The sequence below is a fragment of the Drosophila busckii genome, chromosome X, assembly GCF_011750605.1.
Source record: "Drosophila busckii strain San Diego stock center, stock number 13000-0081.31 chromosome X, ASM1175060v1, whole genome shotgun sequence".
In the NCBI taxonomy this organism is placed as follows: Eukaryota; Metazoa; Arthropoda; class Insecta; order Diptera; family Drosophilidae; genus Drosophila; species Drosophila busckii.
The window spans coordinates 18,241,201-18,515,912 of NC_046608.1; the positions used below are offsets into that span (position 1 = coordinate 18,241,201).

Genomic DNA, 274,712 nt, shown 5'->3' on the forward strand with positions numbered 1-274,712 from the left:
GGTGGATGCTTAACATAATTTATGACCGTATGGCAATTGTGTTGTGCCCTCCCTGCTCGTTACGTTGACTTTTATGCGCCATGGAAACGCGGTCAAGTAAAATAGAATTGAATTGTTAAGTCTGTAGCTGCTGCATATGGGGCACACACACACACACACACACACACACAGTTCCAATCAACAACAGCTGAGCTCTTAAGAGGCTGACACATATTTGCAAATTTGATTAAAATTATTTTCGAAGTAAGCTGCCAAAGTTTTGAATTGAAAAGCAGTAAATATTTTGTTTTATTATAGGCGCATATTTATTATGTGTATCAAAATTTCATTTTACTTTACATTATTAGCTTATTTAATGAGTTCAAAATTATATTCGAAGTAAGCTGTCTATGTTTTGAATTGAAAAGCAGTAAATATTTTGTTTTATTATAGGCGCATTTTTATTAATTTACATTATTAGCTTATTTAATCTATATTATCATCATCACTATCATCATAACTATCATCCATACTATCATCACTATCAGTGTAACTAGCTGCAAAATGTTCCTCTACAATATTATCTATGATGCCAGCTATGCCTGCAAAGCTAATGCATATGTGTAGATTTAAATTCCATCCAAAGGTTGAATTGGTATCTGCGTCTGTTCTTACATTAATATGCGCATTAACGTTAACACACATGCTTGTATTTGTTATTAAGTTTGTGTGTATGTGTGTGTTTATATGCACATGCACAGCATATACATCCGCATTCATTTTTATGATTTTGCACTAAATTATATTTTATAAATAATATAATATGTTTTTGCTTATATGCATATATATAGCTTATTTATAAAATGCGCTTTATTTATATTTAAAAAATTACTTATATTATTATTTGTATATACAGCTAGAATATAATTCTTTATTTTTAGCTTGATTTATATAAAGCATTCGATTTATATGTATGTATGCCTATAGCTGCTGTTATTTATAAAATGCGCTTTATTTTTATTTATAATAATACTAACATTAATAAGCTTAATTTAAAAATAATACTTATGCTTTTGTTTATAATATTTTAACGCATTAAATTGTTATCCTGATTTATATTAAGCATTCGATTTATATTTTACATATCTTTTGCATAAAAAAATGCGCTTTAATTTTATTTATAATAGTACTAACTTAAAAATAAAACTTAAACTTATTTATATTATTATTATTTTAATACACAGATATAATTATAAATTTATTTATTTTTACTTAGCTTATATAATTATAATTATATTTATATTTTTGCATATAATTGATAAATTAATTAATATTTAATAATAAGTTAAAATTAATACCTATGCTTTTATTTATATTATTATTATTACATTTATGTTTAGCTTGATTTATATTAAGCATTCGTTTTATATTTATATCTACGCCCGCTTATGTTAATATAAACTCTATAAATATATTTATAATTAAACTAGTAATAAATATAATTATTTTTTTATTGTTATACATTTTTGTTGTGCTGTGTTAAGTGAGTTCCAAAATGTTTGCTTGCTTGCTTTATTCAGTTTATCAGTTTAACAATTAATTGACATTTGCGTACGAACTCTGCACAATTATAATTGATACGTTTCGATGGCGTTAATGCGGCTGCACTGCATTTATTTATAATGTATGTTGTTTGCTACTAATTGCTGCACTTTTAATGAAATTGATATTGATGTTGGTTTTTTTGTAGCTTGTTAACTTTAATTGAATTCAAAACTTTATATGCAAACAATTGTTGTTAAGTTTAGCTCGTTGTAGTTAACAGATTTTGCGTTTGTTAGCCTTGGCCAAGCGTCGGTATTCAATGTCACAATTTGTCGCTGTCGCTGTCGTTAATGCAGTTGCAATATTTCGGTAAATGCGCGATCTGCTTATGAGTTACAGCAGCTTCAAGACAGAGAGAGAGACAGAGAGAGCGTGTGTGTGTGTGTGTGTGTGTGTGAGACGAAGCAGTAAACAATAGCAACCAGTAACAGGCATATTTAACAGTTAAATATAACACTGTTGTTGCCTCAGTTGAATGTTAGGCAACCAATAGTAATTGCTACCCCTACTCAAGGCAATGCTGTGCGCCTGGCCGTCTGGAGCATGCGCTTCCCATATATATGATATATATAGAAATTTACTTTGATTTTGGTGTTTGGTTTGTGTTTGTGGCAACAGGTAAGGTGTTAAGCATGCGTGCAACAAAGAGAGCACTACGAAATGCGTGAGCGAGAAAGCATAAGCGCTGTCGCAAAATAAATGAGCGTAGCGCTGCTGCTGCTGCTGCGACGCCTCTGCTGCTGCTGCTGCTGCTGCTGCCGCTGCAGAAGGTTAAACCTGTTGAAAATTGCATATTGCTCATACGCCTCGTGTGCTATCGTACAGTGCCAAGTGCTTGCAGCGCCCAACACCCACACAAAAAACAACACGAAACATTGTATATATATATATATATATATATATATATATATATATATGTAGGTGTTATGTTGGCTTGCACATCCAACAGGTAAATAAGATAAGCAGGCTTTTTCACTTGAGCGCATGCAATGTCAATGCAAACGCATTTTATTGTTGCATATTACGCATACGCACTGTTTTGCTATTTGCTGCAAACATATAAAGCTCAGCATCGCTAAGTGCAACGAGCTTGCCGCTTTTGTAATTATATTATGTATATTTGATTACATAGTCAAATATTGCTATTACTAATTTATTTATTTATATTTTAAATATAAAATAATATAATTTGATATATAATTAGTAATTGTATATAGCTATATATAGTTATATTAATTAACACAATTAATTACTTATAATTATTTATTGTATAAATATTGCTATAAATAATTTTTACAAACTAATTACTAATAATAAATTATTAATTTAAATGTAATGCCGCAAAAAATGTTTTAATTAATTAGTAATATATTTATCACTATTATTAATCATTATTGAATTACTCATAATTATTTATTATATAATTATTGCTATAAATAATTTTTACAAACTAATTACTGACAATAATATATTAATTTAAATGTAATATATAATTATTTAATTAGTAATACATATATCACTATTATAAATTGACACAACTAATTAAAAATAATTATTTTAATTTGTATGCATTTTATTATAAAATTATTGCAATAAATTTTTTTATTTTTATAATTAATTATTTTATGCTATAATAAGTAAGTTATGCATAACAAATTATAAACTAATTACTTTTTTTTAATTACTGCAACTAATTATGCATTAATTACTTTTATTATTTGACAATACGCGCTGTACTTTATACTGCGTATTGACTGTCATTATGTTTTAATACTTTTTGGGGGCTGCACTTTGTTGCGCATACGCACCGTGGTCATAAATTGCAGCAATTGTTGATTATATTTGGGCAGCAAACAAGAACATTTTTTTATAATTTATAAACTATAAACAAAGCGTTGAAAAATGCTTAATAATTGCGTATAGTTTATATGCATATATATATGCATATGTCCTTGATTATGATGAACTGTCTGAGATTTCAAATCGAAGGCTACATCCAAGTGTGTGCATATAAACTTTCCCCTCATTTATTAAACACCAAACCGATGGTGGTGGCTGGTGTTGAGAGGCTGCAGCAACAACCTTCAGCCTGTTGAACACAACACACACATACATAGAGACATGGACACGATTTCGCCTGTTGCCGAGCGCCGAATGCCAAGCGACGTCGACAGCGACAGCGACAGCGACAGAGGCAGAAGCAGAAGCTGCGCTATAAAAGCGAAAGCAGACAAGCAGCAGCGATTAGTCAACTGTGGAACGTGGCGCCAGTTGCAAAACAAAAAATAAAATATAAATAAAATATAAAGTTCAAAACATAGAAAATAAATATATATAAGTTGTGTTTTTTTTTTCTTTTTTCTTCTGTTCGCCCAACACTCAGACACAGAAATAACAAAAAAAAAAAAAACACACACAAGCACCCAGACACTTATAAGTTACCACTTGTTGTTGACGAGGACGAGAGCTGCGACGCCGACGCTGGAGCTGAAGCTGAAAGTGACTCGTGTGTTGCCGCGCAACAGATGCTGTGCAACATTGAAGCCAAGAGGTTGTGTGGCACGCTTAGTCGAAGCAGCAGCAGCAGCAGCAGCAGCACCAACAACAGAAGCAGCGACAGCCACAGCCAACGTGGGAAACATATAAAAATACACAGCACAGTGTTTCAAATATAAGTTTCGAAATTCCCAACCCAAGAAAAAAAAAAAGAAAAACAGTTTTTTGTTATTTCCAAAAGTGTTTTAAATTTTTTTTTGAAGTGTTAACAAAAAAGAAAAAACAATAAATCGTATCATTGTGTGCCACGAAAACAAAAAACCTTAACCAATAAAATAAATAATTTGCAACAATCAAAGTACAAACAGAAATAGACACAAAATTATATATATTCTCATATACTTTATATAAAACAATAATAAAGCAATCCAAGTCAGCCCAACGAATCATCTCAGCATACCTATTTACCTGAAGTACCCCAGTGTACGCCATATATGATGTTAAAGAGCAAGCGCATATAGCAGCCATATATTTTTCATATACACATACATAGCAAAGAATGCAAGAAATCAAGTATTATACACCATTGAATGTCTATAGCTTATTATATATTAGCTCAATTATATTGTTTGTCGCTAAAAAATAAACCCATACACATATATATGTCATATTATATTGTTAACCACAAACATACAACATTTTCACACTGAGACATTGACAAGTAAGAAGAACAATTGTACCTCGACTACCCAAATACCTTATATATATATTAAGTCACCAAAAATACTCATAAAACAATAACAATAATCTAATAAACAAACGCGTCGCGTAGCCTAAAATCGAAATCGTTACAAATAAAAAGTGAAACCCTTGCGAAAAACGCAAAATCAGCCTCAACATGTAAGTAATGACTATTCAAAATTATATTGTTATAAAAATATATAATAAAATTTTAAACATTTTTATTTTTTTAAATTCTGCATTTTTATTATTATATGAAATTATGTATATTAGAATTTTTTATTATGTTTTAATTTTTTTTCTATTTTTTTTAAGTTAAGCTATGCAATGCAAATTAATTTTTTATATATAGACTATTTTTAATTAAAAAATCAAGTAAAATATTTTTTTTAATTACTTACATTTACGCTTGCAAATAAAAAAATTCATTTTTTTGAACACTTGTTATTAATATTAATTATATATGCGAAATAAATATATTACAAATAAAAAAATTATTTTTTTTAGCACTAAGTATAAATATTAATAATATATGCAACATAAATTTATTAGAAATATAAAAAATGCATTTTTTTGAACACTAAGTATTAATATTAATTATATATGCGAATTAAATTTATTACATATTAAAAATGCATTTTTTTTTTTAAAAGTATTTATATTAATAATATATGCAATAAGTTTATTACAAATATATATAAAATTAAAGCAGCGACGCTGTCAAATGGCATTGAACTAATTGCAAATAAGGTATGTAATTATAATAGACAGGGCGTGTGATCAGGACATATTTTTGTCAAACATTTTTGTGTTGCAAACATTGCACATGCTGCAGCCATAGAGCAGACTGAAGCTAAAATTACAAAGATAATGCCAGACTAGATTCAATTAACTGCTGAGGTTATAACTAATGAGGCATGTCAACAATATCAATTATAATTACCCAAGTCTGAACACTGCAGTCGATGTGCATTTTGCACACAGCTCTAGAATTACACAGACTCACAATTACATGCAAAGCATAGAAGAGAGAGAGAGTAAAACAAAGCCCATAAAGCTAAAATTATTATGCAAATTGCATAGCTTGTTTGCAGTTAGTTCAAAATATACAGGTAAGTGCCGCAGCTTAGGCTTAAGTTGCAACAAAAGACAAAGAGAAACTAATAATAAGCTACTTTGGAGCCATGAAAATGACAGACAACAGATTCATGCTAAGCTTTATTAATTGCACAATTACAATTCAAAATTTCTTCGAAGACAAAAAAGTAGGCAACATTAAATTTCAAATTTGATTGGCTGTGCAATTTGGCATTATATTATATATAATTTATTATTCTAGCAAATTTTATAAACTGCAGCAAATTTTCTTAGCAATGTTTGAACTTTTGAGTCTTAAGTTGCTAATTGAACAATTTGGCATAAAATGTTGTGCAACTGTGACGCTTAGTGCAATAATTATATATATAATACATTATTCTTGCAATCGAATCAGCAATGTTTGAACTCTTGAGTTTGAACACAAAGCAAGTCACAGTTAAGTAATGAAATCAATGAATTTAGTATTTCACTTGGATTCTCACTAACGCAGTCACATTGGCAATTGTTGTGTGTGTGAGCTCTTATGCTCATTAGTAGCACATTTGGCCAGTACGTGATTTAGCTGCAAATGTAACTGACCATTTTCCCCGAAGACTGCACATAAGCAGCAGCTCTGAGCTGTTGTTGCTGCTAAACAAATTCGCAACAAGTTTAGTTAACGCTTATGCTCAAAAAGATAATTATCATTAATTGGCTCTGTGATTTTTGAGCGAAGCTTTGTTAGCAATGCAGTTTTCAGAGCTTCCAAGCATTGCCACATAAGCTGCCATGCAAAAATTCGCCAAAAATCTGCACAAACTTCCATAACAAATAATTTGCGCATAGTTTGTGTAGCGTAAAAAAATTAATACGCGTTTACTTACTACGAATTTGTAATAAAGGCAAACCTAGCATTCAAAATTCTGAAAATTGCCACAAGCAAATTTTTAATAAAATAATCAGCTTAGCATTACGCATTGCTTTTATTTACTTAAAAACTTAACAAAACTATTGCGTTGAAATACAGTAATAAAAATTATGCTAGTTAGCTTAGCTTTGCACATTTTTATAATATTTAGCTCAGGACTAAGCAAACTGCTAGCTGCACTTAAAGTTTGATAAGCTACGCTACAAAAAATGATTATATAAAGTGCATAACATAGTTGAGCATTTTTTGCAACTTTTTAACAAGCAGCCAACTTAAGTCGTGACTTAAGCTTATGAGCATGCAATTTAGTACGTAAATTTTTTATAAAGCAAACTAAAGCTAACTTTAGTTACAGCTACTGTATGACAAACTGATCAATCGCTGACACATTTCCGGGCACAAAAGCAAAAGTTTCCGATTTGTAAACGCTTCAGCTCACACACATTGAGTGCTACCCCAATGGGTGGGCCAGTTGGTTTGGTTGCCAGGGCTAACAGATGAGTGGCATAGACGCGTAGTTAATTTATATTGTGCCATACGCACACACACACACACACACACACACACACATGGCTCAGTGAAAATGTTCACTCAATTACGCTTTAAGACTTAATTTACAAAATTGGAGCAAGTGTTGACGTTGACGACGGAAGCAGCGTCGTCGTGTTGGTCACCACAAAAAAAAAGCTGCAACACACACACACACACACATGCTTAGTGTAAAACAGCGACTGTTACATGTGCTCAGCCAACTTTGTTCATAGATTTGTTTAGTCTATTTCAATTTGTCTGCTTTTTTCAGCTATTTTAAGCTTTTATTAAACAATTACTTTACTTAATTTGAGCAAGCATTGTGTCTAAATATTTATGCAACTATAATCTTCGTATTGAGTCTATTATTGATTTGGTTTTAACTTGCAAGCCACTTATCAGCTTATGGCATAGCGCATAGACAACAAAAGCTGCATTAAAATTCATTGGAATCGAGCGTGCGAGCGATGCTGGCAAATATAACAATGAATGGGATTATATTAGTTACATCAGCAGTTACCTGTTTGCCATTTGATAGTTAATTGGCAGCGCAAGCAAAGTGTATCAACTAGCTGCAGTATTAGTTACGTTGTGGTTAGCTACAGTATTAGTTACTTAATTAGCTAGCTGGCAAACGAATATATAATAAATGAACTAGCGGCTGCGCTAGTTACTTGTGAGTTAGTTGGCTACGAAAAAGCAAATTGACTTAAATTAAATGCACTAGTTATCTTTAAGATAGTTGGCAGCTTAAGTGTAAGTGAATTAATAAACTAGCTACAGCACTAGTTACATGGTAGTCAGTTGAGAATTAAATGTTGCAGTAGCTACTGCACCAGTTACTTGCTGAACGGTTGGTAGTCAGTTGTGAGTTAACTGATGAACTAGCTAATGCACTAGTTACTTGGTATACAGTTGGTAGTCAGTTGAGAATTAACTAATGAACTGGCTACTGCACTACTTACTTGGTAGTTAGTTGGTAGTCAGTTCGGAATTAAATATTGAACTAACTACTGCACTAGTTACTTGGTAGACAGTTGGTAGTCAGTTGTGAATTAAATAATGAACTAGCTACTGCACTAGCTACTTGGTAGACAGTTGAAAATTAACTAATGAACTAACTACTGCACTAGTTACTTGGTAGACAGTTGCGAATTAACTGATGCAGTAGCGACTGCACTAATTACTTTGAAGTGAATTGGTAGTCAAATGGGAATTAACTAATGAACTGGCTACTGCACTACTTACTTGGTAGACAGTTGGTGGACAGTTGAAAATTAACTAATGATCTAACAACTGCACTAGTTAATTGGTAGACAGTTGGTAGTCAGTTGGGAATTAAATAATGAACTAGCTACTGTACTACTTACTTGGTAGTTAGTTGGTAGTCAGTTGGGTATTAAATAATGAACTAGCTACTGCACTAGTTACTTGGTAGACAGTTGGAAGTCAGTTCGGAATTAAATAATGAACTAGCTACTGCACTACTTACTTGGTAGTCAGTTCTTAATTAAATAATGAACTAGCTACTGCACTACTTACTTGGTAGACAGTTGAGAATTACCCCATTGGTTAGCCACTGCACTAGTTAAGCATTTAATTTTGATTACTTTATGGACTTTAACTGTCTGGCTTAACCCTTGACCCAACAGCAGGTGTCAAATGTTTCGATTATAGAAAATTAGCTCAGTCGAGCGAGTGGTGCTTTGTGTTTTGTTATCGCCTGGCCCGTTGATTTGATTGATGAGCTGGCTGTAAGTGCAGTTGTTACAAAATTACATACAATGTTTATTATATAACAGCCACTGTCTCTCTCTCGCTCTCACACGGTTGAGAGTGTCGTTTGTATATGTGAGCAGGCAAATCCGATTAGTGGCTTTTAATTTAGGTGTGAACAATGCAATGCAGTAATATGAACTTGCAGCTATGGCCAGCAGAAGCCCAAAGTGAGCAGGTCGAAGGCTAAAACACACACACACACATGCATATATAGAATGCGCGACTTATATGGCGAACGCGTAACCGCTTAAGTTACTCAAAGTACGCAATCAGCGCCAATGGGCTTAGCAACGGCCAAGCTTATAAATAGCATATGTATATCTATATATATATATATAGCTATATTATATACAGCTGTATGAGTGTGAGGGCGAGATAACGACACTGCCCAGGCAATATGCCATATAAACTGCTTCGAAATGCACTCAAGCGTTAAAATGCTATCGATTCGATGCTTAAAATAAGCAAACAGGAAACTCAGGTGCATATAGCTGCCACCTGAAACACACGCACAATACACACACACACACATACATATGTACGTACTTTTCACACATACTGTGTGTGTGTGTGTGTTTGTGCTTGACAAAGCCAATTCAAATTCTAAGAATAATAACTACACTTTGAGTAGTTTATAAAATGCTTTTGACCAAATGCCTTTCATCCAAAAATCATTTAATGCTAAAGCCAAAAAATTGCAAGCAAAGTAAATAAGACTTAGCTTTGGCATTCAATATATATATATATATATATTTATATTATTTTTAAGCCTTGTAATTTTAGCTTAGTCAGGCAGCAGCTGCAGGCTGAGTGGGCGTTGCGTATGTATGAGCGCTAAGATTTCAGCAAGTTAAATAAACAGCAACTTAGTTGTTGTTACTAAGGGCTGCACTTAGCTTAAGAATGAAACTTATTGTAAAATTTTTGCAGCAGCAGAGCTTTGGTTTTTATTTTGAACTAAGTAAATTCCAACTAAAAATGGCAGCAAAGTTTCATTGCAGTTGCCACATGTTAATTAAAATATTTGCTTGAATTTTGACTCAAGCCAACAAACAACGTGTGTGGTTTTTAATATTTTTTCATTATAGTATGCTGTATGGTATTTTTATTAATAACTTGCAACAACTTTGCATGTTTTATAAAAAATTAAAATTGTTTTTGCATTGTTTTCTCAACTGTGTGTAGCGCTGCGGCTGTGTAAATGAGCAGCTATTGCTATTTATAGTTCTGTTGCTTAGCCCCCCCCCCCAAAAAAAAGGCATAGAACTTTTATTAGTTCGCTTAGCTTACACACACACAATTTGATTTTTTATTTATTTTGATTTGCGCTGAAAAGCAGGCAACATGTTTGTGTGTGAAATTAGACGTTGCCTTTGAACGCAATATTGTGATTATTTTCATTGAGTTTGTCTACATGCTAAATTTAACACGAGACATGCAATTGACAGACATATGCCACGCCCATACGCCCAACAACACACACAAAGTAAAGGGATCAACCAGCAGCTCATGTGTGTGCGTGTCTGTGTGTGTGTTATTGAAAAGGCGCATTGAAGTGAATGCTATAGAATTTCGTAACTGAATGGCATGCCATACTAAAGGTGCTACAGTTGTGCCCCCACCCCCCTTGATGCTACCCCCGCAGACATAAAACTGTACGCTAAGCAAAGCTGTCGAGTCCTTGACTGCCGTTCCTTAATAATAGCAATGTCCATAACTGTAACCAGAGACTCGCGCTGTCTCGCTCACGCACTCAAAGTGTATGTGTGTTTGTGTGTGTGTGTGTGTGTTGTCAAAGCTAGCAACGCAATATTGTTGTCTAACACAAGCGACTGACTTTTGCCATTGGGCAAATAATAGGCTAACTAACTGCCTAGACTAACTTTGGCTTGAGACAACGACAACGACGACACAGCTCATATTTTATTAAACAAATTATTTGTTTTATGCTTAAATTATGATACGACAACAACTTTCACTGGCAGCCAGCCACATTAGCCAGCTGATGAGTTTCAGAGCTTTGGTCTTTAGAGCAGCCTAATTAAAGTTGCTGCGCAGCTTTATAAAATATAAAATGCGACAAACTTGACAACTAAAATTAGCAGCAAATTAAATAAAACCGTGCAAATATATTCAAAAATAAATAGAAATGACAGCAGATTTCAATTACAAATATGAATTAATTAATTAAATATTATTTGAATCTAAACGTTAATTAAAATATATAGCTAAAATGAGCAACAAATTAAATAAAAGCATGCAAATATGTTAACAAATAAATAGAAATGACATTAGATTAATTAATTAAATATTTGTAATTGAATTTAAACGTTAGTTAAAATTTATAGCTAAAGTAACATTTTTAAAAATAAATTATGAGCACAAATATAAAGAATAATGTGAGCTTATTTTTGATTAAGTATTTCAAGCAAACAGAATTTAATTACAAATATTAATTGATTAAATAAATGTTTGCAATTCAAGCCTTAATTAAAATATATAGCTAAAGTGACTTTTTTAAAAATTAAATATGAGAACGAACATAAAAAATTATGAAGAGATTATTTTAGATTAAGTATTTCAAGCAAACAGATTTCAATGACAAATTTTAATTGGTTAAATAAATATTTGCAATTTAAGCGATAATTAAAAAACTGCACAAGTGATATTTTTATGAGAACAAATATAAAAAATAATGCCAGATTATTCTTTATAAAATAATGGTAATTATATTTTAAATAAATATTTTAAATAATCGTATAACATTAATGCGGATTTATTTCGAAAATGCCAGTTCAATTTAATAAATATAAAAATAAATGATAGAAGTAAATAATCGTATAAGCCAAAACTAATTCGTGTTTAATTTGAAAATGGCAATTCAATGTAATTAATGTTAGAAGTAAATAATTTATTTAATTTAAATAATCGTAAAAGCCAAAAATTAATTGGGGTTTTTGAAATTAAAAATATAATGAAATAATTAAAAATAAATTTTAAAAGTAAACAGTTTGCTAAGCTAATATACGTTTTTTATTATAATTAAAATTAAAATTAAGCTTTAACGAAAGCGAAAGCAGTTAAAGCTCATCGATTTTTCTTACTCATTATGAGTGAACTTGCAATTCTTTAAAAATTCAACTAACTTAATTGTGCTTCCCAAATCGTGCTTGTCCAACGATTTGGTCTTTTATTGTGGCCAAGTGTTAAAGGCACAACCCAAAGTAGTGAAAATAGCAGCAGCAGCAGATATATATATATAGCTATATATGTTCTCATGCTTGCTATGCTCTCATTGTTGTAAGTAGTGCAGTGATTGTCAGATGAATTGTTCTATGATTGTGAACAAAAGCTGTAAGCTATGTGTGTGTGTATGTGTGTGTGTGTGTGAAGCAATGGGAATGACCAAATTGACCGATTGACAGCAAAGGGGCAGGGCAGGCAATACACATTGAACTGACTGACTGACGATTGATTTCAATCATTGATTGAAATAGACCACAATGCGAAATTTGTTTTTGTTTTGAGATTTCCTTCGTTGTGTTTTTTTTTTCTCATTATAAAGCCAAGGCGCCAGTCAGCAAAGCAAGAGTTAGAAAAAGTAATCAGAACACACATACATGTGCGCTTGTGTGTGTGTGTGTGTGTGTGCAATCAAAACGACGGAAATTAAAGACGCTTGAGACCGTTAAGCAAAAAGTTCAATAGAAAATAAAATTGTGAATTGTAATGTCAGCAGTTTTACTTTGATGCAGCGCAGCTTCGATTTGCTGATATAGAAATCAACTGAAGTTTTAACTACATGAAAGTTTGTGGCTCTCGTTTTCGCTTTATCTCACTTTGCCGCATTGCTGCTGACAGTTTGACAATTTTCACGTTATGAAAATATTTTGATTTTTATGCAATTTTTTGCGGCGACTCCCGCTGCGCTATTATTAGCTTTGACTGTCAGTTTGTGAGCAGGTCAAGGTTATTTTTTCAAATATACATAAATAAGCGATAAAGCAATTGCCAGTTAAATGTATTTATTACTTTAAATTAAATAATATTTGTTACCATATGCATGTGAAATGAAATTAAATAAATATATATTTTATTAGTTGGGCACTACGCCTGCCCCACTTGACCACTTGCAGCACTCGCGCTGTGGCGTGGCAATGTCACAACACATTTATGCAAATATAAGCAAGCGAAAGCCACTCAGCCAAGCCAGTCAACAGCCAACAACAGCGCATGGCTGGCCCACAAAAATGACAACGAAGCAGCAGCAGCAACAACAAAATTATAGCGCACTTTTTGGGGCACAAGCAAAAATTCCCATATATGTGTGTGTGTGTGTAAGTTTGCTTGTGTGGCGCGACAAATATTGTCAAAATTGATTGAAAATTGGCCAGCGAATGAGATAACATTGCGGGCATGCAAACAGTGTGCTGCGCACAGTGTGGCAAGAGTAGCGAAAACTTTAAAAAACAAAATTTGCTACAAATTGCGTAAATAAATAAATGTAACTGCTGCTATAATAAAAACGCTAATTTTATTAGTCTTGACTGTAGTCAATACCATAAAGTGCTAAAGTATAAATTTCATAGCCATTTGATTTATGTTGATTAGCTTAAGTATGCAAATATAGTATTGCAATGTTCAATAAACAAACAAGAGAAAAACAATTTTTCTGCCTACCCCCATAGCCAGCAACTTGCTAACGTTACACTCAAGGGTTTTGTATGTAATGGAGACAAAGCCAAAAGGCAAAAGGGAGCGCACGTTGGGGCCAAAAGCTGTCAGTGCACACACACACACACACACACACACAGAGATAAACAGTAGTACAGCGACTGCGCTGGCACTTGTTATTAGTTTATTTATTTATCAATGCAGGCATCATAATAAAGAATCTCTTTCAGCCTCACACACATCTCACACATGCGAGCATGGTGTATGTTATATAAAAAAAGACAGAGCAGCGAGTTTAATCAGGATCAGGCTTATGGTGTTTCGGTATGGGCAGGTTAATATTAATGCCATGCCATTGACGTAATCGAATATGTAAGGGAACTCGCGCCCTTATGCAAATACAACATAACAAAAACAACATAACACATACGTTTTGTACACTTTATTATTTGAGGTAGTTTTCGTTATAAAAGCGAAATAGTACTAGTCAGATAATATTGGTCTTATTTTTAATGAATATACAATAAATATTTAAAACTATACTATTTTTATTCTATAAGAATGTATGCTTGCTTATTGTTTTTTAAAAAATATATCTCATTTTCTTTTTATTATAGTTATAAAGCTATATCAAATCTCATAACTTAAATGGATGCGCATCTATTGATAAGAGATAAATAATGTAATTTAACAATATGATGCTCATAAATAATGCTGTAGTGTAATTGCATTTTACATAATAATGAAGATTAATATAGATATTAGCTTAATATTGTAAAACTCAAATAATATAGTACTTTTATTTACTTGTAACTGTATATGAGCTAATATTTATATAGCTTAATTTTAAATTGTATTTGCATTATAAAAATTATAAAAATGTTTTAATTGCGGTCTGTTTATTTTTATAAAGAAACTTTAGTGTTTATGCAGCAGTTATTAGCTAGATTTTATATATATTTTAATGCTATTTATTTTTTTTTAAAATATTTTTCAAATTATTTATGTATTAAAACAATATTTATATATTATATATTATTTTATTGCTACTTATTAAGAGCTTTTACAATATGTTATTATTTAATTTATTTTTTTTAGTTGCAATTGTTTGAATTTTTATGTCATTGTTTATGTGCTTTCATTCTTGTTGTTGTAGTCGTTCCAAGCAACGAATTCGCATAAAGCATGTGGACTACTTAGCACATTATTATGTGAGTTATGCTGCCATTGTACTCGGCTTCTGATACAATAGTGTGACCATCTCTGCCCAATCTAGCTCAGTCAATCCCCAAACATCACATCACACCACATAACACACACGACTTCAGCTGCAAGCGCAGCTTACAGCCTCCGCACACACACACACAAAACATACTTTCCACTTTCACCTTGTTGCCCAGTTGTCTGTTTATCTGTCTGTGTGTCTTTCTTGTTCCCCTTTCTTTGCTTTCGCTGCTTTTTTGGCTCGCTTTAAGCTGCGTTGTGTGTAGATAAAAGCTAGAAAAACAATGCTGACTAAAAGCTGAAATCAATTAAGCGGTGCATATTCTTTTGTTTTTTTGTGCTCAACATACATCACATACATCACAGCTAAGCGATTGAGAGCGAGATGCGAGATCGATAGCGCGATCGCGAGTATATGTTTGAGCAGCAACTGAAGCGCCTCCTATCAAATCATTTTGTGCCTACAATTATGATTCTCTTCGCCGACATCTTGTGAAGTCCTCTGCACTAAATATATTTTTCGATAATCTGAAAATCTCGCATCTATATGACTAAATTCAGCATATAACTATAATAGATGATGTGAAGGTTATTATATTCAGTTGCTGGCGCTTAGTGTACTGGTACTTAAGGGTGCAGGCTCATGCGATTTAAATGCGCTTTGTAATGTTATGTAGTGTCGTATAGCTCTCTCACTTGTTAATGTCGCTTTCTTAAGCTTTGTCGTCTCTCTCTGCGATACGCAAATGCAGCGTCTAGTGTTGAATAATCTCTTCGGCGACCAGAGCATAACAGTCACACTAGTGTGTCTGTCTTTTATGTTGCTTGTTTCTCATCTATTTCATGGATTGACAGTGTTTTGCGGATTAACTAGTCATAGGTTCTCAGGATATTAATATGAGAAAGTTTAGTCATACTGGATATATTTTAATTCGTTAATCCCATAATAAAATTATAAATGTTAGTTGTGTAATGCAAAAGTGATTTTATAATATAATTCAATTGTTGCCGATTTTATTTAGATATAAAGACACAATCCAAATCATGGACGTGCACGTTGTGAACAGTTTCCAATTATCAGATGACTAGATTGGAAACATTAAAATTTGTTTCTTTAGGTTTTTTTTTATACTTTTTGTACAAGAATATACACATACACATAGTATATGCAACAATAGTTTTACAATTAGTTCGTTTTTAGTTTTACAATTAAAAATATTCAATTTAATAAGCATTTTCAAATTTAAACAAAGTGAAACATGAAGTTGCTTTAACAATTAAGGCTTCAATTGTTGTGATGTGTGTTTTTTTGTGTCGTTTGAACTAATGTTAGTATGCTTAGTTAGCAGATGTCGTTGGTTGTTTGTGTAGTGTAGATGTGATAGATTGTACTAATCATTTGTGACTCTTATTGTTTTCGCTCCACTCAACGAGCTGTTACTGATTGGCATTTAAATTAATGATGCAGTTAGTAATAACCCGGAGAGTAGATGTTTCGGCAGCTGGAGGGAATGTGAATTATGAATGTCATATGTTCAAGAATTTAATGAATACTTTAATGTAAAATCTATATTTTATCCACTTAATGTCTCGCATTTTATATCAATTGCACCGCGCTTATATAATATATTATATATTTTATTTTTGGTTTATTTATATTCTAGCTTAAGTTATTAATTTGCTATGGCAAAGCTGCAACTATTTTTTTAATACAAATGTTAGCAATTATTATTTACTCGTAAATCTACAAATGTATATACAATTAACGATAAATATATTTATGCTTGTTTGCAATAAATTAAATATAAAATTATTATAAATATGTTCAAGTTATAATTTTGTAGTCTACACAATAAATTGTCAATCAATCTAGTGTCACAAATTTTAGAATAAAAATCATAAAAAATGATTTAGCTGCAATTTAAATTTTCAACAGCTCAAAATTGTTGTTAATTGACATAACTGCTTTAAGGCTTACAGCTTTATTTTCTGTACATATACATACATACAGCAGTGTAATATGCACACCCTTGTGTATTCTCTGCTTGTTCTTTGTCTGCCTGTTTGCTATTTGTTGCTCGCTGTTTTTTTCAAAATCAAACAACAAAAAATTGATGCATTGGCTTTGTACTTCTCGCAGAAATCAACAACACAGAACAGAACTTTGTGCCTTGGGCCCGACAAGCGCATAACTGCCAGCAAATTTCATTTTGCAGTCAACCCCAACATTAATAACAGCAACAAATTTTTGCGCAAAATAATAATTGACCAACAAAAAATGCGTACTGCTTGCGAGAGAGAGAAAAATAATGAGAAAAATAACTTAAAGCGCTAAAATTACGCAGAATTTGTTGATTTTTTTTTTATTTATGTAGCTGCAAAAATAGAACAACAAATATGTTAGATTTAAAAAGTAAGTGAGAGTTATGGCGAGGCAAAACTTAGCTGAAGTTAGCACAACAACTAAGCAGAAAATAAGTAACGACTTTAAACATTTATTTAGGCTTTAATTTTGTATATTTTTTAAAGTTTTTATGCAGCAAAACAAAGCAAATTACTATAAAAATATATTAAAATATTTTAAAAATTATAAAAAATATAAATATATAAATGCATATATTTCAAATTTAAAATATATATATATAGCTGCTCAGTCTTAGAGCAAAGACTTTGCTAGCTCGAGCAGCTTAGGCTGTAATTAAATCAACGCATACGACCCGTTGGCCCAGTTATTGCTTGTCTCAAAGACGCCGCAGTTTGAAATTAGATTTGCAGCAGATTTAAAGGTCTCATGTGTGTGCGTGTGTGTGTGTGTGTGTGCTGGGAATGGGAAATGACGTCAAAGTCAGTGCTACAGCTTCAGCTGTTGCTATCTCTAGAGGCTTAAGCCTAATTCACTGTTACACGACTAACAAAATTAATTGCTGACATTTTGACAATCATATGCAGCACACACACACACACACACGCACACACATACATAGCACACACGCGAATCAAGTTGAAGGCTTTGCCGTGCGTGATTTATTTATTATATAGCAGTTACTTGCAGGCAACAGGCTTGCGGAAATCGATGCGTGCTACCTGACTTTAAGTAATGCGCATAAATTACGCACACACACACATACATATGCGTATGTGCGTGCTGCTATGATTCAATTAGCAATTGCTGTGGCCAATTGCTTTCTCACCTGCACTAATCGAAAGCGAAAATTGAGCGCTTGCTGCCCAATGGCACATGTAACTGCTTACTTGTGGTTAGTTCATGTGGAGTTAGTAGCAAATTTAAGCAGATACTTGAGCCCTTTTTATTTTATCTATAACTACAAATAAATGTCGCGACGTCGCTGGCGTCGCAGACGCTCCTTTTCCTCTATGTAGGGCACAATGGAGGCCTTGGTAGGCAAAATGACCACAACGGGCAGCAGCTTTTTGCATTTGTCGAGCACGGTGCCCAAACGTTTGGCCGTCATAAAGTCAATCAGTATAATGCCAATATTGTGGCGTTTATAAAGATTTTGAAAGAACTGCTCAATGGCATCCAAAGGCGTATCTATTGACATAAATGTTTTAAAAGCTAAAATTGGCTTAATTTAGTTTATTTACCATTATCCACCATCAAATAGTTGTGAAATTTATCGCGCTCATAGCCAATGCCAACTAGCAATAGACCCAATGTTACTTCCTTTAAAGTTAAATGCATATAATATCTTTATGTATATGGCTATATATACTTACCGTATCGGCTATAACGCCTATGCGCACTATTGAAGGATCTTCGGGCTCGTCAACTAACTTGTCCTCAGCTTCATCAGCATCAAATTCTTCACTTACAGCAGCCATGTGATTTGCCATTTCTTGTACTCAAGTAACTGTTTGCTTTATTTTTTATATATTTTTTTTCAATTTTTTTTCATTATTTTTATCAACCGCCTCCCCTATTAGTTTCAACTCTCTGTCTGATGTAAAACTGTCTAGAGTTTTAAATATTTGACTTTGACATTTAGTGCAGTGACTAGTGCTATTTTATTTAGTGCTATTTATCGATAGTTTATCGCTATATTTTGACATTTAGTGCAGTGACTACTGCTACTGTATTTAGTGCTAACTAAGCGCCAAATTTATCGATAGTTTATCGTTATATATAAGTCAATATACAAAGACTTTTTGTTAATAAAAAATCTGCGCGCTTGCTTATGACTTTTTAATGAGTTTTTTACACACACACAATCTCAAATGCCAAGCCTATAGCCTTAAGCCTGCTTACTTTGAGTGCCAAATTTAGTTCACTTTACATAAATTTGTTTGCTTCGTTTTCTTTTTTTTTTCGTGAGCTAAGCCCACAGTATGAAAATTCAATTATCTTGCAGCGCTTATATATTTTTGGAAAATTGATTAATTGCGACTTTGCATTTTTCTTTTGGTTTTTAAGCTACGCTCAAGTCACTAAAGTTTGTTGTGCGCAGCTTATTTATTAATTAGAATGCTATTTTTGTAGCTAATATTAAATTGTAATCAGCCTTGTGGCTTGCGTGCGGTACAGTAGCTGCTAAAAAATAACGTTTAATTATAAAAAGCAACATTTAATGGAATTTTTTTAATTAGTTTTAAGAAAAGTTAAGCAAACTTTAGTTAGTCTGCGCTATTAATGCAGCAAGTGCACAACAAATGAAGTTTATTATTGAAATTAGAAACTAATGCAGGCTTCCTAATAATTTCACATCAAAGCTAAAAGTTTTGCTTTTACTGTGGCCAACATATATGGCTCTAAGCGATGTGTGTGCATGCTAATTACAGTTGATAAATTTAATTAATTTAGTAACTTAGTTGTGGCTCGAAACTTTTTGTTGCACTACAAAATTTATTGTAGCATAACTTTGAGCGCACAAATATAATTACTAAAATATTTGCAAGTAAAGCTGATTTGCAAATAATGCAGTGCAACAACAAATATAATGCGCATATATGAAGCAGCCGACAGCTTGAGACTCTGTAGGCATTTAAACTTAATGAGTCAAAGAATTTTGTGCACAAAAGTTTGCTAATTGAGCTGCAATTGCAACAAAGCTAATGAAGCAAAAAATTTATATATACTATAGCTTGCGAGCTGCTTGTACTGCTGCAAAGCTACAGCTACTGCATTTCGCTCTCTCTCTCTCTCTCTCTCTATTTCACTTATATGCGGCACTCAGCATTTTGCTGCTTGTTATGAAAAGTGCTTTCAACGCAACATGTGTGCCACATACAGCAACAAAAGCAGCAGCTGGCTACAGGTAAACAATTGTGTGTGTGGGCAGCACACACAGCTGCTTGATGTTCCCACAATCGAATTGCGTATACGCCCCCCACCCACACAACATAGCCACAGCTCTTGCTGCTTGCTGTTTGTGTCTCGTCATCGTTGGACGAGCACACACACACACACACACACACACACACACTGCGTGCGTTGCTTGAATAAAAGTTATTAATGATTTCAGGCGCTCAACTCAACTCAACTCAGTTGGGCACCCACCCACAGCGCTGGCTGCTGCTCAAAGCAAAAATACAACATGCATGTCCAGCAGTTATCAGAAATCAAATGACTCACAGCATGCGGCCAAGAATGCTCTGCACAATATAAATAGCAGACAAATCAAATCAAAATAGTTTAAATTCAATGCACATACTAAATGCGAAGTTCGAGTTCATCGTTGGATGCTGCACAAAATATTATGAATGTCTTTGTTTGGGAAATATGCGAAGCATTTGAAGAAATACAAGCGCGCTGCTTTGTTTAAACAAATTTAAGCTGCTAGTTACACAAATGTTTAAATTAAACTGCAATTTGTAAAAGAATTTTAACAGCAAATTCGTTAAAGTTTAAATAACAAACTGTGTCAGCTTAGCTTCAAAAAATAAATACAGCATTTATTTATTATTTGTGCTTCGCTACAAGCAAATTAAATAAATGAAATTTTTGTGCTTTGCTAAATTTTTATAAAGCCTAAACAAGCTTTAAATGAGATTTTTTTGGGGCTGCGTGTGTGTGTGTGTGTGCGTGTGTTTATATTGTGGCTTTTGAATTATTGATGTAATCAATGGCAGTTGATTATTAATTTGTTATTGAATGCCAAAGTCACATGCCCTGGGCCGCAAGCGTTTTGTGCGCCTGTGTTGATTATTTTTATACACTTTGTTCATTTTTAAGCGTGTACTAAAGTTGTGTAGGCGCCTGCTTAAGTTTGTTATATACAACAAAGTGTATTTAACAACAAAGTGTATAGCATAGTTGGTTATTCTATTAAAAATTGCGCATGTGTATATTTAAATTTCTATATAGCATACATAGCTGCTCACTGCTACTGTGACTACAAAGTGTATGGCGTAGTTGGGTATTTTTGACATTTTTTTTAAATTCGCGCATTTGTATATTAAAGTTGTGTAGGTGTGTGCCTTAAATTTGTATATACAACAAAGTGTATTGGACAACAAAGTGTATAGTGTAGTTGGGTATTTTTAAAAAAATTGCGCTTGTGTCTAATAAAGCTATGCAGGCATTTCCCTAAATTTATTTTATAGTTTACCTAGCTGCTTACTTGTGCTTTGACAACAAAGTGTATAGCTTAGTTGGGTATTTTTTAAAAATTGCACATGTGCTTAATAAAGTTATGCAGGCATTTCCCTAAATATTTATAGTATAATTAGCTGCTTACTTGCGCTTTGACTACAAAGTGTATAGCATAGTTGGGTAGCAATTATTTGCACTCTTTTATTGACTTTACGCAATGTTGTGCCCCAAATAATTGTAAACACTTTTGCACAAGAGTTTTTCGTGAGTGTTGAGCGCATACTGCTGAGCCCCAGTGTAAGCCGTCGTCGCCGCCATTTAGCTAATTGCCAAATGCTGCGACTGTTGCCAGCAAAAAAAAAAAAAAAAGTCTATAATATTTTTGGGCAAGCAAACTTTTCGCTTTTCATTTTGTTTGGACAGTAATTATAATTACAATTGAAAGCCGCTCAACTTCCAGCTGTTGCAGCCCAAAACTAAGCGCACTACACGGCGTATACTTGTTATTTCTATATACACTGTGCTTGGGCTAATCAACGTCGCCGCCACCCCACCCAACGCTCAAACGCTCTATGTAGCAACTTTTGGGTATTGCTGCCGTCGCAAGGGCATCAATCTTCCTCCATCATTGTCAGGGTGCGATGACATTACCTAAAATACAAAAAAAAAAAAAAACAACAAAAAACAAGCAAACACAAAATAAATGTTATATCATTGCGAAAAAATGTAACAAAATATCAACAACAACTATATACTTTATGCTCTTTAATATGCAACTTTTGTGCTTTTCATGTTGCTTGACATCAATATTAATTATTTATTATATGTATATGCATATGGAAATGGAAATGGAAATGTGTGCGTGCGTGTGTGTGTGTGTGCCTGTGTGTGTGCGTAGCTCTAATTAAAGTAATTTGAATTGTGTGTATTAGCAGCAGCAGCATCAATCAATTAATAAAAAAAAGGGGCAACAGTCAATAAAAGCATTAAATTAATAATTGAAAGTGTTAACAATGGCAAAAAATAAATTCCAGCATGGTCAAGCTACAAAATTTGCAATATTGCTGGCTTTATAATGTTATTATTATTAATAGCAGCAGCTGTTGCTTTTGTTTATAATCAAAAAAGCAAGAAAATCGAAAGTAGTTAAATATGAATTATTAATATTTATTAGTTAGTTGGGAATGCAAATTTAAATTTATCATTATTATTACAAAATTAATTAGAAATATTTCTATATATATCTAAATTATAATATTTATAGAACGAATTGAAAATATATCGAAAAGAAAATTATTTAGCATTGAATTAACTTGTATTTATTTCATTGCTAACAATTATTATAAATTTCAATACGATAAATTTCAAGCTATCGATAACAATGCTCAGTTGTTTGCTTTATTGCGCTTTTATACACAAAATTTAAATTGCTTATACAAAATGAAAGTTTCTTATTTATTTATATAAATATATATTATTTTTTTTTCATATGCTCAGGACACATAATTTTAATGCAATAATTCACTTAGCTCTGGCATTGCCTGCATAAACAAATTGAAAAACTTTTGCGCTCAAGCAACTTTCACTTTTACTTATACACACACACACACATACACAGAGACAGCGCTGAGCCACGCCTGTAACGCCTACTTTTGTTCCATTTCCGCATTCAAGACAGCAGCTGAGCCTTAAGCTCAAGGGCGACGACCACAGCAGAGAGACCAGCAGACATGCCACGCCCACATAAACACAAGCGCCTCTTAAAAAGCAAAATACGCAATTTTATACGCATACATAAATTTGTATATGTGTGTGTGTAAAACTTTTATTTCAACTGTAAAAGTTTTTTTATTTTTTAAAGCGCCAAGCGTGATAAAAATAAAATTTGGGTTATAAAATTTGCAGAGATTTGTTGTGCCACATTAAATGCGCTTAAAGCAACAACAATATGGCAAATAATATATGTAAATTTAAATGTAGAATTTAAATATATAACAAATATTAACAAAAGCAATGTTTAAAAGCTTTAAAATGTGAGCAAACTATTTTTATTTTTAGCATTTAAATGCGCACAAATTTGTAAGCGTTGGGCCGCAGCTAATTGAATTTGCACAACGCTAAGGCACACACACACACATATATATATATTTATATATATATAGCTTGTATATATGTGCGCAAGACCTCAAGCTAAGCGCTTACCTGGGCACGGAAACATTTTTATGTATAATGCGGAATTTTTGTTTACGCTTGAGCTTACGCTTGCCGCTGAGCAAAAAGCCACCCCCAAAAATTGAGCACCCTAACGTATACACACACACACACACACACACATACATATGTATGTGTATATTGTATCCAAACTGCTTGGCCTACATATTTCTATCAAATTTCAATTTGTTGAAATTTGTTTTTTACAATTTTCGTTGTACGTAAACTGTACGAGGGTTCAAACTGTATGTGTGTGTGTGTGTGTAAGCTTGTTGCTTTTGGGCTGCCACATAATTAAGCCGCGTTGGCTCCAAAAAAAAAAAAAAAAGAAAATAACAGACAGTAATTACAAATCCAAAGTGAAATACAAATATTTATAGCATTTATTTTAATACATGGCACGCCCATAATTAATAACGCACAAACAATTTGTGTGGACAGACAGAGCGCGCAGCTTTTGCACTGCTAATTGCTTGGACTTGTAACAAATAAAACGCAACAGCTGTAGAACTTTTGGCACACTTAAGCCGCATTAAAGTACCGGATTTTGTTTACATTTTTACTTATTACCACAGAGAGTGGAGCGAGCACTTTTTGGACAGCCACCAAATCCAGCTAATTTGTTTGGCGTTGCCACAAAACAGTTTTGTAAGCGCCCCCCCCCCCAACACTCACAACGCTCATTGCTTTTACTAATGATAGCGCTAGTACCTTGTGCCTAGTCAAATAGGCTGCCTGTCTATAGGCCGAACTAACTATGCTGGCCAAAAGCAACAAGTCTTGACAAGCTTGTAGCCCACAATGCTTATTATTATTATTGTTTTATTACAATTATTTATTTTTTAACATTTTTCTTACATTTATTTTTAGCTTGCAGCATTTCTCGTGCGCTTACTAATTTATTTCAAAAGTAAGTAAACTTTTATTTTATTTTTTATTTTATATGCTGCATACTTTTTAGCGCGTGTAAGACATTTTTTCGCATATTTAGTTCATTTTAATAGCAATTATTGTTGCAATTATAATAAAAAATTGTGCACAGTTAGCTAAAAAAAATTATATATTTATATTTTTAAAAATTCTAATTTTTTTTGCTGTAAAATTCAAGTATTGCTATACAAATGACAAGCACTGTGACATTAATATTTAAATTTTATTAGCAATAATTGTTGTTAAATAATTATGCACAGTAAGCTAAAAAAAAATGTATAAATGCAAATAATTTTTAAAAATTTGCATTTTTCTATGCTTAGTTCAAGTGTTGCTAAACAAATGGCAAGCACTGTGCTTGAGTTTATAGAGCCAGAGCCAGATGTATATGTATGCATATGCGTCTGTGTGTGTATGTGTGTGTGTGTGTGTGAGTAAGCTGCTGGCCCTGTTCATGGCTTTGAATTTCCGCTTGCGTTAAAACTGTTTTCCGTTTGTTTTGCTACACATAGCTGTTGATTATTGTTGTTGTTGTTGCTGCTGCTTTTATGATTATTTTGTTTATGATTTGCGCTGCTTTATTTATTATATTATATTATTGGTTGTTAGGCATTACTTTAAGTACAAGCATATGCATTAAATTTAAAGCTGCGCTTGCTGCAATTTATTTATTTATTAAACATTGCTTACACTAGTGCCGCAAGTAACAAATTTTTTATTACATTTTTCAAGCTTTATATTTTTTTTGCGGCATTTTTTTTGCCTGTTGTTGCCTGTCGGCTTCTATGCTGTCGCAGCGGGCTGACAGGCCGCTAACTTTATTAGCTCGTTTTTGCCCAGCAGAGCAAAAAAATAATAAAAATAAAAACTTGTACAACACTCAGCCAGTTTGAGTGCTATATGGCAGACAAAAGAGGCCGCACTACCTTCCCCACAAGCTAGACATAGTTAAGTGTACTTCTCTATAGTTGTTGTTCTTGTTGTGCTGCTTCTTCTATATTGAAGTACGTACCGCATGAAAGTTATGCCTATCGTCATTTAATATACGACAGACGGCAGACTAAGTAATCATAAAATGGCATAGGTGAGACAGCTAAAGAGCAAGAGAGAGAGAGAGAGAGGGAGACATAAAACTTTATCATAGCTATATATTTAAATATATTTTTTAGTAGGCGTTTATTATATATGCTAGTTAAAGTTCAGCGACTTATTTAAATTCAAGGCTGCTGCTTATTATTCAATATATTAAATATTCTATATGAGCAGCCACTTCTATTCTATTAGCAGTCAAATTTAACAAATTTTTTATGAATTTTAATGAAATATCAAGCTATGCCTTGCAACAAATTAAAGCAGCTAAGCGATAAAAGCTGCATAACAATGTGTCGTATCATTAAATTGAAAGCCGCACAGCTGAAATGACAAAAATATTCAACCTTTGACCTCGTCGACACCTTCAAGGTACTTTCCCACATTTTTGTTGAGTCAAGAGTCAAGAGCCCAGCGCTATGTCCTAGAGTTGCAACAAAAGCAGCAGCAGCAGCAGCAGCAGCAGCAGCATCGTTTTTATTTATTTTTTGTTCTCCACACACATTCCAACATTGAATGGCAAATGGCACTCATCAAATGTCTCCTCTCGCTAACAAATCAACAAAATATTTGCGCATTAAAAACAAATTTAATTAAATTGGCAATAAAAATGCTTATAGGGTTGCGTTTGACTGAGCTTACAAGGAATTGGGCGAGCGGCGGCAAAATAAAAAATGCACAATTAATGAATTTTAATTAAAATGGCAAATACGAGTAAAATGCAGATAAGTAAGTTAACAATAAGCTTACAAACTTTCTCGCTCGAACAGTTTTCAACTGTGTCCCGATACATTTATCTATCTGCTCTTTATATGAGCAACTATAAAAAACGGCAAAAATGCTGCAGCAACATATTTTCACATAAAAACCTTTTAACTCCAAATATCCCATGCTCGTGCTCTCTCGCTTTTCGCTCGTGCTATCTCTTTTGCACATGGCTAGCAGCTTGTTTATTAATTGCTGCCGTGTTGAGCACATTAAACTTGCAGCACACACATACACATGTGTCTGTGTGTGTGTGTGAGTTTATGCGTGTGTGGTCATAAAATTGGATGGCACCATGGACAAGTTAGCACACTTTGTGCACACATTTAATACTAACACATGCAGTTTTTCATATGCCATAAATTTTAGTATTAATTGATTTTTTTTGTTAGCTTTTTTGCTTGCATTTGCCCATTGTACTATGCGGCATGCGTAAGCCCTGGATCGAGCTGCTGCCTGTCAGCGCATTATTAAAAACTGCCCTTCAACGCTGGCCCAGCAGCAATAGCAAAAATAACAGTTAACTGGTAGCCAAGCACGCACAGTGCGCTAAATACACAATAAATTGCTTAAAAATATAAAACAGTCTAAAATATTTGTGCTAAACATAATTAACTAAGTAACTAATATAAAAATGTTATGCAAATATGCAAGGAGAATTTTTTTTTAAGCAGCCCAAGACAAGCCAAGCAAGTTGAAAACCAAATAACTGTTAACTGCGCAGCCAGCAGGTCGCACACTGTGCTAACAACACGCGAAATTGCTGCAGAATATATAACATTGCTAATAAATTAAGCAAGCAAGCTGCACAGTGTGCTTAAATTACTTAAAAATTATAGCATGCTAAATATATAGTTCAACAATTTAAATACTCAATAGCAATAAAAATATTATGCAAATTATTCAAGCATACAAAATAATTTTTGTTAGCAGTCCGACAAACTTTACCAAGCGAACGACAAAGCAAACGCAGCAAAGCAAAGCAAAGCTAACTGTAAATTGCGCTCACTTGCTTTGCTTAGCATGTGCTCAACTGATAAGCAAAGACTCGCTCGCTCTTACTTTCGTTTGCTCTCACTTTCGTTTGCTCTCGCTCTCTATGTGTGTGCATTAACTGCAGTGACGCTGACTGCGCTGCGCGCTCTTTTGGTTCGTTTTTGAGTTGGGAAAGGTCACGCGTGATTTTGCTTTGATCAGTTCTCTTACTCGTTTTAATGCGCACTAAAGCGCATTCGCGTGTGTGTTTTTTAATAACAAAAGCAGCGGAAAGTGCAGTGCACTTTATTATAATAAAAAGTGGTATATTTTTAATTGGCTGCACATGCTGTACTTTGCATAAAGGATAAGGCAGTAAGTCTACTACTATTATTTTTGAAGCAGAGCAATGCAGCAGACACTTTCTATTAAATTCAAAGTGCTCTTCAGCTAAGCTGACGCTGACGCTGCGCGTTGCTCAAAGAGTTTATTATTATTCGACATAAGTACGTACGCGCAACTACCTTCATAATTTTCGCTGCCAACGTTAGCAGCAGCAGCAGCGGCAACAGCATCAACATCGTTAGCAATAAATATAAAAATAATAAGTGGTGTATACATGCTGCTTATATAAACATATACATATACAAAAAGAAAAGAAAACCATTTGCAGCATATGCCAACAGGATTTTCATATCGTTAAAGTGTTTCCTTCCTGTTTTAGTTGATTTGTTTTGTTGCTACGCTTTTCCTTTCAGTTGCCTTTTGTTGTTGTATTCTTTGCTTTTATAGTTGTGTTCGCAATAGGGGAAGGCAATGCAGATTTATTTCGAGCCCTGCTGTTGCTTCGCTTGTTAGCGCACTTTGCTCTCTGCCCACCCGTTTGGCTCTCTGCTGCTGCTGCTACTGTTTTCTATAGCAGTCGAATGAAAGAGATAGCAAGACAGATAGACAGACAGACAAGCAGTAAGCTGCTCATTAGCATAAGCTGCTGTAACGGTTTATTTATCACATTTGTAACAAGCCGTATTACCACGAAGCTGCTGCTGCTACTGCTGCAAGACACTTGTTGCAGCCGCATTCGCGTGCATTAAGTGTTAAAAGCCAATTAATTATGCAATTTATTACCAACGTAATATCCAGCCACTAATTAGTCAAACTGAGCAAAAAGCCTGAAAGCCACAAAATGCTTAAGCAGACAGTACACAAAGTTCTCAAGCAGTTCAGGTTGCAGCTTATTGAAGCGTCTAATTAGCAATTATCAATTAGCTGTAATAATAGCATTAAATATAAAGCAGTTAGTGCTACAACAAAATACTCGTAGTATATAAATGCAATAAAATTTATAAGCAATTTTTTCATATGTAAAAGTTTGGCACAAATTTATTTATTTTTCAATTGTAACTTAGAATTAATTCTATATAACAATTATGTAGCCAGAGCAACTGAGGCCTCTAGGCTGTTTTTATATATTTATTTATATATTTATATTTATTTATTTATATTTTTTTGGGGAAAGAAGTCGCAGTGATTTGGCACAAATAAAAGTTTGCATAATATAAAATAAAATAAAATTGAAACAAGTAAAATTGCAACAATGATATGAGCTGCTTACATTTGAATTAATTTAAATTTATTTTGATGCACAGTCGAACACTTTAGACATCATTTGTAGCCAACGAGAGTTACTAAGCGAAGTCTAAAGCTAACAAATTCAAATTTATATTAAAGTGTATTTAATAGTTGGGCTACCAATTCTGTACACTGTTGCGTACGTGCAATGGCATTTACAATGCCGTGCAATTTAAGTGCTCGTAAAAATGTGAGAAAGAGAGCAGCAACAAAAGCGGCAAACAAACCGAAACGAGCTGAAGAGACCAACCAAATATTCATTTTAACTGTTGGCATTCATATCCTTGCACACGCATACAGAATCGCTCGTTTACGCTGCGTGTGTTTATTGTTGTCATTGTCATGCTTATTGTTTGTGTGTGTGTGTGCGCCTGCGGGCAATATATTTATAAATTCTTTAACGCTTCAAAAGTTGTGCATTTGTTGTAAATTTAAAAATGCATTGCGCATTGTGCGGCTGACCGAGTGCTTGTCTTCACTTCACTTCACTGTTCACTGTTGTTCACTGTTACTTTTCGTACTTGACATAGTGCTCGCTTGTCTAGCTTCCCCAAATGCTTCAACATGTCCACTCGAGTGTTGGCATGTGTGCCACTTTACAGTCAAATCACAGCCCAAGTTCCAACAGCTTTTGCCCCTTCAGCTACTTGACTTTGGTCATCATCAACATTTTCAAGCACTTGTATGTCTGTCTCACTCTCTCTCTGTCTCTGTCTCTGTCTATGCGTGCGTGCGTGCTTGTGCGTGTCTATGGCTGCTAAAAGAGCATCTAATGAGAAAGGACATTCGGGTTAAAGATTGCAAAACGGAGAATTGGGCGCCACACTGAACAAAGTGACAAACGTTTGCTTGCCAACTATGAGACATAGCCGTATACCGTTACAAGACATGCATAGTGCATCGGTGCTGTGGTTGTGTGTGTGGTGTGTGAGTTTCAGCTAGCGACACTTTGCAGGCGAAGTTTTCTTTCTGCTGCTGGATTAACCACGAGATCGTGAGTAGCGCTTCACGTCAAGCTTTATGTAAGCAACTGTTAGCCCTCGGTTATTGCCCGCTGATTTGTTAACAATTGTGCGGATACCAGTATGCCTGTGTGTTGGTCTATCAATTGATAGAAATGAAAAACGTCGTAGCCAAAAGACAATATTTCCAGCTTAAGATTCGTGTTAGAGTGCTTGAGGCATATTGAACTGCGATGTGTGAGAATATGAAAGAGACCAATACAAAGTAATAGCTCACATAATATAAGAATCTTAGTTGTATTCAGTTAATTAAGTCCAATTATTGCAATACAATTTTTTGGTCTCAACAACAATGGCGCTACATCAATTCAAAGCCCGCCGCTATAAGACAGACCGCACCAACTTAATCGCTTGTCCACCTAACGAGTAGGGCGCAAGCAGTCATTGAAAAAAACGCTCTTAAGGAGGCCCCATCTATGATTCTAATCAGCTTAGCACACAAGTGCGTTAGGCTCTATATGTTTGTAAGTTTTAGCTAAACATAAGTTCATCAAGAGCCCACGAGTTGAATTTTGCTTTGAAATCAAAGACACATGCCGAAAGTTGTACGACAGACAGACAGACAGACTGTACTTAGATGTCGTAGGCAGCGTTAAGCAAAAGATTTTAATTATCATAATGATAATTGACAAGAGCGCACACGCTGCTGTAGTCAAAGTGAGTGCTTAGGCATTTTATGTTTATGTTTAGTTTACCTATTTTGTTTATTTTGTTGTTGCTTTTTTTTTGGGTAATTTCTATTTAATATTTGATTGGCGCTCGTTTGGTGCTTTGAAAGCGTCGCTTTGATGTGCCCTCAGTCAAATTGGATTGTAGCTTTATTAATTGGGTTTGCTTGCGCCTAATACAAGGCGAGCTGTCGCTCGCTCGCGCTCTTTAGCGCTCAGCTGCTCAGCTTGTCGCTCACTCTCTATGCAAATGGCGTTTAAATAACTCAAGGCATTGCGCGAGAGCTGCTGCAAAATAATTAAAATATGCCTGGCTAAAGCAAACAACAACAACAAATAATAAAACAAAACAAAGAAAATAACGCATAAAACAAATTGATAAATATGCAAATTTAATAGTCTGCGCGAGTATTTGCATAAATCTTCACAGCATAAGATAAATAAATAAAATTGCAAGCAATGAAATTCGCTGCTACACTACACAACAAAACAAGACACTCGCCACTTGTAAAAATAAGTTAGAGAGACGAAAGACAATTAAAAAAATTGAGTAATATAGTAAAAACATAAATTTGATTTGTGCTCATTAGTTGGAATTTTTTAGTCTTCTCTCAGGTTTGGTTTCTTTCCAAGTATTTTGTTAGCATAACTGGCGCAAATTCTTAACGTGGTTGCTTTAACTTAAAGTCTGAAGTCTTATGCAAAATTTTGTTTTAATTTGCTTAATATATATTTATATAAATTAATAAAAAAATTTTATAATTTGCTTAACATTAATTTTTGTGCAGTGTAGTCACTAGTACAGCCAGCTAACTAAAAAGCGTATAACCAAGCAAGTATAAAAACGTTAAAAATTTGCATTTGATTTTAAGCCAGCAACCACCCACTTTACCACCCAACAACCATGCAGACAAATCTCAGTAGGCAGACAGACAGGCAGCTAAAGCAACATTTAAGCAAAGATTTGCCACACTTTTGTTTATTTAGCTGCTGCTCTCCCTCTCTCTCTCTCCTCGCTGTTCACTGCTCTGCTTCAATTCATTTATGCTTGAGCCATTGCGCACTGATCTGTGCGTGCCTATAAACAATTCACATTATATTTGTATACACGACTGCCTTTTGCATATTAAATACGCATTTTTCAGTACGCAGTACGCATTGAAAAACATGCCACATACACATACATATAAATATATGTATAGCAGCAGCTGTGGCAAGCCGCAGCTTGCATGCAACAGTTTGCTCGTTGCCACAAAATGGTAATAAGCATGTAAGCCATAAAAAAGAAGCCACTTGTCTTGCCTGTACTTGAGTGTTATCGATAATTAGCTAAAGTCTGTATGTGAATAGAATTTATTCTATTATATTCTAGCAATCAGCAATGCTTTTCTTTAAAAATCAAGCAACTTATAGCTTAAAATATCAAATAATTAAAGCTCAGTCAGCCAAGCTTAGCAGATTAATATAGCGGCAAAGAAAATTCAACAATTGCTTATTCATTAAACTTCAGTAATTACCAGTCATGAGCTTTACATTGGTGAAAGTTGCTCAACACTAATAAATTCAACAATATTCCAATGCTTTGTTGCTTATTCATAAACCAAAATAAAATGTCATTTATAAGAAATAGTGCTGGTGATTTTCATTGCTAAGTTCACCAACAAAATTCACCAATGCAGCAATTCACTAAAATAAACAAATAATATTATAATACCTACCAGTCATCAGCTTTAGATTGTTAAAAATTACTCAACACTAAAAAATTCAACAATATTTCAATGCTTTGTTGCTTATTCATTAAACTTCAGTAGTTAACAGTCATCAGCTTTACATTAGTGAAAGTTACTCAACACTAATAAATTCAACAATATTCCAATGCTCTGTTACTTATTCATAAACCAATAAAATGGCATTTATAAGAAAAAGCGTTGGTGATTTTCATTGTTGAGTTCACCAACAAATTCACCAATGCAATTCACTAAAATAAACTAATAATATTAATAAAGCCTTAACTAGCATTGTTGAAATTTCAACAACAATTTCAACAGTTGCTGCCAAACGTACTAAAGGGCAGCTAAAGGCTTTATGTGTATGCGTGTGTGTGCGTTTCTGTGTGTGTGTGTGCAACATGAGAAAACACTTAAATGTTCATTTATGCTTCAGCTGGCTCCAAAGCATTGACTATGTATGAAATGTTCTTTTGCTATAAACACAACACCCAAAGGCAAAATTTTGAATAACGAGTGAAATTTGTTAAAACAATTTGTTGTTGCTTTTTAATAATGACAATGACAAGAACATGGCGACAACGAATTTGTTTAGTTTAGCTAAATGGAAAAGACTTAAAGAAATAGACGAGAGTGTGTTCCTGGGCTGGGGGTGGTGGGTGGTGGGTTGTGGGTGGTGGTTGGCGGGCGCTTAGCCAAATAGACATTGGACCCAGCGGGCGCTCGGCAGCTGAGCCAAACGCAAATTCTTGCAAAGCAGCGACAACGATGCCAATGTGAGAAGACCAAAGGCAACGCAAAGATGACGCCGCCGCGAATGCTTCAGTCTCGGCAGCGGCAACAAGCGTGAAATAGATGAGCGCACGCAAAGTGTTAAAACGGATTGTTGTGGCGCCAAGAGCAGCTCATCCGGCTCTAGCAGCTGCTCGTCTGTGAACTCCTCATGTTCAAGCTCCTCCAAGTCCACCTCCAGTTCTGTTGGCGGCGGCTGTTGCTGCTGCTGCTGCTGCTGTTGCTGCTGTCGCTGTTGCTGTTGTAGTTGCTTCTGCTGCAGCAGCTTCCATTGACGACGTCGCAAACGTTGCATATGCTGCATAAAGTTTAAACTATAGAACAGCAAGTAGCGCACTTGTGGCAGCTGCGGTTGCTCTGCGTGCAGCTGCGACGGCTGCTGGCAAACTGCAACGCAGCGCAGCAGCGAGCCGCAGAGCGAGTAGCCCCAGCCCGGGCACCATTCGGCCATTTGGCAGGCCAGCTCCAGCTCATCGTAAAACTCCAGCTCTGCATTCTGACTGCGTCCAGAGATCAACGCATATAGCTCCTCCATATCGCCGCTATAGAAGACACACTCGCTGGCAAGCAGCGGCGTTGTCAGCGCGCCGCCCACACGAAACACCAGCTGTGGGCGTGGCTGTGGTCGCTGCTGCAGCTGATGCCAGAGCTGCAGCCGCTGCTGGCGCAACAGCAAACTCAAGTTGGGCGTGCCGCTTTGCAGCAGCAGCCAATGCAGCAGCTCCACCTGCTCCGGCGGCAGCGCATTGTGCTGCAAGCGTCGCTGCACCACCGTAAATTCCGGCATTGTGCCCCAGACCAGCGACAGCGCATTTATGTTATGTCCACCGGCTGGCGTGCGATACGCCGGCGGATACGGCGCCAGCAGCTGCTCGTAGCGATAGCTCTGCAGCGCCATGCCGAACAGCACCCACTTGCAGTCCACGGCGAGCAGATCTGTCTCCAGCTGTTCGCGCAACTCATCGCTGGCGCGCAGGCGTCGCGATTCGTTCAGCGCATCGATTACCATGCTATCGATATCGGTGCGTGGCGTGCACGCGCAAATGCGTCCGCGCAGTCCGCAGCTGCAGCTGGCGCTGCCATTTGGCGACAACTGATGGTTTTCCCGATCTCCGCTCATATCGCTTCTGCTTCTGCTTCTGCTTCTTCTTATTAGGCGCTGCAATTTTAGCTTGTAATTATTTATTAAAATAGCACAAAATTTTGATCCAACTCTTTTACACGATTTGCTTTCTTGCTAGTTTTTACTTTTTTTGGTTTGTTTTTAATATTTTGTGTGTGTGTGTGTGTGTGTATGAGTTTGAAATTTGTATGCATATAGAAGTGTGTGTGTGTGTTTTTTATTCGAAAGCGTTGTGTCTACTGAAAAATACAAAATGACTTGCACTGCTTAACTGTCGAAATAATTTTTAAATGAGCAAAAGGCCTGCTAAGTGAAAAAGGGTGGAATTTTGATTTTGTGTGCTAGGCAAGGCCAACTGCAATAAATGCTAATGTTATCGATACTATCGATAGGTAATAAGTTCAAAATACAGCAGCTATTGTATAGTTACAAGCATTTAAGGCTTATTAATTAGAAAAATTTTAATTACAAAATTTTGTTTACTGTTATCGATACTATCGATAAGCGAAACATACAATAACATTTCAAAAGCAGCGCTTAATTTCTATGCATAGCATATAAAAAAACTAAAAACAATGACAATTTGTATCAACTATCGAAACTGAAGCACCCTTATGCTTATATATATATAAATCGAAAAACAAAAAACCTTGCGCTTTATTGTTGTGTGCCAAAAGTTTCGGCAACAACTTTAACCTTTTTGCTTGTTGAACTGGGCAGCTCTTTCTCTCACTCTCTCACTCTCTGTCTCTCTCATACTTTTAATTTTATTGTGGGCAAGTGTTTGGTGCTGGCATATCCGGTTTCCGCTTGGGGAAACCTCTAAACCCAAAGAGCAGCAACAGCAACAGCAACGAGCATTCAATTTGACTTGTAAACAAACAAATTGAACGCTCTATATAAATACACTTGGAAAAATGACACTAACAAGTAACTATATAATTTTTGAAACAAACAAAAAGCAGCTTGAATCTCAAATGCATAAATAAATATTTGTTATAAATATTTTGCAGCAACGTTCAGCAACTTTAAGCTCTCTTCTTTGTTTTTGCCTTAACTTTCATATAACATTACAACATTTAAAGCTTGAGCTCTACTTTATTTACTAGTCGAGCAATTCTTTTAAGTACTTTTTGCTCTGCGCCTGCTGTTGACATGCGAAAATCCCCAAAGACCTTTGACTCGTGTGGCATTCAAAGCAGAGAACGAAAAAGCGAATAAGCGAGAAAGCGAGAAAGCGAGAAAGAGCGCAGAGCTCAGTTAAGTTAAATTGTTGCCAATAGTTTTTGTTGTTGTTGCTTTTATAGTTGAACCCTGCGGCTGCTCGAACCGTTTTTATAATTGCTTCAGTTTTCGCTTTCGCTTTTATGCTTAAACAAATTTCCGCTTTGAATTTCCTGTCAGCCAGCTGATCCGTTGGCCATCATAATGTGGCCTGGCATAAATTATGCGCTCCCTTTTATGCGCTCGCGCTCTTTCTCACCTTGCTCTCTGTGTCTGTGTCTCACACAGTCAATTGCAGCGCCGTTCGCCGTTCGCTGACTTCACTGCAGGCCTCACAGCTCAGCTCAGCAGCCAACTGAGCTCAGCAGCTGAGCGGCTCAGACAGCTGTCAGTTAACAGCAACGCGCTGGAGCAGCAGGCGGCCCAACACTCGTTCCTAATGAACTTTGACATGGGCATATCAAAGCGGCTCGCACCACAAGCACAAACACAAGCCAAGCAGCTGCTCATTTTACTGCTGATAACGTTTTGATGTCCCCTTTGTAGCAAATCTTTTAACTCCTTTTAAACATAAATTTGTGTTACATTTTGTAGCTTGCAAAACAATTTTGTTACTTTAGTTTAAGTGAAATAAACAAAATTTATGAGTTTATATTTTGTGCATTGAATTTTGCATATTTAAAGTAAATTTGAAGTAAAGTTTTAAATAAATTATTTAAAAAATTAATTATGTATCTGCTAATTTTTCCAACATTTAAATGCATTTTAAATAATAATTTATTTTCAATAATTCTGCTGCGCTCTTTATTGATAATTGAGAAAATGTTACACCTGTGCCTTAGGATTATATTGCAAAAACATATTGAATTGATTGCTAGCAATACAGACCTCCATAGAAATATTGCTTTTCAACAACAGTTGCTTTGAACTAGAAACTTGCTTGAAAACAATTAGTTTATTGATTGAATTCAATTGCTAATAGTGTATGCGCCTCGAGGGCGTGTTGAGTGAGTGGGTGGTTGCTGGTTTTGTTTGCAGCAGCAGCAGCAACAACTGAGTTCTGAACTCATTGTGGCAGCAATGTGATTTGAAGTTGGCTTAAGGCGACAAGCTGGCTAATTGAGACGACAAAAACGTTCTCAATACCATTTGCTCTCTCTCTCTCTCTCTGCATCTCTCTCTGCAAACTGCTGTCGGCTTAATCTGCTGTGCACTCAGCTACAAACCACAATCAGTTGCTCACAGAAAGACACAGACACAGGCAAACACGTGTGAGTGCTAATGAGTGGTAACGTTTATTTATGGCCCAAAGATGCTAACTGACAACAGTTGACAGCTGCTTTTTTTTTTGTTTATATTTCTGTGTGTGCATAGCGGAATTAATTAAATTTTATAGCTAATGTTGCAAAAATTCTTATTAAAATATTTTTTTAAGACTTTAGCTTTAACTATATTTTCATTAAAATAATGAACATATTTAGGCATTCAATTTCTCTAAAATGTTATTGGAAATGTTAATTAATTTAATCCAAAATATTTCTTTAGTGCTTACAATCAAATATTGCCATTAAAACAAATTAAATGTTTAAAGTTCTTCGTTGAGCTCGAACAAAAATTATTTTAAATATATTTATAAAATTAATAACAGCTTCAATTCAGTTCTAATTAGAATGGATTAGGCATTAGATTAGATTGGGAATGTTAATTAATTCTTTAGTGCTTACAATTAATTAATGCCAATAAAACAAATTAAATGTTTAAAGTTTAAAAATCGTTTAAAATTATAGGAGCTCGAAAAAAAATTATTTTAAATATTTTTAAAATTAATTACAGATTCAATTCAATTCTAATAACTGCAGCTGCATTTAAATTTTACAGCTACACAACTTTTGTTAGTGTATATCGCATTATTTATTAACCAGTGCGCACTGTACTTGTTGCAAATCAAGTACAGCTAACAGCTTGTCTAATTTGCTAGGCATTGAAGTAAAAGCTTTAATCAAATATATTTGGGGCCACACACACACACACTCACACAAAATTTATGCACGTAACTTTAGTTCAAAGCTCACAAAACAAGAAACCACAAAACTGTCAAAACAAATCTCTCCATATCAAATCTCAGTGCGTGCGTGTGTGCGTGTATTTGTGTGTGTGTGTGTGTGTGTGTGTGTGTTGCGTTGTTTACATTGCTGCATGCCGCAGGCTAGCCATGGAGCTTGTGGGCTGCTGTCAAGCCAGTCATGCTTCGCATGCTCTATGGCTTACCCAGCGTATACGCAACATGCGTTTAAATATCAAGTATACGCCGCATGGGCGGTTTTAGGGTTATAAATCAGCTAACAGCGGGCGGGTCGAAAAGGAAAACAAAAAAAAAATCCAAAAAAAATCCAAAAAAAATTGATGTGCCCTAAAAACGATTGCAATGACAGATGCCTGCGATTAACAGCGAAAAGGTGAACATCAAAATCGAATACGCCATAGAAAACAAGCGAGACGAAAGATTTTGTGCTGATGTACATACAAATAAAAATGAAAATAAAAATAAAAATAACAATACGCAAAATGCCAAAGCCAGCGCTCATAAATTGCCAGGCACACACACACATACACATTTATATATGTATGTATTGTAGCCCTGCAGGCAGCGTTACGAATCAGCGGGCAATGCAAAACATTTCAATAATGAAAGCAAAAGCTAAAAGCAACAACAAATAATCTCAGGCCAGGCAAAAGCTGCTAAGCATGTCTGCTCTCAGCTACTGGGTATGTGTGTGTGTGTGTGTGTGTGTGTGTGTGCAGTGAGCCATTTTATGTTAACAACTTGCTTTTCGGGCTGGCCCAAAGCGATTTCTTTGCTGCCTGTTGCCTGTTTTGAGGCTTTATCATCATTTTGTTTATCATTAACAACTCGTCAGTTTGGCACACACACACAAGTGTATGCCATATGTTAGACACACACACACACACACAACAAATAGCGCAAATCAAGCAGCAAACCTCAGCTGCAGACTTTATAATCAAATTGCTGTATTTTATTTTTTATTTCAACTTTGGCAGACAGACTCAGTCAGTCAGTCAGTCAGTCAGTCAGTCAGTCGGGCGCTCAGACACTCTCAGTTGGCCGCCAACAGATGGCGCTTTTTGTTTTGACGTCAAGCACATAAAAACAGGTGAAAAATTTAACGCTACGTTGAATTTTGCCCACTCGCTTTCGCTTTCCAACTGCCTTTCACTTGCTTTTCACTTTTCTTTGCGCTATGCAAAAGTATGTCATATATATATATTTGTATAATTTATGGCTGCGAGTCGAGTTGAATCAATTTGAAATATGATTGCCGCTGCCTTTGCTTATAAATTTAATTATCTTTATGCAGTTGTATCAAGAATGTTGAATTATAAATCTTAATTTGCGCTTGCACCCCAAAAAAAAAAAAAAAACGAAAAACCACTTTAAATTTTATATGCTAATGGCAGTTTAAGTTGAGCTAAAGCTTTCAATTATAATGTCGAGGCGTTGGCAGTGGCAGAGACGAAAGTCGAGAGCCAGATAATTGCGTTTGCCGATAATTGTCATTAGCGCCACTTTTTCACAATTTACATTTTTTACTTGGCTGCTTAAACACAATGCCACAAGAAGAAGCAGAAGCAGAAGCAGAAGCAGCAGCAGTGCTATCAATTTAATTTTTATTTATTTTACGCCTACTGCTGCGCACATTTGTTTGTTTTCACTGCTTTTTTTTTTGTTTTTTGGGGCATATTTTGTAAGCTCGTAAAAGTTTTATATTTTATTTTTTTTTTTTTTGTTTTTGATATAAAGAGTAAACACAACTCGAAACTTGAACTCAACTCGCTCAAAACTGGAAGCAGCAGCAGCAACCGAAAACAAGAACAAAAAGCCACAGAGTAGAGTAGAATGTTTAAGCAGGGGGCGTGCGGCTTGGGGCTTGGGGCTTGGGGCATGGCTTGTAACCAGGACATGGCTTACGCAGCAGCAACCACAGGACAAGCAAGCAGCTGTGTGTGTGTGCCACGCCTTACGCCTTTCAATGCCTCTCGGATGCTCACGCACTTGCATTCATTAATTAAAAGTTCAGGGACGCAGACACACACACAGCAGAGCAGAGAACAAAACACATACAACAGCAACAAAAGGACACAGCGCAAGCGAGACAGATAGTCAAAGTGAGAGTGAGAGTGAGAGTGAGAGAGTGTGAGCGAGAGCAAAACAGTTAGTCCGAGAGTAGCACAAACAACAGATGGCCAGAACGTGATAAGATGGAAATAGGCAGGAGGGGGGAAGCAGCGACGTATTGTTGTTCACAAGCGACTCGTCGTCGAATTGAGTTGAGTCGAGAGTCGTGTCGTCGCTTCGAGTCATGGGCTCTGAAGCCTTTGCCGTTGTCCTGCCCCGAGTTCTAAAGCCTATTTTTAGCGGCCTTAACCACATACAGCTTAGTGAACACGCCCCCCCCCCCCCCCCCCAACCCCTCTACCACACCACGACAATGAGAATAGTTTAGTTTTGCTGAGAAGCGCGTAGAGCGGCGACATTAGCCTTGAACAGTAATTTAATACACTGCCCAACTTGCTTGCTTGGTGGCCCCAAAGTTCAATTAACATAAATATTTTAAGCACTAAGCTGAGGCCAACAACATTTTGATGAAGTCAGCTAATTGAGAAACGAAAATTTTCAAAAATTTATAGCTAGCTATCAAAGTTGAAAGAGCTTAACATCGAATATGAAAAACTTAATTACAAAAAATTCGAATTGAAAAAAAATGATCAAAAAATATTAGCAAAGCATTTAGGACACACATAAGGCACTAGCATAAATAAATGAAAAGCACAGCATTTTCGAATTCGAAGTTCGAAACAGCAAGCAGCAGCTAAATTTTTAGCTCAAACCCAATTATTGCAATAGAATTTTATGCATTATGCGTTCCAAATTAATTTGGTGTAGAAATTCAAAATTATTACCCCAACCTCAGTTTCTATGAGTTCGAATTCGAAACAACGAAACTCATTATTTCAATAGAATTTTAATTTCGAATAGAAATTCGTATAGACAAATCGTATAATAAGAAATTCAAAGTTACTGACCCCAACCTTAGTTTCTATGAGTTCGAATTCGAAGTTCGATAGCTCGAAGTTTCAATAGAATTTTATGCGTTGGAAGTGCCAAACTAATTTCCAATAGAAATTCGAATAGACAAATCGTATGCGAAATTCGAATAAGAAATTCAAAGTTAGTGACCTCAACAACAAAAGAAACTTTTAAATAGCATATTATGGCCAACAGCATAGAATCTATTAGTACACACATAATGGACATAGAATAGAGACCAACTAAAATATATGACCCCAACCTAAAGCACACCACCACCACCATCACCACCACCACCACCCCCCAAACCAAACTGTCGACTGTCTGTCAGTCCCAAACAGTTACCCAAAAATGTTCCCCAAGCGCATAAGTTACTTTCGGTTTGCCGCTACGCCTATCATTTATCAGACGCACACCCATACAAAGTCCGCAGTCCATTTTGTTGCTGCTTTTGTTGCTGCTGTAAGCTGCCATGTCGACTCTGCCCTTCTGGTGCCTTCGGGGGGCTTCCAGCAACTGTGTGCGTAACTATAATTAATTTCATTTTAGACTTGTTAGCAAATAAACGAGCAAACGATGCGGTTCATTGCTTGCCTTTATGCCAAGAGAGCCCAAGCGAAAGCGACAACGAAAGCGAAAGTCACAGCCAGCAACAAAGCGCAGCGCGCGCGCCCAAGACGCTGAAAAGACAAAAGACAATAGACTACACTTTAGCCATAGCCATAGCCATAGATAGTAGATGCCACAACTATGCCACAGTTAGCTTGGGCGCGCAGCTTGTGAGCTGCAGAAGTTTCTTCTTCTTCTTCTTCATTGTTGGCTGTTGCTGCTGCTGCTGCTGCTGCTGCTGCTGCTGCTGCTGCTGCTTACGGTCGCTAATGAGCTGCAAATCAATAATTTATAATTTATGCAAGAGCAAGCAGTGGCTGTGACGTCAAAGATACACTCCTAGAAATATTTATATAAAAAAATAGTTGCATACAATTAACACATATATTTATGTGATATTTTTATCTATTCAAAAAAATTAATACTAAATGCATAGAATTGATTCAAAGTCATAAATATTGTATATATAATTTTTGCTTTTTATTTTTAATTTTATGTTATTTATTTTCGTTTTATAATTATTTTATTTATTTTCTTTATTTTAAATATTTTATTAATTTTATTTTATTTATTTGATTTATTTTCTTTATTTTAAATATTTTATTTATTTTATTTACTTTATTTATTTTATTTACTTTGTTTATTTTATTTATTATATTTATTTTATCTTAGAAACTTCTGCAACTTTTGTCCAGCTTAGTAAATTACTAAATCAAAAACTATTATTAAGATTATAGAAAAATTCTAGACTTTTAGCTTAATATCTATATTTTTTTTAATTTTTGTGTTTTAAAATAACATTATATTATTTTGTTAATTTTACTATATCATTTTACTATATAATTTATTATAATATTTTAGAATCTTCAGCATAGCTAATCACAAAATATAGAAAAATTGCTTTTGTTCTAGATTTTTAGCTTAATTTTTGTAGTATTCTTAATTCTTGCCTTTTATATAAATTTTGAAGTTTGTTAATATTTTATTAATTTCTCGCTGTGTATACAAAACTTGGCATGTGAGCTACTTAAATTTTGGTCACTAGGACAACCTGCATGTGCCAAGTTATACAGCATTGAATTATGCACAAACACACACACACACACACACTCAAAGACACATAAGTATATTTACTATATATATATATAATATATATAGCTATATATGTATGGCAAGCACTTAAGCAGAGATATGAGAGCTGTAGCAAAAACTCTGTGTGTGGCCTCAGGTGCTTCGCTCGCTTGGATTGGGGCAAGGCAAGGCGCAAGGTAAATTAGATTTGTAGCAAAGGGTTAGAGCTTGGCTCTCATTGTTTGTGGGTGGTTGGGCGCTAAACTAAAACGACTTAAGCATTTGCGAGCTGTGCGCTTCTTCTCTTTTTTTTTAGATGCTGCTCTGGCTTGATTTGCATAATAGCTAACGGGCTGTCCGGTCTATGACAGGCAAGCGTTATAAGTAGGTTGACTAGCTGAATGGATTGCTGGGTGGGTGGTTGGGTGGGGGGTGTACATAGGCTAGAGCGTGTGCCTCAACGCTTTGTCAGCGGAAATTATTTAACTGTCAGCAGCTGTCAGCCAGCCACTCTCATGTGTGTGTGTGTGTGTGTGTGTGTAAGCATCTTTGTTGTATCCTTTTATGCATTTCACGCAACAAAACTCAATTTCCAATAACCAAGCTACACACAATTTACTGCTCGCTCTCTCTCTCTCTCTCTCTCTCTTACTCACTCTCTCTCTCTCTCTCTCTTACTCACTCTCTCTTTCTATCTTAGTCTACGCTACGCATATTAAATGTGCGCTCTGCATATTAAAATATATATCACCCCCCACAAACGACCAAAAAAAAAAAAGTGAAAACCAAGCGGCACTTTAATTATTTATTTATTCAAAAGGTCATCAAGCTAAGCAGGCACTGAAAATTTAAGGCGCTTGCCAAAAAAGAAACTCACAAAGACAGCAACGGCAACAAAAACTCGAAAATTCTAAATAAATTATACAACAAATAAAAGGCTATAAAGTGCTGTTAAATTATGCAGCATTGCCAGATTACCGCTATTTACATAGCCAACTAGAAGCATTTATTTAATTTTTAACAACATTTATCAAGGGTCTAAAAATAAAATGCAAAACTTTTTGCTGCTATTGATACAAATTTCATCAAAAGTATACAAAGATTGCATTACAAATTATAAAAATTGAAAAAAATAAATAAATTTAAATCGTAAATTTATCGATTGCAACTTTTGGCCTACAGTGTATTAAGCAGTTGGCTGCGTTCAAGTTTAACTGAGTCTGCATAGCGCAAGTGTATTAAAAAGTTGGCTGCAGCCGAATTGAACTTCCCGCCTATTTATATAGGCTAAGCCTTAAGTTTAAGCAAAACCAAGTAGAAGAGTAAACTACTGAAAGTGAAAGGGACAACAACAACAAATTGAAAGTGGCACGCGCAAATTATTTAATCCGACTTATGAAGTATTTTTGTGTGTCACACAAGAAGAAGAAGCAGCAGAAGAAGAAGACGAAACGCAGGTTGCCAACAACAATGCAGGGTTGGCTGCTAAGTAGGCGTAAAGCGTAGCGATGGGCGGGGATGCGCCAGTCAGACGAATTTTTTTTTTTCTCGTTTTTTTTTTTGTGTGTAAAATGCCTGCACGTACTTGTGGAGCCTTTGATCTAAATTACCAAACATTTTCAGGTATTTTCAACTTTGAATGCCAAGCGCGGCACCCAAGACAACAACAAAATAAAAAAAAATTCAAGATGAAAATGTCAAATGAAAAGAGAAGAAAAAGAGGCAGCTTAAAAGTAAAATAATAATAATATAAAATGCTGCTGCTGGGCAGTTGTTAAAGCTGCAGTCCTGACAGTTAATCAATGAGTGCACTTACAGAAAAAAAGTTGACAAAACAAATAATTTAATTTAAACAACAAATTTAAATTAAATGTATAATTTTAAGATTTTATTTATCTTTATTACGCTTATTGAATGCAATTTCGCTAAGTGTAGCTGCTGCCACAAGCCGCAGAGCATAAGCCACACCTTTCACAGCAGCAGCAGCAGCCGCCGCCCCTTTGCCGCAATTACATCAAACGAAAAAGCTTCAAATCATTTTTCAAGCGCCCTGGTCTTAGTTCAGGCGCTGCTGATGGCGTAGCTAGGGTAGTTAAGCGGGGCTGGGGGGAGACTGAGGGGGTAACTTGAAAATTAACTAAATAGCAGTTGATGTTGCTGTTGTTGAGACCACAAAAACTTGGCCAAAGCAAGTGACAAGGAGAGAGTGAGATGTAACCCAAAAGTCACTTAAGAGCGAAAGTGAGCAAAGTGAGTTCGAGTCAGGTGCTAAAGCTGCAAGCAATTTGTTTATGTCCACTCCACTCATTTATCTATATTTTTTTATGCTCACTTTTATGTTAACGAATTGCATTTTATTACTCAGCAAATGTCGTAAGTGTTTCCAACAGCAACAACAACTTGCCACAAGCCGCAGCAGCAGCAGCAGCAGCAGACGCTGTGGTTAAATAGCCAGACGTTTAACTAAATTGCTTAACATTTTCTGCCTGCCTGCCTGCCTGCTGCTCATTTCGCAAATGCAATAAACACCCAACCACCCACTTCTAAGCAGCAACTTAACTTTGTCCCCCAAGAGTTAAGTGTGCTTAATAATTCATGCACTCAGCTCTAAGTAGCTAATTTAATATAAAAAACAAGCTACTTAAAATGCATACAGTTAGTAAAAAAAAATATATATATTCTAAATACAACAGCAACTTAATTCATAGCAGCAGCAATTTTTAATATTTTAATCTTTACTGCATTCTTTTGCATTACTGTTTTATTTATACAAGTAATTTTTTATAAGCAATTTATCGGTTTTATTTATTCATACTTTTATTGCAAATTTAATTCATAGCAGCTGCAATTTTTTATATTTTAATCTTTACTGCATTTGTTTGCACAAGTTTTTTTATTTATACAACTAATTTGTCAGTTATTTCTATTCATATTTTTATTGCAAATATTGTTTAATTTAAATTGCAATAATTTTCAAAATATATTTTTTATCATATTTAATTTTTATTTTGCTTCTATTTCTTTTAATATTTTTTTATGCAAAAATTATGTTTTAATTAAATTGCAAAAACTTTTAAAAAATTTTTTATATCTTATTTAATTTTTATTTTGCTTATATTTCTATTAATATGGTTTTATATTATACTTAATTTTTATGTAGCTTAATTTAATTTACTGGCTGCCATATTATTTACATAATTTATTCAATATTTGCATAGCGTACCAACGAGTTGAGCTTGAGCTACTTAAATCAGCAGTTTTGTCTACTAAATTCGAAGAATTGCTGAATGCTGCTCATGAAAAAGCTGTGTTCGGATTTTTTTATCTTAAATGTTAGTTTAACATATCAATTAGCATACGTACGCGCTACAGAGCGAAAGAGAGAGAGAGAGAGAGATACAGTCATGATGAAATCGCATAGCACTCTTCATTATTAGTGCATTAAAAGCAGCAGCAGGTTTTCTTTTATTTTTCTTCTTGTAGTTGTCACAATATGTCAAGATTTTCCAGGAAAATCAGCTGCAAGCTGCGGTAGCAACAACAATGTTTAGCAAAGGTTTTCCCGTTTTTCTTGGCAACAAGTGCTCAATGCTAATCCAACTAAATGTGCACTTCTGATTGGTTCCACCAGTTTGCGTTTCCCACAAAGTTTTCCCTTCCACTATTGCTGTCAATAGAAGTTTGTGTCAAGTGCGCTCAACGCGCTTTGTAGCTGCAGCTAAAATGTAAAATGCAAAAAAATATACAAAAAAAAAAAAAATGAGAAAAATGTAAACTTTAAGCATCAGTTTGCATTATAATTTAATTAGCTAGTTAGCATAACTAAAAGTTATGCAAGCCAAATCAACAAGATACTTTGACATTAATTCAAAAAAGCAGTTGGTTGTCTGTTGTTGCACTCGACATTGATTAGCAGAATAAAAATTTCAGTCAGTCAATTGAATTGTCAGTGGGCCAAGCTGTTGGCCAGAAGTTGTGGCGTTTACAGCATTAAACGTAAACTTGACAACAAGTTTTCGACTACTACATAAAAATATGTCACAGCGTATGCTTGTGTGTGTGTGTGTGTGTGTGTGTGTGTGTGTGTGTGTGAATGTTAAACAAACAACTTGAGCTTGCTCTTCTTTTAGTTCTGTTGTCCTTTATAGACGAACCTGCTGCCAGCATCCTTTACGCACTTGACAACTTCCGGTCATGTTTAAATGCTGCTGCCTGTTACTTGTTTCTGTGTCTGTGTGTGTGTATAAATTTGAGCAGCTACTATGTATGTCAGTTATTAAGTTTATGACCACAAACTTGCGGTCCAATAAAGTTAACGCTACACTTTGATTGGCTTTGCCAGTTTCATGCGAACTTCACTCGCAGCAACAACCGACAGCAAAACCTCTGGACAGCGTCCTTGACTTGCATATTGGCATAAGCAGCTTGTGAGCTCTGAGCTCTGAGCTCTGAGCTCTTGTCATCGTAAATATTCTTAAAACACAAGAAAATAAGTAAGTGCTTTGATATTGAAGGCCAACTAAAGCTTCAAAATTTAATTCATTAATGTAACAATCATAACAAACTAAACTTAAAAGCCCATTTATATGAATTATTACAGAGTCTAAGCTTACTTAGTTTTGAATTAAAGCTTATGTTTAATCACAAATTGCTAACAAACTAAACCAAGGACACACTATATATAAAATATATATATATATATATATATATATATATGTTGCTCTGTGTGTGGGTGGATATATATTTTGCATCTAAGCTTTTGTCTGCCGCTTAGTTTGTTTGCCTTTGGGGCGTAACTTAACTTTCACTTGCTTGCAGCCTTTTTGTGGAATTCATAAATTGATGAATTTGTTTTCTTTTCCAAGCACTTGAAAAAGCAAAAGCTTGCTCAAATATTATTATATGCAAGTGCCTGTGGTCGCAGGCGTGGGCAGGCACAGTGGGACGCACAAGTAGTTTACATATTGCATTACCAGTAATGCTACAAAAATGTAGCTACAAATTTATTGTAATCAATTTAGTAATTCATATTCATGCCACTGGGTTATTCTCGACGCTCGCAGCTGCGACTACGTTTAATAAATTTCAAATTCTCATGCACTGGCCGCTGTGGGGCTTTTAGTTAAGTGTCTGGCAAATATTTTAATCTGCAACAATTTGTGTGTGTATGTCACCCATAGTACACACAAGTGCGTGTGTGTGTGTGTGTGTGTGTGTCATTGCATTTATTATAAATGTAAATAAATTGCCAACTGAAACGTGTTCGGTTTACAGTTTGAATGCATTTGTGTGTGAAAGGCTTAAGCAGCGGCTTGAGTAAATATTTTTAGCAAATTATTATTAAGTAAATATAATAATAGTGCTTTTAGCAACTAAATATTTAAATTAATTGAATTGCATTAAATTAATTTGTTTGTTGTTATGATATTTATGCAATTATTACAGCTATAAGTATAATAATTAATTAAGTTAAATTATTTAAAAACTAATTTAAAATTTTTGTTATTAATTGGCATGTGATTTATATGTGTTTTTGTGTAGCTTTTATTTTTTTTATATTTTTCGTAATCCCCTTAGCAAATTCTTACTAATATTACAAATTATGTCTAACATATTATATATATATATATAATTCCCCCCATTGATGTGTGTTTTTAAACCAACCAAAAAATATTCTTTTTCTTCAAATTTTTTGCAGTGTATCTCTGTGTGTGTAGCAAATATATTCCCCCAAAAAAAAACAATTACATATAAAACTAATATAACAAAAATAATAAATCCCAGTCCCACAATAATCAAATATCAACATACTGTACTAGCTGCTAAATAATAAGAACTAAATAAACTACAAATATTTATCATACGACATGTATATACTATATATATACTAATATATAAACTGTAAACCCAACTGCGAGTGAGAACAACACAGGACAACAATAGTAACTAACAAACTAACTAACCAAAAAACAACAAAAAAAAACAAGAAGACAAGGACGAGGAAGAAGAAGACGAACAGCTGCAACATCAAGTTGGGCAACATCGTTATAAATAAGGAACAAATTTAATCAAAAGGAAACAGAACGCCATGCGCCATGTCAAAACTTCGGCATTACAGGTCCATGGATCAGACCAGCTCCGGCGTAATCATACGCAAAAAGTTAGCAAACAATATACACCAAACAATATCAACTTAAAACATAAACACATCAGCTATAAAAACAAAATATACAAAAAGCTTTACAACTTCTAGCCTTGCTATAAAACTTTCATTTCTCCCCACACATCAACACAACAAACTCAACATGCGAAACTCTCCAACTCTCCACTCACCAATGCAACTCAACAGCAGCTTTCAAAGCTCAACACTGCTGCATGAACACGACACTTGCATGAGCTTTTATCAGCATGAACTTTCACACTACACCGCATACACACAATTCAAACAAAAAACTTCAAAAGCTTTAGCCAAGACAACATTACATTGCATGCCCCGTATCAGACTTTAACTATTGCTATATATTTAAATCACGCATACGACCCATAAGCTCTAACATGTGCGCCTCTTCTTTTTACAGGACAATGACAGCAGTATGCTTTGTATGCAATCTACCCATCATGTCCCATCAGGTGGGCCTGGTGTGGCAGGGCGGCAACGGTTGGGACGATCTCGTCCGCGAGCAAGTAAGTAAAATAACAAGCTTATGTCAAAAATACTGCACTCAAAAATCTGTAAAAATAAGCTAAAGTGTATGGTTAGGTTGGCTCAACAATTTAGTTTAGCTAAAATCATAAGTTAAGATACAGCATCAGTTTCAAAATTTGCCCCCTTTGACTTACTTCTGTCTACGCGCATGCCAAGCTAAGATATTTATATCTGAATAAACATTGCAAACAATAATTGCAAATCAAAGCTAAACAACTACAACTTTTTATAAAATCACTTTTTTTTGTGCAAACCGCTTGAATCAGTTTTAAAACTTTACATAAATTCCTAAAAAAAAAAGTTGAATTATTGCCTTAAAAAATATTTTAGAACATTATAATAAATAATATAACTTGTTCTTATCCTTTCTTTGTTAACATAAAAATCCATTTAACAATTTAAGCTTGAAAATTCGAAAATTCTCGTTGCTTACTTATCGATTTAGCGATAAGCTTGCAATCGATCAGTATTATTTTGATTACTTGTTTTTTATTTTTTTCAAACAAGTTGCCATTGCTTTTTAATAAAAACAATACTTAATGACTGTTTATTTTAGTTGGAAGAGTCGACCATACGTCAACGACTTGGCGGACGTCGCGATTCAGCCGCACAGATTGGCACACCACCGAGCACTTCCCCGCCGCCGGGACTTCAGCGTCGGCGTCGCAGCTCTTTAGCGCAACTAACGGACATACTGCGCGAATGGAGCGGCGGCGGGCCGTCCAAGGCGCAACAACAACAGCAGCAGCAGCAGCAACAACAACAGGCCGCCGCTGCGGCCGCTCGCAACAAATCCGCAACATTGAATCGTCGCGAAACGCTCGCCGATTTGGCGCGCAGCCTGCCCTGGCGCACGTCCACCACCGATTCAGGCAACGCTGCCGGCAATACAAGCTCAAACACCACATACGTTACGCCCCGCAAACGTCGCGAGTCAAGCGCCGACTCCGGCATACGCAGCATGCGCTCGAGGCGCGACTCAAACACCGCCGAATTCGTGCGCCACTGGAATCGACGCGAGAGCACAGTTGAGGAACAAACCAGCACCATGGTCGTGCCCGTCGTTGTAGAGTACACGGCCACTAAAAGCGTAAGTCGGAAGAGCTAGAGATAACGCTCAGAGTAGAGCTAGATGAGAGACTGTCTAGAACTTCTACAATTCATAAATATTTTGTTAGTGCAGCAGTAAAGAATTTGCAAGCATGTTAGCTAACATTAATGTTAAATAACATTTTGTATAACAGTTTGACTTTTGATAAATTTATTTAAGCTAATTTTGAGCATAGACATTAATGTTATAATAATTTTATATAACAGTTTGCGTGTGATTTGTGTATGTGCATTGTTAGTTAGTGCAGCAGTTAAGACTAACATTTTGTATGACAGTTTTGATATTTTGTATAACAGTTTGACTTTTGGTAGACATTTATTTAAGCTAATTTGGCAAGTGTATGTTAAAAATTCCTGTTACCAATTGTCTGTCCAAACTGTTGTGCAAATTTAAAGAATTGTATTGTTGTATAACAGTTTTGAGTGATTTTGTGTAATTGTGTATAACAGTTAGGGTAAGCAATTTGTGCGGCATTTGTCGTTATGCAAATGCTGTTCGCAATTGCTTTCCAAGACTGTTGTGCAAGTCTCCAGATTTGCAGCCAGTGTATAATATTATAAAAACTGTTATAAAAATAGAAATGTTTGCGGGGCAGTTTTGCAATCTATGCTTGTATTAGTGTTTGTGCTTAGAAAGTGAGTTAAGCTGTTATACATACTGTTATACTGTTATACAAACTGTCATACTGCAACTAAAACTCGATTTATAACCTACCTAAACCGAAACTTGATCTCTCTTTCTTTCACGCACGCACTCCTGCCTGCCTGACCGACCGACCTGCTCCTCCTTCCACTTTCCACATGTGCAGCCCTCGCGACGCGGTTCCGGCGAGAGTTACTTGTCAAGCAGTCGACGCGACAGCAACGTAGCCGGACGCGTAACGATAACACCACCACCACCACCCCGCTATCAAGTGACCAAGAAGCGTGACTCGCTTGCCGCACCAGAGTTTCCAAACTTTCGCCAAGAGCAGCGCCCCTCCACCAGCTCCGCCGGCTCCTGTTCCGACTCTGTGCCACTAATCTCAACCAGTGCTTATCACCATCAGCAGGTCGACTCCGCCTGCCAGGCCCTACCGCCGCCCACCATCATCACCAGCTCGGTAACGCCGCCAGCCACAAGCCCCACAGCGCCCAAGGGGCGTCGCGACTCGACCACCCAATGTGGCCGCGTCAATCGCCGCGACTCCAAGGCAGGCATTAGTCCGGAGCGTGCGCCACGTCTACAGCGTCTGCAGCGCCAGGCCACAGCATTCGACGAGAGTTGCATACCCGGCGGCGGCGGCAGCGGCCGTCGTGGCTCTCAGCCAGCTCTCAGCCCGGATCCACCGGACGATTGCGAGCGTCGCACCTCACGTCGGGACTCACTTTCGCCCGACAGCGCCTCGCGCGGTGGCCGCCGTGATTCGCGCACTCATCTCTCACCGGACAGGTCACACGAGCGGGACGGCAGTCCGCGTCGCCACACGCTGCGTCGCCAGAGCAGCTCGGCAGCACGCTCGACACGCTCGCCCGACTCCAACAACAGCTGCGCCAGCTCACGCGATCCCAGTCCCTGCTCGCGTCCGCCGCCGCTGCCAGTCGTCGAGCAGAATCAACGACCCGCCATTCGGCGTCAGTCCACCACCGAGGAGATTCTCATTGCGCGCGGCTTTCGACGTCAGTCGACCACCGAGGAAATGATTCGCTGCCGTAACTTTCGGCGCCAGAGCTCCCAGAGCGATGATGTTTGCCGGTAAGTTAACTTTGTTAGCAGCTCAAGCTTGAACCATTGGCTCTAACTATTTATTTATTGTTGCAGTTATCGCGGACGCCGCGACTCGTCGGCACAAATAATTGATGGAACCATTGGCACCATGACAGTGGAAACAACCAGCACATTCTTCGACTCGAGTACCCAAACCGGTGAGTGCGAGTTCAAAATATTTTAGCATAAGAAAAGCAAGAAAAACAATCAACAAAGACAAAATTCTTATTACATTTTCCAAAGTAATTCAAGTTCAAAAATACTTGAATACATTAAGTTTTGAAATAATTAGCACATTCCTCGACTCGAGTACCCCAAACCCAAACAACAAACAAAGACAAAAAAGAACACAGAGTTCAAAAATTACTTGAATACATACAATTTTGAACATTTTGAAGCTTTGATTCCAATATAAGCACAGCCATTTAGACTTTGTGATAATTATATAGAAATATATTATATATATTATATAAAATATATAGAAAAGTGAAGTACTTAGTACATAGAAACTTCTAAAACGATACGAATTGAAACTTCTTGAATATTTCATTCACTACCTATTCGATTTCTATAAAATTTTATGAGCACTTTACTTGAACATCAATATTTAAAAATCCCGCTATGCGCGCTAATTTAAATATGAGCACAGCTGACAGTTGAAAGCACAAAGCGTTGGGAGCTTTCAAATCTACCGTTAGCAAAGCTCAACAGCTGTACTGTTATTATTGATTAAAATTCACAGCTGTTTGAAAGGATTCAAACTTGCTGTATGAGCAGAATGCGTGAATGAGAGAGCGTGTGACTAAAATAGCCAGATCTGTCGGGAAAATAGCAAAACCGATAGCAGTGCTGCCAAAAAATGCCGCTGAATAAAAGTTAGATTGGTTATAAAAGTGACTGCCATAGGCAAAGACTAAGACGCTAACATACATTTTGGTAAGCGCATATTACTAAGCTAATAATTTAATATAATGCTATTAATTGGAATTGTTTTTGGACAATAGCAATCTATTATAACGAATTTTGTTTGGGAATTTCATATATAATAGAATAGAGAATACAGAATACAAAAATATAATACGCGCTTATTTTTTTGCCTTTGCTTTGAAATCGAAGTGCCAGCACTTTTGTCGTTTTTTTTATTACACAAAGAGCGAATCTAAATCTAAGAGAGCAAATTGCAAGTTTGAAAGTCTCGGGGCTGTCAAACCTGCGCAGTTTTAATGCCACTGCACGAGTGGTGGCTGTCAAACGTTGCGAACTTAGCACGCACGTTTCAGTTCAGTCCTCAAATCAGACTTCGTTCTCCACTCGAACCAGACGGAACAGCAACAGCGGGAAATAAGGAAAAAGCCTCAGAAACCAGCAGCACATTGCCAGAGCAACACGCTCGTCGTATTCAACCAACAGCATAGAGCATTGAGACTGAACTCTAGAATTTTATTAAAAATATATAACAACAGATATATATACATATATATATTGGCAAGCTGAACAATAGCCAAGAAGCAATTGAGAGCTGAGACTGATTGCAACAAAGCGCGTCTCCAATTCGGAGTGATTCGCATTTGCGCTCACTAAATTCGCGCAGCGCAGCCCAGTGACACACTGAGCGCGCGCTTTCCCGCTTTTAATCCCAAGCTGTTGTTAGAACCAGCACCACGACGTCGCCGTATAAAGTGTATCTATTTTTTGCCTTAATTTTTGTTATTGTGTGTGAATGTTGTGCGCTGACCATAAATAATAAGCATACGCAACAGCCAACGTCGTGGCCGAGTACGTTCCGGGTGCAAACGGCGGCCTATCGGCGTCAAACCGCCGCGGCCGCCGTCAGCAGCACCACCACCCCCAACATCATAATAACCAGCACCACCAGACGACAACGCAGACCCAGCATTCCCAATCACAATCGCAACAGCAACACCAGCAGCAACTACAACACCACCATCAGCCCCAACAGCAACAGCAGCAGCAGCAGCAGCAACACCAGCATCAGCCCCGACGCCGCCGGCAAAGGCAACTCCTGTCGAGCAGCAGCAGCGCCAGTTCGAGCAGCAATCGTAGTCGGAGTGGTCTGTATATTCAAAAAGAACATATACCTATGCTATGTCTATATACTGCCCAAAAAATATTATCTTAGTTACTTAACCAACACACAAACCAACTACACTGTGCAAAATATAAGTGCATTTGATTTTCAAATGTGCCTCAGAATTATAGAAAAGTTGGAGTAGAGTCTGAGCGAATTCATTGTGCTTTAGCACTTTATTCTCTTTTATACAAACAATTTTCTATATTTTTATATTATTGCTTAGCAATTTTTTTTATTCAAAGCTTCAAACATTTCAAACAAATGTTCGACGGCAAAAATACTCAACTGATTACCATTTTTAGTTTTCATATTTCATGTCAATCAAATTAATTTTGAATATTCCAAAACGGCAATTAATGCGCTAAAAATATATAAGTTGTGCTTAAAACAATTTCAATTAATAGATTATTGTTGAAATTTGAAAATCAAATAAGTGATTTGCAAAAAAACTTTATTCATATTGCTTATGCATTAATATTATAGCTTGATTATTGCAAATGCATAAATAATTGTAGTAAGATTTGAACAGTGATATTTTTAGAGTTTATTTTTTTAGAATTTATTTTTCCTTTTTTATTTATTTATTTATTTGAAAATCAAACAAGTGATGAAACAATTCAAACATAAGTTAATGCTTTATTCATGAACATTATGAATGAATAAATTTCATAGCGTAATTAATGTAAATGAATAATTAATGTAGCAGAATATAGGATAATAACATTAAACATAGCATAGTAAACCGTGATTTTTTTATAAAGATTTGCGATTAATTTTTACATTTATTTTGCACTGTGTACTTATGCATATTAAACCCCAAAAAGCAACACACACAAGCACAAAAAAGTGAAAGCAGCAACGAACACACAAAACAAAAAAAAAAGTAGCAGCAAGACTGTTTCAGCTGTTGCTGTTGCCGTTGCCCCAAAATGTAGGCAATGCCTGAGTGACACACATATACAGACGCAAGGGAATGTTGTGTGCGTGTGTGTGTGTGTGTGTGTGTGTGTAGACGACAAAAGTTGCTCTGTTTACATTGAGTTGCGCTCACATTTTACGCTCTCGTTCTCACTTAACTGCTTTGGCGTTAAGCTCGCACCAAATGTATGTAACATTTATAGCTGTGTGTGTGTGTGTGTGTGGTGTTTGTATGGGTATTGAAGTTCAAAGTCCAGCTACAACGACATGTTAGATGATATAGTTGTGTTACACACACACACAAACAGACACACAGACACAGAAAATACGCGTAGAGTAGTCGCATTTCAAAAGCATTTCAAGCAAATGGCATCTCGAGTCTGTCGCATGGACTTTAATGAATGAAAGTACCTCGCTCACACTTGTCACACACAGCAATATGTGTGTGTGTGTGTGTGTGTGTGTTTAAATGAATGAGCGCTGCTCTTTACCGCACGCTCTGTCTCTTTTTTGCTCTTTATCTCGTATTATCTCTCGTTGTTATGAATGAAATGTGAGCAGAATTTTGTGCTTTTACTTTTGCATTTTTTGCAACAACAACAACAACGAAAGCAATAGCAACGAGTACTTGTGAAATGGCATTGGGGCCACTTCTGTTGCTTCTTTTGCTTTGCGCCACGCGCTGCACATCCCGTGGCATTTGAGCCATTTGATTGCCTCACTATGTGGCATTCAACAAGTTTCGTTTCGTTTCGTGCAACAAGCTTGCCACATTTTTATGATCCAATCAAGAGGCAACTTTGTTGCTGCTTTTCATATAAACATATATGTATATATATATATTCGCATTCAAGTGTAATTACATGCTACCTGGAATTGTCAGAGTCTTTGATTTCCCAAGAAATGTTCCACAAAGTGCTTTGCATAAAAATATTAGTTTGATATAGAGTCAACAGCAGCAGCAACGTTTGACCCAAAAGGGCATAGCAATGAAATTTTTTATTATTAATAAGAAAAATGATATAAGCATTTCAGTTGCAATTTTCTATTGTTTGTAGCTGTGCTACTAAATTTCAATAACTTAAAGATTTTAATTTGAAATCTTACAAACCAAATTTTAGAATGCGCAGCATATTTAAGCGACGGCAATTTAAAGTTACAAGCAAAAGTGAATTCTATGTTTGAATTGCACTTTGAGTTACTTTGAGCTTGATTCGAAATTCGGTGGCAATTATTTGTAATCAATTCAATTAATTGCAACATTAGTTCAGCTTGCAAATAAAAATTACGCATTATCATTAATTTTATAGCTGAAATACCAAAATGCAAGCGCACATGCAATGCAAATTATTTGTGCTTATCATGCATATTACGCATACGCAATGCTTAACGCGACACAATCGCGAGTGCGTGAACTAAAGCAGTTGCCAATCTCCGTTGCTCACGCTTACACATAAAAAAAAAGGAAAAGTAAAGAAAACGAAAAAAATGAAATTTACATGTAAACTGAAACTGAAAATGAGCGAACGCCTTTCAGTTTCGTTTATGAGCGCCCAATAACTTTATTGCATTTTACGCGCAAACTTAATTAATGCTCACACACAAATACATATGTATATATGGTTTATATACTTTTGTATATATATGAAAAAGAAGTGAAAAGTTAATTGAGTTCAGCTGCGCTTTACCAACAGCTGAGAGGTTTCGCCTTTGAGCGCAGGTGTGCGCTGGACGTTTAAAAATATATAACAAAATGCATTGACTGGCAATTGTGGCATTAAACTTGCAAATTGTTGCACGGATTTTGCACCCGCTGCGTGGCACGAACAAAATATTAATAATAATAACAATAAAACCACAGCACATGTCCAATATTCAGTGTCCGAGACTAGTAGCAAACTTTAGCTGCATGCAGCAAGTTCTCACGCTGATTGCAAACATGCAACAAATGCAACGTTTTGTTGTTAACGCTTTCAGGCGTTTACGGCGCAAATTTCTGGGTAAGCCTACAACTAAAACTTTTCGACTGGCCAAACAAAACTGTGAAAAGTTGTTTTTGTTTTACTGCAAAATTCTGCGAATTCAGTTTGCATTTTAATTAAAATCACTTGCCAGCAACAGAAGCAGCAAGCGGCTCAAAACTTTCTGGCTTGCAACTAACTGTGGCAAGCTATTACTTTGTCTGTAAATTGAAAATGTATGAAACTCAAACTGTGTGACATAAGCGGCTAAAATAAAGCTGCCAGCTTAACAATCAATACTTGCAGTAAGCTTTTAATATATTTTCACAGCTTAAGTCGCAGTCTGAGTAGTTTGTAATCTAATGAATTTAGTGCAACTATAACGTATACGCAATATTTGATAGTTGAATGCGTCATGTTCAGTTATGTGTGGCAATCTAAGCGTATGCTTAGCTATTTTTATTTTAACGTATACGTAATTTTATTTATTTTAACGTATACGTAATATTTTATATGTGGCATTCACTTTTGCAAACTAACGTTAATCTAAAACGTTTCAAATATTTATTTGTGCAGTTTATAACTATTAACGGTTAGCTAATTATTTATTTTAACGTATACGTAATATTTTTTGTATGTGGCTTTTACTTTTGCAATCTTCACGTATGCGTAATTTTTAATCTAAAACGTTTCAAACATTTATTTGTGCTTTATATTTAGCTTACAACTTTTAACGAATTGCTAAAAATTTATTTGTAACGTATACGTAATATTTAAACAGCAATTTGCCTAATTTGTGCATAGATAATTTATCACTTGCAAGTGTCCAATTTTGTTTTTTTTTTGTATTTTGTGTCTGCCGTCGGCAATTTGAAGTTGAGCTGAAGTCACCTCTGCCTAATGAGTTTATGGCTTTAAGGGTCAGCCAGCACTCTAGTTGAAGTTAATTGAGATGCCGCAAAACTGATAAGAGCGACAGCCAAAGCAGCAAAAAGAAAAACGTGCCTTTTGTCCACAAGTCAAGGTCATGGGGCTTTATTAATAAGGCCAAGGACTAGAGAACTGCGCGACTGCGAAACTGCGAGACTCTGAGACTCGAGACTGTAATTGATTGATTATGGTTGATTGATTTATGCTTGACTCGAGTTCAATTAACAGAGACAAGGCTACAAAACAAAATGGTCTTCGTCAAAGACGCGTCTTGATTGATTTGTTAATGAGGCCGCAAGCAGCAGCAGCCCAAAACTAAAAACCAAAAACCAAAAACAAAACTGATTGATGGCATGAAATGAAAGTTAAGCGCGCCAAACTGCTGCAACAGTTTATGTTGATTGGGCCACCCCCTCCCCCAAGCCATATCCATCAAAGTTTAAGAGCCATTCGGCTTGCTGCCGTGTGGCATGTTGCAAGTGTTGGCTGCCACAATTTTGACATCTATCAGCAGCACCTGTTTGCAGTTGTCGATGTAACAAGCTCTCGCTCTCGAGCTGTAAATGTTTGACAGCCACAACAGAACTAAATAAAAAATATAGCAGCTACAAAGAGTGAGAGAGAGAGTGAGCGAGAGCGAGAGCACACGCAATCTATTATTGCTATTATTATTATTTTTGGCTATTTATTTATTTTATTTTGTCGCCATTTGTTGAGCGGGCGCTCAGCGAATTTACCAATTTCCTCAATTGTTCTCAGTCCGAGGCCTGCTGTCATTATTTATGTGTCTGTGTGTGTGCGCTGGACAGTTAGCTTATTTTTTTCTATTAGTCCTGCGAGCCTGCTGGACAATTATTTGAAAGCTTTATGTCACACAAGCATACGTGAGAAATCGAATCGAAATTTGTCACAGACGCTTTCTCTTCAATTGACACAAAAAACAAAAATAAAAAACAAACAGAAATTGAAAAATCCACAAACACAAGTAATGGTGACTAATGTAACTTAAGTGTTTATTTTTAATATCGATTACTTAACTATAGAATCTTTGAAAACCATTCCAATATATTAAAAGTATTAAGCTTATTATTCGCTTAAGTGCAATATTATAATTCGTTATATCGAGCATTAGTATTCAACTTTTATTTGTATATATTTATTTATTTACTTATTGCTTGCGGCAATATTAATTCATTATTAACTACAAATTGCGCAAATATAAATATCAACAGCAAATAAATAGCAAAATTGCTTTGACAAAATTAATTTCAATTGCATTTGCATTTGTAAAATTCTTGCTAAATTCATTTTCAATATGAATTTTTATATTTTTCATCAGAAATTCATTTCAAAATAATGTTTAAAGCCAAACGTTAATACAAGTAAAATTCTGACTAATTGTAGCTTAGCTTGGCTAAGCTTACTTGGCTGTTGATTTAGGGTTACAACGCTGATATGGCAGTGGGTGTAGCACACACATACATATATAGGGGTTAACAAATAGGGGTTATGGCCAAGGCTAAGACGCAGCGCTTTAGCTTTGGCTCAATTAACAGCGTTTACAAATAGAATGACAGGCTAGTCGTACAGATTCATTAAAACACATAAGAACAGCAACAAACATGCTGGACATACGTGGCACACCCAACACACACACACACACACACAGAGAGACACACACACACACTTACTTAGAAAGAGCAAGTGCAAACAGAAAAGCAGTTCAAACAAAAGCAACATTCATGGCACCAAAGGGGGTCTCATTATGTGCGCCAAGCACTAGTCTGTGTATGTATGCGTGTGTGTGTGTGTGTGTGTGTGTGTGTGTGCGTGTGCGTGTGTGTGTGTCTGCATTAGTGTGTATATTTTAGTAATTTGGATTAAACATGCTGAGTCCAGTGCGCCGCAAGACAGCAGGCGACGACAATAGAAAATCACCTGAAACCATTAGGCGAACGCCAGCACTATGAAACTTAAATGGCATGTGTGTATGTGTGTGTGTGTATTTTTCTATATATATACCCTTTAGTACGACTCACTAGCTATTAAGCTCACTAGTTTAACAGCCTTGCTTAGCCGACTAGCAAAACATTGTTGAAATAGTTCATAGACATCAACTATTTATTCACCAACATGCAACTGCTTTGTTGCTTTTATTAAAATAATCAACAATCGTTGTTGATTCCGCTTCATTGGTGAAATAATAACACCAAGAATCAGCAAATGCTAGCCAGATCTACTCAAATGTTATGTTATAATTCCATTCACCAATTGTATTACTCAAACTTTAGTTCTACATAAAGAAGAATTAACATTAATTGGTGTAGCTAACCAACTAAATCACCAGCACTACTGATAACTGCTTGAACAATAATTCTGCTATATCAAGCATTGATGTATTTATTTTATTAATGAATTTCAATATCAATTAGTAAAAGTTGTGCTGCAAGCTTAAGTTATAATTCTACTTCACCAACAAAATCAACAATTGCTGACCCGTCTTAGTAACGACTAAAGTAATAGTTCTAATGTATTTAATTAAATTTCAATTGCATTTCCATTAATAAAAGCCTTACTTTAAGCTTAAGCTATAATTCTAAAATAAGTGGGCATTGGTGTATTTAATACACCAACAAAATCAACAACTGCTGACCCGCTCTAGTAATGGGTTAAGTAGTAATGTATAACAATTAGTAACAGCCTTGCTTAAGTTATAACTGTCTTTGGTGTATTTAATACACCAACATCATCAACAATTCTTAGCAGCCGTACTGCAGGGTTAAATTTGAAATCCAGCAGTGCGTAGCATTGATGAATTCACTGAATGAAATCAGAAACCGAATCATCAACCATTTTGTAACAAGCTGAACTAAAGGGTATAAACATATATGTAATACATATGTGTATATTTTCTTTCTTTCTTTCTTTCTATTCCTTTTTTCTTTTTGTGCGTGCTAGCATTAGCGTTTTTGGTGTTGAAGTTTGAAGTTATTGCCTGCGTTGTGTGTGGGCCCCAGAGCACTGTAGTTAGTTCTTTTCTTTTCTTAGTTTTTGTAGCTGCTGTTGTTGTTGTGTTTAACAAACGTTAAGAATTTAATTAAGTCTCGTTGGCGGCTTGCGCTCTATAAATGCGTAAATGTGCTCTACATATTTATTTCTATGTATGTGTGTGTGTGTTAGCGGCATTGTGTGGGCGTTTAGCTGACTCTGCTGGCAATGCTAATGAAAGTCGTTGAAAAGAAATATATATTTAGTTAACATGAATTAGGTTGAAGCAAGCAGCAACAAAAGCAAAAATTATTTTCATTTAATTGAATTTCTTTTGCAGTCTCGAATAAGTCGTAGCAAAAAATATATATTTATTACTAACATTAGTTGCATTTCAATTGTTATAAGCATAACAAAAGTAATTATAAATAAAAACATGAGCGCAAACAAAAAAGTAGTAGCAACAAACAGTTTTTGGATTAAAATATAAATAAACTTTGCACACTGATTGGAAATAAGATACAAGTCCAATTAGTTGTGCTTTTATTTTAGTTTTACATGAAATTGATATGTTGAGCACTTTTATTTTTGTCTATGATTTCGATACAAATAAAATAAAATCGCTGCTTGGCTTTGTTTAGAAAAGTTTAACAGCAACTTGCAGTTTAGATGCATAAATGTTGTTAATTAAATAACTGCTCGTTTAAAAGCAATGCAAGCTGTCAGTCAATGTAAGTTCAACACTTTGCTAATTGCTTGGCAAAGCAGCTTGGGTGGGTTGGGGTGCTATGGAAATAATTACAAAACAGTTTACTCAATAAAATTCCAAATGATTTAACTACAACAAGCAAGCGACAAGGCAAAGGCGATGACAAGCGCCAAAGCCAAGCCAAGCCAAGCAAGGATATGCAAGGATGCATGACCACACTGAACAGTGTAAGGGCGCGAAAGCGAAAGAGCATGAGCAAGCGCAAGAAGTTGGGAAAGTAGAAAAGGCTTAGCTGACATTGATTGAGCGAGGGCAAGTCTGAGTTTAAGGCCAAGCCACAAGGATGTGCGCGCCTGCAAAAGCAAAGATTGAAAAACAGCCAAAAGAGCGCGCGCCTTAAGAAAGGGAGAGTGAACAAGCTTAGCTGTGTGTGTGTGTGTGTTTGGTACATTGACACTGTAGAAAGAGTTGCGTTTGGGGGCAAGCATATTAAAGTCACATTTGCCACAAAAAGAAAACAAAAGTTTGCAAGTTTTGAGTGCTTATAATGCAATATTTATTGGCTTAGCGCGCAGCTTTTGTTGCTTTAAGATTTATGCGGCGTATGCGTAATATCACAAAAATCACTACTACACACTTGCAATTTAACATGGAAAAAACTTGCGCAGAGCATTTCAAAACTAAATTAACTTTTGTTACACTTTCGGGTTTGCCTCAAGCGTGCGTATGTATGTGTGTGTGTCCCTTAAAAAGTTTTTATGCAAATTTGCCAACTTGCTGACTAGCCTTCAAATGCGCACAGACACACACACACACACTAATGTATTTATTTATATATATATATATTATATAGTTTTTGAGCAGCTGTCTTAAGTGTCGTCGAGAGAGTCCTGTCTGCCAATTACACATAAATATCACATAAACTATCTAGAGACTGCAGCCTTTCATTTTATTGTATTTCATTTAAAACTTTTACGCACAAATGTATGCTAAAGAAAATTCGCCTGAGAGTTGTTTGCAATTTTTACAAGTTGCCTACTCCCCTCTACAAATTTAAGGCTGAAAATATTTTGATACAATGAAATTTTGAAATACAACTTTGTTTGCATCTTTTATGATTATCAAGCGATTTATTTCAACAGCAATTTTATTAACTACTGTGAGCAAAGTGTTTTGAGCCTCTCTGTGCTGCTGCTGCTGCTGCTGTTTGTTTTATAATGTGTTTCCGCTTGGCTGATTCATTTAATTATGATTTCCGTGCAGCATGCGACATGTGTAAGCGACACACACACACACACACATACGATATGGGCTATTTGATTGCTGACACTGCCACGCCTTTTATATATATTTTTTTTTTTTTTGTTGCTTGCCTGTGCCCCAAAGCGTAAAACACATCAACAGCCATTCATCAACTTAACAAGCAAAACCATTTTTGCGCTTTTCCCTGGCGTCAGCTGTGCGCCCCTCGCTGTGGCATCAATTTGCTTGTATTAGAAACTCATTTCCGCTTTTAATTGAGTCGCTGTCGCTCGCTCTTAACCCTTTGGGCGCTGCTGCGTTGTCTTTACTCTGTGCCGTTATGCAAATTAATGAGCTGCCACGCCCACAAATCACACTGCCCACTCACTGCTGTTTGTCTGTTTAGATTTTGCAGCCGCCGTCCCGCCCCAAGCATATTGCATGCATTTCTATTATTCTAGCCTCAATTGTCTGTCTGTGCTGAAATTATAAACCTCTGCATATATTTGCTAGATAACAACAACACATGTCCGAGTGTCCGAGTCGCAGCTATTCACGCTTCAATTGCTAATTAGCTTATGAGCTTAACTCAAGACACTAACTTATCAATTGCACATCATACAGTGCTGCCAAACAAAAGGCTTTGATAATTGGCTAAAATTGCAGGCAATAGAACAATAATGTGCTTATATTCGAGTCCAAGCGAATGCATTGCAGCCTAAATTTCAATTAATTTGAACAGCAGCTACTTTGATATGCAGTTTAAGTTGTGGGTGCAGCAAATTTCAATTGATAATTGGTTTATTATAAACAAAAGAACAATAAGACGTCAAATTCCTGGAAATTTCCTTAGTGCAGATTAATTTCCATAGGGCAAGTGGTCAATGCTAAGCAGCTTTCATTGTTTATTAGTCGCCTGTTTAAGTTTGATATGAAGCTTAGATTTAGATACAAAGGCCAAAGTGCAGCAAATTTCAATTGAAAATTGGCTTATTATAAACAAAAGCACAATAAGAACAATAAATATAAAAGCAAGTGGTTAATGCTAAGCTCCTTATACTGGCACCTGTTCCAAATTGATATAAGGATTAAGTTATATTCAAAGGCTGAGGCGAACTATTTCAAAAGGTGCAGCAAATGTCAATTGATAATAGGCTTATTATAAACAAAAGCGTCAAATAATTCAAGCAAATTTTAGTGCCGACTAAATATAAATTAAGCAATGCTAAGCTGCTTTCAAGCTCATTGCCTGCCTGCTTAGCATTGATATAAAGATTAAGTTATTGCTATTGAAAGTCTAAGGCAAACTTTTGTTAATAAGCGTAGCTGCAACAATTTTCAATAATAAGCTCATATGAGCTTAGGCGCTGCTGCTCGCTTCATTGTTTATTGTTTATATAAAGATTGTGTGCACTCAAGCATTTAGATTAATAACAATTACATACAATAAAACAATTTAATTTAAACAATCATTGAAGCTTTCAAATGCTTGGCTTAGCAATTTGGCAAATCTAAATTAAAAGCAAGCTTAACTTGGCTTCCCAATGCTCTCAAGTTCCAAGTTTCAAGTCATAAGCACTTACATATTGTTGGGAAAATTCGTGCTGTATAATTTTCATGGGAAAACTTGTAACAAGTTTCTTAAATATTTTCGCTTGCTCAACTATAAACATAACAAGTGCTGCGGAACCCACTACAACAGCATTTGGGTCTTGAGCAAAAACTAAGCCAATGAATGTCAGCGTAGAGAGCGTAGAGAGACTGAGCGGCTGCTTGAGGCTTTTGTGGGTGGCAACAAGTTGAACAAAATTGCATTGTCAAGTGCAGAGGCAACTACTGTAAGTTTTTGTTCAAGTGAAAGTGAGCGACAGAAATTCTACAAAATAAATAAATAAGTAGCTTGAAATTTTTTTTTAGTTTTTTATCTGCATATGACTTTGATAAATGGCAAAGCTAATGAGCGAAATAGCAAAATGAAATGGCAAACTTTTGAGCTTTAAATTAAGCGTAAAGCACTCAAAACAATGACTGCCTAATGGCTCGTGACTGTCAATTGAAGCTCAAGCTCAAATTAACGCTCAAGTGGTGCAAAAGGGGTTTGGTTTGGTTTGGTTTGGTCTGCTGCTGGTTTTTCGCTCGCTCTCTGCAACAAATTGTTGCATATGCATTGGCTCTGGGGCATGCCCCACTGCCCCGTGCACTTAATTGAGCGTGAATAATGCTCAGCCACATGAGCAGCCACGCCAACAATGCAAAGCGCAAAGAAATATGAAAAGCAAATAAAATGTATAGAGAGAGTGAAGAGTGTGGAGAGTGGAGAGCGAGAGAAAATGTAGCACAACTTTTTTTATATAGAGCGAAAGTTGAAACGTTGAAACCTTAAGCTCAAAGTTAAAACTAAAAATTGCAAAAGGCAAAGCTGCAAAAACTCATTTGGGTTAATGCACAAAAATTATAAAAGTTACAAAGCTGTAGCTATGGCAAACTGAATTTTAAATGTTGATAATATTTCGTAATATGTGCTAATTATAAAATGAAAATTCAAAGTGTATAATTGTGAACAATAATATTTCATAGAGTTGAGCATAACAACAACAAAAATGTAACAAAGCTGTCATTATGCTGCCCAACGACTTGAATACACACACATACAAACGCACACTACTAGTTTAAGCTGCATTGTCTTTCATTTGCAGCAACCTTATAATTACACACATTGGTCGCTGGAGCTCGGGATAGCCAGTAGAGTGTGTTACAAGCTTTGCATTCACACTCTCTGGCTATCTCGAGGCTTTCGATCAAGCTACTCATCAGCGTGTAGCCATTTTGGGGTTTTTTTGTTAGAGTTAAGAGTGTTTAGTTTTTAATTAATTCGTTGGCAGCGCAAAATCTGTGTGTGACCCAAAAAAGTATGCAACATAAATACCAAGGACACACACTGAAAACGGCACGTAAACGCCAACGGCATAATGCGCCTTTTAATGGAATTAACGTGCGCAAAAATTGTAACGCAATCGCAGCCCACCCACCCACGCAGCCACCCACTCACTGCTAACCGCATTGCTATATCCAAAGACACGTTCGTAGCTACAGCTTTAGCTTTTGCTATTGCCTTTTTTTGAGTTGAGTCTCTCTCTCTCTCTCTGTTGCTTGGCATTTATTTCAGCCACTTGTTGCCGTACAAAGTTAAAATTGAAGCAATAATTTATAAAAAATTAAATTTATTTATATATTCGAAATACGAAGCCACATTTATTTAAATGGCTAGTCAATATGGTACATAGAACATTTTTATAAATATGTCTTCGTGTGTTTCGAAGGCTGCAATGACTAAATTATAAAATGAACTAAAAAGTGACAAAGTGATAAAGTGTAACACAAAAAGTTTAACTATAACTAGTATATATTATTATATTATAAGCTCTTATGTCTGTATTCAATTCTAACATAAATTTCTAATGCAATTTGTTGTTTGTTTTCTGCTCTTTGCAGAGCCTTCACCTTTATATGATAATAATCACTATCATGAGGAATGTCTGCGTTGCAATTCTTGTGGTTTAAATTTGACCGGACCAAATCAGAAGCGTGCACGTCGTTTTAAGGTATGTACACACACACACACACACACACACACATGCATACAAAAGCGAATGCCCCAAAGCTCATTTAGCATGCATTTGCTCATTTGCTTGCAATGCGAAAAAGAAATACGCAACCAAATGCAAACAAAAACCAGCAACAAGCTAAACACAACACACACACACACATACACATACGTATAGTTAATAAACTCAATTACCGCTGATACTTGCAGCGAACGAAACGAACACAGCAAGCATCAACATTTGCTGCTGCATACTTTTGTGCGCAAACCCAAGCGTACAACATTTATTTATCATTTACAACCACAAAGCTCACATTTTCTCTCTCTGTTTTACGCATTTAGAACCAAATTTTGTGCGATCTACATTTCGCAGACGTTGCGCTAATGGAGTGCTCGGATTTTATGCAGCAACTGCGCAGCTTCAAGCCACAATCCTTGGGCTGTGCGGTCGCCAGACGCAAAAGCTCAACCACATTAATATTTCCACTGCCGCCGCAAGCATGTTCAGGTATGTACTCACACACACACCTACGTATTTCGCATCCACATTATGCCTTTTCGACTTTTGTCCGACTGACAAAAAACAATTGATGGCTCCCCAAGTGCAAATGAGTGAGCCGCGAGTCGCGCGCAAATTAAATTCGCTGCCTCGGCTCATGCAAAAAAGATAACAATTCAGCTTCGACTTGCATATATATATATATATATATATATATATATGGTATACATTCTTTATTGCTTACAATTTGTTTATCAAGTTTGCAATTGACACAGCAATTGGCAACCCCAAGCAATCAAAATTATAGAATTTAATTCGATTTACTAAGTAGAAAAATTGCATGCCCAAAGTTTGTAGATACAAAATAATTACAGTCCTATAGTTTATTCGATAAGAGTTAGTAATTGTAATCATTGCTTCTGAATTATTAGATTAGCTTTGTTTTAAAAGTAGCGGAATTTTTTCAGTTTTTATAATTGCTGCAATTATCAAAACTATTTTTAAGTAATTATATCAAAATTGAATTAATTAATAGCTAAAACTAGCTGATTTTTAATTAAATTCTGGCTTAATTCTATGCTCAAAAAAGTTTCTTATTGAGTCTAAATTGTTGGCTTTGTAATTTCAAAATAATTCGCTGCATTTAATTAAAATGCGCTTTACTTTAAGTTTTTTAAATAAAATAGTTAAATAGTTTAATATTTGACAAATTTTGTAGCAGATTGAAAGTCAAAAAAGTTATTAATGCAGCTGCTGCTTCATAAATATAAAATATAAAATATTTAACGCATAACTTTAAATGCACAAGCTTACTTAACTTGCTTATAGCATTGACTACTAAGCGCTTTGAATTTAATTTTAAAAGCATATGTTTTTGTATAAAGAAGAATCAGCGTAAAAGTTTTATTCTCTCTCCCTCTCTCTCTCTCTCGCTCAGTTTCTGTAGCTCCAGCACTTTCGATTAGAATTCTAGTTGTTGCATTAAGCAGACAAATTACTTAGCAGCAGTTTAAAAGCGTAGCTAAAGCAGCTGCTTACAACACACACACGCACACACACACACACACACATGTATAAGCGCATGCATAGACGCATATGTAAGCGTAAAGCTGACAACGGCGCCATCATTATAATTCAAATAAGATTTGCGCGCCTAGAAATCGCTTCAAGCAGCTAAAGAGTAAGAGGCAGACATTCAATGCCGCCAAATGGAGACACACACACACACATACAAAGCAAGCAAAAGAGATAGACAGCGAGCAGAGCAGTGTGCAGAACTTGAAGAATGTTTGGCATTTTCTTTTTGCACAATAAAGTTGTTCCAACATATTTGACGTTCATGTTCACACTCACACACACACACACACACACACACACAGTGAGAGGAAAGCAACGCGTTGCAGTGTTAAAAGGCGACGCCATTTTTACGCTGACATAAACTTTGAATTCAGTTGTTGCTCTCAGCACTTTAGTCTCATTTCTTATCTTATATAGAAATATTTTTTAATAAATATATATTTATGTTGTTCTTTGTTTGCTCGGCTCACCTTTGTACTGCATTTGCTTTGTGCGAACTTTGTTAACTGCAGCAAGACACGCACAAAGAAAACTCTTTTCATAACTGCCCCACGGCGTCAAGTCCTTTATATAGCAGCGGCAGTTATTTTAATTTTAATTTTAATATCGCGCTGTCAATGTGTCAAAAGTCAACGCAAGCAATTTCGCACATATATTTGTTGATTGAGGCAGATATCAGAGCCAGAGCCAGCGCCAGAGCCAAAGGCAAACAATGCAGCAGCTATGGCAATAAATGCAGCTCGTCGGCAATTCAATTGAAAATATTTTGTCTCCTTTGGCTGTCAGCAGTGTGCAAAGTAATAAAGTGAACGCTCAATGCACAATATGCGCAACTAATTATATGTGAAATGAATTTTATTTCGCGGCCAAGAGTGCAAAATATAAAAGCGCAGCATACTTTTTAGGGCTGTGATGAATTTTATTCACAGCTTGCTTAGGAATTAAAAATTAAGTTAGACTGCGTTTATGTAGACATGTCTGTGTGTATAAGCGTCTATATTTTATAAGCTATAGACAGCAAAGTTGTTGCATGCATTTAAGTTTTATTTTCTTTGAGTTTTAGCTGCGGTTTTGAAATTTGAAGTGCAAAATGCTATTTTCTCATGGAACCAAAAGTTAAGGCTATATGTGCATAATAGATTCATGCTCATATATCTATAATGTGCATTAACCTTGACTAAATGTTGCCACAGTCAACATATATAGCTAAAGTGTTGTGCTTTTATTTATTTCATATTAATAGTTAAAAGTGTTAACTAGTGTCGCTTAATGAACGTGAGTGAAAAAAATAATTATCAGCTTTTGTTTAACTCAAGTTATTTGTGCTTAGGGCGCAGCTGTTGCGCATTTTGCGCTTGCAGCGAGAGACAGCGCGTCAAATGCTTTTGTTGAGTGCATTTTGCCTCAAGTGATTTGTGTGGAATGCGTTGCGCATTCAAGTGGCAAGTGCAAGTTAGAGATAGGGATGGAGACTATTGTCAGCAGCTGTGGCTGCAATTTGTATGAGTAGCAAATAGAGTGGGGCGTTAGTTTTTTGGGATTAAAGTGGAGCATGAAATAGATTAAATTAAGTAGTAAATAAATCATTTGCATTACTGTTACCGATACACATAACGTATACGCCATGTAGGCGCTGCACGAAAAGAGCCAAAAGTAACATTTATGAGCCAGAGCTATAAACACGTACACGAGAGAGCACTAGAGAGAGAGAGAGAGAGAGAGAGCGAGAGAGAGAGAGATAAGTGTCTGTGTATTTGTACGTGACAATTAAATTTATGAAACTCTGCCCAAGGCACAACAGCGAGAGAGCGAGAGAGACAAAAGGCCAGAGAGGCCAGCTAAAGTTCAAAACAGTCAGCTTAGCAGTCAACTCTAGGGTTTGCCTAAGTAGACACACACACACACACATATATGTATAGCTAGACGCGTAATATGATAAACGCGTGACTGCGTCGCTGCTACGCTTAACTTTTTGTTTTTGAAGCCCATTAGCAATGACGAGGCATTAACTGCTAACAGCAGCAGCAGCAGTCAATGAGCCTCGCTGACTATGCTAAGCATTGCAACTAACTTAGACAGCTGAAGTGTAAAATGGCATTGCTAAATGAATTTATCAATTTATGCATCAAGCCATTCAACACTAAAGTTTTGAGCAAATGAAATTCAAATGCAGCTAACAATTCAAAATTGTTAGAAATACAATTTAAATATATATATATATTATATGAATTAATAAATTTAAGCATATGCTTGACTGAAATGAATTTGAATTTGCAATTGCAGTTAATTTTATATTTTGTTATGCGACAAGAAATTCAAAATTGTTAGTTAATCAAATTAAATTGCCATAAATAAATAATATATGAATTAATAAATATTAAGCATGTGCTTAACTGAAATTGATATTTGAATTGAACACTTACAGTTCATTTTATGTTTTTGTTATGCCACAAGAAATTCAAAATTGTTAGTTAATCAAATTGCATTAATTGCCAATACTTAAGCATATGTCTAAATATTTAATTCGTTCATTTTTTTTTTTTATTGTCCATTGCTCAAAGCTTTGCGTGCACTCACTTATTTAATCATTAACAATTGATTCAACTGAAAATGCTTAAGCAAAAAACAAACAATTACTTGGAAATTATTGTTATTGATGCTGTAGGTCGCTTCCGAATTGTTGTTGCTGCCTTTCAGTTAGTTGTTGAGCATATTTGAGTTGAGCATTTGCCAAGTCCGGAACAGACATAAATCGTGTGCTGTGGCTCTCATTTGACTCGCTCGCTTGGCATTCTGAATTTACCTGCTCAAGGCATTTACATTTTAATATGCATTATTAGCGAAATAATTGCTTTGCAACATTTTGTGGCATGAATCTTCCCCACGGCACACACACACACACACACGCACACACACTGTGCCAGTTTCCAAGCCTGTCACTTTGCCTTTATGCAATTGTTTTTTATGCCACGCCTCGTTGCCATTTGGCCATAATAAATTCAAAAGCTGCCGCAGACACACACACACACGCAAAAAATGGAAAATAAATTATTTCGCCATCGCGGCGTCCATTTGTCAGCTTCGTATACGTGTGTGTGTGTGTGTGTGTGTGTCTGTTCTATTTGTTTGTTGCCACTTGCCACGCTGTTGACTCTTCTTCTTCTTTTCGAAAAGTTGCTTTGCCATTAACTTGTTTACGCCGCAGAAAACTTTCAAAGCGTGGACACACTTTTGAAAACAACTGTTGATTTGCATTTTAAATAAAATGAATTGCTAACAAATGTTCAGCAATGTTTACTTAATATTTTTATTTATTTTTACTAGAAAAAAATATATATTTTACTATTTCTATTTAACATTAGCGTGTCATTTATTTTTAATCTCTTTATTTATTTAGGCTCCATTCTCGTATCGTTTACTTATATTTTTTAATATATATATATATATATATATATATATTTCTTTTTTAATTTAATTTAAATATTTATGTATAATTATTTAACAAATGTCTTACAGCAGATTTTCGTATCATTTATATTTATTAACATTTAATTATATTTATTTATTAATGTCTTTTCCATTCGCGTATCATTTATATTAACTTTTATTTTTATTTAATTAATTATTTCTAATTATTTAAGAAATGTTGCGTACCATTTATTTTTATTAACATTTAATTATATTTATTTATTTATATCTGCTGCATTCTCATAGCATTTTTTTACTTTTCGCTTAACCTTTAACTTTTTAAAAATATATTTTCTATTTAACAAGCTTTTTTCCTTGTAGCTCATGCTTAGTTTATTTACCTTATCAAATCATTGAGTATGTTGTGCCTTTGAAGTTTCTCTTTTGTTGCCGCAGCGCATCTAAAATTCGTTCAAATTTATGTTTATTACCTCAAATATAAATATTCTCGTTCAAGGCAGCGGCCCTCGACCAACAGCAGCAGCAGCAACATTATTGTCTGATTTTTTGCCTTTTGTTGGCTATTCCTAATATTAATGCTAATGCTCGCTCCGACACGCAAGACTCTGTGTGAAAAATGATTTACCATAATAATTTTTGGGCGCGCGCAGAAAGTTTATAGTTTGAGCTAAATACGGGAGCAACCTTTTTGCTTTTGTTGATGATTTTTGTGTAAAATTATTAAGCATAAAAGCGGCTTAGGCATAAACAACTAACAAGGCAAAAATTCTTGTGTTTGCTTTGCAATAATTTTTGGTCATTTGTGTTTGGCAAGACAGTGTAAAATCAACAAGTAAACAAAATACACTTGAGAAAAAAGAAAATAATTTTGTGCATGCTGCCGAACAAACTAATATACCCCGCTTAGCACAAACAAAGTGTATGCCAAAGCGTTTGACCTCATGACAGCAAACACGAAAATGTTTTAAAAATTAGCTGACAGCGAATATTTATGCGTCTATTATTTATTTTGCAATAAACGCAAAAGCAAAAGCAAAAGCAAAAACATCAACGCCAGAGCTATGAGAACATATTTCTTTAAATTCAAGCAGAGAACTTTGGCAAACAGACTTCAAGTTAATAGCAATCAACATTGATCAAAAACAAGATATGCTTACAGCACAAATACAAACACAGAGAAAGAGAGAGTGAGAGAGAGAGAGCGGCATAATAGCCGTAAAAACAACGATGCTTTCTTTTTTTTTTTTTACGTAAATGTCAACGCAACTTGCTGCTTACTCAACAATTTCTAAAGTCGCTGCTACCAACATAACAAGCTGGCAAATAAGGTCAGCTAAGAGAGCACGCAATAGAGTGTAAGAGCGAGACAGAGAGAGAGAGAGAGATATAGCGACTTGCAGCACATGGCATTATTATTATGGATGGCAGCGTTTAGCTAACGCGTTGAATGACAAAAGCAGCAGCAACAAAAAAAAAAAAAGAAAAACTCAAGCACACACTTGCTCACTCACTCTCTCTATTGCCTGCTCGCTCTTGCGCTTACCTGCACTAAATTATTGATTCCAATTCGATTTCAATTCATTTCGTTTGCTTTCGACCGCAATGCCATTGTCAAATGTATTTTGGCGCCTCGTCATTTGCCGCGTTTCCGTCTGTCATGTCAGTCAGCTACACACACACACACACACACACATGTGTATATGTGTTGTTGTTTGCCTGTTTGCTGACACGCCCTTTGGTGGTAACAACAAACAGCAGCGCATCAAATTTAATGTGTAGCCAGCGCGCGGCTTGCAAGTCTTTTTTACAAATGTATGTGTGTGCCTCTGTGTGTGTGTGTAATCAATCATTTGGCCAAAAACAAAAACAAAATGTGTTACTTCAATTAAATTCTTAGAGTTTCAGTCACTTACATTTCGCTCTCCATTAACAATTTATTAAACATAGTCTCAGTTACTTCAGCTTCATTTCTTGCATTTTTGCTAACAAGGCTACAGCCAATTTGTTTATATTTTAATGAGTAACTCAATACTTTTTGCTTAGCTTGCAGCCTTGCTTTATACATACAGTTGCAGTTTAGTTACAGCGCTTAACTAGTTAGGCAGCCTATGCTTTGCTATGGTGTGCTGTAGGCTCTGCTATTTGAATTGAATTTTATCTATGCTGCTGACGACGGAAGCTTTCAATTTCCGCTTTGCAAGTTTAACTTGCTGCTTTCTCTGAATTTAAGGCAAGCTATGAGCTATGCCCAAGTCATCGTCGTCGTCGTCGTCGTCGTCGTCATCGCTTCCAGGCATCAGAATGTGAGCGCTTCTTGGGGACTTAAATCTGTTGCTCATTGTTGCCACACACACACACACACACAGCGTAATTGAAGCAATGAGGCACGCACAAAAATTTTGATTCAATACAATTTTAAAATGCGCGCCCAATCTGCCACCCACTCAATCTGTGTGGGCCAATTCATTTGCAAATGCCAAACACAAAAAGCTTCAAAATTCTAAAGTCTCCAACTGTGTGTGTGTGTGTGTTTCTGATTTTCTCGCAGTCATTTTGAGGAATCCATTGCAATGCGACAAGCTGCTGCTGCTGCTGCTGCTGCCTGCTAATTGGATCGAGTCTAATTGAAACAGTTATCATTTGATTGCATTTCTGTCTTGCATTCAATGCAAGTGCAATTCTTTTCTTTTAGCCGCCTAATGAAAGCTGCAAAGCCAAATGTGTAGTGTTGCCTAAACGGCGCCTAAGTGTGTATAACAGCCAGTAGTGTATAACAGTTGTCTATAGATATTTTGTATAATAGCTATTTACTTATTGTATAGAATTTCTACAGGGTAACTGTTATCTGCTCATTCAATTTTGTACAATTTATAAACAATGTGTATAACAGTTATATGTAACATTTTTTGCGCAACTGTTTTCCTGAGCCACTTAACATAATAATTGTCTATTTATATGTATTATGGTATATTGGCTAGGCAGGACAGTTATGTACAACATCAGTATACGTGCATAACATACGTGTATAACAGTTCACAGTGCACAGTGTTGTATAATAGTTCTGCAAAGCAGTTATGTGTGCAATTCTTGTGTCAGAATTAGCTATAAGAGCTATGTATAACAGTTGTGTATAACAGTTCACAGTGAACAGTGATGTATAACAGTTCTGGAAAGCGGTTATAAAAGGTATAAAAGCTATTTATAACAGATGTGTATAATTGTTATGTATAACAGTTCTATAAAGATTAAAATATAACAGTTGTGTATAACAGTTCAATAAAGAGGTGATGTATAGCAGTTTTTGCAAAAAGTTAGCTATGTATGACAATTGAGTATAACAGATATGTATAATAATTATATATGACAGTTGTGTATATTTATTTAGATTAATATTAAAACAGTTTCGTATAACATTTGTGCATAACAGTTCTACTAAGAGTGATGTATAGCAGTTCTACAAACAGTTAGATATGTATGACAATTGAGTATAATAGATATGAATAACAATTATATAAATTTATGTAGATTAATATACAACAGTTGTGCATAGAAACTGTGTATAACAGTAACGACAGCATGTATAGACTATTGTTAGTAGATTTTCAGTAAACGAAACATAACTTGGCAATTTGTTAGCCTCTGATTGACATAAATTTGGTTGAAGACTGAAGCCTGTAAACATTTTCAACATGCAAAATTTCATCGCTTGGAGTAATTGAGGCGGCTTTACACAAAGTAAATGACAACTTTTGGCATCATTTGTGGCAGCTGGCACTCACTTCTACTCTAATTGCAATCAAAGGATATGACATACCTTCAATCAATTTTCATATATAGATACGACTATTTGGTTCGCTGCGTGCCTTGGCCAGCCACACAGCAATGCGCCATGTTAGTTAACTTGGCATTTGGTGCAGGCAACAATGCAATTATGAAATGCTGGACAATATTATTGGCCAGACAATAGTATTCAATAATGTCAGCTATGTTTCAATATGAACAAAGGCAAAGCGCAGCAATTAATGCTAATTAGCTGACTATACACAAAAGCTTTACATATGTTATACATTAAGTGAATTTAAGTGCCTTTTAAATTTTAATATTAAGTAAAGTGTTGCTATAATTCGCTCAAACAGTTCTGCTTAACTATAAATTCACTTATTATTTCAATGTGCTGCAATTGAATCTTTGGCTTAACTTTAACTTTGCAATCAGCAGAATTGGCAGAAAAATTGCTGTGGGCTAGCAAAATTGTTAATTAAGTGCAATTCAATCAATTCAATAATTCAAACTTGTCGCATTTTGTCATTGATATGCAATTAGCTATGATTGTAATTCTAAAAACAATTTATTTAGCAGTTAGCATATTTTGCGTTTCGAATTGCAGCTTTAGACGCATTCAATCATAGTTATAGATTTGATTAGCAGCTTTGGCCATTATACTGTTTGTTGTATAAGCAATCAGCCCCATCACTTCCCCCTCTCCCCGCTCAGTTTATGTAGCAAGAGGTGTCGATCGAAATGTGAAACGTTGCTGCCCAGCGCGCTCGGCACTAAACAAAGAAAATTGGAAATTCATGTTGACAAGTGAAGCGGCGTCAGTGCCGCTGCCGACGCCGACGCTGCCGCCGCTACGTGACAACAATTTCAATTTCAATTTATTTGTCGTTTTTTTCTTCGTGTTTTTGATTTTGTTTTTTAAATTATGCGACAGCCAACCAAATGCAGCAACAATACAATATTTTATACTTCTTTGTTGTGGCATCGATAGCCTCGAACTTGTTGTTTTTGCTAACGCAATTTAAACGCCACACAAAGCGACGCGTTGCGGCCACAACGGTGGCGTATACGTAATCAGCAATTACAGCGCTTTTTTTTATTGCCACGCTACAGAGCGAGGCCAAACAGTTAGACAAACCTCAATGTTGTTGTTGCTTGGCTATTGAACAACTATGCAAACTTTAGAGATTAGTCAGAGCTACAGAGCTTTATAACTTTAAATTCAACTAGCAACAATAATAATAATAAGCTGAAATATAGAAAATGACAATGAAAATAATTAAAAATAATCAGATACATTAACTATTTTGCTATTTTTATTTTATTTTAAATAATTCAAATTATAAACAATTATATAAGCAATGATTACATTTACTAATAATTATTTAACAGCTATGTCTTGTAATTAAATTTGTTTGTTATTGTTAAATCAAATTGAACTACTGAAAATGGTTTTCACTGGGCCATATATAGTGTGTCCGGCTAGAGCTATTATATTGTTACACACTAATATTAATAACTCGAACTTATCTTTGTTTATACTATTATAGTATTTAATTGTGCCATGTTAAGATAAATATATTTAACACAAAGCGTCGTAGATCCGCGACGGATTTTATAAACTTATCTGATAAACATAGGTAATTTATAAGCTGTTACTTTTAACAATATATTCTGTATATATTAACTCAAATTGTCAATTATCTGGATGAGCTTAACTTTTCTGCAAAAGCTGCTACATGTACCAACACCTCTTTAGATATATATGAAAGTAAACCATAGTTATTAGAATAAAACAATACCAAAGCATGTAAAATTGCCTAATAGTTTTCTCATGCTGCATAATAGAACTGTTATATACATTTGATAACTCAAATTAGTGCGAGCACATTCTGTATTATTAGAAACTATATTGATGTCGATGTGTTAGTTGGCAGGAATTCTCGTATTAATAAGCGACATGTAAATACTAAACAATGAGCATAAGAGAATTTCGGCCACTATATTTATTAGAGCCCTGCGATTGTCTTTCACAGACATGAAAGCGTGTGTATATACATCACTGATCACTCGTGAACTGTTATACACACTGCCTTTATACGATAGGCTCTCACTGTGTTATAGCTAGATTTCTGTGACAGAAGGAATTGCACACATAACTGCTTTGCAGAACTATTATACAACACTGTGCACTGTGAACTGTTATACACGTATGTTATGCACGTATACTGATGTTGTACATAACTGTCCTGCCTAGCCAATATACCATAATACATATTAAATGAGACAATTATTTATGTTAAGTGGGGTAATTGTATACTTACGAGCACAAAAACAGTGTCTCATGGGTCAATTCGAGCTGACGAACTTAAAAATGTACACATACATTACTCGATGCTGATTAGGTTCTTACACATACTGTGGTTCTTTAATATAATAAATTGTGTATCGAATAAAAATAGCTTTTGAAACACAAATAGACAGTGATGGCGGATGCTGCAGTCCGGATAACAGATGAGCTGCTCCTCCGTACGGTAATTGTGTAGGTTCTAGTTTACAATAAGTAATACAATAAACCGCTATTTTTGACAAATGAAACGCAATTATCACATAGACATACCTTGGTTTGATAACCCAACTATATTCTAGGTGACTATTTATGCTAGATGTACTACCACACTTCGGCGCCCGTTTACATACTGGGGCGCGACATGCCAACTACTCTAACCACATCTAATGCTCGGCTCCTCCTCCTCTCCCTCGCTCCTCACGCTCTCCGCCTCTCTCATCTTCTCTCTCTCTCTTCATACAGTGCGTCGGTAAAAGCAAAATGCTACCTCTCGCATCTGCGCATCTCTTTAGCCAAACTAAGCGCCAGAAGCGAGGACAAGTTGCGAAAACTCGAGAACTGAAGCTAACTGTTGATTTCCAATTTAGACTCGAATACCAATAGCAGGCAGGCAGCAGCAGAAGCGAGCGCCGCCCTAGTCTATGTCTACTGATCCTGCGCATTTGTCCATGTATTATGTGTTGCGGCTCAAAGGATGCACCGCTCGCGTCTTAGATACAAAGTCCACAGAACACGACTCCACCAATCTACATTGGGCACAGCGAACACAGTTGGAAGACTTAGAATTCTTGAGAGCCTTTTTGTGTGGCATTTGCAAGGTAATCACTCCTGTTGCCTAAAGCCCCAAGCCAGCACCCAGATTTGGCAGCTTCAAAAAATAAATAAATACAAAAACTGGACTGGCAAACCATTTGTTTAATTTTTTTCTTTAGTTGTCTAGCACTTTTAATTCTGGTTTGGCCTTTTCTTATTTTGTACACCTGCGCTCTGCTTTAGACAGGTGTATGTAACAGATAATATATAAAGGCGAAAAGTTCGTGCTGCACATGCTCGCCCTCTAAAATTAAGTTTTGTTGCTCATTTTGAATCTAGCTACATTGTGGCATCATGGATTTCTCAAGGTCCTTTAGTAGAAGCTCTGCGCTCATATTTGTTTCTTTCTTTTTCTGAATACTTCTCGCTCTTGCTGCGTGTGTTTTTTTGGCTCCACTGTGAACTGGTAGTCTCGATTGTAATTTGCTTTTAAGTTCCTTTTTTTCTGATGAATTAAAAACGCAAGCAGCAAAAAAATAATTAAGCGCACGGAGAATTTCCGTAGTGCTAGCGCTAAGCTCAAGGATGCGGCCACAGGCGGAGCTGCCTCGCACTACGACAGGTAAGCGACGACGACGACGACGACGACGACGATTGACTTCGGGCTAGCTTTAGTCTCCAGTGCATGTGCCTTAAATTCAGCAGAAAAACGCAAAGAGCACAGAGTTTCAAATCGCCTTGCAAAGCGGAAACTTGCACAAGCTTCCTGTCTGTGCTCCAAACTTTTATGTGCGAGCGGAATACGACTTAGAAATCACATGTCTGACAAATCAAGCAGAGGCCTACAGCATACATGCTACATGACGTGACAAAAAGCAGATAGGACTGCCGTTCTTATTTTTCGTAAACTAGTCTGACAAGTCTGCTTGTAACTTAAGATCTTGCTCACATCTGTATCACGTGGAGTATTGTATAAGTTTGCCACGCCAGCAGCAAACGCAATACAAAGAGGCATAAGTCGACTTAATGCGTCTAAGAGAGCAAAGACAGTATTGAGAAAGATCTTAACGTCGCAGAGAATATATTAGAAAATTGAGGAAACTGATAATCAACAACATAAGTAATGTGCTCTCCAACATTAGTCTTAATGTGCGCGAACGAACACATTGCTAAGAAATCGAGAGCTGAAAGTAACTGAGTAATACATATAGAAATGATCGTTAAACCTACTAATATGCGTGCTTATATCTGCGACGATTGTGCGTATTATAATGTTAAAGTGACTGAACACTTCTGAGGAAAACTAATATAATTAAATTGACTTTGAGCCATCTATTTCTTTGAGTATTACACCATTTTCGTATAAATACTTTTGTTGAGGCTTTTTGGTGTGTTCAAAGCAGTTAATGCCAGAATACTCCCTCCAACTATCCCAAGGGCCCACACAAATATTGGATTTTGTAATTATACCACATCACACACAGAAGAGGCACACACACAAAATTTAACACAATTGAATTCATGTTAATTCATAATATATATTTAAGTTAACTTGCTATGAGATAAACTTTAATCGTATACTGCGACGCATATTATTACGTTAAGCTACAATTATAGATAACAAGTTCGTATTTTACGCGCTGCCTGTCTTGTAATAGTATGTAAATATGACAGCAGTGTATAAAAGTTTTAAACAGCAAATATGACAGCAGTGTATAAAAGTTTTAAACAGCAAATATGACAGCAGTGTATAAAAGTTTTAAACAGCAAATATGACAGCAGTGTATAACAGCCTACAAGCCAATTATATATAATAAATTTAAAATACAATATAAGCTCAGCCAACATTCAACTTTTCTACTCATTCACTCCTCCACCCACCCCCGCCTCACTAACATTTTCAATCATTCGCTCTTACGCTTGAAATCCTGTTAACATTAACTTTAAGCCAATTGTTGCTTAACAAACAATTTGCATCTATCTATTCGATTTTTGAACTGTTTTTTGTTTGTTTTCGAAAGCGCTGGCGTCAGGCCAATCGTCAATTAGCCCAAAAGCGAACATCAAATGCAAATAAACATAAGAGTGGAGAGCGAGGGGGGGTGCGGGCACAGGCACAGAAGTTGATTGTCCGAACGTTTTTTGGCATTTTGTACTTTTTTAGGCAAATGTTTATTTGCTGCTGCGGACCTTATTGTCAGCACTTGACATCATTAATGATGCCTCAAGTGTGCTCCATTTAAGCTCAACGAGCATCAAGAGCGTAAATAAACCAAAACGCAAATGGCAGCAGTGTGAGCTGAAGCTTAATACACAAAAAAAAAAAAAGAAAAAACGTAACGTCGAAACGAAATGAAATGCGCTCAAAATCAGCAACTCTAGAGAAAGGGAGAAAGCGAATGAAGCGACAGCAACGCAACAAAATCAAATAGAAAGATAAAGAAACGAATGTCAAATGTGCTGCTTGACTTGTCGCCGGGCTTAAGGTCGTGCGTGGGGCATGCCACACTGAAAATGACAATGACAATGACAAAGAAAACGCGCTCTCTCTTTCTCTCTCTCTCTCTCTTTCTTTCCATGCAATGAGCAATGTGCAAAGGAAGCAACGCTAGCGATAGCGATTGCGATAATACAAAAAAAAAACATAAAAGCCACTACTACTCATGCAAATATTGTATTATAACAGTTGCGTATAACAGTAAATTTATACAACTGTATGACAAATAGCTGACAATGCATACAAAACTGAATTATAACAGTTGCTTATAACATATCATATCATTTATAATTATTAAATCATCAGTATAACAGTTAAGTTGCTTCCAAATATGTATAAAGTATCTGAATATATATAAACCACTTTTACTTACAGCGCTAACAAGCAAATATTGTATTATAACAGTTGTATATAACAGTAATTTCAACATATGAAACCCAAATAACTCTGTAATTTAACTATTAACCTATTATATAATATCATATCATCTATAGCTATTAATTCATAAATTAATCCACATTCACGCATTGTATATAACACTTGAGTATAACAATAATGTTGATAATATAACTGTATAAGTCAGCTTTGTATGAACTCTCATGCATAACTATTCATGCAAAGCTGAATATAACAGTTTTTCATCATGCTTAATCATCTCCATTATATTCACACAATTAACTTGCATGCAATGTTTTTAACAGTTTACATATCTAGTAAGTTGCTGATTACTATTCTGCCTGCATTTTATAGTATCATGCAAAATCATAGCAAATCAACTATAGCTGCTAATAATAATAATAAGCACGTATAACAGTTTTGTCTAGCTGCATCTAATCTACATTATTTGCTTATGCTATAGAATGCATAGAGACGGATATAAAAGTTATACATAAATTCATCAGCTAATAATTAGCTAGCATCCATTGTGTATAACAGTTGTGTCCACAAGCATAATAGCTGCATATAACAGTTTTGTATGCATATTATTATAACATCATCACATTCAATGCATAGCAGTAACGCTTCAATGAAAGAAACTTCAACATGCCCAACTTGCTTATTAACCTGCAAGCGGAATAAACAACAACTAAGTAAAAAAAAAAAGCAAATAGCAGTATGGAATGCATAAAAGTTAACTACAACAGCATTAGCTACACGCATAACGCTTCGCTCAGTTCAAGTCTCTCGCATTGCGACATTTCCCATTTGCATGCCACAGAGTAAAAGCGGATTTTACGCTTATAACAACCTAAGCTCATGTCCTCCCGTCCACAAGCTCACAAGGCATTGGCCATTTAGGCACTTGCACTTGCCACTGAGTGGGGCGGCCAAAAACAAACAAATAACCATGTTAAAAAAAAGAAAAAACAAAAACTGTTGCACTTTGTCGTGCTGCAGGCTTTTTAGATTATTTTCACTTTTTCTGCATCACTCATACGCACTGAAAGCATTGGCAAAAATCATGAAAGCATGAGAGCATAACTAAGACCCTGTGAGTGCTGCAGAGTGCAAGTTTGCTAGGAACTCTTAGGATTGGGTGTCCGAACAACACAAAACATAATTGTTGTCCATTTGGCTTTAAAACAGCAAACACTCGACGCTCTGAGCTTGACAACAATGGGTTTGAAGCTTTTAGCTAGCGCAGCGCATGATTGATTCGCTGCATGTGGCTTGGACGCCATGTGGCGTATACGTAATGTGTGCGTGTGTGTGGCGCCCACCTAGAGCGTTAAAAGGCGCTTATGGTTTAAAATGTGTAATCAACGGCGGCGATTTAAATGCGTTAAAATGTAAAATCAACAAGTAAATTGAACGTTTAAACAAATCGAACAATGAATGCAACAAACTTAACTATAAATAAATGAAAGTGTAGTGATTAGTGTTTATTTTATAGTTAACTGTTATGCACTAGCTTTGCGTATAATATTTGAATAGCAGTTATTTATTATAATATTATAGCTTATTCACTTTGCTCAGCTCAGCTCAGTTTATATAACAAATAGAGCAACGCACTTGCAGCTTTTTGTTCTTCAATTGAATCTTGACTGCAGCTGCAGCTGCTATCGTTATCGTTATCGTTATCGTTAGCGTTAGCGTTATCAATCGAGCACGTGGCTTGCATTAAACATTATGTGTGACATATGATTGATAGACGAAACCTAACCTAAGCCCACACCCACATCCCTCGCATAGACTTGGGGCAACCGAGCATAGTCTAATGGCCAATTGGTTTAATGGCTGCTGTCAAGCCATAAGTATGAGCAGCATGAAGCAGGCAGCGGGGTTTGGGGGTTGGGGGTTGCTAGGTGTTGTGTGTGTGTGTGGGCAAAAGTGTCAACGCTTTGACTGACTGACTGACAGCCAAGCAAATGGTAAATGAAGGCTCAAGATTTGTATGCGACTATTTGGCATACAAATAAATCGAGTAACTGACAACTGACGCAACCCCCCACCCCCTCAGGCTCCTACACTGCGTGACTGCAAATCGGCAAAAATTTGTCACATTTGAATTGCGTGTGGAAATGGGGCAACAAATTAGTCAAAAGCATTGCATGCATTAGTGTTGCAAAACGCGCCAAGTTCAGCTGTAAATAATATAAATATTAATAATATTTATAGAGTGGTGCTTAAGTTGCTAAAATCAAACAAAGCAGCGACTACCCTGCGGCAATGGCAACTCTATGGGTATGACTACGTGACTGCCAGACAAACAGACTGACTGACAATGAAGTGAGTTTAAAGACACGATTGTGCAAACGAATGCGTAAATCCAATTTAACTAAAATGGATCACGCATGCTCGCTATGCATATGTGTGTGTGTGTGTGTCAGTCAGTAGCTCAACTGGTCTTAAAAGTGAAATGTATTGCTAAGACGCCAAAGCAATTTACACGACGCACAAATCTGACCAAAGTTGCCAAACAAAGCAAAAGCAAATGCCAAACAGTGCATACCCTAAAAACTTTATATATATATATAAAATTTGTAATACTAACGCAAGCATGTAAGCAAGTAGTAATAACTAACAATTAACAATAATTATTGTGTTAACAACAAAATATTACAAGCGCAAGAAAAAAACGTTGAAACTTTTTTAAATATTTTTATATAAATATTTAAATTAAAATGCATTATATTTAGCTTAGAGCATGTATTTATTGTACTGCATTTTTTATACTTATTTTTTTTTTATTTTATAAATTTTCTTATATTTTTCTGCATTATTTATTTGTTTACTTGTAGTAAAAGCTGCTGACTTAAGACAAAACTTTTGGTATGTAATATTTTTATTTTCTTATAATTATTTTATATTTATTTGCGCAGCATTGCGAGTGCTTACTGTAGCACAAATATAAAGACAGCGCAGCTAGAGAGACAGTGGGGCAATTTCATAGCCTACTTAGCGGCGCATATTGCGAGTTATTCAAATTTGAATTTAGGCAAACCCCAGAGCCTAGCGAAACACACACACACACACACACATTATTTTATGACTCGCACACACACATGTGTCTAACGGTGTGTGTGTGTGTGTGTGTGTGTGTGGTGTGTTTGGCATAATTGTCTATGAGCCCACAAACAGCTTGGGCAGCAGCTGCTGCTGCCTTTGGCTTTCTCACTCGCTCTCGCTTTCGCTTTCGCTCTCGCTATGGAACAGCCGCAGCTTGGGCGCCATATAAAGCATTTGCTACATGTTGCGGCAAGCGCATGCCAGCGTCCTTAATTAGATCATAGTTGCTTGCCATTTGCGCAGCGCGCGACCTCCGCAGACCTTTTTTGCCAACGTCAAGTCGAGTCGCGACGCGGCGCGGCGGCTCACATGTCAGTTGGCATTATGCTCAGGTTGCTTGCGAGTAGGTCTATCATGCAACAGCTTTCAACGCCCATTACACACACACATACACATATACACACAGAGCGAACTCAATCAGCGGCAAAAACTTTGCGCCTTTTATGGTTTATGCTGCGCAGCTGGCAACTTTTTGTCTGTCTGAGCGTCGAAAGCGTAAAAAGCATTTGTGGCATTTACAATTTAATTGAATTGCACTAAATTATTTTGTTTTGAATTTGAGTCTAAATGAAGCCAAAATTTGTGGTTACTAACAGGTTTACAAAAGGGATAAAAGCTGTAATTGCAGCATGACGCATACGCAGCGTTGACTTTCAGTAGTAGATTTTAAAGCAATTCAACTTACAATCAAATGCAAACGCATTTAATACAATTCTTAGGAACTTCACATTTATTTTTGGCCTGTAATTATTTTAATTCCAATGAAACATTCATAGCTGCAAATATTTTGTTTTGCTTATTAATTAAAAATAGCTGCACTTCAAATAACAAAGCTTATTTTTGTTATTTGTAATTGAGCTCACTTGTAATTTATTTTTTGCATTCCACAAATTGGCGCATTGTATTTTGCATATAATTGCTATACATATGTTTATTTAATTGTTCGCATTAAAACAATAATTAAAAAGAGTCAAGTGTCAAGCGCAGTCGGCATAAATTCCAACTAAATAATACAATTTATGGAAAAATATTTAACGCAAAATTCAAAGCTACAATGTTGGCAACGAAAAGTTGTCGCTGTAAATAAAACTTTTTGCTTATGCAAATAATCTTTAAAAATATTAATATTAATAATAAACATAAACAAAGCAATGAATTCAATTTATATATAAATTTTGAATGTAAAATATTTAAATTTTAAACTTTAAAAATATTTATTAAAATAATAAACATAGTAAATAAGAAAAACAGCGCTCATAAATATAAATTTTGCATGCATATATTAATAACAATTAAAGTAAATAAGAAAAAGCACAAAGGTCTGAGTGCGATATCGAACTCTAGGCAACATCTTTAGCTAAAGCGCTGACAAATTTGCAGAGCCAAAACGCAGCTGACTAATTAGCCAAAAGGCACTGCTTTGATTTGTGGCTAAAGGGGGGCGGGCAGGCAGGTGTTGGCAATTGGCAATTGGCTTATAAAGTCGAAGTCAAGGCGCTCAGGCTGACAAACTGGCTGAACTGAGTCCTTTGTACAACGATTGGCAGCAGTTCATTTTCAATTTTGCAGCCCTAACTGCCACAATTAAGACCTGGTGTGCACTTAATAAGCATCCACACGCACACACACACACACACACACACGCACACACACAAAGCGAGTGAGGACAACAAATTGTGTAAAGGGAGTGCTTGTGGTTTGCCTTGCAAATTTGTTGCTAAGCCAGCAAAACAGCGATAAAGTTACAACAGCAGCAGCATGCATATGTATGCGTGTGTGTGTGTGTGTGTGTGTGTGTATAAAGCAGAGCGTCAAATTGCTGCTGCTGCTGTTTTGACTCTGACTTTGACTTTAATTGGCTGCAACTAATGAGCGATTGATTAAGTGCATACTAAAGTTTCGATTAAGCAGTCACTTGTTTTAAGCTCTCTAGCTAACAGTTGTTAACTTAAGCTATGCACTTTGTACTTAACCCAATTTTGCGCTTTTCAATTGCAACAGATGAATTCTGCGAGGAGTATCCGCATAATCTAATGCCCACTCCTGGCTATTGGATTGAATGCTCACGCCAAAAGATTACACTGCAAACTCCGCACACCATTTGGGATGAGAGCGACTCGGAGCACGAGGATATACGCGCTGGCAGCGCTAGCGATGCCTATTTGGAGCGCGAGTGCAGCGATCTTTATGAGGACGATGAAGATTCGGAGGCAACGCCCAGTCCACGCAAGAAAACAACCATTGAGGAGCAATGGGATCAGCAGGGTGCATTCGAGCTCATCTCAGTGGAGCAAGAGACATATGAAAAGTATTTCTATGGCACCGAGCACTGGAATTACTTTACCAGCGATGAGGACCTGGGCCCCGTTATACTCTCAATCAAACAGGAAACGCTCAATGGGCGTGATCAGTTTCGCATTTTGGTGCGCGCCGGTTCCTACACAGTGCATGGACTAATACCCGCCAGCTGTGTATTTGCGGATAGGTAAGGAATAGCATTAACTTTAAGTGTATAAAATTAAATTTTGTAATCTGCAGATACAATCGCGAGGAGGTTGTGCGATCTTTGGGCAAGGAGGTGAACTTGAATCCACCGCTAACGCTGGGACAGCTACCGGATACGCCAGAGGAGCTGCTCAAATTAGATCAAGCACGTGCTGCGCTTCGATGCCCAACGCTCTAGTCATAAACTTTATTTTGTTTATTGCAGGTCTTCATCAAGTCGGAGCTCAAAGTTGGCGTTATCTTTGTCAAGGAGGAACAATACACCGAGGAGCAAATTTTGGACAATAATGAAAATTCAGCGCTTTTCGATGAGTTTCTAACGCTGCTGGGCGATCGTGTGCGGCTGCGTGGCTTTGATAAATACAAAGGTGGCCTCGATACAGTGCACGATCTAACTGGTAAACAAATTGAAATATGCAATAGTTAACTTTGCTTCATTACAAATGCTTTTTATTTTAGGTCTTTTCTCTGTCTACACCAATTGGCGTAATATTGAAATAATGTTTCATGTCTCTACGCTGCTGCCGTATGAGAAACACGATCCACAGAAGTTGCAACGCAAGCGTCACATAGGCAACGATATCGTCTGCGTTGTTTTTCTCGAGGCCGATAATACGCGTTTCAGTCCCGCCTGCATCAAAAGTCACTTTTTACACACATTCATACTGGTGAGTGCCTAACTAACAAACAAAACCAGCGATTGAAAATAACTTCTTTTTTTTTCTATTAAATTAAATTATTTATTGCGGCCGGAATCATTCATACTTTTGAATATGACCGGTCGTATGTGAGGGAACGTTTTGGGCATAGACTATTCTTAATTAATGGGATTATTTATGTAGTGTATGCTTCTGTCAGGTAGATCTGTTGGGTGAATTCTTTTCAATCTTCTTATTGGTAGCGGGTTGACCAAATTGCTAGCCAACGAGTTGGCATGGGCCATGAGTTTGTCTGCATATCGGCTGCTGTGTTATGTTAATTTGATCTCCGATCAGTATAAATCGAACGTCGCTTTCAATTACATACCAAGAAAGGCCTTACGCACGCCGAGCAGCTCGTCTATTAAGTTGGTGCTTGGAGGCTGTACCCCAAATTTGAATTGCGTAGGTCCAAGTCGGTGTTAATATTGTTTTCATGAGCAGCGCTTTTGTGCTCATCTGCAGCTTGTAGCCAGTCGAGCTTCTTTAGCTTATCGAGACATTTGCTTTTTACTGCCGTCATGTGGGCCCTCCATATTAGCTTACGGTCCAAGTGAACTCCCAGGTAGCAGTGCGAATTAACTGCGTTGATGGAGTTTCCATCATAAGTAAGATTTAAGCAGGCTCCGGGTCGCAAGGAAAAGGTCACACATGCCGACTTAGTGCTGTTATCGAAATATGTTATACCATAAAAATCAAATATAAGTATTAAACTTTTGTAAACACCCAATAACTTGTGCTTATTTCCCGTCTATGAAACTAAATTTTTCGATTTTTATTATAAAAACAATTTTTAATGGTTATTGATTTATTTTTACTATCAAAGTATTTAATTAACAATTAGCTGTGATTAATATTTTTTGCGCCATAAATAATAGTTATTTTTTGATTTGAACTATTAAATATTGATTTTTATAATACAAAATTCTCATGCTTACTTGCTTTGTTTTTTTTTCTTTGTTAACAGGTGCGGGTCTCGGCGCGCATTAAACACAAACCTACGCGCTATGAAGTGTCCGTCGTTACGCGCGACGAAGTCGGCGCCTATAAACCCTATCTATGGGAACAATCTGTTTTTGAAAAGGGACCCATGTTCCGGTAATTATGCTCAAGAAAAATCAAATTATTGAAATATCATCATCAAGCTAATCCATTCAAACTTTCAACTGCATTTTTAACTATCAGCCCTTAACCTTAAACGCTCTTTTATCTTACAGTGTTCATAACTAACTTTTACATAATTTGTTAGCATCCTACATAAGCAATTAGCTAAATTCCAAGTTAATATTTTGCTTGCTTATATAGAATGTTTGCTTTAAGCCGCACACATTGCCCAAATAATTCCAACAACTAATTTATAACTTTTACCATTTCTCTTGTTCGCTTGCCGCCTTGCCATAAATTTTACTTACAGCGAATGGCTGCTCACCAAAATTGTCAATGGAGAGCGCGCATCTTATTCAGCACCCAAGTTCGCCCGCATGCAAGAGCGTACCCGCTCCCAAATGCTGGAGGACCTGGTAATGAATTTGTCTAACCACGCGGAGACTGGACAAATTCCCAAGCCATACAGACGCGGCTCATGGCGACCAATTGGTGAGGATGAATATTTCAAAATGCTGCATGCTAGAGTTCTAGACAACAACAGTCACCAACAACAACAACAACAACAACAATCACAACAACAGCAACAACAACAACTGCAAAATAATTGCATTTTTTGCATTTATGCCAACAGCAGCAGCCAAGAGCAGTCGGCCTTGGGTCTAATGTTAGCTGCTGGCAATACATACACAACACACACACAACAACAACAACAACAACAACAACTACAGACAACAACAACAACAACCGCTGAGCAGCGTCTGCAACAATCGTCAATTTCTATGCTGCACCTATGTTTAAGGCATAGTATGTGTTACCACCCCCTCAACTTTCACACACACACATTCACACAACTGTTGACTGTTTTCTAATGCAAATTGCTTTCACTTTTATTGCAACCGCGTTTCAATTCCCCCAACTCTGTTTTGCATTCAAAGATTCGAAAAAAAATTCATAATTAAGTTGCAACATTTTAGCAGCAGCAAAAGTTAAGTTTAGCTAATTGGCAAAGTTTGACAATTATTTCTAATTATTATTCTACGTTGCATTCATATTTTTTATATTTGCAATATTTTTAATTTACGCTCAACAACTCAATTTCTAACTAACTTTCAATTTGAAAATTATTTCAAATTATTATTCGCACTATTTTTTATATTTTTGCTACACATATTTTTATTTATATTAATTTAGTTTTATTGTTATTGATTGCTGTTTATTTAGTTTGCTTCAATTTTATTTATTTATAACCGTTTGCAACTCAATTTCAAATTATTATTCTACGTTGCATTAATTTTTTCCAATATTTTTGCTACACATATTTTTTTATATAAATTTAGTTTTATTGTTTCTTACTTTTAACTTTGATTTATTTATATTTCTATTTGCAACTCAATTTCTAAGTTTCTATTTGAAAATTATTTCAAATTATATTGAATTAATTTTTTGCAATATTTTTTATATTTTAATTTATATTAATTATTGCTGTTTATTTATTTGTCCTTATTTTGTTAACTATTCAAGCGTTTGCAACTCAATTTGGCTTGAAATTTATTTAAAATTCATAGAGAGGCCAGCAGCAATTTTAGATTTTAGGCGTGGCACACTTTGAACCAAAATACAAAGCCTGTTGCTGCTGCTACTGACTTTGACTTCGATTAATCCTTTTTGGCCAACTAGTTGCTGCTGGTTGTTGTTGTGCTTATGGCCTTAGCTGCTGCTGCTGCTGCTGCTGTTGACTGTTGTTGTTGTTGCTGTTACTGTTACTGCAGCGCTGTTTCCGCATGCTACACATACAAACAAAAAAACTGACACACACACACACACATACAGAGACAATGATAATAAGCAAGCGAGCGTATAAAACGTATGAGGCAACTTCCGTTTCCGCCATTAACACATCCGGCTATATTTGCATGCAACGCTGCGCTTTTGCAAAACGTCAAAGTCAAAACCACCCAACCACCCACCCAGCGCCACCCACTTGACTCAACCAGTAACACTTCAAAGCGCCGCCTCATGCAGCGCGTCACAAATACAAACAAACAAACTATTGCTCTCTTGCTTTTGACTCTGTTCGCTTGCAGCTTAAGTTGTCCAAGCTCAAAGAATTATTGCACAATATTTATCTATTGTGGGAATTCTAAACGACAGACAGACAGACAGATGGACGGACAGACGTACAGGCAAATCGAACGCAGACATATCTTTGTTGCTAGTAGTTGAATGCAGATTTAGCTAAATCTATTCTAATTTGTTTGGCTTTACTTTGATATTTATTTGCTGCATTTGAAACACAAACAAATCGAATTTGCTGCTCACACACACACACATACAATCACACACACGCACACACATTATATATTTACACTTGTATATAGTACGTGAGTTCTTGCTGAAGCTTGTTATGCATATTAGAAAAATATGCGCATTATTGATTGATAGCCTTTGGTCCTTCACACACACACACACACACCCATGTGTGCTTCAAGGCAAAAATAGACTCCACTCAGTCCGTTAGTTAACTCAATTAGCGTTGCAACAAAATTGGCACACAAAATTAATAAATTAATAAAAAGCTTTTAGTCCAGCAAATTATTGGCACACAGCAAATGCAATTAGCTGGCATTGATCGAAAAGTGAATTAAATACAATATATTAATTTTTATTATTTCTCTTAAAAGCAGTTTTTGCTTGTAAATAGTGTAAATAGTGTAAATATGTAAATTATGTAAATATATAAATGTGTATATATGTAAATATGTATATATGTAAATATCTAAATGTCTAAATATTTCAATTGTGTAAATATCTAAATTTAGACTAAGTAATGCGCGCGGCTTAAAAAATAATGGAAATAACCAATTTTTTTTATAACAAAATTGCATTAATGCAATGCAACTCTAAAAATTTCAAAAAATTAAAAGCTAAACATTGCATTTTATTAATGCAGAAACTTTAAAAATAATTAAAAGCTAAGCATTGCATTTTGTTAATGCAGAAATTTAAATATAATTAAAGCATAAGACATTTTGCAATAAGAACTCAACAATTATTTTAAGTAGCTGCAATTTAACTTTGCAAACGAACAACAAACTTTTTAATTTTATTTACAAATAATGCAATTTTCATATTGCGGTTGCATAAAATTATTATGCAAACTTTAATATGCATATGCTAGTTTTAATTGCATTTGAAACTTAACTTAATCAACGCTTAGTAAATCGCTCTCAACTCGCTTTGAGTTAAAAGTTGCAATTGCATTTGTAGCCTAATTAGAGTTTGAGCAAAATATAAAATAAGAGTGCCACATAAAGTTGCTGCTCAGGCAAATGAAAGCGAAAATAAGTTAGTAGCACTACCTGGCCAGAAGTTGTTGCCAAACTAACAAAACAGCAATCAAATGTTGAATTTCGTTTGGTTTGTTTCGTTTCGTTGCGGGCAGCAGCTGCGTTTAACTACAAGTGTATTGATTACACTAACGCGTGTATATATATGTGTATGTGTGTGTGTGTGTGTTTTTTGTATTTGTATTTGATGATAGTAATAACCAGCATACAAAGCAGAAACGTCTGGCAGCAAAATAACTCAATAAAATTGCCTTGAAGTCCTGTGGCCAACTTGCTGCAATCAAAACAAATGTCTAAGCAATATGCTAGTGCATAAAATTCTTGTATATAATTTAGCAATGCATAACTTGAGCTGAGGCCATTCGATCTCCATGATAGTTGATAGTTAATTATGTCTGTAAGCTTAAAAGTGCTTACATTATGCCTAATTAGAAGAGAAAATGCAGCTGCGTGTCAGTGTCAGTGTGTGTGTGTGTGTGTGGGCAGTTAGTAAGCTGCAGCCTAAATAGTTGCTTTAATTAGTTTTCGTACAGTGCGAATTTAGTTTTTGTTGCTTACCTTAAATATTTGATAACTTATATTTTAACTCTCTATATTTTATTTATTTCAATTTTGTGCATTTTATTGCACATTTTATTTATTACTTATGTTTTATTTCTCTAGAATTTATTTATTTAAATTTGTGCATTTTATTGCTCATTTTATTTATTACTTAAATTTTCATTTTTTATATTTTATTTAACTCAATTTTGTGCACTTTATTGGACATTTTATTTAATGCACATTGAAATTTTGTTTGTTGCACATTTTCATGATTTTATAATTATTTATTTTGTTATACGAATTTTTAATTAATTTATTTATATATATTGTTGCACATATTGTTTAACTCATTTAGCTTTTATTGCTAAAAAAATAATAACTAAGCCTAACCCTTTACCAACCGACAGCTACGCCTCTGTCTTTCTATACAAGTTAGAGAATTAAACAAGCACAACAAGAACTCGACAAAAGCAACAACTACACGAAACTTAAACTTATTATAATCAACTGCATGCATTTTTTTTCAATTTACACACAACTTCATTTCTCACCTGCGCTTTGTATTTCAATGTATTAGTATGTGTGCAATGTCGGTAGACGCTTCAAAATTCAAAAACTTTTCGGCATATCGCGATTCCAAATCACATGCTACAATCAAATTGTATTTCAAACTCAAATAATGTAACTTTTATATTTGAAACGCATGTCAAACAAAAATTCGAGCAATCAAACATCAAAATTTGTTACACATTTGTTATTAAAACATCAAATTTGCGAACATCAAAATTGAAAACACAAATAATTTTTAGCTGTGTATTTTGTATACAAAATGTGTGTAAAAAGAACAATGAAAATCTCAATGGGTTTGAGTACTGCTAACCAACTTTGTAATGTTACTTAGAACAGTGAGTTCTAATTTCAGATTGCACATCCAGCAAATGCTGGAACTCCCTAAACTAACGGAAAGCTCTTTTAGTGAAAATTCTTTTTTCTTTTTTTTAAATTTTGAAAACTTCATCGAGCGTCTGCTGTACATAAATCGCATCATCATAACTTATAGGACTTGTATAGGAGATACCGATTTCGATTTAGCGCTTTGGTTCTTTTTGGTTGTAAACTTTTGATTTTATTCATAGGCCATATGCGTCCGTCCTCACCGCTGCTGGATTCGGTAAGAGATCAGTTCGAGGACTACGATCAGCTAGCTAAAGATTTTACGCGAGTGTTTCTAAACGACGAGCCCTCCTGCCTAACGAATGCGCATCTATTCGATGTTGTCTTTTTGGTGGGACAGTCAAAGCAAAAGGCTCGACTCATAGGTGTGCGTGCGATTTTAGGTGTGCGCAGTCGCGTTTTCCAGGTAAGTGATGTCAAAAAAACAAAAACAACAAGATAAATTTAGGAACGCTAATCAAATGTCGACAAGTTGGTAATGTAATGTTGTTAATATAAACAAGCTCTAAATATTATTTAGCAGCAGAGCTCTTGCTCTACTAATTTATTTGACTAATGAAAAATGTTTAGTTCGAGTTTTCCACTTACTTACAAAATAAAATTAAGTTGGCAAAGGATTCTCGCTTCACTGTTGCCACATTTCTTATTCTATAAATTATTTCACTTGCAAAAAAGCTAAATCTAGCTTATAATACGCTAGTGTGGCAACACTGATTCGCAGCATTGCGATTTTAGCATCATAAAGACATTTGAATGCTTTGAAATTTATCACAAAAGTGAAACTAATGAAAATTGTCTTAGAAATCGAGTCGAATCTCTAGAGTCGAATAAGCCAGCCACCGTTTGAGTTATGACTGAGCTTGACTTGTAAGTTTTTTAATTTATTTAAATCATTATTTAATGTTTATATGAGTTACAGTTTTCCAAACTAACAAAGCAAGTTGAAGAAAAATATGTAAAGAGCTGCGTGTTATATAAAAAGTGTTATAATTTAATTGTTTTTAAAACAAAATTCTTTAGCAATTCAATGTACGAATATCTGTTCTATCAACTAAATGATTTAACGGTTACAAAACATTGATAGATAAATAATTTCATTATGCATTTTAATTTGTTGTTTATAATAAAAAATTCTTTAGCAATTCAATGTACAAAAATCTGTTCTATCAACTAAATGGATTTAACGGTTACAAAACATTGATAGATAAATAATTCCAATATGGCTAGCTGCTTTTAATTTGTTTATAATAAAAAATTCTTTAGCAATTCAATGTACGAAAAACAGTTTTATCAACTACATGATTTAACGGTTACAAAACATTGATAAAGTAATTAGTTCAAGTATATATAATTTTTGGTATTCTTTTGATTCTTTGAAAATAATTGTTTGAGCAATAAATAAGTTTAAATTTTTTTTGTATAATTTAGGAAATGCTCTATGGCATACAAACTGGATTTGGGTCACCGCAGATACCAGTGGCCGAGATTTTCGCACGTCCTGCGCCCTCATTGGTCTCGCCCCAAAACCAGAAACCGAAAACAAATAATTATCTAACAGTGCCCGACTCGGACTCCATACGGCCCAAGAGTGTGCCCTCGTCCCCGATGGTCAAACGCGCGTTCTCACGCTTGGGCACAATTACGGCGGGCTGGGGTCGTTCGATACGGAATAAGAATACGAATCAACTGAATCCGGATGATAAAAAGAAGTGGATATCATCGACAGATTGTTCGAGTAAGAGTTTGTATATAAAGCAATGCAACAATATCGATGCGTGTTCTTCTTTCTTCTCTCTTCTCTCTTCTTGTCTCTGACTAATTTTAACATAATTTACACATAACAAATTTATATATACTACGTACTACGTAACGCTGCTACGTAACGCTGCTGCGTATAACTCGCCTGCCCACTTAACTATGCTCGCTAACCTTTGAACTAAAACTAACCAACAAACTACGCACGTCGCACGCAACACAATTTCCAATAACTAAAACTTACCTAACCTCAAATCTACGTATACGTAATTTTTGTATATGAACTCGCAAACGAATTTGATTTTGCTTTTTGTGCTTGTTGCTTTGGCTTGGACACGAAATACTTTTGTATTTGTTAATTGGATTTATACGGCTCGAATATCCCTGGACGTGGCTTGAAATTAATTTGAATTTTTCAACACTTTTGCATTAACTTAATTCAAATATTTTTAAACTAAATGCACCTCTAAATAACTAACCAATAACAACAACTTGTAAATGCCTTTGCTTACTCACCACACAACGCTTATTCACCACTAATCATTTTGTTTTATTCACCACCAATGGAATTGCTCAACACTTGAACTAAATATCTTTTGTCTCTTTCTTGCAACTCATTTAACTCTATTTACGCTATAATGACAAAATTCATTGAATTTAACAACAAACAAAATTATTTCTCATTTCTCACTCAACTCATGCGCCAAACAAACAACAACAAATATATAAACTAAAATAATAATAATGCAAAATAACAATTAAAAACCACAACGATGAATTGTTTGCTGATTATTTGCTGCTTTCATTATTTTTGTACAATTTGATTTGCCTTTAATTTTGTTTATGTTTGACAAAAAACCAACGTACCCCTAAAAAAAAACAAAAAAAAAACAACAACAGATCGCGATAGCAAGGACAAGGATAAGGATAAGCCGGGCAGCAATCAGCTGGCAGTGCCACGCCTTTCTGTCTGCGCCGACGCCCAAAAAGTAGATCGCGCCAAGTTGGCCCAAACCGAATTCAATATCATCGAATTCGATCCGGACACGTTTCGTGTGCTGCTCGATTATTTGCATACGGGCACCTGCCCGCTGACCTGTGTCTCCATTCCAGGTGAGCTTAACACAGCAGTTCGGCGTATCTTAATTTATCAATTTACTCTGCGTAGGTCTACTCTGCGCCGCGGAGCACTATGATCTGCCCGAGCTGCTCCAGGCCTGCTTCCATCACTGCAAACAGTTTCTGCGCATCGAGGTGGTCTGCCCCATGCTCATTTCGCTGGAGAACTACTACTGGCGCTACACATCCGCCTCGGAGCTGGTCAACATGATACTGTCGTTTGTGGAGAGCAAGGCGCACTCGCTGTTCAAGTGCCCCGAGTTTCTGCATCTGTCCGAGTCCATGGTGCAGATGATAATGTGCCGCGAGCTGCAGACGCCCGAGATACGCAAGTTCGAGGCGATGCTGGCCTGGGCGCAGCACAAGGTGGCCAAGCTGAAGAATCATCCCAACAAGGACACGCAGTTCGAGTTCGAGTGCATTATGGAGCGACTGACGCGCGACCTGAATCTGTGTCGCATCTCGCCCAGCGAGCTGCTCACCGTAGTGCTGCCCTCCAAGTCGATGAAGAACGAGCGCATTATGGAGACGCTCATGGTGCAGGTGAATCTGGGCACCTATCGCATGCCCGAGCTGGACGCCTATCGACAGCAGCTGCGTCAGCAGGAGTCCGCCGAGGCCAATGTGCAGGTCCATCGGGGTGGATGAGACAGTAAGAATGTGAGTTTCGATTTGGATCAGCAGCAGCCGCCCCCACCAATGCATCAGCATCAGCATCATCCTCATCAACAACAACAACAACAACAACAACAACAGCTACTCTATCTACAAGCACATCAACAACAACAACAATCGCTGGCGCTTGCTTTCAGCACTGCCGCAGCCACCAGCAGCGTCGACACGCCCACCGCTTCATACTACGCCTCCGGCATGCCCCTACCACAGCCACACACCGATGCACGCGCCTATGCCATGGCCTCCGTCGCTTTGGCGCTCGAGCAGCAGCAGCAGCAGCAGCAGCAGCAGCAGCAACACTCGAGTCGCGATGCCACCGACGAGGAGGTGGAGCTCTATGCCAGCTTCGATTCAGCTCCAAGCACCAGTCGCGTCGCCGCCCAAATGCAGGCAGCCAAGGAGGCGCGACGCAAGCGCTGGCAGGGCGATGGCGCCAGCGGCAGCAGCGACGGTGGCTGCGCCAGTGGCAGCAGCGGCAGCGGTCGACGTTACAAATAAACAACAACAACAACCACCAATTGGCCAAACAGTCTGCAGTCGCTCAATTGAGTGAGTAGTGCGCAAGTTTCAAGATTCGGTTTATCGAATTTCGTCTGTTTTGAATTTGTACAAAATGTTTCAATTTTTAATGCTCAGTTAGTATCAATTTTTGTTGCCAACTCGCAGCCAATTTCGGGCCTGTTACTCCAACTGTAAGTCCCTTGTAAATAGAGTATGTGTAAAATATTTTTAGTTTTCTCGAAACTTGTGTAAAATATTTCCAAGCAACTCCAATTCGAACTCGAAACTTTTGTAAAATATTTCCAAGCAGGCGTTCGTCTATATAAAATAGAACTATTATGCAAATAACTATAAATATATATAACTATGCCTACTGGTTCTATACGTATGTATGTATGTGTGTACCCCCCTTCAAAATTCAAAACACTAACAAACTGAACAACCAACTTACCAAAACGAACAGCAACAGTGCGACTCAAAATATTGAAAACAAACGCATCCAAATCGAAGCTACAACATTGTTGACTTTTACATTCACCCTGCTAGACGAAAAAACAATTGTCCTTGTCTCCAACTATATAAACACAATATACAAAGCATATATATGTACATATATATATATAAAGTTTAAGTGTATTATAAGCAAACACACGCACACACTGAACAAAATTGAGCAAACGCTTACTGAAGTAAAATCAAAGACTTGACACTGAAACTTTTTTTTTGGCAAAGCAACACAACACATACAAATATACAATATTGTATATATAAACAGTAAGAAGTAAATAACTTAACTAAATTTATATATAATACGCATATAGTTACATATATTTCCATATATATGTGTAAGTTGTAATTCATCAAAAGCTACACTCTGTGCTGTGCATACCTAAATAGGTGTATATGTGTGTGTGCTTATATATGTACATATATATACTATATAGTTATGCAAAAACTATAATAAGCCGCATACCTAACCAGTAACCAAACTAATACTCATCAGCTATTAACTTTCAACCCACTTAAACTTATGCATATAAATTAATCGCAATGCCCCATAGTAACGTCCATCAACATACATATATACAAACTATATATCGTACTACAGTCACACATTTCAATACACTGCCGCACAAAGAAGTTCGAACACAAATCGCATTTATTATGATTTTCTTTAGTTTCCATTTTCCTTGTAGTAGATCAAAACATAACAAGTTGACAATTAAAAAATCCAGCATTGCAAAAATTCAGTGCGCAAAAAAAAATTAAAATATAAAAACCAAAATCGGAATAACAAAATTGAATTCCAAAAAAAAAAAAAACCATCTAGAATCCAAATTTGTTTGCTTATTTTTTCACAACTTTTCTGCAGCATTTCATATTTAACATATTTAGCATATTCTACATATTTGAAAATTGTTCACTTACGAATATTTTTGCTATATGCATTTTAATTTGTTGCTTACAAATTTTGATTTGCTTATTTAGTCTTCGAACGTTTTTGTGCGCCAGCTGCTCATATTCCCTACCCCACACATATTTATATATATATATTGATCAACTGTATATACACAATTGACAAAACCGTTAAAGCTAAAATTCTAAACTAAAACTATAAGCCAGCAAAAAAAAAAACAATATATATATATATATTGTATATGTAAACGGCAGCATTTTCGCAAGGGTTTCACTTTAAATGTTCAAAATTACAAAAAAAAAAAAACAAAAGTTTATAAAATGCATACAATGCTATAAATAGCGCTGGCAATTTGCTAAGTGAAAACTTTTACAACAATAAAAAAAATGCTTTAGATGTGCTACACTTAAAATTCAATTTAAAACTAACAAAATTAAATACACCAAAAATTGCAAGCAAAGCCAGAGGATTGTAAAAATATCAAAAGGTACATATTGTATGTAGGTAGTCATATGTATTGTATTTATCGGAAAACGTTTGCTGAACGACAAAATTCTTGAAATTCTACAGAAAAAAAAACAAAATACTTACATACTATGGTTGGCATATTTAAATTGACAAAACAACTTAACAAACAATTTGGGAACTTGAACTAACAATAGAAAATATTGCACTAACTCTTTTGGCTAACTAAATATGCTGACCAGTGTACATATTTTACATTGGAGAGAATAGAAGACATAAACAACACTCAACCACTCGAAACTTAAGCTTAATGCATAAACATTCGATGCGAAATGAACACAACATATTGGAAACAGACAATTGGCACAGTCCCCGTTCAAATCAAATCAAATTTATATAGCAAACATAAAATGTACGAGCGGTGAACGTACGAGGAGCAAAGTTGTACATTAGATCAATTAGATCAAAACTTGGGGAGCTATACGCTTCAAAAATAGAAATAGCATACATATATATATATATATATAGATTCGTACTTTGTTTTAAGAGCAGTTAAAGCAGAAGAGCAGTTTACATTTTATTTAGCATAATTAAATGCGAATTGTACATTACAATCAAGCAGTAAAATGCGAATGAAAAGACAGGGTCCGTGAAATGGCGAAATAGAATAGAAATAGTATCAATAGCAGAGCAAAAATTGTAAATTGTACCAAGCGCATTGATAGTTATAAGAGAATTAAGCAGTTAAAAACAACGTTTGAGTAGCAGTTAAATGCAAATTGTACGAAGAGCGCAGCTGGACATTGAAGATTGAAGCGAAGAGCGAAGAATCTAACAATAAGCTGTAAGCATTAAGAACAGAGAAGAATGCGAATTGTATGAAGAGCAGAGAATCTAACAATAAGCTGTAGAACAGAGAAGAATGCGAATTGTTTAAAGAGCGAAGATTGAAGCAGAAGAATGTGAATTGTATTGAAAAGCGGTGAAATAGAATAAATAGAAGAGAATTATACGAAGAGGGGTGAAACCCAAAAACCCCAAAAAAAAAAGCGAATTGTGCAAGAAGCGTAGATAGACAACGGAGAACTAGCAGAATCTTTTAAAAAGACGAGAAAAATGAGAGAAGTATCTTTTAAAAAAAATCATTTAAATAGCAGCGAAAAAAAGCGATTTATACGAAAAGCGAAAATAGTTTAAAATAGCAGACAAAACTGCGAATTAGCAGAGAGTACGAAGAGCAGAAGCAAAAGTAATTAAAATAGCAGACAAAGTGCACGAAGAGCGAAGATTAGCGAAAAGCAAACCCAACTGTACTTAGTGCTAAGACAGTTGGCCACACAGCCCATTAGAAAATCCAAGCGGATTGTTGTTTTTTTTTTTTTTTGGTTTTTTTTGTCCAGCGAAAAAAATAGAGCAAAAGATGTTGAAGCCTAACCGCAAACGAAAAAGGTGAAAGATTTGCAATTTTTAACAGTTGGAAAATGAAACCAGCGCAAGCAGTGGAAACAACTGAAATAGTAAATAAGATAAATTACATATATGCAAAAAAATAAAAGTTTATTCCACATAATTAATCCAACACTCTCCCAATGAATTGAGAGCTAATCGTATTCAAAGCAAAATATTAAAAACAAATTACATAAATATAGTAGATTTCAGCGAAAGGATAAAAAAAACAAACAGCTGTGCTACAAAAAATTACTAGAAAAATTGAGTTTTCTATTTCAATGCTTGCAATAATTTCAGCGCAACAATTTCAAAACTTTTAGCGGTTCAATTGCAACATTGGAATAGTAAAACTCAGAGCTTCGTAATTGCTATAGCACTAGCGATAAACATTAAAAAAAAAAATAGTATATTCTGCAATTTAAGATTAAAAAGCTCTAAGTGTCTATTGCGCATATATACAAGTGTCTATTTACAATCAAAAAAAAAATATTCTATATACAAAAAAAAACTACAATACAATACAATACAATATACGATTGAGCGTTTCTCTCAGCCCACAATTGAAAACAGATGAAAATTAATTTTTGGGACATATACAAAACGAAATAGTAAACCATATGGAATTACCTAACATATTTATGGAAATTTCAAAAGACTACTTTTTGAGCTGCATCTAAAGCAAAAGCAAACGAAAATAAATACAAACATATATACATTAATATGCATACGTACATAAGTGAATGTTGTAATTACATAAAGCAGTAAAAATGAATAGTTCATAAAACGAACAAATTGACATACACTATCAGCTGATATACACTTAAATTCAAAATTGCCGCCAGTTCAGTTAACTGAATTAGGCCATAAAGTCAAAGTCCTAGCATAGAGCAGCGACGGCTCTCTAATATAAGTTATACATAAATACACACACACACACACACACACGCACTTAGTTAATTAAAAAAAAAAACATGCATACACACCTGCAATTGTATGCCAGGCCAATTGTTTGGGCTCTTTTTACCTTTGGTCTCATACAATTTTAATATCTAAGCGAATCCGAAATGAAAACATAATTGATATACATATATGTGTCTACGTTACTTAATATACACAATACAAACATATTTAACTTAACCAATATACAAGTTTATATACGCGACAGACAGTTCCAACTCATATAGCATGCTAAATTGGTAAAAAAAAACAAAGTTATAGGGGAATGACATTAACAAAATCGATTGTCAACAAGCGAAATTCAAAATCCATTTTGGAAAACATTGTTCTGTTTAAGTAACTGCTTAGTTGTATTACCATTGTATTGTTATGAACACACATTAAATTATTGTAAACAAATTGAAGATTTTGGCCAAAAGAGTTTTGTATGTGTAAATATTTTGTTCAGCATTTTGGTGCCAAAATTAAAACGAATGGAATTAGTTATGCTGCTATATGAAGTGATGGCCATTAAAATTGCATAAGATAAATGGAACAAAACGCGAAAAATTATACTATATTATAAATAAAACTGAATTTAATGAACAGCCAGGCTTTTATTTTAACGCAACTTTTAGCTGCAGCAAAAGCGACGAGAGAGAGAGAGAGAGAGAGAGAGCGTAGCAGCAGCAGCAGCGCTGAGCAATGGAGCGCAAGCGAACGAGCAAAAGACGCGAGCAGCAAAAGCGATAGAGAGAGCAGCGCTCTCTAAGCAATGAAACGGCGACGCTCAAGCTCAGCCGATGCAGAGCGCGCAGCGAAGAGCAGCAAAGCAGCGACGCTCACATTTGTGTGGGAGTTTGAATGCATAAGAAGTTCTTATTAAGAAAGCACGTAGGCCACCTTGGTCACTTGTGTTTGAACTCTCGGCGATTAAACAAACAGTGCGTAATTTACCAGTGCTATAATAATAAATAAAATCAATGTGCTTGCTTACAAGCAATCTTTGGAGCTGCTTTGAGCAAGTAAGTTTATAACATTTATTCTCAACAATTGAAGATTCATAGTTTACATATATAAAATGCAATTTTCGCTGACTTTTAGTAGTTTGCTTGAAATTTTCATTTATCTTACGCTATTTTCACTCAATGCAATACAACTAACGGTTCCTTGCATGAGCCTCTCTGCGAACTTTACAGACTCTTAAACTAACAGAGCTCTGCATTGATGCAGCTGAGCGCTCTCTAAGCAATGAAACGTTAATGCTCTCGTTCGGCTGCAGCAGCAGCGCAGCGCAATGGAGCGCAAGCGAACGAAAGACGCGATAGAGAGAGCGGCGCTCTCTAAGCAATGAAACGGCGACGCTTAAGCTCAGCCGCAGCAGCAGCGCTGCGCGATCGCGCGCTTACGAACGAAAGACGCAAGCAGCAAAGCAGCGACGCTCATATGTGTGAGAGGCTGTTAAATAACAACGCACGTAGGCCACGTAGGTCAGTTCTGGTTGGAGCGTTGGCGAGTGAACAACTAGTGCGCGATATACAAATAATTAATAATTCCAACATGCTTACTTTAAAGCAATCAATGGAGCTGGTTTGACCAAGTAAGTTAGTAACAAATGTTATGATTGATTACATTATGTCTATAAAATCTATAAAAAGAAAAAAGATTACGAACGTTATTAATTTTTACATATTATCCACACAGACATTGACGTTGGATTGGCCTTGATCTCGTCGGAGGCGCACATGGAGCAGCAGCTGGTGTTAGGAACTTGGCGCTTGCGTGACAGCTTCATGACCTTGAACAGCTACCAGCTGCACCAGAAGGACATCTTACCAGAGTCTGTGGTATTGTCGTAGTTATCATTGTTGGGTAGGATCTACATGCTGGAGAGTTACCGGAGGACTACAACATCCAGTTGCAGCGGCAATATAAACAACAATAGATGCTCGTCCTGCTTGAACGCATGCTGAATTAACTTTAAAAACGATTCCTTATTTGTATTCATTTGTATTTAGCCCTTAATATTATTTGTCATAAGAATATTTATGTTTACTATATGTATGTAATGTTTTTGGTTAAAGGCTTTTCTGTTAAATTATAGTATTATTAGCAATTCGCTTTTACCAAAAATAAACAATTATTATACACGACACGACTTCTTTCTCTTATTTTGAGGGAATACAGGCTTTCAGGCTATGGAAAATTTCCATCCAGGATTGCACAAAATAATGCTATGGCTAGCTTGCAGGTGCTCCATTTTATCTGAAGCTGCAAGGACTACAAGGATGGGAGGAAAGTCCTTACAGGAGCAGGAAAAAAGAGTGCTTTTCGTATATATTTGTAGGACTTCTTGTAGCTAAATTATATTTGTACATAGCTTCTCAAATCTTTGAAATTAAACAAAACACAAGTTTGCGGCTTTGGTTTTTTTGTCATAACTTGGCCAATAATGAACCGATTAAGCAACTGTTTACTGTTACACCCTCGTATTGATGCTCGAAACAAAGTTGCATCATTAGATTTTGAAATTTAGAACTTTTGATTTTTGGCCATTTTTAAGAAAATTCGTGATGGTTGCTGCCGTGCAGTCCAATAATCATTGGTTGCTGCGCCGCATTCCAATAATCAATGGTTTTGCCGCGCATTTCCAATAATCAATAAATGCTGCCGTGCAGTCCAATAATCAATGTTTTTTGCCGCGCATTCCATAATCAATGGTTTTGCCCGTGCAGTCCAATAATCAATGTTTTTCCCGCGCATTCCGAAAATTCAATGAGTTTTCCCGCGCATTCCAATATTCAATGGTTTTCCCGCGCATTCCAACAATCAATGGTTTTCCCGCGCATTCCAATAATCAATGGTTTCCCCGCGACATTCCATTAATCAATCGGGTTTCCCGCGCATATCCAATAATCAATGTTTTGCGCGCATTTCAATAATCAATGGTTTTCCCGCGCATCCCAATATCAATGGTTTTTGCCGCGCATTCCATAAATCAATGGTTTTGCCGCGCATTCCAATAATCAATTGGTTTTGCCGCGCATTCCAATAATCAAATGTGTTGGCGCGCATTCCAATAAATCAATGTTTGCCGCGCATTCCAATATTCAATGGTTTTCCCGCGCATTCCAATAAAATTCAATGGTTGCTGCCGTGCAGTCTAATAATCAATGGTTGTTGCCGCGCATTCCAATAATCAATGGTATTTGCCGCGCATTCCAATAATCAATGGTTTTGCCGCGCATTCCAGTAATCAATGTTTTGCCGCGCTTTCCATAATCAATGGTTGCTGCCGTGCATTCCAATAATCAATGATTGCTGTCGTGCAGACCAATAGTCAAAGGTTGTTCCCGCGCATTCCAATAATCAGTGGTTGCTGCCGTGCTGACCAATAGTTAATGGTTGTTTCCGCGCATTCCAATAATCAATGGTTTTGCCGCGCATTCCAATAATCAATGCAGTTTAATTGGGAGGCTTCTCACGAGTATAGCAATGCATAAAACTTTGAGATCGGACATCCTTTGGCTGAATTAGAGCCTATTAAAGATTGATATTTTGCAAAAAATGGATTGGTTTTTTTACAGTCGCGAAAGTAGGCAACACTTTTTGCAAAACTCTTGCACTTCAAAAAGTGTTGCATACTTTTAGGATGAAAAATTAGCATAGACAACAACCAGACCCTGGTCAATAACATTGGACCCAACAATAAGATCCATTGCATACCCCAAAGGGCTGCCAAGCATCGACAATCCTCTAAAGAAAATTGGCCATATCTCGGCAGGATCAGGTCGCATTTACAAAATTCTTTGTTCCTGGCACTCACAGGACGAGACTCTACCGACCTGCATCAAAACAATATGGGGTCATCTAATTGTCCATCAACTTAGAAAATTTTCGCCTCAGGGCGCGAGCAAAGTGGCCAAAAACACAAAATCCGTATTTTCTCCGGAACTACAAGGACAATGCGGATGTCCTTTTTCAGCACGATAGGCCTTCAAAAAAGTAATCGTTTGGCATCAATTTCGTCCTGATCCTGTCAAGGATTCGGGAGATATAGCCATTTTTCTGTATACGAAAACAGCTGGTTTTCTCAGCTCCTGTAAGGACATTCGTCCTTTGAGATATATATTCTGAAAGCTCTCCAGGAGCACTACCTGGACACCAAAGGACATCCTTGTAGTTCCTTACAGTTTCTGGAGAAAAAGGACATTTTGTGTTTTTGGGCCAAATTTTGCGACTAACCCCCTGTAAATTTTTTCAAGAAATTTTTTTGTGCAATTCTGAATATCCTAGTATGCAGTTCGATAGTTTCGATGCCCAGGAGCACGAAAATGTTGATCCTTTTTGAATTGGAAGGATAACGAAGGAGCAGGAGCTAAAAAACTGTGAAATTTGGCCTTGGTGAAATGTAAACAATAAAAGACTTAAGCAACGAACTTGCTCAAAGTTTTATTGCGCAATGCTGGATACCCTGGTATGCAGACCAATAGTTTCGATAACGAGGATGTCAAAAATGCACGTCCTTTTGCAATTGAAAGGATATGCTGGGAACAAGAGCTATAAAAAATGCACCCTTTTTTTTTTTTTTTTTTTTAATATAATATTTAATAACAAATAAGAAGTCATTTGTTTAAATTGCATATAGATTCATTATTTATTGTCAATCAGCTATATGCATAGTAATTGCAGTTTGTATACAGTTATTTTGTTACATAAAACACAAAATACAAATACATAATACATATTATAATACATAATATATAAAAGATACAATTAAATAAAGTTATTTATTTTAGCTAGCCTAGAATCAAGACAATTGCTGATGTTGCAGTCCTCAGCGTGGATGACCCGACTCCTAATCCTTATTCATGTGACGCAGCTGCTGCTTGGCAAATTTAGCAATTTTAATACCAATTGCTGCTATAAATGGAAATAGAAGGCGCCTTGGCAAAAGGACAAGCAATGTTGTTGTCGTTGTATAACTTTATTTGAATATATGCATGTATCTTTGATTTGACATATATATGTGTATGTGTATGTGTGTGTGTGTGTATGTATGTTCATTATTCAGCAGTACTGCTTTGTTTTAAGTCAACGCCGTCAGCTGCTCTCAAGCCAAGCGATAAGCTTAGCTTGCAACAAACTGTCTTAAATATCACAACTGTTAATAATAAACGACTACATTTGCGCTTTGTAAAAATAATGATACATACGAATACAGAAAGCAGTAAAAAAAAAATACACAAAAAAAAAAGAGAGAGACAAGAGTAACTGCGCGAGTGAGAATAAATTATTATGGTAAACAAAAATTTCGACTCTAGCAGTTGGGACACTTGACCAGTCCGACCTCATCGCAGTTCATGCACTTGAGGGCCATGAACTCGGCGGTGAAATGATTTCGATGCATCGACTTCTTGGAGCCATTGCAAGAGGGGCACGGCAGCAGGCGATAGCCACCGCAGGTCTGGCAGGTATAGGCCGTGGCAATGCTCTAAAGAAAGAAAGAATGAAAGAATGAGTTGCAAGTTAGTAAACGCTGTGGGGCAAGCCACTTACTTTGTAGGGTCGCAAAAGCTGCCGCAGTTCGCCGCTTTCGTTCAGACGCTCCACAGTATCCGCATCCTGGCAAAAGGTAATAACAAATTAGTTGAACAACAATTAGTAACTGCGCACACTTACGCCAATGTGTTGGCCTTCAACAAAAAGCTGCGGCACGCGTATTGTGTCCTGCTGCATGCGCTCGCGCATCTCCTGCTGATACTCCAGGCTCATGAAAACATCGCGCTCCTCAAACTTGATGAGCAGTGTGCGCAGAATTTGCTTCACATTGGCGCACTTGGCGTACGTATCGCGTATGATGCCCATGCTGGTTGTATAGAGCACCACCTTGCCCAAATCCTTGTCCTTGTAGCTCTGACAAAACGAAAAATAAATAAATGATACATTTAAGTAACGACCTTGAGCAGTCAACTTAAGTTTAGGCAGCTGTGCTAATTGCGCGGCAAACTTAAAAACTGAAAATAGATTGTTTCGTGGCAAGCGAATGGCCATAAATGTTAGAACAATCAGCTAAGCAGTCGACCTGAATTCGTTGGGTAATTATTAACAATTGGCCAGCAATGCGTTGATTGTTTAATTGCAGCAGCAATACAAAAATTACGCATTGCTTGTAGTTATAAGAAAATAAAAACGCACATAAATATGGACATTAAATTAGCTAACGACATTTACATTTATCACAAAACACAAAATCCGGTCTTTGGCGGCAAGTGAAATTGCAGCCATTTCCACTTGCAGCAACAAATTCCGCACAGCAAGTGGCAGGCAATCTTAACTGTTGTCGGCGCAATTAACTGCAACGAGTTCAGTTTCAGTCTATTGCCTATCGATAGCGATTAATCGACAATGTTGAACTCGTAGACAGCTTGAGTTATGCGCTCCATAAATTACAGCATCAAAGTCTAGTGGAGCTATGTCTGCTTTATGCATAATAAAGACAAAAAGCTAACTGCTACACAAACTTTTGTTTCATGCATAATTTCAATTTATTGCTACTCATTAATTTCGCTGCTCTCAAATTGCAGCTCATTGACTTGCATAAGACTTTGCAAGCTGCAACTTGACTTGGCATATTTAACATAACACGCTGCCAATATTAAACTGGTACATTATTAATTGCCATTAAGCGTCATTTGCGATCTCCAGTTGCTCTCTCGTGTGCAAAGTTCAAAGCCATGTAAAGTGATAAAAACGTTGCCAGCCAGCCCAGCCAGCCAAGCAAACTTGTTTTAGCTACAGTTGCAGGCCCAAGTTTGAAGTTGGCCCAGGCCATTTGAACTGACCTTAAGTGTGTGTTGTCCACAGCATTCGAAACAGAACAACTGACATACAAAAGTCACACACACAAGTCAAAAAATTACAAATTTTTGTTGGTCGCTTAGCTCTGTTAACAGCTAAGAAAGATATTTTTGTTTTTTGTTTTTTTTTTTCTGTTCGTTTGTGGGCAAAAAGAGAAAGCAGGTCACTTACGATCGACAAGCGTCGATTGGAGGATGGACGGACAATCGGCCAGAGATCTGCGTGCGAGGCAAGCGCAGCATCCAGCGAGATTATGTGAGCAACTGCAGCAACATTCACACGACTCAATCAGCGCGACTCCGTCGACTGCGCTGCCCATAAAGTTCAATTAATACGTCACAATTGTAGGCTGAACAATTACGTAAGCGGCCCAAAAAACATTTTCTCCAAACGAAAGTCTAAATGTAAATACACTTTGCATGCCAAGAAATTTTGTGTTTAAATTTTATTATTGTTTGCTTTGAACTTGCTTTGAAATCTGCATGCTATGCAAAATATTTGAAAAATTACTTAATAATTTAAAAAACAATGCACACGCAGCTGAAAGAAAAAAAATAACTTTCAACTCTGCACATAACTTTTAAACAAAAAGCAAGTGCAGCCAAAAGGCGTTGCCGCCACCAATTGCAGTTGCAGTTGCAGTTGCAGTTGCAGCTTCAGCGACGTTGACACGTTCTCATGATTCAGTTGCAGTTGCAGTTGCGTTTGCGTTTTTGGTTTTGAATTTCAAGCAAGCGGCAAAAGCAAAAGTAGCAACAACAACAAATTCACACACGTAGGCCGCAGCAGCAGCAGCAGCCGCCGCCCGGGGGCAACATTTCACTTTCATTTTATGTGTGTGTGTGTTGAGCTTGGGCGCTGCGCTTCAATTTGGCAATAATTGGTTATTTTAATAAGCCAAAAACCCATTGGCTGCTTTCCTTTTGGCCCTGAATGCAAATCAACATTAAAATGCAGCTAACGCGCCAAACTTTTCGAGTTGCTGCTGCTGCTGCTGTTTAATTTGTATTTGCTGCATGAAAACAATCGTGGCGGCGCCACAAATCACACACAGAGCCAACCAAACCACATTAAACTGAACTGACTAACTGGTAACTTGGCAGCCCTGGTCACGTCAAATATATTTTCATTTTCACTTTCGTTCGAATTTCAAATTTATTTTTTACTTTGCATGCACACGCCACCCGCAAAAAACAGAAAAAAAAACACAAAAAAAAAAGCAGCTGCTATTTTATTTTAAGTTTATTATTATTATGTCTTAAGCCAAATTGTTGCCTAACGAGGCTCATTAGTCTAGCTCAACGTTTTACGTAGATTACAATTTGAAGATCGCTTGACAAACATTTGACTTTCCCAGAGAAAGTTGAGCGCAGCATTAGAAAAAACTTCTGAGCCAAGAAGGCACAAAATATGCAACTTTATTAAATATTAAAATTTGGCATTAAAGTAAACTAAAGCAAGCAACTTGGTTCTGTTTGTTTCAAATAGTTCAAAGCGCAGCTTAAGCATTAGAGTAAGCATTAATTTTTTATATTTTATGCAGCTACATTTGATTTTATCATTTTTAAAGTTTATATTTGTTTTGATATTTCAAATCCTATACACATTACGTATTGAATATTAAACGTTTAATGTATATTTTATATATTTTATTAATTAGTTTAGTTTATGTTTTAAGCTTTATATATTTTATCAATTTAGTTTATTCAGCATTAAGCAATTCTTTAACTATTTGTTTCAATATTTCAATAAGCGTCTTAAACGCTTGCTTAATACATAAACTAAGCCTTAATTGCTGCAGCTTATAAACTTTATTTATTTACGCGCAACTTTTTGTGTTTTTTTATGTTTTTTGTTGCCTTGTCTCAAGTTCTTTGTATGTCAATATTTCAAAACGCGTCTGAGTTTCCAATTTACTGCATAAATTAAACATTAAACGCTACGAAATTAATCGATTCGTTTCAACATACATCATTTTATGCATTTTATTTATTATTTGCCACAAAAGTTCAAAAGTCAAAACAATGGATGATGTTATCAGCCCAAATGCTTGTTTTTTTTTCAATATTTTTTATAATGCCATGAATTATGTTTTTGCATAAATTCAACATTAAATTGGCGTTGTTGACCTTGAGAGGCTCGGAATCAATAAAAATCTGCGCAGAGCTGATGAAACAATCGTTTGTGGCGATTGCATAATAAGAAAGAAACATAAAAGCCTCAAACTATGTTAAAGAAGAAGCAGACGGACGGACAGACGGACGGACAGAAGTAGGCAAGACAAATTACAATGATAAAGAGTGGCCAACATGCTAATTATGCGCATCAACAATAAATCCAGCTGACAATCTAATCATACATTATGGCCAAACCCCCAACCCACCACCCCGCCCCACTGAGCGAGCGCGCAAACGAGTTGAGGCCATTAAAATATAATTTAGTTAATTTGCGTTTATATTTAGCATATGCATGTAGGTTGTAGCCATTGACGAAATATTACAAACTAAGAAAATGAAAGTTTACATAATGAGCCGCGAATCGGCTTTGGGTTGTAGTCAACTTAGCCATATCTATGTATATATATTTATTTATTTATGCCATTTAGTATTGCGGCCTTTGTAGGCCTTTGTTCAATTCAATTGGCTAAGCGAAACAGACGCGTCAGCATTACACACTGAGATACAAATGTATCTGTATCTTTAGCTCTTAGCTCTCAGCTGTGGCTGCATGACTGGCCAATTCGCTTGGCGCGTGTTTAATGCAATTTCAATAACACTGCAATTGGCGCTGCCTATTGTTAATAACGGCTTTCAAATAATACTATACCCAAATATAAATAAAATAGGTCACATGGTCATGAAGTCGCCGCCAGGGCCAAATGCCTGAATTTGAAAACTTCAAATGCGCTCAATTTAAACAAAACATAAACAAAACGTAGTAAATTAATAATAATATACAAATGTGCATAAACAAAATGTTTAATTTAATTAACTATTAAGCTGCTTAATTAGAGCGACTAACAAACAAATTGGCTGCTTAATTATGCATGTTAAATATTTTTAATAAATAAATGTAAGCTTACAAAAAAAAATAATAAACACTATGTTTATTTTAAATAACAATGACAAAAAATTTGCCATGCATTGTATTTTTTAAAAAAAATTCATAGCTAAAGTGTATGACAAACAAATGAAATACAAAATTAGCTATTTGTTTATTAATTGTAAATAAATAAATTGTTGTTAAAGTTTGCTTGCTTATTTATCAGCAATTTAACATTTTCGAGCCCAACTCGTTGCCTAAAGAATTAAACTTTTTTTTTTAAATTTATTCTTTTGGTCGAAGAAGTATTTGAGCAAAATTTCAAGTCGCCACGCCCACCATTTTGGGCGCTAGCGTATGTAAATTATTTGAAAAATTAAATTTAACTTTAACATAACTTAGTTAAATCATTTATTAACAATATTGCATTTCTACTTCTAAACTTTTCATATTAATTTTATAAGTAAATCACGCACTTTATAAAAAAAAGTCTCAGAATTTCACAACAATTTTTTTCAGTGTTTAAGTAAACATATAAAACTACTGTAATATCGAAGAATTAGCAGCAAATAATAAAAGAAACGATAAAAATTCAAGTAGCTCACAGGTAACGTTTGGGTTGTTGGGTTTAAATTATTGTAACTAAGCTTGTTAAATTATTTTTAACTAAGCAACAATTTATGCATTTTAAGCAATAAATTGGGCAAAGTTCTGCAGTCAAGCTGCCAGCATAAACAATTAAATAAACAATTACTTTCACAATTAAGAGCGCAGCTCAGGGCTCAGTCTCAGTCGCAGCCGCAGTCTCGAGACATTCGAGTTAAAATAGAAATCAAGCTGTAAGCTCTTTAGGCAGCTAAGCGCTGCTGTCTGTTGCTTATTAAGAACTTTCAACTGAAAGAAAGCGCTTTGAAATCAAAAGTAACTGATTAAGCGCACGCAACTGCAATTAGTTGCTACTCGCTGCTGAGTGGGGGGTGGGGTGGGGTGTGGGGGGGTTTTGGGTGTTCATTTAGGTGCACATTTATCGCTGACATCTTTGGCAGTTCAGCATTTAATTTGTAGCCAAACTAATTATCTTGACCACTTCCGCTAGCAACAAATAAAAAAAGAAGCCAAGCCCAAAAAAAAATAAAAGACTTTCTCAGTAAATGGCAACGAAAATGTTTGGCATATGGAAATTCAGCTGCCCATATTTGTGATCTGAGTCGGAGGCTTTCACAAATGTACAACGGGGCGTATGTGACATATGAGGCTACTTAACGGTACATCAATGCGCTATGTTCTGCAAATAAATCAAAAAAACAACAACAACAATTCAAAGCTTTCACAATATAAAACACTTGTGGGTGTTGTTGTTGTTGCTTATTTATTTATTTATTGTAGCTGAAGATTGTAAACAGAAGATTGCAGACAATGCAAGATTTTTAGGCAGACAAGCTGGCGCAAAAGCTAACACACATGCATTGCATAATGTGTGTGTGTGTGTGTGTCAGCAAGCCAAACAAACGCCCACACACTCAACTCGACAGCTGACTGACTCTGACTCAGTTTACGACTCCAATTCAGACTCAGACTGCGCTTCAAGTTTAGTGTTGAAACTTTCCCAATAACAACAACAACAACAATAACTAAAGCAACTGTTTAGCTTGTGACTAACATAAACAAATATTTGCTGCACTCATAAATGTTTTATATTATTTTTAAATTTTAACCCACTTTGCATTACAAATTAGCAACAGCTAAATGACTCAGCTATGTTTTAACCTTTTAAATAAAAACGAGCTTCGAAAATATGCATAATAAAATAAGCATTGGAGTGTTATGCAAAAAATTAATAAGAAAAATAAAAAATTAAATTTGTAACTCATAAGTAATCAAATTAAACTAAAATTACTTAATATTACGCACAAGCAATTAAAGCATAAATTTAGCTTCTTATTTTATAAGCATAAAAATTCGTTGTTTTTAAATTGCGCATCGAGTTTATTATTTAATAAAAGCAAAAGCAAAAATGTAAAAATTTCTTTGTAAACAAATTATGCAAAAATTAAAGTAAAAATTAATAAACTATTGCTCATAAGCAATTAAAGCATAAATTATAAACATCTTTTTAAATTTTATAAGCAAAACGTGAACATAAAAGTTCGTTGTTCATTTGTATGCGTAATGAGTTTATTATTTAATAATAGCAAGAGCAATAATCTAAATAAAAATTACACAAAATTGCAGTGAAAATGACTCAACAGAAATTAAAACTTTACTTTACTCAAAGCGCTTTAAATAAATACAATTTATAGCAACAATAAAATGCTGATTGATTAAATAAATTGAAAGCAGCTGCTTAACTTTGTTAATTAATTCACAGTTATATATAACTGTTGTTTTTTTAATGATTTGCCTGTGCACTTACCTTGACATTTGGCTGCTGCAGTTGCAAGAACGTGGCTACTCCATTGCGCACACGATTCTTGACGCCACGCACTGTGCCCTTGGCGGAGCGAATGGTGGAGCTGGCGGCGGCGGCGGCGGCGGCGGCGGCGGCATTTGCATTGCGTCGCATATCCTTGTAGCCGGCAAAGGCATCCTCGCGCTCGTCCTGCTGCTCACTCTCAAACTGCGCATAGTCCGGCGAGCTGGCGCCAAAGCTGCGACAGTTTGCATGCTCGTTCATATGGAAATTGTAGAACTGATCGGCTTCATATTGCAGCGGCTCGACGCGCAGCTTGAGCGTCGGACGCAGCGATTCCTGACGCGCGCGCGTTCTTAAGCGTTCGCAGTCGCGCTCGCGTTCACGCTCGCGATCGCGTATGTCGCGCAGCAGTGAGGTGGGCAGCAAAGCGGCGCCGAGCTTAAGCGACGCTGCCTCATTCGAATGCAGCGAATCGCAGCTGAGCGACGAGCTGCTCTCATCCTCGCACTCCTCGCTGTCGGTTAAGCTGTAAGCGCGCAAATGATTGCCCTTGCCTTTGAGCTTGCTGCCGCTATTAACGCGTATGCGTGTTGTCTTCAAATGCAGCTCCAGCTTGGGCTGCTGGCTGCTGCTCGAGCTGGGCGATTTGCTCTCCAAATCGCTGCCAGTGCCGCTGTCGAGCGTTTCGCAGGGCGAATACTGCCCGCTGGACACCAAATAGCAAAGCTGATAAGCTGCAGCTTGTGGCTGCTGCTGTTGCTGCTGCTGCTGCTGCTGCAACAACATCGCGCTGTCGCTTTGACTGTCGTTCAGCTTGACAACGCTTATTTGTTTGCCGTATTGTTTGTTTGTTGCTTCTTGTTTGCTTTGCGCATTAGCGATTTGTATCTTGACCGTGTGCTGCGGCGAGCTGTTGGCAACTGTTTGAGCTTGAGTTTGAGTTTCTGTTTCGGTCGATGCACTCGATGCTGCTGCTGCTGCGTGTTCGACTAATGTTGGCTGACTAGCATTGGTGTTGCTCTCTTCAATTTCTCCAGCGACTGCTGCTGCTGCTGGCAGCAACACGTTTCTAACATCATCGGCAACATTGCAACTGATAATCGTCGTTGTTGTTGTTGTTGTTGTTGCTGTTGGCGCCTCAGTTGCAGCTACAGCCTCAACCTCGGCCTCAGTTTGGCCAATGCGCAACAACAGCTGTGGATATAATTTTGTTGTTGTTGTTGCTGCTGCTGTTGTTGCTGCTGTGTTGTAACTAGTTTCAAAATCCACTTTGCTGTCTGCCTGCTCAGCTTGCAGCTTCTGCTGCAAATTGTTGCTATCGTTGTTGTTATCACTGTCGCCAAATGCCAGCAACAGTTGCTGCTGTGACTTGAGCGACTTTTCGTCCTCAGCAATGTTGCTGTTGTTGTTGTCATTGCTGTTTGACTGCTGATCAGCTTCAATTATTATTGAAATACCGCGCAACGGCCTTTGCTGCTGCTGCTGCTGTTGCTGTTGATGTTGCTGTTGCATGTTTGCAGTTGTTGCTGCTGCTGTTGTCACTGTTGTTGCCATTGGTTCTGGCGGCGGCAGCAACAGCATTTGTGTAATTTGAGGCAGCCGCCAATATCTAATTTCAAATTTTTATGCAATTGTTGACTTGAGCTGTTGGTTGCTGCTTGATGGTTGCTGCTGCTGCTGCTGCTGTCAGGTTGCAAGTTTGTGCTATTTCCACTTGTTACTATTTACCGCTGACCATTGCACAGCGCATTTTACAGTTAGTTGGCCGCATGCAGATACAGCTGCAACAAAAGAGCAAACATTTAGTTAGTGCGAGTGAGAGAGAGAGAGAGAGAGTGAGTGAGTGAGAGAGAGTTAGTTTGGAATGCCACTACACCTACATGAGTTGGCCAACTGGCTGACTGGCCAACTCACCAACTGGTTGCTGCTGTTGCTGTTGCTGCCTCGCAGCATGAGCTTGACATTTAAGCCAAAGCGCCGCTTTGGCCAAGAGATGTTCTTCTGCTGCTGCTGCTGCTGCTGCTGCTGGCTCCTCTGCTCACATGGCATAATAATAATAAATGTTAAAAGCATTTTGCCAAAACCAGCAAACCGAACAAAGAGCAGAAGAACCAGCTGCGACACCAATAACAACAACAACAACCTCAAAGATATATCTAAAACAATAATCATCTGAATAATGGCACACAAAATAAAAAAAAAGCAACAAATCTGAAAAGAATGCTGTCAGCAACACAAGCCACAATGTATTAAAAAAATAAAAGATGCTAAAAAGCAGCTGGCAACGACTTATCGTTACGCTTTAAATTTGAATTTGCTGTATATTATTTATAGATTTTAGCAATTTATTATTATGCTAAGCCATTTGCTTAATTAGCTTTAAAATGCTTTATATTTAATTATTTATGTAAATCATTTATTGCAACTGCATTTGCTTTTGTAATTTTTAAAAGGTCAACATTGGAATTTGAGCTCAAAAGAAAGTTGTACAAATCCTTTAAATATATTTTTAGAATCTTTAGCTTTAAAGAAATACAAATTTATATTAATGCGTTCAATTATTTTTTTACAACTCCTTTTCAGCAGCAACAAATTTTGTAATATTTTTGAAATTAGAAAACTTTAGTTAAAATTAACTATATTTTAAATATTTCAAAAAGTGCTAAAAATTTCTTTTTTATAATTTTATAATTTATATTAATGCTTTCAATATTTTTGTACAACTTATTTTCAGCTAATTATTTTTAACATTGTTGCTAAGTTTATAAAACTATATTTTAAATAGGAGTTTATAACTGGAAAAGAGTTCCAAGAATTCTAAAAAAATTAATTATTAATGCGTTCAATTATTTTTGTACTTATTTTTTTTTGCAGCAATTTTTTTTTTTAATTTTTAGTATACATTTTGCCCTGCTGCTGCAATTAACGCATATACCCGAATTTTTTAGTAAGTGTATTTAAAAAAAAAGCTGTTAAGAACAAGATTTACATTTGAATTACCTTCGAGAGTGGAGAACTGTGCCCGCGGGGTATTTCGGAATCTTTATTTATTTATGTGTTTTTGGTTTTGAAATTATTTTTTTTTTTTTTTGCTTCGTCTCTTAGTCAATTTGTGACTTTGAGCCTGGAGTTGGGAGCTGAGCTGGCTAACTGGTAATTGCCAACTGGTTGCACTTGAACCTGCCAATGTTGTTGTACTTGTTGCTGTTGTTGTCGATTTTGACCAGTTGATGTCCAGTTAAAAATTATTTGAAGCGTGCAGCCTTCAGAGCTCGAAAATATTGCAGTTGCCGCTTGTTGCACAAAAAACTTGCACGCAAATATCAAAAAAAAAAAGAAGCCAAACGCAACAGCAACAAAATAGTTATAAAAAAAATATTAACAAAAAAAATTTGAAAATAAAACTTGTGCAGCTTGCGGGCGTTTGAGGCGAGGCTTACATACGCATAAACACGCACAAACACGCACGAGCACGCACACGGCAGACGCAAACGAATTCTCAACACTTTTCTGGTTTCTGTTTTGGGATTTAGGATTTTGTGGGCGACGACTGCACGAACTCTCGACGCGTACAACTCATTCAAAATCGCGCTGCCAACTGAAAACTGAAAACCGCAGCAACAAAGTCGTGTTGGGTTGGCGTGTTTTGGCCAGGGATTTTGTTGTTGTTGTTGTTGTTGTTGTTGCTTTTTAAGTTTATTTTTTTCTGCTGACGGCTGCTGCTGTTGTTGTTGTTTAATTTTTGCTTTCAAGCAGCAGCAGCAGCAACGAAATTACTTGAAGCACTAACAAAAACAACGAAAGCTAACAGCAGTCATAAACGCTGCGCCGACGCAGGCAGCGAACAGAGCCACACAGCAGCGCAAAGCTGAGAATTTGTTTACGTGTGCACAGGCGCGCTGCGCTGCCAACAGCGACGACGACGCGCGCGCCGCTCTCCGCTCTCCACTTTACACTTCTCGCACACCGTCTCTATAACCGTTTCTTTTGCTTTTGCTTTTGCCTGGGCGCTCATCACTACTTTAGCATGCTATGCACCTACTTGCAATCCATTGTGGTTGTTGTTGTTGTAATTGTTGGAGTACTCGTTTGTTGGCAAAGTTAATTGTTTGCAGCCGCACAGTGACACAAAAATGCTTGAAAAGTGTAAGCAGGTGCACGTGTAATATGTAATGTAAACTTAAATGAAACAAATGTTTCATACGCGAACCGGTTTAACATAACTTCATAAACTATACTTTCTAAATGGCTTACAAATAATATTTCCCAATCGTTTTTCAAATGTTTATGCATTTGCATATTTCTAATAAGCTTATCACGCTTGCCTTTTAAATTGCAGACAACATTCAAAGCTCTTGCCAAAATTAAAATTGATGAAGCTTACCGCAAAGACACTTAAGAATCAGCGTTAAAGCGTAAAAACTTGTTGCTGTTTTGCCCCCGAGCTGCACCTGCAACAATGCTGGCGCCTGAAACGAAACAAAGAGACAGAAAGAGCGAGAGAGAGAGAGAGACACACACAAACCAGTTGTTAGTATTTTGGCACAACATCACACCACTGTGCATACCACTGTCGGCCTCATATAAACGTTGACTTTTGCGGCATTCGTCTCAGCTATTTCATTTATTTCGCCTGCTCGCATACATGCATACATATGCATGTACATAAATATATGTATGTATGTTACATATATAACTGGGCATGGCTCAATGCTTGATGGCGCTCTCGCTCTCGCTTTATTTCTCTTTTCTAAACTAAACATTGTTGTTTTTGGAGCTTAAGGTTGTCTTAAGGTTGCAGTGCGCTGCCTAAGCGCAGCGCGCGTCGCTGCCGCTGTTGACTTTAGCATTTAACATGTCGCTGTTATGAGCATAGATCAATCGTGGCTGTTGTTGTTGTCTGTCCGCAGTCAACATAAACAAAAGAAACTATGCCAGCAATTTGTTTGCAGGTGTTGGCTGTAATTAAGAAAACAACTGAAGAATTTTAACATGCATACATATATTGATAAGTTATTGCAGCAATCGTTTTAATTGTAATTTTAATTGATTTGAGCTTACGTGCAAGCATAAATAAGCTTTATGCAAATCATAGTTTAAAATATAGTCTATAAAATTTACTATGCATAAAAGCAATGTAAGCGCAACGGATTCCGCACACACACACACACAAACACACGCTTACCTGTATGGAAGTTGTAATTTTCCGCTAATTTGATGCGCAAGCTCTTTGTCCAAGACACTGTACGTTGGCTCTTTATCAGTCTCAAATACACATATTAACATGCAAGCTGACTACCTGGTTACCCGCCTAGCTGTCTGTGGGTCTAGCCTGCTGCTGTTGCTGCTGGTCACTTGGCCAATACTTGATAAACATTTCCGCCTGTTGCGCATCGCTGCGGTCAGCAGCAAGGCCAGACACAGGCAGCAGCAGCAAGGGACAGAGGGACAAGTAATTTGCAGTCACTGTTAAAGTTTTTACCGTTAGGCATGCGTCAAGCGTCAAGTTGATGTACGAGCTAATCAAAGTTTTGTTTGCTTCCAAGAATTAGTTAGTTAGTTAGTTACACTATTGCTTAACTTTTTACACAATTGTTGCTTTATTGTCGATTTATGTGAATTATTGGTAAAACCAAACAAAATAATTTATGTTATACACATATAGTATCAATGCTTGGAAATTAAATTTAGAAATACACTCATATATAAGTATGTAAGAATTTAACGTTTTAAGTTAAATATATAATTTGTATTTAGTTTTTTTTCAATACTTGTTATGTAAACTGTGGGCTGGAATTTTCATTATTTTGTTTTTTTGGGGTTACGCTAGTATTACGCTAGTATACTTTTAAAACAGCTGTCATAATTATTGTCAACATTTATAACACTTGATACAGTACTATGTATAATGTATATAAGAAAATCCCTTTTTTGTATAAATATGTATACCATAAATAAATGTTAAATCTTATGGTATTTTGAAAGTTATGTTTAACACACAAAAAATATGTATATGCATATAATAAATTTAATTTTTATGTGCTCTATAGCTATTAGAATTAATCGGTTTTAGTTAGCTGAACGGCTTCGTTTTTGAGCATGCGTGTTAAATATATACACATATATCATTAATGTAGCATTATATAGCTAGTTAGTTTAACTCAAAACTATGGATATACGTATGTATGTATTGCTGGCTCTTATCACCTTTTGTTAAGTTAAGTTATTACTGCTAATAGTCGACAATACTCTTGCTGTAGCTAAAACATAAACTGCTTGATATATAATAATTATGTTTATAATCAGCGCAGTCAAGTTTTATGGCAAGAGCATATTAACTTTGAATTATAGTTTGCGCATTACACAGCTAGACATTTAGATATCTATAATTTGCTTGATATTTAGAATTAATCGTATAACGGCAACAAATTTTACACTCAGATTTTTTTTTTTTTTTTGATAGATTTGTGTTCGTTATGGGAATTAGTCGATATGCAATAAGTTTTGGCATAACAACAACAACATAGAAAGCTTAATCACAACAATTAAATGATATAATACGTTAACGTTCAGATACATATATCATGTGTATATAGTAGTATATAAGCATATGCATATGGCTATGTCTCTGCTATTATATTTCTGACGTTTCTCTGGTGGTATACAGCATTGCATTGAATTCGTTTATAATCTAAACATAAAAGATATGCTATGATTGCTTACGATTATATTATTATTTTATATGGTACATAAAAATAGCACTTGAAGATATTGTCACAGATTCGAAAAACACAAGCCCACAAAATATTGTTGGATTAAACATAAAACTAAATGCTCAACACACAATCGTATAATGTAATATGATATTGTATGATTATTATTAAATAGGTATACATACATATATTGTTTATTAGTTATAGTCAGCAATCTCAATTCGCTAAACAAAACAAAAATTAAATAGCGCACGAGGCGATTTCTGAGCATTGCACTTGCCCCAGTGTTGGGAATGAAATATTCGGATATGTTTTGTTATATATTATCGTCGCTAACTAAGTTATGCATTGCGTATATTAACTATGCAGTAAAATAATTAGTTTAGCTGTTATCATTAACATTGTATATAGTTTGGTTAGCTATTGTTTCATTGAAACCGCGCGTAGTTTTCATTTGCTTTAATTTTCTTGCGGATTCTCTTACTACAAACTAAACGAAATTAATTAAATTGTCTTTTTGTTATTGTTATTTTGCGAGCAGTCTTAGGGAACATACAAACGTATTTAATACATACCGACGCTGCTGTGGATCGGATGAGCGAATTGTGGATTCAGTTATTGTCCATATTTACAGTTATTGTGATGGGGTATTGGCTTGGAATTTACTCCTCCTCCTCCTCGAGCGACTTCTCGGGCAGTCCATACTTGGGACAGCACATGCCCTCCGTGCCGTCCATGTTGAAGCAGAAAATGCTGCGCTCCAGCTCAGTGGGCTCGTGCGGCACAATGCCATGCACCTCCTTAAGCTCCGCCTCTGGGAACCAGGCGGGATCGGTATCCTCAACGACCTTAATGCCGCACAGACGCAGCACGGCCACAATGGGTATCCACAGTATGGAGGAGAAGATGAGTATAAAGGCAATGACAATGCACCAATGTGGCCACTCCATGGACTGTGTGGCACCTTGGGCTGCAATCCAGGCCGGATAGCTGCTGCCATCGGTCACCAGCTGATACAGCGAGGCCATTAGTATGGTCACCATAGCGGCGGGTGACAAATACTTCCAGCAGAACATCCAATAGAAACTGGGCCTGGAGCCCGTCATCATTTCAATGTCATCCGAGAAGCGACGCACGCCATAGATATAGCTAATGGCCAGGCACTCGAAGAGCGCAATGATCAGCAGCGGAAAGTTGCCGGCAAAGCTGTCCATCAGCTGAAAGATGTAGCTGCCGGCGCCATTGGCAAAGCACATGGATATGAGACAGCAGGAGAGGCACAGGGCCTGCCAAAAAAAAACAAAAGCAATAATAAGTTGGCTTAACAAAAGGCAGTTGGATTAGCTTACGCCCACTATGTACTCCTTGGGCATATTGGGAAACAGTTTCATGTCCACCAGCGAGGTAACAACGCCCTCTAGCGTGCCAAACTGCGAATCAATGCCCAGGGTGAACAGCATGAGAAAGAAGAGCACAGCCCAGAGCTGTGCGCCTGGAAATTGATTGATGGCCTCCGTAAAAATGATGAATGCCAGTCCAGTGCCTGAGGCGCTCTAAAGTGACAAAAAAGCATTAAATTTAAACTATGCATGGAATGCTTGGACGCTTACATTGGCCAGTTCCTTCTGCAGATCACAAATGGGCAAATTGCTGGTGCGATTCTGGAATACCAGGGAGGCGCGCTCTTCGGTGCAGCGATCAAACGTAGCCGTAGCCTTAAAGCCAATAACCGAGAAGACTACGACGCCAGCAAACATGGAAGTGCCGCAATTGGTGAGCGATACCAAGATGGCATCTCTATAGCAATTGTTGTTCGCCGGATTGTAGGAGCTGAAGGCAATCAAGCCGCCAAAAGCCAAGCCCAGCGAGAAGAATATTTGTGTGCCGGCCTCCAGCCACACAACTGGATCCAGCAGCGTTTCCCAGCGCGGTGTAAACAAATGCGCAACTCCATCGGCGGCGCCCTTGAGCGTAATGCCGCGAAAGAAAAATATAATGAGCACCACATAGGGAAAAATGGCGGTCATGTAGACAATTTTGCCCGACGAGGTAATGCCCTGCACCATGCATATGTAGACCAAGAACCAGGAGACAATCAAAGCAATGGCCATGTGATAATTGAAGTTCTCCGGCATATCGACGCTCTCCGAGCACTGCAAAGTGGTGCGATACCAATAGAACGCCGTGGGCGATGAGGCCACGCACTCCGGCTCATGATCGTAGGTAAAGTTCTTGTAGAGACGCGTAGGGCAGTCAGCCCAGGGCAGCGGCGACTCGAAGCTGTGCAGCAAATAGATCAAGCACCAGGCGATAATCGTGTTGTAGTAAAGCGCCACAATGAAGCTAACAACGGCCGAGGAGATGCCAATGCCGCCCAAATAGGGCGACACTTGACTCCACACGCCAATGGCGCCCTTGCGCAAGCGCTGACCAATGGCCAGCTCCAAATAGAAAATGGGTATGCCCTGTACGCAGAGCATAATGAAGTAGGGCACCAGAAAAGCGCCGCCGCCATTCTTTTGCGCCAAGTAGGGAAAGCGCCAGACATTGCCCAAGCCCACAGCATAGCTGCGTTAGAAAGTTAGAAAGCATAACAAATCAATCATATACTATATATGCATCCACTCACCCTATGGTGGCCAATAGAAACATAATTTTGCTGTCCCAGCTCTCACGCTCCTCGCCCTCCTTTTCGCCTTCAACAATGTCCTGCTGTTCGGCTGCCGCTGCAAGAATCTCTGCCTTAGCTTTGCTGGTGCTTGCCTCTGAGCCAAAGGCGGGCTCCTGCTCCAGCTCCGATGATTCATCAAATGCATCTGACATAAAGCCCTGATTTGTGGCGCCATACATCGGCTGATGATGTTGATGCAGCGATGTGTGATGATGATGGCTAACGCCATGTTCCTTGGGCACCAAGCGTCCGCGCAGCTCCTGCAAAAGTGAAATTCAATTAGGACAACAATTAATTGCAAACTCAAGTGCATACATTTCTTAATTATATTATTGTCACTTACTCTTAGCTCCAGCTGATCAATGCTCTTCTGGCTTTTGAGCACAATGTCGCGCGAGCTTTGACGTCGCAGTAATTGTGCTGTGTTCGCCATTTTGTTGATTTTACGTCGTTACGTAGTTTTCAAAAGTTTTGTTTCAGAGTTAATTAAATTAATCGCTTTTAATTTGTGTGTGTGTGCGCTCAAAGTGCTAAACACAAATACCAATTGCGTTCGCTTTGTGTGTGCGTGTGTGTGCGTTTCTTTTGTGCGTATGTGTGTGCATATGCTTGTGTGAGTGTGTGCGATTCACGTAACTAAAGTATCAATCGACATGCTTCGTTGCATACTTATTGGAGCCAAATGCAAGCATCACTATTAGTTAGCTAAAAGATTGCACTTTCAATTAGTTTAAATTCCAAGCACAAACTGTTTTCAGCTTTAATTTTATTACGCTGCAGCATTCAGCATCAGTTTTTTAGCTGCCTTGGCGTACACTTTTAGTGCTGTGGCACTTATAATAAACTTTCTGAAGCACTTGTTGAGTAAAACTCAACCATACGTCTTACGTCACAGCCCAAAAAAGTAATAATAAAAAATGTGTCGTCGTCGATTGACGTGCATGCATAGATTAATCATGCAGACAAATTGGTTTTAGTGCATTATTAGAATGGCAGCCACAAGGACACTCCTGACAACTATTTGCAATGCGTGACAATAATAAATCAATCACGACAAGAGCTTACACGCATACACACAATAATTGATAATAAGCGTAGCACACAACGGTAAATAGATGCCATCCAGTAGTAGCTAATGTGGCTGCCTCTAATGTATGTGCGCTGTTAATTTTGCTTTCAATAAAACGTTGTTTTTACGCTGCAGCAATTAGGACGTAATAAAAGAGTTTATGAATTTTGATTACCATTAGCTTTTTGCTCACTTTGCTGTCTGTGTGTATGTATGGGTGTATGTGTGTTTAGGCAAATTCGTTGGCCTTATATAACTGCTGCTCAAGTTGAGTGGGAGGACACACACACACACACAGTAGATTTTACAGCACGTGCCTGGCAGGTGGGCGGCCCAGGCATTACACTTTATTATGCGCCATTCTCGCGGTTCATCATTTAACACACATACAAGTGGAAAATATGTCCGCTGCCTTTGTGTCCTTTTTGTGTCCTTTTTGTATCTATGTGTGCGTTAACTGTGTAAATATGCCTGCGAACGTTGATAAACTAATCAACAAAATGTATATATGTATGTGTGCTTTGTAATGTGACGTAAGGACACGCCGTGCTGCTGCTGCTGCTGCTGTTGCTGCAGGACGTTGACAGGAAACTGTTGAGCGGACAGGATAAAATGCCAGAAGTTGCTGTCGCTGCTCAATTGAGTGCGCGCGCATACAAACAATAAAGCGCAGCGAGCGCCAATTAGAATGAGACGGCCATACACTTGAGGGGGCGGACGAAAGGCACGACTAAAGGTTTGTGTAAACAAAACTCTTCCAACTGGCCAAACACCAACAAATGAGGCCAAAGCACACACAAAACAGCTGTTGAGCTTACTGCCATTGTATGTGGTAGTTTATTTGTCTGCGGATGAAAAAGTAATTTAATAATTAAAGGCAAACATGTGGGTGTCTTTTTAATTACATTTTACACACGCAAGCTACAAGCTTAAAATTATACTACGCATTAAAATGCGCACCAAGATAGATTGCGGCGGCAGACCGATAACTGCGATATCGACTTGAATTCGAAATGCAGCAGGCCGCCAAATGCAGAAACAGCTGACTCGAACATTATTTGTTTTTTAAGCAAACACTTGGACTACTTAGTATATTTTCGTTGAACGTTGTACAATTTATGGTAACAAACACTCATTTTTAACAAGGTACATTTTGTCTAGACACTATCACAGATAGCTAATGTCATAGTTACGCATCTTCCACCTGAGCCGCCAGAAATTGTTCCAGAAACCTACATCGATAATACGCTCGTGAAAGTTCAGCATGCCCACTGTGGTGTATTCACAAATAGCCGGATAGGTGCAGTCATCCTCATCGTACATATCAACCCACACAATTGTGCAAATGCCCAGCGGCAGCAGGCGCAGTTTCTTATGGTTAATAGCACGCTCCAGCATAAGCATGTATTGTGCTGATTCTGGATTCTGTTGTGCTGGAGGTAATGTTATCAGGCGGTTGGTTTGGTTACGCATCAATGTATTGAACGCTTCCTGATCTGGACTACGCTTGGCAGCCTCGTAGAGAAACAACGTGGCGCCGCCATAGAACAACGCTTTCTTGGGCTTGTTGTAAGACTCCTTGACAACGTTGATGGCCACCTCAGAGTAGTCGCGCATCAGTCCCTTCCAGTAGTTAGCCCACTTCTCCACAACTGTGCCCTTAAAGCGCTCCGGCAACGTAAATTTGTCCTCTAAGCGCACGCGCAAGGCCGTAACGCGTTTACCAACGCCCAAATTAAGCAAGCGCATGTTGCAGCACTAAAATCGTATTGTTTTTCATTAAAGTTAAGCAATTCCAAAAAAAAATTAAACAAAATAAAATTGTTACATACGCTTGAGCACACCGAGTAATTTAACCTGACAGCTGAATCAAAAGTATCGATGTTGAGCAGGTTCCGTATGTATCGTTCAATTGAACTTGTTCGCGAACAGTTGCGCTGCCCGCGCGTAGCAAAATAATTGCATAAAAACGCAAAACAAATGCAATTAACTGAGCTTTGATAGCCATTGTGTGTTGAAATCAATTTTGTTGAGCGCTGCTCAGATGTGATTCATGCCCAGCGTCAGTAGATCACACACAAAAACAAATATAAAAAAATAAAACACAAACACTCCACGGCAACGACCACAACGGACAGCCGCAACAGTGACTTTTTTTTCGATTGTGTGCGTGTTTTTATCAAAAACGTCATTGGCATTGGACGTAGCGCTCACATTTCATTGTAGTCTCAATTGCGTACCAAAAATAAACAAGAGCGCGCATTAGAGCTTCAGTGAAAAGCGGAGAAGCCGTAAAAGAAAAAAAATCAGTTTTACACAAATCGAACTTGTTGCTCAGCAATAAGCAATAGCAAAAGCAACAGCAGTCGAACGTTGTGAAATAACAGTTGAACGGTTAAACGCGGCAGCAGCGGTTAAAACAGATCCAATTGGAATTTAAAATAAGACTTAAACAAACTGGAGAAGTGGAAGAGAACGCGAAATTCGACAAAGAAAATGGATACACGCCAGCGTAGTCCAGCTGGTGGGCCAACAACAAATGCAGCGACAACAACAACAAATAGCGATAAACCAACGGTACTGGAAGGTACATGACATACATACAATACATATATAAATATAAATAAATTAATCATATGCAAACAGACTCACTTATACAGTCAACAGATAAATATTTGTTGAGCTTTTGGGCGTCTATGGGATGGTGGGCGCCAATCTGACGGCAGAGTTACAACCCTCATGCTACACCCAAGGCTCAAATCTAAAAATACTACGCAGTAAAAGCACTATTATCCTTTCACACACACACACACAGACGTATGCATGTGTATGTGAGCTTTTGTGACCTGTTGATTGAGCTATTTTTATGAGACAATTACAATGCCAAGCTCTGATCAATGGCTGGCTAGTCAGTTATCAATAAGTCTATAAACAATTAAATTATGCACTCACCCCCTGCTCAACTCTCTCTCTTTTGTTGCTCTTTGCTGTTAACGCCCCCTTGCTACAATATTCCATGTATTCCAGGCGTTTTGTATAACATTTTCGAAGGCCTAACGGACAAAGATGAGCAGGTGCGTCAGTCCATGCAACAGGCCATAGTGCGCATACTGGAAACGCATCCGCTACGAGCCTCACACATACTCATCGACTATAGACGCAAACATGCCAAGCTGAGTGAACAAACTGTGGCATTGCTGCTAGAGTAAGTGCATCCAAAATTGTCAGTGCTTATTAATTGTATGCTTAATTTATTTTGCAGCTGCATACAGCGCGTAGTTAGCGCTGAGACGCCCACACCGCTGCCTAGCGCTGCGCATGAGCTATTAATAGCCTTGGCCTTGGAGGAGCTGACACGCAGCGTGGATCAGCATGTGCCCAGCATACAGAATCCAGCTTTATTCATACTTGTGGCCATTGGACGTGGCGCTGATTGTGCGCTGGTGGTGGAAACACTGCAGGCGCATTGTGGCAACAGCAACAATGCACAGCTGCCGCACTTTATGCTGATGCAGTGCCTCGGCCAGCTGGCCATGGCGAATACAGCAGGCTTAGTGCCACACATAAAGGCGATACTGGCGCGCTGCCTGCCGCACTTGGGTGGCATCAAACAGGATCACATAAAGCTGGCCTATGCCTATGCCATAGGACGCTTTAGCGAGGCGCTGCTGGAGCATGGCACAAATACGCCGGAGGGTGAAACCAAAGCGGCAGCCAATTGCACCACAGAGATAAGCGTTGCCTACGATGTGCTCTTCAACCAGTGGCTGCAATCGCGTGAGCCCAAAATCTGCATGGAAATCCTGCAGGCATTGAGCAGCATGTATCCACTGCTGCCCACAGATCGCATACAGGACCAGGCGCCACGTTTGGTGCCACAAATTCTCATGCTCTATCGTCGCAATGCGGATCGCAATGCTGTTACACAATTTCTATGCGCCGTGCTCAAAACGAATCTCTCGCTGAACCCACAGGTGCTGGATAGTGTCATAGATGCGCTAATTACACATCTGTTCGATCTGGTTTGCGTGAATCCCGACTACGAGAAGCCGCAGACGGTGAAAGGACACTACGAAGTGCTGCGTTGTTTCAATTTGCTGGCAGCCAATTATGCAGCCAAGCTAATGGACACGCTGCTGATACATTTGCGCACCAATAGCGAGCGTGAGCGCATCAAGTCGCTGCTCATACTGACGCACTTGCTCAACAGCTGTTCGGTGCATGTGGAGAGTCGCCTGCACTCGCTGATCGAATGCCTCAAGCAACTGATACTAGCGGAGCGCAGCGTTAAGATGAAGCTAACGCTGCTCAAGACAATTGTAGCGCTGGCGCAAAAGTCGCTGATCAAGGACAAGGAGTTTGTTTGGTTTGTTGTGCGTCACAGCTGCAAGTACAGCAAGTTGACACAGGAGCAGGGCACGCTGGAGGAGCATGCCACGCTGGTGCTGAGCTGTGAGAATGCGCTATTCATGCTGGCCAGCACAGTGGGCACGCTGGATGAGCTGCTGAAGCGCGAGCTGCTCAACTATTTTGTGCTGCTGGACTACACGGACATTTGTGGCAATCTGGCCAAATGCTTGGCCAGTCTATTTGCCAAATCGCCGCATATAGAGTACGATATAGCCAGCGAGGAGGAGCAGCTGCCTGCAGCAGCTGCAAGCGCTGAAGCAAGCGGCGCCGGCGCCAGCGAGGAGCGCATCAAGCGCGGCAAGGTGGTGGTGCCCAGTGCGGAAACACTCTATGCTCGCTGCCTGGCGCTGCTGGGCAATCAGGCGTGCATTAAGCGCGCCTCCAACATACTCAGCTTCCTCAAGTATTACCAGCCGCAGCTGAATCCGGCGCTGGAGCCGCTCTGGGCAGCGCGCATTTCGGATCTGCTGCTGCAAATAAACAAGCCGCAAACGTATTTGCAACAGCTGCACGACTTTGTGCTCGATACCAATGAGTTCTTGTCAACGCGCGACGAGCAATTCGCTCAGCGGCTGGCCAACAAGCTGGCGGATCAGATGTATTTGTATCCCATGCAGCTGCCCGCATCGGAGTGGCAGCTGCCGGAGCTGAGCGCCGAGCGCGGCATGCTGCTGCAAGCTCTGGCGCTGACGCTCAACCAGGTCACCGATGTGGCCTGCATACACACCAAGCTGGATCTGATAGTGACGACGGCGCGTCAGGAGCGGCTCGATAAGCATGTCAAGCATGCGGACTACGAGCGTCGCATTGAGCCCTGTGCACGCGCCTTGGGCTACATAGCGCGTCAGCATTTGGCGCATGTGGTCAAGAAGCTAACGGAGCTGGCGCAGCTGGGCACACGCAAACACTCGACGGGCTTCTTTAGCAATTTGCATTTCATCAAGGATACGCATAAGGAGCTGGAGACATACAAGAGCAATCTGCTTGTGGTCAAGGCTTTTGGTCGCATCATGGATGAGGCGGATCCGCTGCAATCGCTGCAGCATTTGGACGATGCCATGTTGAGTTTCCTCATGCAGCAGCTGGCGGTGCACAAGGATCAAACGATTATGTCTGCCATATTGCAAACGCTGCTGAGCATTTGCAATCAACTGATTGTCACCAAAGAGCAGCTGCCTGCGCCGCTCAAGCATCGCAAGCAGATTATGGAAACGGTCTTTAGCATACCCATAGAGGCGCCGTTTCACGATCTGCCGCTGCTGCCCACCATACTCAAGCTGGGCACCGACTTTATACGCATTGGTAAGTGTCAAAGCAAAACTAAGCAAAAGAGACACTCACCCCAACAATTTTTTGATTGCAGGTGGTCCAGATAGCGAGGAGTGCGTGGACGGCAGCGTCATCTTTGAAATCGCCTGCAAGAACTTCTTTGGCTGTGCCAAGCAGCTGAAGATGAAATTCGATTCACAGGAGGATGATGAGCATAACAGTTTTCTGGCCAAGCATTTGAATGAATCGCTGCCGCAGCTGAACGCGCTGGTGCGTGTCATAGTCGAGCTGGACGCCTCGCCGGCCACATTGGATCTCATCATTGGCATACTCGATGGCTGGCTGCGCGATAAGAACTCCGAGGTGCGCATCTGCGCCAGCCATGTGCTCAACAATACGCTGGAGGTTTACATTAAGTCCATGAAAATCGGCGGCTGTGAGGCGCCATCGAAGTTCAATCAAACGGGCCAAATGCTGGGCAAGATTGTGCCACGCTGCATTGACTCCAATGGCACGGTGCGTCAGGTCTCAGTGGATATATTGCAGAAGACGCTGGAGATTGCCTGCATCTATGAGACGCTCACCATAGCGAGCATCGACAGCAGCGCCGAGTGGCTAAAGGAGATCGAGTGCATCAAGGAGCACATCATAACCGATGAGCCCAAGCAGATATATAATCTGGCTGGCGACATAGCCAAGATTATAGCACAGCGTATATCCAGCTTTCAGTACTTGCAGTTCTGGTAAGTAGCCATAACTATATATAGCTAGCTCACTCACTCACTCACTCTCGCTGTCTCTTTCTCATTCGTAGCAAAACTTTGCTGCAGTCGCTGCGTGATCCAGAGCAAAGCTCCACCATTGGCGCCAGCGTAGTGTTGAAATTCTTTATACAGCAAAAGGGCTCGGAGCTGTTTCATGCTATACCCGATCTGGTCAAGGATTCGCTGGTCGCGCTGCAGCTTTGCGAGGTGCCGCGTGCCAAGTCGGGCGTGCTCAAGGCGCTGGTCGCGCTAACCAAGCATCATCCCAAACTGGTCTGCACCGAAATGCTGCAACAGCCGCTGCCCTACGACGAGCATCTGGTCGAGTATTGGCATCTGGTCTGCAATGACCCAGAGCTCACTGGCATCATGTTGGACAACTTTCTGCAGCTGCTAAGCGGCGCCTGTTTGCATGAGCCGCACGAGCTGCCAGCCGCTGGCCAGCGCTTGGCCAGCATACAACCCTTTGCTATATTCTGTGCGCTCCACGAGATGCTGCCCTGCAAGGATATACACGATGTAAGTGTGTGACTCATTAAATTAATGATCAATACTAATTGCTGCTATTGTTGCTGCCAGCAATTGCAATCACGTTTCTCGGAAATCTTTAGCATGCTGCTTACCTCGCTCTCCAGCTACATCAATCTGGGCGCTCCTATGCCCAGCATATTGGCTGCACCATCAAGTCCCAATCAGCCTGTCAAGGCGGCGACCAAATTTGGCTTTGTGCCCAACAAGGAGCTGGTCAAGCTGAATCCCTGCCAAATAGCGCTCGAAACGTTTCAGGCTTTTCTCAACAATCTCGAAATGGAGCAAATCGCCACAGTGCTGACGGTGAACACACAGCTGGCGTCCAGCAGCGATTGGCAGAGCTACATAGAGCTGCTGACGCCCATGGCCATTGGACTGGTGCATCAGCTGCAGCTGCACTCGCCGGCAATGCGTCAGCTGGTGAACGCATTGAGCAAATATGTCGCCTCACCGCATGATGCACAGCGTGTGGCCGCAGTGGGTCTCTATTCGCGTCTGGTGCCGCTCAAGCCAGGCGGCGAGCTGGCCAGCACCATAATGCTGCATCTGGGCGGCGCGCTGAGTGATCCGAATGCCGTGGTGCGTGGCCTCAGTCTCCAGGGCATGGGCTATGTGGGCCAGCTGACGGAGCATGAGTCCGCGCGCTACACGGAGGTGGCCATACAGGCGCTGCTCAAGGGCGTGGACGATACAGTGGGCGATTGCCTCATCAATATTCCGCTGGAGAGCATGCGTGGACTCTCACGCATCTTGCAGGCGCTGCCCAGCGAACGTGTCGAGCCCTTCCATGTCTCGCTGGCCATACGCATACGTCCGTTCTTTGGCAATTACTCAATGGAAATGCGCGAGGCGGCAATTATTCTGTTTGGTGATCTATGCGAGTCGAAGCATGACGATGGCAACAGTTCACCCACCTCGTCGATGGAAGCGCTGCGCGAACAGCTGCTGGCCAATCTATTCCCGCTGCTGTTGCATCTCAGCGAAAGCGAACTGGCCGTGGCCAGCGCCTGTCGCCACACGCTGCTGCGCGTCTGTCGCCTGCTGCGCGCCGTGCGCGTTAACGAGCTCGCCCAGCAGCTGCAAAATGAGCAGCTTTACTACAACAGTTTTGTGGTGGAGTTTGTCAAAACAATTGTAAGCATAAATTCATAATAATTAGTTTTTATTACTATTACATGTTTTTTTTTTCGGCTCTTGCAGGCCTTGGAGCTGACAGAGCACATACAGGATTTTATAGACTCGTGCATGCCCAAGCTGCGTAGTCAGTGGCCCGAAGTGCGCGGCAGCGCTGCCATTGTCATAGGTAAGCATGACTAGCTTTATAGCCTTATACCAATTCTTTTGTTAATGTTGCTATTTGCAGGCATCTTGCACAATTTTCTCAGCGAACGGAATGCGCAGTCGGAGTCGGTGGCCAGCAAAATAGCCGTGTTGCTGAAGGACGAGCAGGCAACGGTGCGAGTGCGTGCCGCTCAAGCGTTGGGTCATTTCTTTGGCGATATTTAAACATGGGACCAAATCAACAATTTATTATATAACTTAATCTATATATATATATACTATATGTGTATTATTAATTAGTAGTATTCTTTCCAAGTGTGATCCTAACTACGCCTTTTGCTCTGGCGTAGCCTTTTGTATCCTTATTATGTTTGATAACTGTTTGTTTTGTTTTGTTAATCATATATACATACATATATATATATATAATCTATATACACAATTGCATTTATGCAATGTTCGTTATTAAACTTGTGCATCTATTGTTAAATTGTGCGTACGTTACTCGCCTCAGTTGCAGCCAAGTCAATTAATTTTAACAAAAACCAAGACTCTCTTAACAATAGATATGGCAGTAGTCAGAGCTTAAGCATAACTCTTCAATTTGTTTATGTATCAATTCCAATTGTAATTTGTGTGTACCTTTAATTAACGCTTACCAAATACATCCATACATATATTCAAATGCGATTTATTTATTAACTCCTCTCTCAGTCAAAGGCATAATATTGTATGCGTCCACTTGACCAGCCTATGGTCAACACCGAACGATCGTTGGGATTAAGCAGCGGCTGGAAGCATATATAGCTGGGATATTCGGCAGCAGTTGCGCCGCGTATATAATAACTGCTCGAGATTTGTAAATCAAACTTTTGTATATAAGTGCGAAATACGGCCAGAGCGTTAGTGGTTTTGAAGCTGATCACCAAGTATTTGCCATGCGGATCCATGGCCAACTGCTGAGCAGTGCCGCCTACAAGTTCAGTCTGGCTGCCAGCCAGCGGGCAGGCATTCAAATTAGCTATAGGCATCACCTCCTTGTCATCGGCTTGCGCTAGAGAAATGCAAAAGCTATTAATCGCTTGATTATAAAAGTTGAAATCAACTGTAGGCAGCATTATACAGACGGTCAGCAAGCTTTAACAGCCGTCTACCTGGTGCTTGCCATGCTTTAATCTTGGCCCCCAGACTCGCGCTTGCTGCAACATCCATCACTAAGCAACAAGCGCCAATAACATCTGGGCCTCACATGCAAATCTATCTAAGCCTTACCTGGTCCCAAGTGCAGCTGCACAAACTGCAGACGATATAGTATAGGCTCGGCGTTGCTCACAAACAGCAAGAAGCGTCCACAGGGTGACCAGCAGGCAGTCTGCACATTGCCGCCATTGCAGACCCAGCGATCGGTGCTCCATTGTTCAGCGCACTTCCATACACGAAACACGCGATCCACAGTGGCCGCAAACATCCACTCATCACCAGGCGACCATTTTAACAGTGAGCCAGGTGGGCCCAGACGTTTGAGCGGCTGCATCATGCCGTTGTCTGGCTGCCATACAAGTATAGCGCATTCGCCTATAGATGCTGTGGCCAGCTGTGTGCCATCACGATTCCATTGCAATGTGCTAATGGGCAAATTGCCGGGACTGTAATTAAATAAATAGCTTAGCTTTGGCCCTTGTGTTATTCCTTTGTTAGCTTACGCACTGTTTAAAAATATGACTGGGGTTTAGGGTGCGTCCCAAATGCACATTGCTGTCAATGGACCAGAAGCACAAGCCTTGACGACAGCCTACGACCAGTTCAAAGGCACATAATGGACGCCAAGCCATGCAGGTAATATTGGTTTGCATGGTACTCTTAAGCACGGGACCAAGACCGGCATGAAGATCTGTGCTTTTGCCATAAATGCGCACCACATCATCTACGCCAGCTACGGCCAGTTTAAACAGGTGCATATGCCAGGCCAGGCAACGCACTGCGCTATGCTCCCAGTCTCTTGTCTCCACATACTGAGCAATGCGCTCCGCACTCACCTCCTGTGTGTGGGGAAATACTAGTAGCTGCACTCGTTGGCATATATCCAGCAATTGTGCCACTTTATCGCCAGCCTTGCCTATAAGTGGCGACTGTTCACGTGTTTTCTCACTGCGCGCCTCGGCCAGAGATTCCCAAAAGCCGCCATCAAAAAAAGTGCGCGTAATGCGCTTTAGCACGCTCTCGCTTTCGACCGGTATAAAGCTTTGGCAAGGGCTTAAACGCTGCGTTGTCCCAGTAGATAATTCCGTCTGCAGACATATGTTGGGATAATGCTCAAGTCCTGGTACATAGCTATGACGTTGTCCAAAATCGTTGCACAAGGCGGGACATTGCGTTAGGTTGCTTAATGTTGCCATTTTGAACTGTTGTTGTGTCGCATTGCGATAAGTACTTGTAACGATTGGTAACTGTGACTACAGTTGAAAATTATTGCAATTGCCAGCGGATGAATAGAATTCTTGCTGAAAACTTGTAACGATTAATAACTGTTACTAAAGCTGGAATTCATTGTGTCAGTGCAGTCCTGGTGTGCACCCATTCAAATTGTGCAACATAATATAATTATAGCGATTTACCAGATTTGTAAATCACCGCACAAACCAATAACATTAGTATTTCAGCATACATATACTTATTTATATTTATTGCTTGAGTGCTGCAACTCTATGCCTTAGCCCTGGTTTTGCGTTTTTGTTTGGCAGCAATAAATTCAAAACGCGAAATCTGTCAAATAATTATAAACAAATATATTTATATTATTTTCGTTGAGAAAGTAACATTTTTGGCGCATAAGTTCTGGTATGTATGATAAAACTTCAAGGCAAGTGACATTCATAAAGCTAAAGTCAAATTTATATAGCAGTTGTTGCAGTTTCGGACGCGCATCTCAAAGCAACATTTGGAAACTATTGGCGCTTGCTAGCAAGGGACACGCAACACTATGGATAGATCAAGAAAAACGCTTCCAGAAATCGAAACATTGCTGTTAAATCAAGCAGAATTAAAAAACAGACAGGATGAGCCCGATGTGCTGGGTGAGTGCAGGAGCGGAAGCAGCGGCAGCAGATCCTAGTTCTTGCTAATGTTTCCTTTTTTTGCAGATACATTGTTGATGCGTGTGGTGCAGTATGTATCCAATACGAATTCACCCTACGACGGCGCCTTACCTCATACAGAAGCTGAGTGCGTGCAGAAGATTATGACCAAATTAAACCTGAAGTCAGATACAACTAGCGGTGAACTCTTGGGCGATATCTTCTTCGACCGCTACAACAGTCTCATAAAAGGGGTAAGTTGCATTAATGTGCGGTATGCTCAGCACTTTGTAATGTCCGTCATTGTAGATTGAGAAGCATGGATTGCGCGACTTTCTGGCAAATCTGATCTTATGCCAATTGGAGGAAGATGTAACATTTGCTTCCAAGCTAAATGCTAGCATTAATGCAAGTACACTTAAAAATGCTACTAATGGTAAGCAAAGCAATTGGTCGGCATCTCCGCTGAATATTTCCGTTTTGGGGGAAAGTCAGGAGGAACGCGATGCTACCACAGACATTGTGCAAAATGCAATTTACTGTTTGATGGGCGTGCCGGGCAAGTACCTGAGGAAGGATGTCATTACGGGACGCTTCAAGCTTGATCCCACAAATGGCAGAAGCCTAACAGGTCTACAAGCTGGCATGCTGATGCGTCTATCCGAGCTGGGCTTCTATCACGATCGACTGGACAAGTACTCAAATATGATGACGGGCTATACAGCCATTGGTTCCATGGGCCAGGCTTTCATAACCAAACTCAAGAAGGAGCTAAACATGTATAATGGTCAGGTGGCGCTGCTTCAGGATAAGATGACGAAGTACAAGCAGCAGCTACGTGACTTTTCCCAACCCGAGGATCAATGGATGGAGCATCGGGCCAAAGCGCCAACACTGCTGGGACTGATCTGCTGGTATATAAAGCCATTGCATCGCTTACAATATCTGGTCAAGGTGGCACATGCATGCCAGCTTAAAAAGGGTGGCGAATTGGCTACAGCTATCTTTGAGCAGCTAAACACGGGTGATCCGGTCATCGATGAACTTGGACGTGAAGTCTTAATCGCCTGTTGCGCACCGCTTGTGCGAATGATCTCCAAGTGGATGCTAGAAGGTGGCATCGACGATAACTACGGCGAATTCTTTGTGGAGTCGTTGAGTCAAGTAGGTGCCGATCGTCTCTGGCATGACAAGTTTCGCTTGCGTCTAAGCATGCTGCCCAAGTTCTTGTCCCGCGAGCTGGCCGACAAAATACTCAGAGCGGGCAAAAGCATTAACTTTCTACGCGAAGTATGCGAAACACACGAACCCATAAATGGACTGAAGGAGCTTAAGCAGGTCATAGAAAATAATAGTAAGTAATTCGACACCACATCAAGTTCACAAGTCTTACATAAATCTTTGCCAGTTCCTTGCATTTTTGCGTGCGTGCCGGACACCAGCTGGCATGCTGCCATTGAAACTGCCTACATGCAGGCTTCCAAGGATGTGCTGGATGTAATGGTGGGTCCACACAAGCTGCTAGTGCATCTCAAAGGCATGCGTCGCTATCTGCTACTGGGCCAAGGCGATTTTGTTACCATTTTCATAGAAATGGTGAAGTAAGTTTTATGCAAACCAATCCAACATGCTTTTTCGGAATTTAAATTCATTTGTGCTTTTACAGAGATGAGCTGGAGAAACTGGGCACTGAGGTATTATCGCATGACTTGTCGGTCATGCTGGATGCGGCGGTCCGTTCCATCAATTCACAGCATGAAGATCTGGAGATACTTAATCATTTGGATGTGGTGGTGAAGACACCATATGCCGGCGACACTGGCTGGGATGTAATATCCTTGCAGTATATTGTGCGTGGACCATTGGCTACAATGCTGGAGCCAGCCATGCCCACCTATAAGGAACTCTTCAAGCCTCTATGGCGCATTAAGCACATGGAATTCGTTTTATCTTCAAAAATATGGAAGGAGCAAATGTGCAACGCCAAGGTATGTGAAATTTATGTAAAAGCTTTTGGATAAGATTAGTCTAATCTAATCCGGTTGTGCACCCATTGACCGCTTGATAAGCCAGTCCCACGGTAACAAAGTACACTTTTCTCTTTCGGCCAACTTATGTATTATTGTATGCAAAAGTACAAAAAAAAGAAAACATTAACAATGTAAACAAGAATGTGGTATAAGGAATTTGGAGCCTCTCATGCGGCACATTGTTTACAATTTAGCGTCGGTCTTAAGCAGCGGCGCCAGCTTCTGTGTTAGCATAATGTTGCCGGCAATCTTCAGTTTGCCCTTCATGAAAGCAGCCTGAGGATTCAGTTTGCCCAAAGCAATGTCTACCATATCCTCATCGGCCACAGTCAGTGTAGTGTCGACCTTAATTCCCTGCGCGGGTCCCTCGTATGCCTTGGCGTTCTTGCAATCCAGAGCTATTGACAAATAACAACAAATGTTCATTAACACACATGTAACACACTTATCCCATATCTAAGCTAACAGCTGGCGAGCGAAGTACAAGTACGTCATGTGCACTTTGAACTTGACGCAATGAAAATTTTTACAAGTGGATGTGCGTGTGTGTTCACTACTCCACTTTGATTTGTAATTAATAATTCACTAGTACTTACTCCATTCTTTGGCCACCTTGCCATCCTTGGTGATTTTGTAAAGGAACACGCCATTCACAGACTTGGCCTTTGCCTCATTCTCCTTAAGTCCATCAATGATTTTTTGGAATACGGCATCAGATTGCAGGGACATGATTGTTTTTTGATTGTTATTGGATCTGTCAATTGTAATTAATCAAAGTTACTTTTATGCAAAATGCTGATGAATGTTATTACGTGCTTACACTTGCTAAGTAAAACGCCAAGTAATGTTTTAACAGCGCCAATCGTTTATTTTATTGCAACCGAAATCGAACACAGTTAAAATTGTTTGTATGTTCAATTTTCTTTTTCTAATGCAAAGTTCGAGCATTGTGCGAGCGAGAGATCCGATGTTCGAGTTCGTTTCGCTTTCGATAAGAATCTATCGGAGAGAAATTGCTCTGTTAACATAACATGAGCTGTTACAATTTAAAGTTATAAAGATTAGATTGGGGTCTTAATGCTTGACCCCTGCCCTACCCCTTCCAGTTGCATAAAATATAATACTAGAATTAATTTCTATATACATTTTATTGCTGCAATTTAATTGCCCATATATTTCTCGGGATTCAGACCAGCTTGCTTCATTTTCACAGCCAGCGAGAACAAGTAATCATAGCACTCAGCCCTGTAAAATATGAATATATATAGGATATATAAAATACATATGCTCTGTCCACTACTCACATGGTCTTGGCCTTCTCCCAAGTCTGACCCCACACGTATACTCCATGGCAGCGCACAAGAACAGCGCTACAGCCTGGGTACTCCAACATGGCTGCATACATGCTGTCGGCCAGATCACGCTCAAAGGGCGTGTTATCTATAATTGGCACCACCAGCTCCTCGTCGTAGCGCAGATAGCGCTTATCTGCCTCATCGTAAATGCCCTTAATCATCTCCAAATGTGTGCAGCGAAATGTTTTGCCCGGCCAGAGCAACGTGGCCATCACGGCATCCTGAGAATGGGTATGAATTACAGCGCCGGCATTACGATGCTTATAGGCCAGCATAAAGAGCGGTGTGCATTGGCTTTTGTTGAGATTCTTGTGAGGCGGCGGAAGCTGCAAATCCTCGCCATTTATATTCTGTACAAACAAATCCTCTGGCTGCATGCGCTCCTTCTGTACACCAGATGGTGCTATATAGATCTCATTGCTGCAACAGAATTCACATGTTTTAGTAGCTGCGTGGAGATCATTGGAGCTCATCCTGAAGCTACTTACTTGTGCTTAATGCTCATGCCGCCGCCAGTGCCAGTGACCCATCCAAGATGATAGAATTGTCTACATAGCGAAGGAATCAGTTGACGAGGATGCTCCGCCGGCAAATCGTCAAAAATCGACAGAGACATTTTTCAATTACAAGTTATTTATGTCTATTTCCTGTCACTGTTAAAATATAGAATAATTTTAATAGCTGTAACAGCGCTGTTATGCCACTGTCAAATGGCAATTGAGTGTAGCGCGCAATATCGATATATTCATTTTAATTCAAATTTGAAAACTAACAAAATTGATTTGATTCTTTTAGGCACTGCGCGCTCTGAAGAACGAGATTAGCCAAACCTGCTATAGATTACATCTATTCACATCGGAAATTATGCACTTTGTGCATCAAATGCAGTATTATGTGCTTTTCGAGGTCATTGAATGCCAATGGGTAGAATTGCAAAAACATATGGAGCAGGCGACAGCATTGGATGACATCCTAGATGCACACTCGCGATTCTTGGCTAAAATAAGCGTGGGCTGCTTCGTGAACTCATCGTCGACAATGGAGCGACATCTGGAGAAGGTATACGATAGCATTATATGGCTAGAGAACTGGCAGTGCAACTTTTATGACAGCTGCTATAAGGAGTTGGAAGCGCGCCAGCGTATGAAGCGTATAATTGCCGAATCTGAGATAACTGGCCACTTTGGGATGACTACCGAACAGAAAATGGAGCGTGATCAGGAATGCAAACTATTCGAACAATCTGTTGTGTCAGCAAATTGCGTACTTGAAGTTTTTGCTACATCTTATGGTAAATCCGTGGCTACCTTTCTACTGGCGCTCAACTCCAGCACTGATCCAAATCTGCAACTCCTGGGAACACGCCTCGACTTTAATGAATACTATAAGAAACGCGATACTAATCTAAGCAAGCCGCTTACTTTCGAGCATATGCGTATGAGCAATGTGTTGGGCAAGAATAACAACGCAGGACGCTATTCCTTGTTCACTGGTAATTGTGGCAATAGCTAAGCGCCCCCACTCGACCCCAACGTCGTGCCAATACGAACACTCTAAATAATACATTAATCATTTGTATAGCCTGCTTTTAACGCTTTCAATTGGGCTTTCAGTCTGTAAGGACGTTATTAAAATCATAGTCTAACCGTAATAACTATAACTAAAGTTCGGCTACGTGTAATTTGTCAATTATTAACTACATATGCACAAAATTAACGCACAAAGCTAGCACAATTCTTTTTTTTTCACAATCGAATCGAAACAAGTGGTTTATGTCTATATAAGTAAATGCCGCTAAGCGTCTATTTTCACTTTGCATGCTGAAAATGCCTTAAGTATTTGAAGAAATGTACTCAAACCAAAATCCCAAATCTGAATTGTATTCTATATACATTCTGAGGCATTAGTGCCAATTTAATTTCTCGGAAAAAATGTAAACAGTATCGAATATTAAAATTGTTCACTGTTAAACTGATTAACATAAAATCTGTGTTAACAATTTGTTGAATCATGAAATCAAATAAATGAAATTATAAATAAATTGTATTTTGCCAATTTTTTTTTACCAGAAGGCACTTTGAAAACAATGAACAGCTGCTAAATGTATCGACAATGTTATCACATTAGCATCAGTGTTGCCATTCTATCATTTTTATAGCTGCCTGTCGTGAGCCTCGTTATTATAATAATAAAGTTTTGATAAACATTTCATATTTTATTTCCTTATTATTATTCTGTACTTATGTTTATGTTAAAATTCTAAAAAATAAACTAACAGCAATGTTAGTTACCATATATATGTTCTCTTCTAGCCATTTCTAGCAGTTTTTCATCGGTTTCTGCCAACACTAATTGGAGTGCCGTGTGATAAATCTTGTAGCATTTTCTGATAAGGCCAAAAGTTTTTCTCTTTTTGTCAACGTGTAACATGCAAATAATAAACGTGTGCTGCATAAAGGAAATTAACCAAATTCGCGCCTCTCGTATAAAATCCTGCAGCTACTCCATGCAAGCAACTCACTGTCATCCAATCGGTCATTAAAAAAAAAATAAACAAATAGCACAACAAAAGTTGCAAAAAAAAAAATCAATTGAGAAAAAATAACAGACAGCCAAGTTAAACTAAATCGGCTGTCAAGCATAACCACAGCTCAAGAAATGCAGAAAACGTGCTAACTTCCAATAGAGTTCCAAACCAAAGTTGAAACGCAGCAAATTTCATGTGGATTTTTTTTTTTTGCAAAGTGCCAACAAGAAACTGTAGAACGAGAAAGAGAGAGACAGAAGGAAAGAACAAGTGACGCTGCCGGTGCTTGCTTTGTAAAAAAGCATATATTTAAACAAATTAGTTGGCTATTATTGTTGCTAAAAGTTGACTGGAGGAAAACAACATATTGCTGGCGAAAGCAACGACGGCAGAGACATGGCGTTGAAAAAAGTGAAGGGAAATTTCGAGCGTATGTTTGACAAAAACCTAACAGACTTGGTGCGCGGAATAAGGAATAATAAGGATAATGAGGCAAGTGCCACAGTGTCAAAATGCGGCTGCTATAATAATGAGGCCACAACTTGATAATAAGTAAATTACATTTGCATACACTTCACGTCTATGTGTGTGTGTGTGTGCGTGTAGGAGTACGTGTGGTTGTGTGTGAAAGTTTTGTGCTTGTGTGCGTGAGCATGTTGTCAGCATCTGCCAACAACGCAAGGCTCTAAAAGCTCAGATTCAATTAGCGGCAATTCGCTTGACGCGCTCGCCTAATGCTTTTCAGCTCATTTCCCTGATGTGACACCTTAGCCCCCACACACACACGCAGACAGTCAAACAAATATTCAGCTGGTTTGTTCTTATCAAATCCAGGCCTCATACCCTTGCCATATGCTACATACGCCCACGAAAAGTAGCTGGGAAGAACATGAGGAAATTCCTATTGGCGTGGCAGTTGCTCAAGTGTGTGTGTATTGAAAATTCTGCCCCATTAATTTGGCTAAACACAAACAAATGCTGATTCATATACATATACATATGCTGAATAATGCACAATTCTTGCACACAAACACAAAATATACATTTGTATTCATTTAAGCTGATAGCAGCAGACAAAGCCACAATTCCCCAAGCTGACCCCAAGTGCAGACCGCTCTTAATGCACACACACAGACAGCCACACACACTTACATTTTGCGTATTCCATGAACTTGAAGTGTTGATTCTATGTGTGATTAGACACGCCAGTTTGAGTACATTGTATCCTTTTACTTGCAGGCCAAATACATATCGCAGTGTATTGAGGAGATCAAGCAGGAGCTGCGTCAGGACAATATTAATGTCAAGTGCAATGCAGTTGCTAAATTGACCTACGTAAGTTGCAAAAAACAAACAATAACATTTGGCAGTCTTATCAATTGAAATTGAGTCGACAGCTCCGACGCCATAAAGTATACATATGAATATTTCCATGATTAGCGCGATCGAAAATATATATTATTTATGCATACTTCTTACAAACAGATCCAGATGCTGGGCTATGACATCTCATGGGCAGGCTTTAACATTATTGAGGTTATGAGTTCCTCGCGTTTCACATGTAAACGCATTGGCTATCTAGCTGCCAGCCAGTGCTTTCATCCAGATAGCGAGGTAAGCTACAAACTATTATATAGAACTATATGCTAAACAGCATTTAATCTATTTGCTTAGCTATTGATGTTGACCACAAATATGATACGCAAGGATCTAAACTCGCAAAATCAATATGATGCTGGTGTCGCGCTTAGCGGTCTGAGCTGTTTTATATCACCCGATTTGTCGAGAGATTTGGCCAACGATATTATGACGCTAATGAGCTCGACGAAGCCTTATCTGCGCATGAAAGCTGTGCTCATGATGTACAAAGTATTTCTACGCTATCCAGAAGCTTTGCGACCTGCCTTTCCCAAACTCAAAGAGAAACTGGAAGATCCCGATCCAGGTTGAGTGCCACATATTACAATCAAATATTTAGCCTAACTGTTTGTTTTTGTTTTTTTTTTTTGGGTTGCAGGTGTACAATCAGCTGCCGTGAATGTTATTTGTGAACTAGCACGTAAGAATCCAAAAAACTATTTGCCTTTGGCGCCTGTGTTCTTTAAACTGATGACCACATCGACCAACAATTGGATGTTAATTAAGATAATCAAACTGGTGAGTGTTTGTCTTGCCAAATTTGTGCACTCATTTTACTTTTTTGTGTTGAAATTATTTATGAATTTCTTTTTCGAACACAATTTCCTGATTTGTTTTGCTGAATATACTGAATATTTGTCTAAAAACAATTTAATTAACACAACTCCTACTCCTTCACTTCCTCCACTACCCAATCAACTGCCCGACAACAACAAACTAAAATAATAATATATATATATATATATATATATATGCATATGTATGTTTTAAATCAAATAAAATATAATGCAAATACAGTTCGCGAGCCTTACGACTATTGAACCAGCGCTGGGACGCAAACTGACTCAGCCCCTAATTGAAATTATTTCCAGGTTTTTATCGGCGTGCTTTTATTTATTAAAAACAAACCCAACAAAATATATTTTATGAAAAAGCACGCGCTTCCGTTTGATTTCTATATATTCAAAGCCATTTAGTTGTATAGTTACATTTTTTAGTTTTTTTTATTATTAAAACTTATGCTTTCATTCTGATTTCACGATACACTTGCTATATTCACAACACGCCTACACCAAGTTTTAAAGTTTAATACAAAATTTAAATTGAAACTCAAGCTAGTTTTTGTTTTGCACTGTAGCAAATGCATAAATTATGATGAACGTGTGTTTAATAATAATTGTATTCCTGATCTGATCCTTCCTTTTTCATTCCTAATACTCCAAACTTCACGAAGAGTAAATTTCAAATTCAGTGTTCGGCTGAAAATGAATCAGCATTAGTTTATAATTTAAATATTTAAGTATAACTGAACATTAATTATTTCTAAAAGGAACAGAAAATAAACTAAACTATTAATTTATTTTGATTTTAGATATATTTATATTGTATTTGAATTTTGTTTCAAATACAAATTTATTAGTATAACTGTTACAAATTAAATACGCGTTTAACATAATGCAAAAAATACTTCAATGCAAAAAACAAAAATAAATAATACAATATTTTAATGCATAGTTTTTTAAATGCACACGCTAAGTCAACAATTATTTTTAAGTAATGCTTGAGTAATTAATTTTTAAAAATTTAGTTTGCCAGTGCCAGAAGCTCGAATTAGGAGAATGCTAGTTAAAAAGTTAAACCAATGAGACAACAATTTAGTAAAGTAAACTTAGCGCTAAAACTATAAACAAAACAAACAGTCGTATTAATTAAATGTTACCATATTATTTATTTCAATTATAAAAAAAAACAACAGACAAACAAACAAACATTTGATGTGTATAATTTGTTGCTTGTGTTCATTTATTTCTCTTTGCATATATTTGCAGTTTGGCGCTTTAACTCCCTTAGAACCCCGGCTAGGAAAGAAATTAATAGAACCACTTACAAATCTAATTCATAGGCAAGTTGCTTATCATTTAAACAAGAAAAACAAAAAGCTAAACGAAAACGATAACAAATGGAAAACAGAAACGAAAATCAAAAACGCTTTGTTATGAACTTTTCATTTGCGTGCGGTTTTTTCAGCTCTCGCCTACAGCTTCGCTCAGCGCACAGTAAAAAAAATAATTTTACTCTAAAAAAAATGTTTACTCAATTCTTTAGTTATTTACTTAATGCTGCTTACTAACGTATATATATTATGTAGTACGCGTTGTTGTTTGTTATTGTTGTTGTTGTTTTCGCTTAGTTTTTGATTTACAAACATGCGACATTTTGATTTCCAAACCAAAGTAACATAAGCCTACCCTCTACTTCAATTAAAACAACAACAGCACCTCAGCCATGAGCCTGCTCTATGAGTGCATCAATACTGTGATCGCTGTGCTTATTAGCATAAGCAGCGGCATGCCCAACCACAGCGCCTCCATCCAGCTCTGCGTACAAAAGCTGCGCATACTCATCGAGGACTCCGATCAGAATCGTAAGTGCAGTCAAATAACAAACGTATATATAGTATATATATAATAATGCTGCACTTTTTAGTTAAATACCTGGGTCTGCTGGCCATGTCGAAGATACTCAAAACGCATCCGAAGAGCGTGCAGGCGCACAAGGATCTAATATTGGCCTGCCTGGATGACAAGGATGAATCTATACGGCTGCGCGCATTGGATTTGCTATGCGGCATGGTATCGAAAAAGAATCTCATGGAGATAGTTAAGCGTCTGCTTGGCCATATGGAGCGTGCCGAGGGCTCTGCCTATCGCGATGAGCTGCTCTACAAGGTGATTGAGATTTGTTCGCAGAGCTCGTATCTGCATGTGACCAACTTCGAGTGGTATATGACCGTGCTGGTGGAGCTTATACAGCTGGAGGCGGGCTCAAAGCACGGTCGCCTCATAGCCGAGCAGCTGCTGGATGTGGCCATACGTGTGCCTGTGGTGCGTCAATTTGCTGTTAATGAAATGACCAATTTGCTGGATACGTTTGCTGTCTCCGCACAAAGCAATTCCATGTACGAGGTGCTCTATGCCGCCGCCTGGATTGTGGGCGAGTTTGCTGCCGAGCTTACGGATGCGGAGAAGACATTGAACATATTGCTGCGACCGCGTCAGCTGCCTGGCCACATACAGGGTGTCTATGTGCAGAATGTTATTAAGCTATTTGCACGCTTGGCCACCACGTGCCTGGAGCTGCAGGATCTGCCAGGCATAGTGCGCGTAAGTTGCCGTCGACTCACATTTGGCAGAGCTACTTTTAACTTACATTATTATTTACAGCTCTGTGATCATGTGCTGGACAAGCTGCAGCATTTCCTCGGCTCCAGCGATATCGAAGTGCAGGAGCGTGCCAACTCCGCTTGCATGTTAATTGAAATGCTGCGTAAGGCGTTAACTGTTACGCTGGTGGATGAGACGCAGCCTGCCAGCATTCCCACGCTGGCCATTGAAATTGTACAAGAGATGGCGTTACTATTCGCCGGCGAGCTTATACCTGTGGCGCCCAAGGCGCAACGCAAGGTGCCACTGCCCGATGGCTTGGATTTGGATGAATGGATAAATGCACCGCCGCCGGCGGAGGATAACAGCAGCACTAGCTCGGATCATGATAAGGATGAGCTGTTCGTTAGCGCCAGCCAACAGGACAGCGAGCCAGCAAAGCGGCGTCCAAGCCAAGAGCTAACACCCGAACAGCTGGAACGTCAGCGCATGGCGCGTCTCATCGAGCAATCCAATAATCCAAACTATTTGAAAGCAGCGCCAGCCTCAGCCTCAGCGGCTGCTGCGCTAGCAGGCAGCAGCAGCAACAATTCCAATGCGGATCAATATGACAATATAGATGATATACCAATTACCGAGCTGCCGCTGGACATTGAGGGCGTGGCCGCTTTGCGTGTGGGCAGTAAGTTGCCGCCAACGAACTGCAGTCGATAGATAATTTACTTTGTATTTTTGCAGTAACCAAACGCTCGGATAAGTATCTGCAGGAGCAGCAGGCTGCAGAGGCAGCGCAGACGGGCAAGAGTGACAAGAAGAAGCATAAAAAGGGCAAGAAGAGTAAGAAATCAGAGAAAAACAAAGTGGCCTACAATAATAGCTCAGAATCGGAAGCGGGTAAGTTTACTTTAACTTTACTTTTCAAATAAATTAATTGATTAAACTTTAATGTAGAACCCAAGCCGCTGCATATTGTAAACACCACACTGGATATGCCGGAGGGCGTAACACTTTCAGATAGCGAGGATAAGGATGGCAAATACGATCCAAACGATCCACATCGCGCACTTGACATTGAGCTTGATATGTAAGATTCTTGCAGCGCTGTATTATTTTATATTTTACATTAATTTGTTCCTTACTTTTTGTTTAGCGCTGTCTTTGAGTCAGTTGCGGCAGCAACTAAAACTAATACAGAGGCAACTGCAAGCAGCTCCAAGAGTAGCGCCTCCAAAAAGGAGCGAAAATCAAAAGAGCATAAAAGTCGCAAGGCGCAACCACAGGCAGTGCCCGATCTAATAGACACGGGCACGCCCACGCCCACAGGCGCAGCTACGGCAGCAGTGGAGGCAAGCAGCAGCAGCAGCATCAACAACAATGTGGAGCAGTCAGCAGCGCAGCACAAAAAGAAGAAACGCGAGAAAAGTGAAAAGAGCGAGAAGCGGGAAAAGCGTGAAAAGAGCGCACACAAGTCAAGCTCAAGCAAAGTGAGCAAAGAAGCGAGCAGCAATATAATTGATGTTGAGCCCATGGATATTGTGGCAGAGCCTGCAGCAGCAGCAGCAGCGGCAACAGACGCTGTCAAGGCGCATAAAAAGAAGCATAAAAAGGACAAAACAGAATCGAAGCAAAAGCTCAGCCACAAGTCCTTGGATGTTAGCGGTTATGAGCAGCCTTTGGGTATCTCCACGCCAAGCAAAGAAATTTTCTAGTAACACACACACACACACATACATACATACATCGATATGCATTCAATTTTCTCCATGCAATGTGCTTAGTTAAGCGTTTAATTTTTAAGTTAAATTCTTATTCCTACAACTAATTTTAAATTATCGCTGCGATATAAAAAGGAATGTAACGAATTGAACAAATACTAATTACACACACACACACACACACACACACACAAAAATAATTGTATAGCTAAAACAAATTGTAAAATCTATTAACCGCCTTTGCCATTGCGGTTGTTAAAACAAAAACCACTTGAACAAATGTTTAAAACAACCAACAAGTAAACAATTTATATTTTTTAAAATGAATTTGTAGCCGTTTCGAATTGAAAACAAAACTATCCATTTAGCAACTATATTAAAATTATATATATACATGTAAACTAATATAGTGAATCCCATTAAGAACAAACAAACAATTTCAAGCGAGTTTTAAGTTAACTTTAGTCTATATAACAGTATACACCATTTATGTATGCATAACAGTTGTTTGTATAGCAGTTACATCATGTACATACTGACATAACTAGCTACCAACTACAAGTGCAAATGTTGCGTCCAAATTGTTCATCAGGTTGCCTCTCACACCAGAGAGAGCCCAAGCAATCTGAAAAGTTTTAGCAAAGGTTCTGTATAAGAGTACAAGCAACTAAGTTACTGAGATCATGTTAACACATACACATACAACCACAAATAAATATACAAATATTATCAAAAAAGAAACAAATGCAGTCTTGTTTTGTTTACATTTTTCATGACCAAAGATAAGTCCAAAACAGACTATTTTTAGCGCCTGCTCCTTCGTTATCCTTCTAATTCAAAAAGGAACTGCATTCTCCTGCTCCTGGGCATCGAAACTATCGAATTGCATACCAGGATATCCAGGATTGCACAAAAAAATTTCTTGAAAAAATTTAAAGGGGGTCAGTCGCAAAATGTGGCCCAAAAACACAAAATGTCCCTTTGCTCTAAAACCACAAGGACTACATGGATGTCCTTTGGTGTCCAGGTAGTGCTCCTGGAGAGCTTTCAGAATATACAACTCAAAGGACGAAAGTCCTTACAGGAGCTGAGAAAAACTGTTTTTTTCGTATACAGAAAATACGTTATATCTCCTGAATCGTTTGCAGGATCAGGACGAAATTGATGCCAAACGATTGGCAAAAACATCCGGATTTCCTTTAGTTTGTCGAAATATACGGCGATTTTGTGTTTTTGGCACACTTTGCTCGCCCCTGAGCGAAAATTTTCTAAGTGATGACATTTAAATACCCCATACTTTTTATGCAATCGGTAGAGTCTTAGTTCCATGACACACTAAATTAGGAATGTTGACTCATCCTCGATATCCACTTTCTCTAATTAGTCGGTGCGTGCAAGCCCTTGGGTAGCAATGGATTTTTCTTTGCTGCAATTGCATGGACCAAATCAGACAGGACGCAAACCTCTTTTTGAGACAGTGGCCTGGTTTCAAACCACTATTTGCGTCCTGGCTAACTTTTAGTCCAAGTGTCCCAAGCAATTTTTGTTCATTTTTTTTATTTTTTTAATTTAATTGTTTTGCATTTTTATATAATTATAAAAAGCATTGATATTTAGCGAGTTCTCTCTGTGAAAAAAAATGAAGCTGAAATTTAAAAGGTATTGTTTGCTTTTTCTAGATTTTCAAATACTATCGAACACTGTCTATAGTTACCGATGTATTGCAAAACACATGTAACGAGTGGTTACATTACGATAATTCTTATACCGATACTTCAATATTAGAAGCTTGGCAACTCTCAGTTAGCCATTTAAAATTTACCGAAATTTTTTGAGTTGATGGTGGCGTCAGTTTGAGAAACTTCCATAATAAAAATACAAATTAAGATTATTGAATAAGTAAATCAGCATGTCGGACTATGCGAATGTGCGATCGACCATTCTATGTGTGACTGGTGAACATGCGGACCAATTAAATAGCAAATGGCAAAACATGTTTGATACCGACTATTGCCAGGAACTAATGCAGAGACTTGAAGAGCGCGTGCGTTCTTTTTACACAGACCTAATAACAGAATCTGACCAAATGGAGGATAAAATAAAAGACGACATAAAAGCTCTGCGAGTCGAGGCAGCAGATGTAACGCGTCTGCTGCATAAGAATGTGGATATTGGAAATAAGCCAGATGATATGCCACTAGTTGTGTGGCAGGAGAAGTTAGACAGAAGTATACAGCATTTGCGAGATGAGCTGCGCATGCGTCGTGATGAAATCTGCGAGCTACTGCTGCAGCAGGAATTGCTGTGCGAAGAGCTAGGCGAGTCGCCGTTGCCGCTGCTGGCCGATCCTTTGCCAAAGCCACACGAAATGTCCGCGTTTCGTGATCATCTGGAACGGCTGCGGGCCAAGCGAACACGTTGCATGGATGAAATGTTTCAGCTACGTAGCCAGATAAAGCAGGACATGAAACAGCTTGAGCTAGTACCTCAATCGGACGCGGATGAGCAACTACTAAGCCAGGCAAACCTCAATCTGTCGCCCGATGTATTGATAAAGCTGCGACTGTTGCAGGAGGACTTTGCTGCTCAAGTGGTGATGCTGCACGAGCGCATAGACGACATGCGCGAGAAGATTAAAGTGCTGTGGCAGCGGCTGGAGTATACGGATGAGTTCGCAATGCGACAAGTAAACGAGGCGACTTCGTATACGCAGCGCACGTACGATGTGCTAAATGTGGAGCTACAGCACTGTCAGCAGCTGCGGCGTCGGAACTTAAAAGGATTCATCGAGCAACTGAGGCTGGAGATTAAGAAGTGGTGGGATTTGACACTGAAATCGCAGCAGGAGCGCAAGCGTTTCTCCAATTATTATAATGATTGGTACAATGAGGATCTGTTGGAGCTGCATGAGCTGGAGCTGGACGACTTGAAGACATTTTACAATAGTAATAAGGACATTTTCGAACTATTTGCGAATCGCGCTGAAGTGTGGGAACGTATGGTAGCGCTGGAGGCGAAGGCAAATGATCCGAACAGATTTAACAATCGTGGTGGCCAGCTGCTTAAGGAGGAGCGCGAGCGTAAGACAATAATGAGCAAGCTGCCAAAGATTGAGCAGCAAATAAAAGAGTTAGTATTAACGTATGAGAAACGCACGAAATGTCCATTTCTGGTGCACGGCGAGAGCATACTGCAGTACATGGAGAATGAATGGGAGAGTCTGCGTAAAGCCAAGGAGCAGCAGAGCTCGGCCAGAAAAAATGCAGGCACCAGCAAAATGATGCCGCCGCCTGCCGCTGGGACGACAGCTCCACGCACACCCATGGCGCTGAAAAATATGTCCGCTATGTCCAGCTCAACGATGTCGTTGAGAAAAACGCCATCCAATTGGCAGCTGTCCTCATTGACGGGCTCGGCAGCAAAGACCACAGGTAATCTGCACAAGCGAAAGCTGCCACATGACGCCAATAATGATAAAACACAGACGCCGAATGCGAAGCGCAGCTTAAAGCAGACACTGGATGCAATGAAGGCTTCGCCAGCAATCCGTAAACCGATGCAGCGTCTGGCGGTGCCGCAACATAAGTCAACAAAGTCACCAATGCGGAAGGTGCTCGTGCTGGAGGAAACTTTGCGCCGCCGCTCAGGCAGACACAGCATGGGTAAACAGCAGGCCACAGGGCGAACGACAAATCACAAGGTACAGGCGAAGCGAAAGCTAAGGGATGAGCACGATGACTACACAACAGATGAGAATGAGATGGACAATTATGAGCACTTTGCTCCACCGGCACGCTCGTCCGAGGTGCCGCGAATGCAGCGCCCAGTAGCCAAGTTGGCAGCCAAATCAAAGGTGCAGTCACAGCCACAGCCCACCCCAGAGGATATCCAGCCGCATTTGCCCAGACCGCGTCGTAGCAAATTGATTGTGCAGCCGAATCGCCACAAATGAAATTAATTAAATTTACTTAATGTATTTGTTTTTAAGTTTAATATTTTTAACGTTTTCACTTTTGAACTTTATGTAATACTGTTTTTTTTTCACTTTATATTAATTCTGAAAATCCAATGTACTGAGAAATGCTTTTAATTTCATATCATAAGTGTCTTTATTTGAGTTTTACATGCTTACTAAATAAATAAATAAATGCGCACTGAATACAGCTTTGAATGCAATGGAAGAATAAACGTATCTATTGAAAAAAAACTAAATATTTTTTTCATTTGTGTTTGGCTTTACAGGTACTAAGGACAGCTCACTCATATCCAGCATGGAACAAAAATGTTGTCTGCAAGTTCGTTGCTTAAGTCTTTATTTGTTTACATTTTACATCATCGCAAAAGTGTCCTTTTTAGCTCCTGCTCCTTCGTTATCCTTCCGATTCCAAAAAGACCTGCATTCTCGTGCTGCTGGGCATCGAAACTATCGAACTGCATACTAGGATATCCAGGATTGCACAAAAAATTTAGAGCAAGTTCGTTGCTTATATTTCATATGAAGTGAACAAAAAAATTCTTTTTCTCCAAATACAGACCTTCCATTGTCCTGGGTGTCCGTAGTGCTTATACCTTCAGAATATAGAACTCAAAGATGTGAGAAAAAACTTTTTTCTTATACAGAAAATGACCTATATCTTCGAATCCTTGCAGATCAGATCAAAATTATGCAAACCATTCTCCTTTTAAAGTCTGTCGTCCGCAAAGACATTCCGGATTTCCTTGTAGTTGCGAGAAATACGATTTTGGGTATTGGCCACTTTCTCGCCCCTGAGCGAAAAATTTCTCTAAGTTCATGCGACATTTAGATGACCCCATACTTTTTTGATGCAGATCGGTAGAGTCTAGTCCTGTGAGTGCCAGGAACCAAGAATTTAGGAAATGTGATCTAATCCTGTCGAGATATAACCTGTTTTCTATAGAGGATTGCGGGTGCTTGGCTCTACAGAAAAGAGGCTCCAGCTCCTGAATCCTTGCCAGAGTCAGGACAAAACACTTAACACTTCGATGACCCCACATTTCTTTGATCCCAATTAATAGAGTCTCGTCCTGTGAGCGCCACATTTTGAAAATGCGGCAGGATACGGCTGAGTTATGGCGAATTAGCTGAGTTCAAGCAGTTGCAAATTTATTGCACATGTTGCTTTTTAAGTTGGACGGTTGCTGTCGCGGCTAACTTTTTGTGCAATGGTTGCTGTCACGGCTGGGGTAAGTAGTGCAGCCGCTTTCTGATGATTTCTGGGCGCCTGGTACTTGGAGCAAAAACTGCGCTGCTTTGCAAGCGGTTCTAAATTACAACAACAAAACAAAGGCGACGAAAATGAACAACAACAACAAAAGAAAGAACAAGGCAGCATAGACTGCAATGGAAATAGTCATAGCTCGGTCAAATGTAGTCGGATTTGGCTGCGCTTTGAACAGTTAATAGTCCTTGTTGTGGAGCAGCTACTGTCATAATTCTATTACAGTTACTGCAAGGCATCTCAGAGATAAAGGCACTGATTTGAAATCAAACACTAAAATTTCATTTGGTTTTTGTATTTATTTTTCAGTTGACTGCAACTAAGGCAGCTGTACGGTATTACGGTACGCGTACGTGGTATACATACACATGTATATATATGTATATAGTATATATACATATCGAGTTTTATTTAATTGAATTTGTTTTCCCATATAATATATGTTTGCTTCTTATTTTCGAAATTGTTTTTGAAACTATATGTTAAATTTAAACTACTAGAAATGAGTTTGGGTGTTTCTTGTTGTTGTTGTTTTTGTTTAAATATATAATGTATATATAAACTGTTATACATGTGTAGCATAATTAGTTGTAACGCTCTTTGAAAAATGAGGCAACTTAAATAAGTTTGCTTGCTTTGTTTTTTTTTTTTTTTTTGTTAAGTTTAAATATAATTGATTTATGTAAAGTTTATTTATTTTTGTTTTTACTCTTAGTTTATTTGTTATTTTTAGTTTTCCAATGGCTCACTTGGGTAGTAGCTCAGCTTGGTAAGGTAATTTTCATCTTGCTTTTCGTCATACATAATTGCAGGCCGTATATATCAAATTTGTTGTATAATTTTAATTTTACTCTTGTGTAGTTTAATTTGGGCTTTTCTTTTTTTTTTTTGTTAAAGTTAATTTATTATTTTGTTAAAACTCTAAATGTGGCTCTTGGTATTTGCGTTTTCATAATTGTACAACTTAAGTGCTATAAAAAAATTAATATACTTTTTGCTGTTCGTTTTTTACACATATTGTTGCTCCGTTTTATTTATAATTTATACATAATTAATTGTTGGTATAATGCAGTCTTTGCGGCAAAACAAAAAATAATTATGCTATTTGTGTATGTCTGTCTGTGTGTGTGTGTGTGTATTAGTTTTTTAATTTTAATTGTTAGGCATACTAGGTTCCATTTGTTATACACTTTCGACATTTTTGTAAAAAATGGAAAAGGGTATTATTTTTAAGTTTTCGTTTTTAAATACATAATAATAAAAAATATATATTTATATATCTATATGTATATATATGTATACTATATAAATATGTCGGTTCTTTTAAAAGTTGATGAAACCAAATACACTTTTTTTTTTTGCTTATACTCTAGGCCGTTTTACTTCTGCTTGGCTGTTGTAGTTGTGTTAAAAATAAAATGTTTAAATAGTATTGTGAACATGTTTTGAATTTTAACATACGAAATGTTTTTGTTTACGCTTTATAAGCGTTTCATACTATAAATATAATATAACATTTTACACTTTTCTTTTGTTTAAGTAAGTTTAAATATTTTGAAGGCAGTTTGAAGTGAAATGTTCACTTTTTATGAAGAATCTCAACTGTGTGTAATTGTTTCATTTTTTTCTATATATATTTTTTTTTGTATTACAAACTATGTATATCAATTTGATAATGCTTTTCATTTTTATTGTTTTTGTTGTTTATTTATCCATTTTGTTTAACAACTACATATATATACATAATGTATATATATATAGTTTTTAAAGTTTTGCTTTGTTAGCGCCTAAAGTTAGCATTAAAATTACAAGCTTAAGCTTAGACTTAATAAATAAATATATATTTCTATATTTATTGTTAGCATTCACACGTAAACAAAACATAATTCAGATTCACGCTTTAATTTGCTCCCTAAAGACAATTTGAATATATTTTTAATTATACCAAAATATATATATATTGATATATTGATGGATGTATGTATGTATGCAGGCAATGTTTGTATGTAAACTAATAAGTAGCAATGAACAGTGGTTGATATATATCTTTGCACGATATGAACGAATTGCAAAAATTAAATATAATTATGTATAAGAGCAACGGGTATAAGAGTTGCTAATTTGTCGCTCGCTCTCTCTCTGTCTCTCTCGTGTATGCTACCTAAACTTTTTATGGCAGGTGTTGTATGCATATGTGTGTGTGTGTATGTGTGTTTTATTACATTTTGGGTTTGTTACCTACGCACCTGTGTTTTTCCCACTGCATTGATTGTTTTTTAACACATTTAATATAACATTTAACATTGTTTTTTCTTTTTTAGGCAGATTTTTTATTGCTTGTGATCTTTGTTTCTAATAATGTAAGTGTATGTGTATGTGTGTGTGTGTGTGTGTGTGTATATGCTAAGTAAACTAAAATGCTTCGTTTTAGCTTTGATTTCAATATTTTCCTTTTCTTTTTTCTCAAGTTAACAACACAGGAACAAGTTTACTTAAAAAATAATACGAAAAAAAAGAAAATAAATTGTTAGCCTACAAAATTTGTTGTTTTTCTTTGCTTAATATGTGTGTGTTATTAAATGATGTGTGTATGTGTGTGTGTTTGCTTTTTTAAATATGCAATGTATAAAGTTTAATTTTAATGTATTAAAGTAATTTGTTTTTCCTTTTGTTGTTGTTGATGTTGTTATTGGTTTACAAGTGACCAGATATAAGTGTAGTATATATATTATATAATCCGAATAAGTAACTTAGTGTACGAAAAAAAAAAAAAAAAATAGAATAGTTTGATATTATAATTATAATAACATATTATGTGCTAATAATAATAATAATGCACTACAATTAAACGACTGCGCGGTCTATACAGAGAACACACTTGATTTATGTATATAGATTGATTGATTTTGTTGTTATACAAGAGTTTTGAGTGAAAGTCAATGCACAAAAGTGAGTAGGAAAACTTTACTTTTCCGCTCATTACACGCATTTTAGCTAATTATTAACTAAGTATACAAAATAAGTTGTCATGCATATAGCACAACGGCTATATGCAAATGATACAGTGTATGCTAAATTTAAAAGTGTTACAAGTACAGTATTAATTAGGCTTAGGCGGTGGTTTTTCCTCACATACATATTCGTGTGTGTGTGTGTGTGTGTGTGTGTGTGTGTTGGTGTTGGTGTGTGTGTGTGTGTTTGTGTTTGTGTTGATGGAAGTTCTAGGCGCTTGGCTTAGTTACAGTTGCAGTTGCTTTTGAGGGTTTGTTTAATACGTATATGTAAATAATATTTAATTATACGTATATAATATGGGAAAAGTATAAGCTAGCACATAATTGTAGCATATGTATGTGTGTGTGTGTTTGTTTTAAGTTATATGGTAAGCTTTATACCATTTTGTTTAGTTCAAACGCTTGAACTTCAATTGATGTGCTTGCTGTTTAAACATAAACTGCAATGAAAACAAAAGCAAACTAATTAGTATAAGCATAAAGTAATAAGTGGAAGTAGTACGCACCTTAAACATAAATATTTGGCTCTTTTTCTTTTCTCATATGCTTTATAATTAGTTATAGAAAATATTTGATTTAAATGTAAGAATTTGTTGCCTGCTATTAATATATATATTCGTTATAATTGTTTAACTATATAAGTGTGTGTGTGTGTGTGTGTGTGTGTGTATTTGTTTGTTTGTTGTGCTTGCTACTCTTATATTGCTGTTATACTAAGCTTATTTCGAGTGTATAGAAGACCACAGGCAATCATCAATAAGATGGCAGCAGCAGCAGCAGCAGCAGCAACAGCAACACACACACATACACACACGCAATTGCTTTTGCTTTTTGTATATATGTTTTTTGTATATATTTTTGGCATTTGGCAGGCAACTTTTAGCATTGACAAATTGCTGGCATAAGCGAACTTATAGCACGGCTCTTTCAAAAGTGCATATCCTCCAGCTCATCCTCGACATCCTCCTCAATCAAATCATCTACATCCTGAAAGTCCGCTGGCGAAAACGTTTGCACCAACTGCTGCTGCTGCTGCTGCTTATAAACTGTAGCGCCAACAGCAGCGCTGCTAGCTGCACGCACTATGGTGGCTGTGCCCATGCCCATGCCCATTCCTATGCCTGCTGCAGTTGTTGTCGTGGTGGTTGTTGCATTGCGTGCTCGCATCACTACAACATTCTGACGCAATTTGGCATTGGGCTGCAGCAGCTGATGATTGTTAATGTGAATTTTGTTGCTAATGTTGGTGGTGTTAATAATGTTCGCGCCGGTGGCGGCAACGTTAACATTGGCAGTGCGTTGCTGTTGTTGTTGTGTTGTTGTTGCTGACGCCAGCGACAGATTGTTGCTGCTGGCATTATTATTATTATTATTATTATTATGTAAATTCCCCGTTGAGGTATAATCATTGTAGCGCGGACGTTTATTTTGCAGTTTGGTGGCCCAACATTCTGTGGCGCGACGACGCGCATTGGCACAAATATTGTCGGTGCTGCAGCTGCTGCTGCTGTTGCTATTGCTGTTGGCGGCGGCCGTCGTCGTCGTTGCTGCTGTTGTTGTTGCTTTGCTATCAGCGCTGCCCGTAAAGGGTATGTGGCGTCGCTGCTGCAGCGTCTGCTCCTGCAGCTGATGAAATTGCTTGTACTGCTCCAGGCGTCGCATATTGTTCAACGGCGTAGCAGCGAGCGTGGCAGGCGCATCCGAAGCTTTGGCGGCAGCGCTATGTGCGGCAGCATTGCTGTTGACAAATATATCATCCTTGCCCGCCAGCTTGGCCTGCTCGACAGCTTGATTCTCCAGCTCATTGACATTGGCATTGGCATCGCCGCCGCCGCCGCCGCCACCATGCAGATGTCGCTGCTTTGCACGCAAATGCTGCAGCTCCTCCGCCGAGCGTTGCTTGCGGAATTCGTGCACCAATGGATAAATATGCTGTATGGCGGACTCGACATCATTTACGCTGGCGGCTGCAACAATAAATTGAGCATTAATAAGTTAATAATGTTGGCATATGCTATACTCGCTTACCTGTCACCGTTATGCTGCCCGTGGAGAAGATCTTAAGCGTTGCCTTTGGCTCACGCATTTTGTAGGTGACGCCCGGATGCAGCTCCGGCTCATAGCTGGCATTGTTGCGATGACGCTCCGAGAAGTTGACAATCTTTATGGCCCAGGGCATGCTGCAGGTGCCCAGCACATTGACAATGCGAAAATTTTGAAAATGCGTGGGAAAACCCAATTTGGCCAAACAGCGCGCATAGCGACGTGCAGCAATCTTGGCCTGCCGAACAAGAGTTCAAAGCTGAGCTTAATCCTGCAAACTTGGCAGCTGCTGTGCACTTACCTGTATCTCGGAGGTGGCGCCTGTGCAGGTGATTCTGCCCGAAGACCAAATGGAAGCAGTTGTATAGGGTCGTCGCAGCTTCATGGTGACCATGCCGTTCTCTCGTCTATACTCCACATTGGAGCCGTTGAGCGCAATGTCGCGCAGCTTGAGATGACAGCGCACACTAAAGGAGCAGACGACATTGTTGATTACAATATCCAGTTCGGGCTCCGCCTCGGTATCCGCTGTTGTCTTCAGAGTGGGCGTAATGCTGCTGCTGGCGTTGGCGCCTGTTAGCAGCGCTTCGGCGTGTTCCTGCATTGGCTTAACATGCTGCTCGGCAGCAGCATCCAGCAGCGCAGTTGGCGTTTCCGCTGCCTCATCTTCATCTACTTCGACCAGATGATCGAATTCCTCATCATTACCAATCACAGTTGTTGTTTGTAGCGACTGCTGCTGCTGCAGTTGCAATGGTTGCTTGTTAATTAACAGCCTGTTGCCGTTAGGAACTGTTGTTGTTGCTGTTGCTGTTGTTGTCGCCGCTGTCAGCTTAAAACTGTTATTGCTGCTTATGATGCTGTTGTTGTTGTTATTGTTATTATTGTTAATTGGTGTGGCAAAGATCAGCGGCTTGCTGCCATTTACCACCAGCATAGTATCACCATTGAGCAGCTTGCGTTGACCAACACCAACGCCAACGCCAACGCCACCAACGACGCCGACGCTGGCGCTCAGCTGCTGTTTGCTAAACTGCGAAAAATAGCGCACAGTGCCGCCATTGGGATTATTGCTGTTGGTTGTTGTTGCTCCCGACACGGTTGCCGCTGTCGTTGCAATCAGATTGCTGCTGCTGCTGTTGCTGGTGTTAACGATTCTGCTGCCGGGCGCCAAATAAACACGTTGCGCACTTGCCAAGACGCTGCTGCTCACACCGACGCCGACTCCGCTACTGTTTGCCGCCTTAAGACCGCCGTTCATATTGGCCGTTGGTATGCTCACCATATTATTTTGCATCAGACCACCCCGCTCACTCGCTCACGCACTCGCACTACTCAGCTGGCGTTCCGTCGTTCTCGCTTCCTATCTCTCTCTCTCTCTCTGTTTTGCTTTTGATTGTGACTCTGCTGCTGTAATGTAACTAAAGCGCTTGCTGCTGGGTCTGCATTGCCGCCCGCTGTTAACTGGCGCTGTTAATGTTACTGTTGCTGTTGCTTTGATTACAGCAATGCGTGTTTAACAGCCGCTGTTATTGTTGTGTCAGCTTAATATTGTAATTGTCTCGTCTTAAATTTTGTTATTGTTGCTCGCTCTTTGCTTTTTGTTGCTTCCTTATGCTAATACATATGCTAATGGTGTTGTTGTTGGTTTGTTTTTGTTTTTTTTGATAATGATGTATATAAGGCTAGAAGTGAATTGTTGCTGTTCTTGTTGTTTTCGCTGTTCAATTATTTGCTCTTGGTTGTTTCATAAATTAAGTTTTGATTATTATTATGATTATATTAACTTTTGTTATAATTATATCTAGTCTTCCGTTCTTTCTCCTTTGTTGTTTAAATATTTAGCGTGTGTATGTAATTATCCTTTTGTTTACTTGTTTTGTTTGTTGTTCCTTGTTAACAGTCTGCAAAGTAAAGTAGAAATGAAGTTAGTTGAGAAAATTGAAACAGCTGATAAATATGTGTGTATGCATACAAAGATGCAAACGAATTGCAGTAGCAAAGAAGAAACAGCAACAACAATAAAAACAACAGGTAGCAAAACTGCAGCTGACGTCAGCGCATTGATATAATAAACCAAAATTGTTATCGATGATCTCCCACACACACACACATAGACGTTGCTATCGGTGTATGTATTAGTTGAAAATTAAATAAATATGTATGTTTGTAAATATATAAATGCAAGAATATGCATTTTAATGTTTAAATATTTAGCAACATTGCACACGCGCTGCGCTCTCTCTCTCTCTCGCTCACTCACTCAGCCGATTGCAATTAACAGCTGTTGCTAACAGTGGCGTCATTAACAGCGCATAGGATCGCGCCAACAACAGTGTGTTTAACCTTAACCCAGTTGCACTTGGGGGCTGCAGTTGCTGCTGCTGTTGCAGTTGTTGTTGTTGTTGTTTTTGCTATTGCTGTAGACAAGTACATAATGGCAACCGTTAGACGTTAGGCGTCAATTTGTTAGGTCAAGGACGCCATGCAAAAACTAGCACACACGTATACGTATAGAGTATACGTTTGTATGTGTAAATAGTGTCAATTGAGCACACAGCGTAAACGCAGCTATAGCTACTGCTAAATCAAATGCAATTCACACAGACACACATACTGAGACAAAAGCTTAAGAGAACAACTTTGACTGCGTTTGTAGTATGCGTGATGTGCTATTTTGGTTTGCTGGCGGCAGACGCGCCTTAGGGGTGGGGGTGTGGGGTGGATGTTGTGAATTAGCGCAAATTAAGTACCATAATAAATTTCAAAAAAAAATTATAACGTACGTGTAAATGTTTGTCGGTGTTGTTGCTCTTAAATATTTCTGCGTGTGTACGCATATAGAATATATAATTTAATTAAATAAATACGATACATGATTGCTTAAACAACTTCCTTAATTAAAGACAAAATGTTTTATAAGCAAACTATGGCACACAGCATTATAAATAAAATATATACATATGTATATAAGTACAACATGTAGCGTATTAATTGCAATTTAAATTTAAGCAAAAGGCGTAAAAGCAAAATGTCTAGGGCAGCAAAGCAGCGCAGTTAGCTGTAAATGTATGCATGTATGTGTGTGTATTGAAAGTCAGACGACAGGTTCGTTAACCTGCTAAAAGGGAACAGTAATACAAACAATGCAACCCTTGCTAGATTAACATACGCACACACACACACATTCTTATACAGCGTAGTATAAGATAAATATCAACGAACTCTAGTTAGACACACAAAAGAAAATCAAACAAAATTCACTATAGCAAATTAATTTTAGCTTAGCTATTTAGTCCTAGCATATCAAAATAGCATTTGTTATAATAAATAAAAAATATATATATATATATATATATATATATATATAAGTGTCAGTCAATGCACACACAATAAAACTGACAGACAGACAGCGCCATGCGAAGAGAAAAAGGCAAACCGAACGAACTTCGAAATTCAGGTTCAAGGCCAAATGACAACTGTTTTCTAGCATTTTTATGAACAGGCGACGGCGACGACATGCATGTGTGTGTGTATATGTATTTATTGCCATTGCCTTTTGTCAATAATTAAATACACATTGTATTTACTACGTCTGCTGTCAACAAATAATCGATTTAAATTTTTAAATATTTAACAAGTGCCAAAGCATAGCGGTATCTATATATGTATGTATGTATATGTGCATACTTTACATGGATGTTGTATGTAATACGCTTCCGTTCCATATTTCTATAAATTCGAGCCACTTATCACAAGCAAAACAAAAACAAAGCAAATGAGCGTCAAGTCTAGTTGAAACTACGAAAAATGCATACAAGTGTATGTATGCACATAATTGTACATAAAGATGTGTGTGTGTGTTTGTCCGCCCACTAAAGCAACGGCATTTGAAACAATCAACAAGCGAGCACAATAATAACAGTAATAATAATAATAACAACAACAACAATAATCGCACAAACGTTTAGAATTTGTACAAAGTTCTTTAATCAAAACACACACAATGTACACATAAATAAATAAACAGATACAATTGTTGTTGTTGTTATCAATTGGGCAGCTTTAAAGCTTGCGCATAAGCAAGACTGAACGCACACACACATACATATATTCATATACATATACACGTGTGTGTGTAATAAATGAATGCATGATCAAGAGTTTAGTGCACGCGTGAGTTGGCGCACGTTGACATTGGTGGGGTTCTTACATGCTTAAAATAGTTAGTTATGCATGTTATAAGCACACACACACACACACACATACATAAATGCACGTGTAAGTGTGTCACATGTTCTTGTTTGCATCTTGAGCGTAGCTCCATGATTCATAAACATTTCATCAACAGCAACATTTTTACGTTAGCGGCATGCATTTCATTTATAAATGAATGTACAGATGATCAACTGGCTTTGACAGTTACAGTTACGCATAAGCAAACCAGTTGAGAAGTTATAAGTGCGGGTGTTGCGTAGTAATAACAACAACAACTGTGCAGCTTACGCTCGCGCTCGCTCTCTTTCTCTTTTTTATTTTTCTTTACACACACACACACGCACAACAGGTGACAGCGGCAGGTGCTGCTTTGCCAATTAACAGCTGCGTGTTTTTTTTTTATGTAACAGTGGCCTGAATGTTGACTGTTAAGCGCATGTTAAGTTGCTGTTAATGACCAAAAAATAAAGAGCCAAGCGCGCATATGACCCAAATTTGTAAAATTATTACAAACGAGGCGACGTCAGCAATGACTAAGCAACAGCAACAAACTGGCAAACATTATAATAAATGTAAACACACATACATACAAACAAAACTGAGTCTGCATTTATTGATTTAATGCAGTTGACGCATTGATTGGCGCTCCCTTAAAAACAAATGTGCTGCAGCTGTTTCCAAAAATTCTACTTTTCTACTTCTAAATGCACTTGACTTAAACCGGTTTAATTAAACACACCCCCCAGCATAGTCTATAACTTGCATAGCTATGCAAGAGAAGCTGCTAAGAGAGTGAGAGACCGGTGTCTGCTTTGCCGGCGTGCAAAGCGAGCTTTAAAAATTGCTTATCGATAATGCGTCATCAGCTTTTCATTGCATTTAGTCAGTTATACATATGTATGTATATATGCATATAGCATCGCTTACCTCTTAATAGTCCTTAATTAGTTTTATTTATGTGTCGCCTATTTGAAAATCTCGACCAAGAAGCCTGCAAGGATATAACAAGAGTAAAACCAAATTAGTTCAAAAGCTATTGAAATACATTTGCTCTTAAGTTCAAGCATGTCAATGAACCTCGCAGCATAAGCAAAAGGAGCATAATAAAAAGAGTCCCGACAAGGCTATTGCCACAAATAAAGGTTCAAGTCGTTGACATTTTAGCAGCAGCCAGAGCAGAGCGGCTTCCAAGGACCAGCTGCTACAGCAACAAAAATGGCGATATACAGCTGTTGACATGTTATGATTTAACCGTTAAACAGACAGACAACAGCGCTTTTGAAGTTGTCTTATATTTAGGCGCAGGAGGATAATGTGACCAATATAAGACACACACAAAAAAACGTGACAGCAAATCACAAAAATTTGCAGTGTTGTCTGCGCGTGAGAGCGTTAGGCAAAGAGAGCAAGAGAGAGCGTAACATAAGGCAGGCGAGCACAAAGGATAGACGAAATAACGAAGCAAACGTGTGCAATAAATGCAACGCGACTTTTTAATGCTCTGCGCTTAGTACATGAAAAATAATTTAAGCAAATAGCATTAGTACAGGCCGTGACCTTGTAGCTTCAGTTAACATTTAAACTTTTATTTTGTACTTATGTAAGCGCAATACTAATAAAAATACACAAGGCAAATACAGTGTACAAGTGTACACATTTAATTATCAAGCAGAGCATATATGGATATATACATACATACAAAAAATGCTTTTTGTTATGCATAAGTATGTTTACACAAATTAACAGCTGACATCAATGGGCGTTCCAATTTTTACGAGACAATTTCACATACATGCATACATATGTACATATACATAGTTGTGTATGTATGTACATATCAGCTATTCATTGATTCAAATGTGCATGACACACTTCCGTAATAGAAACGATGAGCAACAACAGTTTTTACAATAAATACTGTAATGTAAGCCAGCATGTATGTATGTACATATGTTTGTACATACATACATATATGCATACAATCATGCTTAAAAGAATGTTGAGAGAGCACAACCGCAAGCGAAGAGAGAGAGAGTGTTTGTAACTGTTAGCACACATATCTCTCTATTTTCTCCTTTGCTCTTTGCTTGCAAAAATAAAAAAGACCACACAACAAAGAAAGTGCCATTAAGAATCAATAGTAGAAGAGCAAAATTCGAAAGTAAAAGTGCAAAACGTATGTATAATTAAATTGCCTTTTCGCTTAGTTTTATTTTATGCATATAGTATTTATTATGTTTTGTGCTCAAAACACCCCCGCATAGAGCTAAATAAAAACACTAAAGAGCGCTAATTATTGTTGCTGATCGATCAGCTGCTGATCAAATTTATGTAAAACATACAAATGTATGTACATCACACGCCCCAACTCTCTCATTCAGTTGTTAGCTCACGTAAATGACAATTCGTTGCAACTCTCACGTCCGCATAAAATATTAATGCATGTGTATAAAATATTGAAACTTAATAAGCGTGAGAGTTTTTTTTTCATAAGAACTTATGCCTAATTATGCAGACAAACATACATAGTATGTATAATATGCTGATGTACGACGAGGAGCATGCTCTGATTTTAAAGCGAGAGAGAAAAACGGCACAAACTTGCAGGCTAAACAGCAGTAATTACATTTGCTAATAAACTTGACAATCAATTGGATTTGCATCGTCTCGGCTAGTTGTTGTTGCTAACAGTTAACATTAGTTAAGAGCTCAAGTCGTTTGCTCACTCTAGCTCTCTTGCTCTCTCTCTCTCTCTCTTTTGCTGTTTTGCGCGCTCACAAAACACGAAAGTCTAGCCAAACGATCCATGTGAAGCTCTGACACACGCGCTTTTCTCTAAATTACACACATATGTATGAAATGTATGTACATATGTATGTATGTCTGCAGTCGACATGCTCTGCTACAAACACGCAAATATGTATACATAACATACATTTACACTAGCTAATCATATGTATGTATTTTCAAAATAGCGGAAGTAACATACATCAGTAAACATGATCGCTGGCTGGCAGGTGAAGGAACATGAGCCTACAATTGACATTACATTAGGGTTCATTTGTGTACATACTACATACACATGATACAAAATAAACGCGACCTCGTTTAGGAAATAAAATGCAAGCATGTAGTAAATCGAGAACCAAAGCCGCACCTCAATAACAAAATACTATTACATCACTATGAAAATCGACACACATAAATATGCATACACATGTACATTTGCATGTATGTATGTATGTATGTAACATGCATAACGGAAGCAGACGAAAAAAGACAAATACTTTATCAAGTGAGGCGCGGGTTGGGGTGAGGCTGTTTGCAAATTGTCATAGTTGCCCTGCATACAAAGCTACATTCATACAATCGTATGTAAGCATGAATATAGCTAGTTAGTATGTTTGTTTATCTATAAAAGGAAAACAACAACAATTAATGCAATATACTACTTTAATAAACTTCATCTTCTCAGTCTGTTGAGACTTCATAAAGCAACAGAGCGACAAACTAATGAAGAAAGAAAAAAAAGCGAAAACCAATTCATTTGAATGCATGTGTATCTCGCTGCCTACAAACCTAAGCACGCGCGCGCGCTCAGCGCTTGAGCTACAAAGCTACAAATGAGACGCGTGAGCGAGTCGCGGCGAATTTAAATTGAACGCAGCAGCGGCAGCGGTGGTGAGGCCACAACAAACCGAAGTTCGTTCAAATTTCGAATGTATGGAAACGTTCAGTCTGCCGCCAGCGCGGGCCGAGCGTTTAGCTCGAAAACGCGACAGAGGCCCCAGCGAAAAGAATTAGCTGGGTCAGAAAGGTGGCGGCAGAGCAAGAGCAGAAGCGCGCGTTGGCATATGAGCGACGTCGTCAGTGACTGTGAGACTCGGTCTCTGTCTGTTTGTGTGTGTGTATGTGCTCGTCTGTGTCTCGCTGTGTATAGCGTTTGGCTATTTTCCCCCCATTATAAAATACGAAATTATTTGAGGAATGCGAGACACACACATACAGACAATCGCATATGCATACATGTAGGCAGCAGATTCACTATAGATGTAGCTGGGGCTGCTCAATTCTTTTTTCTTTTATAAATAGGCGATGTGCTCTTTTTTTTGCTTTTTGTTTTTTTTTTTCTTGATGTGAAGTCATCTTGCAGCCGTTAAGGATGAATTGGCAATTGCATTGAGAGTAGTATGCATGATTTGCAACAATGCCGTTCGTTGGCCTTCATATACATAGTACTATTATATATAGTATGTACATAGCAGCTAGCTAAAGAAAGAAGAATCCCAATGAGCTGCTCCACTGCAAGAAACCATCCCCAGAACCCTTTTACAATACACACATGCGAAATGTGGTGAATTGTCCCAAAAATCAAACTCTGGCACTCTCTCAAGGAAATTTACATACATATACACACGCACACACAGGCAGGCACGTGTATTAGTATTTCTGTGCTTTGCCTCAAGGCGAAGAAAAACAGGGCGGCACACGTGTGGCAACACTGGCAATGGAGAGGGCAACGTGAGAGCGTTTGCACTCTTTTATTTTTAGTGATTGAACGAAAGTGAGCGCAGCACGCGGCTACAAAGCGACAATTGAGCGCCAAACTGGAAGCGCAATGGCGCATTTACATTTTTTTCTTCGTAATATATGTACACGTACATACACATGTATGTGTCTACTCGCAAGCACATGTATTTGTATATGCATGCGCGCATGCATTCATATGTATGTAGTATATGTGTGTATACTAATGTATTCTAGTCTTTGAATGCAATTTGGCGAATTTTAATTAACTTCTGCATAGTAACATTAAGTAATTGTGACAAATATATATTCACAAACATTCAATGTATGTGTGTATGCACTCAGTGTGTAGAAATGTGATTAAGAGTCACACATACACACACAAACTAGTTATGAAATTAAGAGAGTGAGAGCGCAAAAAATGTGTAATTGTTGGTTTTTTTTTAGGTTTTGTTAAAGGCAATGAATATTACGTTTATTTAAGTTAGCATATTTCATATACTTTGTATTTATGTTTTTTCTTTCCATAATTTTTGTTTGAAAAAAAAGTTTTTATTACTCGATTTAGCTTCTGTGTGGACGATTTAAAGTTGTTGTTATAGTTGCTGCTGCTGGAAGACTTACAAGCTAAATTTTACAAATAATGTTTGTTAGCCTACAGAAGAAGTGTTACAACTATGCGAAAACTAAAACGAAACATAAACAAAAAAAAATCAAGAAAATAATACGAAAATTAAATGAAAATCACCTTTTTTTTAGAGTAGGTCGCGTCGTTTGTAATATGATTTTTAGGCTACTCTCTTGCTGATTTTTTTTCGACTTAAGTGAGAGTGCGGAGCACACTACTCTCTCAAGTGCAGAAGCGAGCAGCTGTGCTCGTTGTATTGCTTTCTCGCTTGCACTTCCTGTGAATTGTTAGTGCGACCAAAACGACAAACCACGGCTACGACCACACGGAAGAGTGAGAGAGTACAAGCAAAGAATGCCGTTTATGAACTTTCCGTTACTTTTGCTTGCTTTATTTTCTTTTTGCTTTTTAATTTTTATTTGTACACTTTTTTGTTGTTGTTAGCCGTCGAACTCTTTGTATTTTATGGATTTCAGTTTCAGCAGTTTGTACAAAACAACGGTGACTAATTCTTACGCATATGCATGTATGTGTGTAATGTGGCTTATTGTTGTTGGTTTTTTGTTAAATAGAACTGTCATTGGTCTCGCTAAATTAACAATAATTTTCAAATTTATGCATTGCAAATATAAGCAGTGCCGTTAAAATAATAATTATATCGCCTAAGGCAGAGCAGCGAACAAAATTATAAGACGGCAACAAAAGCAACAATAACGGACAACGAACGACAGCGACGACAACGAGGTTCGCCCCAGAACAGACGGCGGCGTACGGCGAAAATAACACGACACTACCACAGGCGACAATTGAGAGTTTATTAATTCGCTTTAGCTGTTTCTCTCTCGCTCGCTCGCTCTCTCACATTTATACCTTGCGAACAACACTTTGCACTCACATACACGTTTTTTGTTTCGTTGAATTTTTGTTGTTGGGCGACTTTTGTAGTTGGCGCTCTTGCTCAGCAGCAACGCAATAAAAGTTCAAAAACAGTTGAAGTATACCGCGACGCGAGTAAAAATCTTTCTTCACCATCGTTGTCGTCGTTGTGTTCCGCGAATTTTAATTTCTTCTTCATTATAGTTTTTTTTGTTTTTGCTTTTTCTCAATTAATAGACAAAAAAAAAATGCATATAAAATTGCAAAATTTTGTGGCAACAGAGTAGTGCATTTGTTATAACAATAATAATATTAAAACGTTTATTAATTGCTTCCATATACTATACATGTTTATGACATTGTAAATAAATGTGTCAAGCTACAACAAATGATTGTTTCATTGCGAATTCATAAATTTTCGTTGTTCTAACGAAACGGAGCATTTCTTTTGTTGTTGTCGTTGCTGCTGCTGTGCTTTGTTGTTTTATTATTTTCTTGTTATAATTTTTTAATATGCCTTGCTTGCTGCTTTGCCAGTGGCGAGAAGAGTATAACAAAAAAAACAAACTGCCTGAAATCTGCATGGGTTGTTTCGTTAAGCTGCTTGTTTATTTGATTCATAAGTTATGGCGGCGTTAATTTATTTGATTGTCGTGATTTTGTTATTTGAAATAGTTATTAATTTATATGCCAGAAGCAACAAAACAAAAAATTACCAAAAATAAATACACACGTACGGTCTACGTCTTCACAGTCGCTCGGCTCTCTAACAACTAACGGTGACTAAGAGAGCGAGAGTGTATTTATATGAGGGAAATGTCAGCCGTAAAGTGGTGGTCAGACGATAAATGCCCATGCAACACTGGACCGCTGAATATTAGCACACACTTTTAGTTTGTAAATTCACTGTAAATGCTGCTTAAATACGTATACAATAAATAAAAATCGTAGTATATAAATTTACTTTGGGTTGTTGTTCGTTTTTATTGTTAGAGGGGCTTGTTAAATGTCATTTTTTGTTAGCGCCAATCACCCGTAGCACATATGCGACGCAACACACTGTCATCCACACAACGATAAGCAAGCAAAAAAGTCTGAACAAAATTAATTAACAAATAGTATTAGATGAGCATTTATTGATTGGACTGGTGTAACAATAAAGTTGCCAAGATGTTGCTGAAGCTGTTGCTATTGGCGTGCATAGGCCTAGTCCAAGCCCAGTTGCCATTACCAAGCGATGAACAGTTTCATGAGGAGCTGGTGGTGCGGCCGCTAGCCGGCGAGCATGTAAACACATATTTCCAGTTTACAACGCGCTGGCATTACGGAGCAAAAAACAATCGTAAGTCAAGGGACATATGCACTTATAATGAGTTTACAATTAATATATAACGTTGGCTTTAGTTTACCATACACAGTTGACTCCTAGAGTTATAGCAGAGGTATTGCAAACGTATGATGTGAAGGAGTTGCACATAAGCCTCACACAAGGGCTGTGGCGCTATGAGAGCTGGGGCTATCCCATAGTAGAGGCCACAGGCGGCGCCGAGCTGTGGGCCTGGTTTAGTGCACAGAATTTAACCGACAAGGAGGTTGATAAGCAATGGATGCAGCTTGCTAATGTATTCTCCGGTGTGCTCTGCTCCTCGCTGAACTTTGTGGATAATACCAATAGCATAGCACCGAAGCATATCTTTCGGCCACAGTTTATGCAACCGAGCAATGAGAGTAACGCACAATTTGTGCGCTATGCAACGTTGCCGCGTGAAATTGTTTGCACGGAGAATCTAACGCCCTGGAAGAAGTTGCTGCCCTGCGGCAGTGCCTGTGGCCTAGCCACGCTGCTTAACTCTGGCTACGTGCACAATACCAAATATCATTCGCTGGGGCTTAAAGTGCGAACACTTTGCGACCCCAACGACGCCAACAATTGTCTTTTGGAGCTGACGCAAACAGCCAACTTGGTATACGATCTGAAGCTGCTGGAGCAGAGCAGCGCAGACTTTTCGCTGCGTCGTCTCTTTGGCATGGGACTCAATGGCTACTGTGAGTTGGCCAGCAGCAGCAAGATCTATGTGCAGCGCAGCGAGCTGGGCGCACGCTTTCAGCTGGTGCCGCCGCCAACGAGTGAGGTGAGCAGCATGCGTGGTGGCTTCGTCTCGGACTATGGCGTCTATGATATGCAGCAGCAGTTTGAGCAGCAGCAGGGACCGCGTCTGTTCAACATTGCCTGGATATCCAGCAAGACTTCAACACACAAGCGTGAACTGGTCAAGCCGCCGCCGCTCTATGCGCATCGCTATCTACTGGGACATGGTCAGCAGCATGGACGCATTGCCACAGAGCTGTTCAATACGCACTATGAGCCGCTGCCCGTGCTGCTGTTGGAACTGTTGCCCTGGTATGTTCATGCCTATTTGCATACGCTGAAGATACGCGTAAAGTCGCTGCGTCGTCATGACTACGGCGTAGATTCAAAGGAGCTAAGCTTCAAGCTGCTGCATTATGCGCCAGGCAAGCAGCGCGAGTTGCCAACACACTTGGAGCTGGGTCTAATGCTGCCGGCACAGAGCAGCGCTTTGATAACAATTGAGGTGGATTATTTGCTGCTCAAGTGGCTGGAGTATCCGCCGGATGCAAATCACGGCCATTATATAGGCTCTGCCATCATTAGCAGTCAGCTGCCATTGGCGCGGAATTATTCTAGTCTGCCGCTGGAGGGACATCTGTTCCAGCATGTGTTCAATGCCAGCAGCGCCAGCTATGCACTTACCCTACGCACTGAAGCTTTGATTGTATCGCTGCCCACTCCCGACTTCAGCATGCCGTATAATGTCATTTGTTTGGCTTGCACAGTTGTTGCTCTAGCCTTTGGTCCCATACATAGTGTGGCCACCAAGCTCATCATTGTGGAGCGTCAGACTGCAATGCCGCGTAATCTGCTGCGCAAGCTTTTCCACAAGCTAACCGGACGTGGAGCTGGAGAACAGGAACAGAAGACAACAGGAACAGCGGCAGCAACAGCAGCAGCAGCAGCAACTGCAGCTGAGCAGCGGCAAGAGCGGCAGTCGTCCATGTGATAAAATGTTTGTAGTGTGAAAAGACAGAAAGACAGAGAGATTCCAGTTAATATACTCGCAAGCAGCGCAGTCCAGCGCTCTCTTTTGAGCAGCTAACGCCGTCTATGCGCACACTTAAAAAGAATTCCAAAGAGCAAGTCATTTTTATATATATAGACACACACACACACACAGCCACATAAAATAAAATTGCAAATGCGCTTCTTCTTCACTGTCAATTTCATTGTTCTCTTTTGACTTGCTGCACTTTTTTAATTACTGCTACTCTCTTTCAATTGTTTTACAGTTACAGCAGGCTGAGGTTCAATTTGTATTTGCATTTGCATCAATTGTATTTTTTATTTGCTGATATTTATGGTAAATAAATTGAATTATATTAATACAGATCAATGCTGTCGCTTGCAGTGTGTCCTATTTAGTTATTTGTTTGTTTGCATATAAAATTATTTATATTTTGCTAAACCCGCAACGCATAAATAAATGTACATAGCCTAGCACACATGAATTTCGTTTGTTTTTATTTTAAGCTTACAACCAGCCAAAGAAATAGTTTTGTTCATCTAGTTTTTCGTTTTTGTTCAAAGATTAAATATATTTAAATAATATCATTTTCGTATTTATTTATGCAGACCTTATAGCAGTACTCATTTTAGTTATGCATTTCTCATATGTATATTTAGTTTAAATGCTACCTGTCCCATGCGCAATATGATCAAAACATGGTCTAAGTCTTAGAAGATAAGGATTTAGCTTAAAGCGCACGTAACTAGTGTGCGTCAGAGCGAGATAGCAATACCAGCAGCAGCAGCAACAAACACACACACGCATTCAAACAGACTCACACACACACACACACATGCACACAAAAAGCCGCTAGCTAACTGTATTGCATTTTGTTAGATTTTGTTTTGTTGGAATATTTGAACATTAAATACTACTTAAATTGTTGTTTTATTCTCATGCTATAGCTTCAGCCATTTGTTGTTTTAAATTTAAAGAGTAAATTGGCGAAAAAAACAAAACTGATTCATGCTTCAATTGTTACAAATACATGCACATGAAATCGGCGATTACAGTTTATCAAAAAACGTTTACACTTAAAAATTATCAATAAAAAAAAAAACAAGTATTAAAATTATAAAAGTTTGAGGACAGCAATTAAAATTGACATAGAAGCGCGTGTTGTTTTTTTTCCTAGAGTTAATTGTCAAATGTATGAATTATTTAGTTGTATATATGGTTTAAGTAGGATAGAGTTATTATCGAATTACTGTTATAAACTATTGCTAAATTACTGCTCGCTATAGATAGAAAAAAACATTCAACAGTGCTGCAAATGCTTTAAGTTCTTTCTTTTGATTAATTATAAATGAAATTGATTTTAAGCTAATAATTTTACAATTCTCTTTATAGAAATAAAAAATAATATATATAATTTGCAATTGATTCATTAAATGAATAAAATAAATAATTTTTTTAAGCAGCAAGTGTAATTGCAATGCAATTTCTTGTGAAATTTTGTTCAATTGATTGGTTTGAAATTTGTTTTGCCTAATTAATTAAATGAGTTAGTGAACTGAAATCAAAATGAATTCATTCATTTGCAGCACTGTGCCCTCGACGTCGTCATCATTAAATATATATATGTATATATAGAGAAACATTACAATTAGTTTTAGAGCATAAAGTTAGAGGGCGCATGGGGCAGGAGGCTCCATCACTGCGGCGGCTGATTCCCGTAATAACCATAAGCGCCAGCTGGTGGCGGACCCTGTGGAGCACCAGGAGGCGGCATTTGTGCACCGCCCGGCGCTGGCCTATAGCCTTGATAGCCCTGCGAGGGCGGATACTGCGCATAGCCGCCCGCCTGTGGCGGCTGATGATAGCCATGACCCGGATACGCGCTACCTGGTGGCGGTGGCCCATAGCCCTGAGGCGGTGGCGCACCGTATGGCTGTGCGCCAGGTGCTGGCTGATATTGATTGGGCGCCATGGGCGGTGTTGCGCCATTGGGCGGCGGCGGCGGCACTGTTGCATTTGGTGGACCGCCAGGCGGCGGCTGCTGTCCTTGCTGCTGCTGCTGCTGTTGTTGTTGTTGCTGTTGGGGTGGTACTTGTGGTGGACCACCTTGTGGCTGTTGCTGTGCTTGTTGCTGCTGCTGTTGTTGTTGTTGCTGCTGCTGCTGTTGCGGACCGCCATAGCCGGCCACACTAGTGGGCGGCGTCGAGTACGTGGGCTGCTGTTGCGTGGGTAGCGGCGTTACGCCCGAGACCACAGTGCCCTGTTGTTGTTGCAGCGGCTGCGCGAAAGAGACAGCATACATTTAGTTTTGTTAATAACATACTCAAAGATTGGCTTACTTGTTGCTGTTGTTGCTGCTGCTGCTGCGGCGCATATTGTGGCTGCTGCTGCTGTTGTGCTGGTCCAGCGCTGGGCGCCTGTGATGTGCTCGGCGGCGGTGGCGTTGATTGCGGCGTATTGGGTTGATTACCTGGCTGCTGCTGCGACTGTTGCTGCTGTGGTGGTGGCGGCGTCTGACTGGGCGCTGTGCTATAGCTAGACGGTGGTGGTGGTCCTCCAGCATTGCTGCCAGCAACGCTCACTTGCTGCTGCTGCTGTGCATTTGGCTGTCCAGGCACTGGTCCGCCTGGATAGCTGCCAGGTGGACCAGCTGCTTGCTGGTATGCCTGATAGGGCGACTGCCCTTGGCTGCTGGGCGGCGGCGGGCCATAGCTGCCGGGCGGTCCACCGGGCGCGCCCGCTTGTCCATACTGATTGGGCGCATAGCCGGCATAGCCCATGGGCGGTGGTCCGCCCGAGCTTTGTGGCGGTCCATATTGACTGGGCAGCAGCGCTGTATTTTGCGGTGGTGCACCTTGTGCGCCTCCCGTTGGCGGCGGTCCATACATCTGTGTTGGCGGCGGCGGCTGCTGTCCAGGCGCCACTTGCTGATTGGGCGGCGGCGGCGCGTAGGCGCCCGGTGGTGGTGCCTGCTGTTGCTGCTGTGCGCCAGCAGCACTGCCAGCGCCTGCATTAGGATTCGGCTGATAGGCTGCCGTAGCATTGGGCGGCATGCCAGCATGATGATAGGCAGCCTGCGCATTAGGTGGCGGTGGCGGTCCATAGCCCTGGCCGGGTGGCCCATAGCCGTACGCGCTCTGTGGCTGATACTGCGGCTGTGTTTGCGGCGGATAGCCGGCGTAATGTCCATGCTGCTGCTGCTGTTGCTGATAGCTAACGCGATATTGTGTGGGCGCTGGCGCTGGAGCGGGTGCCTGCTGCTGTTGATTGGGCGGTTGCTGTTGCTGCTGTTGTTGTTGCTGCTGATTGGGCGGCTGCTGCTGCTGATTTTGACCAGGCACCAAGGAACCATTGTTGGGTCGTTGCTGCTGTTGTGAGGCTGAAACTTTACAAGAAAAAACACATTGCTTGATCAAATCTGTCAAGAGGCTTGGAGCTATATTAAACTTACGGGCTGATGCATTGCCCACCACTTGTGCTTGGGCAGCGCCACCGGCCTGCACATTGCGATATCCTGGCTGCGTTTGTACGCCGGGCGCTTGGCTAACTTGCGGCGGCGCCGACTGAGATTGCTGCTGCTGTTGTTGGCCAGGATATGGCGGCATTTGCACACCCTCGCCAGCATGCTGCATTAATTGCGGCGGCGGTGGCACCACGCCACCTGCTTGCTGCTGCTGTTGTTGTTGTTGTGAACCAGGCGGCGGCACGCCCACACCCATCATGCCATGCGGTGTGGGCGGCTGATTGCTCTGCTGCATGGCCTGGGATTGCAATATGTGTGGTGGCTAAAATATGTATTTGAATAAATATTAAAATTGTGAAAAAATCAATAAAAATATATTTGTAAATACCGGCAATATCTGTGATATATTCATTTGGGGATCAGCTAGCTGCGCTAGATACACCAAGTTTCTATGCAATGCCATTTGGTAGCTCATGCACTCCTGCGACTTGCCCATATTTTGAAAATCTTGTATGGTTTGTATAAGTCCACAATTCTCGTCGAGCATTTTCTGAATTTGCGCTGAGCTAACTTGTGGGGCTGGCACGCCACCGCCGCGCTGTGGATTGGGATTACCCGCCGGATTGCCCATCATGAGGCCAACACCGGGATTGCCAACTTGTCCGGGTCCAGGTCCCAATCGTTGCTGCATTCCGCCCATAGGTCCACCCATTGGTGGTCCTTGACCACTACCTGGCGGCTGTTGTTGCTGCTGTTGTTGCGGCGGGGCCTGCGGTGGCGGCAACTGCACGGCGGGCGGCTGCTGCCCTTGCGGCGGCGGTGGTTGCGGCGAATAAACTGCAGACATTTTACTGGCTGCAGCCTTCTTCTTCCGCTTAGGAGTTTTCTCCTGTTTTTCCACAATTTTAGCGGTTATGTTAAAACGTTTGATGAAAAAAATCCAAAAATTCAAAATGCGACACGGTCGCCGCTGTCTCGGGCTCTCTAGCTCGTGTTCCCCTTTAAATATGTGGAGTTGTCGTAGCTCAACAACAACAACAAATACAGCAAATAAAATAGACGTTGTGCGCTTTCTTGCGGCTTTTTTCACATTCGCGCACACACACTTACACGCGCGTAGTTCAGCACGTACGCGTACGCATACGTATGTATGTGTACATATATAATGGAAATTGAAAAGGGCTTAATCGGCTTTAGCACGTGTCCCTTGGTTTATTTGACTTTTGGCACTTTTCTTTTGCAGCAGTTAACAGATGTGTAAGACTTTCTTAAATATGTCTACATAGTTTTTCGCTTTCTTTTCACATTTGCAAATTGCAAAAAATTCAACGACGCTTTAAACGATTACAGCGGCTTCAGCGATTAATGCTTATCGATCTGCCGCCATGTTTGGCTTACACGTTCAGACTGTGTATGATGTGCAATCAAACACAAAATATACTGCTTTATTGGTTTTATTTTATTTGTACATCGATATATTACTACTATAGAAGTTGTTACTATATTAAAATATTACCGAAATAAATTATAAATAAAATTGTAAATTGATTGTACGACAAGAATGACGTTTTGCAGCTGCACAAAATGGCTGATCTTTGGTCATGTATGTTTATCGAAAATAGTGAAATGCACTATTTTGAGTGAAGTAGCATATTTTTAGCAAATATAAACAGATGGGCGTAGTTTTCCATTTGATTGTTAGTAATGCATTTACATGTGGTAGCATATTTGTGACTTTATACAATGACCGGCAACAAGCCGTAGTAATCATTGCACACATATCGATAGCACAACATTAACGATAACAAACAGCTCTCGGCGAATCTCTTTTATTTTTCAGTTTATTTTTTTTGGCCAAATTGATACAAGCAGTAGTGTGTGTGTGCCTGCATACGTGTGTGAGCGTGAGAATTATTAAACAAAAACCAAGAACAAGATTATCCAATATCAAAGTGCAATAATAAAATACATTCGACGCGCCACGCAAAATTTATTCCTGCATGGAGGACCAAACGCATACATAGAGAACATACACATACACATACACGCGCGCGCGCATATAGTATGTTGCCAAAACAAATTGTGATTTAACAAAATTAATGCAAACGCACGCAACGTTGCCAGCAGCGCCAATAAATATAAAATACAACAACAAGAATCGTGACAGCAGCAGCTGAGGGCTTAGCAACTACAACAGCAGAGAGACAGCCGCGAAAAGTGAAAGAAAAGGCAAACGAAACAATTTGCTAAAGAAAAAACCGTGGCAAATATTACACACACACAAACAGATGCATACATTCACATGTGCTAATGCAAGCAACAATCTAAAGCGGAAAGGAGGAAAACATTAAATTTTAGCAAGGGCTGCAGGCTCCGGTTAAATATCGATTTTATAGCACTCTGCATGCCTCTCTTGTTCATCAAGTTCCCCATATATGTGTGTGTGAGAGTGAGATATATATATACATAATACGTATATGTATTATATGCAGAAAACAATTTAAAAAAGACAATTGTTGTAATTTCGATACCGATAACGACAGCGCGCTAACAAATTTGCAGCTATTTCGAGTGTTATCAATATCAAAGACCTAACAGAAACAACAACAACAACAACAACAACTGTTTAACATAGCCGGCGATTGCTGTAGGTGCTGCGGCGTTTACTTTTTTTTTTGTTTTTTCTTCAGTTTTTTTTTAAATATATATTCTACGAAAACGTGCATTGCGTTTATCAGGACAACGCAACACTTGCGTATAACAAGTTAAGTTTATATTTAATTTACAATTTGGTAAGAAGTGAAATTCTTACCAATGTTTTCGTTGCTACAAATGAAATTCCATGGACTGCTGTTGCTGCTGTCAAAAGTATGGACATGTATTTGCTTCATGTTCAATCGCCAAGTGCGAGCTGTAAGTATCCAAAAACTAATAACAACAATAACAATAACAAAAAACAAATGTTTTTGTACAAAAAGCAATTCGGTTATCAATTAAATAGCTGCGATTAACAAAGCACTGGTCAAGGCTGCGATAAGCAAGCTACACACACGCTTTTCCCAGCCCCCTTCTCCTTCAAACTTCCACTGTAAACTAAATTGTAGCACATGCAATCCTTTATCAAAGCAACAATTGTTTTGTTTTCTCAGCATGACGTGCTGTTTCTCTTCTAATTAGTACTTACAATTGTGTATAAACAATTATTTGAATCTGTATGTATGTTATATGAATTAACTCTCTTAGTTTATCCAGTATCAGCCGGTTAAATATGAACTATTCCCGTTATCGCCCGTATCACGGCATCGCCTGAGTTTGGTTCAACGCAAGACGCTCGTACTGGATCTGGATGAAACGCTTATACACTCACATCACAATGCAATGCCCAGGAATACGGTTAAGCCGGGTACGCCGCACGACTTTACCGTTAAGGTCACCATCGACAGGCATCCGGTGCGTTTCTTTGTACACAAGCGACCGCATGTCGACTACTTTTTAGATGTGGTAAGTGGCCTGCAACTAAAGCTACAAATGTAATCAATGAGTTCATAGTTCAAAGTTCATTACTCACAGTTTAACGATCATTTTAATTGACTCTAAAATGCGATAAAATTGTGAGTTGTGAACAACCGGAGAGCCATTGAAATGTCAAGAATCATTCATTAATTGACTTTACTGATTTACATGCAGGTCTCACAGTGGTATGATCTGGTAGTATTTACGGCCAGCATGGAGATATATGGCGCTGCAGTTGCCGATAAACTGGACAATGGCCGCAATATTTTGCGACGTCGCTATTATAGACAACACTGTACGCCCGACTATGGCTCATATACCAAAGATCTGTCAGCCATATGCAGCGATTTGAATAGAGTAACTACTTAGCAAATGCATTTATGCTTCAACTTATACTAATTGTGCTATTTCTTTGTAGATTTTTATAATTGATAATTCGCCCGGCGCATATCGTTGTTTTCCAAACAATGCGATACCAATTAAAAGCTGGTTCTCAGATCCCATGGACACTGCTTTATTATCTTTGCTTCCAATGCTGGACGCACTGAGATTCACCAACGATGTGCGTTCAGTATTATCCAGAAATTTACATCTGCATCGTTTATGGTAGCAGCTTAGACGCCACCATGCATAAAAATCGCTTCGAATCGAGAACAATTTGAGCAAATGCATAAATATTACTATAAATATATATAAATATTTATATTATATATACATAAACATAATGGTGGTGCTGTGACACATAAGCGAATTTTTTTAAAACATTATTATGTTACAAAAAAAAGCTGGATTTTTCTATAATCTATTTATATTTTGTAAAACAAGGATTTCTTAATTTTGTTTTGTAATTATTTTTTTATATATCATTTTGATTTGTGTGTGCATATTTTAATAATATAATTGAGTAACATGTTATTTGTACTGAAGTATAAGAAAGTGCGAGCGCGCATTGCAAATGATTTTTGGAAGAAAGTTAGTTCTACTCTGGTATATCATAAAGATTTAAGCTTAGGTAACTTACTACACATACACATACACACACACACACACACACACACACACACACACATACATATATGTACATTTATATATGTGTACACACATACATATATTTATGTTAGACATAGTTTGTTGTATTTATATTATAATTATTATAAAGAAAAATCGAGAAAAAAATTGTTTTTTTATATTTACATTTAGATATTATGTAACTTTTTCCTTAACATCAGAGCAAATCGTATATTTATAAATACACACAGCTAAATTTATAAATTTTGTATATTATTTTTGTAATTCGGGAAAACAAAAACTTATATTTTCAAAAGTTGACTATAAAAGTTAAACATGACTGTACCCATGTTATAGCTAAATATCGAGTTATGTAAACTGTATTTAACAAAACTATCGAAGCATAAGCAAAATCATGAAACACTACGGCTGAGCCGTATCTTATAATGAAACTTTAGATTTATTGTTTTGGTTCTATGCCTCTCGCTACTGAAAGCTGCCTCCAGAGAGCGTAAAATCACTCCAAAAATAATTACAGTTTTATTATACTGTTATAAAAGTTTATAAGTCGAAGATAAAAGATACTTAAAATGAATGCAAAACGCTTCCATAGTTATTTATTAAATGCTTAGTAAGAATAAACACACAGATACAAACACACACACACACTTACATACATACACAACATCCCGGGTTCAAGCTTAGGCCATTGAGTTAATGTTTTTTGTATTGTAAATGTATTGAAACATTTTTGTTTATTTATTGTATGCGATGTTGTTAATTTAAGTAGTTTGTAGCTTAAACAAATTTGTTAAACAAAACTTAAAAAATAAACAACAAAAAATCAAAAAACCATACAACTTGAATTGAATAATAAAAAATGGGAACAGTAAAAATATTTGACTCTATATTTAATTTGAATTTAGCTGATATTTGTAAGGGCCATAATTGGTAAGAGCTAGGGAACTGGATAGATGCCAAGCGTGATCTTACAATTAAATGTATCGCATGAAAACTTTGGGCAGAAAAACAAGCACCCTATGGCAAAACATTAAAAAAATAAATAATTGCTAAAAAATGTATGTAATATAAATAATATTTATGTATGTACGTATTTTTTGAATTGTGGCGCGCGAAATTGTCTTGATTGCCCTTTCAATTAAAAGTTCAAACCACTTACGAAGGGTTGCTTCGCCTGGTGCAAAGTTCAGATAACTGATAACAGGTAGCTGCAGTACAAAGTTACTTATTATTAAATTTTTAGCTCTCTCACCCAAAATGTTATAGCTGCTATATGCTATATAAAAATTATACGTACGACAGTTGTGGTTAAGCGTATAAATCTGTTGAAGATTGACACTATTTAAAAATGAACTTTTATTGGCGCCCTCTGTTGGAAACGATACGATAATTTCAGTTTAGCTATCACTGGTATACTGGAAGACACTCGCTAATTATTGATATTTACGCAACAGTGTGCCAAGAAGAGACAGGTGCGGCAAGCAATTATATTTTCGTAAAATTATAAGTGAAAATCTTGGTAAATTGCAGGCAGCAGCAGAAGTGCGTGAGTTAAGAGTTAGTACACATGGCAACCGCAGTAGCAAAAGTTGGTAAATCAGTGCACCGTATATTTGTGGGCAACTTACCCTGGACGGTTGGACATCAAGAGCTCCGCGGCTACTTTAAGGAATTCGGACGTGTTATCAACGCCAACGTAATATTCGACAAGAAGACAGGCTGCTCCAAGGGTTACGGCTTTGTGAGCTTCAATAGCTTGCAGGCGTTGGAGAAAATTGAGAACGAACAGAAGCACGTGCTGGAAGGAAATTATCTCAATATACAAAAGTCCTAAATGCAAAACAACGTATACAATTAAACAAAACACACTTACACACACACAGACCCCCAGCAAGCATACATATACATATATATATAAGTACTAATATAGTTTAAGCATGTCTGACAGCGATTTGGAAATAGAGGAGGATGAGGATGAGCAGTTGGCGAAATTGACGCAGCGGTTTAAGCTAGCAACGGAGCATATTGCAGCGCAGTCGGCAAAGTACGATGCTCAGCATTTACTTGTATTCTACGGTTTGTTCAAGCAGGCCACCGTGGGCTATTGCCGCGAGCCACGCCCATCGTTGTTGCAAGTAAAAGCCCGCAACAAGTGGACTGCCTGGCATACGCTGGGTAAAATGCCTAAAGTGGCAGCGCAACGCTCCTATGTGGACAAGCTAACAAAAATTAATCCGAATTGGGAGCCGGGCGACCAACGTGTCGGTCGTTTGAGTGGCTGGGTAGTGCACTCGATAGAAGCGCCACCGAAGGATGCAGAAACGCCGCCGGAACATCTAAAGACGCTGTGCGATTTTGTTAAGGAGCACAACTTGCAGCGTCTGCGTCAGAAATTGAAGCCAAAGGATATAACCACGCTGGACGAGCAGGGCATGTCCTTGCTGCATTGGGCCGCCGATCGCAATGCGGTTGCTATAATTGAGTTTCTGGTTTCGAGCGGCGCCAGTGTAAACCAACGGGATGCAGAGAAGCAAACGCCGCTGCATTATGCCGCCAGCTGTGGTCATGTGGAGGCGCTGAAATGTCTGCTGCGACTGAAGGCAGATCTGTCGCTGTGCGATTCGGACGGACAAAGCTGCCTGGATGTGGCCGATGGTGAGCCAGTCTGTGAGATACTGCGAGCAGCACTGAGGGGCTAGTCGAACTAGTTGTCAAACTTAAGCTAAAACAGCTCTTACTTACATTTACTTACTAAAATTCACAGTAATAAATAATCATATGAGTGTCTATTTTATGAATAAATAAAAAATATTTTGTATTTGCGTTTACAGCAAGGCACAAATACAAAAACCCAAAACCAAAAATATTGATTTTCAAAAGCTACGAAAGTGAGCGAGATGGCCTTATAGCGGCGTTAGCTTAGTGTGAGCGAGAAGCAATGTGCGCACACACTTTACAGTTTTTGAATTAATTAGTTTTATTTATAAAGTTGAATATATATATATAAACATGTAAGATCTACTTCCACAACTTCTTGATAGACATATTCTTCTCCGAGTCCTTCTGCATAACCTTAGCTACGGCCATTTCGAAATCCTCCTGGGTAACATGGACACGACGCTCTCGCAGCGCATACATGCCGGCCTCAGTGCAGACACCCTTGACCTCAGCACCAGAGGCGCCAGGCATGAGCTCAGCAATTTTGCGCAGATTAATGCCGCGTGTTAGGTTCATTTTACGCGAATGAATCTTGAGAATATCCAGACGCGCCTCCTCATTTGGTGGCGGGAACTCGATTTTGCGATCAATGCGTCCAGGACGCAACAGAGCTGGATCGAGTATATCAATGCGATTGGTGGCCATGATTACCTTGATGTTTTTGGTAGCCTCAAAGCCATCCAGCTGATTGAGCAGTTCCAACATGGTGCGCTGCACCTCAGAGTCGCCACCAGAGCCGGACTCAATACGTGACGAGCCAATTGAATCGATTTCATCCATGAATATAATCGAAGGCGCATGTTCCCTGGCCATGACGAACAGTTCACGCACCATGCGTGAACCCTCGCCAATAAATTTCTGCACCAACTCCGAGCCGGAGACACGAATAAAAGTACACTCCGTATGATGGGCTACGGCACGCGCCAGCAGAGTTTTACCTGTGCCAGGCGGTCCATAGAGCAATACGCCCTTGGGCTGTGCAATGCCGAGCGCATCAAAGAGCTCTGGATGCTTGACAGGCAGCTCGATCACTTCCTTGATTTCCTTAATTTGTTTGTCCAAGCCGCCAACCATTTCGTATGTGGAATCTGGCACCTTCTCGACCATCATGAGAGACACTAGTGGATCCACTTTGTTGGGCAAGATCTTGTGCAGCGTGTAGCTTTCATTGCGCAGCGCCACACGGCAATTGGGAGTAACATCGTTTATATCTATATTCTTGTCCAAATCGACAACAAATTTACCCTCGGGATGGACCTTAACGAGCACCTTCTTCTTGTCCATGGGCTTCACCACCTCGCCCACATAGCTGCCCTGTTCCTGCAGCAATTGCAGCTCCTCGCGCAACATGCGCACTGCAAGAAAATAATCAATATAGAGTCAAATTAATATCGTGTTTATGTTTATATATTTTACCTTTGGCATTGAGCTCATTGCGCTGTGCTTGCAAACGTCGCAGATTTTGACTCTTTTCGGCAACAATTAGCTGCAGCTCCTCGATCTTCTGTGTATAGTATGCGCGGAATCCCTCGCCTTTCTGATAAACGGAATCCCAATCATTCTAAAACAATGCAAGTAAACAATATTTTGTATCCAAATATGTGTAGATTGGCTGCAATGGCTTACCCGCTTTGTGAGTGTCATGTTTTACGTTTTTAATTTGAATACGATTTAATAGTGAAAATATGCACTTTATTCTTAGGCTACAAAAATATGACTCGGCAAAACTTCCAGTATACAAATGCGTGGATGACAGTCTATTGTGTTAATCGATAACAGAAAGTAACCATTGAGTCGGCGCAGATAATTATCGACTTTTGTTAGTGTTAAAAATGTTAAAGTCACTCATCGCTCCCGATCAATTATCGCACATCTCTGAAAGCGGCACAGGTTTACAAGGCTGAGCGACAGAATTCCATAGTATTCTTTATTTTCTTTCCACTCCAAGTAATTAAAGGTAAGTAATTGCAATTAAAATGTTAAATACGCAATATAAGCAAGTCGGGTTGCCTATTTACTGTGTGTTATGTGGCCAGGCGCGACAACAACAAACTGCATTGCCAGCAGGAGCTGCATAACCTACAATGTTACATAATTTCTATATATTTGTATTATTTAAAGTTAATATTACCAATTACTCCATTGCAGAAATATCATAATGTCGATTGTGAAAAATGCTCGCCTGTTGGCTGCACGCGGTGCACGCCTGGCCCAGCAACGCAGCTACTCCGACGAGATGAAGCTGACTTTTGCGGCTGCCAACAAAACCTTCTTCGATGCGACTGTTGTGCGCCAAATCGATGTGCCCTCCTTCAGCGGTGCTTTTGGCATTCTGGCCAAGCATGTGCCCACGCTGGGTAAGCGCGCAGGATTGCTTCTATAGTTGTCATTAGTGAAATCTTCTCATGTCTTTTAGCTGTGCTTAAGCCTGGTGTGGTGATGGTCACTGACAATGACGGCAAACTGACCAAGTACTTTGTGTCCAGCGGCTCCGTGACTGTCAACGAGGACTCGTCCGTGCAGGTGCTTGCCGAGGAGGCTCACAATGTTGAGGACATTGATGTCTCAGAGGCCAGACAGCTGCTTTCCAAATATCAGTCACAGATGAGCTCTGCCAGCACCGATAAGGTATGTTCCACAATCCACGCATTCCACACCAGTTCCACAATACACAGTTATTCATTCATTTGTCTTTTACAGGCCAAGGCGGAAGCTGCCATTGCCATTGAAGTAGCTGAGGCTCTAGTTAAAGCTGCCGAATAAATGCAAAAAATAATAACTATAATTATCTTAAAAAACAACCACAACAACATCCACAACAACAAGCTGCTTGCAATTGTGTTTAAAATAATTAAAACTTAACAAATGCTTGTAGATGCTTAAGCCGCACACTACAAAAATTTGTTATGAAACAATAAAAACAACAACATCAACGTATATATAAATCTCGTAATATAACGCGGGCCACCAACTTGCAACAACTGCAACAGGTTCACACTTTTTTTTTTTGTGTTTGTTAAGTTTATAATTTTATTTGTCATGCAAATGCGTTCATCCAGCTGCAGCGACGCCAACGCCAACGTCAGCGCCAACGCAACGCAACGCCAACGCCAGCGCCAACACCAACGCGAAGGTCAAGTTTACAGTGGACGTCGCTTTGATTTCACTTTTGCTTTTTTTTTCTTCAGCTGCAGTGAGTGTGTGTGTAAAAAGAAAAATATGGAACATATGTAAATGGAACGCATATGAAATGTTGCTTTTGTTTAGCTTTATATTTATATTTTTTTTTTCAAATTTTTTTAAGTGCTTCAAATGTGAGTTTGATAATTATGAAGGTCAGCAAAAAAAAAAAAATAGAGAAATTCCAGATATTGACTGAAAATAATATAAAATTTACATATTGGTATATGATGCATTGGCGATTTTGAAATTTAGGCGTTTAAATATTGCTGTAAGTAAAAAACGCTCATATGCAAACCTTTTCATAACCAATATCAGTAGTAGTAGCAACTAACTAGTAGAAGTAGTAACAACCAACAAATATACAATATATATTGTATATATATATCCATTTAAATGTACATATAATACTATATGTAATAAAATTATGGATGCTAAGCTGTGTTCCAAAGGATCATAGTAACAGTTTATAGAGAATATGTTCTATAAGAAATATATTCTCTAATTTTATAGTATCGAAAATGTTTTCTAAAAATTTTCCTGAAACGATTCTATAATATATCATCTAAAAGTTGTTAAAGTTTTTACACACCAGCTAGTAAAAAGTGTTTCAAATTTGGATTTAACAGTCGGTTTGGTTTTTATTTAAAAAACAATTAAACTATGAAAAAAAATTCGAATAACTTATGGCATAAGTTGTAGGGAAATGTAGTAGAGTTCGGACGACTCGGAATGGTGTGCAGTTGGCTGGTGCAAGGTGCGGGATGCATGGATGATGCAGTTGTGCTTGAATTTACTTAAACTGTGGTGGACCATAGGTCTGGGCGGGCACATGGCCGACAGGCAGCGAGTTGTCGACAGTTGGCAGGCTCAAGACGGATGCACCTTGGCTGAAAGTTGGACCAGGCGCTGGCTCGGGCACGCTGAGCACGGATGTTGGTGCGGAGTAGGAGACGGGAGCGTTGTACTGCACTGGAGCGGGCGCATTGTAAATGGGTGCGGAGGCTACAGCGTTGTAAATGGGTGCGGCAGCAACTGCTGGTGCACTGTAAATGGGTGCAGGAGCAGGTGCCAGAATGGGGGCAGGTGCCAGAATTGGAGCGGGTGCACTGTAGACTGGAGCAGCAATGGGTGCGCCATAGCTGGTGGCGGGCAGAGCAACTGGTGCGCTATAGCTGACGGCGGGAGCAGCAACAGAGACGGCAGCAGTGTTGGAGTGCTCATGGATGACGCGCACCACTTTGGTGGATAGCGCAGGGCCGGCAATATCATGATGATGATGGTTCTCATGCAAGACCTTGATGATTTGAGCGCCGGAGTGCACGGGAGCAGTCTCTTGGTGCAGCACCTTGATCACCTGCACGGAGGCGGGCGCAGAGTGATGATGATAGACGGGAGCGGGCGCAGACACAACTTTGTACACCTGTGGTGCAGGTCCATAGTTATAGCCGCCGGCATAGCCGCCATGATGACCGCCGCTCTGCTGGTGTATGACCTTAACAATTTGCACGGGCGCAGGTCCATGTCCATGGCCATGGCCATGGCCATGTCCATAGGAGGAGCCGTGACTAACATGTGCGACGCCATTGTTGTTGCCGCCGCCGCCACCGCCACCGCCACCACCACCCAGCAGACCCAAGAAGCCAGCATTGGCTGCAGCAAAAAGCGCACAGAGTACCACGAAGACCTAAAAGATTCCAAATTGTTGGCAAAGAGTTTTTTAATTTTTTTTTTTCAGCCTAGGCTTACCTTCATATTGAGTATTATTCCTGCTTGATTAGCGACTTGCTGGCCAAACACACAACTGATGTCAATCTTGGATTCAAGCGTTGCTTATATACGATCCACAAATGCTGCACGTGTTGTAAACGGGCCAGCGGGCCACGAGTAAGGCCAACAGCGCAGCCGGCGCAGGCGCAGGCGCAGCAGCCCAGCCCAGCCCAACAAAAGCATTTCATTAACATAGGCTGTTACATACATGCATACATGTTAACATACATATGTATGTGTGTGTGCATCATGTTTATGCAGATGATGCAAAGTCTTGTGCGCTTTCGCTCTGACCGTGACTGCTGCGCTGCTCTGTTACTGATAAGCCAAATATTTTACATCGCTCTCTTGCTCTCTTGCGCTCGCTCTTTGGCTGTGCGTGCGTGTGTGTGCGTACGATTTGCATATTGGCGCATTGCTTCACCTGACAACGACGTCGACGGCGGCTCGCTGTCTATTGATGCAGCCCACACCCTAAATAAAACTTAATATTAAGCTGCTGGGCATCAATGTTATTTCAAGGTGAATCGGAATTTTTCAGCGTGGCTTTGTTCCCAAAATGTTTTTGTCAACTTTACAGCGCCTTTGCTCTATAACTTGTTACATCATAAACAAAATCGAAACCTAAGCATCTGCCTATTAATATGTGTGTGTGTGTGTGTGGATTGCATTGCTTTGCTCAATCGATTGAGCAGCTCAAGCAACTGATGCGAGCCAATTTGAGCAACAATTAGCGTGGGAAACCATAGCAAATGCAATTCATTATCATTAAAAAAATAAAAATATATTATATATACATTTCATAGCTCATTCTGGTTTAAGCTTGCGCAGCTGCATTAACGCTTTCTAATGCATTTATAATAAATGCAAACGTTACAAAATAAACTTTATTAGCACTTTGGGAATTTACCAAAATATATATATTGATTTTAAATTTGGAGTAAAAAAACAAACAAATTCTTTAAAATATATTAAATTAACATTTGCATTTAGTTCTGAATCATTGGCTTAGTCAACTAAGGGAAAGGGGCAGCAAAAAAAAAAAAGCTGAAAATTGGCATTGAATTTAATTCTAAAGCATGTGCGTAGTCAGCTAAGGGCAAAAGTTACAAACGTAGGTTTTGCCCTCATAAAATTACATTAAAAAAATGCATGCAATAAAAAAAAAAATGTTTTTGTTGTTGTAATGTTGGAAATTACAAGCTAACTACGCCCATGCTCTGAATTTAGAATGTAAGCTAAACGCTAGAAAGTAAAGCCAAGCAAGTTTAGAATATTTAATTTTGAATTAAGTGCTTACGTTTTTTTTTTTATTGCTTAAATGTTAAATATACATGAATTTATACTACATTTTCAATATTTATTGGCACAGTTTGTTTTTATTATTTTAATTAATTCAGAGCTGCCAATTTTTTTTTTAGAATTTTTAATTTTTTAAACGGTACGTTGCACTTTAGAGAATAAGGCTAATCAAGTTTAATGTAGATTAAATCGAATTTAAATATTATTTTCATAATTCCTTACCTCGTTAAGCCTATGCGCTACACTTACAAGCGCCATTCCAAGCACTTTTCATTTCAACCTAATTCAAATTGAATTTTTAAATAATTCAAAACGAATAGTCCTTTGTAAGTTAAATTATATTTTATTGTGTGGTGTTGGCGCGAGTGTTTTGTAGCGCAGTTGTCACTTGTGTGTGTTTGTTTTTTATGTATATTTAATTAGCTTTAAAATTGGCTTGCCATACATCAATTTGAAACTGCTCTATATCATTTGGTGTGCCAAGCAAACCCTTTTCGACAAGCTTAAGGTAAGCGAAGCGTTAACAGCTGTCGGAATTTAAAACCTAATTTGAATTTTAAATATTGTATGCTTTAATTGTTTAATTTAGACAGCAAGCTGCATATTAGAAAGTAAACCCAAAGCAAGCTTAATTTTCAATATTTTATGACTAGAAATTCCAAGCAATTATTATTTAGATTTTTTTTAAAGCTCAACGAAGCGCTTTGTTAATTAATTTATTATATTATGTTTATCATAAATTCCCGCGAACATGTTTATCTAGCTGAGCTAAGTTTATTGCTCCAATTGTAGCACATGCTAGTTATAGCTACTAAAATAAATACAAGCAACTTGTTTAGGTATAGACAATTTTTAATTTATTAAAAAAAAAAATTTGATGCATTTAAATCAAGGAAGAGAAGGCTGTAGGTTGAAATCAATTGGATAGACAAAGGATTTACTCCTTGAGGATGCCACCGTAGGCGAGGGGAGCAGCATAAGCGGCATGTCCGACGGCAACGGGCAGAACAGCGCGGTGCACTGTGTGGACGGGGTGGACAACTGGAACGGCAACGGTGTCGACAACGGGCACGGTGCGCACAACTGGGACATGACGGACGACGGGCACCTGACGGACGACGGGCACCTGGCGGACAACGTTCACGTTGCGGACCAGTGGAACGGCATCGTAGTGTGGGTTATAGATGGCACTGCTTTGGGCATAAGCCAGGCAGGCGACGAGCAGGAGAGCAGCAAGTTGGAACTGTGTATAAGAGATTCAAAATTTAGTTAAGTACTGATCCTCGTTGTGTTGCTAGCTGCTGCTGCTGCTGCTGCTGGACTCACCTTCATGTTGTTTGGATTGCTTAATGGTTTGTGTGTAGTTTGCTCGATTCGCAAGCGGTATTTATATCTCCAACTTCAATATGGAGCAACTGGCAAACTGGCTATAGAACCACTATACGCATTCACCAACGATATAAAAATAAAAAAAGATGTTATGTAAATTAACATATTTTACGAATTAGGGATTTGACATTCTATATACAAAACAGACGCAGCGTATTATTGATATTTCTATATAACTGTAGATTGTATTCGCTCACTTTTTGTGTTTGACCAAACAATAAGAACTTGTTCCTGCCGGACGAGCCGACGTCCGTGAAGCTTTACGCCAAAAAAAGTCAACTCGTAGCGCCATTGATTAATTTTATTGAACTCAAGTCGCGTACGTTACTCACACACACAGACGCACAATCTTTTGTGTAAGTCCATTACTTGTTTCAAAAGCTTTTATGCTATTGTACACTGAGCAGTAGAATATATAAACTATTTGTAATTGAATACAAAGCAAAGTAGCATATCTGATTTTTTAATTACATGTGTACTATAGTTATTTTTTTTAAATATTTATTTTTTGTATTTATGTATTTATATATTATAATGTATTGTGTAATTTTTGTAATTTTTATTTATGTTGCATATTTCAATATTTATTGTAATTGTTTTTATTTTTTGTAACCATTTGCTAAGTAATAGTAATTCAAATATTTTTATGTATTTTAATCCTATTTAATTTTTATAGCCATTTGCCAAGTCTTTTTTTTACTTATGTAGTATATTCAAATATTTTTTAAATATTTTAGTTGTATTTAATTTTGGTAAGTAATTTTTTACTTATGTGGTATATTCAATAATTTTATAATATTTTAGTTATGTATTTTTTTGTAAATATACTTTTATTCTTTTTATTTTTTGTAACCATTTGCCAATAAATGTTTTATTTCTGTAGTATATTCAAATATTTTATGAAATATTTTAGTTGTATTTATTTTTTGTAAACATTGGCCAAATCATTTTTTATCTTTGTAGTATATTCAAATATTTTTTATATATTTTAATTCTTTTTAACTTTTGTAAACAATTGAAAAGAAATTTTTATTTACGTATTATATTCAAATATTTTTATGTATTTTAATTAATTTTATAACTGAGTTATTCCCTCAATAAAGACTTTCTTTCATAAATATTTGAATCTACTTGCAGTGCGCGTTTCAAATTAAAATTCAATTAAATCAAAGGTATGTACATGCATTTCTCATTTAGCATTTGCTTGTTTAATTTTAATACTGTTAATACATATTTTTGTAAAATTTTGCTTAGTGTATTGATTTATTTTAATTTCATTAGAGACAACATATGTATTTTAACAATCTAACTTTAGCTGCAAACATCATTCGATCATTCACCGTCTGTCAACATTGTATATTTTAATACACTTTGATTTATTCTTATGCGAAACGAAGAAGGGTATATCAAAGTTATGCACATATATGTAACATGGCGCTAGCTGTGACGCATTGCGATAATCAGTCAAAGTGTATTAACAAATTGAGTTGAGTTTGTTGTGCGAGTTTGAGCGGCGCGCCTCTTTGTTTATCGAATATTGTTTGCTAATGCTAATTTATGCCCACTGTGCGTATGCGCGTGCGTTGAGCTCACGGCTTCCCTGTTTATGGTACTTAAAAATAGCAAATGTCATAAAATTTATAAACATGGCCAAAACAATAAGAGTATGCTTTTAATAATATTAGACATTCTTTTTTTTTTTTTTTTTTCTATATATATTTTTGGAATGTGTATACAATTTATTTAGTTTTTTTGTTTGCTTATTGTTTGTTTTTGTTCATTTAAAATTAAAATTGATGGGTTTTTGCGCAAAATATCAGCCGGTTCCGTTTCATGCTGAAAAAGATTTGAATGTGAGATATAGTAAAGATCAGATGGCGTTCTATTGATAGTTCCAGTGCATAAATTGAATGCATAAATATTATAGAAAGTTGCAGTTGATAAGTTCTTTTTTGGTATTTTCGAAAAGCGAAAGGTTATTTATGCTGCTGAAGCGGTTTTGAATGAAACATTTAATTTATTGTTAGTTAGAACAATTGAAAGTGTTGCATACTTTTGGGTAAGAGAGTTCTAGCTAAGATTCTAGATCGAAATAAAATATGTTGCAACTTATTTTTATGTTGAATGAGTTCAACTTTAGGTATATGAAATGACAGAGTTATATAGATTATATAGAAATTTATATTATTATGTTATAAAAACTAAAAATAGAAAGTTTTTTTCAATTACTTTTAATTTCTATTTCTCAGTATTACATAAATTGTTATATGCTTAAATTTGTTAATATCAAAAAATATTTAAGTAATTTACTCTACATAAACAATAGTTTTACGCCTTAAACGAGTCATAAACTATATCTATAATCTATTATTATTACAATAATAACTGCAATTAAGATTAACAAACAATGATAATCAGCTATTGCGAAATTAATGAATTTAACATAACAAAGACTCAAATTGAGCAGCGAGTCAATTATTAAGCGTTTTTGTGAGAAAGAGAGAGTGAGAGTGAGTAAGAGAGCGAGATGCGTTACACAATTTGTTGTTGCTGACCAAAGAGCTGGTGGGTTAATCAATTCGAGTGCCATCAATGAAAGTCGTGCTCAAAGTGATATAACAAATGTTGCACATAATATAAATTATTATTTTTTATAAATTTATGTATTTATTAACAAATAATTTAACAATGACAATAATGACTTGATGATGAATTAGCCTAAGAAAAAAAAAGTATTGATGTATAAAAAAAAAACAATTCATTTGGTCTAACTAAAAAGTAGAGTTTGGAGTCTACCAGCCGGCATTGCTCCAGCCACCCGCAGAGGCGGCAGCAACATGACCAGCGCTGCTCCAGCCGCCGCCGCCGCCGCCGCCACCAACAACATGATGTTGCTGTTGATAGTGTTGCTGCTGCTGCTGCTGCTGTTGCTGTTGCTGCTGCACGCGCATCACCTTAAGCGTGCCACGCTGCACGACATGACCGCTCTTGAAGAACGCGCCCTGCGCTTGATCCGCACGCATAATGATGGCATTGCCCTTGTGGCCAAAGGTATCGATGAGCTGGCCATTGATGGCAGCTACATTGCCATAGCCGCCGCCGCCGCCAGCGCCGCGACCATAAGCATCCTCCTGCAGCACCAGCTGAATAATCTGTGGCAAAATGGCGTTCAGCTGCGACTGCGAGTGACCGCCGCCATAGCCATGACCAGCAGCATAGGATTGAGCGTGACCAGCGGCATAGGATTGAGCATGACCAGCGGCATGATAAGCAATGGGCGCAACAGGCACCACTGGAGCACTCTGCTCAATGATCTTGTACACCTGTTGTTGGCCAGCACCATAGCCAGCAGCTGAGTGATGCACGTACTGCGGAGCAGCTGCGCCATTTTCCAAGATAATCTTAATCACTTGTGGGCCAGCAGCATGACCAGCAATATGCGCATGACCACCACCGCCAACATGTGCATGTCCAGCGCCGCCATGTGGCGCAGCTATGATGTCATATGTTGTTGTCTTGGTGTTGCCACCGCCGCCGCCGCCGCCGAATAGCGACAGAAACGTGGCATTGCACACTCCCAATGTGGCCAGCAGACAAATGTAAAGCTGCAATTTGAATTGTAATCCGTTAGTTAATCCCGTTAGCTGCAGCTGCAGCAGACGCCTTCCAACTTACCTTCATTTCGTTTGCAACTTTGTATATAAATCTCTCTCGAACTGTCTTTCTGGATCTGTGCCCGGCTAGCGACCGAATGATGTCTCTGCAGCATCGTCGCGTTGCTTTTATACAAACGCCAGCAAAACGTTACAAGCATATTCCCGTTAACTTTAAATTATAAAAGGGTCTCTCTGCTCTGTCTGCGCGCATGCGGAACAACGGCAAAGCGACGACGACGACGACGACGTCGACGCTGACGCTAACGCTAGCGTCGGCGCATGCGTATAGCTGGAATGATGGGAATGGCAAAATGTGGAACACGGGCCGGCCACAAGTTTTGGCTTTGGGCTGAGCGCATGGGAATTTTGTTTATTGCGTTGGCTCAACTTGAAACATTTTGTATGCGTGTGTGTGTGTGTGTTTGTTTGTCGCTGCTCATCCAACTCTTGTAATTCACTTTAAATATTTTATAATAACACGTATACGTATATACACAGATTTGTCTTATTTTTGGCTGTAAGCTCAAATTTCACAACACAGGGTGCCGCCGTATAAACATAACTTGCATATTTGTTGTATGCCGCATGCATAAATAATAATTTTATTCAAATGTTAGCATTTATTATTTATTATTTTTTTTTGTAATTTAGTATGTAGCAAAAACATTTTTTTTTTAAAACTCAGCATCAAATATTTTATTATTGCTTGTTTACTAATATTTTTGTAATTTAGCATGTATTAAATATAATTGTTATACAAACTTTAGCATGTATTAAATATAATTTTCTTAACAGCATTCATTATTTTATTATTATTTGTTTAATAATATTTTTATGTATTAAATATCAATGTTAGCATACACATTTATTATAATATTTTTTATTAATATTTTAAAAATTATTTATATTATAAAACTCATAAGCATTAATTACAGCTTATATTGATATGCTATATTCATATTTATATTATAGTTTAATTATTACAAACATTTTATTTAAGCCTAAGCAGCAACAAAATTGTTATTATAACTTGAAGTGCACCCTGTATTTATCGTAACGTTTTGCTGCTTGTTTCGGTTTGTTTCAAATAACAAAAATATGCAACAATAACATAAGCATTAGCGCATCTGCGACCCAAATCTTCTCCGCTGCCCGCTGCCCATTCAGCATTTGGCCCTAACTGAAGGCTAGAAATTGACCGGATTTTTGCATACTATTAACGTATTGAGCGTTCCGGCTAACGACTAACGGCAAAGCGTTGACTCAACGTTGTTGCTGTTGTATTTATTTTCATGTTAACTGGTTGCAACAGCCAACAGTAACAACAGCTCTCAAATGCTGGTCGATTGAGCCAATCTGTTGCTGATGCTGCTGCTGCTGCTGCTGCCGATGCCGCTGCTGGCGTCGCTGCTTGATTATATCATATGAACGTAGATTTCAAATTTGTTTAGCTTTGTTTATGCATTTTTAAATAAATTATTTAATGCGCCGCGTTGCGCATTGTTGGGCCGCTACAACAACAGCAATCAAATTAAATACTATTGGCATTTTATCACTCGGTTTGTATACACAATGTCAAATCATCCCATTGAGCGTCTCCCAGCATTAACAACAACAACAATAAAATTTGATTATGTGGTTAATATTGTTGTTGTTGTTATTGTTGTCTGACTGGCCTGATGATGAGCATAATTTGTAGAGTTAAGATGTGCAAATACTTTGTGTCACTCCCATTATGACCTATCAATGACCAGCATGCCAGCTTCCCCAACTACGAAAAAAAAATAAAAAGAAATACGTTGCACCAAGGCTGAGACGTTGATTCACTTAATAATGCTTGGAATGCATTTGACGTAAGCTTATATAATTTTACGAGCTCAAATTATCATAAATATTTTCAATCAGCTGTGCGACTATTTAACAGCACTGAGCTCTATTAATTTATTATTTAGTTTAAAGCAATTTGTTATATATTTTATTCTAATTCTTGAATTTTGTTGTGTATTTGAACTGAACTTTTAATACACTTTGACATTGAATTTGTTGCGCTATATCCATTTCTTTTTCTCTCTCTCTCTCCCTCTCTCTCTCTCTCTCTTTATCTCTCTCTCTCTCTCTCTTAAGCTCTTTCTCTTTCTTATGCTCGCTTTGGTCATTTTGCTTGCTCGCGCTCGCAGCAGATTTCCGGATTACGACAGTTTTCATGCTTTACATATCTCGTATATCATTCATATTATGCATAATTAGAGAGACGCGCACACACACCTCCAAAAAGTCGCTGTTTATATAATCATTAATATACATTTTTATAAATTTGAAATATGTTAATTTACATACATATATTTTTTTTTATTCATATTTATTGGTCAATCAATAATCGAGTGGCAAACGAACACGAGACAATTGTTTTTGCGCCTCTAGCTCGTTGCTCTGCCTGGCGGGCGTAATAGATAAAAGCGATAATAGCAATATATACATATGTATAAGATTTATATGTAACTCGTAGCATTTTGTTAAGCTTACAGCCTTAACCCTAATATTTGATATGCATTTTTTGCATTTGTGAAGAAAGTTTTTAGGGTGGGGTCTAACTTAAGCTTGAAATTTATAGCAGCAAATATTTTACTATGTTTATTAATATATTAACTAAAACTTTGTCAATTGATTGCCGCTGTAGAGAATTTGAGAATTTGTTCATTTTCGATTTCGAAAAACTGTTTCATCGAGCCTTTTGTCAATCCCAATTACACAATTACACAAAAACTTTATTTTCATTATAGATGGCAGGCAATAGAATTTGATTTCGAGCTGCGCTAGTGCTAGTAAAGATGCCGGCAACATTTAAATTGCTATTCAAACACAATATAAATATCGAATTGGCGCTATGGCGACGCACAGCATTCGAAGCAATAATAGTGCTAATAATACTATTTGCCATATTGGCCGATCCCTTGTCGCGTGTCAAGTTGTTGCTCTACAGTCGCACGGATTTCGAAACGGACAAGTCGCTGGTATCGAATAAATTGGAAGACATAAGCATACTAACGTAAGTGATAAGCTTCAAATACAAATACAGCATTAATTTAATTGGCTTAACAGGAGTCTGGTTGACTCGAAGCGTGAGCAAACCAAATATCAATTAGCGTATACGCCCGATACGCCCATGGTCGCCGGCATAGTGGAAACTGTAGCACGCATTTTGGAATTGAATGGCACAACGCCGTTTAAGACTGAAGAGGATTTGCAAAATCAATTCGATGATCGCACCACACTTGCTGGTGTTGTTTTCGAGAAACTCAATGAGCATCCCAATGAAATACCCGAAACTCTTTCCATATCCATACGTTTTCCCAGCGAATTTCGCACTATTAATCCATTTCAAACTGAGGATCGTCTATGGCTAACACGCTGCTCGGGCATGGTTAATCCCAAGCGTGACAATGCCAAGGATCCCGATATGCTGCAGGATCTGTATATACGTGAGGGTTTTCTACAGCTGCAGCATCAAATATTTCTCGCCTGGTACCACAAACTCATAGCACGCTATAAGCCACCGAATCCACAGACCGATTATAATATTCAGGTACATAATATAAGACTGAGGGTAGCGGGTGGTCGCTGCTCTACACTGGGTAGTTATAATATACCCTCGTTTTTGGTCAACTTTTTGTACTTGCTGCCATTTTTAAATATAGTACGGGTGAGTGAATTTCAATTATCATTACTAAACAATTCAAATATTATTGTAAAATAATGGTAAAATATTTTCAATAATGATAAGCTATAATTACAAATAATTAAAAATAATGTGGCAAGTAATTGAGAATAATTGCAAATAATTCAAAGCTTACATTTTGTAATAACAAATAATTGAAATTTCTCTCAATTAACCAAAAATAATTGAAATAATTACAAACATTTTGAATTACTTTTAATGCTTTTTTTTACTAATAATTGCGCATTATATTTCAATATTCGGTAATTATAATTATTAATTGAAAATCATTGTAGCCTAATCATTATTTCAGCTTTGTAACAAAAGAAACTATAATTATAATTAACAGCTTAGCTTACTGTTTCACTAATTTTTCCCTATTTCCGAACAGAACATTGCTGCACAATTGAAAGATAATGTCATGGTGCATCGTTGGCATTATGGCTATAGTTTTACCAAACAATGGCTATGTTTATTTTTGGTTATATTTTTGCGTCTGATGTTCTTGGGTATCGTAGTGCTGATCTTAAGCTATGTAAGTTAATTTAATAAATTAACAATTTATTATATATATATATATATATACATTATTTGCAGACTTTCTGGTCGTTTGAGGAAAAGAAACTTTCAGTGCTGGTATTCTTTTTAATGATAATATTCATAGTGCTGTTTAGCGTACAGCTGATAATAACTGCTATGGTTATAGCGAAGCTATTTAAGGATCCACTCAACTGTGTGCTGTTTGCCATATGCATTTGGTTATTCAACTACGCCGTATTCTGCGTTATACTCAAGCGCTACTGGGATATACATGGACTATACGTGTTGTTTATATTGATGGTGTTCTTTAGCAATCAAATGCCTTTTAGCATGGATCTATTTCGACGTATTATAGACGAGCCACATGCGCTAACGACGCTTGATATATGTGTGCTTTACATTTCCGCCGTAGCCTGTACGGCCATATATTTGTTAATACTATTCTTGATGCAATGGCGTGCGCCGGGACGCTTGTTGAGTCGACGTGTTGCTTACAAACGCAAGCGTAAGTCGCTTAAGAAGCAGCAGTACTTGGTCTATATGGGTCATATACCCAGCTGGCACAACTTTGAGTTCGGCGACGTGGGCAGCAAGGAGCTGATGCGAGTGCGTCATGTCTATACAACGCATCGCACATCGGAGCGTAAGATACTCAAGAATCTGTCGCTGCGCGTTTATATGGGCGAGGTCTATGTGCTGCTGGGACACATTGGCTCCGGCAAGTTAACACTGCTGCGTCTAATGTGTGGCTTCAAGTATCCGCTGCGTGGCTCGGTGCATCATTTGGGCGAGGATGTGCATCATATGCGTCGCTGTCATTACTGCGACTTTCGCAGCATTGAGAACGGCCTGTCGCCATTTCTGAGCATAGAGCAAACAATTGTGTTTCATGTGCAGCTCAAGTGGCGCGATGCTGCACAACTGGAGCACGTGCAATCGGAAATAGCCAAGTGGCTGCAGCTGCTGGAGCTGCATGTGGCCAAGCGAAAAACCAAATTAAATAAGCTCACTCCGGGTCAGCGGCGTATTGTGGCGCTCTGTTGCACGCTGGCATGCCATACGCCCATTTTGCTCTTCGAGGAGCCCACATTGCTGCTGACGGCTAGCGAGTCGCAAATCTTCTGGAGCATTGTAGAGGATGAGAAGGCAGAACGTGCATTTGTCGTTACTACGCATAATATTGATGAGGCCGAAGCTATTGCCGATCGCATTGGCATTTTAAGTTTGGGCGTGCTGGAGGCCAGCGGCACGCCTTTCTTTCTACGCGCCAAATTCAGCAGCAGCGTGGAGCTGGTAAGCCAGCAACTTTAATATACACTCGAAATTTATGCATTCCCTTTCCAATGCTAGGTGCTCATAAAGAAGCCGCATGTGCCCGATACGCCCATAACCAATTTTATTGAGCAGTATATACCCGACGTAATGCCGGAGAATGAAATTGGCGACACTTTGACGTACAAACTAAAAGTCGAGTATCGTCCACGTTTGCAGAAGCTGTTAATACATCTGGAGAACGAAAGCAGAATGCTGGGCATTGACCATATACGTGTCGTAGGCTCGGAATTGTCCGACGTATACATGAAGCTTGTAACCTCATTTCGTTTGCAGCAGCAAGTTATACCCGATGTCAGTAAGTGGCCATCAATCTATCAATGAAACTCCAAACTGTTGCAAAATCTCTAAAAGACTTTCACCCTTAGCGCAAACCTTCAAATATGCGGTGATTTCGAAGAAGCAACTGCGTCGCCAGCAAATGCGCGCCATGTTTTATAAAAAGATGATACATTCCGCACCCAATATATGGCCTGTAATCATGATCTTCACTTGCTTCATATTGATTGTGATCATTGCACGTTTGGCCATTGTACTGGATGTGCCAAATGTGCGCAAGAATACCATCGAATTGGGTTTTAAATCATCGCCGGAGTATATGAAGAATATACCCGATATTACCGAATGCGGTTATATTGGTATCAAGTCTATGGGTAAGACGGCATCATATAAGCGTACCAATACCATAACACGCACATTTCGTGCCAATTCATTTGTGTGTGCGTCGGGCAATTATAGAGATGATCTGACGAAGCTGGAGGAGCTCACAAGCTTGGGCGCTGTCGAGCGTCTGGAAAAGCAAATCATTAATGGCTATATAAGTACGGATACGTTTCATACAGCGCCCATGATGCTTAATTTATTGCATAATATTATACTACAGTAAGCATACGTTATATATATACAGACAATAACTAACTAGCTGTTTAACAGATTAACTTATTCCGATCAGACGAAACATAGATTTCTGGTTGACAGTCATCCCATGCCTACAGCGCTTTCAATGAAGATCAGTCTGCTGGATAATGAAATAGCGCATATTAATGCTCCTTTGGCTGTGGGCTGCATCTTACCCTTAACTGTTTCGGTTTTCATATTGCCGCTGGTGGAGGAGCACTTCACTCATCTGCGCATACTGCAAATAATTGCTGGGCTGGGTCTGGAGGTCTATTGGGGCATTAATCTGTTCTGGGATCTGTTTACCTATTTCGTTTACTCCATTATTATTGTCATTATTATGGCCTGCACCAAAATGGGCGGCTTTGGTGTCTATGAGAATATGCTTGTGCTGCTGCTTATGACTGTCTTTGGTCTCGCCGCTCTGCCCATCACCTATCTCATCTCCATGTATGTGAACACATCCATAGTGCGCGCCTTTTTGGCTTCGGTGCTGTTTCATGCCATCACCGGTCTGGTGCTCTTCATCATCTACTGGGATGTGGCCAATAGCAATCTGATATTCTTCTATAGCGCCTGCATGTTGCCCGGCTTTGCGCTGCTCGACGGCATTGGTAACATCTATATTCAGTGCCTGGAGATCCAACTCTGTCAGGCCAAGTGCAATGTCGTCGAACACTGTCGTCCCAACAATATGCATGAGGTGGTGCCCCATTGCAAGTGTAGGTTATCGCTCTCTCTCTATCGCTTGTTGTCTATTTAAACTGATTTTTTTTTTACTTGCAGTTAGCACTCTTTTTAAATGGGCTGATCCTGGTATATTACCTGCTTTAACATTTATGCTGCTTGGCGCACTATTTGCTCTGGTCTTAATATTCTGGATTGAGCTGCATCGCAAGGAGAAAAAATTTCATTCCTCCAAAGAGTAAGTGCTGATCTTAGATCTTTAACATTAGTGTGTTCCATAGTTGTAGTATTTGATATTGAAAAACCGTTAGCGAAAAAAAAGTAATGCCAAAAATATTATATTGATTATTATTTTATATAATTGAACCACTTGAACATTATGTTATGAAGATGTTCAAGTGGTAACAAGTAATGTACCTTTGTCTGCATAAGTAATGCCGAATATTTTAATTATTTTATTTAGTGGGTAACCACTTTCTACATATTTCTCTTTATTTAAACATTTTCTTCTAGTCTTCATAAAATGCGCACTGCTACTTACCAGTTCGACGATGGCGACGTGGCGGATGTTAAGCAAAAAATTGCCGAGGCGGACATGAGCAAATGCAAGCAGTCGGTATTTCTAGTGGATCAGGTGGAGGCGAAAATACCCAAAAAGGGCACCAAGATAAATACGGTGTCCTTTGCGCTGAACAAGTAAGTGCAGCGTTAAGCTCTGCTGCTGCACTAAATATAACTTTTGTTTATTAATAGATACATGAGCATGGGCATCTTTGGACCGCGCAACTCGGGCAAGAGTCATTTGATACGGCAGCTGGTGGGCATAGATGGCTTTGCCTTTGGCGAAATATATGTGCGTGGACTGGATTTCAAGTACGATCTGAAAACGATACTCGGCTATATGGGCTACTGTCCGCAGCATGATGGACTGCTGAATGAACTAACGCCACGTGAGCATATACGACTGCTTTGCATGATACGTGGAGTGACGGAGAATAAGATTGGCGAGAAGCTGCGTGACATTTGCCTGATGCTCAACATGACGGGCTGGATGCATCGCAAGTGTGGCGTATTGACGGCGGAGAAGCGACGCAAGCTCAACATAGCGCTCTCACTGGTGGCCTACAATAAGATTTTTGTAATTGATGAGCCCACCAGCGGCATGCCGTCGACCACACGTCGCGAGATTTGGAACATATTACGCTATCTACGCTACTGCGGCAAGACCATTATATTCTCAAGCAACGATGAGCTGGAGTGCAAGGTGCTGGCGGATTTTATTATATTATTTCAGGATAGCGAAATGCTTTCTATAGGCAGCATGCAGTATTTGCGCTATAAGTACAGTCATGGCTTCTATTTGGAGTTGCGCCTGGTGCGCGATGGCGAAACAGTGGCAGAGTCGGAAGCCAAGTGAGTTGGCATTAATTTCATTGGCAATCTATATATAAATTTTCTGTTTTACAGCTTGGCCAAGGATGTCAACAATCTGGAGCATTTCGTCAAGTTTCTTCATGTAAAAGCTGAATTGGTGTAAGTCATCCAAGTTTTTATTATTTTTATTCATTTTTTTTTTTATAAATATTATTGGTGGCAGCGCTCGTTTGCATAATTGGTTCAAGTATTATGTGCCAGTGGGTCATATTGTCTATTCGTATTTGTATGGTGCCATAGAAAAGAATAAGGTGCGCCTAAATGTCTATGATTATTGCATATATCAGGCCAACATGAATATTGTCTTAGCCCAGGTACAAGAGACGCGTGCCGAGCTTAAGCGTCGCCATGTGATGACACTTGCGCGAACTGAATCACAAGAACAACATAGTAATCAAACTGAATCTACCATTGAATAACAATTGTATTTAGTTGTTGTATTAGCTGATAACACAAGTATTTATTATTAAATTAAAGCAGTTTTTATGTTAAGGGGAAGTTTGAGTGATTACTCATACGCCGCGTTATCAACAATTCGAAAGATACAGTCGTGTGCCAGCAACAGCTTCAGACTCTGTAAATAACAAGTTATATCTCTTTAACTATTTGAGCTCTTGAGAATGTGGTGACTCAGCCTGTCAGCAATTAGATCCTCTGTACTTTTTTTTTACTACATATGTATGTCTTAGTTTATCATAGATGTGCACGCATTTTTACTGTGTCTGACTCATGGCAATTAACTAATCAAAGTTTATATATATACGTGAATATATCAACTATAAATTCGTTATCAAAGCATGCAATTTATTGCCCAGCGTATAAACGTTTCGATTAAGCGCTGACAAGGTATTTTAATAATTAATTGCTCACCTTTCACTCTTGTCTTTTGATTGCAACTACATACATACATACATATATTTATTTGCATAGCTACTATAGCCAATGCGAGCTTAATGCTGGCTCTTATCGCGCTTTGCTTCCAATTACCTTCGATAGCTCAGTTGGTAGAGCGATGGACTGTAGTTTTAATTGCTTATTCGAATCAGATATCCACAGGTCGCTGGTTCGACTCCGGCTCGAAGGATTATTAATTTTTTTTTGGTTCGAATTCATGCTAGTCTGCCCTTGAAATTGCTGAAATGTGTCCTCGTGGCAATAACCTCGTATTGTTTTCTTTTGCTAACGCCTCCTTTTTAAACCAAGCACGTGCATTGTATTATTGATGAGCCACTCACCAGAGCCACATTGGTCAATTTAAATAAGTAATGCGTGATAAACACATAAAACGCTGGGAAATTTTACAATCATAGTCAGTTGGTTAAACAAAGGCCCAATTAAAATTTCATGTGCAACAGTTGAACTTCAATTGTGGTTTTAGTTTTTCGGCAAGTCTATAATTTTAATAATTGTTATTGATTTATTTGAGCGCGCAATTTGAAGTGCTTAATTTGATAGGGTCACACTGTAAATCTGCGGCGTTCATTTGAATCTTTGACTGCAGAACAGCAGCTGTGAGTCTGTTCTTGTTAACTGGCTTGTTCATTGGAACGAAAACTACAACAGCTGTCTTGTAATCACAAAACAAAACATGAGCGCTGTTTTCTAACGTTTTTGTTTTATTGTATTTTCGGCTCTCTGTGTGATTGCCATATATTTTTTTTGTTGTGCGCTTCGCATTAAGAACATCGTTGTCGCACTTGATAGTTTTGTTTTGTTTGTGTATGTGAAGTTCTAGTGCAATGTTTAGATTAACGCAATTACAGCGAATAAACAACCGTGTTACGTGCAACAAATAATATTAAAAAAACACATACATACAAAAAAGAAAAGAGAAGAATTTTGTGTGCACATGCACATGTGTAAATAGAAAATAACTAAAAATCAAATCACAACGCAGTGGGTGAGTAAGCGACTGCAACAAGTTCTGTTGTTTTTGTTATTCTTTGCTATTCCCAAGGGAATCTGCTATTGCAGATGCTAACATATGACATGCGTTTTAGATATAAGGGCATGCATGTGTATGAGAGCAGAGCTAGTTCACACACTAACCCGCTTAGATACAGTTATCACATATACTATAATATACAACATATAAACGCAAGAAAGTCAAAGTTCAAAAGTGTATGAAATTTGCTGTTAAACAATAATTATAAACTTGCCCTTTTGTGTGACTTTAATCAATGCGCAGTGACATGGCAAAAATAAAAAGAAAAACTATAAAACTCTTAATGCGGCAATAATCAGTGTTAAGATAATGTAAAGCAGTGACGTCACTTAATGTACTAGTTGCATTAGCAGCCAAGTTAGTTGGGCCCAACTGACGTCACTCGGCCCGCCTATATATTGGCAACAAAACTCCATTTGAATTCGGCCATAAAGCTACGCTTGACTGGCATATATATTAATATTTATATATATATATGTATATGCTATGAATCAGTGCAAATTTGTGGTGCGCGTAAAATTGTTTCCAAGCGAGAAACTGAGATATACATTCTTTTATTATATGCCAAACATTATACAAATACAAAGTGGCTGCAAACAAACTAAAATTCTATTTAATTCGCATAATCTTGATATGATGCACAATGAAATTTCCAAATGCATTAAAATTTATTTAAATTCTTTTTTACAAAGCATTAAAGTAGACAAAATGTGTCAGCTATGAAAAATTCAACAATCCATTTTAAACAAAACTCACACATTACTTAGCCGACAATTAAAAAGTATTTAATATTTGATATATTGCTTACCATAGCGTGCAATATTTAATTCCCAAGTGCTCGGGCACGACATTCTGAACTCGATAAACTACTTAAATATTTACAAACAATTTTATATATTTATGTATGTGCATTAGGGCAACTATTGTTTTAAGCTAACATTTGTGCGTAATGCTGGTTATTAAATAAATGTGCATAGCTTACTTAGCCATATAACGGTTAATTTGTACTCTTAAGTGCTCTAGGCATGTAGCACGTGCTATACAAATTTAATCAATCTATCATTAGTTTGATAAACTAAGTTCATTAGAACGTCTGCGCCGAGTGCGTTCCGTTCTTAATGCATGACTCAGTGGTATGGAAAATCCTTAATAATGTTACATATATTGATATATGCTTAGTATATATATGCGCACCCATGTTTACTATATAGTCACGCGTTGAGTCATGTGCCATTATTGTTGATAGTCTGCAGATATTCATTTTGAAGTGCCAACTGATTAAACTCATGTTTTAGTGCGAGCTGTACATATGTACGTACATAGGAACCCCAAAGAGTACAATAGTTATCTGTTATCTGCTCATGAACTCCTACTATGGTTCATACCATACGTATGTTATATAGATAGATAAGTTTTATTGTTTTTGACATTTTACGACTTGCCATAGCTCAAAATATATGCAACTGTAATCTTTTCTATATATACACTCTAATTTGCCTAATCATAGTGAAAAGCTGATGTGGTCAAGAACAAGCCAATATATTGAAAAATATTGATTGAGTGCAAATCATTAGTATGTAAACTTATAATTATCGTTGTCATTGTCATATTGCTACACTTTGGTCATTGAAAACATAGCAAGGGTGCTGCGAGTTGTGCCAAGTGTATGTCAAATAAATTCTTGTTTTAAAATTATAGCTGTTTCAATATTATTTTATTATACTAGCCAAAGCGTATCAAAAAGTTGTTTATAGCCTTGAGCTAGTTTTCTAAGACTTTCCAAGAATTTGAAGCTATTATTTTCACTTAATTTAAATATTTGCTAGGCAAATTCGTTGAAAGTGCACTAAATCAAGATTATAATAGTTATGATATTCTGGGGAAAGCCTTGGGCTAGCTGTCAGCGCTTCCGTTAGCTCTAGCACTACAATTTAACTGTTAATAAATAAATAAAGCACTTCAGCTAGACTTCCAAGTGTTTGATGAGTGTTTAAGTTGAATATTTGACGTCACATACGTACTACAACTAAATAGGAAATTTGTTTAGTTATTATATGCATTTATATTATATCCTCTGCCCACAATCCAAAGAATTATGTTGACAATTAACTAAAACTAGATAAGATAGCTGCAAATGCTTGAATTTCTAGCTTTACCTTTACGTATGTTTGTCTTTATTTATTTATTTATTTTTTTTTGCTGTAAATTAATGTGCTCTATCATAGTTAATTTCTATTAAATTGCTGTTAAATAGCCATTATATATACAAATTAGACATTACCAGCTGGCTGGGCTGGCTAACTGGCATTGCTTATCAATTTAAGCGCAATGTCGACATATCTCATAGGACATCGAGCAATTGTGGCGATTGGCAAGTGATATTATTTTCTATATAGTACCCGCGCCGTACGTATGTACGTACTTATGTAGATTGTGTATATTTATAGCGGTGCAATTGATAAATGTTGTTAAACACCGTTAGGGGCAAACTTTAGCCTCAGTTTGTAATTGTTAACACGGTCGTGCAGTTGGGCTCGAGACTCTTGTGCCGCCTAATAACAAAACTCATAATATTTTTTTTGTTATTAATTTTTTTTCGTGCAAAGGTGCAAGTTTAAACAGGATTTATATATCGTCTATGTTTGTATGTATTTCAAACAAAGCTACAAATCCTAACTGACAACTATGTTGGTTTATTGTATTTATAGCCAGACTTATCAGTGTCTAGACGTATTATTTATGTAGTATTTTATAATAGAGTTGTTGTTTTTTTTTTTATAACATTAAGCTGTAGACACATTTTAAATTAAATAGTACTACAAAGAAAATTGCTAACATTGCTAATTTCATAAGTGATTTAATTAATGGCTGCTGAGTATAAACAAATAAAATATATAAACAAGTATTTAGTTATCAGCTATAAATTTGTTATTTATATTTATTATTTATTAAAATTAATTAGCACTTCAAACTTAATTAACTAATTATTATTATTATTAGACTTACTTGAATTGGAAAATTGATTTACTTACCATGACAATTACTCAATTTAGCTTTTCGCTGCTAACCTTGTGATTAAATTTAGCAAAAAATAAAAATAAAAATATGCTGTAAATATCGATTATTTTGCTAATCTTATCGATCGGCTGCGGTTGGTCAAACCAATTTGTGCTTAACAACGGGCAAATATTTCAAGTACTTGTGCGCCCACACATAAGGTTCAATTTGTACTAACTAGTAGTTAATATATAATGACACACCATGACGATTATATTTTTTTTTTGTTTTTTTTTTTATTGACTGTGTGTGGCACGTGCTCAAAGCAAATTTAGATTGATAATCACGATTGAAATTTGTGGCTTACAATAATTTGCATTTACTTTTTGTTGTTGCAGTTTTATGTGCACATGAGACGCTAAAGGCTAAAAGGACAAAGCACTAACCAACAATGGCTAACGTTAGCAATTGGAATAAGTTTGTGCTGCTGCTGTGGAAGAACTGGAAATTGCAAAAAAATCACAAAGTACAGTTATTTGTGGAGCTCTTTCTACCCGTTCTATTCTCATTGCTATTGGTGCTCATACGCACGCTAGTGATTGCCGAATCTGAACCGATTACAACCTATCCAGAGTTGAATATCGATCTAAAAGTGTACAAGTAAGTTGCTTGTTTGTTGTTGTTCCCTTTTTTCTTTTTTTATTTAATACGTCTGAGGCACGGCTCTATTAATTGATTTAACTTTATGTCAAAAGCAACTGCTAACAATATTGCTTTTAAAATAATAATTGCGCTTAACAATATTTTTCCACAGCAATTAATTTATTATTTTATATATTTTTTAGTTTGAGTTAAAGCTTTAGTGTGTGTTTTATTTTATGAGTTATTTTTTAATCTTGCACAATAATTTGAACACGCACTTGCTGTTTTTATTATTATTTGCTTATGCTTATGCTTAAATTCAAATATATATATACACATATGTATTTGTTATTTTTTTTAATTACTTGTTGTAACGCAAAACTTTCAGATTTACAATCACACATACGCGTCGTATGAGCGCGTTAGCGTCCCTGCTACTCTCTAAGAAAAAAACGAGGTAACAATCTATGAAATCCACCTGAACGAGGATTGAGCTTTTCATTTGTTCGGTCTGCCGAATATGTTTATACACTTGCAGAATAGATTTTGTAAATATCTTTATTGATTTTCAATCCGCTTATTATATGTGCTACCGTCATACTTTTTAAACCATAAAATATTCTGCAAAGGTAAACTCAATGTGTGTTTATTTTATTATATCGCTTACTATCACTAATTCTATTTTTTTTTTTTTGATACATAATGTAGCTTGACTAGAAACAATTGCACACACGCACACATCCACAAACAAATACACTTCAATTAATTAAAAATACCCTGCAGTTTTGGTTTGGCAGCAAAAGCTCCTGTCTCAAGCGAACTAGCCAAGGGTGTATCGAAAATTGATACTTTGCTTTATTATTTGAATATCTGTTAATGTATTCTTCTAAGTAAAGCACAGTGAATTAAGTTAAATGCAATTTATTTTTAGCATTAGTCTATGCAGAGCTTAATAAAAAAAACATACTCGTGGGTTAAGTTAGGTAACACTTAAAACCTTCTATTTGTAGAATTTTTATTTTTTGTTTGTATACATTGTTTATTTAGTTGTACACTAACAATAATTATACAGATATACATTTCAAACAATAACATATAATAAATATCAGTTAATGATTACGAAAAATATGATAATAAAGATAAGAAAAATTAAGCAATGATTCGCTGTGGGAGTTCTTGCGAACAGACTTCAATCTTATTTTGTAATTTTCTTATAAATAAATGTTTAATTCTTACTTTAAATTTTAATAGAAATTTTTGTTAAAATGTAAAGTAAGAATTAAAAATTAAAAAGTAATTGTTAGATAGTAATTTTTTACTATGAAATCCATAGCAGTTACACTTCCTGGTCAAAGAGGAACGTCAGGGTATTTACACACACACATACACACGCACTAAGGCGTATTAACTTGAACTTTTATACAGAGCTAAATGCCTTACTTATACTATACACTATACATACATATAGTATATAGCACATATTGTTTTTTTGTTTGTTTTTTGATTGTATATATGGTAATCGACTGGGCAACACTAATGTATGGTCATTGGTTTTTATGTATAGCGAGACTAATAAGCTTGGAAATCGTATCCCCTTCTTTTGGTTGTACTACTCACCCCAAAATGATGTGCTCGATAAGGTTGTGGGCGAAGCGGCGGCCAGCTTAGGAATGCAGCTTTATCAAGGCTATAAGAACGCTGCTGATCTGGAGAATGCAATGATGGCCAATAATGCCTTTGCCGGCATACAATTCGATCAGAGTTTGGCCACAGCTTACGAGTTGCCCAAACGTTTCGATTTTGTGCTGCGTTTCCCATCGGAGCTGCGCACCAATACGTTGAGCATTGAGCAATCCTGGCTGACAATGCGTCTGTTTCCAAGCTATGCGCCCAATGGACCGCGCAATAAACGAGAGGAAGATGGTGGTATACCTGTGGGTTATCTACGTGAGGGATTTCTGGCCGTGCAGCATGCCGTAAGCATGGCCTATCTACGACAGATATCAAATAACTCCACCTTGCCCAGTGTAAAGCTGCAGCGTTATCCATATCCATCCTATATAGATGATCCATTGCTGCAAGGACTTGGCAGCATAATGTCGCTGATCATCCTGCTCTGCTTTATGTATCCCTGCACATATATAGTTAAGGTAAGTTCAGGGTCGCATGGTATAAAAATGGAAAATTCTGAGAATATTTGCTAGAAACCTAAATTCACCCTGAGTCCAAACCGTGGTTTATTTTAGAACTATGGGAAATATTCTCAGCGTTCTCTTATCTCTTATCTATCAAATCGACCCGCCCTGATGTTCAATCAACCAGCTACGTATCTCTATATAACTATATCTATCTTATATAATTGCAGTATGTAACCACCGAAAAGGAGTTCCAGCTGAAGGAAGTAATGAAGATTATGGGATTGAGCAATTGGCTACATTGGACCGCTTGGTTCGTCAAGTCCTTCATCACACTCACTATCTCCGCCATTATGATAACCACCATGATGAAAATACCCTGGGTGAATAATGTCTCTGTGCTCACCCATACGGATTTCACCGTGCTGGTCTTCTTCTTCATTGTGTACAACATTGCCATGATATGTTTCTGCTTTATGCTCGCTACGTTCTTCTCCAAGGCCAGCACAGCGGCTGCAGTCAGTGGCATTATACTCTTCGTTGGCTATATACCCTATACATTCACCTATAATACCTATGCGGATATGTCGCTGGGTTCGAAGCTTGGCTGGAGTCTGTCGGCCAACACTGCCATGGGCTTTGGCTTTCAGCTTATCTTGGCCTTTGAAGCCACCGGCGAGGGACTGCAGTGGAGCAATCTGTTTAGTCCCGTCAACGTAGACGACAACTTCACCGTGGGCTATATCATTGTCATGATGCTGATTTCAGCCGTCATCTATATGCTTATCTGTCTATATGTCGAACAAATATTTCCTGGAGATTTTGGTGTGCCACGCAAATGGAATTTTATCTTTATGCGCAGCTTTTGGTGTGGACAAAGCGACTATATGGGTGTTGAGGACAGCTCCAACTCCAATGGCATTCAGCACCGTCGCGATCCCAACGCATTCGAAGCTGAACCCGAGGGCAAGAACATTGGCCTGCAAATACGCAATTTAAAGAAAAGATTCGGTGATAAGATGGCTGTCAATGGCATGTCCATAAATATGTTTGAGGATGAAATAACGGTGCTGCTGGGACACAACGGCGCCGGCAAAACCACCACCATATCCATGCTCACAGGCATGTTCCCACCAACTGCCGGCACTGCCATCATCAATGGCAGCGATATACGCACCAACATCGATGGCGCTCGCATGTCCATGGGCATTTGTCCGCAGCACAATGTGCTCTTTGGCGATATGAGTGTCTCCGATCATTTGCGCTTCTTCAGTCGCATGAAGGGACTGACAGGTGCAGCGGTGGAGAAGGAGGTGGAAAAGTATATTAAGCTAATTGAGCTGGAGAACAAAGCGAATGTTATGTCATCGAAGCTATCCGGCGGCATGAAGCGCAAGCTTTCAGTTTGTTGTGCGCTCTGTGGCGATGCCAAGGTGGTGCTATGCGATGAGCCCAGCTCGGGCATGGATCCAGCGGCTAGGCGACAAATGTGGGATCTGTTGCAGCAGGAGAAAATTGGACGCACTTTGCTGCTGACTACACATTTTATGGATGAGGCTGATGTGCTGGGCGATCGCATTGCCATAATGTGCGATGGTGAGCTCAATTGCTATGGTACTTCATTCTTTCTAAAGAAGCAATATGGCTCGGGTTATAGATTGGTAAGTGTCAAATCTTTTTGGAATTCAATTCAGCTTGAATTTAGAGATTTTGAATTACGCTCAGCTGAATTCTTAACGAATTATTTGAATTGAATTGAGCTTTATCTAAATTCCACATATTTTTAGATATGCGTAAAGCGTGAGAACTGTGAACCTGCTGAGGTGACAGCGCTACTAAATCTCTATGTACCAGGCATACAGCCGGACAGCGATATTGGCGCTGAGCTAAGCTACAAGCTACCTGACAGTTACTCATCGCAGTTTGAGAAAATGTTTGGCGAGCTGGAGCAGCGCGCCGAGGAAGTGAACTTGGATGGCTATGGCGTGGGCATAACCTCGCTGGAGGAGGTCTTTATGAAAGTGGGCGCTGAAAAGGCGAGCAATGGTGAGCGCAAGCAGCAGAGCGCTATAATGAATGGCGGCACTGGTTATAACGATGAGGACAATGAGTCTATACAATGTAAGTGCGAGCAGCAGCTTTAGCGAGCAAGCAAAACTCACTTTACTCAATTTACAGCCGATGGCGTCTTTTCGGAGCATCGTCGCTTGCTTAGCGGCATGAAGCTTTGGACGAATCAATGGCATGCCATGCTGCTAAAGAAACTGCTCTACACGTGGCGCAACAAGCTGCTCTTTGTCATACAGAATCTGATACCCATTTTCATTGTATGTGTAACTATACTGAGTGCCCGAAATTACGGCACATTCCAAGCGCTGCCGCCCATTGACATTAGTCTGCAGCAGTATCCAGAGGCAGTTACTATACTGGATCTAGCCAATGTTGGCAACGATACTACAACCTTAAGCATTGCCAAAGAGTATGAGCTGCTGGCCAAGTCGTTTGGACCCAAGTACAGCCTGCAGCAGACGGGCGCTATAGGCTTTGAGGAGTATATTCTGGAGCTGGGCAAGAGCATACAAGTGCGCATTAATTCGCGTTATTTGGCTGCTGCCAGCATTGCTGATAATGGTATCATCGCCTGGCTGAACAATCAGCCGCTGCATACGGCGCCGCTGACGCTTAATCTAGTGCACAATGCTTTGGCGCGTGCGCTGATCGGAACAGATGCTCATGTGGGCGTCACCAATTGGCCGCTGCCGTATACCACAAGCACGCTCTTTGCCAATCTGAATCTGGGCAAGAGTCTGGGCACACAGCTGGCCACCAACATTTGCTTCTGCATGTGCTTTGTAAGCGCTTTTTATATTATCTTTCCGGTCAAGGAGCGCGAGTCGCGTGCCAAGCTGCTGCAGTTCGTCAGCGGCGTGCGTGTGTTCACATTTTGGTTTACGCAAGTGCTTTGGGATATTTGCACCATGACATTGACGGCGCTGGTGGTCATTGTGACCATTGCCTGCTTCCAGGAGGATGGCTTCAGCAGTTTGGCAGAGCTGTCGCGCTACTTTTTGTTAATCTTCATCTTTGGCTGCTCGGTGCTGCCGTTCACCTATATTGCCTCCTTATTCTGCAAGGAACCAGCCACAGGCTTTGCACGCGTCTCCACTTTGAATCTGTTTGCTGGCATGGCGCTCTTTATTGTCGTTATGGTTATGAAGATTGATGTGTTTGATACGAACAAAACAGCCGATTTGCTTAGCTGGATTTTCCGCGCTTTTCCGCACTTTTCGCTGGCGCTGGGACTGAACAAGGCCTACGTCAATGTTGCCTCACGCAGCGCCTGCGAAAAAGTGAGCATGCTGCCGCCCATACTGCTCTGCGAGCTGGTGCCCCAATGCTGTGGTAAGTGACCAAGTCCAACTGCTTCAGCTACAACTGCTAATGCCTTTTTTTTCTGAACAGATCTGAAGCCCTACTTTGCTTGGGAGGAGCCTGGTGTGCTGCCTGAAATTCTTTACATGACCCTCACTGCAATTATCTTCTTTTCTTTTCTTATAATACGCGAATTTGGTTTAATTAGTGAGCTTAGCTATATGCTCAAAAGTAAATTTAGGTAAGCAAATCATTTGTTTAAGCAAAACTGTAGCTAACTTGCTAATTTGTTATTCTAGCAAACCACCGCCAGCACCAGTTGATAGTTCCATTGATGATGATGTCGATGCCGAGCGTCGACGCATACTCAACATGAATCACCATGAGCTGCATGCCAAGAATCTTGTGCTGGATCGCGTTACCAAGTACTATGGCAAATTTCTAGCTGTCAATCAAGTGTCGCTTTGTGTGCAAGGGTAAGTAGCCTATCTATAAACAAGTATATTAATTAATAATTTATGTTATGCAGCGCTGAGTGCTTTGGACTGCTGGGCGTCAATGGAGCAGGCAAGACCACAACCTTCAAAATGATGACAGGCGATGAGCGCATTAGCTCCGGCACTGCCTATGTGCAGGGCTTGAATCTAAAGTCGGATATGAATACAGTTTACAAGCGCGTTGGCTACTGTCCGCAGTTTGATGCGCTGCTGGAGGATTTGACTGGACGTGAGATGCTGCGAATATTCTGTTTGCTGCGCGGCGTGCAGGCAATGCGCATTAATCAATTGTCAGAGGATCTAGCCAGATCGTTTGGCTTCATGAAGCATCTGGACAAGCCCACAAAAACTTACAGTGGCGGCAATAAGCGCAAGCTGAGCACAGCTATTGCAGTGTTGGGCACACCGTCTGTCATTTACTTGGATGAGCCCACCACGGGCATGGATCCGGCAGCGCGACGCCAGCTGTGGAACATGGTGTGTCGCATACGTGATGCGGGCAAGAGCATTGTGCTCACCTCGCACAGCATGGAGGAGTGCGAGGCACTATGCACGCGTCTGGCCATTATGGTGAATGGTGAATTCAAGTGTATTGGGCCAACACAGCATCTGAAGAATAAGTTCTCCAAGGGTCTCATACTCAAGATCAAAGTGCGACGCAATGCAAAACACTTGCGGTAAGTTTTGGATACGTTGCAATATGAATTCGATATATAATATTTGTGTTTTCAAACAGCAACAACAGCAGCTTTTCACGACATGCGGATGAGGTGCCAGTGGCTGTGCAATTAGCCGATCAGAATATTAATAGAGTAAAGGAGTTTGTGCTGGACAAATTTCCAGAGGCTATACTGCAGTAAGTGCAGCTGCTATTTAAACAATTGATCTAAGTGACTAATATATTGTTTTGCTTTGCAGGGAAGAGTATCAGGGCATGTTGACCTTCTATGTGCCATTAACTGGCATCAAGTGGTCCGAAATCTTTGGCCTTATGGAGCGCAATCGTGAGCAGCTAAATGTTGAGGACTATGCCATTAGCCAGACAACGCTGGAGGAAATATTTTTAGAGTTTGCCAAGTATCAGCGCGAAGATACACGCGACACGAAGTGAGCAAATCTCTTGGCTTTAGCATGGCAATCAACACACATACAAACATTTCCCAGCACACGCATAGTTGGCACTAACAATTATAGTTTAGTTTGTTCATTTAAATATTCTCTTTATTTTTTTTTTTTTGTAGTTGTCTTTAGTTTGGTTTAGCTTATATAATTTATACATATTTATTAACAACTTAACCCAGACGCTTTCCCAGACTAATTTGTTATTTTATTAGTTTGCTGTAAATACCTAAAGTTAATTACAAATATATATAAATATTTTGTCCCTATGTGTAAGCAGTGCCAGAAGACGCAGACGTTTCATAATAGTTTGAGCAACAACTGAGCTGAGCTGAGCTGAGCAGCGAGCTGAGACCACCTTACAACTGGCATATTAATTACAGATCTGTGCACAAATTTACGTCTTTATAGAGTAGCTACTACTACTATGTTAATTGAATTACGAAATGACGAAACGATTTTAAACCGAATTCTAATTATTTATAACTCTCAATGTAAATGGCTTTATCTTCTGTATGTATTATATTATATATTCTAAAAAAAAAAGGAAATATATATGTAATTCCAAAGGAAAAATAAATTAGCTTTAAACACATCTATGTACCTATACCAATATAAAGAATGTAATTCGAGTTCGAATTTTCGTGCACACACACACAGTTGGTTTTGCTATTAAGCTCAAAACTGTTCAAAGCCTGCTGTGTTAACTTCAACCGATAAACTAAATTCGAAAAAAATTGTAGCATTTTGTTAATTCTAATTGAAATTCTTGTTTTGCACTACAACGTTCAAATTGTTTATAAAAGTGCCGAGTTACGCTTGATTATGTAAAATTCGAACTCGAAAATCATTTCTACCGACTTTGTATTTTTATAAACAACAACAAATTGTTTAGAGCTTAAGAAGAAAAGTTTTGCTAACAAAATTAATGGTTTGTCACAATTCGATTTGTTAGTTCAAATATGTATATTGTTATCAGCTGATTGACAATGACTAGGGTAAGCAATTGGAGTAAATTTCTGCTGTTGCTTTGGAAGAACTGGACGCTGCAAAGGAATCACAAAATACGTTTCTGCGTGGAGCTTTTACTGCCAGCGATATTTTCATTATTATTGGTGCTAGTTCGATCGCTAGTGGCAACGGAAAATAAGGAGAGTGTGCAATTTTCGCCATTGGAATTGAATACATTGGAGGTGTACAGGTAAATGAGCAAAGACAAAATTCGAAGCATGCATATTTTCGAAGTCGAAATGCTACGAATTTTGCTTAGACTACGTTTACGCATACTAAGTATAATTTATTGATTTGCAGAGATAACATAAAAAGTTCACGCATGATCGAATCATTCATTTCACGATTTATTGCAAAAGAAAGGTAATTATCGAATATCGGTAACAGTAACGAAAGTTAACAGTACGAGTTTGAATTCTCAGCGAAGCGCGCGAAACAACTTTTCCCGCTCTAGCGCTGTACTATTCGCCCAAGAGTAAATTACTGGATGAGCTTGTAGCTGAGGTAGTCGAAACATTGAATATGAGCACATATCAGGGCTACGAAACATCGCAGGATCTAACACAGGCGCTGATTGTGGACAATGCGTTGGCGGGCATACAATTCGATAGCGATATGGCCGATGCTAGCGAATTGCCAAATCGCTTTGAGTTTACGCTGCGTTTTCCCTCAGCGCTGCGTACGGCCAAGTTCAAAATAGGCATGTCCTGGCTTACATTAAGGCTGTTTCCGCAGCTGCTAACAACAGGACCACGCAATCCGGACGATCCTGATGGTGGTGTACCGGGTGCTTATTTACGCGAGGGATTTCTGCCCATACAACATGCACTGAGCATGGCCTATTTACGCCGAAAATCGAATAATGCTAAGCTGCCCAAAGTGCTGCTGCAGCGTTATCCATATCCAAAATATATATACGATCCGCTGCTGCAGGGACTGTCTAGTTTTATATCCATGATTATATTGCTAAGTTTTCTGTATCCCTGTTCGAATATTACCCGAGTAAGTTTGAGCCTAAGCTAAGCTAAGATATAGCCTGAATTTATATACGATTTTTTGCAGTATGTTACCACTGAAAAGGAGCGACAGCTAAAGGAAGTTATGAAAATTATGGGCTTGAGCAATTGGCTGCATTGGACCGCGTGGTTTGTCAAGTCTTTTATTATGCTAAGTATATCGGCTGTACTTATAGCGCTGCTTATCATAATTCCCTGGAAGGATAACGTTGCAGTGCTGACGCATTGCGACTTTACAGTGCTGGTCTTCTTCTTTCTCATCTATATAGTGGCCAGCATTAGCTTCTGCTTTATGATGGCCACGTTCTTCTCCAAGGCGAGCACAGCGGCAGCGGTGACAGCTATAGTGTGGTTTATTACCTATGTGCCCTATATGTTTACCATTAATGTCTATGACGAGCTGTCGCTGGCGACGAAGCTCATGTGGAGCATTCTATCGAACACTGCCATGGGCTTTGGCTTTAAGCTTATACTCGACTTTGAGGGCACTGGCGAGGGCTTTCATTGGAACAATTTATTTACGCCCGTCAACATCGATGATACGCTATGCATTGGCTACTTACTGCTAATGATGCTGCTGTCCGCCGCTATCTATTTGCTTATTTGTCTATATGTGGAGCAAATATTTCCGGGTGACTTTGGTGTGCCACGCGTGTGGTATTTTCCATTTACGCGCAGCTTTTGGTGCAGCTTGAAACGCAAGCGCATAAGTTTACATGCGGCCAATGAGCCGCTGCAGAAACTTGATCGCTATGCGTTCGAGGCCGATCCGGATGATCGCAATATTGGACTGGAAATGCGCAATCTAAAGAAAAGATTTGGCAACAAGACTGCCGTGAAGGGCTTGTCCATAAATATGTACGAGGATGAGATTACAGTGCTGCTGGGACACAATGGTGCGGGCAAAACCACAACCATATCCATGCTCACAGGCATGATACCGCCCAGCAGCGGCACTGCCATCATCAATGGCTGCGACATACGCAGCAACATTGAGGGCGCGCGTCTGTCCATGGGCATTTGTCCGCAGCACAATGTGCTATTCGAGGATATGAGTGTGTCCAATCATTTGCGTTTCTTTTGCAAAATGAAGGGTTTGAAGGGTGCAGCAGTTAGAGAGGAGACGGACAAGTATCTGCGGCTTATAGGGCTGGAGCGCAAGGCGCATGTTATGTCAGCCAAGTTATCGGGCGGCATGCAGCGCAAGCTTTCAGTTTGTTGTGCGCTCTGTGGCAACACCAAGGTGGTGCTATGCGATGAGCCCAGCTCGGGAATGGATCCTTTATCCAGAAGACAGCTGTGGGATTTGCTGCAGCAGGAGAAAACTGGACGCACTGTGCTGCTGACTACGCATTTTATGGATGAGGCGGATGTGCTGGGCGATCGCATTGCCATAATGGGGCATGGTGAGCTCAAATGCTATGGCACTTCATTCTTTTTGAAGAAGCAATATGGCAGTGGCTATATATTGGTAAGCAGGCAGCAGCTTTATTAGCAGCAAATTATTAATTTTAGCTGCTGCTTAGGTTTGCGTTAAGCGTGAGAGCTGCGAGCCCGCGCAGGTAACAGCGCTGCTCAATGTTTATATACCCGATCTGCAGATTTTTAGTGATATTGGCGCTGAGCTAACCTACAAGCTGCCCGATAGCTACTCGGCGCAGTTTGAAAGCATGTTCAGTGAGCTGGAGCGACGCGCCGAGCAGCTGCAGCTGGAGGGCTATGGTGTGGGCATAACGCCGCTGGAGGAGGTTTTTCTCAAAGTGGGCGCCGAGTATGCAACCGAGGAAGTGCAGCAAAGAAAAAAAGGCAAAAAGCGTGCAAGCAGCAGCGCTGATGATGAGCAGCAGCAGCAGCAGTTGAATCAATGTAAGCAAAATATTACGCATACGTAGCGTACACTCAATTGACTTTTACCATTTAGCTGATGACTTTTTGAAAAATCAACGCTTGCTCATGGGCATGTCGCTGCTGCTGAATCAATGGCGCGCAATGCTGCTAAAGAAAATTTTGTACAGCTGGCGCAGCAAATTTCTGTTCATATGTCAAAACTTTTTGCCCATTTTCTTTGTCACCATCACCGTGTTGATCGCACGCACGCGTGGCACATTTCGTGAGCAGCCGGCCATGAAAATCAGTTTGCGACAATATGAAAAGGCAGTAACTGTGCTGGAGCGCTATAGCAATATAACTGGCGATACGCGCAGCGTGGCCATGGCGGATCAATATGCAGCAGTTGCGTCCTCATATGGCGGCGCCTATCGCTTTGTGGAAACCGATGATCAGGACTTTGAGCAGTACATACTGCAGCTGGGCAAGAGCATACAAGTGCGCATTAATTCGCGTTATTTAGCTGCGGCCAGCATAGGGGATAATGCTATCATCGCCTGGCTGAACAATCAGCCGCTGCATACGGCGCCGCTGACGGTTAATCTAGTGCACAATGCTATGGCGCGTGCGCTGCTGGGCGAGGATGCGCACATTGGCGTCACCAATTGGCCGCTGCCGTATAGCGCGGACACAATGCTCACGCAGCTGAATACGGGCAACAATCTGGGCACGCAGCTGGGCACCAATCTCTGCTTCTGCATGTGCCTGGTCAGCTCTTTCTATATCATCTTTTTGATCAAGGAGCGCGAGTCGCGTGCCAAGCTGCTGCAGTTTGTGGGCGGCGTGCGCGTCATGACATTTTGGTTGTCCCAATTCGTTTGGGACTTTCTTACGCTCACATTTACTTCGCTCGTTGTCATCATTACCATTGTTTGCTTTCAGGAGAAGGGCTTCACCACTAGCTCTGAGCTGGGACGCTACTTTCTGATATTGCTGCTCTTCAATTGGGCTGTGCTGCCGCTAACCTATTTGGCTGCGCTGTGCTTCAAGGAGCCGGCGACGGGTTTTTCGCGTCTGGCCATCTTCAATATATTTGTGGGCATGGCCATGTTCATTGTCGTCATCATTATGTCGTTTGAAGCGTTTGATACTTCGGATATTGCTGATATCATTAGCTGGATATTTCGCGTATCGCCGCATTTCTCGCTGGCCATGGCTTTGAACAAGGCCTACACCAATATTGGTAAACTCAATGCCTGCGACAAAGTCAGCGCGCTGCCTCAAATTCTCATCTGCGAACTCATGCCCAAGTGCTGCAGTAAGTTCAACTACAATACACACTTTTTTTTTTTCAACTCAACTCATTGTTACTGCTTACAGTTCTGCGCTCATTCTTTGACTGGAAGTATCCGGGCATATTGCCGGAAACTGTCTATTTGATCGGAGTCGGTATATTGGGTTTCCTTTTGCTTATAATGCACGAATATCGATTGTTCAGTCGCCTTAACTATATCCTCCACAAACGGCCCATGTAAGTGCTTAGCTAATAAGAAATATTATTCATTTAATTAAGCAACTTAAGCTCTAATAATAATTAATTTCTTTTTACTTTGCATAATTTCTAATTAAAAAATATGATTTCTATTTGTCATAATTTAATATGCATGACATAGATATATTTAATAATAAATACTAATTAAAAAATAATAAATAATAAATAACAAATACTAATTAAAAAATAATAAATAATAAATTAATATCGTAATTTAATATGCATGACATAGCTATATTTAATAATAAATACTAATTAAAAAATAAGAAATAATAAATAATAAATATCGTAATTTAATATGCAATGCAATAGTTATATAATAATAATTTTTCTTTAATGTCTGCTTAACTTTTTATTAAAGAATAAATTTACAACTTTATGTGTGCTAGCATTGTTGAATTAAATAAGTTATTAATTTGATTTATTTTTACTAATAATTATATATTATATAAACAAAATTTTCTTTGAATCAGACCATAAATTCGTCACATTCATAAAGTTTGTTGCTTAGTGCAGTCTTTCGTTTGAGCGTGGGAACTAAATTGCCTTCAGGCTTAGCTGTTTCAAATTCAAATATGTGCACAGCATTGAGCTGCAAGTTTGCATAAATAAATAAATAACTGATTTGATGAATAAATTAATTGTAAATTTGTAGAGTAGCTTTATAAATTTGGGCCATGAATTGCTCATAAAAGTTCAAAACTTATGCGCAATGTTTAACTAATTTTATTATTGCAATTAATATGCTAGCACTAGATTTTAGTTGCTTCAACTTTGAAAGACAAATTAACTTATACTAATTAAAAAATATTAAATGAATTATATTTTATTGCTTGTAATTTTAATGAATTTAATTTCTTAGCAAACCACCGCCTACACTACGAGCAAACTACTTTGACTCCGATGTGAATGCTGAGCGTGAATTTATTTTGAAAATGAGCCCCGCTGAGCTGCAGGAAAAGAATTTGGTGCTGGATCGCGTATCGAAGTACTATGGACACTTTCATGCCGTCAATCAGGTGTCGCTCTGTGTGCGCAGGTGAGTTCAACATAAAATTATTTTAAAATACTTGACTAATGCCGGTATCTGTAGCGCCGAGTGCTTTGGACTGCTGGGCGTCAATGGAGCAGGCAAGACCACAACCTTCAAGATGATGACAGGCGATGAGCGCATTAGCTCCGGCACTGCCTATGTGCAGGGCTTGAATCTAAAGTCGGATATGAATACAGTTTACAAGCGAATTGGCTACTGTCCGCAGTTCGATGCGCTGATTGATGATTTGACTGGGCGCGAAGTGCTGCGCATATTTTGTTTGCTACGTGGTGTGCAGAGCAAGCGCGTCAAGCCGCTGTCAGAGGATTTGGCCAGATCGTTTGGCTTTATGCGGCATCTGGACAAGCCCACAAAAACTTACAGTGGCGGCAATAAGCGCAAGCTGAGCACAGCTATTGCCATACTTGGCTCCCCATCGGTTGTTTACTTGGATGAGCCCACCACGGGCATGGATCCGGGTGCGCGACGCCAGCTGTGGAGCATGGTGTGTCGCATACGCGATGCGGGCAAGAGCATTGTGCTCACCTCGCACAGCATGGAGGAGTGCGAGGCGCTCTGCACGCGTCTGGCCATTATGGTGAATGGTGAATTCAAGTGCATTGGCTCGACGCAGCATCTGAAGAATAAGTTCTCCAAGGGTCTCATACTTAAGATTAAAGTGCGACGCCGCTCATTGTTTTATGCAAGGTAAGCGGCAGTGCTTAATACTTAAGTCAAGGCTAAAACGCGTCTAAATTTTAGAAGCACTAGCGCAAGTTTGGCGCAAGGCGCAAGTTACGTGCCCGAGCACAAGCCAGCGCTGGAGCTTGTGGAGTATGGAGAGAACAACAAGAGCACGCAGACTAAGCAGAGCTATCTAACTAAGCTGGCAAAGCATCGCGCGCAGCAGCGCGCACAACAACAAACGGAAGCTGCAAGAATCGCATCGGTTTTGATTTACTCACAGCAACAGTCCATCGAGGATGTTAAGCAGTTTGTTAAGGATAAATTTCCAGCCTCAGTATTGCAGTGAGTTCAAATTTTTATTTTAACACATTAAGCTATAGCCTTAAGTTGATATATAGAGAGCAATATCAGGGTATGTTAACATTTTATATACCACTGACTGGCATTAAGTGGTCGAAGATTTTTGGATTCATGGAGCGCAATCGCGATGAGCTGAATGTTGAGGACTATGCCATAAGCCAAACGACGCTAGAGGAAATCTTTTTAGACTTTGCCAAGTATCAGCGCGAGGATACGCGCGACACGGGGTTAGTAGTGGGCACAAAGTGTATGTTGCAGTTGTGCATATTAATTAATTATGCGCTCAATTTTTATAGCGGCAAACGTTGTTGCAGCTGTTGCTGCAAGTGTTGAGCTCTGGCAATTTATTAATCACTTTTGTATTTTATATATAGCGATATATAATAAATGAACTAAACAATTTAAATGATCGAAGTGTGCGATACACTTTTGAGTGCAGTGCGATCAAACAAATCCATGTGTATGCCAGTGACAATATTGCGCGTTATAAAAAAGTCCTCAATGTTTAGCTCAAAAGCGTCCTTGCGTATGATTTGAAATATTTCCGAGAAGCGCGTAGCGCGTCTGGGTATATAAAATGATATATAGTCAGCTTGCTGCACTCTAAGTAAACAGAGGGATTAGTTAGTTGCTAAGCTGTGTAGTTAGCACTTACTGTAGCTTAGCATCTGGAAATTTAACCTGCATGAACAGATTGCATTTGTTGTGTGGCGACATGGGAAACTGATTGATTTGCTCCCAGGTGGCGCGTGCGGTGGTAACATCTGCGTTCACTTTGCTCTTGAAGCGTATTTCAAGCAAATAGCCGCGTCTATAGCGCTGCTCCTGTGTGCCAATAGTCCAGAGTTGTCCTTCGAACAGCACCGGATTGCGCTGGCACAAGCGCTCGCAGTCCAAACCCGACAAATTGGTGTAGATAAAGGCGCAGCCACGCTCCTGCATAAACGCAGTAATGCCAAAGAGTATGCGCCTGCCATTGGGATCAATGCCGCCGGGCGGACCATCGATGCATATAAGTGTCGGCTCGCCCAGCAGCGCAAGCGCAAACGCAATGCGTCGACGCTGTCCGGAGGTGCACAGACGCAGCAGCTGGCGATAGCAATTATAAAAGCCAAGCACGCGTGCCAAACCCTCGCATATAAGCAAACTTATGGGCTGCGCATAGCCGCGCAGCAGCGCGTGTATATTGAGCAGCTCGCGCGGCGTTAGCTCATCAGGCAAACGCTCATGCTGCGCGCAGTAGCCCATCAAAGGATAACACTTGGAACGCTGCGTTTCCATGCTGTAGCCACCAATCCAAATGCGTCCATGTGTAGCGCGCAGCTCACCAATGAGCAGACGCAGCAGCGTTGTCTTGCCTGAATTATTATAGCCCATTAGTCCCACACATTCGGAGCTGCAGCTTTACATTTAACTAACTGTTCACAGTTACTGCTGCATGTTACTTACTTTGCTATGCACAAATCTATGCGCAGCAGCAGCTGCTGCTGCTTTTTGTTAAAACGTTTGCCTACATTTTGGCATATAACTGCATAATTGGCGCGCTGCTGCGGCTGCATTTGCGCAATGCGCTGTCGCTCAGCTATAACTGAATCATCCAGCATATATGCGCCAGCAGCCTCAGCTTGTGTACGCTGTTCACGCTGCTTGCGGCGGCGCTGCAAGCAAACGCAGCTTAGCAGCGTATAATGCTGCTGCAGCAAAAACAGCGCAAGCGGCAAAATTACAAGCAGCAGCATTATAATAAAATCCAAGCCAACACCCAAATCCGTGTCCCAGTAATCGTAGTTTTCTGCAATTTAAACATATTATTATATAACATCATTATATTGGCTGTTACTTAACGGCAGCAGTCCGGCGTACTTTTGCATTGCTCCACATCCTTCGAAACGAATGCAATATTGCTGTCCTTGCACATATATTTGTACTCATATATGTAGAAAAGCTTGAACACAATTTTGCCAAAACTATATTGCGTAAATACTTGATACACATAATTCATATCGGACAGCTTATCACCCACTGTTATAGTGAAAACAATAATGCCCAAAGCGCTAAGAAAACAAATCACTATAAACGCATAATGTGGCGCCTTGAAGAAAGCGCTAAGAAAATAAGCGAGCGCTACAATTGAATAGCCCGATATAATCAGCACCAGCAGCAGTGCAACTGTAGCTTAAATAGTTAGTTAACACTGCTATGCTTAGATTAGTTAGCTTACCATAAAAGCTCACATCGTGTCTTGGATTCAAATAGATGCTTGTCAATAGCACCAGAAATAAGCTAATGAGTATAACGCGCAGAAAATCAAACAGCGCTGTAGCTATGCAATAGGTATAGAGTCCTACGCCCGCCAAAAATTGTTGCTTCTTAAACGCACGCTGGCTAACGCTATTGATAATCGGTCCAGGCCACACATTGCTAAACACAAACGACAGATTAATGGCAAATAGACTGCCCAGACCCAGCGGTGATTGCGGAAATGAATTGCCACGCGATTGAAATGGCAGCGGACGCAGCGTTACATCAATGGATGCCTCCTCGTTAAAGAAACGTCTGCAAAGCGCGCTGCATTATTAATATTTCTATATATATATAGCAACCTACCTTGCCACCATATTGTGCACCAAGTTAAGACTAAATGGCGGCGCATGCAGCGGTATATTATTATACCACGTAGTAATTTCCTTATCGCCTATTGAGGCGCCAAACATGTAACGAAAATTTAACACGCGACTGAAATCGTTCTGTTCCAGCAAATAATAATCGCTGATTTCATCGCTTTTCAATTCCTGCACACGTCCATCGTACCAGAATAGCAGCTCCTTATAGAATTGCTCCATTTCTTTTACTGTCGGATTATCCGCCATGGGCTCAACGAACGCATAGATATGATGCAGCTGTGTTAGATTAAACGATATGGGCACCAGCTGATAATTCTTGCCATAGAGCAGCAGCGCTGCAAAGGTGCACAGCGTTGCCATTAGCAGCGCCACAACGTTAACAATTTTGATGGGCAGCTGACGTTTATTGAATATCCAGTACATATAGAGCAGCGCACGCAGCCGCATGCCCATTAGCGGTTTGCCCTCAGCACGTGCATAACTATCGGATTCCTCCAGCACTGCGCGAAAATCATCGATTAATACGGTCGGCTCAATAATCTGATCAGCGTCCTCGCTGCCAAAGCGCAAAAAGATTTCATCCAACGATGTATCACGCAAACGAAAACTAATGATATCCAAATTGAGCATATTATCCTCCAAGGCGTCGAACAGCTGTGGAAACTGTTCCTCGTATTTGGTTTCAAGTATAAATGTTATCTTATAGCCTATATCACTTTCCACCGTTAGATTGGGTATATGCAGTTTCATTAGATTATAAAGCTCCAGAATATCACAGCTTTTGCCTTTGATGCAGGTCTTGTTTAAAGAAGGGGTTACACCATTTCGAAAACTGCATATTTAGCTAACTTACCAGTCGAAATCCATGACCGTACATATTACGCAAAAAGGGTTTGGTGCCCGTACACTTCAGTTCACCATTACACATAATGGCCAAACGATCTGCCATCGAATTCGCCATGTCGGTGCTGTTCGAAACGAGTATTATAGTGCGCCTGGTTTTCTCCTCATTGATAAGCTTCGCTATGTTCGCCTGCGAGGCCAAGTCCAGATCCGGCTGCAGATCATCAATCAGTATAATGGGACTGCCGCCAGCAAAGGCACAGCAAATGCAAAGTAATGTGCGCTCCTGTGCGCTCAGCTTGTAAACTTTGGTGCTTCGCAGATGTGAGATTTGCAATAGTTCGGTATATAGCTCAACTTCCTCCTTGGACATGGACCAGCTGCAGCCCTTGACTATGCATATGAAGCGTATCTGATCGGCTACTGTAAAATCGGAAAAGAGCAAATCATCATTTAACGCCAGTCCCATTTGCATGGAGGCATCATGTCGTTCAGTTTGTATATTATAATTGGCTATGTTAACCAGCCCACGTGAAGGCTCCAGCAGACCAGCCAGAATTTTGAGCAACGTCGTCTTGCCACAGCCATTGTGACCCATCAGCACAGTTACCTCGTTCTCATAGACATTCCAGGTAAAGCTGTTTAGCGCACCACGACTATTGGCCGCATAGCGTTTGCAGAGTTTCTTAATTTTAATCTTGAAATGTCGATGCGATGGCTCCACCTCATAGATCTTTGTCGGCTTGGCGCCAGCGCTCTGCGATGATTGTGGCATAAAGCTATCCATGCGATCTTGATATGTATAATCACCGCTATGCGCTGGTGCCGAAACAGTTTTGCGACGCCTGCCGCCCAGCTCGCCAGTATTCCATACATCCATATAAATGCCAATGGCGCTATATACAACCGAAATCCCCAGAAATATGCATGTGGCCAAGTAGACATTGATGCGACTGGCAGCATAGTTCAGTGAATAACCCTGATCGACCCAGCCCTTCTCAAAGATAACCTCACGCTCAATCATAACCTCAAATACAAGTGCCAGCACCGTATTGGGAAACGCACACGCCAAATAACGTATGATGACTACAGCTTTCTCCTGATTATTCCACAGCACAAAGAATGGCAAATAGGTCAGCAGCCAGAGTATGGTTATCACTCGTATGGCCAAGGAGCAGTTCTTGAAGAACGAGGCCACCATCAAACAGAAGCTAGTGGCTGCCACGCTGTACATACACATGACACCCAGCACAATAAACCATGGTGTTTGGGTGAGTACGCCATGCGAATCCTTCCATTCTATCTACACGAAAAAGGCATCGAGCATTTAATGTGAATAAATGTGCGAAAATTGCATTACCTTAATAACAGCAACTACCAATATAGAGCTGATTAGCATATAGACCAAGCACTTGCAGTACCACGCCGAGAAATGTAAAATATTGCCAATATTCATATTGATCAGATAAAGACGCAGCTGCTGCTGTTTTTCTTTAACGACTTGCTGCAGAAGAGAATCGATAAAATGTCTGCAGCAAAGCGATGCGGAGCTCTCACCCAAACAAGTATTTGTGCTGGAAATAGAAAGCCAATTATAATGAGCAGCGGTAGTGCACGATTCAGATAGTTCATCAATGGATCATGTTTGCGTCCGATAACGGGAAAGCGTCGCAGCACTATCTCTGGTATGGGCGCTGTGGCTACAACTTTGAGGAAACTTTCGGTTATAGCCTTTTGCACCCTCATAAAACCCTCGCGTACATAGTAGACATAGCCATCGCGATGCGGCTGATTGAGCCGACGTATTATGGATGTCTTTGGATCCTCCTGGTAAATAGTCTTCCAGCTATCACCAATGAATGTATACTCGAATATGCGCAGCTCGCTGGGAAATACAATTGTGTAATTCAATTGCGGCAATATCATTTCATCTGGCGCTAATTGATCCTGCTTAAATGTATAGGTCTTCTCATACTGTCCATGCTCAAAACAAATGCCGGCGAATAGAAAATCCTTTTGCATTGCCTGCTCCATGTCCGTGCAATCGCTGAAATTACGCAAAGTAAGCGTATACAGCTCTCTCATCGCAATTTCCATAATCTTGGCAAATATGTTATAATCATTGGGTGCCCAGGCCATGGTCAACTCCGGCATAAATACATTACTAGTGCGATTCAGTTGACGCGCAATATTCTGACGCTCCTGCAGCGTATCCATTAAGTCCGACCAGCTTTGATTCAGATCCACCGGATCGTAATATGTGTTCACACGCTCCTTTACATCGGTGAAAATTCGCAAGCCCGCTGCAATGAGCACCAGCAAAACCGGTGATAGTATTAACCACAAAAGTTCGATGGGTTGATTCCATTGCGTCTTGTGGTTCTTCCATGAAAGCAGCAGAAACGTTGAAATATAATTGCGTATGCTCATTTCACCAAATACAAATACAACTTTGACAATTATGACAGTTCAGCGAAAACTGAACTGAATAATTCGGTTTTTTATCGATAGTTTTTAAAATGAACTTTTTCTTTTAGTCAGTCCAACTTTTCATTGCATATTTTTGCAATCAATTTTATATTTAGAGCGCAGCTTACTTTACACTTGGCAAATAGTATAGCACATATCGATATGAACACGTTCGTACACTCATACATTCATATATATGTAATATATAAAGACAAACATATGTCATCGATGCTTGTCTTTCTGCTTACATTGGCTTACAAAACCAAAATGAGTGTTGACAAATAACACAAAACTAGAAAAAATTCCATATATATGTACATAGCTCTCTGTTTACATAGCGAAAATTGTATGTCTGATTGAAAGTTTAAAGTAATTTGTTTTTTTTTTTTTACTGTTTCTGCTTGTCCTCGCCTGTCCGATTGTATGACTGGCTAGACGAGCTAATATATCCGTAGCACTTTAATTTCTTGGCAACACTCCCTTTTACTGTTTTTTACTGACGCTGCATTTAATACTCTGCAATTGTTAAAGGAAAAAGTTAGTATAAAGCAGCAGATAAATTTAATACTTTACGCTGTATTGCTAACTTATTTTATTATTTTTATTATTATGGTATTTTTTTTTAATGTGGCACAAACTTTGGCAAATATTTTGGTCATAGCTGAGATTTGCGTGCCTTCAATGGTTTTGTTTGTTCTGCTGTCCGCAAATGGCGACTGAAGTGTTTGTTTGTGTGTGTGCTCGTGCGTGTGTCCAGCGCCTCTTTTCTCTTATACGTGTGCATGTGTGTGTGTGTGTGTGTGTGTGACTGAATGTGGGTAATTCGGTCATGAATATGCCAACAATTTTTGCTATTGTATGGCATACAATGTCCAAGCATTTTTGGTGTATGCGCATATTTGTCACAAATGGACTACATTACTGTGACAGTTATCTCTTCATACATACATATGTACATACATACAAACATATGTTTAAGTGACTTTAATAAAGACGCTGTCAATACAATTGCCATCTGCCTGTGAAAAGAGCAAGCAATGCTTTAAAATATTTTAATCTGCTAACGCTTTGCTCAATATTTATTTAAAATAAAAATGCAGCCAAGTTAATTTGATTGAGCAAACAGCTTGCTGCTTGCTAGAGCACAAAAAATTTTCTTATACACTATAGCGCACATTTTACTATTTACTTCACGTCTTATCAGCAGCTGCTGTGTTTACGAACTTACTCATAGCTGTATATTCAAAAGATTATGATAATTCAAACAGACAGAGATGTCATACAGTAAACAGATAAGCAGAGACAATAAATTGCTGTTAATATGTGTTTAGAAAACGCGACTTGCAAGTTTATGCACTTATACGTATAAGCACATGTAACTGTAACTTGCTGCCGCAGCAGTGCAGTAGCAGCTAAAAAAAAAAAAAATCAAACAAAACAAACGCATGCTAAAACAGCTGCTTGCTTTGGCATTGAAAACGTCACAACAACAGCGAAAGAGAGTGAGAGAACGCAGCAGCGCGAACAAAGGGAGCAAAGTGGGGAGCGCGCGTAGCCGGCGCTCGTTTTATGTGGCTTCGCATCGTGCGCTGCACACGAGCACCAAACGAACACAACATGCTGCTGCTGTGCTGTGGCGCTGTCTGCTGTGCGGCCGATGAGTTTAATACGAAACGTAGCGTTGGAGGTATCAGTTGTCTAGCGGACTTAGCGTGCGTTCTTTAATTTTCAAACGTTCACTTGGCGCATAATATTTTGACGTATGTTCAGAAAGGCGGCTTTCTATTTTGATAATATAAAATACACAGAGACACAAATAATTAACAGTGCTAGTATATTAATATTTTTTCATTATAAATAAGTGTATATATATTTTTTTTGATGACTGTGTGATATACTAAAAACTGTGTGCTAAAAACAAAACATAAACAGCAAAACAATATTAACTGTTAAGTTGTTTGCGCGTGTAGCGCAAAGCTTGGAAAAAAAGCTGCGCTGATCGTCATTGATATTGACTTCAAGTTGCGCTTTATATGTGTGCATGTGTGTGTGTGTTAATTAGCTGGCAACAATTATTTGCTGATTTCAATGATTAATTTTGAGCGAAAAAATAGAAACCGGCGCGTATAGATTGCCTTTGTGTTTTATTTTTTTGCTGTGACCTTTGCTGACGCATGAATAATTTAATTTATACATATAAAAGCAAAAATATTGTGAGATCATTTGTCAAAAGCACGACGCAAATAACAAGTTTTAGTTAATTCTCAGTAAATTCTATAAAAACTGATGGGGTTTTTATTTAATTGCTGTACCAAGCATGGGAAATTCATTAAACGTAAAGCGTTGAGCTTTTTTTCTTTTCGTGCGCTGCGACGGCTGCGCTGCAGCTGCGCTGCTGTTAGCAGTAAAATCAAAGCAGGCTTAAGGTTGAGAGCGCAGACGATCGAGAGAGCGCGCTCTCTCTCTCTTTTGTGCTGCTCTCAATTGCGCTGCTGTCTGGCTTTTTTTTTAACGGCGTATAAGCTACAATTGAAGCCCCTGTACATTGAACTAAATATGAGCGTTTGTTAACTAACAATAATAAGCAACAACAGCAAGTTGAAGCAGTTGTCTAAGTGGTTGGGCTGCTTAGTCAAGTTTCATAAAATATAATACAATAGAATGTGCATATATGTATATATATATTTATATAGCAAAAGCCACAGCGACTGGCATATCAAAAGTTGAGAGAACACGCAACAGTTCGTCAGTGAACGTTGCCGTTATATCGCGTGTGCTTAGGGATCCTGCACAGCAAAAAAATAAAAAAACAACTTTTAAGCCACTGTGCCTACTATATTTGCATGTTTGTATGTATGTGTGTGTGTGTGTGTAGTTCCGGGCAATTTTCAGTGGCCCTCTCAACAGCAAAACTTTACTCGTAACTGACTTCAAACAGTGCGCGCCGTGTGGTCGACTTATAGTACTATATATACATATATTTCTATAACAAAATTTATAATATACATATATATATATATTTTGTATTTTTTTTTTTTTTGTTGTGTTTTGCCGACACCGCTGCGCGCTCTACTCCCGTTAATCGTTGTCTACATCAACAACAAACGTCATCATCATCAACATCGTCGTCGTCGTCGTCGTCGTCGTGCTGCTTTATCCTACTATTGCCTGCTGAGTAGGTCAGGTCAGTGTATATTATTATTACTATTTAGCTATACAATTACATGCATAACATATATATACAAAAAAAAAAAACTTATATTAAGTTTGCTGCTAAACTTTCAATTTAATGTAGCAAAACAAAAGCATTTCAAGTTTTTGTCATCAGCTCTTTGTGTTTGATTAATTAGCATTCGATTTTCTTTTTCAACTCATTTCATTTGAACTTAAGTGCCAGACAGTTTGCTACAAGTTTGTTGCTTATCTATAAATTTTGCAACTTTTGTTTATATTTATATTTAATGCAGGCAGCTCTCAAGTTCTCAATTAATTTGCGCTTGAATCGCTTTGCTTGCTGCTTATAACAGCTAAAGTTAAGCCTTATAGTCCAAACTATGCCAAAACTATTGATACAGGCACTTCATTATTTAGCATTAGTGTCGATAGCAGCAGCAGCAGCCGTTTGGGCCAACATTGTTAGCCATTTATGTACGCCCCACTTGACTGAAAGTTGGAGCATGCAAAATAATTTGCAAGTTGCTCAACTACAACAACAAAAATAAAAAAAAACTTATTATGCTGCTTTGCTTTTGTTGTTGTTGTTGTTGTTGTTGGCGACAAGTTGTGGGCGTTGGCAATGGGCGTGGGGCGTCGGATGAGCTAACAAAAGCAACAATTCGAAAGTTTTGTGACTCAAACAATTAACTCCGATTGAAAGTTATGCGCAACAAGATAATTGTGAACCAACAACAACAATTTATGGCTTTCATAGTTAGTTTTATATTTGCGGGTGCCACAAAAAGTGGCAAGCTGAGATTTTTGGCAAGTAGCGCATTTTAATAATGCATGCCGCTCAAAATGATCCCAAGTCACGTAGCACAAGCATATATAGTGGTCTATATAGAAATTGAACAAAACAAAAAAATAGACAACAAAAAAAAATAAAAAAAAACAAAGCAAAGGTACAAAGCAAAGTTTTGCTGCTGCAACTGTCAAGCCAAATGCACACAAACAAAAGGGCGCAGACCTCTTGGTCCTTGCAAGGACACTAAACAAATGTTGCCAGGCCATGTGGCACGTTTGTTGCCAGCGCTGCGCTGCGCTGCTTGTGGCTGGTCCAGGCAAAAAAAATAAACTATAAGCAATTAAAAGACGACTAGCGGCATTACCCTTAAAAAAGTCAAAGAAATTAATAATTTGGGGCTAAATTGTAGCTTAACTTAACTTGAAGTTGGCAACAAATTGATGAGCAGCTGCTTCAATATATAAATAATAAATCTAACTATAGCCACAGCGCTGAGTTGCTTTGACTCTTGAGCTGTTTACAAATTTAAAATTACCAAGCCTAAGACTCAAGCTGCCCCTTTTTGAATCAATTGCTAGGGTATACAAATTGCTGCACATTCAAAGCTAAGCAAAGTCGCCGCTGTGTCGCATTTGTGTTGCGGTCTCTTAGCCAAAAAGAAAGAACAACAGCAACAAAAAAAAAAAAAAAAAAGAAAATAAGAACAAGAGCAAACAATGCCGCTGCAATACTTTCAAGGTCCCCAAACTGCGGCAGAACTAAATCATAAGCACACACATACGAACACACACACACACACACACACATATGTATAGACAAAGACTGTTGTATGCAGGGAAATCTTGTGGTCTTGCTTTGGCTTTTGTGGCTGCCACTAAATTTGCAGCTAAGCCGAAAAACTAAATCAAAGCAAAACTCTGGCAAATTAAATAATCAAAAACAATTGTGGCAGCTGCCACACAGCAGCGCTGACAAAAATAATTGCCTTGCGTATAAATTGTTATATAGCTTCTATATATATTATATAGCATCCGCACTTGCCAATGACTTGAGCTCAAATGTTAAAGTTTATCAGCGCATTTATTGATAGTCTAATAACGAAATACAAAAATTACAACGACTAGACACAGTAATAGAAAATATATAGAAATATAATGCTGAAGGTCTTTGTATAATATTTTTGACATGTGTTATTTTATTTTGAAATTGACGTATTGCGTATACGCTGCGTGCGCCAATTATGACGCCTACTAAAGCTTTATGGTTGTTGCTTTTCATTAAGCGTCAACTCTATTTCAAGGGCGCTACACCTGAGATTTTTGTTATGCGCAAGTTTGTCAATTTTGACTGCTGCCTCAATCTGTCTGCTACAATTTGTCAGTTTGCAACAAGCAGCTGCCAAATTAAAAAAATATTCTAGCAACATATAAAAAGTGAGTTGCGTTGCAGTCACAGCAATGTCGCCAGAACTGACAGCAGAGCGACGACGAGCGCCATAAATTTGAAGCTGACTGGGCTGACTGGGCTGACGGGCTGTGGCGCCAGCAGCTCAGATAACCTTGAAATGCTTGTCTGCCAACTTTATAAACGAATGTGACAATTGACAATTGAAAAATCGCCGCGTTGTAACTGTAAATGCAACGCCAGTGACGTTGCAGCTTCCACTTTTAAGCTGCACCGAAGCGTTGCAGCCACATTGGCTTACAATTTCAATTCGGTTCAGTTCGCATGATATGCGTATAAGAATAGTTTACAAGTTCAAACGTCAATATATATATATATATGCGTAAATCTGCAGTTTACAGGCGATTTGTGCGTGTGTGTTGCAGCTTAGGGCAACTTGTGGCAGCCACCAACAATTTGTGTTAGAAATTATGATGGCTAAAATGTTATGCGCATAGCTTGGTTAGCTTAACAATTTGCTGTTAGCCAAAGTGACTGCTGTTAATTAAATGAAATTAATTTAATGCTAAGCGTATTAAAAATTAGTGCGTAAATGCAAAATAAAGAGAAATGCTATTAACAATTAATTAAATAAATTAAATAAAATTAAATAAAAAATAAAATAAGAAAATAATTTAAATGCATAAAATTGAATTCTTAACAATTTCAAATGTGTTTTATGTTTCAAATAAAATGGCTTAGTAGATTTTTTTAAATTGAAAACTTAAATGTAAATATCAAAACAATGTCGTAGACATGTCAAACATTTAATTGAAGTAACATTTCATTTTTAACAAATTAAATGAATTAATTAAAATATTGCAATTTTTTTTAACTTAAATGTAAACATGTCAAACATTTAATTTAATTGAATTAACATTTAATTTTTAACAATTTAAATTAAATTAAATTAATAAATTAAAATTTTGCAATTTTTTTAACTTCAATGTAAACATGTCAAACATTTAATTAAATTTATTTTAACATTTGATTTTTAACAATTTAAAATGTGTTGCATGTTTCAAATAAAATGTTTGCCTTGTTGCAACTTTTGTAAACTTTTTGTAAATAAAAAACAAAGCAAATTAAATTAACAAGCTTAACAATTTAACACAATTCAAAATGTGCTGCATTTTATTTAAAAAAATAAACTAATATTTTTTACAATACAAAAACAAAGCCAGCGCTTGTACAACAAAATGTAATTAAATTAACACGCTTGTCAATTTAATTGAATTTAAATAAAGTAAAAAAGTTGCTTTTGCTGTTGAATTTCAGTTTCATTTGAAAAGTTAAACATTTGTTGCATTTTTATATTTTTAACTTGCTGTTAAATATAAAAAAAAACAAAGCCCTGTGCCATGTCAAACAAAAATAGCTTTAGCAGCTTATTTCCTTAATCCCTTTGAGTGCCACTAATAGTTTTTTAAAGCTGCAACAAATTTATGGAATTTAAAAATATTATTTTGTTGTTGTTACACTTATCGCCTGAAGGAGTTTTTAGGTGGCAGCAGCCGCCGCCGCCGCCGCCGAGCCGACGCGACAAGTTGAAAATGTTCTATGCTATTGAGCATAATTTATGATTTAATTATAAAAATTGTGTGCGCGCTGAGAGGCGCAACGAAGCGCGCGTGGCATGGCGTGTGGCATAAAGAATCCAATTGAAAAGCCCATGTTGATTTATGAAAATTACGCGCGCGCTAACTTTGCGTCGAGGTCGTCGAGTATTTGACAAAAAATGAGAGAAAGCGAAAAAAATTAAAACCCCAAAAGTTGATTTTCATTTTCATGTTTTTTGTATAGAGCGAACTTTTTTAAGTGGCCTGCCCCCTTATGTTGGGGTTGACAATGCGTTCAACATGGTTAATCGGCATCATAAATAAGTGTGTACAAAAAAAAAATAATATATATATATATAAATTTGTGCCCCCAGAGCTCAAAAGAATTGCCGCTCGTATATATATGCGCTATATTCTTTTTATCGTTATTTACTAATATATATGTATATAAAGAAATTTGTATGCTTTGTCGCATTTATATTAATGGCCATAGCCATCTTTACAGTTGAGTTACAGTTCGTCGCCGCCTTTGGCATGGCCCATTCGCTCATTTTCACGTCATTTACACTTAAACAGCTTAGCGCCTGTGGATACAGCGCCTCGACTCAGACTCAGACTCAGCCTCCGACTCCAACTCAGACTCAGACTACAGCTCGGAGTACAAGGCAAAGGCAAATTATGTTGACGCTGCTGCTGCTGCTGCCAACGGTTCATGTTGCTGCTGATTATACGCGCGTATCCACAGACTCTTGGCTCACACACACACACACACACACACACACATAGCCAGAATTGAGGTTATTAAACTTTATTGCTGTTTGGCATTTTGTAGCGTTTATCAAGCATTTAATATCAGCGCATCAAAAGCATTTCGTCTCACTCCCGCCACCCCCCCTATGAGACACACGCACTTGTTCGCTTAAGTCCTGTAGCTTAGCACACACACACACACACACACCAAATATGTCCTTGTCGCACTTGCCGCATTACGTATACGCAACGCTGTTCGGCCTGAAACGTGACATCGCTAATTAAAGCGATTTGCAATCCAAACACTTGATCGGCGGCTTACTTAATATTTGAGTATAGCGAAAATATAGATTAGAAATAAATAAATATTTATTTTGCTTGCAATATTAATTAATTAAATGTTTGTTTTGCTTGCAAATCAAGACAATATTAATATTTAAAGTAAAGCATAATATTTAGTATGCAAAAACTAAATTAATATTGTTTTTTTTTTTCAAAATATTAATTAATTAAATGTTTTTCGTTGCTTGCAATTTAATATTTAAAGTAAATGCCTCGTTCGCTAAATAATATTTATTAAAAGATAAAAGTATTAAAAAGTGCATAAATATAAATAAATATTTATTTTGCTTTGACTTGAATACAATATTAATATTTAGAGTAAAGTAGCGTACTCGTAGTCTTCTAAATTTACTAAATTTTCAAAGTATACAAAAAATGCAAAAAAAAATTAATTAAAATAATTTTTTGTTTGACATTTTTGGTGGCTTGGAATTTAATATTTAAAGTAAAGCAGCGCAGGCCTCGTCTGCTAAAAAATATTTATATAAAAATATATAAATAAATTTTTTTATTGCTTACAATTTAGCACAATATTAAGTAAGCTGCGTCTTTTGCTGAAAATATTTTAATAAATCACAGCGCTTTACTTTTGCTGCCATTTAAATAATTAGCATTTAATTAAGTGCTTTTCAATCAAAACATTTGATCAGTGCCAAGAAATAAATAAATATTTATTTTTGGCTTGCAATTTAATAATTAAAATTAATGCAATGTTTTTGTTTTAGAATTAGTAACAAAATGAATATTTAAAGTAAAGCAGCAAACTTAGTCTTTGGCAAATAATATTTAAATAGCTTAGAGCGCTGCACTTTATTTAAATAATTAGAATTTCTAAGAATTTTATAAATCTGAAGATAGTTCGTGTTGTATTAAGTTGAAGCTCAAGTAATTTATAGTTCGACTACGACCAACTAAACATTTTGTTAGCAAATTTGTGGCAAGGCATATTAAGTTTACTAGTTGCTAGAATTATGTTAAGCTCAGCGCTGAGCATTTAGTAACTTTGGCAGCTTTGCTTACTCATTAGTAAATGCAACAACAAGCGCTTGCTGTTTATAAATTAATTGGCATTGGCATTACTTAAGCTACAATGCTGAATTTACTTTACATTGATGCAACGTAGCAAAACAAAATTAAACATCAGCCATGGCTGAGTGGCAAGTGTAATTTATATGAGCGTAAAATTTGAATATAATAGCGGGCTCAATTATTTATAATTGTTTGTGCACATTGGTGAAAGAAATAAGCACAAAATCTGTTTAGCAATTAAAATGAAATTAAAGTTCATTTGATGTGCAATTAAATATTTCCTGCCAAAAAATTATTATTGCCAATGAGTGTGGGGGACAGCAAAAAAAAGTTAAAATAAAATAAAACAGTAGCAACAACAACAACAACAACAATTGCTATAAGAGTCCGCTTGTTGCCTTTAATGCCTGTTTATTGTTTGACTGGTTTTTGTTGTTGCTGCTGCTGCTGCTGCTGCTGCTGCTGTGTGGCAGCCATAAATAAATTTTGCAGTGCATTTAACGAATTGTGAATTGTGCGGCACAGAAGCCGCCAAATGTCCACACACACAGCCAAGCACACACACACACACATACACATGCATATTGTGCGTATGTTTATCTGTTGATTTACTGCACGTGCAACATTTTTGTTGTAGCTTTTGGGACTCTTGATGAGTTGAAAATATGAAATTTAATGCGCTTGCAAAATGTATTCATAATTAAATATAAATTTATGCTCAGTTGTGGTTTAACACGCTCGCACACACACACACACACACACACACACATGCAGTTTGTGTATTTAGTATTTAACTTGCAACAGCAGCAAAAATCATTTGTCAATTGCTACACACACACACGTGCCACATCACTTACCACACATGTATATTTAATTTCATATATATTATTTGATATCCAATCAAACTTCATCAGCCGTTAGCCTAACGAAAAATAGACGCGCCTAATTTCTATTTAATGCATTTTTAATTTAAGTACACAAAATTTTTGTTTTGCGCAAACAATAATCAAAGCCTCCGAAAAAAAAATGGTTGCTTTGTCATTTGCATGATAAATTCTTTTTCGCAAAAATGAACTGAAACCAGCGCACAGCAAGTGGAAAACTTTTCATAATTCTATTCACACGTTGCACAGATTAAAATCAAAGCAAATTTTCCGACGTCAGTCAGTCAGCCCATTTAGCAAAAAAAAAATGAAATATATATGCGATATATGAGTAAATTTGCATTTGCGTATGCAAAAAAAGCAAAGAAAGCAGCAAATGGCGTATAAAGTAGCAGCGCACAACTAAGTTATACACTTTGTATTAATTAACTTTGTTTTCCTTTTACTTGCAGTTCGTTTTGGACTTTGACGCACAAACTAAGTGAATATCGTATAAGGTAAGTACTCAATATCTTAAATGATAGCTAATACAAATTTCTGATTGCAACTTAAAGCATTTAATATCGTATGTTATACGCTGAATATCGTAAATATAGTAGTTTAAGCTCACGAGAACATTGAATATCGTATATGATGTACTCACTATCGTAAACATAGTAATTTATAGCCACTTGAGCGTTCTGATTGCGACTTAAGGCATTGAATATCGTAAATTATGTACTCAATATCGTGAATATAGTTATTTATAGCCACTCGAGAATTTTGGTTGCGACTTAACTGATTGAATTTTGTAAATTATGTACTCAATATCGTAATTTATACTCACTCGAACTATCTGAAGTATTGAATAACGTATCGTATGTGCTCTATATCATAAATATCGTAATGTTTAACCAGTTTAAAATCTCTGATTGCTGGTTAAAGTTTGAATATCGTAATTTATGCCCACTCGAACTAAATGATTGCGATATCGCAATTTTTACCTGTTCTCAAATTTCTGATCGCTGTCTTAAGCATTAAATATCGTATGTTTTGTAGTCAATATCGTAATATATTTCGTATTTTAGACTCTCTTGAAATTTCTGATTGCAGCTTAAACAGTCGCTGTCAAAAGTTATTGGGCATGCCGCTTTATTTGCTGTTTGTTCAAAGCGTATAACAGGAAATGAGTGAGTGTAAGAGGCAGACAGAGAGAGGGAGAGGGAGAGGGAGAGAGCATTGAGTGAATGAGAAGACACATATTTTTGAGTTTGCAAAGCTGTTGTCAGTGCTCTTAAACAATTTGGTGTCGCTTACGGCAGCAACAGCAACGCGGGTTTGCCGGCTGGTTCAACCGGCTGCGGGGTGGGGTGGGGTGGTGCTTGGGCTGGGGCTGGGGCTGGGGTAGAGTGGCTGCTTGTTTTAGCCACATGACACATGGCGGGCATAAATCTTGCATGCGGCGTATGGCAAATGAATGCGCCAATAACTCAATAAGAGCAAAAATATATATATGAAAAAAAAAACACACAGAATGTAAAAAGGCAAATAGGAAAATAAAATAAATGCGCATACATGTAAGCGTGTGTGTGTGTGTGTGTTCTCAAAATGGCGTCGGTCGTCCATTGGCATTGGCAGAGCGGGCTCTGCCGCTGCAGCTGCTTCCGGCTTCGCTGGCTGTCTGACAATTGACTTCCGTTTTAAATTTTGCACGAGTACCGGTGGCGTCAGCGTCATCAGCAAATGTCGACGCCGCCGCCACCGACGCCGACGCCACAAAACGCATTGCAACGATTGCAATTTTAGCAACCACAAAACGTACGAAAAACAACAAGCAACAAATTGAAATGAAAAACAATAACTTTATAAGGGCGCGCGCTCGCAATCATTTTGTTTGTGCTTTATGCCTTTGCTGGGCGTCCTTGACCAAAGGTGCCAAAAGCAAATATGACAAAAAGACACAAGACAAAGCAAACAAAACACACACACACACACACAATAGACAGAAGCTGCAGTGGTAGCAAAAGCCAAAAGAGAGAAAGGCAAGTGGTAAGGCAAGGGGGAGGTTGCGGCTTAGATGCCGCAGCAGTTGCCCAAAAGTAGGCTACAAATGCTAAACGAGTGTGTGCAACATTTTTTATGTTTGGGAAAGAAATAAACAAATAAATAAATAAAACAAAAAGTTAATAATATGTGACTAAAAATGTTTATTTTAATTTGTATTTAAAATAATGTGCTAAACTCAAGCAAATTTATTTAAAAATTGCACAAGTTTTATATTTTATTTGAGGTGGAAGCTACGCTATAGAGTAAAAGTGAAGGCTTCAAGTTTTTTTTAATATAGAACATTAACAATATTTTTTAAAATTTGCCTACATTAAGCTACCGATTAATATTGAGGGCTAGAGAGTGAGAACGATGGGGAAAGAAAGAAAATACGAAAGTTATAGCAAATTATTTTCACTTTTATTTGAATTCTACAAAGAAGTTAAGAATTTTAAGCCTTTTGGGCTTACAAAATTGAATTCATAGCTGCCTCAATTATAAAATATTTTAGTGTGCTAATTACTGAGCAATATAGCAATATAGCAATATAGCTTTATAAATAGTTAAATATATAGAAGTAAAGCAAGCAATGGAACTTGCTTGATTTACTTTTTATTTGCTTATAGACTTAAGCTCGAGAGTTCTTCAGACTCTCTTTCCATTCTTGCCGCCTTTCAGTTCAGTGGACGCTGCTTCACTTCAACTTACTGCCGCTTTCAATCTTCTGCCTCTAGACTAAGCATTTGTCAGTCAAGTAAAGACTTGTGCTACTTGATCGCTTTGCCTAAGCCCAATTTAATAGCCGCCCATGCTTTAATACAATTAATACTAGCAGCTTATTTGTCAGTGCTTGGCTTAGCCGGCGCTGCTTTCATTGCTATCGCTATTTACAACATTTGTTAATTGAAAGGCTTTGCTGGCTGATCCTTTGTACAAGCTGTAAGCAGCTCGCTAACTTGTCTAATTCAGTGAAGTGCAGGCTGTGCAACTTGAATTGCCATCGTTATTGTTGTTATCGCTGTTGTTATTGCTGCTGCTGCTGCTTGGACATTGAAACAAAGGCGCGCGCCAAATGCAAACAATGACAAAATGGCAACGCCAGCAGCAGAGGTCGCCAAGTGTTGGCAGCGGACAGTCAGACGGACGGTCAGACAGACGGACAGCCAAAAGTGGCAAAACAAGTCAAACCAAAAATGCTGCGCGCCTGCCCAGAGAACTGAATTTTGTATTTTGTATTTTTTTGTTTTAACTATTGTGGCCAGAGATAGCGAGAAATTGAGTAAGAGAGCGGGCCCTTAAAACGAGGTCGGCGCCGCAGCGTTGCCATATATTTTTTTTTTGCGCGCGTCTTGTTTTTAATTTTATTTGAGCGCTCGCTCCACTTGAAAAATACATTGTGAAGCAGTCGCCGCCGCCGCCGCCAACAGCTGACCCGACCCCAAGCCCCAAAAGTAAACCAAACCTAAAAAAAACTAAAGCAAAGACAGCGACAACGCAATGCAACAACTTCTAGGCTCGCACCGAGAGCAGCGGCAACTGTACAAATTTTTTTTTAGTTTTATTTTTGGGCCAAATTGTGTCACATGGCTGCTCCCGGGCTGTGGCATTTCGTTCGCTCGCTCTCTCCCAGGCCAGGGACAGTCAAAGACAGCGCTAGCGTTGACTAATATGCGCTTAGATTTAGTTTGGCGGCGTAGTGGGGTGAGTTGGGCTGCAACAACAGCCGAAAAAAAAAAAAATAATAAAAAAGCCAAGCAAATTTATTGTTGCATTCGCGCTCTCGCTCTCGCTCTCTCGCTCTGTGCTGTGTGTGTCTCAAAAAGTGGGCCATGCAATTGCAATGCTAGCCATAACGGCAATGCTTTTGTCATAGCCCCCACTACACGCCCCTTTGACCAACTCACTGATTTATGCTTTGACCTTTTCCGCAAGCGGCGCTTTTTTTGCTTTTCGAGCTTAATTAGCGTCCTTCGCGTGCAAATGACATTAGCGGGTTAATTAGACTTGCACACACACACACACACACACAGACACACACACACACATAGCTTTAGCTGCTGCTTATTGGCTCGACACACATTCGAAAGCAAGCGAGAGTTATCAATGTATGTCAACGTGCATCGTTGCATTGTCTAATGAGTAACGAGAGAGAGCGAGAGCGAGAGCGAGCGAGACAGCCAAGCCGGTTTATCCTGCCTGCTTAGCTCAAGTGTTTGTCCATCACTTTCCGTGCTGCTTGCGCTCACTGAAGTGACAGCGCAGCAATTAATTTCGCCTACAAACAGTTTATGCAGTCAGTCAACTGTGCGTATGCTTAATAAGAGGAATCAACTTATTGTTGCCACTAAATAGCGCACACTGTTATATTTTAAGCTTCACTTAGCTAATGCGCTTTAATTAAAGTGTTTGTTAACTGTGCGTATGCGTTATATTGCTGCTTAGTTAGTTGCATCAACTTATTGTTAGCACTAACAACAAGTTTTGTTACAATTTACAATGAGCTTAGTTAATTCTTTGCCATTGCAACTTTAGTTTGTCAACTGTGCGTATACTTAATAACATTTTTTTGCTTACATTTTTTTAAAGGTCTACTCAAAATAAGTTTATCCTCGTTTATGTTTTGCTATTTTTATCCACTTGAATTAAATTGCTTGTCAGCTGTGCGTATACGTAATAAAATGTTTAATAAATGCTTTAAGTGCAGCTTTAAAATGAACTACAGCTTGAGCTACTGCTGTTTATTAATTAATTAACAGCTAGCTACAGCACTTTTTAGTCACTTGTCAGCTGTGCGTATACGCAATACGATGTTTATAGTCGCATTGACTTATTATTGTTACTCAATAGCGTTAGTAGTAAATATATTGTAAGCTTAGCTTAGTTAATGCTTAGACATTGACATAGTATATTCAATAGAAATGTTTAAATTAAAAATATGCGTATACGTAATAAAATTCCATTCCAAATTTACTGCAGTTTGAGCTGTCTTTTAAATCAAATTTGCGTTTAGTGCTTATTAATTAATTAACAAACAATTTTACAGCGCCTTAGTCACTTGTCAGCTGTGCGTATACGTAATAATATGTTTATTTTACTACTAAATAGCATTAAATAGCGCACATTGTAATATTTTAAGCTTGACTTAGTTATTGTCTTGCCATTATAATGAGCTGCAATTAAAATGCCTGTCAATTGTGCGTATACGCAATAAACTATTTTTAGTTGTATCAGCTTTTTGTTAATAATAAATAATAAATTTCTATATACTATAAGCGCAGCTTAGCTGAACTACAAACAAAAACTCTACAGCTTGTGCTGCTTTTTTTAATACGTAAACTGTGCGTATACTTTATAAATTGAACTACCAAACTATATAGTGTATATATGCTAATTTCAGTGCATTGTAAGCGCAGCTTAGCTGAACTTGAGCTTGAGCTGTTTACTAAATGTGTCAACTGTGCGTATGCGTGATGGCAGTTTGATCAACTTTATTGTAGACACTAAATAGCGGCCTCTCTCTCGCTCTTTTAACTCAAGTGGCTGCTAGTGTTGCAATTAACTTTGCTCTGCTCATAGCTTCTGCATTTGTAATTTCGTTTGCTGCCACACTTGAGCGTCTGTCTGTCTGTCTGTCTGTCGCTTAGCCTGGCATTTATTTAAGCTAAACAACAACAAGAGGCTTTTGTTATACAAAATATTAAAATTAAATTGAGCTTATGCTGAAAATATCAGCAGGACTTATGCTTGAGTTTGAGCTTAATCAATGCACAATGCTAATTTGTTGTTGTTGTTGCTCTCTCGTGTGTTTCTATTGTTGTTTAATAACACGAATTACAAGCAAATATTTGGCAACTAAAAATGCCAATGCAGCTTGAAAATTTACACAGAAATTCAATAACATGCAACACGCATGCAAAATTTATGCGTAGGCAAAATATTTTGGTTGAGGCTCTCGGAGCTCGGAGCTCGGAGCTTTACCTGCCGATCGGCAATAAAATGGCAAAAATACTTTGGCACATAAATCAAACGTCGAAACTGGGCCACAAGCGAAAGCAAATGAGTTGACACTGGGCAACGCCCAACGCCACGCCCCCAAAGCCAATTTTGGCAATGACCAAGCGCAACATTTTTCTCTTTTTTTTGTTTTTTTTTTTCAATACGCTGTTGATTGAATATGTTGATTTGCTATTTGCTAATCGCATCTATGTCGCTTTGCTTTCCTCTTTTAATATCTTGACAGCGTTTCTGTCGCTTGGCGTTTGAAATTGGAAAATTGAAAATTGATATGGCAGCCGCCATCGCCATCGCCATCGCCATTGCATTGGCCTCTTTTGTTATATATGACCTCGCTTATCGCCAAGCGTGTCTGTCTGTATTTCTTTTCTCTTTTCTTTTTCTTTTTTTTTTTTTTACTGCTGTTTTGGCTTTTTTTACGCTAAAACATTACCAGGCAGACGGACAGACAGACAGTCAGACGCATACGCGGCGCTAAGCAAGCGCAAATAATAATGACAATGCCAGTTGCCAGTCTGTTGCCAGCGCTGCGGCACAGTGGTTAGAAAGCTATTTTATATGTGCTGAATTTTGTTGAGCGTTAATTTCAGCAACGAATTTCGCAGCCTCAACTTTCAAGGTTTTGCCTTTTTTTTTTAACATTTCGTAGCATTTCTTTTAATAAGAATAATAACACATTCTTAGTATTTCTTTTCATCAAAAATGTAACAAATTTGTAGTTTGTAAAAAATGAAAACATTTTTCAAAAACTCGTAGTATTTCGTTTAATAAAAAAGTAAAACATTTTTTAAAAATTTGTAGTATTTTTTTTTAAGAAAAATTAAAACTAAAAAATTAAAAATTCGTAGCTTTTCTTTTAATAAAAAACAAACATTTTTTAAAAATTCAAAAATTTAAAAAATTTGTAGTTATTTTTTCCATAAAAAATTAAAACATTATTCAAAAACTCGTTGTATTTCTTTTAATAAAAAATTAAAACATTTTTTCTAAAATTCGTAGTATTTATTTTCATCAAAAATTAAAAACAAATTAAAGGATTACAAGCTTTGAAAAAATTCAAAATTTTATATCAATAAAAATTATTTAATATTTGTAAGTAAACAAAATTTGTATGCAAATGTATTTAGTTAAAGTTTAGTCAACAATTTAGCACCGAAATTTCTGGCACTTGCTTGCTTTGAAAATTGTAAAAAGCGTAACTGAAAGTTGTGCCTTTTTTTGTTTTTGATTAGCAATAATCCAAGTAAGCGATTGACTGTATGAGCAGTAAGAACTAAGCAACTGCTCAGGTTTAGCTTACAAACTTTAAGCTCTTTATGCACTTTTGTATTTCTTAAGAGCTTATTATATAAGTTCAGCAAGAAAATGTTATATTGCACTATGCGACTGACTGTATGAGCAGCAAGAACTCAGCAGTCGATTGCAGTTTAATTCAAAAACTTGAATTGCATTTATTGCTGTTTGTATTTGCAGCAATCTTCTGCAACTTTGAAATGTATTTTACAAATTTTGATTTAATTTTCAATAATATGCGCACCACTGTGCGTGTGTGGAATGTCAGCGGTGGAAATGCTGTACGACTCTGTTCGTTTCCTCTTAACAAGCAAAGCGGTACACACATTTGCCGCGCGTCCCACTGTCACACGCTCGACGCGCAGTTAGCCCAGATGCATCTAAATTCACATGTATGCAGGCATATGTGTGTGTGTGTGTGTGTGTTACAAGCGGCTGCCATTTATTCGCGCTCTTGGCCAAAGCAGCAAACTCGCTGCTATTTTTTTTTGCTTTGCTGCTTGCAACTTCTTTTGCTTTGCTTTCTTTTGCTTTTTTATGCGTATGTGTGTGTGTGTGTGTGTGTGTGCTTCATCTGACATGATTTCCGCATGTCGTTTGAGCTTTATTTTTATTTTGTTCTTTATTTCATTTCTCTGTTTTTTTTCGGTGCTGCTGCTGCTGGGCTTTATTTTTATTCTAGCCTTAGTCGTGTGCTCAATTTCTGGGAGTAGTAGATGAAGAAAATGTCAGTTTATTTTGATGTCTCTGCATGGTTTTCCTGTGGCGCGAACAGCAGCCAAAGCAGCCAAGCCCAGCCAAGCCCAGCCAAGCAGCCCAGCCAAGGCTTTGCCATTGATATCGCTGACGAAAATTGAGAATTATTATGTTTAAACGTGTGCGCTGCCGTCAACGCCGTTTGTTGACTTCTTATGCTCAGCCAGCTGCTGCCCCCACCCCTTTCTATTCTTGCTTCTCTACAGTTGCAGCATATGCAACGCTTTGGCGACAGCTGTGTGAGTGACATGTGCCGACTTGGCTGACTGACTGAGCAGCGGGGCTTGGGTCTGGGTTTGGGTCTGGGGTCTGGAGTCTGCGCTGCCATCTGCAGTTGCAATGCGCGCAGACATTTTGAAATTAGATTGCCAACGGCTGTGACATTAAAGCCCAATTCAGTTGCAACTGAACTGTCAGTATCATACATATATATAAGCTATAGCTGTTGCTATATAATCTGCTGCTAGCTAAACTTGACCTGCATTTAATGCTAAAGCAGCAGCAAATGAAAAATACTAAGCAATAAAATAAATAAAAGTAAACTTCAAAAAATAATATTAAAAAATAAATAAAATTAAAAAAAAATTACGCTGCTGCGCTGAATTAATTTATGATAAATTTAAATAAATAATTGCTTATGCTTTTGCTTTTAATTTATAAATATAAATATATAATAATTTATAAAAATAAATATAATAATAAATCAATAAAAATTTATTGAAACAAAAAATGCATTAATTTTAGATAAACACTTAGCAATATAGTTGGCTTTTAGTATTCAAACAAAAGTTTTGCTTTGGTTGCTTCATTTTTGTGCTAGCTGCGTGAATAAATAAATGAAAATTAATGAAATATATTTATATAAACAATTCATAATATAGTTGACTATTGTTTGGCGCTTAGCATTAAAATTTAATAACTTATGCTGCGCTTTGCTTAAAACATTTTATTTATTTATTTGATTGCTTAATTTATTAATTAAAATCAGTCAATTAACTTTATTAATTCAACATTTATTGCTGCAAATATTTTAAGTAAATAAAATAAAAGTTAACTATATGAAAATGCAGCAAAGCTAGTTTGAAATAATAACAATAATATAGTTGCTATTGCTAACTTATGCTGCGCTTATTTTTTAATTATTTTATTTATTTAGCTGCATGCTTAATTTAATAACTAAAAGCAGTGAATTGACTTTATTAATTCGACATTTATTGGTGCAAATATTTGAAGTAAATAATTTAAAGCTGCAAGAAGTAAATTGCTAACAATTTGAAATTAAAGCAGCAGTCATCAGCTTAGAGCTACAAAAGTCACAGAGTGTTGTACTGAAATGTAGTTAAATGTTTGTTGTTGTTGTTGTTGCTTTTTTGTGTGTAGTGACAGTTATTAAAACAGTTACAGACAGTGCCTTGCAATTTTAGCTGAGCCTATGTCAATCAATAGGCAGCACTGGAGTCGAGGCGAGTCGAGTGTGAGTCAGCCTGAGTCGAGGACAAGACAAAAGTCAATGCCATTATGGGCTGTAGCTCTCTCCCTCTCTCTCTCTCGTGCACTCTGTCGCTTTGTTAAGCAAACTGACTAAAAGCAGCAGCAGCAGCGGGCCAAGTCTACTGAATGACTCTGACATACTGCCAAAGGCTAATGAAGGCAAGCCAAGGGCTTGCAATGCTAAACAGCAGCAGCAGCAGCAGCAGCAGCAGCAGCAGCAGCAGCAGTCGCTGGTTCTATCTTTTGCACACACGCTGCACTTCAAACTCTGCAGACGCCTCACCGCCCCCTCCCCACTACACGCTCTGCGCTCTCTCGCTCGCTCTCTAGCCATGCAGCTGCTGCTCATATGCCTAGGCTTGTTGACATCTAACAAACAGACTAACAAACAAATACACACACACATGCACACACACATACGTAGCTACAAAAGGCAAGCGGCAAAATGCGCACACACAACAACAACAACAACAACAACAAGCAGCAAGCAGATTTCAACTGCTAAAACACAAAAATGCAAAATTATATAAACAGACACATCAAGCTCGACGCTCGACTGTCTCTCTGTCTGTCTGTCTGTCTGTCTGTCTATTTTTCTAGCCGGCTGAGCTCTCATGTTTCGCTTGCTAGCAATGAAGCTTTAAAAAGTTGCTAGCTAATTTCCTAATTGAAAGCCATTGCAGTTTATAATTTATTTATGCATGACAAATGCTTTTATTTATATTTTTTGTATAATAAACTACAAGCTAGTTGCACTTTATGCGATTAAAGCATTAAGCATACGCAGCTGCTTTGACATTTGTGCATAATCTAAGCCTTAGCTTACTTTTTTGACTATTTTTGTTAGCAAAAAGCAATATTGCGTATACGTAATATAACTATATGCGCACAATCTAAGCCTTAGCTAACTATTTTGATTATTTTTGTTAAAAAAATGGATTAATACGCATACCTAATATGGCATATATGCATATTCTAAGCCTTAGCTTACTTTTTTGACTATTTTTGGTTAACAAAAAGCAATATTACGTATACGTAATATAAGCATTTGTGCTTAATTGAAGCCTTTGCTTACTTCTTTAGACTATATTTGTTAAAAAATATCAATATTACGTATACGGCATCAATATTTCGTTCGTTTTGGCGCATAATTTCAAACTGGCTTGAGCAAACGCATATCAATTATACGCCAAGTTGCAATATTTATGCAAATTGTTTTGCAGCAGCAGCCGCCGCCGCCGCCGCATTTCAATTAAAACGCAATGCAGTCAGATTTAATAAAGCTCACAAGCGGGGCGTAACGCAAGTGGGCGTGGCAAGCAAGCAACCGACGACGACGACAAGTAAAATAACTTTAAATTAATTAAAAAGCGCATGTAAAAATGTTTTTTAAGCTACACAAATGCAAACTCAGAGACGCAGCGACTCAGCAGCACACACACACACACACACACACAAAGACACACACACATATACAAACTGGCAACGTCGACTGACGACAGGCGCATCAATGTCGCGGAAATTAATTGAAATGAAGGCTGGAATTTTGTCAGACTTACGTTGTAAGTCCTTTATTGGGCGTGCGGGCTGCTGCTGCTGCTGCTGCTGCTGTTGGGCGTGGCATGGCATAAAATAATGAAGCTGCAAGCAACAAAGAAGCGTAAAAGAAAATGCGGCAAAAGTAAATTTGTAATTAATACGCTACGCTGAGCGTTTATGATTTCCAAGCAACCCAAACGCTTTTGCTTGAGAGCTTAATGCAACATTATCTGCTGAGCGACCACAAGTCCGCCACCCCCACGCCCCACCCGTCGCTGCAGCTGCCAACAAATGAAATTAAGCAAATAAATTTTCAAGTCGGATTAGTCGGGACAACTCTGTGTGAGTGGGCAGAACGTTTTGCGGCTTAGCAAGCAACTCTTGCTCTCTTTTCATTACTGATGGGTGGGTGGGCTGGGCTGTCTGGCTGGCTTAGTGGCTGGCCAACTGCCTAAAATTACGAGTGTAAAGAAACTTGCACACGCCATCAAAGTTGAATGGAAGCGTGTTATGTTATTTGCTGCTGCAGTTGTTGCCGTGGCAATTAAAACGTGGCGCCACCTCAATCTGCACCACAACAACTCACAGGCAAAAACCAGCAGCAGCAGCAGCAGCAGCGGCAGACAAACAAATAGCAGCAACGACTCTGCAAAGACAAACAAACAACTAAACAAAAGCACTAAACTTGCAACTTGCAACCTCAAATCTCAAATCTCGCATCTACAGCTGCTGCTGCTGCTGCTGCTGCTGCTGCTTTTCCCTTTTGGCATCCATTTGAAAAATTAAATAACACAAACAAACTGCACAGAAGTGTCAAAGTTATCCATATTAAGCAGACGCGACTTTTACCACGTTCTGTCCGCTTGTTTCACATTTTTTTTTTTTTATTTTGTTTTTTTCCACGTATTTTGATTTCAATAAGTGCACTGAGCTCTGACTTTAGTCACTCGTAATCCTTTTGATTGGCTTAAAGTTTTAAATATTGACAAAAGGCCAAACAGTTTACATTAAATGCATTTAAATTAAAAGCAAACAATTTAATATAAATTTGAGCAGCTATAAAATAAAATATATTTTTTGCTTGCGGCATTTTCCAGCGAAATATTTACAAAATAAACTTAAACAAAACTAAATTTGTAACAAATTTTAACTTAAAAACTGCGTAAAACTTTTATTTTATTTAATTATGTTTATTAATTTACAGCAAACTAAATCATAGCTAATATTAAGTTAAACAAAATTAGCTACTTTAATAAAAAAATAAATAAAATTTTTTTTTTTAATTTAGCTTATTTTTAATGTTATATTTTTTATGTTATATTGTAACTAAAGTGCTTAAACACATTTATTTAATATAAAGCAAACCATAAATGGCAGCCAAATTTAAAAAAATATAACTTAAAGACTTTGTAAGTAATTTATTTTATTTGGATATGTATTTTTATCTAGAGCTTATCAAATGAATAGCAAATTATATTCTTAAAGAAATTTATTAAGCACTTAAAATTTTAAAGAAAATTATTAAATTAAAATTCTTAAAGCTATAGCTAACTTAATCAATCAATCTTAATTTAATTACAATTTGTTGTTATAAATTATAAGTAAAACTTATTGTTGCTTAAATTCAAATGCACACATTTAATTTAATTAGCTGCCATGTGGCCTGTTGCATTATTTTATTTAACTTGTCAACAGAAATGAAATTGCTGCTAGAATATGCATAATCTAAACAAATGTTTACTATTTAAGCCATTGTTTAAGCCAGTTTGCTTGCTCTGCTGGCTTTCAAGTGCTGTCTTCATATAGGAATTTACTTATTTGTCTGCATCTTAGTCAATTTTATAAATTTTATTTTCTCTCTTCTACTTTCTTTTGCAGGTGGTCTGCATTTGGCTGCACTAAGTGCATTAAAATCCCAACTAAATAAAGCAACAAAAAAAAAGAAACAGAATCAGGTGAGTGCACAAAATGTCGAAAGAAATGTGAAAGCAGAATAAGAATGCCGAACTTATGCCTTGTGGCTAAAAGCTAAAAATAATTTTATTTATATTTATTTTATTTATGTGACGCTTAATGTTAATGCACAAATATAAAGCTAATAGCTTAATGTGCATAGAATCTGAGCAATATGTTTATATATTTTGTATTATTTTTGCTTGCAAAAAAGTTTGCATTTTGTTGTTCTATTTTTTTGTTGTTGTTGTTGTGTTGACAGGCGCCAGTGGGCACTTTGGCCTTTGGCTAGTGTGTCTATGCGCTCTTGGCAGCTGTGGCCAACAATAACAGTAATATCAACAACAACAACAATAACTAAGAGCACAATGTAGTGCAGTGGGCGCAAGTGCTTTGCTTTTAACTTGGCCAAGATTAATATGCCAACAGAGACATACTGGCCACTGGCTTAGCCTTAAAAGAGTGCAGCTGAGCGAGAGAGCGATAGAGAGAGAGCTTATGTAAACAGCTGGCAGTAGGCGTGGCCCCAAAAGTTATGGCTTAAAGTTTGCTGCTGCTTCTTGCTTTGGCCTGCGGCAATGCCAAGACAGACAAAGATTGAAGTGGAATATGTTTTTGTTAGAATTGCAACTGAGCAGCTGATGAAAATGAAAACAAAAGAGACGAGCAAAAAAATATACTATGTGGAAGTTGTACAAACAAATTGCGTATACGCAACACCAATTAGAGTCACAGGCACACAAAAGAATATTAAAAGCGACAGCATGAATTATACGCAAAGGCACAAATAGTAGATAAGCATAAAGAAAAAGTTGAGTCGAGTTGAGTTTCTATTGAAGCTGGCTGCTATGGCAGCCAAGGCAAAGACAAATGCTGAATGTTGTTGTTGGAAAGCGCAGCTGGCCAGAGCTGATTGCTATGTTGTTATGCTTGTTATGAAACTTGCAATACCAAAGGATTTGACTGCTTGCAATTGATATTAATAATTTCTGCTTGTTATGAATACGAGAAAAATGTAACTGCTTGCTTTGCAGCTTGCAATTGATAATAATCATTGCTGCTTGTTATGAAACTTGCAATACCAAAGGATTTGACTGCTTGCTTTGCAGCTTGCAATTGATATTAATAATTACTGCTTGTTATGAATACGAGAACAATTTAACTGCTTGCAATTGATAATAATCATTGCTGCTTGTTATGAAACTTGCAATATCCAAAGATTTTACTGCTTGCTTTGCAGCTTGCAATTGATATGCAAGCAGTGTTAGCTTTAAATAGCCAACTGCTCAGCCGAACTGCTTACTGACTGCTCGCAGTTAAAGCAACTGGCGTCATCGCTATGAAAAGCAAAAGTTTCGTGGCCCCAAAACATTTTTCCTCTTTTTTCTTTTTGGCAAGCGCTTAGAACATTTGCGTAAACAACGCTAATCTGAGATGCCAAGGCATAAAACAATCAGTGAATTAGAACAAAGCGCACATTTTTTGACAATAGATGAATTACACGCAAAACTGGAGGTAAGAACAAAAAAACGAAAGAAGCAAAAGAGAGTTAGAGAGAGAGAGAGAGGTTAAGTGAAGCAATAAACCCCAGTAAACTGTCTGTGTGTGTGTGTGCGAAGAAAACTTTTTCAAATATTTCATGCAACTTGGCAAAATGCTAAACAATAACCCCCCCCCCAAAAAAAAAAAAAGAAACTGAAAGAAGAAACAAGCAAAGCAACAACAACAACCAAAACAACAACAAAAGCATTTAAGCGCTGCGTCAGCGTAAGAAATGATTTTTTAAGTACAGCATCAACGTAAGCAGAACAAGAACACCGAAGCGTGGTAACAATAACGACCAAATATCCATCAGAGGCAACAACGAGGACAACGATAGCGACAGCGACAGCGCCTGCTACTGCATATATGTGGGCGTGGCCGACGTTGCTGACGACAGCAACGAAAAATGCATTAGCAAAACTCTTGCACTAAAGAAGAAGTTGTAGCCCAGGCAAAGGCAAAGCCAAAGGCAAAGGCAAAGCTAAGTAGAGCCAAGTGCAAGCGCAAAAGAAATGAAAAAGAAGAAGAAGAAGCAGCAGCAGCAGCAGCAGCGATTTGAGAATCACTTGCAATGCCAATGAAATGTGCGAAATCAGCAAGAAACGAAATATTAAATGATTTGCCAAATCTTACAAAGTGACCAAGCGCACATGTATGCGTGTCTCTCTCTCTCTCTCTCTCTATGTGTGTGTGTGCATGGCTTAGGGCATGACCGTAGCAACAGTTTAAATGAAAAGTGCAGTCAAAAATTGCCAACGAAGTTTGCACTCACACAGCTAAAAGAAAAATAAGAAGCGCAGCAAACAAACGACTTTGAGTTTAAGTTAAACGACTAGCTGCATGCTCTATAAAATAAATAGAAGCAGTTTGTGCTGCATTTGCTGCAATCAGCTAATTTTCATTTATTATTGTAGCAAAAATTCAAAATTATAAATTAAAAACAATAAGCAACTTACAAATTAAAAAAATTTGATAAATTCAAGACTCGAACTTTAATTTAAAAACTAGCATGACACATTTAAAAATGTAAGAAAATTTTAATATAAAATTGTACAAACATAAAAAAAATTAGAAAAGCTTTAAGGAAGTTTAAATTTTTATTAAAAAAATTCTTTGATAAATTTAAGCGAATAATTATCAAATTTTAAGGCAGTTAGTGAAATACGTTGCAAAAATTTTAATAATTTGCATATTTAAAGCTTGAAAAAAAAGTAAATTTCAATTTAAAAATTTCATTGATAAGTTTAAGCAAAGAATTTTTAAATTTTGTGGCCTAATTTTTTGAAAATTATAATAATTTGCTTTAAAGCTTGAAAGATATTTAAATTGCTATGATAAGCTAAAGCAAAAACCTTTCAAATTTTGAGGCTAATAGTTTTTTAAAATTATAATAATTTGTATTTAAAGCTTAAAAGAAATGTAAATTTTAATTTAAAAATTTGTATGATAAGCTTAAGTAAATAATTTTTGAATTTTGAGGTAGTTAGAAAAAACATTACAAAAATTTGATTTTATAGCGTAAATTTAATTTGAAAAATTCGATAGTTTTTTAAAATTATAATAATATGCATTTAAGGCTTAAAAGAAATGTAATTTAAAAATTTCTTAAGCAAAGAATTTTAGAACAGCTCATAGTTTATTTTTACGATTTAAGTTTATTGCTAGCAAACGTTTAGTTCAATGGCAAATTGCTGAGTATCTAGCTAAGCTACACACACACACACATACACATATATATATAGTATAAATGCTATGTAATATGCAGCAAGTGCTGTTTATTGAGGTAGAGTGATCAAAGGCAGTAGCTCTGGCAGCATTCAAAGTGAAAAAGAAGAGTTCATTTCATTGGCATTATAGAGTTTGCTGGCTGGTTGGTTGGGGTGGGGTGGGGTGAGGTGGGTGTTTTGGCAGGGTGCTTGGGAGATTGGATTGGGGGTACGGTATTCAAAAGGTGACGGCTGCGTTTATGGGTTTTGTGTTGGGAAATGTGAACTGCAGCGGTTGTGTATAACGGAAATGACCAAAACGGCAAAAGCAAAAACAAAAACAACAAAAAATTGGATTCTAAAATAGACAGGGACAGGGCTCTGTGTCGAAAAATGCCAAAAACCCGGCCGACAACTGAATGATGTTGACCACAGGGCTACGGACTACGAAGTACCTACCGAACATATTCACATCACTGCTGTTGGCCAACGACCAAACTGACATTAACACAGAGCGAGCGAGAGTGAGAGCGAGAGAGAGAGAGTGCGAAAGAGAGCGAAAGAGTTGAATAGATAGAGACACACATATACTTACACATGAGTGAACGCGTCTCGCACACATTTGCCACATCAGCAAATGATGTGAAAATGTCATTTCCAGGCACAGAAGGTTGAGCCGGAATTGTAGACCAGCTGAGCTGTCGATGGAACGACGGCGGCTGCTTTTGGTTATCAAATCGCTAACAGGCAACACACACACACACACACACACACACAGACAAATACGGATACGGACACATGCAGAGCATAGCCAACTATGCCGTGCAGTAAATTTGTGGCTAGCAATGGACAAAAAGGGACACAAAGTACGTAACTAATGATGGGTAAAGTCAGCGGCGGCGGCGGCGACAGCGACAGCGAGGGGCGTGAAGTGGGGCGTGACGCTTTTGGGCAAAGACGATTGAGCTTATCAAATTGTCCATGCATGCAACTGTGTGTGTGTGTGTGTGTGTGTGTGTGGCAAGTGTGGTAAGCAAGCAAATCAAATTTAATTGAAACATTTGGCAATTGCGCAGCGACAAAAAGCTGACTGCTATGCAAGCGCATGACACTTGCATAAAAAACTAAAAGGCTCAATGCTTATTGTTGTAATTGTTGACAAAAAGCTAAGTGCTATGGAAGCCAACTAGCCAATGCTTTTCTTATATGGCATAATGACAAAAAGCTGCTTGCTATGCTGCCATATTACATATATTTATTTCAAAACTAAAGCCAGCTAATTAATCAACTAAGACTTTTGTCTTAATGCTTATTGTTGTAATTGTTGTTGTTGCACAGCGACAAAAAGCTGCTTGTTATGCAAGCAAATCATGCACATTTATTTAAAAATTAAAGCGCAGCTTAGCTATTAAATTTTGCTGGCTTAATGCGTGTTGTTGTAATTGTTGGTGAAATTCATAACGACAAAATGCTGCCTGCTATACATATACACAACACAACATTTATTTAAAAACTAAAGCCAGCTAACTAGCCACGTTTAGCTAATAAAGACTGCTGTCCAACTGCTTATTGTTGTAACTGTTATTGGTGTAGTGTTGTTGTTGTTGTTATTGTTGTAAGCTAGCGACGACCATTAGCACTGCCGCCTACTTGTGTAATCAACTCATTTCATTTATGGCTAATGTCCTGTAACCGTTCGTCGTCTACTTAAGCACATAAAAACCAACAATTTATGGTCAAATCAGTGGCTTTGTGGGCGGACACCACCCACCCCACCCAGTCACAGTCTACACCCCCCACAGCGTCAAACGTTCATCAATTGTAGGCGTAGTCAAGCAAAAAGTTCACAGCAATGTTGCTAATTTCCAAACTAAACGAAAAAAATCCAAGAGGGTGGAGGGGGGAGAGAGAGCAAGAGAGATTGAGAGAGTGAGTAAAAGTCGATTGACCAACACTTGAATTTCCATGACTTTGCTTTGTCTTTGAAGCGTTTGTGTTGGCTACGAGCTAAGGAAATTTCGTTTGCTCTGGTTAACTGTAATTGGCGTTAGCTGTAAAGCTAAAGCAACTAACATGCGATGAAAATAACTTTGGGCCACTGCTTGGGCTAGTTTAGGTTAAAGCAAAGGTTAAGCTTTAGTTGGGCAGATTACAAAGTTAGTTAATAGAAAGTATATGCAATTTAATATGCAATTAAGCATTAACTTAATTAAATGAGATGCCATAAATTTAGTTTCGCATATTTATCACTAGTTAAAATCGTCTACTAATGAAACTGCAGCTAATTGATATTGAAATTCAATAAATGCATAAGCTAAGTAAACTTTTTAAAAACTCAATTTTAAATACAAAATATTTTTCATTATAACAAGAATCTAAAATTTATAAAGCTCAAGCCATGCAGTTTAAATTTTTGCACAAACTTTTGCGCTTTTTTTTACGCTGCTAAAAGTTTTCTTTTGTTTCTCGGCTTTTGGGTTGGGGGCGTGCGCAATTAATTTGCTGATTTACTTAATTTCATTTGTTTTGTTAAGATTTTTGCGGTCAGCCAAGCAGCTAAGCGCGCTTTGTTTGCAGCAGAGCTTAGCTCATTTGTTAGCCATGATCGAAGCGAGACAGAGAGAGAGAGAGAGAGAGAGAGACCGACGCTAATGCGTTACGTGCGCGGACTTTGGCTGTGAGTTTGTGCAGCTTGCAGCATGCGGCACGTTCGGCGTTTAATTTGATTTCAGTTTCAGCTTTTCAATCAAACAATTGTTTGAAAAAAGTTGTCATTGTAGCAACTCATAAATTGCTTGCACTATTGACTAACCACAAAATATGCAGCTGCAGCTTTAGTTAGTGCTAGGGCCAGTTCTGTTTTTAGGTTTTCTTTTTGGCTCCGACATATAGCCAAGCAATCAACTTTCAGCTTGGCCAACTGTAAGCCTGGCATTTGCATGTGAATGCTTTGTGTGCATGTGTGTGTGTGTGTGTGTGTGTTTTTGAGAGCAACAAATGATGCGTAAGAAATGCTTTAATAAACAAGAGCCTTAGTTTTTGTGCTTCGCCTTTCATTTCGACTACGTGCCCATTTCCATTTCCCATGCCCATTTGATATTGGGGCAAGCTTAAGTCTTTAACTTGCTACTGTCTCTGGCTTTGGCTCTGTCTATGTGTGTGTTTGGTTTTAAGGCTAATAAATATTTAAGGCAAATGGCAGCGCGCGCGTTGCTTGGCTAAAAATATATCTATATATAACTACTATATATATATATAGCGTATGTGTGTGTGTGTGCAGTCGGAAACAAACGAGCAAGCAAACGAGTTGAGTAAATCAAGCTGCACTTCCGCTACAAGTAAACATACGCACACACACACACACACACACACAGTCAAATGCATACACACACTGCTTGCACAGCTGCTGTTAATATTTTGTGTTGCCTGCTTTTTGGGTGCCGCTGTACAAAATGAAGCCGCCGCCGCCGCTAGTGTAACTGACTGAGTCTTCCGCTGCTGTCGATTTGTGGCCTGTGCTGCTCTCGTTGTTGTTGTTGCTGTTGTTGTTGCTGTTTTTAGTTCTGCGTCTGACTGGCAAGCCTTGACTGATTTCGAATGGATTTTCATGTTTTTTTCGCATGGAGAGTGCGAGCAGCGCCGTAGCCCCCATAGGTGCAAAATAGCGCACTTCAGCCAACGAAGCATGTGCACATTTTTGTCTATGCCTTTTACTTAGTTGTTGTTGCTTTTGTTGCTTTTGTTGTTTGTTGTGGTGTCTGCTTTTAAAGTTTTGCTGCGCTTGTTTTGTATTTGCAACAATGCGCGCACTCAACACTCAACACTGCTAAACTCAAGAGACTGAGCGCGCGCGCATCTCTAAAGCGTATTCGGTAGTCGTGTGTGGCAGTAAACAAACAAACAAACAAACAAACAAACATGCTGCGTAGCTTGAATGCCTTGGCCTCAACTCTCGACTGGCAGCAGCAACCTGAGAGTTGCTCCCAAACTTGCACTGGCAGCTGCAGTTGCAAAACTTAACGACGCGCTTAAGCGGAAAACAACATTTTGTTGTTGCTGCTGCTGCTGCTGCTTGCCTTTTGCTATTGTTTGGCGATTCTCAAAATATTTTCACAGTTATTGTAGCCGAGTTGCTGCCGCAGTCGCAGTCGCAACCACAGCCGCAGTTAAGTTACTACGTTCATTTGTTACTTCGCTTACTCTTTTTTTTTTTTGTTTTTTGTGGCTTGCAGTCAGCCGATTGGCCAAAAACAATTGGCAAGAACAACAGCAATAAAAGCAGCATAATATTAAAATGCCTGCACATCGAATTTATTGAGGTGTTAAGCCAAACATTTTGCAGCCGTTGAATGCGATTTATGTGCCCAGCACATGCTGCGTATACTTGATGCATGCATCGATGAATAACTGCCTGGCACTGCATAGGCATTTGCACTGCTTGCCTGCTTGCTTGCTTGCTCCATGATCTGCCCATAGAATGAAGCGCTTATGCATGTTTTGAGGTCTGTCGAGCTGCTGTAAGCTGCTGTGTAAGCTGCTTGCTATGGCGATTAACGCAAGCTCTCGAGCTGTTTGCTATGGCAAACTGATAGCTGCAGCTTAAAGCAGTTTTAAAGCAGAGTTGTGAGTGAGTGCTGCTTACCTATGGCAAATATTTTTGCAGCAGTTTAAAGCAGTCAAAAGTGTTCAAGCAGTTGGATGTTGAATAAGGCAGAGTTGTGATCAAATTCAAAGTGAGAGTTGTGTGTGACGAATATTTGCAGCAGTTTGAAGCAGTAGTCAAGCAGTTGGCTTTTGATTTAAGCAGTGTGTTGATCTAGCAGACTAGAAAATTGCAAACAGAATAAGATTTAAATATAAAATAAAAGCAAAAATGATATTAGTTAATAAGTTTTTCGACAATTTAAAAGCAGCCTACGCTGTTTTTAGTGCAATTTTGCGTGCCAAGCAAGTAGCAAACACTATAAAAGTGTCTAGAAATAATAAATTCAATTTTTAAAAGCTAACAAATCATCATTTTATTATCAATATTTAATTAAACAATTAATGCAATTTTGCTAACAAGCAACAAAAGCTGCTTGCTATAAATACATACGTGCATAGCCAAAGCAAATATTTAATTAACGATTTGAGGACTAATGTCAAACTGAGCTGTATTAATGTGAAGCTGAGCCATTTGACTTTAGTGTGCGTCTACGAAAAGAAAATGAATTTATCGTTAGACCGCAAATGCCAGAATGGCAATAATTAATTCAGAGTGCATGTTAACATAATTAAACAGGACTTGTGACTTGTGTAGTGCTGCGGCAGCTGCAAAACAATACAAATAATTGTACATGCCACACATACACATATATGTGTGTGTGTGTGTGCGCTCAAGGACTCTTGCACTGAGACACTTGTAAAGTGTCCTTGACTGTGAGTGAGCGAGCGAGCGAGCGAGTGAGAGTCGTCGCTATATGGAAATTGTTTTTGGCAAAGTGCACAATGCACTTGACGACTGTCACAATGGACATGAACATGTTGTTAGTTATGGCTCTGTCTCTTATTATTTAAATGCAACAAGAGAGTGCTGGGCTGGAGGGGTGAGGCCGTGAGAATGTGTGGGCCAAGCCAGCTGCAAGTTTCTGTGGCTGAACAGCAACAATAAAATTTGTGCTTAAATGCAAGCAAATGAGGACAATTGCAGCAACTTTCCGGCAATTTTTACACACACACATGCACACACACATGCATACATATATAGATATTGAAACAATGCCATATTGTTGCTTGGGTCAGCAGCGGCTGGCAATAAAAATTTGTCCTGCGGTAAATGAAATGTGTATAGCGATAGCCAAGCCAACAACAACAAGCGTGTAAGAGCGAGAGAGAGAGCTAACGATTTTGCAAGCGAGACAAAAGTTATTGCCTGATATTGGGTCGAGGTCAGTTATTTGGCTGCAACTTTGCTTTCGATATCAGTTTGGCGCTACAATTTGTCTTTAGTTTTTCAATATAATAGTTTATGTGGCAGACAGTGAGAGCTAAAAGTTTGCAGCTTAATGGGTCAATTGGACTGCCAGCGCTGCTAATTAGCCAGCCACAAAGTAAAAGCAACTTTAGCAATGAGAGCTGAAAATGAAAGCAGGTGCAGCTATAAAAAAAAAGTAAAGTGAAGTGAGTTTGAACTTTGGCAGCGTTTTTTTTGCATATAAAAGCAAACTATGTCAGCTAAATTGCGTTCAATAAGCAGGTCACATATATAAACTGTGTGTGTGTGTGTGGCGCATAATTGTTATATCAATTGCTTGGTCGTGCATATAACTTGCTCAACTTTTGGATTTGAATTGCCATTGCATGCATAATTAAGTTTTGCCCCCAACCACCACCCACATGAATCATCAAGCTGCTGCTGCTGCTGCTGCTGCTGCTGCTGCTGCTGCTTTTGCCAATTGTCGTTTTTTTACTTTGGCTTAGGCGCGCGTGCCCGAACGCCTCAAATCGTTGCCCGGCTCGGCTCGTTGCTAAATATTTTTAAGTGAGCGCATTTAATTTATGCGAAATCAAATCGTGCGAAAACCAAATTTGCACACCACAAAGTGCAGACACAATTGCTCGCTCGCTCGCACACTCATGCGCGCTCTGTCTGGCTCAAATTTTATATGCATAGCTTGCATATATTGAATTTATCAACTGGACTAACGAACTTGCTGCTGCTGCTGTGACGTAATAAAATGACATCCGCACTAAATATCAAACTCATGTGCAGCTTCAACATTTAAATCAAAGCAGTGCGCTTCAAAAACTATGCGCTGCTTGCTATAATGAGCGTCTACCTTGGTGGGCGGGTGAACTTGGCTTAGCGGCTGTGCAAGGCTTACAGCCACTTCAACTTTATTGCTGAAGTTTGCCAAACCCAAAAGCGCTGCCAGACAAAGTCTCGCTCTCGCTCTCGCTCCCTCTCGCTCACTCGAGGGCAATCAAAGTATTTCGGACTGGCCAAGTGCTGCACTTGGCTTTGCCGTTCGCTCGTCCTCGCCACTCGATTATAGTCGTAGCCTGAGCGCATAAATATTAGCAAAGGCGTTGCCATTGACAGAGAACGCAGTCATTTAAATGTTGCTGACGTTTGCAGCTTCAGCAGCACGACCACGCCCACTTTTACGACTATAGTGCGCTGCTGCTGCTGCTGATTATGCTTTGGCCTGCAAAGCTGTCAACGTTTAACCCATTGGCCCAACAACAGCAACAACAACAACACAATGCATTAAATGAATCTCAATTTCCGTTTGGTTTGCGGTTAAATGCTGCACCCAACCCCCCCGCTGCCGCCCATTTTGGGGGGCGAACTTTTAGCAAATGCAAATTCTCTGGCAGCGCCGAAAAAAAAAACGCGTCTGGATACCAAAAATGTTCATGCCGCATTTCTGCTGCGCTACCAATTGCTGCCCCAGCGTCTTCATCACCAACTTGCAACTTCATTGCCAACTCCAGCTCCAACTCCATTTCCATTTTCAATTCCAACTCTGGAGCTGGCTGCATGTTTGCTCCCAACTCCAACTGCAGCCACTGAGCTACAAAAGAAAGGCCGTAAATTGCTGCAAGATGCCCCGTGTTTCTCCATCAAGCTGGCATTTTCGCCAAGGCAAACTTTTCTATGCGCCGGCAAAACTTTTAAACACCCAACCAACAGGACACGTCATGCCTCAGCCTCAGTCGCAGTCGCAGTCGCAGTCTCCATCTCCATCGCAGTCGCAGCTTCTACATTAGGCAGCATTTGTGGGCTTCCGTTGCTGGCAGCGCCTCAAGTCGCTGTTGGGGTCGTTCGGGTTGCCGTTTGTAAAAGTTTTGCGATTTGTTTGCGCGAAATAAACGCGACGCAGATAATTTGCGCAAAAGTTCGCTCGCCCGTCTATGCGCCTCTTAACTTTAACCTTTTGCAACGAGAGTTCGAGTTCGAGTTGGAGCTGAAGCTGAAGCTGCAGCTGCAGCTATAACTAATTTCATACTCGTTACTCAGCCGTTCAGCGCGCGTTATCATTAATTTTCATTGAATCATGCGTCCAACTTTAATACTCGTTACTTTCTTATTGCCGCAACTTTATTATTCGTTGCTCTCGTTAGCGCAACTCGTTATTTTAAAGCATTAATTGCATTGTAGCATTGACTCTGCCATTGTAGTCAGTCCAACTATATTACTCGTTAGTTCCTTTGTTACTCGTTACTATGCCATTAACTAGCAGCGCTCTCGTTATTTCATTTCGTTAATGTGATTGAATTATTAAAATTATCGCACATCGAGACTTGCAACTTAGCACTCGTTGCTTTGGTAGATATTTTAATTACTCGTTACTCTGCCTTTAACTAAGCATTGCTCTCGCTACTACAACTCGTTGTTTTATTTATTTCAACGTGTTTAAATTATTACAACTGTCGCATATCGAAACTGTTACTCGCTACTCAGCTACTCGTTGTTCTTGCTCGCTTTCGTAGCAATTGATATATAGTTTACTCGTTACGCTGCAATTGACAACGCGTTGCTTTTAATCAATTAAATTTACTAAATCATTACAACAATTTAACACTCGTTGCATTTGAGCAACGAACTTTACAATATCGTTCAACATTAAATTTTGTCTAAGACTTTGCAAATTTGCCAAAAAGAAATAATCAATAAAAGACTTCGCTACTCGCTGGCACGCTACTCGCTACTCGCTGCTTCAGTACAAGGGTTTGACACGCCGACGCTTGGCGGGCGCCGCTTTCATGCGCTCAAAATCGTTTGTCGATATGAAATCAATGATGGGCAGTCGATAGGACAGCGGCACCTCCATGTGAATCTCTCGCTGCAGCACCGGGGGTTTGCCATTGACTGCCACATAGTTGCCATAGCCAGGGCTGCCATACTGCTGGCTGGGCAGCGGCGTGGAGCGTGGGGCGGGCTGCTGCGCTCGCTGCTCCTGCACTTTGCTTTGATAATAATCAAAGCTCATTTGTGGCACGCCAAGTGTTTGCTGCTGCGCTGGTTGCTGCTGCTGCTGCTGCTGATGTGTTGGTTGCTGTTGCTGCTGCTGCTGCTGCTGCTTCACTTTCTTGCTGCGCTGCAAACGCTGCGGCGAGTCCTTGACAAGAAACAACATGTGCGGCTGATTTGTGGCAGCGCCTGCCTTCAAACGTCGTTTGGCAACAGCAGCTGCGCCACTTGCTGCACTCAACGCTGCTGCTGCTGCTGCTGCTGTGCGTTTCGCTTTGCGCTGCTTCAGCGGCGACTTGTTCAGCTGGTTCAGCTTCTGTGCGCGCTTCTGCTTTAGCGCGCGCTTCGACGGCGGCAGCAGCAGCGGCTGCAGTGCACGACTCATCAGCTTGGAGCGGCACTGCTTGCTGCGCTGCTGCTTCAACTGCTTGCTGGACTGCAGCTTGGGCAGCGCCTTGGTCTTCAGCTTTGGCTTGAGCTGCTTTGCTGCTGTTGGCGTCAATTTTTGTTGCTTGTTGTTGTTGTTGTTGTTGTTGTTGTTACGCTGCTGGGCTTTAGCCATATTGCCAAATATATAGTGAAAAGAAAGAAGAAAAAAAAAATGTACAAAAGCGAAAGAGAAAAAAAATTAGATTTGTTTGTTTAACCGAACTGTGTTTGGAATCGACTGAGGCGAGGCTTCTGTGATTTTTGGCATATTTGAGCTTTGCTTTGGCTCGGCCTGCTCTGATTTGCCTACACTGCACTACAAACAACACACACTACACTACAAACTGCTTGTTCTCGTCGCTTGTTGTTTGGCGAACTGAACTTGAGCACGTTTCGGCATTCGTCGAGCTGCTGCGTTCGCTTGCCTTTCACCTATTTGACACGCTGAGGTTACAAGTTCAAATGTTACAACAACTGCAAGCTGAACTATGTAACACACACACACACACACACAGCTGCAAATACACATATACACAGCTAAAAATGTTTATTGAATTTTTAAAGCCAATGAATTTAAAGCTAAGCTGAAAAAAGCGACAAAAGTTGCTTAAAGCGCAAGCAAGCTGTTCATATTTTAAAATAAAGCAGTTTTTAAATAAACAAAATAAATTTAAATGTGATTTGTACTTAGTTGTATATTATTAATTGAATTATTCTTTCTCTGCTTAGCTTTTAATTTCTATAACTTGCGCTGCTTGTTTAGTTTTTAAATTAAAAATAATAACGCTGCTTATAAAGAAATTTTTGGCAACAAAAAAGTTTCTAACACAAAAGTAGCGCACATATAATTTTTACTGTAGTTAGCAATGATTACAAATCAAATTTAGCAAAACAAAATATTTGACATATATAAAATTGAATCAAATGAAGTTTATAATTTAATAATATTGAGCATTTAATATTAAGCAGTATTTATTTTAAATGAAAAGCTCTTTGTTTTTTTTTATTTATCATGCTTAACATTTTTGCACATTTCAAATATTTTGAAATGCTTTAAATTAAATGCAAAACTCTTGGCAAAAGTTTAGCCGCTTTGCTTTTAATTAACTTTGACTATTTGCATACATATTTTTCTCACTGTGTATATATATTTTGTATTGCCAGCCTGCTTGAATTTGTCTTCCTGTTGTTTATCTTGGCCTTTGCTTTATGCGCTTGTTTGTTTTGCCTTTTGCTTTTGCTGTTGCCGCTGCTGCTGCTTCGTGTGTGTTGTGTCGCCTCTTGCTGCACTTGACTGCCACTTCAGCACCCAGCACCCACCCACCCCACCCCACACTTAGAGCCCACAAAGCCCATTAGCCGTTAGGCAACTTGAAATAAACTTCCGTTTGCTAGCTAAGTTGTTTTTTTTTTTTGCTGCTTTTGCTGTCTCTTGGTGCTGTGACTTTCTTATATATTTTTTTATTATATTTTTCTGTTGCTATTTGCATATGTTTTTTAACATATGTATGCGCTGTTTGTCCAAAAACTACCCACGCAAGCAGTTGTTGTTGCTTTTTATACAGTTGACTGCTTTTGCGGCAATGCGTATACGCAACGTCATTGAAATTCATTTGCTCAATTTCATTGCATACTTTTGCGGCAGCAGCTGCCCAGCTATTGATTTTCTATACAAACACACACACACGCACACACACCCATGAACTGCAACGAGAGCGCTGCCTAACGATTCATTAATAAAGCAGTGCACATAAATTTTCTAGCTAACGCTATTTTGTTGCCTACTTTAGTGCGCTGCGCCTTGTTTGTGGCTTTCAGTTTTCTTTGGCTTTGTTGTTTCGCTCGTTTCGGTGTCAAGTGTTGCGTATCATTTAATGTGACACACACACACACACACACACTCGAAACTCTACTCAAGTAACAGCCAACACATGTTTGGGCCCACTGCATGCTAATTTGCTGCGCTCAGCATAATAATGACGCAATCTCTGGCTGTAGTAAAAATCCACACACAACAAAACAAAGTGTCGTTCATAATAAATCGCCGCAACATAAGCGATTGTATGATATATAGCTAATGCTTGGAGCTTAGCCAAGTTGTTTGGCAATCAGCTAAATGGCGCGCAATTATTTTGTAATATTAACAAACATTAGTGAGCGATTGATTAAGGCAACAAATTATGGCAGCCTGAACTTTGATTTAATGTGGCCAAAAGCTAAAGATTTAAGGCCGCAACGCCAACGTCAGCAGTTTGTAATTAAATTTTATATTACGCATACGCAAACGTCAGTCAAATGACGTTGAACGACGCTGTTTGTTTGGATTGCAGCTGCAGTTGAGTCTTATGTTTGGCTTGACAATAAACATGAAGCGCGTTGCAATGAAGTGGGTGGTGGGTGGTAATACAATTCATAGCAATTTAAGCGAATGTTGTGCTGGGCTGATTTCAATTGTTTCACAGACAATGAATGTCATGTGTGTGGTGATTAGCATTTGAACTGCATTGTAAATTGTTGGACTGCTGCTGGATGCTGCAGCATGTGGCATGTGTGGCAAGTGGCAAGTGGCATAGCTATAACATATGTATGGCTTGCGTTCAGTTTGTCGCTGACAATTCGTTGGCTGCGTCGTAATTTGAATGCACAAACTTGAGATTGTCATTGCCAGTGCAACTGCAACTCAAATGCTGACGCTGTCATATCCGCTCTCTCTCTCGCTCTCTCTCTCTCTGCGTGTGTGTGCTGCACTTAATTTGATAACATAATATTTAACTAATTTATTTGATATACGCACTTGATAAATGACTTTGCATTTATATGCAAATGCCATCAAACTCAAATGCAATTTACGTCAAAAGCTGCAGCCACACTCTGCAAATTGTGCGACAATCAAATTGTTGCAAATTCGAAATTCCAAAATGCGTTGAGCACATTGCGCAAATTTTCGCACACAATTTGCTGCATATTAAATTCGAAAAATTCGAAATTCACTTTTAAAGGCAACTCAAAGCTATAAATTATTATAAATTATTGTTATAATTAGCAGGCAGACAAACTTTGATGTCAACAAGCGCACACATACATATGTGTGTGTGTGCGTGTGTGTGTGTCTGGCAAATTAGTAAATTGCAACAACAGCAACTTTACTTGAGCGTTGCTGTTTTTGTTTAGCTTTGGCTTTGGCTTTGGCTCTTCACGCAATTCATTAGCCAAAGGTTTCAGACTCATTTGCGCCGCACAGTTGGAATTCATAATGAATTGTCTATGTGTGTGTGTCTATGTGTGTGTGTGTATTTACTCAAGCTCTAATTGTGATTGATTGTTGGCAGCTCGCAAACTTGCACTCACACTCTCGCACTCACTCACTCACTCACTCACTCTGCCTCGCTCACACTCAATTAGCAGTGCTATATTTGCTGCTAATTTTCAATTAGTCTAGCAGTCTAGTGTAGCTACTAACTAGCGCTAGTTGCCGGGCCCAACTAGTTTCAATTTATTGCAATTGCCGCATTTGATTGCCACAAGTGAAAAATTAAGCGTACAACAAGTTTACACTTGAGCTCAGCTCAGCTCAGCAAGTGCCGCCGCTTATGTCGTCTTGAATTGAATTGTTTTTCTTATTGTTGCGCACTTCAAGGCGCTTGAGCTGCCACACACACACACACACACACACACAAAAGTCGATTGTAAAACGGCTCAGCAGCCACAACGAAATGCGACCATGAAATTGCTGCAAATTGATGAACTTGTGTCTGCGGCTTGTGGCATGAATGAAATCGCATTACAACAATTAAAGCCACTAACCGTTCATAAGCTCAGCCCAGCGGCTCTGTGCAATGGGGCGTATGAGCTATAAACTAAAAGTAAAGTGTTGTTAAAAACTAAAAAAAAATAAAACAAGTCAAAATTTGTAATTTGTAAAATAAAAAAGTAAAATGTTGCAAATTAAAAACTAAAAAAAATAAAGCAAAGTCAAAATTTGTAATGCTTTGAGTAATAAATTAAATTATAATAATTAATTGCAGTAGCAAATGTTGAAAAAACAGCGAAAATTAAAACAATTATACAAAATATTTAATTGGCATGCAAAGTAATCGTTGTTTTATTTTTTTTTAATTAGCTTATGGAATTTAGTTGCAAAAATACTATAAAATATATGCCAAGCATAAAAAATAGTCTTTTTTTATTTTAATAATTGTAAATTCTGCAAAATAATTAAAACTTAGCTGCTGGCTTTTTAAATTTTATAGCTGCTGCTTAATTTCAAAATTCACAACTGAATAAATTGAAATTTTATAATTTTATAAAAAAAAAATATAAAAAATATATAAAAAAAAACATAAACAAAAAATTAATTTCAAAAGCAAAAAACTATTCAATTTTCAAAGCAAGCTTTTGGCTATTATTAAAAATAAAGCTATTATTAAAAAAATGTGCGCTTAAGTAATTTAGTTATTTTTTAATGAATTAAAATGTTATGCTGTAATAAAAGTTATAAGTGCAGCGGCTAAACAAAATTAGCGCAGCTATAATAACTAATAATTATAAGCAGACTAAATTTTAATTAAGCTTTAATTACTAACAGTAATCAATGGGTATGTGGCTGGCAATAAATTTTTTTTAGCATTCGCGCTCAGTTGGCAGCAAATTGTCTAACAAAGACTTAAAGGCTTAAAGCACAATAATCTCGTTTGTCAATTGTGTGTGTGTGTGTGTGTGTGTGTGTGAGCCTTTCAACATCAGTTTAACACAGTCTGCCACCACGCCCCCCCTCCCCCTGCCCCACGCTGCTGCTAAGGCTTGTTGACTGGCAGACTTGTCGCGGCTTTGGCAGCAACAGCAGCTCGCGTTTAATCAACGAAAATGAAAACGCATTTGGGGGTTGCGACTGTCTGACTGTCTGTCTGTCTGTCTGACTGTCTGTGCACACTTATTCATTCATTTGTATACTAATAGGCGCACAATCAGACAAAATGACAGACAATCAGTCAAACAAACAAACAAGGCAAGTCAGGCAGGCAGGCAAACAAACCGTCGACGGCAGCGTCAGACAACAAACGACATTATCCAAAGTCAACAACACACACGCAGACAAATAGCCTACACTAGGGGCACACACACACACACACACATACGCAACGCATTAGGTGCGCTTTATGTTTTATCTGAAAATGCGCTGCTTGGCTGCTGATGAGTTTCGCTTTGCAAGCTGAAGCTGTAGCCAAGATGTTGGCAACTTAACTTTTCGTTCTCGTTGTTGTTGTTGTTGTAGCATAAACCGCTTAGCGGCGTAATTTAAATCCCTTTTGTGTTCAAAAACTCGTGCAAAAGCCTTTCAAAATAATTATCATAATAGCAAATGGCTTTTGTTGTTGTTGTTGTTGTTGCCTGTATAATAGCCAAGGTACTTTAGCTGTTGCTTGGCAACTTGTTGGCCACATGCGCTCGCCTCGCCCCGCCCACTCCTTGCCTTTTAAAAATGCCAACAAGCAGCTACAAAATTTAATTGCACTTGAGCATTCTGCAACATTTCTCAATTTAGATAGCTGTCTAGCATATGTCTAACATATATTTGTCTTGCTGCTGCTGCTGCTGCTGCTGCTGCTATGCAAATCAAGCTAATTAATTGTTTTAATTGCACAAACTCTCGTGTGTCTCTCTTCAGCTTTTGTCTGATCTAATTTAGCAGCCAGCTTTGGCTTAAGCTTGAGTAAATTCTATATTTAATAAGAATAATAAACTGAAGTTTGCCTGCGAGCTGTGCAGCTTGTTAACTAATTAAATTAAATGCATTGCAAAGTCAAGCAGTGCAAATGCTGTTTGGCTGCAGTTTAGCTTTAAAGCAGTGTTGAATTGCTAGCAAGCAGTTGAAACGCTGTGCTGTGCATTCAAATTAAAGCAGCGCTGCATTTCAAGCAGTTTTTTTTAAATATGTGCCATTCCAAGCAAATTAATGTTTGATATTTGTTTAAAATTTCTTGCTTATTATATTAATTCGCATGTTTTTAGTTATTAATAAATTTGCAACTAATTTTGTTGTGAATTTATTGACAGTTATAAGCTAATCAAGAAGGGAGCTTAAATTAATTTTAAAAGACTTTTATTCGCTTAGCTGCTTAAGGCAACGCGTAATAATTATTACACAAATAAGAGGCATAAATGGATTTATTTTAAACATTATTTAAATGCAATTTAATTTACTTACAAAAAATAAAGAAAAACTAATCGATGCTCGAAGATTTTATAAAAATTTAAAAGTGTAAGCAAAATTGCGCAAGTTTAAGTACATTGCTGCTTAATGAAATGCAATTAAATGCAAATAAATGTATAAGCAACAATGCACATAGATTAATCAGTAAAAATTAATGCTAAGCATTCAAACAAAATGCGGCCAAACTCAAGACAAACTTTGTATATAGAAAATTTGCGCGGATTGTTGTTACTTTGCATAATTTGACTAGACTAAAGACTAATTGTGTTTATTGATTTGTTTGCTGCGGCAATTTGAAGCAGCAGCAGCAGCTTTAATATGCCAGTGACAATTTTGTGAAAGGAAAACGGCAAAGCGGCAAACACAAATCACAATTAAAATGTCTGCTGGCGTTTGCCCATAAAGTTGCAATGGCATATTTGGCAGACGAGGCGCGTGGAAAGGCGCAGGGCGCAGCTTGTTTGTTGCCAACAGCAGCGCAGAGGCAGTGGAGTGAGGAGGGAGTGGTAGTGGTAGGGGGTGGGGGGTGGGAGTTATAGTTGCGCTTGTTACGTGTAACAAGTAAACTTGCTTGGCCAGCGTGTACCCAAGGGGCGACTTCCGCTCGAACCTTAACAAGCAGCAGCAGCAGCAGGAGCCGCAGGAGCAAAAGCCCATAGACACGTCAGTTGATTTTTATATACGCTGCATGCATGCTAGAGTGGGTGGTGGGGTGGGCTGCTTGTACCGCTGAGACGTGAAGCAGCAGCAGCAAAAAAAAAAATCTTTGGCTTTTATTTTTTTTTGGCCATTTTTTTTTGCTACTGTGCAGTGCAATTTTCATGTCTGCGACTTGCTTGGCATTTTATTTTGCGCTATATATATTTTTATGGGCTCTGTGTGTGTCTGTGTGTGTGTCTGGTGGGCGTGGCAAGCGTGTCTGTCTAGCTGTCTGCACGCGATGTTTAACGTCTGGCGCGGCAGCTACTTAGAACAGAGCCCCAAAGGCAGCCACAGGCCCAGACGATAGACGATAGGCAAATGCAAACATGCTGCATGTTTTTTTCTTCTTCTTCATATTTCTCTTTTTTGGCTAAAACCACACACACACACACACACAGACACACACAAAGAGGCGCAGCACGCTTAAATTTAAGCCAAGCGGCAATGCCAATCATTGGCGTAAATTGAGCTCATTGTGGTCTAACACCATTACATGTCTATATAACACACACACACATGCACACACATGCATACATATCGCATTGCCAATGCCTGTGTGAAGTCGTTAAATGCGGCAAAGTAAAATAAATTGAGCCAAGTCATGTTTCGAGCATGAAATGCATTTTTATTGCACTTGCTGCAGCTCGGCAAATGCCCAAGATACAACCACACACACAATAGAGTGTGTATATCCGCACTTCACTCCACCCCCTACCCCCCACTCCCCTCTTCATCTGCTAGCTACTCTATTGACTGGCAATGGGCGCTGCTGCCTGCGCTCGCGCCAAGCCAAACAATTTCAAATGAAAGCCAAACAATTTTACTTGCAACTTCACAAGCAAAACCGCAAGCATGTCTTTCATAACTCTCTCTCTCTCTCTCTCTCTCTCTCGCTCTCACTCGCTCTCTCGCTAAGATAACAAATTTTCAAGTCATATATTATATACCTACATCAGCTATATAGATCATGTTTATATTGAGTGCAAACATTTGACGCCTGTTTTGCTTTTTATGTGCCGCGGCGCACTTAAGAATTTTATGGCCACGCAGCTGCTGCTGCTGCTGCTGCCAGTTTATGTTAATAACAAGCTCAACAGACTGCGCTCTCTCTATCTCTCTCTCTCTCTCTCTCTCTCTCGCTCTTAGCATAACATAACTTACTTTATTCAAAACGCATTAACTAGTTGACAGCCATGTTGGCAATCAAAACAAAGCTATAGGCATATGGTGTTGTTCAAAGTTCCGCTAGCTCTCTATAAATATATATACTATATTTATTTATATGCTGAATTTATTTATTAACAACGATAATTTATCGATAAACAAATATAAGAAAGAAAAAAGTTAGAAAAATGAAAAGAATTCGCTTAAAATATAAGCAGCAAAAAATACTTAATACTTACTTTAACAAAGAATTAATTAAAGCAGAATTTTGTTATAGTTATTTGTACTAGAATATAAGTTAGCTAACCTAAAGGCCACAGTTGCTCTTACTATATAATTGTTATATAGAATTCAAGTTACAATTAAGATAAATAAATAAATAAGCTGGCTAACTATTTATGCAGTTTTCTAAAAATTCACAAATGCCTAGCAATTTATAATTAATAAAACAAATGAGAAAACTAAATATAGTTTAATAAAAATATATTTAATAAAATATAAACAAATATATTCAGCGAACTAGTGTATCAAGTAGCGAGAGTAGCGAGTACCAGAGTATCAATTACTAAAGTAAGATTAAGTTAGTTAGATCCAACAATTGCTGAAAGTATTAGCAGAAGTTTAAGTAAATTGAGTAGCTCTGGCCACTGTTTAGTGCTATGCTATTTATTATTAATTAATAACTAGCATAAAATAATATTTCAATAATCATAGCCAAGGCTGCTGAAGAATGCAAATTGCATGAAATTGAAAATTCAATTTAAATAAATTAGCTATATAATTTAAGCTCTGCCTTAACTTGCCTTACCAACTGTTTATATTTATTTCTCTCTCTCTCTGTCTATCTCTTTGCAGGTAAGTCCAACTAGCAACTTGGCAATTGTTACGTCAACTGATTAGTCTTAACGCTAATTGCCATTGGCTTGTTGTTATGCTACAGCAATTTGCCGACCGCATTCAACTTGTTAGTGAGTTTGTATCTTTATCTTTTACTTTTTTTTTTTGCTGCCATAGCGCGAGCTTCATAAATTTTAATGTTATATGCTTCGGACAATGTTGTTACATTTTGATGGTGGCGCCCCAAAATGCGCAGCAGCAGCAGCAGCAGCGAAAGAAAAAATTATGCCATAAAAATGCACACAGCACTAATTAGGCCAACAAACATTGGGCCAACAACAAAGGCGCCAGCAAACAAAATGCGTTTTTAGAAATGAACCAAACACCCAACCGCCCAACCGCCCAACCACCCACTTTAGCCACTATAGTATCCAATTGCTTGCCTCGCCTTGGTCTACGCTCTACTTCGCTCTCTTTATTTTTTTTCTTTATTTTTGGCTCTTGTTGTGTTGTAAGTGTAATCATCGCACGATGAAAGCCGCTTACAATAATTGCCCCGCCGTTGTCCGTTGCCCGTTGTCCGTCCGGCAGCTTGTCCCTGGTCTAGTGTTCTGCTCTCTTCTTCTCTCTATCCTTGTCTATTTTGTGGCTGCGGCTTTCGGTTAATTCATTGCCGGCTCAGCATAAAAACGTTACATTTACTGTCGATTGCGCTGCAAACGGCAAAGAAAATGCTCGAAAAAAAAAAATATTGCTGGCCAAGATTTGCTCTCAATCATTAGCAAAGCGCGCTAAGTAGAACTTCAGCTAAGTTAAAAATAAAAGCAGCGTATTAAGCGCTTTCAAGTAATTTCATTTAAGCTTTGCTTAAATATTCAACTCAGCTCTTTGTTTATTATTTTATAGTCAAGCTATCTCTTTGATTAATATTTGCTGTTTGCATTTATAAATTATTGAATTTATGTAAATATTTTAAGACACTCATAAATGTTGACCGCCCCCTCCCCACCCCAAACTTTTTTTTACCAGAATTGTTTGCACAATATTTATGGCATTTGCTTTGTCCTGTGCCTGTCAATGCTGCTGCTGCTGCTGCTTCTTCTTCTTTTATTATTGTTGTTGCTGCCTAGACGAGGGTCGACAACGCTTTTATGCTGAAATATGATTAAAATGCCCAAGTGTTGGACTTTTGTTGGACTTGCAATCAATGCAGCATTGCTTGGACTTTATTTATTATAATGCCAACGTTTTGATACGCTTTGTTATTTATTTAAAGGCAAAGTGTATTGTGTA

General features: G+C 38.3%; 29 protein-coding genes and 1 non-coding gene across 49 annotated transcripts; 14 read left to right on the forward strand and 16 right to left on the reverse strand.

Moving 5' to 3' along the window:
• Window positions 1-4,363: 4,363 nt before the first annotated feature.
• On the forward strand, window positions 4,364-97,128 carry LOC108606541. Of its 5 annotated transcripts, none has more exons than XM_017996735.2 (17): window positions 4,364-4,980; window positions 49,108-49,213; window positions 49,792-50,325; window positions 51,155-52,080; window positions 52,147-52,250; window positions 66,425-66,534; window positions 66,879-67,044; window positions 86,433-86,916; window positions 86,970-87,081; window positions 87,142-87,334; window positions 87,396-87,604; window positions 88,602-88,732; window positions 89,049-89,230; window positions 93,768-93,991; window positions 95,014-95,320; window positions 96,241-96,453; window positions 96,509-97,128. In XM_017996735.2, coding segments are annotated over exons 1-17 (4,602 nt in total). In that variant the 5' UTR covers window positions 4,364-4,978; the 3' UTR covers window positions 97,108-97,128. The 5 variants fall into 5 exon arrangements, with proteins under 5 accessions (XP_017852224.1, XP_017852222.1, XP_017852223.1 ...); XM_017996733.1 differs by lacking the exon at window positions 4,364-4,980 and adding an exon at window positions 48,273-48,689; XM_017996734.1 differs by lacking the exon at window positions 4,364-4,980 and adding an exon at window positions 48,273-48,689 and having other exon boundaries at window positions 95,014-95,314.
• On the reverse strand, window positions 18,319-18,969 carry LOC108606544 (V-type proton ATPase subunit F). The gene is made up of 3 exons (XM_017996743.1): window positions 18,773-18,969; window positions 18,641-18,719; window positions 18,319-18,587 (listed from the first exon to the last, which is right to left on the reverse strand). Exons 1-3 carry the CDS (start codon window positions 18,887-18,889, stop codon window positions 18,358-18,360), a joined length of 426 nt encoding a protein of 141 aa, XP_017852232.1. The 5' UTR covers window positions 18,890-18,969; the 3' UTR covers window positions 18,319-18,357.
• Window positions 33,146-34,715, reverse strand: LOC108606542 (protein mono-ADP-ribosyltransferase Parp16-like). 2 transcript variants are annotated; one of them, XM_017996740.1, is made up of 2 exons: window positions 34,617-34,715; window positions 33,146-34,554 (listed from the first exon to the last, which is right to left on the reverse strand). In XM_017996740.1, exons 1-2 carry the CDS (start codon window positions 34,710-34,712, stop codon window positions 33,295-33,297), a joined length of 1,356 nt encoding a protein of 451 aa, XP_017852229.1. In that variant the 5' UTR covers window positions 34,713-34,715; the 3' UTR covers window positions 33,146-33,294. The 2 variants fall into 2 exon arrangements, with proteins under 2 accessions (XP_017852229.1, XP_017852230.1); XM_017996741.1 differs by having other exon boundaries at window positions 34,609-34,714.
• Window positions 97,129-97,158: 30 nt separating the features above from the next.
• LOC108606543 (homeobox protein abdominal-B) lies at window positions 97,159-98,920 on the forward strand. Its single transcript, XM_017996742.1, has one exon. The coding sequence runs from the start codon at window positions 97,159-97,161 to the stop codon at window positions 97,630-97,632; it is 474 nt and encodes a 157-aa protein (XP_017852231.1). The 3' UTR covers window positions 97,633-98,920.
• Window positions 98,921-106,707: 7,787 nt separating this feature from the next.
• Window positions 106,708-118,648, reverse strand: LOC108607226 (glutaredoxin domain-containing cysteine-rich protein CG12206). 3 transcript variants are annotated; one of them, XM_017997903.1, is made up of 6 exons: window positions 118,603-118,648; window positions 117,219-117,527; window positions 114,219-115,999; window positions 107,585-107,818; window positions 107,462-107,527; window positions 106,708-107,396 (listed from the first exon to the last, which is right to left on the reverse strand). In XM_017997903.1, exons 3-6 carry the CDS (start codon window positions 115,797-115,799, stop codon window positions 107,223-107,225), a joined length of 2,055 nt encoding a protein of 684 aa, XP_017853392.1. In that variant the 5' UTR covers window positions 115,800-115,999; window positions 117,219-117,527; window positions 118,603-118,648; the 3' UTR covers window positions 106,708-107,222. The 3 variants fall into 3 exon arrangements, with proteins under 3 accessions (XP_017853392.1, XP_017853391.1, XP_017853390.1); XM_017997902.1 differs by lacking the exon at window positions 118,603-118,648 and adding an exon at window positions 117,663-117,917; XM_017997901.1 differs by lacking the exon at window positions 118,603-118,648 and adding an exon at window positions 117,659-117,917.
• Window positions 118,649-120,202: 1,554 nt separating this feature from the next.
• Window positions 120,203-125,301, reverse strand: LOC108607128 (sodium-dependent neutral amino acid transporter B(0)AT3). The gene is made up of 5 exons (XM_017997766.1): window positions 123,946-125,301; window positions 123,561-123,862; window positions 122,542-123,499; window positions 122,281-122,484; window positions 120,203-122,217 (listed from the first exon to the last, which is right to left on the reverse strand). Exons 1-5 carry the CDS (start codon window positions 124,033-124,035, stop codon window positions 121,594-121,596), a joined length of 2,178 nt encoding a protein of 725 aa, XP_017853255.1. The 5' UTR covers window positions 124,036-125,301; the 3' UTR covers window positions 120,203-121,593.
• A 469-nt stretch (window positions 125,302-125,770) lies between these two features.
• On the reverse strand, window positions 125,771-126,588 carry LOC108606639 (mitochondrial import inner membrane translocase subunit Tim29). The gene is made up of 2 exons (XM_017996935.1): window positions 126,504-126,588; window positions 125,771-126,429 (listed from the first exon to the last, which is right to left on the reverse strand). The coding sequence occupies exon 2, from the start codon at window positions 126,418-126,420 to the stop codon at window positions 125,839-125,841; it is 582 nt and encodes a 193-aa protein (XP_017852424.1). The 5' UTR covers window positions 126,421-126,429; window positions 126,504-126,588; the 3' UTR covers window positions 125,771-125,838.
• A 75-nt stretch (window positions 126,589-126,663) lies between these two features.
• On the forward strand, window positions 126,664-133,168 carry LOC108606637 (maestro heat-like repeat-containing protein family member 1). Its single transcript, XM_017996933.1, has 8 exons — window positions 126,664-127,258; window positions 127,699-127,876; window positions 127,934-130,383; window positions 130,445-131,093; window positions 131,165-131,633; window positions 131,694-132,779; window positions 132,846-132,948; window positions 133,009-133,168. Exons 1-8 carry the CDS (start codon window positions 127,168-127,170, stop codon window positions 133,149-133,151), a joined length of 5,169 nt encoding a protein of 1,722 aa, XP_017852422.1. The 5' UTR covers window positions 126,664-127,167; the 3' UTR covers window positions 133,152-133,168.
• Window positions 133,169-133,615: 447 nt separating this feature from the next.
• On the reverse strand, window positions 133,616-135,344 carry LOC108606638 (aladin). Its single transcript, XM_017996934.1, has 3 exons — window positions 134,634-135,344; window positions 134,199-134,572; window positions 133,616-133,980 (listed from the first exon to the last, which is right to left on the reverse strand). Exons 1-3 carry the CDS (start codon window positions 135,320-135,322, stop codon window positions 133,637-133,639), a joined length of 1,407 nt encoding a protein of 468 aa, XP_017852423.1. The 5' UTR covers window positions 135,323-135,344; the 3' UTR covers window positions 133,616-133,636.
• Window positions 135,345-135,673: 329 nt separating this feature from the next.
• Window positions 135,674-141,382, forward strand: LOC108607034 (gamma-tubulin complex component 3). Of its 2 annotated transcripts, none has more exons than XM_017997625.1 (7): window positions 135,674-135,764; window positions 135,829-136,000; window positions 136,067-136,254; window positions 136,310-137,354; window positions 137,409-137,601; window positions 137,667-137,988; window positions 140,181-141,382. In XM_017997625.1, exons 2-7 carry the CDS (start codon window positions 135,907-135,909, stop codon window positions 140,895-140,897), a joined length of 2,559 nt encoding a protein of 852 aa, XP_017853114.1. In that variant the 5' UTR covers window positions 135,674-135,764; window positions 135,829-135,906; the 3' UTR covers window positions 140,898-141,382. The 2 variants fall into 2 exon arrangements, with proteins under 2 accessions (XP_017853114.1, XP_017853116.1); XM_017997627.1 differs by having other exon boundaries at window positions 135,692-135,764; window positions 135,826-136,000.
• Window positions 138,100-138,948, reverse strand: LOC108607036 (peroxisomal multifunctional enzyme type 2). Its single transcript, XM_017997629.1, has 3 exons — window positions 138,851-138,948; window positions 138,627-138,784; window positions 138,100-138,428 (listed from the first exon to the last, which is right to left on the reverse strand). The coding sequence occupies exons 2-3, from the start codon at window positions 138,757-138,759 to the stop codon at window positions 138,214-138,216; spliced, it is 348 nt and encodes a 115-aa protein (XP_017853118.1). The 5' UTR covers window positions 138,760-138,784; window positions 138,851-138,948; the 3' UTR covers window positions 138,100-138,213.
• LOC108607035 (probable methylthioribulose-1-phosphate dehydratase) lies at window positions 139,181-141,470 on the reverse strand. Its single transcript, XM_017997628.1, has 4 exons — window positions 141,452-141,470; window positions 139,874-140,038; window positions 139,335-139,805; window positions 139,181-139,275 (listed from the first exon to the last, which is right to left on the reverse strand). Exons 2-4 carry the CDS (start codon window positions 139,999-140,001, stop codon window positions 139,191-139,193), a joined length of 684 nt encoding a protein of 227 aa, XP_017853117.1. The 5' UTR covers window positions 140,002-140,038; window positions 141,452-141,470; the 3' UTR covers window positions 139,181-139,190.
• A 487-nt stretch (window positions 141,471-141,957) lies between these two features.
• Window positions 141,958-148,728, forward strand: LOC108607122 (AP-3 complex subunit delta). 3 transcript variants are annotated; one of them, XM_017997757.1, is made up of 12 exons: window positions 141,958-142,404; window positions 143,152-143,247; window positions 143,398-143,526; window positions 143,587-143,857; window positions 143,930-144,069; window positions 144,349-144,422; window positions 145,827-145,975; window positions 146,038-146,714; window positions 146,775-147,396; window positions 147,453-147,608; window positions 147,666-147,798; window positions 147,865-148,728. In XM_017997757.1, the coding sequence occupies exons 1-12, from the start codon at window positions 142,309-142,311 to the stop codon at window positions 148,421-148,423; spliced, it is 3,102 nt and encodes a 1,033-aa protein (XP_017853246.1). In that variant the 5' UTR covers window positions 141,958-142,308; the 3' UTR covers window positions 148,424-148,728. The 3 variants fall into 3 exon arrangements, with proteins under 3 accessions (XP_017853246.1, XP_017853245.1, XP_017853244.1); XM_017997756.1 differs by lacking the exon at window positions 144,349-144,422 and adding an exon at window positions 145,380-145,453; XM_017997755.1 differs by lacking the exon at window positions 144,349-144,422 and adding an exon at window positions 145,380-145,453 and having other exon boundaries at window positions 146,038-147,396.
• Window positions 148,729-150,251: 1,523 nt separating this feature from the next.
• Window positions 150,252-152,424, forward strand: LOC108605659 (protein regulator of cytokinesis 1). The gene has a single exon (XM_017995445.1). It carries the CDS (start codon window positions 150,339-150,341, stop codon window positions 152,379-152,381), a length of 2,043 nt encoding a protein of 680 aa, XP_017850934.1. The 5' UTR covers window positions 150,252-150,338; the 3' UTR covers window positions 152,382-152,424.
• Window positions 152,425-157,308: 4,884 nt separating this feature from the next.
• LOC108606110 lies at window positions 157,309-169,899 on the reverse strand. 6 transcript variants are annotated; one of them, XM_017995961.1, is made up of 6 exons: window positions 169,713-169,899; window positions 168,220-168,688; window positions 163,872-163,935; window positions 159,028-160,630; window positions 158,712-158,964; window positions 157,309-158,650 (listed from the first exon to the last, which is right to left on the reverse strand). In XM_017995961.1, exons 4-6 carry the CDS (start codon window positions 160,021-160,023, stop codon window positions 157,611-157,613), a joined length of 2,289 nt encoding a protein of 762 aa, XP_017851450.1. In that variant the 5' UTR covers window positions 160,024-160,630; window positions 163,872-163,935; window positions 168,220-168,688; window positions 169,713-169,899; the 3' UTR covers window positions 157,309-157,610. The 6 variants fall into 6 exon arrangements, with proteins under 6 accessions (XP_017851450.1, XP_017851449.1, XP_017851446.1 ...); XM_017995960.1 differs by having other exon boundaries at window positions 169,709-169,899; XM_017995957.1 differs by having other exon boundaries at window positions 169,692-169,899.
• A 70-nt stretch (window positions 169,900-169,969) lies between these two features.
• Window positions 169,970-172,273, forward strand: LOC108606111 (GPI transamidase component PIG-T). Its single transcript, XM_017995964.1, has 2 exons — window positions 169,970-170,317; window positions 170,380-172,273. The coding sequence occupies exons 1-2, from the start codon at window positions 170,146-170,148 to the stop codon at window positions 172,053-172,055; spliced, it is 1,848 nt and encodes a 615-aa protein (XP_017851453.1). The 5' UTR covers window positions 169,970-170,145; the 3' UTR covers window positions 172,056-172,273.
• Window positions 172,274-173,673: 1,400 nt separating this feature from the next.
• Window positions 173,674-176,413, reverse strand: LOC108606109 (extensin). The gene is made up of 4 exons (XM_017995956.2): window positions 175,928-176,413; window positions 175,528-175,861; window positions 174,416-175,461; window positions 173,674-174,354 (listed from the first exon to the last, which is right to left on the reverse strand). The coding sequence occupies exons 1-4, from the start codon at window positions 176,384-176,386 to the stop codon at window positions 173,773-173,775; spliced, it is 2,421 nt and encodes an 806-aa protein (XP_017851445.2). The 5' UTR covers window positions 176,387-176,413; the 3' UTR covers window positions 173,674-173,772.
• A 956-nt stretch (window positions 176,414-177,369) lies between these two features.
• LOC108606114 (CTD nuclear envelope phosphatase 1 homolog) lies at window positions 177,370-179,722 on the forward strand. 2 transcript variants are annotated; one of them, XM_017995967.1, is made up of 4 exons: window positions 177,370-178,452; window positions 178,783-179,040; window positions 179,227-179,409; window positions 179,471-179,722. In XM_017995967.1, the coding sequence occupies exons 1-4, from the start codon at window positions 178,354-178,356 to the stop codon at window positions 179,660-179,662; spliced, it is 732 nt and encodes a 243-aa protein (XP_017851456.1). In that variant the 5' UTR covers window positions 177,370-178,353; the 3' UTR covers window positions 179,663-179,722. The 2 variants fall into 2 exon arrangements, with proteins under 2 accessions (XP_017851456.1, XP_017851457.1); XM_017995968.1 differs by having other exon boundaries at window positions 177,372-178,452; window positions 178,792-179,040.
• Window positions 179,723-181,496: 1,774 nt separating this feature from the next.
• Window positions 181,497-182,002, forward strand: LOC108606118 (SRA stem-loop-interacting RNA-binding protein, mitochondrial). Its single transcript, XM_017995972.1, has 2 exons — window positions 181,497-181,553; window positions 181,612-182,002. Exon 2 carries the CDS (start codon window positions 181,649-181,651, stop codon window positions 181,913-181,915), a length of 267 nt encoding a protein of 88 aa, XP_017851461.1. The 5' UTR covers window positions 181,497-181,553; window positions 181,612-181,648; the 3' UTR covers window positions 181,916-182,002.
• Window positions 181,926-182,919, forward strand: LOC108606113 (acyl-CoA-binding domain-containing protein 6). Its single transcript, XM_017995966.2, has one exon. It carries the CDS (start codon window positions 182,019-182,021, stop codon window positions 182,778-182,780), a length of 762 nt encoding a protein of 253 aa, XP_017851455.1. The 5' UTR covers window positions 181,926-182,018; the 3' UTR covers window positions 182,781-182,919.
• A 114-nt stretch (window positions 182,920-183,033) lies between these two features.
• On the reverse strand, window positions 183,034-184,535 carry LOC108606112 (26S proteasome regulatory subunit 8). The gene is made up of 3 exons (XM_017995965.1): window positions 184,426-184,535; window positions 184,216-184,360; window positions 183,034-184,154 (listed from the first exon to the last, which is right to left on the reverse strand). Exons 1-3 carry the CDS (start codon window positions 184,441-184,443, stop codon window positions 183,100-183,102), a joined length of 1,218 nt encoding a protein of 405 aa, XP_017851454.1. The 5' UTR covers window positions 184,444-184,535; the 3' UTR covers window positions 183,034-183,099.
• A 135-nt stretch (window positions 184,536-184,670) lies between these two features.
• Window positions 184,671-185,736, forward strand: LOC108606116 (ATP synthase subunit delta, mitochondrial). Its single transcript, XM_017995969.1, has 4 exons — window positions 184,671-184,756; window positions 184,948-185,156; window positions 185,216-185,427; window positions 185,500-185,736. The coding sequence occupies exons 2-4, from the start codon at window positions 184,958-184,960 to the stop codon at window positions 185,560-185,562; spliced, it is 474 nt and encodes a 157-aa protein (XP_017851458.1). The 5' UTR covers window positions 184,671-184,756; window positions 184,948-184,957; the 3' UTR covers window positions 185,563-185,736.
• Window positions 185,737-186,613: 877 nt separating this feature from the next.
• Window positions 186,614-187,734, reverse strand: LOC108604993 (cuticle protein 16.5). The gene is made up of 2 exons (XM_017994560.1): window positions 187,729-187,734; window positions 186,614-187,666 (listed from the first exon to the last, which is right to left on the reverse strand). Exons 1-2 carry the CDS (start codon window positions 187,732-187,734, stop codon window positions 186,773-186,775), a joined length of 900 nt encoding a protein of 299 aa, XP_017850049.1. The 3' UTR covers window positions 186,614-186,772.
• A 2,196-nt stretch (window positions 187,735-189,930) lies between these two features.
• On the reverse strand, window positions 189,931-190,486 carry LOC108606117. Its single transcript, XM_017995970.2, has 2 exons — window positions 190,378-190,486; window positions 189,931-190,294 (listed from the first exon to the last, which is right to left on the reverse strand). Exons 1-2 carry the CDS (start codon window positions 190,381-190,383, stop codon window positions 189,989-189,991), a joined length of 312 nt encoding a protein of 103 aa, XP_017851459.1. The 5' UTR covers window positions 190,384-190,486; the 3' UTR covers window positions 189,931-189,988.
• A 2,878-nt stretch (window positions 190,487-193,364) lies between these two features.
• On the reverse strand, window positions 193,365-194,121 carry LOC108604994 (glycine-rich cell wall structural protein 2; the record flags this gene model as incomplete). The annotated part of the gene is made up of 2 exons (XM_017994561.1): window positions 194,116-194,121; window positions 193,365-194,045 (listed from the first exon to the last, which is right to left on the reverse strand). Coding segments are annotated over exons 1-2 (687 nt in total), but the record flags the coding sequence as incomplete, so codon positions are not given.
• A 2,755-nt stretch (window positions 194,122-196,876) lies between these two features.
• Window positions 196,877-203,175, forward strand: LOC108606106 (ATP-binding cassette sub-family A member 2). 3 transcript variants are annotated; one of them, XM_017995952.1, is made up of 13 exons: window positions 196,877-197,142; window positions 197,196-197,796; window positions 198,203-198,346; window positions 198,409-199,644; window positions 199,702-199,981; window positions 200,052-200,565; window positions 200,617-201,302; window positions 201,367-201,505; window positions 201,781-201,963; window positions 202,021-202,680; window positions 202,735-202,800; window positions 202,865-202,952; window positions 203,016-203,175. In XM_017995952.1, the coding sequence occupies exons 1-13, from the start codon at window positions 196,925-196,927 to the stop codon at window positions 203,118-203,120; spliced, it is 4,920 nt and encodes a 1,639-aa protein (XP_017851441.1). In that variant the 5' UTR covers window positions 196,877-196,924; the 3' UTR covers window positions 203,121-203,175. The 3 variants fall into 3 exon arrangements, with proteins under 3 accessions (XP_017851441.1, XP_017851442.1, XP_017851440.1); XM_017995953.1 differs by having other exon boundaries at window positions 203,011-203,139; XM_017995951.1 differs by having other exon boundaries at window positions 196,878-197,142; window positions 202,865-203,175.
• A 512-nt stretch (window positions 203,176-203,687) lies between these two features.
• Trnay-gua lies at window positions 203,688-203,785 on the forward strand. Its single transcript has 2 exons — window positions 203,688-203,724; window positions 203,750-203,785. It is a non-coding gene; the product is annotated as a tRNA-Tyr (tRNA).
• A 3,371-nt stretch (window positions 203,786-207,156) lies between these two features.
• LOC108604996 (CG1718) lies at window positions 207,157-223,300 on the forward strand. The gene is made up of 24 exons (XM_017994562.2): window positions 207,157-207,290; window positions 208,042-208,303; window positions 208,674-208,742; window positions 209,850-210,435; window positions 210,651-212,081; window positions 212,208-212,541; window positions 212,599-213,822; window positions 213,883-214,033; window positions 214,092-214,268; window positions 214,322-214,966; window positions 215,026-215,145; window positions 215,208-215,396; window positions 216,397-216,609; window positions 216,720-216,782; window positions 216,842-217,421; window positions 217,482-218,906; window positions 218,962-219,301; window positions 219,357-220,580; window positions 220,643-220,793; window positions 221,677-221,853; window positions 221,908-222,555; window positions 222,610-222,876; window positions 222,933-223,121; window positions 223,191-223,300. Exons 2-24 carry the CDS (start codon window positions 208,095-208,097, stop codon window positions 223,225-223,227), a joined length of 10,449 nt encoding a protein of 3,482 aa, XP_017850051.2. The 5' UTR covers window positions 207,157-207,290; window positions 208,042-208,094; the 3' UTR covers window positions 223,228-223,300.
• On the reverse strand, window positions 223,222-228,791 carry LOC108606107 (ATP-binding cassette sub-family A member 3). 2 transcript variants are annotated; one of them, XM_017995955.1, is made up of 9 exons: window positions 227,919-228,791; window positions 227,722-227,865; window positions 226,372-227,664; window positions 225,502-226,316; window positions 225,116-225,450; window positions 224,740-225,063; window positions 224,344-224,686; window positions 223,550-224,290; window positions 223,222-223,497 (listed from the first exon to the last, which is right to left on the reverse strand). In XM_017995955.1, the coding sequence occupies exons 1-9, from the start codon at window positions 228,789-228,791 to the stop codon at window positions 223,296-223,298; spliced, it is 5,070 nt and encodes a 1,689-aa protein (XP_017851444.1). In that variant the 3' UTR covers window positions 223,222-223,295. The 2 variants fall into 2 exon arrangements, with proteins under 2 accessions (XP_017851444.1, XP_017851443.1); XM_017995954.1 differs by lacking the exons at window positions 223,222-223,497; window positions 227,919-228,791 and having other exon boundaries at window positions 224,142-224,252; window positions 227,722-227,858.
• Window positions 228,792-263,596: 34,805 nt separating this feature from the next.
• On the reverse strand, window positions 263,597-265,011 carry LOC117134919 (transcription factor SPT20 homolog). Its single transcript, XM_033294418.1, has one exon. The coding sequence runs from the start codon at window positions 264,636-264,638 to the stop codon at window positions 263,823-263,825; it is 816 nt and encodes a 271-aa protein (XP_033150309.1). The 5' UTR covers window positions 264,639-265,011; the 3' UTR covers window positions 263,597-263,822.
• Between the last annotated feature and the right edge of the window lie 9,701 nt (window positions 265,012-274,712).

Bases quoted from the DNA above. Each gene is read 5' to 3' on its own strand.
- LOC108606110 (XM_017995963.1), bottom strand. From the start codon at position 160,023: ATGCAAAATAATATGGTGAGCATACCAACGGCCAATATGAACGGCGGT. The intron at 158,965-159,027 runs GTAAGTGCACAG...CTTGTTCGGCAG, and splicing joins GCGCCACCTCCGAGATACAG to GCCAAGATTGCTGCACGTCG. The intron at 158,651-158,711 runs GTAAGCGAGTAT...TTATTGTTGCAG, and splicing joins GGGCAGCATAACGGTGACAG to CCGCCAGCGTAAATGATGTC.
- LOC108605659 (XM_017995445.1), top strand. From the start codon at position 150,339: ATGTCGGACTATGCGAATGTGCGATCGACCATTCTATGTGTGACTGGT.
- LOC108606541 (XM_017996733.1), top strand. From the start codon at position 48,625: ATGTCAAAACTTCGGCATTACAGGTCCATGGATCAGACCAGCTCCGGC. The intron at 50,326-51,154 runs GTAAGTCGGAAG...CCACATGTGCAG, and splicing joins AGTACACGGCCACTAAAAGC to CCCTCGCGACGCGGTTCCGG. The intron at 89,231-93,767 runs GTGAGGATGAAT...TTTTATTCATAG, and splicing joins CGGCTCATGGCGACCAATTG to GCCATATGCGTCCGTCCTCA.
- LOC108606116 (XM_017995969.1), top strand. From the start codon at position 184,958: ATGTCGATTGTGAAAAATGCTCGCCTGTTGGCTGCACGCGGTGCACGC. The intron at 185,157-185,215 runs GTAAGCGCGCAG...CATGTCTTTTAG, and splicing joins CAAGCATGTGCCCACGCTGG to CTGTGCTTAAGCCTGGTGTG. The intron at 185,428-185,499 runs GTATGTTCCACA...TGTCTTTTACAG, and splicing joins GCTCTGCCAGCACCGATAAG to GCCAAGGCGGAAGCTGCCAT.
- LOC108606113 (XM_017995966.2), top strand. From the start codon at position 182,019: ATGTCTGACAGCGATTTGGAAATAGAGGAGGATGAGGATGAGCAGTTG.
- LOC108604996 (XM_017994562.2), top strand. From the start codon at position 208,095: ATGGCTAACGTTAGCAATTGGAATAAGTTTGTGCTGCTGCTGTGGAAG. The intron at 219,302-219,356 runs GTAAGCAAAATA...TTTACCATTTAG, and splicing joins GCAGCAGCAGTTGAATCAAT to CTGATGACTTTTTGAAAAAT. The intron at 221,854-221,907 runs GTGAGTTCAACA...CGGTATCTGTAG, and splicing joins GTGTCGCTCTGTGTGCGCAG to CGCCGAGTGCTTTGGACTGC.
- LOC108606107 (XM_017995955.1), bottom strand. From the start codon at position 228,791: ATGAGCATACGCAATTATATTTCAACGTTTCTGCTGCTTTCATGGAAG. The intron at 227,866-227,918 runs GTGAGAGCTCCG...TCTCTTCTGCAG, and splicing joins CAGCACAAATACTTGTTTGG to CAAGTCGTTAAAGAAAAACA. The intron at 226,317-226,371 runs GTAAGTTAGCTA...TCTTTAAACAAG, and splicing joins ACGGTCATGGATTTCGACTG to ACCTGCATCAAAGGCAAAAG.
- LOC108606544 (XM_017996743.1), bottom strand. From the start codon at position 18,889: ATGGCAAATCACATGGCTGCTGTAAGTGAAGAATTTGATGCTGATGAA. The intron at 18,720-18,772 runs GTAAGTATATAT...TTAACTTTAAAG, and splicing joins TAGGCGTTATAGCCGATACG to GAAGTAACATTGGGTCTATT. The intron at 18,588-18,640 runs GTAAATAAACTA...TTATGTCAATAG, and splicing joins CTATTTGATGGTGGATAATG to ATACGCCTTTGGATGCCATT.
- LOC108607122 (XM_017997755.1), top strand. From the start codon at position 142,309: ATGGCGTTGAAAAAAGTGAAGGGAAATTTCGAGCGTATGTTTGACAAA. The intron at 144,070-145,379 runs GTGAGTGTTTGT...ATATATTTGCAG, and splicing joins TAATTAAGATAATCAAACTG to TTTGGCGCTTTAACTCCCTT. The intron at 145,454-145,826 runs GCAAGTTGCTTA...AAACAACAACAG, and splicing joins CTTACAAATCTAATTCATAG to CACCTCAGCCATGAGCCTGC.
- LOC108607035 (XM_017997628.1), bottom strand. From the start codon at position 140,001: ATGTCTCTGTCGATTTTTGACGATTTGCCGGCGGAGCATCCTCGTCAA. The intron at 139,806-139,873 runs GTAAGTAGCTTC...ATTCTGTTGCAG, and splicing joins GGCATGAGCATTAAGCACAA to CAATGAGATCTATATAGCAC. The intron at 139,276-139,334 runs GTGAGTAGTGGA...CATATTTTACAG, and splicing joins TGGGAGAAGGCCAAGACCAT to GGCTGAGTGCTATGATTACT.
- LOC108607034 (XM_017997625.1), top strand. From the start codon at position 135,907: ATGGATAGATCAAGAAAAACGCTTCCAGAAATCGAAACATTGCTGTTA. The intron at 136,255-136,309 runs GTAAGTTGCATT...CCGTCATTGTAG, and splicing joins ACAACAGTCTCATAAAAGGG to ATTGAGAAGCATGGATTGCG. The intron at 137,355-137,408 runs GTAAGTAATTCG...AATCTTTGCCAG, and splicing joins GCAGGTCATAGAAAATAATA to TTCCTTGCATTTTTGCGTGC.
- LOC108606542 (XM_017996740.1), bottom strand. From the start codon at position 34,712: ATGCATACAAATTTCAAACTCATACACACACACACACACACACAAAAT. The intron at 34,555-34,616 runs GTAAAAGAGTTG...CTAAAATTGCAG, and splicing joins CTAGCAAGAAAGCAAATCGT to CGCCTAATAAGAAGAAGCAG.
- LOC108606109 (XM_017995956.2), bottom strand. From the start codon at position 176,386: ATGTCTGCAGTTTATTCGCCGCAACCACCGCCGCCGCAAGGGCAGCAG. The intron at 175,862-175,927 runs GTATTTACAAAT...TACATATTTTAG, and splicing joins ATATATCACAGATATTGCCG to CCACCACACATATTGCAATC. The intron at 174,355-174,415 runs GTAAGCCAATCT...TCTTTCGCGCAG, and splicing joins AGCAGCAACAACAGCAACAA to CCGCTGCAACAACAACAGGG.
- LOC108606639 (XM_017996935.1), bottom strand. From the start codon at position 126,420: ATGCGCTTGCTTAATTTGGGCGTTGGTAAACGCGTTACGGCCTTGCGC.
- LOC108606114 (XM_017995967.1), top strand. From the start codon at position 178,354: ATGTTTTCGTTGCTACAAATGAAATTCCATGGACTGCTGTTGCTGCTG. The intron at 178,453-178,782 runs GTAAGTATCCAA...TAACTCTCTTAG, and splicing joins TCAATCGCCAAGTGCGAGCT to TTTATCCAGTATCAGCCGGT. The intron at 179,041-179,226 runs GTAAGTGGCCTG...ATTTACATGCAG, and splicing joins TCGACTACTTTTTAGATGTG to GTCTCACAGTGGTATGATCT.
- LOC108606543 (XM_017996742.1), top strand. From the start codon at position 97,159: ATGCATCAGCATCAGCATCATCCTCATCAACAACAACAACAACAACAA.
- LOC108606111 (XM_017995964.1), top strand. From the start codon at position 170,146: ATGTTGCTGAAGCTGTTGCTATTGGCGTGCATAGGCCTAGTCCAAGCC. The intron at 170,318-170,379 runs GTAAGTCAAGGG...CGTTGGCTTTAG, and splicing joins TTACGGAGCAAAAAACAATC to TTTACCATACACAGTTGACT.
- LOC108606638 (XM_017996934.1), bottom strand. From the start codon at position 135,322: ATGGCAACATTAAGCAACCTAACGCAATGTCCCGCCTTGTGCAACGAT. The intron at 134,573-134,633 runs GTGCGTAAGCTA...ATTTAATTACAG, and splicing joins CCCAGTCATATTTTTAAACA to TCCCGGCAATTTGCCCATTA. The intron at 133,981-134,198 runs GTAAGGCTTAGA...GCATTTCTCTAG, and splicing joins GCAGCTGCACTTGGGACCAG to CGCAAGCCGATGACAAGGAG.
- LOC108606118 (XM_017995972.1), top strand. From the start codon at position 181,649: ATGGCAACCGCAGTAGCAAAAGTTGGTAAATCAGTGCACCGTATATTT.
- LOC108607036 (XM_017997629.1), bottom strand. From the start codon at position 138,759: ATGTCCCTGCAATCTGATGCCGTATTCCAAAAAATCATTGATGGACTT. The intron at 138,429-138,626 runs GTAAGTACTAGT...ATTTGTCAATAG, and splicing joins CAAGGTGGCCAAAGAATGGA to CTCTGGATTGCAAGAACGCC.
- LOC108606112 (XM_017995965.1), bottom strand. The intron at 184,155-184,215 runs GTAAAATATATA...ATTTTCTTGCAG, and splicing joins CAATGAGCTCAATGCCAAAG to TGCGCATGTTGCGCGAGGAG.
- LOC108606106 (XM_017995951.1), top strand. From the start codon at position 196,925: ATGCCGGCAACATTTAAATTGCTATTCAAACACAATATAAATATCGAA. The intron at 197,797-198,202 runs GTGAGTGAATTT...ATTTCCGAACAG, and splicing joins CATTTTTAAATATAGTACGG to AACATTGCTGCACAATTGAA. The intron at 200,566-200,616 runs GTAAGCATACGT...GCTGTTTAACAG, and splicing joins TTGCATAATATTATACTACA to ATTAACTTATTCCGATCAGA.
- LOC108607128 (XM_017997766.1), bottom strand. From the start codon at position 124,035: ATGGCGAACACAGCACAATTACTGCGACGTCAAAGCTCGCGCGACATT. The intron at 123,863-123,945 runs GTAAGTGACAAT...TCACTTTTGCAG, and splicing joins TTGATCAGCTGGAGCTAAGA to GAGCTGCGCGGACGCTTGGT. The intron at 123,500-123,560 runs GTGAGTGGATGC...TTTCTAACGCAG, and splicing joins TTTCTATTGGCCACCATAGG to CTATGCTGTGGGCTTGGGCA.
- LOC108606637 (XM_017996933.1), top strand. From the start codon at position 127,168: ATGGATACACGCCAGCGTAGTCCAGCTGGTGGGCCAACAACAAATGCA. The intron at 127,259-127,698 runs GTACATGACATA...CATGTATTCCAG, and splicing joins TAAACCAACGGTACTGGAAG to GCGTTTTGTATAACATTTTC. The intron at 131,634-131,693 runs GTAAGTGTGTGA...TGTTGCTGCCAG, and splicing joins CCTGCAAGGATATACACGAT to CAATTGCAATCACGTTTCTC.
- LOC117134919 (XM_033294418.1), bottom strand. From the start codon at position 264,638: ATGGCTAAAGCCCAGCAGCGTAACAACAACAACAACAACAACAACAAC.
- LOC108607226 (XM_017997903.1), bottom strand. From the start codon at position 115,799: ATGCTGTTGCTGCCGCCGCCAGAACCAATGGCAACAACAGTGACAACA. The intron at 107,528-107,584 runs GTAAGTGTGCGC...ACCTTTTGCCAG, and splicing joins TTGAAGGCCAACACATTGGC to GATGCGGATACTGTGGAGCG. The intron at 107,397-107,461 runs GTAAGTGGCTTG...TTCTTTCTTTAG, and splicing joins AGCTTTTGCGACCCTACAAA to AGCATTGCCACGGCCTATAC.